Consider the following 267,916-nt stretch of genomic DNA (forward strand, 5'->3'; position numbering starts at 1 on the left):
TCTGGGCCTGACAGTTCAGTATTGATATCCAGAGACAATAAAGATAAAGATCAGGAGGACCAGTCCTGGTAGAAAGCTTACACAAAGAGAGGTGCGTGCAGTTAGGGTAGAGAAGAGTCCACTCTGACAATAATGGTTGTAACTAATCACACTGTAGGAGAACTGGGTGCTGAAAGGGGATAAAGTGACATGAATGGCACCTTTCATTAAGAATGGTGTAAACCACAGTCTCAAAAAGGAGAGAAAGAGAGAAAGAGAGAGAGAGGCAAAGTGCCTTTCCCAGAGACAGGTGGGGGTGTGGGGTTGGGAGGAAAATGAGGGACATTGGTGTCAGGAAAGATGCACTGGTGAAGAGTGATGTACATTTGATGACTGAAACTCAACTATGAACAATGTAACCATAATTATGGTTAAATCTTAAATAAAGCAACAATAACAATAATAATAATAATAATAATAAAGGGGCAGGAGAGATAGCATGGAGGCAGGGCGTTTGTCTTGCATGCAGAAGAATGGTGGTTCGAATACCGGCATCCCACATAGTCCCTCAAGCCTGCCAGGAGTGATTTCTGAGCATGGAGCCGAGTAACCCCTGAGCACTACCGGGTGTGACCCAAAAAACAAAAAACAAAAAAACAAAACAAAACAAACAAACAAACAAACAAAAACCTGTTTGGTGTTTTGAAACAATTGAAAGGCACATATTCTCAAAAATTTCCCATGTTCTGGGGCCGGAGAGATAGCACAGCAGTAGGGCGTTTGCTTTGCATACAACCGATTCAGGACAGATGGTGGTGGTTCAAACCTTGTCATGCCATAAGGTACCTCACGCCTGTCAGGGGCGATTTCTGAGTGCAGAGCCACCTGAGCGCTGCTGATTGTGACCCAAAAACCAAAATAATAATAATAATTGTCATGTTCTGTAAGATGGGACACTAAATTATTTTAGGGTCTGCCAAAGAAAGGGGAGGCTGGCCTTACAGTCTACTATACATAAATCTGGCTGTTTAATTTCTTAAAAGAATAATTAATAAATGTCCCTAGAAATGGATATACAGTTTGAGCACTACAGCATGAAGAGTATATGAGCTTTGCCATTGGAGAGACCAGAATTCAAAAGTGATTGTAACCTAACTACATAACAAGATTGATGACCTCATCTCAACACTGAGAGACAGTTCTATAGTTAGAGTTAGGGTTAGGGAATGAACTATAGTTCAGTAGTGCAAGCCAGTTGTCCAGGAATGCCTACTCCTATGTATGTGATTTCCTAGCCTTACAGAAACAACAATCAAAAGGTGTATGATCTTCACCCAGATCCCATGCAATTTCTCAAAACTGAAAAAAATAAGATTCCCAAAATTAATGTTTACTGACGGTGATCTCAAAATAAATGAATATGGGGGGCCGGAAAGATAGCATGGAGGTAAGGCGTTTGCCTTTCATGCAGAAGGTCATCGGTTCGAATCCCGGCATCCCATATGGTCCCCCGTGCCTGCCAGGAGCAATTTCTGAGCTTGGAGCCAGGAGTAACCCCTGAGCACTGCCGGGTGTGACCCAAAAACCACAAAAAAAATAAATAAATAAAAAATAAAAAATAAATGAATATGGGACTGAAGGAATAGTATAGAAGGTAGCAGACTCTTGCCTTGCACATGGCCAACCTGAATTCGATATCCAGTATCCCCCTATGATTCTTCAAGCCTACCAGGAATGATCCCGGAGTACAGAACCAAGAGTAACCCCCAAGAGCTGTAGGATGTGACCCAATTACCTCCCCCCAAAATAATTAATGAAGAGGGACCTGGTAAGACACTTGGCTTGCATATGGCCAATGTGGGTTTGCCCTTAGTGTCCCTGGAGCACTATCAGAAGTGATTCCTGAGTGCATAGCTAGGAGTAATCATGGAGCACCTCCAGGTGTGGTCCCAAAATCAAACAAAATTAATTAATTGTTTATAAAGTACAAAGAATACAATCATTTCAGAGAGGATCAACATATATACAAAAAGGTCTGATTAGACACATAAAATTTAAGCACAATAATCTAATAAATTCTACCGTGCAGCACATATAAAAGTATAAAGGAAATTCATTGGATCTGAGAGCCAGAACAGGAGTTTTAGAATTTGCCTTGCACTGTCAGCCCTCCCCCGCCCCCTTTTTTTTTTTTTTTTTTTTTTTTGGTTTTTGGGTCACACCTGGCAGCGCTCAGGGGCTACTCCTGGCTCTACACTCAGAAATCGTTCCTGGTAGGCTCAGGGGACCCTATGGGATGCTGGGATCCTTCTCTATGCAAGGCAAACGCCTTACCTCCATGCTATCTCTCGGCCTCTGTCAACCCCTATTTTATTCTATTTGTTGTTGGTGGTGGTGGTTTTGGTTTTTGGGTCACACCGGGTGGCGCTCAGGGTTTACTCCTGGCTCTGTGCTCAAAAATAGCTCCTGGCAGGCTCGAGGGATCATATGGGATGCCGGGAATCGAACTACTGTCAGTCCTGGGTTGGTCGTGTGCAAGGCAAATACCCTACTACTGTGCTATCGCTCGGCCCATCCCTATTTTATTCTTGACACGGTGTACAGAGCACCACTAGGAGTAATCCTTAGCCACAAGTCAACCTATGTTCACTGTAGCATTAGTTTTATGAGTCAAGATATAACATGCACATGTAGAAACACACAGGTTAACATGTATATACATGAATACACACACTGAAATATGATTCAGGTATAAAAAGATACAATCTTGCCACTTTCGGGGCCGGAGAGAGATAGCATGGAGATAAGGAGTTTGCCTTTCATGCAGAAGATCATTGGTTTGAATCCCAGCCTCCCATAGGGTCCCCCCCTTGAGCCTGCCAGGAGCAATTTCTGAGCGTGGAGCCAGGAGTAACCCCTGAGCACTGCTGGATATGACCCAAAAACAAAACAAAACAAAACAAAAAAATCTTGCCACTTTCAACCACGCTGATGAAACTTGAGAAGATATGATGGTAAATGTCATACAGAAAAGGACAAGTTATCACGACCTATGGCATATACAGAAACAAGGCAAAAAATAAAACAAGTCAAAAAATTGGATATAGGAAACAGGACTGGGGAGCTTGCATAGAGATTAGACACATGCCTAATTTGACTTTTACTTTTACTCCCACATGCCTCTTTGCACCATTATGTCGTCTGGAGAACCCCAAGCACATTAGGGTGACCAGTATGGCCCTCACACTGCAGGGTTTGAGCAGCAGTACTAGCCATTAGGAATGACCCCTGCATCCATGGCGCACTCTGGGAAGGCCTCACCCCAGGTAAATACACAAACAAAAACAACCATTAGATAAAAGATTGGTATTTATTTATCAGAGGGCAAGGAGGTTAGAGAGAGATGACAAGCAAAAGGAGTCACTGTATAGGCTGTGTGAAAGTTAGACTTGATGGTGATAATGAGATAGTGCATGCAGATATTAAATTATAATGCTCCCTGAAACTTTACAAACTGATATTAAAAAAACTGATGCTGGGCCCGGAGAGATAGCACAGCGGCGTTTGCCTTGCAAGCAGCCGCTCCAGGACCAAAGGTGGTTGGTTCGAATCCCGGTGTCCCATATGGTCCCCCGTGCCTGCCAGGAGCTATTTCTGAGCAGATAGCCAGGAGTAACCCCTGAGCACCGCCGGGTGTGACCCAAAAACTAAAACAACAACAACAACAACAACAACAAAAACAAAAACTGATGCCTTTTTTTGTTTGTTTGTTTTTGGGCGACACTCAGGGGTGCTCAGGGGTTACACCCGGCTCTTTGCTCCTGGCAGGTTCGGAGAACCATATGGTATGCCAGGGATCGAACCCAGGTTCGTCCCTGGTCGACTGCGTGCAACGCTGTGCTATCTCTCTGCTCCCCTAAACTGATGCAATTTGAAAAAAATTTTGCTTGTTAAAATCTGATTCATTTAGGATAAGGAACGTAGCACAGTGGTAAAGTGCATGTTTTGCCTGTATGAGAACTTGGGTCCCATTGCTGGCACAAAAACAATCAAAACAAAACAAATGCCTGGTTAATCTTAGCGTACTGTTAATAACAATAATAACTATTGAAACATGTCCCCAAACTGGACTTTGGTCAGAACCTTTTTCTTTCCTTCATGTAATTAGTAATCTTTTTAGAATAAGTTAGCATACCATAGAATGTGTTCAAGATGTCTTGATAAACTTTATTTGCTTGTTTTAAGTTGTTTTTTGTTTTTTGTTTTTTCCACACCCAGTGGTGATCAGGGCTTACTCCTGGTTCTGCACTCAGGAATTACTCTAGGCACTGCTGGGGAACTATATGGGATGCCAGGGATCAAACCCAGGAAGCAATAAATTTGGTATCTAACTTTAGTACTTTAATATTTGTTTGCACAATTCTGGGGAAATGCATGTTAAAGTTTTGTTTTGTTTTGTTTTGGTTTTTGAGCCACACCCAGTGATGCTCAGGGGTTACTCCTGGTTATGCACTCAGAAATTGCTCCTGGCTTGCGGGACCATATGGGACATCAGGGTTCAAACCCAGGTCCATCCTGGGTCTGCCTTGTGCTACTGCTGTGCTATCGCTCTGGCTACAGCATGTTAGAGTTTTGAAAATTCTCAGCTATCCTAGTGAATGTTTCCTAATTGCTATGATGTTATATTGGGTATCTTATGTAGCAGCTTATTTTCAAACTGTATTATCTGCAGAAATGTTCTAGTGATTTTGTTTAAAGAAGCTTATAAAAAAAAACGTAGATGTTCTAGACTTATCAATAGTGCTTGTGTAATAATACAAAAAAAGGTGAAGAATACGGGTATCTTCTGACCCAACTTCTTGTTTATCCCACCTGAATGATTCAGGTGGGATATCTGCCCACACCTGGAATGGGTGGGTAGAGGAGGCTGACTGGGGGCAGAGAGGGGATAAGAAGGAGAGTTAGAGTCAGTAAAAGAGTCTGTCAGCAAGGAAGCCAGAAGAGTAGCTGAAAGGAAAACAGAGGCAGAGAGAGCCGAGAAGGGGAAGCTTCCAGTTGCATATACTTCTTTTATTTTTATTTTTCAATTGCATATATATTTTTTGTTTTGTTTTGTTTTGTTTTTGGGTCGCACCCGGTGGTGCTCAGGGGTTACTCCTGGCTCTATGCTCAGAAATTGCTCCTGGCAGGCTGGGGGACCATATAGGATGCCAGGATTCAAACCATCATCAGTCCTTAGCTTAGCTGTGTGCAAGGCAAATGCCCTACCACTGTGCTATCTCTCCAGCCCCAGCTTACAACTTTTTGGTTCAATGTGATGTGTTTTGTTTGGGCTTTGGTTGAAGAACCCTGGATTCCTTTCATGCTACTTTCATTAGTGATAGCTTTCTTTTTTTTTTTTTTTTTTTTTGGTTTTTGGGTCACACCCGGCAGTGCTCAGGGGTTTTTCCTGGCTCCGTGCTCAGAAATCGCTCCTGGCAGGCACGGGGGACCATATGGGACACCGGGATTCGAACCAATGACCTTCTGCATGAAAGGTAAATGCCTTACCTCCATGCTATCTCTCCGGCCCAGTGATAGCTTTCTTGTTCTTTCATTTTGTATATATCATGAGAATCAAAAGATTTGGGTTGAATTCTCTAGCCTTGCATTAAAATTTGCTGAGGCACGGGCTGATTATTCTAGCCTTGCTTTGAAGGATTCTGATGCATTCCTAATAATTCTGAAAGGCCAGTGAACCCAAATATTAGGAAGGCATTCCCTGTTACACGAAAACAAGCCAGAAGTCCTGAGGCTGGAGTTCTGCCACCCCCTACTGCTAACGCTAGGCCAATCGAGTCTCTAGAGGTTTCTCTTGTAGATATTGGCTTAGAAAGCGAATCTAATGATATTGAAATGGCCCAATCAGAAGGCGGATCAGTAGGATTCTCACCCACCCACCCTCTACCTCAATCTTTTAGAAAGGGTGAAATAAACTCGCCTCCCCCACAAAGGATAGTTGCCACACCCCACTCAGGAAGGACACACACCAAATAGTGTAGTGTTCTCCTGAAAAGGAATTATTTGCCAAAAAGGCCCGCTTAGAGCAGTCAAAATCACTTGACCCTTTGTGTGGAGGGTTTGGCAATAATTCTAAATAGTGGCTATAACTATCTCTCTCTTTATTTTAAACCTTTATTAGAAATCAGGCCTTAGTAAATTCTTTCTAGGACAGTACTAATCCTGCCAAAAATCTCCCACTTAATAGCTCCCTGTAATTTTTGCTACTTTGGCGCCTAAATTCAGGTTTTTCCATAACTTAGTCAAAACAAAGTAATTTTCACTTCCCCCCCCCAAACTCTGAAACATTCCTCACTCTTCCAACTTCCCTGATAATTACAAGCTGCCTTTTCACCTTCAGCATCAGCTCTTTAAAATGCTAATTTAAGCCAAAGTCCCTTCATTCTTCTCCCAGCCTCTTTGATGCCTAGAATTTGCATCTGCCTTCCTGCCTCTACCTTTTAAAAGCTGCCAGCTTAAAAAATAAATTTGTCTCCGTTTCGTTCCTTGTAAACGCGAGTCCCCATGCAATCTGCGTGGTTTCATTCATTTTTTTTTTATTTTTTTTATTTTTGGGCCACACCCGGTAATGTTCAGGGGTTACTCCTGGCTATGTGCTCAGAAGTTGCTCCTGGCTTGGGGGACCATATGGGACACCGGGGGATCGAACCGCGGTCCGTCCAAGGATAGCGCAGGCAAGGCAGGCACCTTACCTTTAGCGCCACCGCCCGGCCCCGGTTTCATTCATTTTTACAATATATTTTCCGTCATTCGCCATTCCGCGTGCCCACCTTCTCCTCCGTGGAATTTTTCCCGAACTCCACAAAGGATTTGTTTGCAGGTGCTGAAAACTGCAAATAAAATTTGGCTCACAGCAGATAGTTCTTAGGGAAAAAATTTTTGGGGGCTCAGAGTTACTGCTGGATCTTTGCCCAGAAGTCACTTCTGGCAGGCATGGGGGACCATATGGGATACTGGGATTCGAACCACCATCCGTCCTGGTTTGGCTGCGTGCAAGGCAAACACTCTACCGCTGTGCTATCTCTCTGGTCCTCTTAGGGAAATTAATAATAACTCAGTATCAGAAATGAATTCTCCCCATCAGAAAAATAATCAAATTTCAAGCTATGACTGTTTGAATATGACTTACCTCAGTACTTTTAAGAAAGCATGCACAGAGTATGGTCTTCTTTCCGTTTTGTATTGAATACCTTGGTACCTGGGGTGCTGGTGAATTTTGGACCCAACAGGACTTTAATACAGTAGCAAAGACCTGTTTGAATGCTTCTCAATAATTACAATGGAAGATGTGGTTTCTGAGAATTCTAAGAGTAAAATTAATAATCTAGATCACTCTGGAAGGGGGGTTGCAGGAGTCACATTATCTTATGAAATGCTGATAGGGTTTTCAACATACAATGTTTCAGAACCAATCTATCACCAGTGTCAACCTCCCACCACAAATGTTCTGAGTCCATCTTATGCCACCACCACATGCCCAGCCTGCCAGCAAAACAGACCCATTTTATTTTATTTTGTTTTTGGGTTACACCTGGCAGTGCTTGGGGGTTACTCATGGCTCTAGCTCAGAAATCGCTCCTGGCAGGCTCAGGGGACCATATGGGACGCCGGGATTGGAACCACTGACCTTCTGCATGAGAGGCAAACGCCTTACCTCCACGCTCTATCTCCGGCCCCCAAACAGACCCATTTTTAATTCTGGTTATTAAAGTTTGAGTCTCAGGATCTGTGCTGACTCCGGCTTGATATTTAGTTCTGCTCTTTAACACCATCAATTTACATGAGACCCCTTGACCCTGCCTTTTTATATTTGCCTTTCTCCTCCTCACTCAGTTTCCTTTCTTCTCCTCTGTGTACTCTGGGGCCGAGAGTGTTCTTGACAACGGCCATTTAAACCATTGTATCCTTCATTGTATTTCTCTTTCCCACGTCTCTACCCTAGGGCTGGTGGGTGGGGTCTAAATAGCCGCGAGGATCCGCCCCCTCATTACCATATAGCGGACTACGACTCCCACAAGGCCTCGCGGGTGGAGCCGCGGAGCCCTAACCCAAGCGCTCCCGACCCCTCCGAGAACTACGCTTCCCAGAAGCCTTTGCTGCGTGCTCTCCCCCGTCCCGGTCTCGGCTGCTCCGGCCCCTTCGCCCGGGGCTGTGAAAGAGCCGCGAGGCCACGCCCCTTCATTACCTCATTACCATATATCGGACTACAACTCCCAGAAGGCCTCGCGGGTGGCGCCGCCGAGCCCTAAGTCCCCCCAAGCGCTCCCGACCCCGCCGAGAAACTACGTTTCCCAGAAGCCTTTGCGGCCGGCCCGTCTCGGCTGCTCCGGCCCCTTTGCCTGGGGCTGTGGCGGCGGCGGCGGCGAGCTCGAGTCCAGGCCGGCTCCTTCCTCCCCTTCGCGTCCCTCCCGGCAGGGACCCTGCGGGGCCTCGAGGCGTCACCGCGCTTCTCCGTCTCCGTCTCCGTCCCCGTCCCCGGGGCTGCTGCTGCTGCTGCTGCGCTTCCTCCCGGTCCGTCCGTCCGTCTCCTCGGAGTCTCCTTGACGCGCGTCGGCCGGGCCGGGCCGGGCTTTGGGGCGACTGACTCCCGCGGGCCGGCCGGCGCGATCGAGGCCTGAGGAGGAGGAGGAGGAGGAGGAGGAGGAGGGGAGGAAGATGGCGTCCGAGCCCGAGCCCGACGAGCAGGCCCCGGAGCCCGGCTGGCTGCGCGGCTCGGCCGAGGCCACCGCGGCGGTGAGTGACTGACAGCTCGGCGCCCTGCGGCCTCCCGCCCGCGCCCCTCGGCCCGCTCGGCCTCGGCTGACCCCCTCTTCCTGGCCGTTTCGGCTCTTGGGGGCCCTCGGGGTGCCGCCTGGCTCTGCACTCGCAGAAATCGCTCCTGGCAGGCTCCGGGTGGGGACCCTGCGGGGTGTCGGGGTCAGCCTAGGTCCACCCCGGTCGGCTGGGTGCAGAGCCGAAGCCCTAGCGATCCGTAGGCTTTACTTTTGTTGACTGATTGATTTATTTTGGTTTTGGGGTTCGCACCCGACGGCGCTCAGGGATCCCTCCCGGCTCTCCCTGTGGAAGGCCATATGGGATTCGAACCCCCCGTCCTTCAGCAGCATCATGCAAGGCATGCTAGCTTGCTCTCCGGCCCCAACTTTTTTCTCTTTTCTTTTTTTGGGGGGTCCCATTCGGCGGTGCTCAGGATTGACTACTGGCTCTGCACTCATAAGTCGCTCCTGGCAGGCTCAAGGTGGGGGGACCCTATGGGAGGCCATATGAGATTCGAACCCCAGTCCTTCTGCACCATGCAAGGCAAACGCTCTACCTCCATGATATCTATCTCTCCGGCCCCATCTTTCGTCTCTTAAAGCCCACCCGGTGCCCCCCAAGTTGCGGCGCTGGGCACCAGCCACACACCTTTTCCTTCCTGGCCACTCCCGTCTGAGCTGGCTTCTGGTCCTCCTCCTTTTCTGCTCCCACGTTGGCATTCAGTGCCCCCCCAATACACAGCCTCTGTCTGTCTGTCTGTCTTGCCCCTTCGTGCCAGTGCTTGCTGGCCAAAGGGAGAGAGGATTCTAGGGGTGCGATCGAGCCCACTTTCTGCTGCTTTTATTTACCCCTAACCGAGAGGACTGCCTGCCTGCCTTCCTTTCCCGGTGCCCCAACTTTGCCCCGGGCACTGTCAGGCTTGCCCACGAGTGAACGAGCGAGGAGATTTTTATTTTACTTATTGTTTATTTATTGTTCACCTCCAGGGTGATTTTGGTACCGTCTTGGTCTGTCGAAAATGCCCATGAACGCGTGGCCTGGAATGTCACGGCACGTTTTGCCCAGTGCGGGCAAGTTGGGAGTTTGAAGGCTGGGGCTTGAGAAGATGTCTTTTAATTAAGAGTCGGGGAAAGTTGGGCAGCCAAGTGGCGTTATTGTAACTCGAGGGAACACAGCTTGCTTGCTTTCTATCAATGGAAGCCCATAGCCAGGTTTGAAATCAGGAGAGTGAGTGGAAGCTATTAGTGGCCCAAACTGAAAGCCAAGGCAAACCCAGTTAAACCTGTCAAATGCTCCTAGAAGAGTTGTAAACGGATGAATCAACTCAAGGGCTCTTTACCCCAAGAAGGACTAGAAGACTAGCCATTGGAATAGGTTGTGGGAATGATTATGAATGGGCCAAAACAACTGAAGCCTCATTTCCAAGGCCGTCAATTTTTTAAAAAAATTAAAGGCGTGACCATTGATATGTCAGTATCCGTATTGACACCTACTCTTTCATTTACTTGTACTTTTTGAATTCTGCTAAATTATGTATGTGTTGGTACCTTGACATCGATTAGGTTTACAACTATTTCCCAAACTCTAAAAGTGTACGCTATCAAGTAACATATCTAGTCTGAGGCTATGAACAAAATTTGAGTAAGCCCCAAGCACTGAGAAGTGGAGGCTGAACAAGGAGAGGGTTTTTCTTCATTTTTTTATTCAAACCAACTTGTTTAGACTAGATCTGTTCTCATTTAATTTCTACATAATATTGCACCAACCCAAGGGTTTTCAGTCCCCATCTGCCTTTCATTTATGAAAGAGATTTGGAATAGCAAGCATCATGAGAAAGTGCTAATGACTGGTAGGTATTTTCTATCGTTGTCATTCTGTCAATATACATGTTGATATCTGGTACATGTCCTTTTTTTCAGTCTTGCTAAATTACGGTTTGTTGGCCCATTGATAGAGATTGTATTTTAAACTATTTCCCAAATCCTGAAAGTGCAAGCTGTCAAGTCACTGAGCTCCAATTTGTGAACTTTCTGAGAAAACCAGTTGTTAAAAACCGGGCTAGAGACCAACAGTCCCTGGTTCTCACGCATTGAAGTTCTCAAGTAGATATAGAAGGAGAATTAAAAGAAAATGCGGGAGCCAGAGTGAGATTACAGCAGGTTGGAACTTGCCTTGCATGTGGCCAATCTGGGTATCATCCCGGTCTCCTCCCAAGCCCCGCTAGAAGTAATCCCTGAGCCCACAGGCAGGAGTAAGCCTGAGCATCACTGGGTGTCGCCCCAAACCAAATGAAAATGCAATAAAAACGTATTGATTCAGACTTTATTATAGGCTTACATTGGTTTGTGAAGATCACAGTGAGTTATGTGAGATCTCAGTTAACTCTTAAAGTGCTCTTCAAACTATAAGGTGGGGAAAAAAGCATAAAGGTCAACAAAATGCCTTAAAGACAAAAATGTAAACTAATATTAGAATACAAGTTTGATCAGTGACCATGTCACCTGGCCTTTGTGAAGTTTATTCTCTGTGTTGAGTTAAAACAGATCTGAAAGTAGCCTTCCAGCTTGAACTGTAGCCTGCCCCTTTATTACAAACCAAAATAAATTCATAATAAAGATTTCTCAGGTTGGAAGTCCATGTTCGAGTAAACAAGCAAGGAGAGCTGTTGCTACAACCTTTAGGCTTCTGTTACTGGTGATTTGTTGGATTGCATCCATCTAAAATTACTTAAGCACCAGTGTTGTCTTTCTCATACTTCTTTTTACACACTGTTTTTCTTATTTCTATTAGGAGGAGGAAGCACTTTTTGTGACCCCGTCTAGCTTAACTAGTATGCCCCCCCACACACACACATTTAAGCTGACTCTTCAGTAATTGTAAAATTAGGAAACTAAAGTTCTTTCCAGTGTTATCTTTTTCTTTGGGAGAATTGAATCTACAAGTAGAACTGTCCCAACACTTCTGGATCTATGTACATTTTATGCTCCTTGGAGTTGATTTTAATCCTATGGGTGGTTCTGACTAAGTGAGAAGAGGGATGGAGCGGTAAGATAGTTTAGCAGGTAAGGCACTAGATTTGCAAGTAGCAGCCCTTGGTTCTATTCCCTGACACTGAGTTTGGTCCTCTAAGTATTTCCAAGAGTGAGTGATGTTTAAGCACAGAGCCTCGAGTAAGCCTTGAGCACTGCTAGGTGTGTTTTTCATCTCCCTCTCCTTAAAAAAAAAAAAAAAGCGCTAGTTTGTTTTCACTGAGAAATTCATTTTTATTTTCTATGTTTTGTGTAATTTTATATCTTTAAGGGTTATTTTCTTACATTAAAGTTAAATTTTAGGGGCTGGAGCGATAGCACAGTGAGTCCCAGGGCATTTGTCTGGCATTTGCCTCGACCCAGTTCAATTCCTGGCATCCCATTTGGTTCCCCAGATCCCCAGGAATAATTTCTGAGCACAGAGTCAGGAATAACCCCTAAGTGTCACCAGGTATAACCCCAAAACAAAAAAGTTAAGTTTTATATGTCATTTATATATCATACTGTTCAATTCAGTGGTTTTTAGTGTATTTACAAAATTATAGTTGTAGACTATTTTAACTATCGAAAAGAAGAAAATTTAAAGCCATTAGTACTCCCTCCCTGTTACCCACTCTTAAACTACAAATCTGTTATTTTTGTCTCCTTGTTAACTATAAATAGGATCATACAATATGTTGTTTCTTATATTTTTGAAGTCCACTTTATAGTACACTTTGTATTGGTACATGCTAATGTAGTAATGCTTTGCTCTTTTTTTTTTTTTTTTTTGGTTTTTGGTTTTTGGGTCACACCCGGCAGCACTCAGGGGTTACTCCTGGTTCTATGCTCAGAAATCGCCCCTGGCAGGCACGGGGGACCTAATGGGATGGCGGGATTCGAATCACCGTCCTTCTGCATGACAGGCAAACGCCTTACCTCCATGCTATCTCTCTGGTCCCGCTTTGTTCATTTTTATTACCAAAATAATATTCTTTGTATGGCTGTGATATTTTTAGCTACCTGTTCATCCATTGATTGACATATTGTTTATTTCTATTCCTTGATAGTATGAGTTGTACTCAATGGGTATTCACATACAATTTTTTTTGGTGTGGTCCATATGTTATTTCTTTCGGGCTTATACCCAGAAAATGATATCAGTGGGTTATGTGGCAATTCTGTGCTTAATGTTTATAGGACTCACTAACTTGGCTTCCAGAGTCATTTCACTTTTCCCATCAGTGGTCTGCTAACATGTGCCCCCTTCCTTTATAAATAAGGACCACACACTGTGGAGCTTTTGTGATAGGGGACGGCTACTCAGAGGGCCATGTAGTTCCCAGGATCAGAGACAGGACCTTGCACATTCTTGGCCTATGCTCTGCCCACTTGAGCAGATCTCCACTGCCCACTGTCTTTCTGATGGTTTCTGGTGGGTAAGAAGTGGTATCTAGTAGATTTGATTTCTATTTCCCTCACAACTCATGGTATTGAAATTTGTTTTGTTTTTGTTTGTTGTTTTTTTTTTTTTGGTTTTGGGTCACACCTGGCGGTGCTCAGGAGTTACTCCTGGCTCTTCACTCAGAAGTCGCTCCTGGCAGGCTCAAGGGACCATATGGGATGCCAGGATTCGATCCGGGGTCCATCCTGTGTTGGCCACGTGGAAGGCAAACAAACCCCTTACCGCTGTGCTATCGCTTTGGCCCCTGAATTATTTTTTTTTCTTTCTTTTTGTGTTTGGAAGGAGGAGTTGGGCCTTACCGGGTGGCGCTTAAGGCTGACTCCTGGCTCTGTGCTGAGGGATCACTTCTGGCAGGACTTGGGGAAACGTATGGGGTGCAGGTTTCCATGTGCAAGGCAAGTACTATCAGCACTGTACTATCATCGCTCTGGCTCCCATGTTGAATGAACATCTTTTCATGAGCTTTTTCTTGGCTGCTTGTTTTTCTTCTTTGATGAATCTGTTCCGATCTCCTACCTGTTCTTAAGTTAGCCTTTATAGCTTTCAATATAAAATGTATTGCATGGATTTATGAATGTTTTTACTTCATCACTAGAACTTTTTCTACTCTTGACATTTTTTTCTCTTGTAGTTTAGATAACGTGGTTACATGTTACGGTTTTGATAAACCATAAACATTACAAAGTTATACCTTCACCATCACGGAAGTGCCCACGTCCACCACTGTAACTACTCTTTCTTCTCTCCCAGCTGTGCTTGATAATTTCCGTTTTGAAATCTAAAGTCAAGTGCCAGCATTTGATACTTGTTAGAATTCTTAATATGATTTGCTTAAAACTTTTCTTAATAGAGCCCCCAAAATTCAGTTTCAGCACTAACAACGATTGTTTTTATAATTATCTTCGATGTTGGCTGTATTTGTTTGAAAGCAAGTGCAAATGTGGTGAAAGGAAGCAGTTTTAATTGGTTATAGAGTAGTAATTAGAAGCTGTCAAAAGGCTAAGTACTTTTATATTTGTGTTTATTGTATTTGCTCTCTATTCCAAGGGTTAAATTTAGCATGCAGAAAAGGAATGCTCTGGAAAAACGTTGTCATAACATGTTTACTTTAATGGAGTGAGTTGACAGTTTCTTTACTTCCCTTATCTAGGACTAATAAGATAGTGTTTAGACTCTCCTACACTTTCATGTGACAGCCACAAATGTCTGAAATAAGGGCAGATTAACTTGCAGCCAAATTAGAACCTTAGTCATTTTTCATGTTGATGAGATAATTACAGTGTACATTAGTGAGAACTAATATGAAGTGATAACGTTTATTATTTTGAGAAGATTCATGAAACATTATTTGGAATTACTTTCTTCTCACTTCTTCACACCTAAAAAAATAAAAACCTTATAGTGTTAGAGTTGCCTGTCATTAATTCTGTATCCCTGCTGGAGACTTCTTCTGTAAAGGTACTTTTTTCTTTTTCTTTTTTTTTGGTTTTTGAACCACACCTGGCAATGCCCAGATGTTACTTCTTACTTTGCCCTCAGGAATTGCTCCTGGCAGTGCTCAGGGACCATATGGGATGCTGAATATTTAACCCGAGTCAGCTGTGTGCAAATGCAGCTTTACCCACCGTACTAGCTCTCCAGTCCCATAAAACTACTTTTAAAATATATGATTTACATTTAATTTTTTAATGAAGTAAAAGTACTTGTACTAGATTCCAAATTAGTTTTATGGTTTTGAAGGTGGAACAGATGCCTGCCTATCTTGAATCATATTTATTATATATCATAAATATGTTTATATGTATAAACATATATACACATTTATATATGTATGGGTATATACACTTATATATTTATATGTATGTATATATATCTTGTTTTGGGTGGGCCACACTTGGCTGTGCTCAGAGCTTCTGGACAGTATTCAGAGGAACTTAAAGGGTGCTGGGGATCGAGTCCAGGTGATCACCTGGAATATAGAAGCTCAGGCACCTATATTTATTTGAGGAGGTTGGGCACATTGTATGGTGTCCAGGCCATTCTTGGGAGGTGTTTAGGGACCATGCGGTGTCTGTATTTGAATCTAAGCCTTCCACATAAAAGCTCTGTGCTCCAGGCCTTTGAACAATCTCTCTGAATTAATCATATATTTCATATATAGTAACTAGTTGATATTTTTCTTAACCAGAGATGATAATAATTTCTGGTTTTTTAAAGTTTTTAAAAATTGCTTATTTATTGGTGGGGTTGGGCCACCCCCAATGTAGCTCAGGGCTCTCTCACCTGTGACTCTAGACTCACCCTCAGAAGTGCTTGGGAGACCATGTAGAAGTGGGGAGCAAGCTGTGGATTGAACCAAGGTCTGGTGCAAGCAAGGCAAATGTCTAAACTCCTGTACTATCTCTCTGCCCTTATTATTTTTGTTAATTGATTTGCTATGCTGGGGATCAAACTTGGGGATCTCAACTTGCAGGGAATAATCTTATTCTGGCCATTATTTGTTTTTGGTTTTCTTTTTGAGGCCATACGTAGCATCAGCCTCGAGATACTCCTGGCTCTAGACTCAGGAATCACACGACTGGCACGCTTGGGGATGGGATGGGATGATGGGGATTTGTCCTGAGCCAGCTGCGTGCAGCAAATACCCTACTTGCTGAGCCGTTGCTCAGGCTCTTAAGAGTTTTTGACACCTGTGAACATATACCCTGAAAGGAGCTCAGCATGTTAGAATTCATTCATGTTGAGCAGGTGAAGGCCTCGATATGACCTCTGGCACCTCATGGTCTCCAGGCGCTGTTGGAGCTACCTTCTCTTCCAGCCCACCCTCAGCACCATTTGGTGTAGTCCCCAAAAAAAATCAAAGAAAGAAATCTTGGGTCCAAGAGATAGGCAGTGGGTGAGGCATTTGCCTTGCACGCAGTCAATGCAGTTCAGTCCTGGCATCCCATCTGGTCCCCCTGAGCACAGCCAGGAGTGACTCTTGAACACCACTGGGCATGACTGCCAAACAGAAAAACAAGAATGAATCTTTAAACAAATGGATATAAAACAAATACATATACAAACAAATACTAAGAAAATAACTTGAGGAGGTGGGAAGGGAGGTTTTGGATCATACCCAAACTGGTGCTCAGGGACTATTGTTCCTGGATCTGTGCTTGGGGGACCATATGTGGTGCCCGGAATTTGAACTGGGGTCAGCCACATGCAGTGTCTTAACTATTTTGTTAAGGCAAAATTGTTTGTTATCTCTCAACCCAGAAACCTTAAAATGTATTTTAAATTAAAATTGTCTGAAGCATAACTTCTTTGAATCTTAACTATTGGTTTTTGGGCCACACCCCGCGGTGCTCAGGGGTTACTCCTGGCTGTCTGCTCAGAAAGAGCTCCTGGCAGGCACGGGGGACCATATGGGACACCGGGATTCGAACCAACCCCCTTTGGTCCTGGATCGGCTGCTTGCAAGGCAAACACCGCTATGCTATCTCTCCGGGCCCTGAATCTTAACTATTAATTGAGTTGTAAGACTTAATTTTTATTCACTTAAAATAAATAGCTTATTTGAAGCAACTTTATTTTTATTTTTTATTTCTGTTTTTGGGTCACACCTGGCTGTGCTCTGGGGTTACTCCTGGCTCTGTGCTCAGAAATCACTCCTGGCAGGCTCAGGGTCCATATGGAATGTCAGGATTTGAACCACCATCCATCCTGGATCGGTTGCATGCAAGGCAAACTCCTTACCTCTATGCTATCTCTTTGGCCCCTTTTTTTTTGGGGGGGGGGACATACCCAGAGGTGCTCATGGTTTACTTCTGGCTAAGTTGAGGCACTGAATGGGATGCTGGGACTTGAACTTGGGTTGACAGTATGCAAGGAAAGGATCCAATGGACTGTACTATCTCTCCAGCCCCTTTTTTGTTTTGTTTTGGGACCATACATGGCAGTGCTCAGGAATTACTCTTGTTTCTGCACTCAGGAATTATTCTTGGCTTGGTGAACCCTATGCTGGAAATGGAACCCTAGTCAGACACAGACATGCAACGCAAGAGCCCTGCCTGCTATACTATTGCTCTAGCCTCAAGCCATTTTTGTTTTATTTTTGTTTTTCTCCGGGCCACACCAGATGGCACTCAGAGGTTATTCCTTACTTTGCTCAGGGACCAGATGGGGTGCCAGGGATCAACTGTGTGCAAGGCAATGCCTTACCTATTGTGCTATTGCTCTGGCCCCAAGCACTTTTTTAAAGGGATAAAATTTCTTTCTTTTTTTTTTTTTTTAAACATTTTTTCCCCTAAATCTTTCTCTCTTTTTAAAATTAAAAAATTTGGGAGGGGGCATACCTAGAGGACCATCTGGGAAGCCAGAGGTCAAATCTTGATCTACTTCATTCAAGGAAAGTGCCCTGACTTGCTGTACTAGCTCTCCAACCCCTTAATGGAGAAAATTTCTAAACCTATGGAAGTACAATATTGTTTTGAGAGTTATTTAGTAAAAGCTAGAGAGATAGTAAGGGGTAACTTGTCTTGTATGCAACCAACCTGGATATGGTCCTGCCAGGAGTTATTCCTGAGCTCAGAGCCAGGAGTAAGCTCTAAGCACAATCAGGCGTTCCTCCCTCCCCCCAAAAAAGAGTTAGTCGTTTATCTATTTCCTTAAACAAATAAAACAATGTTAGTAATGTTTGGAAAAGACTTTCACCTTTAAGATGAAAACATCTGTTTTGTTTTTGTTTAATTGGGGGCCATACCTGTAGTACATAGGAGTAATGCATTGCTGGGGGAAACCATGCAGTATCCGGTGGTTTCTGCCTGAACTTCTGTGGGCAGTTTGTACTCCAGACCTCTGAACTCTTTTCCTGGGCCTGGAGACGAAAATGTTTGGCTGTTTTGAGTTATATATTACCATTCAGTGTTTTACATAGGAACACAAACGTTACATTTCTTAGTGAAAGTGCTTTGAAAATGTGAAATGGGTTAGAAAGTTAAAAGACATATCACTTCTGGAAGACTAACTTTCTATGCATGTCCTTTTTAGGAGGGAAGTGGTTGAAGATTATGCAGTAGTTCAAACAAAGGGCTTATGTTGTTGTCTAATGATCAGACATAATTTGAGTTCATTCTTAACAAGGGTGTAATGTGGAACTTCAGTTGTAATACATGGGTTTGAGCTTATGAGTCAGTTTAGTTAACTGCATTTTTTTTTGTAGAAATGAGTCATTTTAGTTCATGTTTTCTGATTTTCAATTTTTACTGGATTTGGAGCCAAAACAAGTTGTAGTTACACAAAACTGCAGCCAGGACAAATACACATAAAATACAGGGCAAAGTAATGGCAGTAGAAGGGGACTGGGAAGGAGATGGTTTGAAGGATGCCTCCACTGGTTGGAGTTTAGAGGCTGAAAACCTGGGCCTGCTGCACATCTGCTTTTGTTAAAGCTGCATGGCACAATCAATGGGTTAAATGACACATTTATGTACATATTTGTAGCCATTCTACTGAGTGACCACTGGGACCAGGTTCACTAAGACCCTGAGAATAGGAGAGTGGCAGATGGGAGGAGGGAAATGGGGTGAAAGACATCTTAAAGAGTGGCTGGAGGGCCCGGAGAGATAGCACAGCGGTGTTTGCCTTGCAAGCAGCCGATCCAGGACCAAAGGTGGTTGGTTCGAACCCCGGTGTCCCATATGGTCCCCCGTGATTGCCAGGAGCTATTTCTGAGCAGACCACCAGGAGTAACCCCTGAGCAATGCCGGGTGTGGCCCAAAAAAAAAAAAAAAAAAAAAAAAAGAGTGGCTGGAGCTGTGGTGCAGCGGTAGGGTGTTTGCCTTGCACACAGCTGACCCAGGATAGACCGAAGTTCGATCCCCCAGTGTCCCTTATGGTCCCCCAAAGCAGGACCAAATCCCTTAGCATCACCGGGTGTGGCCCAAAAAACAAAAAAAAAAAAAGTGAAACAGACTGTGAGACTTGAGGATTGAGTAGGAAACAGCCTGCTAAAGCAGACCGTGTACAGCAGTATAGGCCAGGCAGAGTGGGTGGGAGTCTGAGTAACGCAAGGGGGAGGGCAGCTTGACTTTGTCCTATACAAGATGACATGGGGTCACATGACCAGACTGGCATTTTTCTAAGATTTTCACTGCTCATGAGGTTCGAGAATATATTGTGAACAGGCAAAACTAGTAGGGGATTACCAGTTAGGATTAGTTGCAGGGATCCTAATGAAAGGTAGGCACGGGGATGGGGGTGGGGGATGGATTAGGGCCCTAGAAGTGGCGACAGATGGGTGGATTTAACATCTAATATGGAAACCTTTCAGACAAGATGATTGATTGGAGGATGTTGGCGTGAGGAAAGAAAGTTTCCAGGTTTCTCTAGTGAAGATGCTGGTGCCTCATTGAGGAGGGAAATAAATGAAGTGTGGGAGGAGCATGGATGGGCTGACGAGTTCAATCTTGGATGTGGTGAGTTGGCGTCTGGTGATGAAGACCCTGTTCTTATGTTCACCCCAGTCCTCCTGGTCACCTGTGGTGTCTACGATTTCCCCAGACCAAGCAATTCACTACTTCTCTGCAGACTAATTTGGGTGTCATTGTTTGATTCTCACGTACTCTACCTGGAGTTGGCTTTAGATCTCAAGGGCTCTGTCCACCACAACACATCCTCACGATATCATCACTTCAGGTGCCCATCACAAACGGCAGGACCTCAGTTCGCTGACAACTTCTGTCTGCTGGCCTGGAAAGGATCACGACCCTCTTCAGATCCGATAATTCACTAGAGTGGCTCCGAGAACTCAGAGATAGTTGATTTACTAAATTACTGAGGAAGGGGGGGTTTGTTTGTTTTTGTTTTGGGGCCACACCTGGGGATGCTCAGGGGTTACTTCTGGCTCTGCACTCAGGAATTACTCCAGTTGGGGCTTGGAGGACCATATGTGATACCAGAGATTTGAACTCAGGTTGTCTGTGTGCAGAGAAAACTCTTCACCTGCTGTACCTACCTTCCTGGCCCACTTAATCACTACTTTGTTACAAGGGGTATAACTCCATTGCAGCCAGAGGAAAGTATATAGGAAGGAGTGCATAACTTCCATGTCCTTTTGGGGCACTTCAGAACCTCTGTCGGCTCATCATCACAGACATGTACTGAACTCGGGACATTTGAGAGGTCTCATTATGTCCATATGATGGATCGTATCTATCACTGACCACTAGTGATTAGTTTTTCCCGCGGCTCCACTCTTCTCCCCTGAGGTTGGGGTTGGCGGCTTTATGTTCTGATTCTAATTATGTTGGTTCACCAGGCAACCAACTTCTGATCCTTGGGGCTTTCCAGAATCATCTCAGAAATGTAAACTTAAGTATGGTTGAAAGAGGCTTATTATGAGTAACAAAGGATTCCCTTCCAACCTCTCTCCTTATCAAGGACATTTTAAGAGTCTTGGGAATTTTGTGCGAAGAAATAGGGAAAAGATCCATATGTATTTCTTTTTAATTTCTTTTTATTTTATTTCATATTATAAAACCATAATGTACCAAGTTCATAATACAGTTGTTCGCTGCATTCAATGTTCCAACACCAAATCCCACCTTCGGTGTGACTTTTCTTTCACCCTTGTCCCTAGTTTTCTGTCCACCCCTGAACCTGCCCCTCTTTGAGGCACAAACACTTTTACTTATTGTTTGTAACAACACAAAGACAAAATGATCAAAACTTAGATCAATAAGGGGCTGGAGAGATAGCATGGAGGTAGGGCATTTGCCTTGCATGCAGAAGGACTGCGATTTGAATCCTGGCATCCCATAGGGTTCCTTGAGCCTGCCAGGAGCAATTTCTTTTTTCTTTTTTTTCTTTGTGTGGTTTTTGGGTCATACCCATCAGTGCTCAGGGGTTATTCCTGGCTCCATGATCAGAAATTGCTCCTGGCAGGCACGGGGGACCATATGGGACTCCTGGATTCGAACCAATGACCTTCTGCATGAAAGGCAAACGCCCAACCTCCATGCTATCTCTCCGGCCCCACCAGGACCAATTTCTGAGCGTAGAACCCCTGAGCGCTGCCGGGTGTGACCCCAAAAAACAAACAAACAAACAAAAAAAAAACAACCAAAACCTTAGATCAATAAGTAAATTTATGGAGTCAGAGCGATAGCACAGCGGGCAGGGCATTTGCCTTGCACATGGCCGACCCATTGGATTCCCAGTATCCAATATGGTCGGTACCCCGAGCCTGCCAAGTGTGATACCTGAGTGCAGAGCCAGGAGTAACCCGAGTGCTACTGGATGTAGCCCCCAAGCAAACAAAGAAACAAACAAAAATGTCAATTTGTGATCATTGTTATTTCCCAGAATGGTATGACTAAAGTCTTTGAGGATTTTCTGGGCTGTGGGTTGGACTGTGTTACTGTTTAGATTCATTGGGCTTGGTGGTCTATGAAACTTGGCCTCAGATGTATTTCTTAGCTATAAGTCACATTATCACATAATCTATTTATACCAGTGTGTAATTATCACAGGTAGTGTCGCACAAAGGTTGGAGACAGAGAAGAGTGGTTTTCTCTTTTAGCAAGGAGAGCAAAGAGGAAAAGATTAGTAAGGTTCAGGAAAAGAACTCTCAAAACAAAACACTCTGTGGAGACCTACCTGCATATTCAGGAGATTGGAAAATTGTCTCATTCATCTCTTTATTAGTGACCAATGAAAAAGGTAACTGGTGTCTTAGTTGATCTTGTCACTGGATGTTCTTTTAAGCCCAGGGGCCATTTGGATATTTATAACATCATTCCTGGGCTATGCAATACAGGCAGAAAGGCTTCGCGGACAGCTGATGTGTCTGTCTTGTCACGTAGCAGGGCCAGAGCCCATGGTTCCATTCCACCAGCCTTTTATGGCTCACAAACTCTGCTGTCGGCATACTGACCGGAGACTCCAAATCCTACTTAGAGCTCTCATTTGAGTAAAGCATTTGAAGGGAAATCAGCAGAGTCCAGTGGTAAGTATCCTCCGGTGAAGTGTGCTCTTTCCTAACCTGCCACCATTCAGCTTTCTTTAAGAGTCATTTTAAGGGGCAGGTGTGATAGTAGAAGGGTAGGAAGCACATTTGCCTTGCATGTGGCAGGCCCAGGTTCAATCCTTGGCATCCCATAAGGTTACTCTGAACCTGCCAGGAGTAATTCCTGAGTGCCATGCCAGAGATGTAACCCTTGAACACTGCCTCGTGTGCTCCCTTCCCCCCCCCCCCCAAAAAAAAAGAAGCATTTTAAGGAGGGTGTGGATTCTCTTTACTTTCCTATTTATTTAAAGTAGAATAAAAACATTCTTGATGTTTCAATAAAGTTCTAAACTTTCACTCTTTTTGGAAAGACAAGGACAGCAATGAATGTTTTTAGAATAATTTATGAGGCCTTTTCATTTTTATTTATTTCCTTTTTGTTGTTAAAAGAAAGATTAAGTTTATCAAATGAGCAATTTGTTGGCATTGTTTAAAACCTTTTCTCTCTATTTTTTAAAGAAATGGCTGCAAGCAACAGACCTCACTAAAGAAGTGCACCAGCATTTGGCCCACTATGTCCCGAAAATCTACTGCAGGGGCCCCAACCCTCTTCCACAGAAAGAGGACATGATGGCACAGCACACACTGTTGGGGCCAATGGAATGGTACCTTTGTGGCGAAGATCCTGCATTTGGATTTCCGAAACTTGAACAAACAAACAAGCCTTCTCACCTTTGTGGTCGTGTTTTCAAAGTAGGAGAGCCAACATACTCTTGCAGGTAAGATAGAATAATTATCTTTTTAAAAGACTCCAAAAGGTTGTTATTTTTTTCTGAAACTTCAAGATTTAGCTTTAACATCTTAAAATAAGATCTCCATACAGCAAATACAGCTTACTACATACTTTTTAAATGTTCATGTAATTTTTTCCAGGTCAAGAAATAGAATAGAGTCCACATTCCAGAAACTCAGTGTGTATGATCTTCCCCCCACTAATTAGTTGTGTCCTGATCACTTCCTTGATTTTCTTTAAAGTTTTTTTTTTTTTAAATAATGATTCTTTGATGTTGTCCCTGATTTGATCAGTGCTGCTTTGTCCTTTCACGGGAATTTTTTTTTATATTTTGAGTGTGTTGGTTTTTTGTTGGGGGGGAGACAAGATATCCACAGGCTGTCAACTTATTCTTTTTGTTGTTGTTGTTGTTGTTGTTGGTGGTGGTGGTGGTTTTTGGGTCATACCCGGCAGCGCTCAGGGGTTACTCCTGGCTGTACGCTCAAAAATCGCCCCTGGCAGGCGTGGGGGACCATTTGGGATGATGCTGGGATTCGAACCACTGTTCTGCATTATCTCTCCAGCCCCAGTCAACTTTCTGACCCATACATAGAATTTACTATTTCTGCAAAGAGTTCCTCTGATTACCGGAGAGTAGGTAAAAACTTGATCTCATTCAAAGCTCCGATCCTGGTGCTATGTGTACTTTTTGCTGTGAGGAGAACTTTCTATTTTAAAATATTGGGGGCGAGGGCCGTTTTTTTCCTTACTATTAAGTATGAAAGGATAGAAAATGGAGAATAAGTGCCCTTGCTCCAACTTGACTCTCCTGTTTTTCACAACTTATGTTATTTACATATTCTTATATATTCTTCCAGAAATTTTGTATACATAGGCATTGCATATAAAAATTCATACGAAAAGGATTGTTGTATATACTGAACCAGGTTTTCTTTTTTAAACAAAATCTTGGTATTTATCCATAAATGGCAGATACTTAGGTAATAGTCCATTGTATGGATGTGTTACCAATGGAAACATTTTTGTTTGTTTATTTTTGTTTTTTGGCCACACCCGGTGATGCTCAGGGGTTACTCCTGGCTTAGGAGACCATTTGGGACACTGGGGGATCGAACCACAGTCCATCCTAGGCTAACATGCACAACCTTACGCCCTGCACCACCGCTTCAGCTCCAATAAAAACATTTTTACTTTTTTTTTTTTTTTTTCCGGTTTTTGGGTCACACCTGGCAGTGCTCAGGGGTTACTCCTGGCTCTGCGCTCAGAAATTGCTCCTGGCAGGCTCAGGGGACCATATGGGATGCCGGGATTCCAACCACTGTCCTTCTTCATGAAAGGCAAACGCCCTACCTGCATGCTATCTCTCTGACCCACATTTTTACTTTCGATTTTTCTCCTTTAAAATTTAAATAAGCTTAATTTTTTTGTTTTGTTTTGTTTTTGGGTTATACCCGGCAATGTTCAGGGATTATTCTTGGCTCTACCCCCGGCAGGCTCGGGGACCATATAGGATGCTGGGATTAGAACCAGCGACCTTCCGCATGCAAGGCAAACGTCTTACTGCTGTGCTATCTCTCCGGCCCCTAATTTTTATTTATTTATTTATTTTGGTTTTTGGGTCATACCTGCAGCGCTCAGGGGTTCCTCCTGGCTCTGCACTCAGAAATCGCTCCTGGCAGGCTCGGGGGACCATATGAGATGCCGGGATTTGAACCACCATCTTCCTGCAGGCAAGGCAAATGCCTACCTCCATGCTATCTCTTCGGCCCCTAAATAAGCTTAAATTTGACTAAGGTACTCATGGAAGCTTTCTTCTTAGGAGTAAAGTTAGAATACCAGTAAAAGTGGGCTGTTGGTTGATTTCTTTTTAAAATATGTTAAAAAAAAGACTATTAGCTAGGGGCCACATCAGGTAGGGCATTTGCCTTGCACACGCTAACCTAGGATGGACCACGGATTGTTCCCTCAGCATCTCATATTGTCCACCGAGCCAGGAGCAATTTCTGAGCACATAGCCAGGCATAACCCCTGAACATCACTGGGTGTGGCCCAAAAACCAACCAACCAAACAAACAAACAAATAAAAAGACTATTAGCTTAATCCTTGGTGCTCTCCGCATGAGCTGTGGGCTGTCCTGGACACTCTGTGGTCTGGGCGCAAAAGAGTGTGTGAGCTCCAGTGCACAGTGGGGGGGGGGGCATGTGCACACCCCACAGTCAGTAGCAGTACCCACTGCAAGTTCTGCTGCTGTGTGTGTGAGCACAGCTGCCAGATGTGGGATCCCCATGAGCACACCAATCAGATGTTTGTGTGTGCATGTGGGAGACCTGTCACCACAATAACAGCAAAGGGAAGAGAGAAATAAGTAAATGTATGTAGAATAGGGCCAGCATATTAGCATAGCAGGGTAGGTAGGGTGCTTGTCTAGCGTGCAGCCAACTTGGCTTCCATCCCTGGCATCCCATATGGTCTCCTGAGCACTGCCAGGAGTGGAGTCATTTCCCCAAACAAAACAAAAACAAACAAAAATACCTGAATAAGTACATAAAGTTTATATGGCCCAACAGTACCACTTCTAGGCATGGAGCTGAAGGATTTGAAAATGCTATTGCAAGAGGGTACTTCGAACTTGCAAGGCCAAACATGATGAGAACTGAAATGTCCTTCAACAGATGAATGGATAAAGCAGTGAAATAGTGCTCTTCCACTTAAAAAGCTGAAACATGGGACCAGAGAGATAGTGCAGCAGGCAGGGTGCTTGCCTTTCATTGAAGCCAACCCAGGTTTTATCTCTGACATACATATGGTTTCCTGAGCAATCCCTGAGTACAGGCAGGAGTAAGTCCTTCGCATCACTGGGTGTGGTCACAACAAAACAGAAATCATACACATGCAGAGGCATGGAGCTAAATCTCTGAAATACCATTTATCAAATTACTATTTACCAATGGTGAATCAATTTTCAAGAATAAACAAGTAAAAGAAAACTAGAAAATAACCAATTAGTTGGATGCACAAAAGCAACTTTGTTTTTGAATAAAAAGACCCAGATTTGGTTTGGCATTTGGTTGCTGATACACTAGCTGGATATACTGTATTTCCAGTGGAGGATTAGGTGGGTGTGTGGGAGAGTGTTATTCCAGGGACTGAAAAGCTCTCTGAATTTTGGTCTGCCGATGTGACAATCTGGGGAGAAATCTTTTGGCACAAAAGTGTGTACCATGAAAAGAATTCCTACTCCATTCCTTTATGTCTCTTTCCATATCAGAAAGAGACATATCCATGGCCACTGTTACTTAACTTCTTCTATATACCCTATAGTTTATGCAGGCTTTTATACTTTTTTTTTCTGTAAACACTGTTGTACCATATAAATTCTTTATACCTTGACAATTTCACCTAAAATTTGGCCTTAAGATTATATAACATTGGGCCTGGAGCGATAGCACAGTGGTGTTTGCCTTGCAAGCAGCCGATCCAGGACCAAAGGTGGTTGATTCGAATTCCGGTGTCCCATATGGTCCCCTGTGCCTGCCAGGAGCTATTTCTGAGCAGTCAGGAGTAACCCCTGAGCACCGCCGGGTGTGGCCCAAAAACCAAAAAAAAAAAAAAAAAAAAAAGATTATATAACATTAAAGTGATCTGATTTTATATAACTTGATAATATTTTTCTGTTGTACCTGTTGTAGATACATGAGGTGCATTCATTTTAGTAGTAGTTTCAAAGTAGAAGGAAAAAAAGCTCTTAATTCAAAGTAGGGGGCTGACTTGGTAGCAAAGTGGTAGAGCGTCTGCCTTGCATGCACTAACCTAGAACAGACCGTGGTTCGATTCCCTGGTGTCCCATATGGTCCCCCAAGCCAGGGTTGATTTCTGAGTGCATAGTCAGGAGTAACCCCTGAGCGTCACCGGGTGTGGCCGAAAAACCAACAACAACAAAAATTAAAGTAGGTACATGTTGTTAGTGTGGGAAGAAAGAGTGAGAGATGAACAGAAACTGCGGATGTGAGGTGAAAGGTGGGAAGAGCCAGCATTTAGCCAGTCCTATAAAGAGGAAAAACTGGGAAGTAGACTCACTGTGGCAGCCAGATGAAAGGGAAATCAGCCAGTTTCCTGAACCGTGGAAGAAGGAAAGCAGTACTGGGTAACTTGTATGGACAATAGCCTTGGACAAAGGTGAGGGAGATAATATTTAAAGGACCTAGTGGGCCCACATTTGGACCAGATTTTTAGAGGATGTTTCTCGACGTTGCTATTAACCAGAGTTGGCCCATTAAGGATAGTTTAAAAAAAACATTGCTCTAACTGGAAAAGAATATGGACTTGAGTTAGAGATTTGGGTTCAATTTTTTTTTTTTTTTGGTTAGGAGGATACTAGTCAGAGGTATGAAAGCGTTACCATTGGATATGCATTCAGGGATCATTACTGGCAGGCCAGGGGGAGCCATCTGGGCTGCTGGGGATAGAACCTGGGTTGACCACATGCAACACAAAAGCTGTTAGACTATTGCTCCAGCCCCAGTTATTTTGTTTGTTTGTTTTTGTTTGGGGGCCACAACTGGCAGCATTCAGGTTACTCCTGGCTCTGCGCTCAAAAATACTCTGGCAGGCAGGGGACCATATGGCATGCTGGGTGAGCCTCGTTGCAAGGCAAACGCCCTTCCCACCCAGCTTTAATTATTATGACTGGAATTAAATCACTAATCACTTTGAGCCTCATTTTCTCAGAAGTTTATGGAAGATGCCATGCCATTAGGCATGAATACAGATAAGACATTTAGTATTAAATACAGGACCTTCCTAGGTGGCTCAACAAACATAAGCAACTTTGTTAGCTAAAATAAACTTTGAGAGGCCGGAGAGATAGCATGGAGGTAAGGCATTTGCCTTGCTTGCAGAAGGACGGTGGTTCGAATCCCGGCCCCCGAGCCAGGAGTAACCCTTGAGCGCTGCTGGGTGTGACCCAAAAACCTAAGTAAATAAATAAATAAATAAAAATAAAAATAAACTTTGAGAATTCTACTTCTGGGTTATAATAGAGTGAGTGGGGCTGAATTAGCTTCTCACTGTATATCACCATAAGCTGAGATGAGTCCTTGGGGCTATTTCCAGGCATGGAATAAAACTGAACAAAACTGCAGCAACTATAGTTACTGCTGAAAACAAGAGCCCTTTGATTTCCTCTTCTAGTAACAGGAGCGCCCAGTATTCTGAATTTAACTAAGGCTTCCCTATAAAGTACTTTAAGCTACACCAGCCTCTTCTCCAGGATATATAAATATGGGATTCCTGGGACAACATTTCTGAACCCTGTACATATGATTAAAATAAAATGAGGGGCTTGAGAGATAATACAAAGGTTAAGGTTAAGGTGCTTGCATGCTTACCTAGCATGCAGCTATGGCTGAGAGCTTGGTTGAATCCCAAAAGGGCATATGGTCTCCAGAGCGCTACTGGGTGTGGCCTAACACCCCAAGAAATATAAAATGAGATATCAATAGGGACCATGGAATACAACTCAGTGGTAAAGCTCGGTCCTCATATATGAGTCCTCAGTGCTCATTTGCACTGGGCGTGCGCGTGCGCGCGCGCGCGCGCACGCACACACACACACACACACACACACACAATGGCAGTAATTTAATCAATGTCCCACGTACTCTAGCATTTGCTGCCCTATTAGTGGGCTAGGTCTTTGTTATAAATCAAATGTTTGTGAGATGGGCAAATATTTAAATTTTATAAGATCCAAAATGGACAGGAATTCCTATTTATAATCATGATTATATTATTATAATTATCCCCAAAAGTAACCGGTTTAAAAATAAATACAATATTGTCCATGGACAAGTATGGAAATGTGAAACAAAAATGAATACTCAACAGTATAGTTAAAGTAGGAAGACTCAAATAACATCTTTTAAAACTGTTCTTTGGACTTCTGGGAGGGCACACCCACAATTCTCAGGACTGACTTCTGGTTCTGCGCTCAGGGATCACTTGAGGTGGGGATCCATGGTGTTTTTCTGAGGTGCTGGGGAGTTGAACGTGGGTCAACTGTGTGCAAAGGCAAGCCCCTTATCTGCCGTACTGTCTGTCTCTCCAGCTTCTGTTCTTTGAACCTTGAAACTGTGACAAACATTTGCTCAACAAATATTTGTTGAGTACTAACATCTATGAAGCCCTATAGATAAGTGCCAGATATCTGTAATCATGAAGAAGGATCTTAGAGTTGAATCTGACTGAGGACAATGAGGGAGAAAAGAGTCAAGTTCACAATTCTGTGTCACCAACAACTCTTCCTCTAACCCAAGTGCAATTGCCCTTTGTGTTTACTTTTTGATATTGAAGATGAAACTTTAGACTGTTTTTTGTGTCATGGTCTAATATTTTAACCATCAAGGTCACCACTCTTTAAGAATTGAATTAGACTACAGGAAAAACTCAGAACATTTCCCCTCATTGGCTAAGTCTAGGTGAAAACTGGATTAAGGTTAAGGCACAAATAATAAAACTATCTCCTCTGCATACACAAATGACAGTTTGGGAGTCACCAGAGCCACCCTCAGTTCTGATCACTTGGCTACAAATGATCAGCCGGAGGGTGAGATTCTCAAGAGCACACATTCCCCTCTTGGCACATGAATGGACCCAGAGTATTGCCCACCAAGGGAGGTCACCTGAGCTTTGGTTTTCAGAGTTGTTCTTTTTAACTAGACTTTCACTGTGTATGTTTGTATGTATATTTGCATGTATAAATATAATGCAAACTTGATTGATTCATACAAGTCAAGCCTATAATATGGCTTAATATATAGCTCTACTTCCCTTTCCAGAGGTGAGTCTTTTACTATTTGACTGGAAATGGCAATTCCTCTTAACACAAAATTCATGGCCCATCCTACTGAGTCATCTTTATTTTATTATATATTAAAAAAATTTTTTTTTGGTTTGGAGCTATACCCAGTGGTGCTTTGAGTTTACTCCAGGCTCTGTGTTCACGATTACTACTGGCATGCTTGTGGAAACATATGGGGTGCCAGAATTGAACCTGAGTCAGATGCCCTCGAGGCAAGCACCCTGCTCACTCTACTATATCTCTGGCCCCTTGAGTCTTTTTTTTTTTTTTTTTTTTTTTTTGGTTTTTGGGTCACATTTGGTGACAGGGTTACTCCTAGTTATGTGCTCAGAAATCACTCCTAGGTTGGGGACCGCTAAGGATCGAATACAGGTCCATCCTAGGCAGGCATGTGCAAGGCAAACACCCTACCTCTGTGCTATTGATTCGGCCCCCTGAGTCATCATTTTAATGGACTGTTATGGTGGAGGCAGTGAGGGTTGGGAGTATGAATAAACATGACATATCTCTCCACAGAAGTAGGGTGTCTGCATCCCATGCAGTCCCCCATGCCTGCCAGGAGTGATTTCTGAGCACAGAGCCAGGAGTAAGTAACCCCTGAGAGCCGCTGGGTGTGACCCAAAAAACAAACAAAAAAGAAGACACATCTATCACATGGAAAGTTTAGGATTTTAGAAATTACTTCCATGGAGCCTGGGACAAAAACCAATGCAATTCTTTACTGTTGCTTAGGGTAAATAAGATCTTTAGGGCAGTGCTTTCCTCATACTGGATGTATAGTAAGACTCCTAGTAAGTGCTTGTGTTTTTCAGTGGACTACTATGCAGCTTTAAGAAAGAACAAAATCGAGACCGGAGAGATAGCACGGAGGTAAGGCGTTTGCCTTGCATGCAGAAGGATAGTGGTCCGAATCCCGGCATCCCATATGGTCCTCCGAGCCTGCCAGGAATGATTTCTGAGGTAGAACCAGGAGGAACCCCTAAGCGCTGCCGGGTGTGACCAAAAAAACAAAAAAACAAAAAAACAAAAAAAAAGGGAAAAAAAGAAAGAACAAAATCATGCCATTTACTGCAACAGGAAAGAACTAGAGGATATCACTCTGAATGAAGACAGGGTCAGCCCCATGTAAGGCAAATGTTCCACCGCTGTGCTATCTCTCCGGCCTGCCTTAAAGACTTTAAATGCCTGCCATATAGTTACTACTCACACTGACCAGGTCAGATCAGTGGGGCAGTGAGTAGAGGCTTCCGCTCTTAATTACATTACTTCCGCTGTTATAATTTTCCATGAACTTCACATAGGGCTCACCATACCAGGTGAAAAGTTGGAAGCAGGAAGGTCTTGTCTAAAATATAAATTGCACTGGTTCAGAAAATAACCATGCTGGCATCCCTTCTAGTTAGAATAAGTTCTCTGAACATCTGCAAAGCATGGTAGGAGCATGTCATCATCCTTTATGTCTCAAAGGAATTCAAACTTGGGTATGAAGAAGCACTATAAGGAATCCCCATCAGTGGCATTTTAGGATGAAAACTTTAGGATTTCCTGTTCTGTGACATTGTGACAAGATAATGCATAGAAACAAGATATTGTATAGAAGATTGTGGAGCTATATGTCTTTATATGTACAAGTTGTTGTTGGTTAAGCCAAATATATTCTCTTTAAGTACTTTGAATTACTGAACTGAATACTATCTCATACAGAGGAATAGGGTTATTTTCGTATATTTTCTCTGGAGAAATGAAAGGCTTTAATGGAACCATTTATTTCCTGTGATAAGAGATGTGGACTCAATCTTTTTTTTTAATACTTGAAATCCTTGATCGCTTTTAGCAGAGTTCTATTTTAAGACAGTTTCTTTTTAGCACTTATAGTCCAAAGATTGAAATCAGAGCTGTTGGTCTTAAAAAAAAAAAAATAAAGTAAAGGCTGGAGAGATAAGACTGCTGTTAAGGTTCATGCCTTGTATGCAGCCAACCCAGGTTCTATCCCCAGCACAATATATGGCCCCAAGAATCCTGCCAGGAGTAATCTCTGAATACAGCCAGGCGTGGCCCAATCACCCAAAACAACCGAAACAGGGGCCTGAGAGATAGCTTGGAGATAAGGCGTTGCCTTGCATGTAGAAGGATGGTGGTTCAAATCCCAGCATCCCATAGGGTCCCCTGAGCCTGCCAGGAGCGATTTCTGAGCGTAGAGCCAGGAGTAACCCTTGAGCGCTGCTGGGTGTGACCCCCCAAAACAGCAACAACAACAACAACAACAAAAATAATCACAACAAAATAAAAATCATGGTTACTCTCTGGGACTAGAGATGTGGCTCTGCATGGGTGTGTGTGTCTGTGAGTGCCATTGGGTCGGAGTCCCAGCATTGTAATGACCCCTAGAGCTCTGCTAGGTGTGTTTGTAGTTCTAGTGACCCCCTGGTGTCACCAGACCTGCGCTGTGCTAGAAGAGGACCCCCCAAAAGATTAAGTAAAGTAATAGGAACATTTTTTTTTAATTTTGGCCCACATCCCACTGTATTCAGGGTGGGTTCGGGAACCATATGGATGCCAGGGATCGAACCTGGGTTTGTTGAATGTAAGGCAGGTGTCCTACCCACAATATTATCACTCCATTCCCAGCAACTTCTAATTATGGAAGTAATTAATACATGAGTGAAAGTGTAATGCCCTTGTTTTCATTTGCTAATTTGCCTTGAAGATCATCCCTTCTCTGTGTGTGTGTGTGTGTGATTTACCTTATTCTTTTTTGTTGTTTGTTTGTTTTTTTTGGTTTTTGGGCCACACCCGGTAACGCTCAGGGGTTACTCCTGGCTATGTGCTCAGAAGTTGCTCCTGGCCTGGGGGACCATATGGGACACCGGGGGATCGAACCGCGGTCCGTCCAAGGCTAGCGCAGGCAAGGCAGGCACCTTACCTTTAGCGCCACCGCCCGGCCCCTCCGTGATTTACCTTATTCTTTTGTTTGTATTTGGTTGTCGGTTTGGGGACCACAGCTGGGGGTGCTACTCAGGTCTTATTCCTTGCTCTGTGCTCAGGGATCACACCCAGAGGACTCCAAGGTCCATATGGGAACACGGTGTTGAATTGGGGTTAGCCACATGCACAGCAAGCATGTCGGGTTCTGGGTTTTGAATACTTTTTTGGTTTTCTATCATTTTGGTGAAAGATTGACTATAGAAATGCCAGGGGTATGTTATCAACTTTCATAATTAACCTGCTTTGGGAAACAGAAGTAAGAAAGCTTTGAGATAATCCTTTGGCTATGAAACTCAGATTTTCCTTTTTCCTTTTTTTTTTGGTTTTTGGGTCACACCCAGCAGTGCTCAGGGGTTACTCCTGGCTTCACGCTCAGAAATCGCTCCTGGCAGGCTCAGGGGACCATATGGAATGCTGGGATTCGAACCGATGACCTTCTGCATGAAAGGCAAACGCCCTACCTTCATGCTATCTCTCCGGCCCCGAAACTCAGATTTTATTCTACCAGAATTGTTCTGTTGTTATCCTGTTTGAGTATTTTCTTAAAGGAAAACTTTCATATTTCAAAAACCAGATCACTGGCGGGGTGCCCAAGCAGTTCTCAGAGGTTTGGAGGGGGGAGCAGCTTTCTTAATTTGGCTTTGTGGGCAGGTGTCAGTTCTGGGCTCTGTGGTTCAGTGCGGCTTGGCTATTGTACCAGGGCTACCCCCTGGCAGGGCTCAGGAGACTGTCCAGTGCTAGGAATCAAACTCAAGGCATCAGGCGTAATATATCCTTGAGCCCCAGCCCTTGAGCTACTTCTGCCCTTCAAGCAAGTTATCGCATGCTATTAACACCAGATAACCTCACATAACTCATTTTCTGTCAAGTCTAGAACATGTCTAACTAGAAGTTTTTCTCTTAGCTTTCGCATTAGATAAAGTTAACCTTACTCTTGGGGTTACTTTTGATTAGTCTGACCTGTTCTCATATGTCCTAATAATGAGTCATTCATCTAACTTTTGATGTGTTTGTCTTCAGCCCAGTTTTTGTTGGATTTTCTTTTTATTATTGAGACTTAATGCTGTCTGTATAGTCTGATTTTTTTTTTCTAATGCTAGGGACCAAACTCAGGAACTCATCCTTGTTAGGCAAATGTTCTACTCCCAAGCTACATTATCTTTCCTTGCAATTTTTGGAGGTAGACCAACCCTGATGCTGTTCAGAGGACTGTGTGGTGCTGAGGATCGAACACAGGACCCTGAAAGCGAAATATCAATATTTTGATATTAGACCTGGCTAATGGTCTCTATTCAGTGTCCGAGCAGTAAGACAGAAGGTATGATATTTGCCTTGCATTTGGCTGATCCGGGTTTAATCTCCAGCATTCCATATGATCCCCAGGAATCATCAATTGTGCCCTAAAACCAAAATAAATAAATAGAATGAATAAAGTTTTCTCTGTATTCTGGATATACTTTTGTCAGATATGTTTTGTGAATATTTTCTCTTAATAGCTTGACTGTATGGTATCTTCTGATGAGATACAACTTTCATGTTTATTTTACTAATTTTAAGTCATGTTTGTTTCCTGTGTCTAAGAAATAGCTGGCTTCTTCCAGATGGCAAAGACAATCTGTTTTCTTCTCTGAACTTTGAATATTGTGTATTACATGTGTGTCTGTGATCTGTCTCAAGCTAATTTTTTTAAGTACGTCGTGCATTTCATTTATTTATTATGGATGGAGATCCATCCAGTTCTCCCAACACCACCTGCTGCTCTCCCCATTGTGCTTTGGCACTGTATCAAGGTCATTTGACTGTATAAATGTGGGTCTATTTCAGAGCAGTAGTCTGTTTCGTTCACTTATAAAGCTTATCTTACTCCAGTAACTGCATTCTTTTGATTACTGTAGCTTTTTCATAAGCCCGGAATTGATTTATGGACCTTTCATTCATGTATTCTCTTAATTTGTTTTGTCTATTTCAGGTCTTCTTCATTTTAAACATTTTAGACTTAGCTGGCGAGTTTTTATTTCTAAGAATGAGTATTGTGGTTATGATGATTTCATCCCCTATATATAGCTCAGTTTGGGAAGAATTGGCACCTAACAAATTAAATTTTCCAATCCATGAGCTTTTTATTTATTTATTTATTTTGAATCTTGAACCACGTCTGGCAGTGATCAGGGGTTACTCCTGGCTCTCCACTCAAGAATCACTTCTGACAGAGCTAAGGAGACTGACTATATGGAGGTCAGGCATTGAACCTAGTCAGTTGCCTGCAAGGCAAACAACCTGCTTGCTGTTCTGTGCCTCAATGGGCATTTTAAATCTTCACCTAAGTTTCATTTTATCTCTTTCCATCACGTCTTACGAGTTTTAATGTCGAAATCACACATGTCCTTGGTTATATGATTTTCCCAAAAAGTATTTTGTGATACTATTCTAAATTCATCTTTTTCCTTAATTTTCATTTCGTGTGTGTGTGTGTGTGTGTGTGTGTGTGTGTGTGTGTGTGTGTGTGTGTGTGTGTGTGTGTGTGAATGAAGAAATACAGTTGGTTTCTGATACTGAGCTTATAGCCTATGGTCTTGCTCCAATCACTTAGTGGCTGTAATAGTTTTTGTTTGGTTTCGTTTTGTTCCTTGGTACATTTGCCATCTCTTGGAATTGAAACGCCTTCTTCCCCCTCCCTCCCAAAAGGTTTTCTTTTGTGCCTGAATGCACTCATAAACATGGAACATTCTTTCCTGAGGAAGTAGCAGTCTTGGTGTTAGACAGCTCTTTAGAGAAATTTCCTTGTGTTTCTAGTTTGCTGAATTTGGTAGTTTTTTTTTCCCCATAAACATCATAAATGACTACTAAATGTTTTCATTTCTGTTGCGAATAGTTTATTTTTTATTACATTGATTTGGTTGACTACATTAATGATTTTTTAAGTGTTTTTCATTACCAAGATAAGCTTCACTCGATTATCATGTCTTATAGCTTTTATATATGGCTGGATTCAATATTCTAATAATCATGTAAGAAATTTTGTGTGCATCTCACAAACCTGTTTATTTTTTGAGAACATATTTGTATGGTTTTGGTGTTATAAAACTTGGTCTTATAAGATCAATTATAAGATTACATTTTTTTTCTGAAGATATTGTGTAAAATTGGTAGAATTTCTTTTGCTTGCTTATTTTGTTGGGTGCCAAACCCTGCGGTGCATAGGGGTTACTCCCAGTGGACTTAGGGGACCATATGGGATGCCTGGGATTGAACCTGGGTGGCCACATGCAAAACAAGCATCTTGCCTACTGCGCTGTCTAATGGCTTCAACCTCAAGAGAGAGTACTTTCAGAAGGACACTTTCCCTGGCAGTGCTTTGGGGCCTGGGGTGCTGCTCCTTGGCATACTCAGCCCTGTGATGCAGAGATTACTCCAGCAGTGCTCAGAGGCTACCAGGGCTACAGCTGGCAACATAGAGGAAGGGGACGGGGAACTCATGTAGAACTAGACATGATACTTGGAGCTTTACATGTGCAAGGCATATTCTCTTCCCCTCCCCCCAGTTTAATTTCTTGGTTACTCCTGGTACTGGTGCTTAGGGACTGCTCCTGGCTCAGTTGGTGCTCAGGGGACCATGTGGTACCAGGGCTAGAACCCAGAGTTCCAGTGTGCATTCCAGCCCATTGCACTGTCTCCCTGGCATGTATCTTACTAAATTTTTTGGCAGTGCTTTGGATCAAATCCAGGCCTCCTCTTATATGCGAGACTCACTCTAATCTGAGTCCCCATCACTGGCTCCTATCTAAGGTAGTTTCTATTTCTTTATGTTTAAAGGATACACTTATGGGTACAGAATTCTAGATTGAGGTTTTTTTTTTCTTTTAGTACTTAAAATATTTCATTTAGCTTTCTATGTTTATATGAATTCTGAGCAATCAAATATACTTAACTTCCAGAGGTGCTCAGGGAACCAACCATATGGAGTGCCGGGGATCAAACCTAGGTCACTTGCATGCAAGGCACTTGCATCACTTCAGCCCCAAAGTCAAATATAATCCTTACCTTTGCTTCTCTATTTCTTTACAATAAAACTGGTACTATAGTTGAACACATTAGGTTTTTGGTTTGGGCATAAATCCAGTGGTGCTCAGGAATCAACTCCTCAGAGTGCTCGGAACCATACATGATACCATGGATGGAGCCCAGTTAAATTATGTGCAAGGCAAGCTCTTTCTCCCTGTACTGTCTTTCTGGCCCACAGTAGCTTTCCTCTTAAATGATGGGCTTCTAGAACATAGGCATTTACTTTTCTAAATTATTTTATACAAGTTATTGTTTTTTTTGTTTGTTTGTTTTTGTTTTTTTTAGTTTTTGGGCCACACCCGGCGTTGCTCAGGGGTTACTCCTGGATGTCTGCTCAGAAATAGCTCCTGGCAGGCACGGGGGACCATATGGGACACCGGGATTCGAACCAACCACCTTTGGTCCTGGATTGGCTGCTTGCAAGGCAAACACTGCTGTGCTATCTCTCCGGGCTCGTTATTGTTATTTTTAATTGGGGCCATCCCCAATGGTGCTGGGAGGCCCAGAGCCACTTTTATTTATTTTTATTTTTTAATTTATTTTTATTTATTTATTTTTGTTGTTTTTTTTTTTTTGGCCACACCTGGCGGTGCTCAGGGGTTACTCCTGGCTGTCTGCTCAGAAATAGCTCCTGGCAGGCACGGGGGACCAAATGGGACACCAGGATTTGAACCAACCACCTTTGGTCCTGGATCGGCTACTTGCAAGGCAAATGCCACTGTGCTATCTCTCCGGGCCCCAGAGCCACTTTTAATGATTCTTTCACAAGCAGGATTGATGCTCATGGTCCTACTGGAAGGATAGGACACAAAAGGCAACCCAAATAACAAACGGCAAAGGATTTGAATAGACATTTCACCAAAGATGATGCACAAATGACCAATAAACACATGGCTAGATGCTCTACATCAGTAAATGTGCTAATTGGTTGGAAAATTCAAGTAAAGTGAGCAGTGAGTTTCTATTTCATACCCATTGGAATGGCTAAAATTAAAATGACAAGATTTGGGACCAATGTAATAGTACAGTGGGTAGGAAATTTGCCTTGTATTCAGCTGACCCTGGTTCAATCCCTGGTACCCCATTTATGGTTCCACAATCCCTGACAGGAGTGATCCTGAGTGCAGAGCCAGGAGTAAACCTTGAGCATGCTGGGTAAGCTCACCCCATGAAAAAAAGGACAGATTTGTTTGAAAATTAATACCTTTCATATGTTGGGAGTAAAAAATATTTACAATTGTTTTGTTTCTGGTGGTCTTGGGAAATCAAACCCAGGACCTGACATATGCAAATTCTCTTGTTTGGATGCTTTGAAAAATAAACAGAGATGTTCCTCCAACTGTTAATCATAGAATTACTGATCAGTTCCTGTCTTCCAGAATAATCCTAGACTCAAGAAAAGGCTTTAAAAAAAGGTGGGTCTGTGAACTGAGTCAAATTGGAAGAACTAATCATCAACAGCTGAAGCAGTTTGAGCAGCAAAATAGTGAAAGCATTAGATTATAATAAACCAGAGAATAAAATAAATACCCACAAGACCACACTGATATGACCAAGTAGTTGAATAAACAAGTGGAGGTTATGGGAAGCGAGGGTAGTTTTCAATAGCATTCCCACTAATAAATAAAATAGGGGTGAGGGTAAGAGAAAATTACTATTAGATCAATCAGATGATACAACTTTTTGTTTGTTTTTGAGCCACATCCAGCGATGCTCAGGGTTAATTCCTGGCTCTCTGCTAAGGGATCACTCCTGGTAGTGCTCCAGGGACCATATAGGATGTTGGACATGAACCCAGGTTAGCTGTGTACAAAACAAACACCCGTTGTACTCTCTCCAGACCTTTAGATGGTACAGACAGGATCTCTTCATTAGTGGATCTCAAAACGTAAGTGTTAAAAGTTAGAGAAGGAATAGATTGGGGGTGTGGCTTTGGGCTACACCCAGCAGTGCTCAGGGACTACTCCTGGCTCTGCTCTCAGAAATCATTCCTGCAGGCTTGGGAGATCATATGTTATGCTGGGGATCAAACCTGGATTCAAGGCAAAAAGCCCTACCCACTGTGCTCCAGGCCAAGAACCGGATTTTTACATAGTCCAAAGTATATCTTATCTTAATTCCAAAACGTGGCAGTGAAGCTGTCTGGTATGCACTTGCATGAGATGAATAGAGTTGTCAAAGTAGAACACTGCATCACTCTTGTGTGCACTTGTTCAGAGTGTTCAGCTTCAGCCTGAACACGAAACTCCAAGCCCAAATTGACATTTATAAGAGGACCATGCTCGTGAAAATCGAGAACATTGAGGAACTATCACAGATGGGAGGAGGTGAAGGAGACATAACATTTAACATGATATGGGCTCCCACATTGGTCTTTGGGAGATTAAAAAGGACTGATAAAATTTGATAAGGTAATTCTTCTGAGTTTTTGTTTCAAACTCTTGAGTTTTTGTTTCATTTTTGTTGTTTTGTTTTTGGCCCACACCCAGTGGTGCGCAGGGCCTACTCCTGGCTCTGCACTAGGGGATCATACCAGGTGGGTTCAGGGAACCATGTAGGGTCCTAGGGCGAGAATGCAAGTCAGCCTTGTGCAAGGCAAATGCCCCCATCCTCTGTACTGTCCCTCTGGCCCCTTGTTAAATCTAAAATTAGCTCAAAGATTAAAACTCTGCAAGGGGGACCAGAGTGATGATAGTACAGTGTTAGTAGGTACTTGTCTTGCGTGTGTGATCTGAGTTCAATCCCCAGCACCATATATGGTCCCCTGTGCCCACCAAGAGTGATCCTTGAGGCCGGAGAGATAGCATGGAGGTAAGGCATTTGCCTTGCATGCAGAAGGTCAGTGGTTCGAATCCTAGCATTCCATATGTCCCCCGAGCCTACCAGGAGCAATTTCTGAGCATAGAGCCAGGAGTAACCCCTGAGCACTGCCAGATGTGACCCAAAAACCAAAGAAAAAAAAAAAGAAAAGAAAGAAAGAAGAGTGATCCCTGAGCACAGAGCCAGGAATAACCCCTGGGAATAAGCACTGCTGGGTGTGCCGCACACCAAAAGATTTAATGAACAATTATGCAGCATAATCATTTAGTTCTGTTCCAATTGTTAGAAAAGGAACAATATAGCATTAAATAAAAATTTGAGACTTAAATGTTTTAGTGAGCCAGTTTTCTGGCAGAACAGAATAAGATAAAGAGAAAAAGATGCTCAAAATGAAAATTAAGAAAAATGTTCACTATTTCTTTCAACAACCCTGCTTTGCAAAGTTGAGTTATATGTTGCTGTATGTAAAAGTCACTTCAAAAATGACTAAAGATTTTGATACCTAAAACCATAAGGTATATAGAGGGAAATGTAGGCAAAACACTTCATGTCTTTGAAGCTAAAGGCATCTTCAAGGAGGAAATACCACTGTCCAAGCAAGTGGAAGCAAAGATAAACAAATGGGACTACGTTAAACTGAGAAGCTTCTGCACTTCAAAGGAAACAGTGAGTGGGATACAGAGCTTACCCATGGAATGGGAGAAACTACTTACCCAATACCTATCTGATAAGAGGTTAATACTGACAGAACTTAACAAGAAAAAAAAATCTAACCCCATCAGAAAATGAAATGAACAGACATTTCTTCAAAGAAGACATACAGATGGGCAAAAGGCACATAAAAAATTACTTCCACATCACTAATCATCAGGAGATGCAAACCAAAACAACAATAAGGTATCATCTCACACCACAGAGAATGATACACATCACAAAGAACAAGAACAACCACTACTGGTTCGTATGTAGGGATTCTCATTCACTGCTTCTGAGAATGCCAACTAGTGCAGCCTTTTTGGAAAACAATATAGGTATTCCCCCCTTGCCCCCCAAAAAAACCTAGAAATTGAGCTTCCATATGATCCAGCAATACTACTCCCAGGGATATACCTTAGGAACCCAAAAACATTCAGAAAAGCCCTCTGCATTCCTATGTTTGAGCAAGCACAATTTATAATCTGAAACAACCTGGAAACAACCCAAGTGCCAGAGAACAGATGAGTTGCTAAAGAAACTGTGTTACATCTACACAATGGAATATCATGCAGCCATTCGGAAAAATGAAGTCATGAAATTTGCTTATAGATTCTGCTAAGTGAAATGAGGCAGAGGAAGAGGGATAGATATAGAATAATCTCACTTGTGGGATATAAGAAAAAATAAAAATAGTATAGTAATAATATCCAGAGACAATAGAGATGTGGACCAGGAGGACCAGTCGATGGTAGGAAGCTTGCCACAAGAGCGGTGTACTGTGACATCAATCGTTGGAACTGATCACTGTACGAGAACTGGGTGCTGAAAGTGACATGGATGGCACCTTTCATTAAGAATGGTGCAGGGGCCCAGAGAGATAGCACAGTGGCGTTTGCCTTGAAAGCAGCCGATCCAGGACCAAAGGTGGTTGGTTCGAATCCCGGTGTCCCATATGGTCCCCCGTGCCTGCCAGGAGCTATTTCTGAGCAGACAGCCAGGAGTAACCCCTGAGCACCGCTGGGTGTGGCAAAAAAAAAAAAAAAAAAAAAAGAATGGTGCAAACCACAGTCTCAAAAAAGGAGAGAGAGAGGAGGGAGACAAATTACCTGCCCAGCGGGGGGGGGGGGGCAGAAAGAGAGAGAGAGAGAAAGGGAGAGAGAGAGATTCCTTGAATATAATAATGAAAAATACTGGAATGGTAACCAGAGATCTTCTCTTCCATATCTGAATAACAAATTCTACTGAATTTTTAAGAAACCATACCATTCTTACTCAGTATTAAAACTAAAAATGAAAACTCTTATGAAGTTAATAGTCTTGATTTTAAACCCTGATAAATTAGAGACATTATAAAACCATTTCCCTTTATTAATATTAATGGTGAGATCCTAAATAAAATATTAGCTACCCGAATCCAAAAATATACTAATAGAGATGCATTTTGATCAAATGAAGTTTGGTTCTGGAATCCAAAGATAGTTCATCTTTAAAGCAACTATTAATGTAGTTTGACATTTTAATAATGAAGAAAAGTACTTTCTGATTTGATTAATTATAGTACTTATGCTATACATTCTTAGCAAAGTTATGTATATGTAAGAAAACTATTGTATATTTGTGTATTAGGGTTTCAGAAACTTTATTATGGATGTTTGGATTTTTTTCAATTGATAAAAGTGAGATGATTGATATCACAGACATGACATATTTTTGCTTTAGTGATTTTTAATTTGGCAGCTTTTCATTTATGTTGTCTGTCCCCAGACATACTCAGATTCTTTTTTGTTTGGGGCCACACAAGTGCTCTTGGCATGGTGTTTGGATATCTCTCCAAGTAGTACTGGGGAACCCTGTGGGGCCGAGAATTCAACTCAGGAGCCCTGTGTGCAAAGCATATATTTTATAAACTCATTGGACCCACCAGAGACATGCTTTGTTCCTACCCTGCAGATTATTTTATAACATTTAAGACTACTATTTTGTGAGTGTCATTTTTTTCTCCAACCATTAACCATGTAACACTAATTCGTTAATATTGAAGTTCAAATGATCCTAGTTGATTCACAAATATGGGGTCCAAAGTCACACATTGCATTTGATTTACTCTTTTTTTTTTTATTGTTCATAACAACTTTCTCCTCTATCTTTTCATCTTCTTTCTGCTTAATGGGACTTCAAAACTAGGTCATTTGTCCTGTGGAGTTTTTCACATTCCAGATTGTGATGATTGTATTCTCGGGATGTTGCTTCCCTTGTGTCTGTATTCCCTCTGTATCCTCTAATGAGGTAGTTAGGCTTGATTAAATTCTGTCTGTGGGTGTGTGCTTTGGTGGGGCATAAGTACATAATTGTTCATGCGTAACCTTTTAATTCCTCATACAGGGGCCATATAATACTTTACTCTTTGTTTTACTGAGATTAATTAGTGGCTTTAAGGTTCTGGTAGATGCAACCATTATAAATCTTTCCATTAGCCTTTCACCAAATGTTTAGCTTGTTGTCTAAATTTTCTTTAGTTGTAGAAAATCTTCATGAGCTAGAATTTTATAAAAGAAATGTAGTCTTTAGATTGCTTTGTGTACTGCTGAGAAATGTTATAATGTACTACAGTCTGGGGACTTATGGACAAATTGTACATGAGTTCTGCCTTATTTTTCTTAATGTTCTTTGACTGTAAGTTCAATATTTAGGCATCATCAAGGGGATTTCTTCTGAGAACTCTGTTTATGGGCGATTGTCCTTCCACTGTAACTTTACCTTGTCCTCTTTGCATCATTGTTCTCATAATTAAAAATAAAATTTTTTTATTTGAAAAAAAAAAAGAGTGCTCGCTTCGGCAGCACATATACTAAAATTGGAGCGATACAGAGAAGATTAGCATGGCCCCTGCGCAAGAATGACATGCAAATTCGTGAAGCATTCCATATTTAAAGAAAAAAAAAAAAGAAATGTAGTCTTTCATCAATCCTGTGTTTACTCTGAAGCACAGATTATGTAGGAAAAGCAAGATAAATACTTTGATTCTTCTAGAAGATCCCTCTTCCCCGTCTCCCCCATAAGCCAACAGAGGACATAAGAACTTAATGGAGAATCATGAGAAATCATTGTTTTAATTTCCAGGATAAAACAAGAATGCTTACTATTATTCTTGCAAATTTATTGTTGGAAGTCCTTGTCAACAGTATAAGGGAAAAATTAAAGGGATGAATATTATACTGGTGTTGGGATCGAATGCCCAAAACATTTGTATTATAAGCAACATTGTCAGCTATGGTGTTCAAAAAAAATTTAGAACCAAAAAGGTTAAATTTTGTAAGAAAAGAGGTAATATTATACACTCATTTATCTAGGGGTGAGGAACAACTGAATCTATTATTATTACTAATTATTATTATTATTAAAACTTCTTCTCAGGGGGCAGAGTGATAGCACAGTGGTAGGGCGTTCGCCCTTGCATATGGCTGACCCAGGATGGACGCAGGTTCGATCCCCAGCATTTCATATGGTCCCCCAAGCCTGCCAGGAGTGGTTTCTGAGTGCACAAACTAGGAATAACTTCTGAGTGTGCCAGCTGTGGCCCCAAAACAAAACAAAACAACCCTGCCTCACAGGCATCAAAGCTAACATCAGACCAATTATGGCTCTTTTAGGATGGATTCCAGCTCGAAATATTAAGTTTATAAAATGCACTTTTGTACAACACTGATTTAAAAAAAATGTTTTTAACTTTACAGAGACTGTGCTGTAGATCCAACATGTGTTTTATGCATGGAGTGCTTTCTGGGAAGCATTCACCGAGACCATCGATACAGGGTTGGTAAAGTTTTATAATAATTATAACCACTATTGAATTTTATAGGAGATATCTTTTCTGCCTTTTTATAAAGACAACATTTAGCAGCAAAATGGGGGTGGGAGAGGGAGTGGCTTAATTATTGTAGTATTAAAACTCCTTTCAATTGAGGGTATAGAAATGAATCATGAATCCTGACTTTCAGAACACATGCTTGAAGAAAGAAAGCATAAATATCATAGCCCTTATATATATTTATATATATGCATATATTTTGTTGGTTTGGTATTGATTTTGGGATCAGTGATGCTCAGGAATCATTCTTATCTCTCTGCTTAGGAATTATTCCTGGCAGTGCTTGGGGGATGATATGGGATATTGAGGACCAAATCTGGGTTGGATGTTTGCAAGGCAATCCTTGTTGATTTTCAGCTGAACTATATCTCTGGCCCAGAGGCAAAGTTAAGTCTTGCTCTAGTTCCTCTACTGAAAACTGAAGACAGATCTGAAGATTTAAAATTTAGGGAACTGTTATTTGCTGAAACTTTTCACCCTAATTTCAAATAAAATGGTAGCGAAGGAATATTATATCTTATTAAATTCAGAAGCCCAGTGCTGTTTCAGGACTAAGCTGAATAACTCTTGTTATTGACTCCTTGGGTTGGTAATAATGAACTAAAACAGCTATGGACTAGACTTCCCACACTTGTGGGTGTTATCTTCACTTTCATAAATCAATCAGAAAACCCTAGTGTCTCTGGTAACCAGAACTAACATCAGCTCCGGGCTGGAATTGTCCTTTGTCAAATTGCTGCCTGCCCTTGTTTCTTGGCATATATTTTTGCAGCCCATGAGAATAATTGTCCTTTGTGCAGTGTCAGTAATTACATTATGGTCAATGACACACAGACACACTTTCATTGGGCAGAATAGAATAGAACTTGCTTTCAGATGTGTTGCATTTGATGCCCATTCCCAAATTCTTCCTGATGGTAGCTTTTTGCTGGAAGCTGCATGACCAAAGCCTGAGGTATGGCTTAGCAGTCCTAATACAGTAAAAAAAAAAGGGGGGGACGACCAAGTTTTAATATATTTTATCTTGCCTTTAATCAAGAGTCCTTGAAGCACTGCCATATCTTAAGGAAATGTGAATAATTATCAAAACTTGCAGATGGTGCAAAGTTTGTACAACCAAGCACTCCACCTTTCTGTTTCCTGAGCTCCCTTCCTATTTAGGTAGTAGAGCATAATAAAAATGAGCAATTCCTACACTTCATATCGACCCTTTCTCTAAGATGCAGCAGCACTCACATCAGCTCTCCTAGAGGATAGTAGCTATTTCTAAGTAGATATTTCTAAGTCTGAAGTCTGTCACAAAATGTTCTAGCCCCATAACCTGGTTGCCTGGATACCGACGTCATGCCAGTTTAACCCAGACCTGTCAGGGATACCCTCCTGATTTTCCTAATTAAGGAAGTCACGTAAGTGGAACATATTGTACCTCTTTGGAAAAATACTGCAGTTATCAGACACTACCAAGTTACCAGGCAAACCAGACTAGCTTTTGCATGTTTAAAGGACTTAGAATCGTAGATAGGCTTATTTCAGGTTCAAAACATTGACAGATTTGATATTTACTTTTTTAATCTCTTCAAAGAAACCAAATATGATAGCAGGGTTATTTCCGTAGCACTTGATATTACTTAAAGTCTGTAAAGCAAATACTTACAGAATACTTGATGATTTTTTTTTTCCCAAGATGACAACATCAGGAGGCGGAGGTTTCTGTGACTGTGGAGATACAGAAGCTTGGAAAGAGGGTCCTTACTGTCAGAAGCATGAATTTAATACCTCGGAAATTGAAGAGGAGGAGGTAAAACATTTCACAAAATTCTTTTTTTTTTTAATTTATTTAATTAATTTTTGTTTGTTTTAGTCACTTGGTTTTACAATACCATTAAGGATAAGCTTCCTTTCATCCAGCATTCCAGCCTCACACCCTCTACCAGAGTGATTGCTTCCTTCCGCCATTGTTCAAGGTTCCTTCTTCCAGAAGCCCCCAAAGTTGTTTTTGAAGAAATAATGTTTTAAGCACAAAATTAAAAGCTTTTCATATATAAGAACTGGATTGTAATAAAGGAAATGGATAAGCAAATTGATCCTCTCACTATGAACAGTGGCCAAGTCTACTTTTGATAGCCCTTTGCATTTTTGTAGATGCTGTTCACAGCTGATAGTACACACTAAAATGTCTCCATTTATTCTGGAAGGGACTATTTCCTTTTATGTATAAACCAGTTAACTGAATTGGGGTTCTGTGTAGTTGTGTTGTGGCTAAGACAGTATAGTTCAGATTTACCTTCTCTTCTGCAGCTAGACAGAGTGACTGGTCCTAGTCATCGTCTCTCCTTTCGGCACATCCATCTTCATTCCAGCTGTGAATCTCTGTTGATAGAAAATGTTGCAGGGGGCTGGATAGGGCTCTTGCCTTGCACACAGCTGATTGGGTTTGATCCCTGACATCCCATAGAGTCCCCTGAGCATGCCAAGAGTGATTTCTGAGCACAGAGCCAGGAGTAGCCCCTGAACACTGTCAGGTGTGGCCCCAAAACCACAAAAAAATAAACTCTTCTGGGGTCCACAGTGGGTAGAATTTGCTTTGCATTGCAACCATGCTGCCAACCCAGGACTGACCAGGTTTGATCTGTGACATCCATATGGTCTCCCAAGCCTGCCAGGAGCTATTTCTGGGTGCAAAGCCAGAAATAACCCCTGAGCTCCACCGGTGTTGCCCAACTCCCCCCTCCCCCAACAAGTGTAGAAAGTGTTGTCAAGCATTTGTTTTTATTTTCATCTTAATAGTGTTTCTACAGTCATAGTCGACTGTGTGACTACTTGGTAGTTGATTCATGATCCGTTGTCAAATTTTATTTACTTATTTATTTTTGTTTTGGGGCCCTCACCCAGCAATTTTCAGGGGTTACTCCTGGCTCTGCACTCAGGAATTAACTCTTAGCAGTGCTTGGGTGACCATAAGGGATACCGGGGATCAAACCGACATCAGCCTTATGCAAGGGAAGTGCCATCCATACTTGCTGTACTATTGCTCTGGCCCCTCGAATTTTATTTTTAGACATCCAAGAGATTAGGTACAGTCACAGAATTTCTGCTTCAGTGTGCTCTGGTTCATTAAGCTCTTTCTCTGACCTTAAAATAAATTGCTTTATGGTTTATTATGTAGAGCAGGTAAGTTTAAGCAGGCTTCTTAAATTATTTTTCACTTGAGATCTTCATTTTCTTTTTGCCTAAGAAATTTTTTTATGTGAGTGCAGGAACATAGGTATTAAAAGAGATACACCAAAAAAGCGGGGGGGGGGGGGGGGGAAAGGCTGGGAAGGTGGCGCTAGAGGTAAGGTGTCTGCCTTGCAAGCGCTAGCGTAGGATGGACCACGGTTCGATCCCCCGGCGTCCCATATGGTCCCCCCAAGCCAGGGGCGATTTCTGAGCGCATAGCCAGGAGTAACCCCTGAGCGTCAAATGGGTGTGGCCCAAAAACCAAAAAAAAAAAAAAAAAGCGGGGGGCATGGAGCAGTAGCACAGCGGTAGGGTATGCCTTGCATGTGGCCAACCCAAGTCTGACCCAGATTCGATCCCTGGTATTCCATATAGGTCCCCTGAGTACTCCTAAGAGTAATTTCTGAGTGCAGAGCCAGGAGCATTCCATGAGTACTGCTGGGTGTGGCTCAACCCCCACCCCCGCAAAAAAAAGAAAAAAAAAAAAAAGATATACCAATCTAGCATTTACTGTTAAAAAGAAATTTAATACTTTGGCTCCATACTTGGATGTGCCACTGGACAAACAGACTGTGCAACCAAATGCATACAATGATTTATTACATTGATGCGATAAATGGGAAAGACTGTCATAGTCTTTACAATAGTAGTTTATAATAAAAGTACATGCAATTAGGGCTGGAGCAGTGGTGTAAGCGGTAGGTCGTTTGCCTTGCACAGGCTAACCTAGGATGGACCGCGGTTCGATCCCCTGGCATCCCATGTGGTCCCAAGCCTGGAGCGATTTCTGAGCGCGTAGCCAGAGTAACCCGAGTGTCACTGGGTATGGCTCCAAAACCAAAAATAAATAAATAAGTAAATAAAAAGTACTTGTAATTTAAATTTTTAATTGCTATTTATTGAAAGTAGAATTTACCTTAGTTCAGTCATTATAAACGTATCTTATTAAGTGATAAAATTTACTGTTTTTTCTTACACAATTTTTAAAAAATATTTTGGACAGTGTGCTGGCTGGGTGACCTCACCAGGCAGCCAAAATCATATGTCCTTAAGCTTCTTCATGGTAGCATTTCTACCTTTCCTTTCAGATAAGGATTTGTAACATCCCATAAATCAGTAACATAATAAACTAAAACACTCAGTCAGTAATGAGCAGAAGCAGCAACAGAATTGGTTCTTGTTGCCAAAATTTGAGATTACACTTCAGTTCCGCACCGTCCCACAAAGTGGAGCGCGATTAACAAAGCCGCCAGATGGCAAGAAACACAAATTGCAGCGCCAGCATCAGCCTGTTAAAACACATATCTAAAACTGATCCTTGGATTAAAGACCTCGATATCAGCCCCAAAACCATAAGATATATAGAACAGCACATAGGCAAAACACTACAGGACATTACAGGCATCTTCAAGGAGGAAACTGCACTCTCCAAGCAAGTGAAAGCAGAGATTAACAGATGGGAATATATTAAGCTGAGAAGCTTCTGCACCTCAAAGGAAATAGTGCCCAGGATACAAGAGCCACCCACTGAGTGGGAGAAACTATTCACCCAATACCCATCAGATAAGGGGCTAATCTCCAAAATATACAAGGCACTGACAGAACTTTACAAGAAAAAAACATCTAACCCCATCAAAAAATGGGGAGAAGAAATGAACAGACACTTTGACAAAGAAGAAATACGCATGGCCAAAAGACACATGAAAAAATGTTCCACATCACTAATCATCAGGGAGATGCAAATCAAAACAACGATGAGATACCACCTCACACCCCAGAGAATGGCACACATCACAAAGAATGAGAATAAACAGTGTTGGCGGGGATGTGGAGAGAAAGGAACTCTTATCCACTGCTGGTGGGAATGCTGTCTAGTTCAACCTTTATGGAAAGCGATATGGAGATTCCTCCAAAAACTGGAAATCGAGCTCCCATACGATCCAGCTATACCACTCCTAGGAATATACCCTAGGAACACAAAAATACAATACAAAAACCCCTTCCTTACACCTATATTCATTGCAGCTCTATTTACCATAGCAAGACTCTGGAAACAACCAAGATGCCCTTCAACAGACGAATGGCTAAAGAAACTGTGGTACATATACACAATGGAATATTATGCAGCTGTCAGGAGAGATGAAGTCATGAAATTTTCCTATACATGGATGTACATGGAATCTATTATGCTGAGTGAAATAAGTCAGAGAGAGAGAGAAAAACGCAGAATGGTCTCACTCATCTATGGGTTTTAAGAAAAATGAAAGACACCCTTGTAATAATAATTTTCAGACACAAAAGAGAAAAGAGCTGGAAGTTCCAGCTCACCTCAGGAAGCTCACCACAAAGAGTGATGAGTTTAGTTAGAGAAATAACTACATTTTGAACTGTCCTAATATTGAGAATGTATGAGGGAAATGTAGAGCCTGTTTAGGGTACAGGCGGGGGTTGGGTGGGGAGGAGGGAGATTTGGGACTTGGGTGATGGGAATGTTGCACTGGTGATGGGTGGTGTTCCTTTTATGACTGAAACCCAAACACAATCATGTATGTAATCAAGGTGTTTAAATAAAAAAAAATTATGCATTAAAAAAAAAAAAAAGAAAAGAAAAAAAAAAAAAAAAAAAAAAACTGATCCTGACCTCCACATTCAGTTCCGTGACTCACAGATAAAGAGAAAGCCTCTGGAGTTGTCTCCTTTGTTGATCTTCATAAGAACCAGGAGAGATTTCTCTTTAGTCTCTCTGCATTAGGAAATCTTATATTTCTTTTGATGTGAATTTGATCATTGATTCCTCTTCTGTTGAGGCTACTGGGAAACGAAGTTAAATGTTTGGAGATCAGTATCTCTCTGTTGTTCGGTCATAAATTGTTGAGCCAAGAGGGTATCTTAACTTCAATTTAATTTTCCTACCTTTTTTTCCTTTTGCTGCTTTGTACATCTTTTTTTTTGTTTGTTTTTTTTGTTTTTGTTTTGTTTTGTTTTTTGTTTTTTGGGTCACACCCAGCAGCGCTCAGGAGTTACTCCTGGCTCTATGCTCAGAAATTGCTCCTGGCAGGCTCGGGGGACCATATGGGATGACGGGATTTGAACCACCGTCCTTCTTCATCTAAGGCAAATTCCTTACTGCTGTGCTATCTCTCCAGCTGTACATCATTTTTTAACACTACTTGATTTTACTGAATGTATTCTTCGGAGGAGGGGCACACTCGGTGGTGTGTGGAGGGGGTGTATATATGCCAGATATTCAAACCCAGGGCTCCCACTTAAAATTTTTTTGCTCTGGACCATTGGAGCCATCTCCCAGAGTCTTGATGTTTACAGTTTTTGGTTAGTTTGTTTGGACTACACACAGCAGTGCTTACGGGTCACAATTAAGTCTGTGCTCAGAGACCATGTCTGCTGATATTTAGGGGATCATATATGGTGTCAAGATTTGAATTAGGGTTACAGCTGAAGTTGAAGCCTCATGCTAGACGTATCACTTAACTCTCCGGCCCCCCCGGATTCTTTTTTGTTTTTTGTTTTTGGGCCACACCCGGTGATGCTCAGGGGTTACTCCTGGCTATGCGCTCAGAAATCGCTCCTGGATTGGGGGATCATACGGGATGCTGGGGGATCGAACTTTGGTCCATCCTAGGTTAGCGCATGCAAGGCAGATGCCCTATCACTTGCACCACTACTCTGGCCCCATCCCTGGATATAGTCTTAAGGTGCTATAAATATCCTTTTTTTGGGGGGGAGGCCACACCCAGCGGTGCTCAGGGGTTCCTCCTGGCTGTCTGCTCAGAAATAGCTCCTGGCAGGCACGGGGACCATATGGGACACCGGGATTTGAACCAACCACCTTTGGTCCTGGATTGGCTGCTTGCAAGGCAAACGCCGCTGTGCTATCTCTCCGGGCCCAACTTTAAAATAAAATTTTATTCAGTAAATAATAATAAATCAGGTATAGCCCTATAAGATATTGTCACTAATATTTTATAACCAGATTTTTTGCATATTATTTGGTTCATGTTGAGTTTTGCGGGGCTCCACACCCAGTGGTGCTGCATTCAGGAATCACTTCTCGAAATGCTTGGGGACCATATGGGACACTGGGGATTGAACTCTGGTCATCTGTATGGAAGACAAGCTCCCTACCCATTTGAAGCCTCATCCCCCACCCATATTTCCTAGGTAACTTGACCTTACCTGCAAGACCCCGCCCATTCCTGGGAGGGGTCTTGGAAAAGGTAGATAAGCCTTTGAGCCAGGGGATTAGGCGCATCTGCCCTGCTGGGCTCTCTGGCTTTTGGCTGGCTCTCAGGCTTCTGGTCTTTGACCAGCATGGAGCCCAAAGGGAAGATGGCTGAAAGGAGTTAAGAGGCAGGGCTAGCTAAGAATGGCTGAATGCTTGAAAGGTTATGATGTAGGCCACACACATGTGGTGAATAGGGTATGAATAAAGCTGATGCTTCCTGATGCCTGTCTGTGAGTGAGTTCAATACCCGTCGCTTTCCTGGACCCCAGACCCACCGGTTAATGGGGGATGAAGCCACGTGGTTGGCGCCTAAGGACAAAGGCCTCCATCCTTCACCATCCAGCTCCATCTTTAATTATTTAATACAACACCCATTGTACTATTGCTTCGGCCCTTTTTGTTTTTTGGACCACACCTGATGCTACTTAGGGAACCTTATATGGTGACCAGGATTCAAATTGGAGTCAGCTACATGCAAGGCCTTAATTCCTGTTCTGTCTCTTCTCTTGCCTGATAGCTGTAGTTTTATTGGAGATAAAAATCTTAGAATCTAAAATGCCCTACATAGGAAGTATGTAATGCCCTATGTAATGCCCTACATAGGAATAAAGCAGAGCTTTATTTTTACTTTCGATCTGGAGTTTAACTTCCAGTAATTGAACTCTTTGCATAGTAAATAATATTCTTTTTTTTTTTTTTTTTTTTTTAGTAAATAATATTCTTATATGAAAATCCTAATACTGGAAGGAAGCCAGGGAGATGGTCCGAAGGACTGGAATGTGTACTTTACATATGGGAGTCCTAGGTTCAGTCCCTGGCACTGCATGGTTCCCTAATGAACACTAAGTCAGGAGTAACCCCTGAACCACTCCCAAATATTAATATTAAAGCAGGTAAAATTTCCCTCTATGGATCAAATTTAGAGCCTCATGCATGAAAGGCTATGATCTACAATGAATCTACATCCTTGGCATTCTTTGTTATGTCAGTTGTGTGAGCCACAGATGGGCACTTACAACGTGGATACCAAGTCCACTTTCAGGGTCCTCTGATAGCCATATGTGCTAGGGAATCAAGTTACACACCATTTAAATACATTCCTGGCTCCTAATCTATTTTTGTTTGTTTGTTTTTGGTTCACACCTGGTGGTGCTCAGGGGATACTCCTGTGCTGGTGTCCGCTTGTGGTTTCTTTTGTGTACTGTTGTTTTCATTGTGCAACAATCTCTAGAAGAAATTGTAAGCCTTGCTAATAGGAGAAAATCGATTTTGATGCAGCATGTAAAGCAGCTTATTGAGAAGAGTTATTTTAAAAGTGCTCTAAGAAGGATCCAAAGAGATAGTAGTATTGTGGGTAGGGCATTTGTGTTGCACACAGTTGACCCCATTTTTGTCCCCAGCACCATGTATGGTCCACCAAGCCCACCAAGAATCATCTCTGAGCACAGAGCCAAGAGTAAACCCTAAGCACTGCGGGGTGTGGCCTGAAAACACAAAAACCAAGTGCTCTAAGAATTTGAAGAAATGGGAGCTTGAGAGATAGATAGTACAGTAGATAGGGCACTTGTTTCGAATGCAGCTGACCCAGGCTTTATCCTTGGTCTCTGGATAGTCCCCCGACACTCCCAGGAATAATCCCTGAATACAGAGCCTGGAGTAAGCCCTGAGCACTGCCAGGTTTGGCCCCCAAACAATAGCAAACCCCCACAAAAAAAAAAAAAAGTATTTCTCTTCCATTTCTTTATATTCTTCAAGCCCTGAAACCCCTTCCTTTGAGAATCTGTTTTTTTTTTCATTTCTGTTTTCTTTTTATTCCCCTTTCCCATTTGTTTCATGTCAGTTTGTTCAGAATGTTCAAGAAATGTTCTGTTTCTTACTTAGTATTTGCAAGAACCAGCTAATTTAATCTCATAATATTGGCATATAGTTAAGTTCCTTATTTGAGAAATGAATCTAGTAATCACAGGCCAAATTTGACGTTTCAGTTGAAGATTAAAAATTAAAAATTAAAAGATGGGCTTGGAGAGATAGCACAGAGGCGTTTGCCTTGCAAGCAGCCGATCCAGGACCAAAGGTGGTTGGTTCGAATCCCGGTGTCCCATATGGTCCCCCGTGCCTGCCAGGAGCCATTTCTGAGCAGACAGCCAGGAGTAACCCCTGAGCATCGCCGGGTGTGGCCCCAAAACCAAAAAAAAAAAAATTCAGTAAAAGAGGGGCCGGAGAGATAGCATGTAGGTAAGGTGTTTGCCTTGCATGCAGAAGGTCGGTGGTTCGAATCCTGGCATCCCATATGGTCCCCCGAGCCTGCCAGGAGCGATTTCTGAGCATAGAGCCAGGAGTAACCCCTGAGCGCTGCCAGGTGTGACCCAACCCCCACCCCAAATAACAAAACAAAACAAATCAAATTCAATAAAACATGTCAGCCTTGACCAAAAGACAACATGATAATCTCAGTGTATGTTTATAGTAATATTTTTTTTATTAACCTAGAAGTTTAGTGACTTACTGTTGACTGTTATTCACAATGTTGCCTGTGTTCCATACACATCTTGCTCTGCTGAGAGACATTTGACAAGTGAGTGATTCTTAAAGGATCTAAGGAGCAAGCTAATGAACTTGTCAACTTTTCCCCTTTTATAGTTTCACAATCACACTCTACTTTATATCTGTAAAAGTAAATGTTATTTGTTTTTATAATATTTGTTTATTCTGAAAATTGGGGAATAGTAGGATATGATGCTCTAAAGGTGGCTTGAGGTTAGGTTTAGATGATCCTGAAATGCCATCTACATAGATTTATTCATTAGGCCACTGACTATTATGATTGAATTGATTTACTCATTGATGTTACACAAACAAAATAGTTGGAGAATTTATGGATTGCCAGGTACAGGATCAAATTGAAGAGAGACTAGAAGATCAGTCAGTCTTTTATTCTGGTGTTTTAAGGGGAAGAAGGGGGATTAATCTCCCCTTGCTGCCTTTTGCTCTTTCAGGATCCTCTTGTGCATTTGTCAGAAGACGTGATAGCAAGAACATACAACATTTTTGCTATTGTATTTCGGTATGCGGTGGATATATTAACCTGGGAAAAAGAAAGTGAGTTACCAGCTGATTTAGAGATAGGGTAAGTACAGCCCATTGATTCTTTGTGTTTTTGCTTGATTGGTCTCACTTTTGATAAACCATTTTGATTTTGATTCCTAAGATTAACTTGAACATAGCTTGGATAGAATATTCTCTCTCTTTTTTTTTTTTTTTCTTTTTTTGGTTTTTGGGCCACACCCTGTGACGCTCAGGGGTTACTCCTGGCTAGTCTCTCAGAAGTTGCTCCTGGCTTCTTGGGGGACCATATGGGACGCCGGGGGATCGAACCACGGTCCGTCCTAGGCTAGCGCAGGCAAGGCAGGCACCTTACCTCCAGCGCCACCGCCTGGCCCTTCTCTCTCTTTTTAAGTAATAATTTCTTTGACAGAACAATGTCTTGATTTTACAATTTAACATTGCTATAATTCTCTTGATTGGTAGAGGTTTTCTCTGCCATACTTAAGCCACTGGTTTCAGGTACAGGCATTTGTTTGTGTGATGAAACTGGAAGTTAACTACACATTTTCTTTTTATCATCCATTAGACATGATTAGGGAGTGAACTCCATGATAGAAATGAGTTTTCAGGTTTAATTACTGACCTCAGATTTTACCCATTTTAAGTGCAAAATTTTAGGTGTATAAAGCTTATTTCATCATTGGGCGTTTCTTTTAGTGTGCCTCTGACATTTTGCCATGTGAACTGAGATGAATAAGGATGCTACAAGCTTAGGACCAGAGTCTCCACCGTGGCAGAATAAAGTAACCAGCTGAGTTTTCCTTCCGTGCTTGCATCCGTCACCACAGCTTACCCATTTGATTCTAGTCCTGTTTATTGGGATTCATAGTACAATGGGGGATTTGAAGGTCTTTGGTAGTTTGTTTTTTTTTTTAATTTTCAACAGTATTCTGAATAATTGGGCTATGGGTACACATGTGTTTTAAGAAAATGAGGGTTGAAAATATTGAAAAGCGTCAATGTAAGCGCTCCAACTAAAAGTGTATGAGCCCTGGCAAGTTCCATGACCGGTAAAGTATGACTTTTAGTCACTGCAGCAGTAGTACAGACTTTTATTTATTTTATGAGACCATGAAATTGGGGGAGGGGGCCCACACCTGGTGGTGTTCCAGGGACCATAATCTTATACCAGGAATTAAATCTAGGCCTCATTCCTGCAAGTGCTTCTAGACTACATTTCTGATCCCAACACAGACTAGATTTGAAGTAGTTGAAATATACTTTTCTATCCCATCTCTTTTTTTTCTTCATGTACTTCAAGTTAGGAACCTTATCCTAAGATCCAAAGTTTAGACCCAAGAAAGAATAGAAGAGTTCTATCTCTGTTCATTTTATGTTCCGTTATAGACCCCGGGTCAGTAGTATGGAAAGGGAAAGACTCCAGCTTGTTTCTCTTATCACGTTTTCCCATCTGAATCAGTGGCATCCTCCTTCCCAGAAACCTGAGTCAAATGGTGTCATTAGTGGCCAAGTGCATCTGCACGTGGTTTTGCTCTATCCCTCTGTTACTAGCAACATAATCCAGGTTATATTTAATTATTTGGAAACATGGCCCCTCATTAATGCTGGCATACCACTTTTAGCACACATGATTGATTCTCCTCTCTGTAGCCAACATGAATTTTAAGATATGACGTAGGGTCGTAGCCACCATTGCAAACCTCTGATTTCCCCTTTCAGTGGCAAGAATCAAGATTTATTCCAATACCTTCAGGACTTTTGCCTGTCTCATGATCTCTTGTCAGCCTCGTCCTTGCAGGGCCTCATAGTCCAGTAATTACTATTGCCATCTCAGGGCTTCTGCTTCCACCTTGGAGCAGACAGTTTTGTTTGGTTTTGAGGGCCATACCCAGCAGTTATTTCTGGTTCTGCATTCAAGAATTACTCTGGTAGGACCTAGGGAACCATATGAGATGCCAGGGATAGAACCTGGGCCAGCCCATACAAGGCAAGCGCCCTACCCGCTGTACTATCACTCTGGCCCCTGAGGCAGGCAGGTTTATTCTTGGTTATGGAGGCTGTCCAATAGATTTTAGAGCTTTCAGAAGAATCCCTGGTCCTTACCCAACAGATGCCTGTGGCACTCACACCTCAGTCCTGACAACCAAAAATGTCACTAGATGACACCAGTGGCCATATAGGGTGTAAGAAAGGAATTGCTTGCTTTTGAGAAACCGTTAGGAAGTTCTGGCCTCAAGTCACAGATTATTTCTCTGGCTTTTCTTCTCTGACCTTCCAGATTCATGTCGTCTTACATCCTGCTCTTCTTGATAAAAACCAGTTTGCATAGAATTACAAATCAGATAGTGATTTCCTAATCAGATGATGTGTCACAGAGCTCTAGGACTATGAATATCATTTTACAGATAATTTACAGACATGTGCCTACTACCTGGCACATTACGTAGGGAAAAAGTATGCTTTTTAATAAATCAGCCTAGAGCAAGATAATATCCACGTAGATAATCTAACATAATTAATGCTTTAACACAGAGAGAAGAGTGACACTTATTATTGCATGCTGTTTAATGATGAAGTTCATACGTACGAACAAGTTATTTATACTCTTCAGAAAGCTGTTAACTGTACACAGAAAGAAGCCATTGGCTTTGCAACTACAGTAGACCGAGATGTAAGTAATTTCATCATATTGCTTTCATAAGATATTGAACGTCTTCCTCAGATGATTTACTATACAAGATTTAAGTTATATAGATAACATATATATATATATATATATATGTGTGTGTGTATAAACACACATATATATTTAGAGAGAGAGAGACATATGCACAAAGAGACAGAGAGAGAGCTTTACATGCTTGCTGGGCTGGTTTTTGAAAAATTCTTTGATTATTACCCCAAATAAAGATCGGGCATAACTTTAAGCTATTGTCAAATAGAATTTTTGTTTGGTCTTGTTTGTTTTGGGGCTGTACCTGGCAGCACTCAGGGGTTACCCCTGGTTCTGTGCTCAGGAGTTGCTCCTGGCAGACTTGGGGGACCATATGGGATGCCAGGGATCGAACTCAGGTTGGTTGAATCAGGTAGCAAATACCCAGCCTGCTTTCCTATTGCTCCTGCCCCTTGAATGGAAAATTTTAAGGGAAATGTTACCATTTTGCCCATTTATAAGAAATCAATGAGCTTTGCAGAAATGACTAGCATCGTAATTCTACTTTTATTTCAAAGGGAGCATGCGTTGTGGGCCACACCCAGCGGTGCTCAGTCTTCTTTTTTTTTTTTTTTTGGGGGGGGGGCCACACCTGGCAGTGCTCAGGGGTGACTCCTGGCTGTCTGCTCAGAAATAGCTCCTGGCAGGCACGGGGAACCATCTGGGACACCGGGATTCGAACCAACCACCTTTGGTCCTGGATCGGCTGCTTGCAAGGCAAACGTCGCTGTGCTATCTCTCCGGGCCCGGTGCTCAGTCTTCTGCTGGATCTGTGCTTGGTATCATTCCCGGTGATGCTCAGGATCATATGACTATCAAAAAATTAACATGGCGTCAGCCACATGCAAAACTTAATTCTTATTTTATCTCTGGCTCATTTGAAGGAACATTTTTTTTTATTATTATAATTTTTGGCTTTGGGGTTACTCCTGGCTCTGCACTCAGAAATTATACCTAGGGCGGGAGAGATAGCATATAGGTCAGGCTTTTGCCTTGCAATGACAGAAGGATGGGGGTTCGAATCCCAGCATTCCAGATGGTCCCCCGAGCCTGCCAGGAGCAGTTTCTGATCGTAGAGCCAGGAGCACTGCCAGGTATGACCCAAAAACCATACACCAAAAAAGAAATTATACCTAGTGGTGTCAGGGGACCAAATGGGATGATGAGAATTGAACTGAGCTGGCTGTCTCTAGCCCCGGAATAAACACTTTACACACTAATATTTTGGGGGGAATGCCACATACATACAATGATTCTGGGGCATAGCTTCAGTTACATTGCTCTGGAATAGATCACTCTTACAGTTCTATGGGGACCGTCTGGTGGCAGGCTTTGAACTTGGCACTCCTGAATACCAAGCATGTGCTACAGTCATTTGATCATCTCACTGGACTTTAAATACTTAAATTTGAAGCTAAATGTTACATTTTTATAATGACAGATATCTATTCACAGGGTCGTAGATCTGTTAGATATGGAGATTTCCAATATTGTGAACAAGCAAAATCTATAATTGTGGTAAGTAATTTTAAAACATATCTACACTTTTTGTTTTAACTAGTTTTTTATCGCTTTATTTTTTGTCTTCATAAACTTTTGCCTTCATAAACATAAGCCAAAGTTAGCCAAAACTCATGTTTCAAAAATATTTCTTGAGCATTGCATTATTTCTTTTTTTTCCCCCTTAACATTATTTAAGAAGATTTTTGTTTTGTTTTGTTTTGTTTTTTTGTTTTTGGGTCACACCCGGCAGTGCTCAGTAGTTCCTCCTGGTTCTATGCTCAGAAATCACTCCTGGCGCACTCTGGGGACCATATGGGAGGCTGAGATTCGAGCCACTGTCCTCTGTATGCAAAGCAAACACCCTACCTCTATGCTATCTCTCCAGCCCCTGTTTAAGAAGATTTTGTAAGCTAGGAAAGATTGCTATAGAAAAGAAATGTTTACATGTGATATATCTCCATTTTTGTCTATTATCTTCACTAGAGATGTGAGTGAAGCTGAAAATGCCTGGAGCCTGAGAATGAATAATATTCAGCTTCACTTGCTCCTGTCGACGTAGTCTCTGAGATGGTCCCGCACTGTCTCCTCCAGCTTTATCTGAGATTTCCCTTTCTCCACAGCTTTAAACCCACATGACAGGGGATGGGATATAGCTCAATGGGACAGATTCCCTGAGTTCAGCCTTGAGCATCAAAAATATGCGTGGCATTTTATCAAATTTAAAAAAGGTGCTTTTGATTTTTGTTTTTTGCCAGTCTGATTGGATGGAATGGCTCATCAGTTAAATTTAGCTTGATCATTAAATAGCTTACATTTGTATTGATTGTTTACTGTGAATTTCATGTTTATATCCAACTATTTTTCTGTTGGGATATTTGCTTTTTTCTTAATTACTAAAAGTTCTTTATAACATTTATAAGTTCTTTATAAAATTTAAATTATGATCAATTTTAGGGACCGGAGTGGTGGCACAGCAGTAGGGTATTTGCCTTGCAACCAGCTGACCTAGACGGACTACAGTTTGATCCCCCAGCATCCCATATGGTCCCCCCAGGAGCGATTTCTGAGCACAGAGCATAGTCAGGAGGAACCCCCTGAGTGTCACCGGGTGTGGCCCAAAAACCAAAAATAAAATTATGATTGATTTTGCAATATCTTTTCCTAATATATAACATTATCTTTCCCCACTGATCTTGTAGAAGGGCTCTGGTCACTCTTTTTTCTTTTTGGTTTTTGGGCCACACCCAGCGGTGGGTGCTCAGGGGTTACTTCTGGCTGTCTGCTCAGAAATAGCTCCTGGCAGGCACGGGGGACCATATGGGATACCGTGATTCGAGCCAACCACCTTTGGTCCTGGATCAGCTGCTTGCAAGGCAAACGCCGCTGTGCTATCTCTCCGGGCCCTCTGGTCACTCTTGACAGTGCTCAGAGGACCCTGGTTGCCTGGGATGAGCATCCTGCATACCCTTTGAGCCATATCTTCAGTCCACTGTTAGTAGCACCTCTCCAGTGCTTGAGTACCAAACTATATCACTACTTTTTGAGTAGTTATACTATATTAGTGAATAGTAAATGATAAAGTTTTCTTTCTGCTTGGTTTTTTTTTTTGCCTTGTTTATGAAACTTTCCTATAATATCAAGACATAAACTCTTTGCCTGAGAGGTGGCACAGCAGTAGGGCATTTGCCTTGCATGCTGCTGACCTAGGACAGACCGCAGTTTGATACCCCGGCGTCCCATATCACACACACACACACACACACACACACACACACACACACACACACACACACACACACAGACATAAGCAATTTAGTACTATATCAGAAGCTATGCTGTGGTCATGTAAAAGAATGTTTATTTTCTTGGGAAATAGGCCTTAAAGTATTTAAGAATAAGGGCCATAAAACTTAACCCTTAGTACTCATTTTATTTTGGGGAGGAGGGTTGTATCACACCCTGCAGCCCTCAGGGTTTCTCCTGGTCTCCTGGTCACTTCTGGGGGCTTGAGGGACCATATGGGATGCCGGGATTAGAACCACTGCCCTTCTACATGCAAGGCAAACACCTTACCTCCATGCTATCTCTCTGGCCCCAAAATAGACTTTTTTTTTATTTTTTTATTTTTATTTTTTTTTTTTTTGGTTTTTGGGCCACACCCAGTGGTGCTCAGGGGTTACTCCTGGCTGTCTGCTCAGAAATAGCTCCTGGCAGGCACTGGGGACCATATGGGACACCGGGATTCGAACCAACCACCTGTGGTCCTGGATCGGCTGCTTGCAAGGCAAACGCCGCTGTGCTATCTCTCCGGGCCCAAAATAGACATTTCTTAAAGAAGATAAAGATCAGCAGAAAACACACTCAATATTGATGATCTTAGGGAAATACAAAAGCACATCCACAGTAAGGTACCATTTCATATGAAATAGGATGACTATTCTAAATAAAGCATAAACAGAAAAATCTCAAATATTGTCGAAATTTGGAGTCATTGTTATTCTGGTGCACTACTGGTAGGAATAATATAAAATGGTAAAATCACTTGGACTAGAGAGATACTACAGTGAATAGGGTGCTTGCCTTACATGCAACTGGCCTAAGTTTGATCCCTGGCATCTCATATGGTTCCCTGAGTAAGGAGTGACTCCTGAGCACAGAGCCAGGAGTAAGTCCTGAGAATTGCTGGGTGTGACCTCCAAGCAAAAACAAGTTTTTGATTACAGCCACTATAGGAAATGTTACAGTAAATCTTTTTAAGCATTAAAGTACCATATGATTAAGCAATATTTTATGTATATAAAAAACATCGAAAGCAAAGTCTCAAGTTTTTGTGTGTTTGTGGTATTACTAACTATAGGTGAGATTAAAAATAACTCAAGTGTCTACCAGAGCTGAATACAGTGAATATAGACAACAGAGTTGTTCAGCCTTCGAAAAAGGAATATTCTAATGTGTACTACAATTTGAGGAAATTATACCAAATGAAATATGTCCATTGCAATAGATAAATCTGAATAATACTTGAATGATTACCAGCTTATGAGGGGTACATATTTTCATTTTTTTAATATTATTTATTTATTTTTGGTTTTTGGGCCACACCGAACAGCACTCAGGGTTACTCCTGGCTCTGCACTCAGAAATTGATCCTGGCAGGCACATGGGACCACATGGGATGCCCGGAATCGAACTAGGTTTGTCCCAGGCCGGCCACATGCAAGGCAAACACCCTACCACTGTGCTATGGTTCTGGCTTCCCAAAGTTTCATTTTTATAAGAAGAAAAAAGTTCTCGGACCCGGAGAGATAGCACAGCGGCATTTGCCTTGCAAGCAGCCGATCCAGGACCACAGGTGGTTGGTTCGAATCCCGGTGTCCCATATGGTCCCCCGTGCCTGCCAGGAGCTATTTCTGAGCAGACAGCCAGGAGTAATCCCTGAGCACCACTGGGTGTGGCCCAAAAACCAAAAAAAAAAAAAGAGTTCTGGAAGTTGGTAATATAGCACAGTACTGCAGATTGTTTATGTGAAAGGTTTTAATTTAATTCTATGTATATATTCTGTGTATATATACATATATGTGTATATATGTATATTTACATAAATATATATATTCTATGTATATAAAATAAAAATATTAACTTTTTCTATAGAATAGTTACTTTATTTTTTTCATCCTTTTATTTCTTTTTAAGAGAAATACCAGTAGACAAACAAAGCCACTCAAAGTTCAAGTTATGCATTCGTCTATTGTTGCTCACCAGAACTTTGGTTTGAAACTATTATCTTGGCTGGGAAATATTATTGGATATTCAGGTAGGTACATTAAAGTTTGTGCTAACCCCTTCAGTAACAGTAGTCAAACCACAGTGTCAAAAAAGAAAAGAGACAGAAACGGAGGGAGGAAGGGAGGGAGTGGTATTTTGGTGGAGGAGGGTGGGTAGGAGGGAAAAAAGGCACCAGGGAGGGTGAGAGGGAAACTGTTGACATTGGTGGCAGGAAATGCTCACTGGTGAAGGTGGTTATACATTGTATGACAGTAACTCAATCATGAACAACTTTGCCTGAAAAAAACTAGTATGAACAACCTTGTAACCATGGTATTTAAATAAAAAAAAAAGTGTGTGCTAATTAACTTAAAAATTAGCACAGAGACCTTGAGGAAAAAAGAAATCAAGTGGAATAATCTATTTAATTTCACATTTAAAATACCTTATCTCAGAACATTTATGCATAGAAAAATCTGTTGCCCAATTTTGTTCTGTGGGATTTTTTTTTAAACATGAAATCTAAGGATTTTGTGTTCAAATAAATGTAGTATGGGTTAAGCCGAAAGTTTCCAAAGTTATTTTGGTCAACTACTATCCTTTAGAAAAATCACTAATGCATGCCTTAGAAATTTACCTGTTTTTGTGCTCGCTTCGGCAGCACATATACTAAAATTGGAACGATACAGAGAATTTAGCATGGCCCCTTCGCAAGGATGACAAGCAAATTTGTGAAGCGTTCCATATTTTTAAATAAATGACAGCTTCCAACTGTTAAAAAAAAAAAAAAAAGAAATTTACCTGTTTTAACTGAACAAATTGGCTGTGCTCCCCATCTGCCCATTGCCAGGATCTTTCTGGTGGCATGATATTTGATATTTCAATATTTGAAAACTTGAAATATTGAAAATTTTAATATTGCATCAACTTTGGGAAAAACTGTAAATGACTTGTCATGTAATGTATGTAAAGTTTATCGCAAACTTGGTTTTAAAAAAAGCCTTTTTTTGGGCCCGGAGAGAGAGCACAACAGCGTTTGCCTTGCAAGCATCCGATCCAGGACCAAAGGTGGTTGGTCCTAATCCCGTTGTCCCATATGGTCCCCCATGCCTGCCAGGAGCTATTTCTGAGCAGACAGCCAGGAGTAACCCCTGAGCACAGCTGGGTGTGACCCTAAAACCGAAAAAAAAAAAAAAACCCAAATAATTTAAAAACCTTAAATTCTGTTATTTAATACTTATATGAGTTTTTTTCTTTTAGATTTATAAACAGTTCTATTTGGTAACCTTTAGTTTCTTCATTTTTTCCCCTGATTATTTTGCATATAGAGAACTAAAAACAAGTTGTGAAGTATAAAAATAAAAGGTATTAAAGTATTCAATTAAAGTTATGATAATATTTATACTACTATTTCAGGAACTGTTTAAGCAAATTTGTTTGAAGATAATATATAAGAATGATACAGAGTTACACAGTAAATTTTCCTTTAATGAATTAATATTTTACATAATGGTGGGGAGAGTAATATTTTGCATAGCATTAATAAAATGTACAGACATGATAGCATGACTGAAATGTCATGCATTCTTCTAAAAGGTAGCTCAGTTTTGTATCATAGATCTTACTCTCAGTTATAAAAATGAAACAGTTCTATTGTGATCTGACTTAATTAGCTAAGTGCTTAAAGAATGATGCATATGTAGTGATTGTGGAAATTACTATTATTATTTTATTATAGAACATAATATTCATATTATTATCATAGTGGGAATTTTATTATTTAATTATTAATTGCACCCTCAGTATCTTCTAATTCTGATACATGAAATTTGCCTTCTGTACTCAGAGTTTGTGTGTAAGTCAAGATTTGAGCATTGTGTTCCCTTTATGTGACAGTGTTAATTTAAAAAATTTAATAAATGTGCTTTTCTTGAGTAATTTTTCTCTAAAATAAATGTGTAGAAGCTATAAATCTATTTGAGCATTTCTATTAAAGTGCCATTTTATTACTTAAGTTACTGTTTGTTGACTACTTTTCTTCTTGTCCCAAGATGGCCTTCGCCGGATTTTATGTCAAGTTGGTTTACAAGAAGGTCCTGATGGTGAAAACTCTTCTCTAGTGAGCAGATTGATGCTTAGTGATTCCAAGTTGTGGAAAGGTGAATCTCTTAATGGATTTAAAATAGAAAATATTTGACATGTTAAAGTTGTTTTGGGGGGACCAGAATGATAATACAGTGGGTAGGACATTGCCAGCCTGGATTGAACCCCCAGCAGCCTCTCTAGTCCCCTGAAGATTGCCAAGAGCAATTCCTGAGTTTGGAGATGAAAGTAAACCCTGAACAATGCTGAGAATGCCCACTTCCCCTCTCCAAATCATTTTTGTTCCTCACTTGAAAAGGTACCATATTTCACAGCAAGATTTCTCTCTCTCTCTCTCTCTCTCTCTCTCTCTCTCTCTCTCTCTCTCTCTCTCTCTCTCTCTCTCTCTCGTAAAACTATAGGGGTATAACTGTCATGTAAAACTTTAAAAAAATACATTGTGCCAGTATTGCTAAAAAAAAATTAGCAATTATCAGCAGTATCACTTAAAATCAGCAATCCACAACTATGTAGAGGCAACAATTTTGCTGTAACAGATCTGACGTAGTAAGTATTTAAGCTTCCTGTTTTAGAAAACTATAGAAAAACTGATTTTTTTTTTTTTTTTGGTTTTTGGGTCATACCCGGCAGTGCTCAGGGGTTACTCCTGGCTGTCTGCTCAGAAATAGCTCCTGGCAGGCACGGGGGACCATATGGGACACCGGGATTCGAACCAACCACCTATGGTCCTGGATCGGCTGCTTGCAAGGCAAACGCTGCTGTGCTATCTCTCCGGGCCCAGAAAAACTGATTTTTTTTTTTTTTTTTTGGTTTTTGGGCCACACCCTGTGACGCTCAGGGGTTACTCCTGGCTATGCGCTCAGAAGTTGCTCCTGGCTTCTTGGGGGACCATATGGGATGCCGGGGGATCGAACCGCGGTCCGTCCTAGGCTAGCGCAGGCAAGGCAGGCACCTTACCTCCAGCGCCACCACCCGGCCCCGAAAAACTGATTTTTAAAGAAGCAGATTACACATTTTATTGTGTATGTATTTTATACCACACCTGACAAGGCCCAGGGTTTGCTCCTTGCTCGGTGCTCAGAGATGACTCTTGATGGGACTCGGGACAATATAGGATGCCAGAGATCAAACTTCAGTTGGCTATATGTAAGGCAAGCTCCCTACATGCTCTACTGTGACTCCAGCCCATCAGTATTTCTAAAGAACACATGTCATACACTTAGGTTTCAACAGAATTAAAACATAATTGTTTAAAGACTTCGGAAATGTGGTTTTGGGCTCATTTTGTATATTTGATCTTTCCTCTCTCCTTGTGAAAGGTGCTAGGAGTGTCTATCATCAGCTGTTCATGAGCAGTCTGCTTATGGATTTGAAATACAAGAAACTATTTGCTGTTCGATTTGCAAAAGTAAGTCATTTCTCTGGTTTGATTGTCAGTATGTTGATTTTAAAATCAGATCAAATCAAAATCTTAGTAACCTCATAAATGGTCCTGTTTAAATTTTATCACAAAATTAAGTATACGTGTTGAGACTTTTCTCAGTTCATCACCTATGTTAATAAAATATCCATCTATGCAGTACAAAAGATATGAAATGAAGAATTTATACCTGTGCCACTGTAAATGACAGTACTATTTCTATTAAAAATTCTAGCAGAAGGTCATATTTAATGAAATACCCCTTATAGGTTGGTAAGGTTTAAGAATTTTGAATTCTGGGTTAATATATTTGAATTTTATTCTTCTATTTAGTACATGTCATTTTTAAATTAAACTGAATGAGTTGTTTTGTTTTGTTTTTTTTACCCTCTTTGATGGTCATTTATTGAACCCAGGACCCCAAACGATGTACTGTGACTGAGTCACTGAACCACATCTCCAGACCCAACTTGCTCCCTTTTTTTTTTTTTTTTTTTTTTTGGTTTTTTGGTCACACCTGGCAGTGCTCCGTTATTCCTGGCTCTGGGCTCAGAAATCGCCCCTGGCAGGCACAGGAGACCATATGGGATGCTGGGATTCGAACCACCATCCTTCTCTAAGGCAAATGCCCTACCTCCACGCTATCTCTCCGGCCCCCTTGTTCCCTATTTTTTCATTCTATTTTTTCATCCCTATTTTATCCCCCCCCCCAAAAAAAAAGTTTGTAAAAGAAAAATTTTAATATAAAAATGTATGTGCTTCATTATTTGGGAGACGTTGGTTTTTTTTGTTTTTTTTTTTTTTTTATTGTTTTTGTGCCACACTCATTAGTTCTTAGAGTTTACTCCAGGCTCTGCACTCGGGAATCACCCCTGGTGGTGCTCAGGGGACCAAATGGGCATCAAACCCAGGTCATGCGATTCAATTCCAGTGGGATTTGACATTTTAGTACAAAGCTAGCTGAATGTAGAAGCCTGAGCACCTTCGGCATGACCCCGAAATGAACAAGAGTGGGACCCAAGCTATTGTGCTTTGATAAAGCCATCAGGTGATGCTTGTAAACATCCAGAAGTTAAAATTCCGAGGTATTACCAGCCAGAGTATAGTGTGACCCTCACCCTGGGGTGTCACTAGCAGTCACTCATACTGGAGAATAAGCTGAGCAAACCCATGTTGTTACAGCATTCATTGGGTAGAAATCATTTTCATGGCAGTGTTTGTTGTCTTTCTGACTTCATCCCGCACTGACTTTTCATTATAACCCTTAAGCATTTGGTCAATGTGGATTAGAGGTGAATCTCCCCCCCCCCTTGTTGTTTAGAATTACCAGCAGTTGCAGAGAGATTTTATGGAGGATGATCACGAGCGAGCAGTGTCCGTGACTGCTCTGTCTGTCCAGTTCTTCACCGCACCTACTCTGGTGAGTAGTGCTTGCCTTTTCTCGGTAACTCATAGCTGGCACTCCTTGCCTTTTTTTGCCTTCTTAATAGAACTATGAGCGTTTGCAGAGTGATTATGTGACAGATGACCACGACAGAGAGTTTTCGATCGCAGACCTCTCGGTTCAGATATTCACAGTTCCTTCACTTGTAAGTATGGAGACACTAAAAAGAACTATGTTTCCCATTCACAGAAGAAAGGTCCTAAGGCAATAGAAATTTCAGGTCTAGAGGCCAGAGAAAGAGCACAATGGTGGGGCCTTAGTCTTAGTTGCAAGCGACCAGACATCCCATATGATCCCCTTGCCTACCTGGGGCGATTTCCGAGTGCAGAGCCAGGAGTGGCTCCTGAGTGCCACTGGGTGTGGCCCAAAAACCAATCAATCAATCAAGAAATGAAGTTTAAAAAAAAAAAAAGAAATTTCAGGTCTAAATATTCCTGCACAGAATAATATTTTATTAAATGTTCAGCAGACTTCAAATGTAATGGAACGTATCTCTGAAAATATAATTATGATAAAGATAAGTCATTAGAACCCTGTGTATGTTCTAGTACTTCTCTGCAGTTTTGAACTGATAAACTCAATTGAAGCTGTTTGGTTTGGCAAATTTGTCCCTGAGTGACAGATACCACCTGGATTTTAATCTCACCTTTTGTGAAGTCCCCTTTTGCCTGGTCAGGGGTGTTTGGGGTAGCATAAGGCAGTTGTATCATAGTAATTAGTCTTGGGTGGATACAAAGTCTTATTTTGCTTTTTTGTTGTTGTTTTTTTTTTTGTTTTGGGGCTGCACCCAGTGGCATTGGTCGGGGGTTACTCCTGGCTCTGTGCTCAGAAATCACTCCTGGCTGACTCGGGATGCCATGAATTGAACCCAGGTCGTTCCAGGTTGGCCGCATGCCAGGCAAACGCCTGACCCTGTTCCATTGCTTTGGCCTCATAAATCTTATTAGTTGTTCCAGAAAGCATCATTATGTTAACTACTTACAGTAATTAAAATTTAATTTTGTTTATTTAACAAAAAGTTATTGAACTAGGGACTGGAATAATAGTACAGTAGGTAGGGTGCTTGCCTTACATGTAGCCGACCCATGTTCAATATTCAGGACCTCTAATGGTTCCCTGAGCCTGGCCAGGAATGATCCCTGACCTCAGAGCCAGGAGTAAGCTCTGAACATCGATGGGTGTGGCCCAAAAATAAACAAAAGTTCTTGAGCAACTACTATTTATTGAACATAGTGCTCGGTTTTGAAAATTTAATAGTGAGCTAAAACAGACATTGTCTTCACCCTCATAAAATGTACAATAGTAGGAATGAGTTTAATGATTTAATGTAAAATTTAATTAACTTATATTTTTCTTTTAATAAGTTTCAATGATGTGGAAGAATGTTTCTTAAAGAGGTACACTATAAATTTGGTGTTTCACCAGAGTTTAGAGAGGTGGGCTTATTCTTTTTTTTTTCGGTTTTTGGTTTTTGGGTCACACCCGGCATTGCTCAGGGGTTACTCCTGGCTCTATGCTCAGAAATCGCACCTGGCAGGCATGGGGGGGCAACCGTATGGGATGCCAGGATTCGAACCACCATCCTTCTGCATGCAAGGTGTTAAATGCCTTACCTCCATGCTATTTCTCCAGCCCTATTATTCTTTAATGACTTCCCAAATTACTTTTCTCTTTGAGTAGTACTTGCACATTTTTGTTTGTTTGTTTGTTTGTTTTGTTTTTGGGCCACACCCAGCAGTACTTGGTTACTCCTTGTTCTGCGCTGAGAAATCACTCTTGGCAGGCTCAAGGGATTATTTGGAACACTGGGAATCGATCTCTGTTTGGCCACATGCAAGGCAAATGCTCTTCCCACGGTGCTATCATCTTAGGCCCATACTTGTACATTTCTGTTCAAGTTGGCCTTGAGCTTTGGTCTTCAGGACCCAGCAGGGCTTTGAAGGGCTTTGAATGATTGTGTCGCATTGTGATTTCCCCACTTCTCTTGCAGTGGTGATGGCCATTGGGGCTTACTCATACCTGGCTGTGGCATTTACAGGTTTTTTGGTGGTGCCTGCCAGGAGTCTGACTCTAGGTAGCAGTTCCTCCCATGTGCAGCTCCTGTACTTGTAGGGGCTCTTGGACAAAGGGCTTACTTCCTGGCTCTACTTGGTTTTGATGCTTCCGTACATTCTGGCCATCATGCTTGCACATCGGTTTGTGGTGTGGTGCTTGTACACGCCCGGCTGTTGCACAACTGGAGATCCCGTGCGACACCAGGTGCCACAAACAGCAGAGCCACCAGAGCCTCCCTCAGCACATGTGCAGCAGCACTAGGTCTCTAATTCAGCCTGTCTGCAAGGCAGGCATTCAAAATTTCTGCTTCTCCCCTGCTCCCACATTTGGAGTTTTTGAAAAGCCTGCTCTTTTTTGATTTGTTTTGTGTTATTTTTGTTTGTTTTTGCTTGGGGGACCTTACTTCAGAGGCACTCTGGCTACTCCTGGCTCTGGGCTCAGAAATTACTCCTGGAAGGCTCCAGGGGACCATATGGGATGCCAGAGACTGAACCTGGGTTGGCTATGTGCAAGGCAAAAGCCCTGCCTGCTGTGCTATCTCTCCGGGCTCTGACGGGACTGTTTCAGAATGGGTGAGAGGAGGTAACACTCCCAGGGAGCCACGAAGTACCTGGAGTCAAACCCACAAATCCCATGTGCAGAACATGCATCCAACTCATGCACTCAAACTCCCCACTTTGTTTGCTCTCTTTGTCAGGTCGGGAGAGCTACTCAGTGGTACTTATGAGTGGACCCTAGCAGTACTTAGGGATCATGTAATACCAGGAATGCAGACCTAGGTCAGCTATAGGCATGCAGAGCCAACAATGTCTTTTTCTTTGGGGGCATGAGGACCACAACCATTGTTCCTCAGGGATTACTCCTGGCTCTGTTCTTAGGAAGTCACTCCTGGGGCTGGAGAGATAGCACAGAGGTAGGGTATTTGCTTTGCAAGCAGCTGACCTGAGAGGGATCTGGTTCAATTCCCAGCATCCTATATGGTCCCCTAGCTTGCCAAGGGCTATTTCTGAGTACAAAACCAGGAGTGGTTCCTAAGTGTTGCTGGGTGTGACCCAAAAACCAATCAATCAATAAATAAATAAAGAAATGGAAATCACTCCTGGCAGTACTCGGGACCATATGGGATGCCAGGGGTCAAATCTGGGTTGGCCACATGCAAAGGCAAATGATCAACTTGCCAGCAGTGCCTTGACTCCTGTGCTATTTCTCCCAAACTACCTTAGACTTTAAATATTAACTGAAATCAGTTTGTTAAAAACAAAAAAATACTGTAAGATTTTGAATGAAAAGGTAATATAATTAGAATGTTGGATGTATTAATATCTCTGCAGTACTGAACATCCTCATTTAAGGAACATCATTCGTCTTCGAGTGCTATCTTATGCCCTTAGGAAAAGCCTGCTTTTACATTTTATTTTATATATTTAGTCTAAGGAACTACTGTGGCTCTTCACTCACGGACCACTCCTGGCAAGCCTGGGGAACCATGGGTAGGGAACAAGGAGGGAGTTAAATCATACCTGGAAGTTTCCAGGGCTTATACCTGAGTCTGTGCTCAGGGATCACCTCTGGCAGACTTGGGGGGACAATATAGGGTGCTGAGGATTGAACCCAGGTCAGCCCCATACAAGGCAAGTGCCCTACCACTGTCGTATTGCTCCAGCCCTTTCCCTATCTGTAATCCCTTGTAAGATTCTGAGGATCCAGTGTTCTCTCAGACCCTGCTTCCAGATTTGAATGCTGAAGGAAAGCTGAAGGTGCTGTTAGCACCCCTTTCCTATGCTACTTCACCATGCTTTTATCCCCTCTGTTGCCTCTGCAGCTCCCTTATTGATTTTGAGCTTAAAAAAATGTTGTTCTCTTCTAGTGGTATTCTATTTTTTAAACCAAAGTGCTTTGTGGCCTGAGAGTGGGTAGAACACTTGCTTTGTATGTGGATAACCCAAGTTCAATACCCAATATAATGATATAGTAGACTCCACTCACCATAATCCAACCTTGGGAGAATAACTCTGAAGCAGGGTCATCAAGGGAATTAATAAACTGAGACACTCAGATGGTAGAAAAGCACAAAGGCCACAGAAACTCATGTTTGGAGCTCATGTGTGGTCCCAAAATATTAAAAAATAATAATAATAAATCCTATGTGCTTTTTTAGAAATGTTGTCATTTTGCTGTTCTTGTTGGTGTTGCTGACTTGTCTGTGGTATTCACACCCTTGGCCAGCAGGGTGGGGTTGCATACCTCTTAGGAGCTATTATGCATATTCACTGGGATCACACTTTCAGTTGTGGCACTGGTGGGACTTCTGATTACAGTGCTTCTCAGGGGGCTCCTACATTTTAGTTATGGCGCTCGCTGAAGGATATCACACACCTTACCACCATGCTCTCCATCCCTTTTTGTTTCAGGGTTGTCAGGTGTCACACACTTCAGTGTTGGTGTGCTAGAGACAGCATCCTAAATCGTTGGGCTGTTGAGACCTAGGTGAAGGTGCAAGTAGGCGCTTCTGCCATTGCACCATCCCTGGACACCCTTCGAATTGTTCTTAGTAGAAGTATTACTGGTCAACACCAGGCTATCCTGTTCTGCCTAGAAATAGACAGACATTTGTATACATTCTTGTAAAAGCACAACTTGTGACTATGCACATCCCTGTTAAAAATCATTTGCCTTGATCTCATTCATATGCGGTGTATCAGGAAACATAGTAGAATAACAGATGCCCAAAGGCAATAGAAACGAAGTGCAGGAGAACCAGTCCTTAGTAAAAGCTTGCCCCTGAGCATAGGCCGGAAGAGATGGGGTAGGTCAGTAAATGGACCACTAAGACAGTGGTAAGGGCAATAGTCACTCTAGACATGGGCTAGCCTGAAAGGAGGTAAAATGACGTGCATGCTACCCTGTCAGTAGCAATATGGTAAGCCACAGTGCCTGACATAGAGGCAGGCTGGAGGCTGGGAGGAAAACTGGGACACTAGTGAAGGGATTATACACCTAAAATTCAATCATGAGCAACTTTGTATTTTACAGTGATCCAATTAAAAAGGTATAAATAAATATCATTTGTCCTAGATATTCCTGAAACATGTTCTCAGTGGTGATGGGGTCACAATAACATTTTTTAAATCAGAATTACTTAACAGTTAACTCAGTCTGAGTTGGTTAAAAGCCAGCACTTGGAACTCAGATCACTAGAATATCTAACTTACTCATCTTACTAAATGTGTCTTCTTTCATAGTCAACGTAAGTATATCCTTGTATTCTTTATTATGTTTAGTTTAAGTGAAAGTATGTGAATAGACTATTCCTTAGAGTTTTTTAGCAACTAAAAGGAGAACTTGGCCCATTTTGAATATGTTAATATATGTAATAAGCCTTACAGTACAAAACTGAGTATGAATTACATGATATAAACTATAGTTAAGGTGATGAGCAATAATGAATTTTAAGGAACAGTAATTGTAGGCATAAAAATCAAGTTTGTTTGGTATTCGAGGGATCAATTTTAGGGCCTTACATAGCTAGCTCATGTATTATACAACAGAGCTACATTCTTGACCCTAAACAAAGTATTGTTTTTTAGGATGAGTGGTAAGAACTTGTACAAGAATTATAATAAAAGACACTATTTAAAATTGTACTAGAAGTATAAGAATATTCTTTAATGTTGAAAATTGTCTTAATAGACTAACAGTAGGGGCCGGAGCAATAGCACAGTGGTAGGGCATTTGCCTTGCCTGCGGCTGCCCAGGACAGACCTGTGTTCAATCCCCAGCGTCCTATATGGTCCACCAGCCAGGAGCGATTTCTGAGTGCATAGCCAAAAGTAACCCTTGAGCTTAACCACGTGAGGCCCCCCAAGAAAAACCAAAAACAAACAAAAAAAGACTAACAGCAATCCAAAGTATATAGTGATAAAGCCAGACAATTGATTTATCTTTATTTCCTTTTGTAATCATAGCAAATATGCTTTATTTAGCTATCTTTTTAGAAGCTTGAATGCTTTTCAACTGTTATACATCTTGTAAGCAGGCTCTGCAGTACTTTTTATGTCAGTAAAATTGCATTATATTCATTTCCTCAAAATCAAATAATATAGTCAATAAAGAAGGAAAATTCTTTTACTTAACTTTTCAACACTCACCTTCTACGGATTTGACCTTAGTCTTTCCTATCAAGGGAAGAGCATCTGGGTTTTCAGATTCTGGCTATTGTAAATGGTACTGTAATAGGAGTGCGGAGGGCATTTTTATATGGTGTTTTTGTGTTCCTAGGGTATATCACTAGTAGTAGTATTGCTGGTTCATTTGGAAGCTCACTTTCCAGTTTTTTTTGAGGAATATCCATATTGTTTTCCACAAAGGCTGGACTAGACGGCATTCCTACTAGCAGTGAATGGTGAATGAGAGTTCCTTTCTCCTTACATCCAAATCAGCACTGATTTTTTTTCTTGTTCTTTGTGATATGTGCCAGTCTCTGTGGCATGAAATGATATTTTATTGTTATTTTGATTTGCATCTCATTGATGATTAGTGATGTGGAGCACTTTTTAATGTGTCTTTTGGCTATTTGTTTTTCTTCTCTTTGAGTAAATGTTCATTTCTTCTCCCCAATTTTTGATGGGGTTAGATTTTTTTTCTTGTTAAGTTCTGTCAGTATCTTGTATATCTTAGATATTAGCCCCTTATCTGATGGGTATTGGGTAATAGTTTCTCCCACTCCATATATCCTAGTGACTCTTTTCTTTGAAGTACAGAAGCTTCTCAGTTTAATGTAGTTCTATTCATTTGTCTCTGATTCCACTTGTTTGAACAGTGGTGTTTCCTCCTTGAAGATGCATTTAGTCTGTGTCATTTTGCCTATGTTTTCTTCTATATACCTTATAGTTTCGGGTCTGATGTCAAGTCTTTAATACATTTTGATTTGACCTTTGTGCATGGTGTTATATAGAGGTCTGAGTTTGCCTTTTTGCAGGTAGCTGACCAGTTGTCCCAGCACCACTTGTTGAAGAGGCTTTCATTGCTCCACTTTGCATTTCTTGCCCCTTTATCAAAGATTAAGTGATTGTATACCTGGGGTTATGCTCTGAATACCCAAGTCTATTCTATTGATCTGAGGATCTGTCTTTATTTCAAAACCATGCTGTTTTAATGACTGTTGCATTGTAGTACAATTTAAAGTAGTGGAAAGTGATGCCTCCCATCTTCTTTTTGCTAAGGGTTGCTTTAGCTATTTTGGGTGTTTATTGTTCCAAATGAATTTTGGAGTGTTTGTCATGAGTATCCTTAGAGTAATTGCATTAAATCTGTTCAGTGCTTTGGGAGTATTGCCATTTTAATGATGTTAATTTTCTCAATCTATGAACAGGATATGTCTCCATTTCCTTGTATCCCCTTTTATTTTATTTCTTGAAGCAGTGTTTTGTAGTTTTCTTTGTATAGGTCCTTAATTTCTTTAGGTTGACTCCAAGGTATTTGAGTTTCTGTGGTATTTTTGGGAATGGGATATTTTTTAGTGTATATTTTTTCTCTATCAGTATTTGTGTAAAAGAAGGCCAATGATTTTTGCATGTTAATTTTGAATCTTGCCACATTGCTATACAAATCTATTATTTAGAAGCTTTTCGGTAGTCTTTAGTATCATGCCATCTGCAAACCCTGGTCCCACTTTTTGATGCAACTTTCTATATTACTAATTATCTGATAGTGACAAACATGACATCTGGACAAGTAGTCAGAGCCAGTGTCCCTTGGGCTTAGTTAAGTTAGAAAACTGAAATCAGATAGCACAGCGGTGTTTGCCTGGCAAGCAGCCGATCCAGGACCAAAGGTGGTTGGTTCGAATCCCAGTGTCCCATATGGTCCCCCGTGCCTGCCAGGAGCTATTTCTGAGCAGACAGCCAGGAGTAACCCCTGAGCACTGCCGGATGTGACCCAAAAACCAAAAAAAAAAAAAAAAAAAAAAAAGAAAGAAAACTGAAATCATCTTTCATATAATAACAATAGTTTCCAAAATAAAATTGAACCTTTTTTTTTTTTTTTTTTTTTTTTTTGGTTTTTGGGTCACACCTGGCTGCACTCAGGGCTTACTCATGGCTCTGCACTCAGAAATTGCTCCTGGCAGGCTCGGGGGACGATATGGGATGCCAGGATTCAAACCACTGTCCTTCTGCATGCAAGGCAAATACCCTACCTCTATGCTATCTCTCCAGCCTCAAACCTTCTAACTTTTTAAAGAGCAGTAAAGGAAATGAAAATGTTAAAATGTTCAACTTTAATGTAAATCAAAGGCATTGAATGGCAAAGATCAGATGTTAAGAGTTGCAATGTGTGAGTGCCTGAGAGAAGAATGTAATTGATCAGATCTTTGAGGGAATAATTGGACGATACCAATAAAAACAGTATTCTTTACATTTTAATATACACAGCCAGTATTTCATATCAGGACCCTGTTTTGTAAATATTCTTGCAACTGTACACAGTAAATATTTGTCCTAGTATTTTGTCTGATATATCACATTAGACTGGGGCCAGAAAGATAGCATGGAGGTAGGTCATTTGCCTTGCATGAGAAGGACAGTAGTTCAAATCCTGGCATCCCAGATGGTCCCCCGAGCCTGCCAGGAGCGATTTCTGAGTGCAGAACCAGGAGTAACCCCTGAGCGCTGCCGGGTGTGACCCAAAAACAAAACAAAATAACAACAAAAAAAATTACATTAGACTTAAAAAATAAAACTAAATAGGTCTTGGCTAAACAAAGTATAGTAGAAAATAATACATGGTAATAGTTGAGAAGAATAAAGAAAATTTATATTACTGATAAGGGGAATCCCTAAAATAAATCAAGTGAAAAAGTATGGAGAATGTTTGTAGACTGCCATCCTTTTGGGAGGGATGACAGAATTGTACATATCCATACATATATATATATATGTATGTGTGTGCATATATACATATATATATTTAATATATAGTAGCTTACTTAAACATCCATTTACCAATGTATGTGTTACACACACCATCTGAAGAATATGCAGGAAACTGTTGGCATAGGTGGTATTTGCCAGGGGATCTCGGCAGCTAAGGGCTTTTCTTTCCTCAGTGCCTGAGAATGAACCCAGGGCTTCACACATGCAAAGCTCGACCTCTGAGCCACATCCCAGTCCTGACTACTTTATACCTGGGTTGTTTTGGGTTTTCTGTTTTTCGTTTTGTTTTTTAGCTTCCTAACAAACAGATTTATTTTACCACTTACTCTAATATGCTTTGTTCTAGGCCCGGATGCTCATCACGGAAGAAAACCTAATGACCATCATCATTAAGACTTTTATGGATCATCTGAAACATCGAGACGCCCAGGGCAGATTTCAGTTTGAACGATACACTGCTTTACAGGCTTTCAAGTTCAGGAGAGTTCAGAGCCTTATTTTAGATCTCAAGTACGGCTTTTCTTTTGTTACCAAACCAGTTGCAGTCCTTGAAATGTGACTGTTTCTATAGTCATTACTGTTTCTCTTATTCAGGTATGTGTTAATTAGCAAACCAACAGAATGGTCAGATGATCTGAGGCAGAAGTTCCTAGAAGGATTTGATGCCTTTTTGGAGTTACTCAAATGCATGCAGGTCTGTATCAACTAACACCTTTTAAAGGAAATACTTTCCCTTTCCACCCATCCTCACCCCCTTTTCTGGGTTCGTTGAGCCTAATCCTTTTCTGTCTGTGTATCTTTTCCATTTTTGGCTCATATGCAAGAATCATCTGGATGTATATTCTTTCCTCTAAGAAGCTCCTCTTTAATTGGAAACTCTTAGAAAGGTGTAGGTGGATGAGATGATTCCATAAAAGAATAAAAGATTCTTTCTGATATCAACTGTTCTTTTGCATCTTGGTGTTCTTTTGTTTACCATCAGCATTTTTGGGGATTTAAAATTTTAATTATCTTGTGAAGGGACTTGGGGAGGTCCACATCCGACAATGCTTACTCTTGGTGGGCTTGGGGGACCTTCTAGGGTGCTAGTGATTGAACCCAAGTCAGCCATGTGCAAAGTAAATGCCCTAAAACTGTACTATTGCTTTGGCCCCACAATTTTAATTTTTAAGTGCTTACATAGAAATTTACCAAGTTAAAGTACGTACGTAATTTGTACAATTTAGTTTTATCAAGTGAGTGATTTTAAAAGGTAATTTTTTAGAAATCTTTTTATATTTCCTTAATGTGATATTTCTATAATACAACATAGAATTTCTCCCTCCCATTTAATGATCTTTTTCCCCCAACATTCCCATTACCAAATAGAACCTACAAGCAGAAGCTAACTGATATAATTAGCCAGTTTTAATTGTAAGAATCTGAATGACAGCTCAAAAAAAAAAAAAAGAAAAACCTAACGGCCAGAGATACAGAGCAGTGGTAGAGCACCTGCCTTCCCTGTGAAAGGCCTTAGTTCTAAGCTACACAAGAAAAGTGGGAAAAAAGTCTCAGCAAATACCATTATTTTTTAGTGTCCTGATTTCTGAAGCAAAGAATAATCAAGGTTAACCAGTCACATATAGAAAATATTTGTTAGTTCATGGACATTAGATTTATTATAATATCCTTTGTTCTTGTTGCTTATAGAAACAGTACATTGTGTCAAAGACTCAAGGTAGCCTATATTTCTTATTAAATAATACTGACATTAAAGTAGTAGAGCTAGTTTATTAGAAGTTATATTCTTGATCCAAAGAAACATTATAATGGGTAAGGTACTTGCTTCACACACAGCTGACCCATGACTTCTCCAGCGAAGTTCAGGGGTTACTCATGGCTCTGAACTTAACAATTACTCCTGATGGTGTTCAGAGGACCATATAGGATGTCAGGGATCAAATCTAAGTCAGCCACAAGCAGAGTAAACACCTTGCCCTGTACTGCCTCTCTGGCATCATAGGAAATACTTTTTATCATATAAGACATATAGAAGATTGGATTTAAAGTAACTTGTGGTATACTATACTAGGATTTTTCTATTTGCATTTTAGAGAATGATGCATTATCAATGGATTTCTCAAACTACTTGGTACATTAAAACTTTGACCTCACGCATTTTTGTCACCCATGTTTGTTTCTTCTGAATTATATACATTTACTTTATAAGAGAATAAATGCAGATTCTAGTCACTTACAATCTTTCTACTTTTAAGGGAATGGATCCAATTACACGTCAAGTTGGGCAGCATATTGAGATGGAGCCAGAATGGGAAGCAGCCTTCACACTACAGATGAAGTTGACCCACGTCATCTCTATGATGCAGGACTGGTGTGCTTTAGATGTGAGCTTCTGCTGTGGGAGGGGAGTAGAGAGAGAGACGCATGGAGGAGGAGGGTTTTTTGGTTTGTTTGTTTGTTTGTTTGTTTGTTTTGGGGCCACACCTGGCAACACTCAGAAATCTCTCCTGGCAGTCTCAGGGGACCATATTGGATGCCGGGGATGGATCCTGGGTCAGCAGTATGCAAGGCAAAAAGCCCTACCCACAATGCTATCACTTCTTTTGGCTTTGAGAAAACTGAAAAGAGAAAAGAAACAATAGTCCACACTTTAACGGTGCTATCTTGATCTTTTTTCTAAATCCCTTCTAACATAGAATGTGTGTATACATTTATCTCCCCTCCCCGTCAAAAATTTCACTGTGGGCCCAGAGATATAGCACAGCGGTGTTTGCCTTGCAAGCAACCGATCCAGGACCAAAGGTGGTTGGTTCGAATCCCGGTGTCCCATATGGTCCCCCGTGCCTGCCAGGAGCTATTTCTGAGCAGACAGCCAGGAGTAACCCCTGAGCACTGCCGGGTGTGGCCCCAAAACCAAAACAAAACAAAACAAAACAAAAATTTCACTGTATACATTCACCCCAGGTTTTAAAACCATTTTTGGCCTGCCTTTGCTTTTAAATTCTGCTGAGAGTATATGTGAGTTGAGCATCCAGGGAAGGCTTCAGTGAGTCAGTGAACTGACCAGAGAAAAAGACTGTCCTTTACCTGAAGGCACAAACTCTGGGATGGTTGCTCCAGGATCTTTGAGAAGATTGGTGATGGAGACTAGAGCTTGAGGGTGCACAAGTGGACAGGAGCTACATTTTAGAGGGCGTTGGAGGACAAGATGTTGGTCTTTATTCAGGCTGACATAGGAAGCAGATAGATATCACCCAGCAGCAGGAAAGTGTGAGCCTTGTACATGTATTTTAAAAAATTGTTCTCTGAAAATGAATGAAATTGGGGGGTTAATAGTAGAAACAGTAAATGTATTAGAGCATGGTCAACTTTTCTTTGCATCACTAGAGATAATCAGTGGCTAGGTTTGAGAGAAACTCAGATGAATTTGCCTGCTTGCTAATAGAATGATGAGGAAGAGAGAAAGAGACTGTTGGAATGACTCTTAGTTTTCCACAGCTGTATAGATGCAGCGCACACCACGAAGTGTGTGTACATGGAGTACTGAAGAAGAGAACATGTCCTGGAGGGCAGAGTGAATTTTATTTCGCCATGTTGATACTTAAGGTGCTCAGTCAATATACAGCCCTGGAGTTTTATTTTTAATAACTTACAGAAAGTCTTCTCTTTTAGGTAAAGGTGCTGATTGAAGCTTACAAGAAATGCCTCGCGGTGTTGACACAGTGCCATGGTGGTTTTACTGATGGTGAACAGCCGATTACACTAAGCATTTGTGGACACTCAGTGGAAACGATCAGATACTGTGTTTCCCAAGAAAAAGTTAGCATTCACCTCCCAGTTTCTCGCTTACTTGCAGGTAATGCATTTCCTTTCCCCACCCCCATCCCCCCAAAATCCCTGATAGTATCTTTAAACTGTTCTATCTGGTTAATAATTACTGAGTGTCTACTATGCCTTATTCTGAGAGTTTTACATGTACTAATTTATTTGAGAATCCCTTTGACCTTTGTGAGGCAGGCCATTATTAAGTTTGATTCACAGACTGGAAGATAAAAGCACAGAGAATGACATGTCTAGATTTCTCAGCAAGAGTCAAAGTGGGAATTTTGAGATAATTAAAAATGGAAGCCATATTGCATAAGCCAGAGATACATAACTGCAGAACCATGAAACTTCAGTTTGGGGGGTTTTATAATCTGGGGCTACATAGGGACTATACCAGACAGTCCTCACAATGCCTGTGGTGCTGGGAGTTGGACCCAGGCCCTCTATGTATGATGACATGCCCTCAGCCATTTCTCTCTTTCATGCCATTGCAGTTAGGCAAGAAAAAAATGTCAAAGGCATTTGACATAGGAAAGGAAAAAGTCAAGCTCTCAAAGTTTGCAGATGACATGATACTATAACTTTAGGAAATCCTAAAGACTACAAAAACACTTCTAGAAACAATAGGCATTTATAGTAAAGTGCCAGACCACAAATTAATATGCAAAACTCTATGGCTTCTCTATATACAAATAGTGAAGGAGAAAAAGAGATATTAAAACAATCTGATTCACAGTTGTGCCTCAGAAAATCAAGTACCTCAGAGTCAACTTACTAAAGAGGAGAAAGACTTATACAGAAAAAAATACAAAATACTGCTTCAAAAAATAAAAAAGGACATAAGGAAATGGAAATGCTCATGGATTGGGAGCATAAAAACGGCAGTACTCCCCAATGCATTGTACAGGTGTAATGCAGTTCCTATAAGGATGCCCATGACATATTTCAAAGAAATGTATCAAACACTTCTGAAATTAATATGAAACAATAAACCTTCATGAATAGCTAAAGCAATACTTGAGGGGAAAAAAAGATGGGACACATCATTTTCCCCAACTTCAAGCTCTATTATAAAGCAGTATTAATTAAAACAACATGGTATTGGAATAAAGACAGACCTTCAGATGAGTGAAATAGACTTGAATATCCTGAGACAAATATTCCTGTAAATGATCAGTTATTCTTTGATGAAGGAATAAGAAATATGAAGCATAGCAAGGAAAACCTTTCTAACAGGGGTGTTGGGAAAACTGATTATCTACATGTATAAAAATTAACTCAGACCTTTCTTTTATTTTTTGGTTTTTGGGTCAGACCTGGCATTGTTGAGGGGTTACACCTGGCTCTGTGCTCAGAAATCGCTCTAGCAGGCTCTGGGAGCCATATGGCTAAATGGGATGCCAGGAATCGAACTTAGGTCGGTTCTGGGTCAACCATGTGCTGCAAGGCAAACACCCTAGCGCTCTGCTATTGCTCCAGCCCCAACTCAGACCTTTTTTTAACACCACACACAGAAGTCAAATAAAAATGGAATAAAAGGGCCGGAGTGGTGGCGCAAGCTGTAAGGCATCTGCCTTGTGCTCGCTAGCCTAGGATGGACCGAGGTTCAATCCCCCAGCATCCCATATGGTCCCCCAAGCCAGGAGCAATTTTTTTTTGGGGGGCCACACCCGGCGTTGCTCAGGGGTTACTCCTGACTGTCTGCTCAGAAATAGCTCCTGGCAGGCACGGGGGACCATATGGGACACCGGGATTCGAACCAACCACCTTTGGTCCTGGATCGGCTGCTTGCAAGGCAAACGCCGCTCTGCTATCTCTCCGGGACCCATGTTTTTCTTTTTCTTTTTTTTTTTTTTTTTTTTTTTTTTGGTTTTTGGGCCACACCCGGCGATGCTCAGGGTTACTCCTGGCTGTCTGCTCAGAAATAGCTCCTGGCAGGCACGGGGGACCATATGGGATTCGAACCAACCACCTTTGGTCCTGGATCGGCTGCTTGCAAGGCAAACGGCGCTGTGCTATCTCTCCGGGCCCAGGAGCAATTTTTGAGCGCATAGCCAGGAGTATCCCCTGAGCATCACTGGGTGTAGCCGAAAAAGAAACAAACAAAAAAATAGAATAAAAACCTTGATACTAGACTTGAAACCAAAAGATACACAGGAAAACTTAGGCAGAATGCTCCATGAAATGCATTGAAGCTTAAAATAAGGGATGAAACACCACTAACCAAGCAAGTAGAAGCAAAGATAAACAAATGAGATTACATTAAACTAAGAAACTTCTACATCTCAAAGGAAACAATGACCAGGATACAAAGACAGCCAGAATTGGTAGAAATTATTTACTCACAGTGGCCGGTGCGGTGGCGCTAGAGGTAAGGTGTGTGCCTTGCCAGTGCTAGCCTAGGACGGACCGCAGTTCAATCCCCCAGCGTCCCATCTGGTCCCCCAAGCCAGGAGCGACTTCTGAGCGCATAGCCAGGAGTAACCTCTGAGCGTTACCAGGTGTGGCCCAAAAAAAAAAAAATAAAAATTATCTACTCACCAGACCTTTGATAAAGGGTTAATATCAGGGCCCGGAGAGTACAGTGGCGTTTGCCTTGCAAGCAGCCGATCCAGGACCAAAGGTGGTTGGTTCGAATCCCGGTGTCCCATATGGTCCCCCGTGCCTGCCAGGAGCTATTTCTGAGCAGACAGCCAGGAGTAACCCCTGAGCACCGCCGGGTGTGGCCCAAAAACCAAAAAAAAAAGGTTACTATCAAAGATATATAAGACACAGGTAGAACTTAACAAGGGAAAAAAATCTAACTCCATCAAAAAATGGGGAGGAAAGATGAACAGAAATTTTTACAAATACAGATGGCCAAAAGGCATATAAAAATGTTCCATATCATTAAGATCAGTAAGATGCAGTGCAATATTATCTACAAAACTACAGTGAGATATCATCTCACACCACAAAGACTGGCACACATCAAAAAAGAACAAGAACAACACTGACGATGCAGAGAAAAAAGGACTCATTCATTGCTGGTGGGAATGTAGACTGGTCCAGCTTTTTTGAAAAACAATACAGGCATTCATTAAAAATCTAGAAATAAAGCTATTGCATGACTAAGCCATAATTCTCCTGGGAATATACACAAGGGACCCAAAATACAGTGCAGAAAAGGCATCTGCACTCTGTTCATTACAGCACTAATCACAAAGCCAAAATCTGGAAGCAACCCAAATGTCCAAATAAAGATGAGTGGATAAAGAAACTGGTGCATCCACACAATGAAATTCTACATAGCTGTTAGGGAAAATGAAGTCCTGAAAATTGCTTATGCATGGATGGATATGGAAAGAGTATTGTGCTGAGCAAAATGTGTCAATGGGAGATGGATAGATACAGAATGATTACACTCATTTGTGAGATATTTAAAAAATAAGATAGATATGGAGGCCGGAACAATATAGCACAGCGGATAGTGCATTTACTTTCCACACGGCCGACCTAGGTTCAGTTCCCAGCATCCCATGTGACCCTCCAAGCCTGCCAGGAGTGATACCTTGACCAAACCACCAGGTGTGGCCCCCAAAACAAAGCAAAACAATAATAATACCAGAAGGTAATAGAGATGAGGGCCAGGAGGACCAGTTCATGGTAGGAAACTTGCCACAAAATGCAAGGAAGTGCAGTTAGGGCCGAGGAGAGACCACTATCACAAGAATAGTTGCAAATGATCACTCTGGACAAGAACTGAATTCTGAAAGGAGATAAAATGAATACATGACACCCTTTCAGTAACAATATTAGAAGAAGAAATAAAAAAGGAAAAAAGAGTGCTTGCTTCGGCAGCATATATACTAAAATTGGAACGATACAGAGAAGATTAGCATGGCCCCTGCATAAGGATGATACGCACATTCGTGAAGCATTCCATATTTAAAAAAAAAAGCGAGACTGGGCCCGGAGAGATAGCACAGCGGTGTTTGCCTTGCAAGCAGCTGATCCAGGACCAAAGGTGGTTGGTTCGAATCCCGGTGTCCCATAGGGTCCCCCGTGCCTGCCAGGAGCGATTTCTGAGCAGACAGCCAGGAGTAACCCCTGAGCACCGCCGGGTGTGGCCCAAAAAAAAAAAAAAAAAAAAAAAGCGAGAGAATGCCTGTCAACAGAGGCTGGCAGGGGAGGTGGCGGATGGGGAAATTGGAGACATTGGCGATGGGAAGTGTGCACTGATAAAGGGACGAATATTGAACATTGTATGACTGAAACTCAGTCATGAACAACTTTATAATTATCTCATGGTGATTCAGTTAAAACAACTTTTTTTTTTTTTTTTTTTTTTTTTTGGTTTTTGGGCCACACCCGGCGGTGCTCAGGGGTCACTCCTGGCTGTCTGCTCAGAAATAGCTCCTGGCAGGCACGGGGGACCATATGGGACACCGGGATTCAAACCAACCACTTTAGGTCCTGGATCGGCTGCTTGCAAGGCAAACGCTGCTGTGCTATCTCTCCAGCCCCAAAAACAACATTTTTTTTTTTAATTAATCTAACTAAAAGCTGATACTATTAGTTAACCACAGGGAATATGTAGTTCTTACTCTGAAAGTGTATTTTCAGGCCTGTGTAAGTCATTACTTCCCTTAGATGTTCTCAGTGAGCATTTTTTATGACTTCATCTTACTCTATTTGACTGACTGTAGTGACACAATCACTTAAATTTAATTGGAGAGCCAAATAAATTTAACCAAATAAAATTAACAGTTAACTAACTAGTCTGCTGGAGACTGGTAATGTTGAAAGTGGGATTCCTAACACAAGTAGGTCTTCTTGGATAAGGAAAGTCTCACACCTGACCAAGACTTGACCAAGTGGGCAACATTTCTTCAGATTATAAAAGACATACTTAGGGGCCAGAGCGGTGGCGCAAGCAGTAGGGCATTTGTCTTGCACGCTCTAACGTAGGACAGACTGTGGTTTTATCCCCTGGCATTCCATATGATCCCCCAAGCCAAGAGCAATTTCTGAGCACATAGCCAGGAGTAACCCCCTGAGCATCACCCGGTGTGGCTCCCCCCCCCCCAAAAAAGACATCGTTCAGTCAACATGAGTAGAGAAGATAATTCTAAATAATTTTTAGTTAGCGGATTTAATTTTTTTAATAGGTCAGAATTAAGGTTGAAAAACAAACAATAAAAGAATAGGTAGATATGAAAGAATCCCTTGCAGTTGGGAGCTAAACAAGTCTTTACCCTAAACTGACAGTTCTAGGAGTTAAGTTTTCTTTGTAAGGACACGTTCACTGCAGACTAAATTCCAGAGCTGATTTCTCTATTCAATTTCCAAAAGATTCTCTCACTACTACACTTTTGTTTTGGGGCAACACCAAGTGATGTTCAGAGGTTACTCCTGACTCTGCACTTAGGAATCAAACGTGGCAGGCTCAGGAGACCATATAGTATTCTGGGGATTGAACCCGGGTCAGCTCTGCGCAAGGCAAGTGCCCTATACACTGCACTATGACTCCAGCCCTCGCTATTCTACTTTAAAAGAGAACAAATTCCATGGCCCAGTGAAAACTGGCCTTTCAAGATGACACAGCATATGAATTGTGTGATAGATGTATAGTTGTTTATGCCTATTTTCTGTAAGACACCATTCCTCTGTGTGGATATACATAATTAGTACTATTTCTAAATATGTCTTTGATGCAGATTCATAAGAACGTGAACAAAAATGCGTCATTTGTCTTATATCGATTTATAATGAGATAGATTCCAAAAGAAGAAGCAAAGTTAGACAAGAAGTTAGTTGACTTGGGTCATTTGGTGATGGTGAAGGTACAATAACTTTATATACCAAAACCATAAACATTAACACTACTGTAACCATATTGGCAAAACAGTAATGAAATTTTTATTTATTCTTTATTTTTTTGGTTTTTGGTTTTTGGGCCACACCCGCGGTGCTCAGGGGTTACTCCTGGCTGTCTGCTCAGAAATAGCTCCTGGCAGGCACGGGGGAACCATATGGGACACCGGGATTCCAACCAACCACCTTTGGTCCTGGATCGGCTGCTTGCAAGGCAAACACCGCTGTGCTATCTCTCCGGGCCCAAAATTTTTAAATTTTAGTAATGGAATTTTTTTCTAATAGATTTTCACTTAAGTGTTTTTATTTGTTCTTTCTTGCAGGCTTACATGTATTATTAAGCAAAAGTGAAGTTGCACATAAATTTCCAGAGCTCCTACCTCTAGTAAGTAGTACTAACATCTAAAAGTAAATTCCTCTCTCTTGTGATCCATGATCAAATCATTTTGATACTCAATTTTGGTTTTAGGGCCACATCTGGTTGTGCTCAGGGCTTCTCTTGGCTCCAGGATCAGATGTCTAGTGGGGCCTGGGGAATCAGTATGTGGGGCTGGAGACTGAACCCAAATCAGTTGTGTGCAATTGCATGTAATACCTTACCTGATATACTATTGCTCCAACTATTAAATTATTGATAAGAGTTCTCCAGAGAAACAAATCACTAAAAAGCACATGTGTGTGCACACACAAGTAAATATGCACAGAAAGAGAGAGATTGATTATGATTTTGGGGTCTGATAATTTGGAAATTTGGTATGCAGAAGGTGGCTTCACAGACTAAAAGGCCCAAGAAATAATGCTTCAGTCTGAAGACAATTTAGATGCTGCATTTCTTTTTGGGGAGGACTAGAAAGACCCACTCACATTATGAAAAGTAATCTGCATTATTCAAAGTCTAATTAATATTAGTGGTAGCTTCAAAAATTTAAATGTTCACAGCAACATCTAGTGTGATGGTATTTAACCAAAAATAGTTTGAGTATCCTGGGCTAGCCAGATTGATACAAATTCAACCATCTTGCAAGCATACCTTAAAAAAATTTCAATTTGGGGGCCAAAGTGATAATATGGAGGTAGGGCATTTGCCTTGCATGCAGAAGGAAAGTGGTTCAAGTTCCACCCTGAGTGCTGCCAGGTGTGACCCAAAAACCAAAAGGAAAAAAAGATTTTTTTTCAGTTTGGGCTAGAACCATAGCACAGCAGGTAGGTCATTTGTCTTGCATGTGTCTGGCCTGGGTTCAATCCCTGTCTGGTCCCCCAAGCCTTCCAGGAGTCATTCCTGAGTACCACCAGGTTTGGCCCAAAAAAACACCCAAAAAAATCTCAATTTTTTTTCATATATCCCCATTGAAGTCTTCATAACTGAGATTTTCGTGTTTCTTTGTATCTAGAGTGAACTTAGCCCACCTATGTTGATAGAACACCCTCTCAGGTGTCTTGTTTTATGTGCCCAAGTCCATGCAGGAATGTGGAGAAGAAATGGGTTTTCTCTCGTCAACCAGGTAAGCATCTTAATTCTGTGCATCATTTTTGGTTCCTACCTTGTCAGCTGTTAAAGTCATCATTTTCAGTGTTGAAGGTAGTGCTTACTGATGGAGGGGATGCATCATGGGCGTGTGTGTGCATGTACTATATATGGATGTGTACCTTTGTTTAAACCAGTGTGCTTTGTGGGGGGAATGCGCAGAAAAGAAAGCTACTTGGATTGAAAGCCTATTCACCTTCATTTTTTCCTTCTTTAGATCTATTACTACCATAATGTGAAATGTAGGCGTGAGATGTTTGACAAGGACATAGTAATGCTTCAGGTAATGACATTAAATCACTCAAGTTAAAGGTTGTGGGAGAGGGGCTGGAGTTTTAGGATAGCAGGTAAGACGTTTGCCTTGCACGTGGCCAACGTAGGTCCAATTCCTGCATCTTATGTCTTCCCCTAAGCACTTCCAGGAGTAATTCTTTAGTGCAGAGCCAGAAATAACCCCTGAGCATCACCAGAGTTGGCATTAAAAAGGGGGGAGGGGTTTGTGGGAGAATTTTTTCATATTTCTTCATAGTCCATTTATAGATACATAAATCTAGATCCCGACCATCTAAATTCTAAAATCATATGGTGAACAGCCTGCAGAATATCATCTACATCGCCTGAACACATCTCAGATTTAACCTACTAAAATTAATTCTACTCTTACTTCCTACTTACCTTCTTCCCTCCTATTTTGTGTTCCCTGCTATGGTAAATTGTTTTTCTAGTCTACCAAAATCAGAAACCTGGAAGCCATCCTTTCATCATTGTGCTGGGGTTTGAGGTCCAAACCCCCTAAACTGATGTCCAAGGCCTGCAATACTTAACTGTGTTTAAACTACCTGAGCATGTCCAGTTTTTTCTTTTTTTTTTTTTTTTGTTTTGTTTTGGTTTTTGGTTTTTGGTTTTTGGGTCACACCGGCGTTGCTCAGGGGTTACTCCTGGCTGTCTGCTCAGAAATAGCTCCTGGCAGGCACGGGGGACCATATGGGACACCGGGATTCGAACCAACCACCTTTGGTCCTGGATCGGCTGCTTGCAAGGCAAACGCCGCTGTGCTATCTCTCCGGGCTCAGTTTTCTCTTAACTTCTAAAATTTGCACACTAATATCTTCTGTTCCTTGACTTGCCCACCCTACCCCCCTTCCTTTCCATTTACTTAATAACATCTATTCCTGAATTTCTTAGTTCCTGTCAATTTATTTTGCCAGGGAAGAAACCTGACATGGTAGAATATGTCCAGGTATCACTTTTGTATACCTTTCTACAGTGCTTATTCCCAGCATTCAAGACTCTGGCTTAGGGAAGTCCTAACTTTTTGTCCCCCTTCTCCCAACATTAACTGTGGCAACTCTGTCTTGCCTATTCCTTTTCATTCATTATTAATAGCATAATACCCACCATAAAGTAGTGTTCGGGAGCTGGGTGGAAGATATGGCCATGCTTGGACCCATGCGGTCCTCATGCACAAAACATGCACACTAGCCCTTGGAGCTATATCCCTGACCCTGGTAGTCTTTTTCTGTTGTTGCTGAATGGGTTTAGTAGTGAGAAAAGTTAGGAAATAAGTGTTTTAGTTTGGCCCATACTAAAAGGTCCTCAGGTGTTAGTACTTCTGACTCAGTGCTCAAGGAATCAAGCGATCCAGGGATCCTGCATGTGAAGCATGTGCTTCAGCCAGTTCAGCTTTGTCCCCCAGCGCCATTAATTTTTATGTTTTAAAGTATTAGTTCAAAAACCAATTAAGTGTAACTAAAAGATGACAGGTTGGGACCAGAGAGATAGCATGGAGGTAAGGCGTTTGCCTTGCATGCAGAAGGATGGTGGTTCGAATCCTGGCATCCCATATGATCCCCCAAGCCTCCAGGAGCAGTTTCTGAGCGTAGAGCCAGGAGGAACCCCTGAGCACTGCCGGGTGTGACCCCCCTCCCCCAAATAAAAAGATGACAGGTTGATTCGGGGCTGGAGAGATAATACAGTGGGTAGGGCACTTGTTTTAGATACAGCCAACTGGGTCCAACCCCTAGCGCCCCTTCTGGTTCTCCTAAACCCCACCAGGAGTGATCCCTGGGCATAAAGCCAGGAGTAAGCCCTGAGCATTGCCACTGTGCTCAAAAAAATTTTTGAAGGGTTACAAGTTTGATAGTACAGGAGATAAGCCACTTACTTGGCTTGCACATGACTAATACCTATTCATTTTCTGGCATTGCATGTGGTCCCCAAAGTACCTTAGAAGTGACCCCTGGGGCCCGGAGAGATAGCACAGCGGCGTTTGCCTTGCAAGCAGCCGATCCAGGACCAAAGGTGGTTGGTTCAAATCCCGGTGTCCCATAGGGTCCCCCGTGCCTGCCAGGAGCTATTTCTGAGCAGACAGCCAGGAGGAACCCCTGAGCAATGCCAGGAGTGGCCCAAAAACCAAAAAAAAAAAAAAAAAAAGTGACCCCTGAACAAAGAGCCAAGAATATCCCCAGAATACCACTGGGTGCAATCTAGAAGCCCCAAACAACCAAAAAAATCGAAGTTGATTTTAAATTTTTACATATAGGAAGATTGTAATTAGTATTTAAAAGCAGCATTTTTTCTTTTTTTTTTTTTTTTTCTTTTTTTGATTTTTGGTTTTTGGGTCACACCCAGAAGCATTTGGGTTACTTCTGGCTCTGTGCTCAGAAATCACTCCTGACAGGCTCAGGGGACCACATGGGATGCCGGGATTTGAACCACCGTCCTGCATGCAAGGCAAATGTCCTACCTCCATGCTATCTCTCCGGCCCTAACAGCAGCATTTTTAAAATGTTTAAATACTTACATACTTAACTGACTTATATCAAGTTTACATGTGAAATTGTTTCATTGCTCTTGAGAAGAGTTTAATGTGTAGAACCAGAAATACAGTTTTTTTTTTTTTTTTTTTGGCTTTTCGGCCACACCCGGTAACGCTCAGGGGTTACTCCTGGCTATGTGCTCAGAAGTTGCTCCTGGCTTGGGGGACCATATGGGACACCGGGGGATCGAACCGAGGTCCGTCCAAGGCTAGCGCAGGCAAGGCAGGCACCTTACCTTTAGCGCCACCGCCCGGCCCCCAGAAATACAGTTGATAGGGCCTAGAGTGCATGCTTTATGTCCATATGGTCCAGGTTTTGGGGTCTTTTGGGGGGGCAGGTTGTAAGTTCTTTTTTAATGACTTTTTCTAGTTTTTGGGCTACACCCAGTGATGTTCAGGGATTATTCCTGGCTATGTGCTCAGAAATCGCTCCTGGCTTGGGGAATCATATGGGATGCTGGGGGATCAAACCACAGTTTGTCCTAAGTTAGTGCCTGCAAGGCAGACATCCTGCCGCTTGCGCCACCGCTTTGGCCCCTTTAATAACATTTTTTAATTTAGTTGCCTTGAGATACACAGAAAGTTGTTCATGTGGGAGTGCCCCTGATTCAATATCACTATGTACCTAAAAAATTACTGTGAAAGATTTGAAATCCACTTTGGTCAAAATAAAAATAAAAAAGCAAACAAACCAAAAAAGTTGTTCATGATGGAGTTTCAGTTGTACAGTGTCCAGTACCCATTCCTTCACCAGTGCACATTTCCTCCATCAGTGTTCCCAGTTTCTTTAGCACTCTGGTCCCCTGAGTACCACTGTGAGTGATCCCTGCACACTGAACTTTGAATAATCTCATAAGTGCCATCAGGTGTGACCCAAATTAACAACAAAAACAGAAGCAAAATTGGGAACTAGAGGGGTAATACAAAGGATAAAATGCTAGCCCTGCGTTTGGCCCACCTTGGAAATCATGTCCTGCGTGGTCCGCTGAGAACTTCCAGGAGGAGCTTCTAAGCACTGCAGCTCTGGCCCCACAAACATAAATTAAAATATGTGTCATAGAAATTCTAGAAGAAAGTTGAATGGACATCTCCTTCAGAGTTCATAAAGGAACCCTAAAATAAATTCAGAAGTGAATTGAATTCATAGGCATAGAATTAGTTCAAAGCAGTGAGAGAAAAGAGAACCCAGAGCCTGTGGTATTCTGGTGTGTGAGTTTGCTGTGATTTTGCTTTATTTTGTATTATTAACTTAGATTCATGTCCCCACAATGATAGCCACAACAAGGGATCAGACCACGCAGATTTCTCCATCTTTTACTGGAACTGGGCAGCAAATATTCTGTGTTCTCACCATTTAGAACCCTTTTTTGACCTTCCTCTTTTCCTGTCCCTCAAATATTTAAAAAAAAGACAGGTGTGTCCATGATGGATCCAAATCACTTCCTGATGATAGTGCTCAGCCGCTTTGAACTCTATCAGATTTTCAGCACTCCAGACTACGGGAAGAGATTTAGCTCTGAGGTTACCCAGAAGGTAAGCCTGTGTTCTCTGAGAATCACAGAGCATCAGTAAAGAGGCCTCCCTCTTTTCTTTTGTGACTGTGTTAATTGCCTGGACAATACAGGATGCAAATTCTGATCCAAGCACCTTGTCTCCTGCTTGTTACAGGATGTTGTGCAGCAGAACAATACTTTAATTGAAGAAATGTTGTACCTCATTATTATGCTTGTTGGTGAGTGTGAATTGTGTGAGACATTTCTTAATTCCATGGATTGTGGGAGCAAATAGTACAGAGTTTCTGAGCAAGGTTTTGAACGCCCACTAGATTTAGGAATGGTGTCTGTCAGTTCCCCCTTCTTTGGTTACCAAGTCATTGAGAGTTACCAGGATGCTTTGAAGGAGAATAAACTCGAAGTTTCTTGGTGCAGATGGAGGAACAAGAGAGGTTGGGAAGCAAGGAATAGGTTATGTAGGCGCTATTTCCTCTTATACCTTAGGTTTTCCTATTTGTGTTCTCATACATGATTTGTGATGAAAAATTGTCATAGTAAATTCAAACATAATTCTAATTTTGTGGAGATACATGCATGTGGCTAATAGATGGAAATTCCCTCTTGCCTTGTTTTTAGTCTTATCCCCTCTCTCATTTCCTTTTGTACATTCTTTGCTTTCTTCTCCTCCCCAGCTATTTAAAACTGTGTAGTCCATAGAGCAGAGAGTCCCAAGGGTTCAGAAGAGTAAAGCTGCTTTTTTGCTAGATATAAGGATGATGGGAGGCTCTTGCTTATGGCTGCCATATGAAAGAGGAATGAAAGCAGTTTCCATAGCCTCTGGTAAACTAGGACTGTACCAATTCCTAACTCCCTCTAATCTTTTCCCATGGGGTGCTCATTCTTGTAAAGCACCCAAAGCTTCATTCACTGGCTCTTTGAAAGTATGGTGGAAACTGCTCCAGGTGCCAGTTTTGATGCTGCTCTCCCATTAGACAAAAAGGTTTAAATAAATGTTGAGAGCCACAGTGCTAACGTAACAGGTAGGGCATTTGTCTTACATATATTTGAGCCAGATTCAATCCTTGGCATTTCATATGATCCCTCAAGCACCATTAAGAGTGATACCTGGAGGCCAGAGAGATAACACAATGGCAAGGTGTTTGCCTTGCATGAAGAAGGACTGTGATTCGAATGCCAGCATCCCATATGCTCCCCAGAGCCCGCCAGGGGCAATTTCTGAGCATAGAGCCAGGAGTTACCTCTGAGCAATGCCGGGTGTGGCCCAAAAACAAAACAACAGCAACAACAAAAAAAAAAATGATACCTGAGGACAGAGCCAGGAGTAAGGTGTGAACCAAAATTTAAAAAAAAAGAAAGAAAAAAAAAGAAGCACAATATATGCTATGAATTCTAAGTGCATATATCAATAGGCATTATGATGATGGTAAATGTGTGTTGTACAGTTACTTTTTCTTTGTTGATAGGAGAGAGATTTAGTCCTGGAGTTGGACAGGTAAATGCAACAGATGAAATTAAGCGAGAGATTATTCATCAGTTGAGCATCAAACCTATGGCTCACAGTGAACTGGTCAAGTCTTTACCTGAAGATGTAAGTACTGATATGGTTTTGGGGGGTTTTGCTCTGGGCCAGGCACAGAAGTTCAGGGCCTACTCCAGACTCTGTGCTCAGGGATCACTCCTGGCATGTTTGAGATTATATTGGATTTTGGGTATTGAATCTGGACAAGGCAAATGCCCTCTCCGCTCAACTATCACTCTAGTCCTAGTACTTACATTTCTTAAAAAAAAAAAAGCTAGGGGGCCCGGAGAGATAGCACAGCGGCGTTTGCCTTGCAAGCAGCTGATCCAGGACCAAAGGTGGTTGGTTCAAATCCCGGTGTCCCATATGGTTCCCCGTGTCTGCCAGGAGCTATTTCTGAGCAGACAGCCAGGAGTAACCCCTGAGCACCGCCGGGTGTGGCCCCCCTCCCCCCAAAAAAAAGAGAATACTAAAAAGAATTTAAAAGAAGAAAAGAAAATACCAGGTTATTTGAGTAGAGAACAGAACAAAAATAGAATTGTTGAGGTTAAAGAGATCGTAGGAGCCTTAAGACTTACCTTGTACAAAGTCAGCTCTTATATAGTACTTTGAACATCATCAAGAGTGTGAGTGCAGTTAGAGAAATAACTACATTGAGATATCATAACAAAGTGAATGAATGAGGGGAGTTGCAAGCCTGTCTAGAGTATAGGCGGGGGTGGGATGAGGAGATGGGATATTTGGGACATTGGTGATGGGAAAGTTGCACAGGTGAAAGGGGGTGTTCTTTATGTGACTGTAACCCAACTACAATCATATTTGTAATCAAGGTGTTTAAATAAAGATATTAATAAGAAAATTAAAAAGTTTGATATGTGGCCCCTCCACCGGCAGGGAGGGAACAACCAATTACTCTTCACTTGGAACTTAAAATAAGAAAGAAAGAATTTTAAGTGGTATATATCTTGTACAAAATGATGATTACAGTTACATATAGTTTATTTTTTTGGTCCTGGAGCCACAACTGACTGCTCAGGGCTTACTCCTGACTCTGTACACAAAGATCACACCTGGTAAAGTTCAGGGAACCATATTTGGTGCCAGGGATCAAACCCATGTCCACGACATACAAGCATTCTACCCACTGTCTTTTTTGTTTGTTTGTTTGTTTGTTTTTGGGTCACACCTGGCAGCACTCGGGTTATTCCTGGCTCTGCGCTCAGAAATTGCTCCTGGCAGGCTCGGGGGACCATATGGGATGCCAGGATTTGAACCACCATCCTTTCTCTCCGACCCCTCTACCCCACTGTCTTATCTCTACCCCCACAAATATATTTACCAGATTTTTTGACTAAAGAATTTTTGTTGTTGTTGTTGTTTTGTTTTTGGACCACACTCGGTGGTGCTCAGAGCTAGCTTCTAGCTCTGTGGTCAGGGACCATTTCTGGTGGGACTGAGGGAACCATAGAGGGTCCCAGAAATTGATCCCAGGTTGACGAAGTGCAAGGCAAAACACCCTGCCTACGTCACTATCATTTGTCCCCTGGGGAATTCTTTATTCACAGAATTCCTATTAGTGACTTGGATTTTGTTTAAAGGATGGTGTGTAATATCTAGAAAATGTTTATGACATTAACATAATTTCACAAATATGTTGGTATATGTATTTTGTGTTTTCATTTAATTCCTTTTGAAAGCTGTCACCTTTATATCTGGCAGTGATATACTTATGTGGACTGAGTAAATTTTAGCTTATCATGTTTCCCTAGTAGAATATGAATCATATATATGATAGCATTCTTCTTTAAAATCAGAATAATAGTCTATATGCCTCGTTGAGTTGCTGTGACAAGGGGCTGAAAGCCGTTATCAGGGTGCTCGCAGGTACTCTCATAACCCTGAAACACGCATGTCTGTTTTCTCTATCTCTAGGAGAACAAGGAGACAGGCATGGAGAGTGTGATTGAAGCAGTTGCACATTTTAAGTAAGTAATTTCTTTTTTCTTTCTTTTTTCTTCTCTTTTTTTTTTTTTGTTGTTGTTGTTGGGCAGTTGTTGTCCATTTTGGTTTTTGGCCCATACCAATGTTACTCGGGGTTTATTCCTGATTCTGTACTCGAGGCTCCTCTTGAAAGAGCTCAGAGGATCATATGGGGTACCAGGAATTGAACTCAGGTCAGCCATGAGCAAGGCAGGCACCCTACCCACTAAACTCTCCAACTCCAGTGTTCAATTTTTTTTAATATGTGTATTTTTCTTAGTTTATTTTATTTTATGGGACATATTGCTTTTAATCATTGGCATTTTCAGGTATTTAATTCTAAACTGGATTTCTTATATTTTACTGTGAAGAATTGACCCTCTACTTGGCAACTAACTGAAGGTAGTTTTGTGGAAGTTTCATTGTATTCACAATGGATGTTCAATGCTGCTAGTTTTATATAATTGAAATTAATTATAATTTTGGGTCACACTCAAAATTTGAGCAAGTGATTGAACTGCTGAACAAATTGAACTTTCCTTAAATTGATTTTTGCGGGCCAGAGCAGTAGTACAGAGGATAGGGTGCTTGCCTTGCACGTTTAATCCCCAGCATCCCATATGGTCTCCCTCCTACTAGGAGTTGTCTCTGAATTCAGAACCAGAGCACCATGGGATGTAGCCCCCCAAAATTAAGAAAATATGGTTTTGTTTGTTTGTATTGTTTGAATGCACCATCTAAATTGTTAAATGCTTTAAAATTTTCTCACCTGCAGTTTCCACTGTGTTGCTCGGCGTATGAACTGACTTATCCCCTTATGAAGGCAATTTCTTTCAGGAGGATTAGAGGGTAGAGACTGGAATTTGGGGATATACCTAGCATTGACAGGGATCCTTACAGTCCTTTGAACTAACCATCTTCCTGGTTCTTTTTTTTTTTTTTTAATCTTCCCAGTTCTTGAGGCAGTTTTTTAATGTTGTTGTTGTTGATTAAAAATAAGTGAAAATACAGAAAAAAAGAAAAACCATCTTACACTTGGTATAACTTAATGCAGACATTGTTTAACCGTCAGAATTTAGAAGTTAACATTACTTTCACCAGGCTGGGCTGATAGCTCAGTGGTAGGATTCTTGGCTTGCCTACATGATGCTCAAGCTCCAGTCCCTGACACTGCCCCTCAAATCAACACAAGCTAGCATTACTTTTAATCATGTTTTGTTGTTGGGAAGTGTCGTCATTGATATAACTTAGTCTCCATTGCTAGACAGTGAGTGTCCCTCCTATTCCCAGTTAGGACAACTTAAAAGTGGACATGCTATAGAAAGTGGATGCATGCAGAATTGGAGGTGTAGAGAGCCTAACTCACCCTCAGATATAAGTCCTAATGGCAGCCACTGGCAGTGACTCAGCACTCCATTGCCTTATAAGTCTGTCAGCTAAGCTGTCTCCTGAATTAGCACATGTCTTTAGAAGTAATATTTTAAGGGCATTTCTTTTCCTAGGAAACCTGGATTAACAGGACGAGGCATGTATGAACTAAAACCAGAATGTGCAAAAGAGTTCAACTTGTATTTCTATCACTTTTCAAGGGCAGAGCAGTCGAAGGTAATTAGTATAATTTAAATGAGTATAATTTTAGTTTACTTAGAAGTAACTGGATTGGATTTGTCTGGAAAACATTTACAACTCTCTTTACTGGTAGAAAAAAATGATGTTTTCAGTGCTTTTACTGTAATGTTGTTTTATGAACTTTGATGGCAAATCAATCTCCCTGAATTATAATCAGTTAATGCATTTTAGGCTTATTTCAGAAATGATACTACTTCGGACTGGAGCCGTGGCACAAGCTGTAAGGCATCTGCCTTGTGCGTGCTAGCCTATGAGTTCGATCCCCCAGAGTCCCATATGGTCCCCCAAGCCAGGAGCAATTTCTGAATGCAAAGCCAGGAGTAATCCCTGAGCATCACCGGGTGTGGCCCAAAAACCAAAAACAAACAAAAATAAGAAATGGTACTACTTAACATTGTGTTCCTTAGAGATTCATGAAATTTTCACCATCATAGGAAGTTAAGTTAATAGGAGTAGACCTATAAAGGTCTACTCTTCAAACACTTTTACGTGAATTTTGTTGTTCTTGATGCCTTATCGCTCAAACCTCAGAAAGATATTTTTGTTTTGATATTTTTATTTCCAATGGTGTTTTTGTTTGTTTGTTTGTTTGTTTTTTTTTTGGATTTTTGGGCCACACCCATTGACGCTCAGGGTTTACTCCTGGCTATATACTCAGAAATTGCCCCTGGTTTAGGGAAACCATATGGGACGGTGGGGATCAAACCTCTGTCCTTTTTAGGCTAGCGCTTGCAAGGCAGATGCCTCACCTGTAGCGCCACCTTTCTGGCCCCTCCAATGCTCTTTTTTTGTGTGTGTGTGTGGCTTTTGGATCACACCCGGCAGTGCTCAGGGGTTACTCCTGGCTCCATGCTCAGAAATTGCTCATGGCAGGCACAGGGGACCATATGGGACGCAAGGATTTGAACCAATGACCTGCATGAAAGGCAAACACCTTACCTCCATGCTATCTCTCCGACCCCCCTCCAATGCATTTTTAAACAGTTTATTGGATAATCTTTTTTTTTGTTTTGTTTTGTTGTTTTTGTTTTTGGGTCACACCTAGCAGCGCTCAGGTTATTCCTGGCTCTGCACTCAGAAATCACTACTGGTAGGCTGGGGGCCATATGGGATGCCTGATTCGAACCACCGTCCTTGTGCCTGCAAGGCAAATGCCCTACCTCCATGCTGTCTCTCTGGCTCCCTGGATAGTCTTTTGATAGGAAATTTGACCTTGATATAATATATCTATGTGGGGGTAGTGGGGAGATCTATAACACTAAGGATCTAAACTTTAAAATCAAAAGATAATACAGCAACGAGTTTAATGATAGTTTTGAAATGAGGTTGTTCTGTATTACTACTTTCCTGATCAAATTACTTCCTTTTTAATTAGGCAGAGGAAGCGCAGCGAAAATTGAAAAGGCAAAATAGGGAAGACACAGGTATTTTTAATCTTTCTTTTTAAAGTCTATTAATCTCTTGTTAAACATTGTTTGCTGTTGACTTTGATGATTGTTCTTAATGAAGTTGAAAATTGAAATATTGGGCCAGAGAGATAGCACAGCAGTAGGGTGTTTGCCTTGAACGCGACCGACCTGGGATCCCATATGGTCCCCCAGCCTGCCAGGGGTGATTTCTGAGTGTAAGGCCAGGAGTGACCCCTGAGTACCGCTGGATGTGGGCCAGAAACCAATCAATCAATCAATAAATAAATAAATGAATAAAGTTAAAAAAAAGTTGAAATATACAGTTCTGAATTACCATTCAAAGAACTAACTGATATGCTAATCAGTAAGTAGTCTAGGGTCTTCCACTGACCATCCAAAAACCATTTCTTTTTTTTTTTTTTTTTAATATGGAATGCTTCATGAGTTTGCATGTCATCTTTGCGCAGGGGGCCATGCTAATCTCTGTATCGTTCCAATTTTAGTATATGTGCTGCCGAAGCGAGCACCCAAAACCATTTCTAAGGCAAAGTAAGTCTTTCCTCTGTTAGGATATTTCTATAGTTGTTTTGCTTGATCTAGAGCAGTTCAGATGTGTGGAGTCAGAGCAATTGTACAATGGGTCGGGTTTAAGCCTTGCAAGCATCTGACCACCGGGGTTCAATCCCCAGAATCCCACCTGGTCCTCCAGCCAGCCAGGGATAACTCTTGAGTGTAGAGCCCAAAATTTTCTCACACCCCAAAGGAAGATGTGCTAATGAGTATTCTTCAAGTGAAGACTATCAAGTGTCTAATATAGGTGTCGTTTTCTATTCCCATTCTATACATAAATCTAAGTATCTTTGTTTGTAGCACTTCCTCCTCCAGTGCTGCCTCCATTCTGTCCCTTGTTCGAAAGTCTGGTGAACATTCTGCAGTCAGATGTCATGCTGTGCATCATGGGAACTATCCTGCAGTGGGCTGTGGAACACAACGGATATGCCTGGTCTGAGTCGATGCTACAGAGAGTAGGTTTCTGCTTATGTTTTAGTGGCTTGGTGGTAAAAGCCAAAATAGTCCTGTTCATATCTGTAGGCAGATAACTAAGACCAAATATAGTAGAAATGTGGCAGATTATTATTGCTTTTGACTCTAACAACAAAAATGAGGGCCTGGCCTTTTTTATTTTTTTATTTTATTTTTTTTTTTGCCGGGGGGGGGGGGGCACACCCGGCGGTGCTCAGGGGTTACTCCTGGCTGTCTGCTCAGAAATAGCTCCTGGCAGGCACGGGGGACCAGATGGGACACCGGGATTCGAACCAACCACCTTTGGTCCTGGATCGGCTGCTTGCAAGACAAACACTGCTGTGCTATCTCTCCAGGCCCTTTTTTAAATTTAATTTTTCTCGTTTTTATTGACTTATATAATTCTTGGTGATTGGGCCTATTGTATCTGATATTGTCTCAGATAACTTACATTCAGGGATTACTCCTTGCTCTGAGCTTAGAAATCAGTCTTGGGGGGGGGGAGGCGCTGAGATAGCATGGAGGTAGGGCGTTTGCCTACAGTGGTTCTAATCCCAGGGATCAAACCTAGGTCCATCCAGGTCAGCAACATGCAAGGCAAAATGCTCTACAGCTGTGCTATCATTCTGGTCCCTTCGTTCTCATTTTTCGATCACTGATTTTTACGAGTGTGCTTTTCTGGAAGTACGGGGTGGGGGGGCATACTCAGCAGTGCTTAGTGGCTGCTTCTGGTGGAGCTAGAGGACCATACATGATTCTGGAGGTTGAACCAGGGGTCTACTATGTGCAAGACAAGTGCTTTAACTATTAAAATCCTGCCTCTATACACAGATTTTTATTTAAGATGGTAATGTAAAGGTAGAATAAAACTGAACTATAATATTGCTAATCTCATCTGGCAGTGATTTTTAACTAAAGATTCTAAAGATTTTCAGTGAGGGTTGGAGCCATAGTACAGCAGATAAGACATTTGCATTGCATGGGACTGGTTCCCAGGTTCCACCTTCAGTATCCTATGTAGTCCCCCAACCCTGCCAGAAGTGATCTCTGGGCATGAGCAGGCTCATCATCATGGGATGCCAGGATTCGAACCACGGACCTTCTGCATGCAAGGCAAACGCCTTACCTCCATGCTATCTCTCCGGCCCCTACAGTGAATTTCTTTATTCTTAGAAAAATAAGTCTGAAGCAATAGTATAGGGATAAGGCATTTGCCTTATCAGCCGACCCAGGCTTGAGCCCTAGCATCCCATATGGTCCCCTGAGCAGGGCCAGGAATCATTCTTGTAGCAGAGTAACACCTAAACACTGCTGGGTATGGTTGCTCCCCAAAAAATATACTTAATTTTTGTTTTACTAAACGTTCCAAAATGTGTTGTATTGAAGGTGTTACACTTAATTGGAATGGCCCTGCAGGAAGAGAAGCAGCATCTGGACAACGTCATGGAAGATCACATAGTCACGTTCACCTTTACGCAGAAGATGTCAAGTATGTGCCTGCTTATACTTAACTGACTCCAGAAATCTGTGATTAATTTACAACTGGAAAATAAATGAAGAGTCTCTATTTTAAATGATTGTACTTTTAAACTGTAGGCATGCTTATTAAAAATTAGATAAATCGGGGCCTGGAGAGATAGCACAGCAGCGTTTGCCTTGCAAGCAGCCGATCCAGGACCAAAGGTGGTTGGTTCGAATCCCGGTGTCCCATAGGGTCCCCCGTGCCTGCCAGGAGCTATTTCTGAGCAGACAGCCAGGAGTAACCCCTGAGCATCGCCAGGTGTGGCCCAAAAACAAAATAAATAAATAAATAAATAAATCTAATGTTTTATTATATAAAGGCTACTGTGATAGATTCATGCATCATAATATGCCCTTGTAGTTAGCAATATTTATCCCACTTCATTATTTTGTGCAGTAGAGCTCTATAAAATATTTACTCTCTGTTAACAAGTTTATACGCTTTAAATATGCTATCAAGATTTCAGGGAACGGACCGGAGAGATAGCATGGAGGTAAGGCGTTTGTTTGCCTTTCATGCAGGAGGTCATTGGTTCGAATTCCGGCATCCCATATGGTCCCCCGTGCCTGCCGGGTGTGACCCAAAAACCACAAAAAAAAAAAAATTTTCAGGGAACAAAATTGGTTTTTGGATTTGGGGAGATTTTGTTGTTGTTGTTACTGTTTTTTAAATTCTACCAGTGTTTGAATAACTTGGATAAACCTTTTTCAGATGATTGATGAACAAGTACTTTTTCCAAGTCTGTCATTATAGTCCATCATTTCTCTTGCAGGATACAAGCTTCTTAGTTTTCTATAGTCCTGTTTGTTTCTCTTGGCTTCTGATTGCTTGGCTACTGTGGTATTGAATCATCAGAAATACCTCTCAATTCAATTTTATGAAATGTTCCTTCTACTTTTTCTCAATATTATTTATGAATTCAGGTTTGATATCGAAGTAGACTTCTACTTTGACCTGATTTTTTTTCTGTTCATGGTATGAGATAGAAGCCCAATGTCTTTATTTTTTTCTCTTATTTTCCCAGCCCTATTTGTTGGAGATTTTCCTTCCTCCGCTACATACTCTTTGCTCAAAACTGGGAGAGAGAAGTCTCTCATCTTCTTTTTCCCTGGGATTGCTTTAGTTATTTTGAGTGTCTTTTTTTTTTTTTTTTTTTTTTAAGCCAGTCAAATTGAGCAGTGGGGATTGTATATCAATTTTTGTGATTCTAACGTTAATAAGTTCTGATAAACCACTGCCATTGGACCAGCCTATTTTGAGTGTCTTATTAAGGCATACTAACTCCTATTTTATCTCCAGCCACAGACTTGGCAGTGGGGAATACTGGGGGTACTCCCAGCAGTGTCTAATGCTTAATCTTGACTTTGTGCTTGGAAATTACCCCTGACAGTGAATGCTCAGGTGATCATAGACAATTTCAGGATTGAACTGGGGTCAGCTGTGTGCAAGACCAGTACCACAAGTCCTGTGCTATCTCTGCAGCTCCTAAATCTGGGAGAATATTAAAGATTTCATAATTCAGTCTCTAACCCCTCTCAGAAAAGGGAAGTCTTGTTAAAAAGGCAGCAGATAAATGAAGAAATTGATATATAGGTATTTTATACTGTGAAGGTAAATTTTAATATTAGCTAATATATAATTAAATGTACTTTGAGAAAAGACTAAATAGTTTACATACATTACCCCTACAAATTATACACATACAGCAATGCATGAGTTAATTCTATTTCTTTTTCTTTTTCGATGACTCTTAAGTAGACCTCATAATTTGTTTCTTTTTATTTAATTTTGATCGGAAGTTATTTTAAAATAATTCTTGGTGTATAGCTCAGCCTTATAAAGCATTCTAGCTAAAATACAAGTATGTTACAGTCTCAAATATTGAAAAATCTGATAAGTAGTAGCCAGAGAGATGGTCCAGCGGTAGGGCATTTGCCTTGCACATGGCCAACACCAGACAGAGCCTAGTTCAATTCCCAGCATCCCATAGGGTCCCTCGAGCCTGCCAGGAGCAATTTCTGAGCTCAGAGCCAGGAGTAACCCCTGAGCACTGCCAGGTGTGACCCAAAAACAAACAAACAAACAAACAAACAAAAAAACAAAGAAAAGAAAATCTGATAAGTAGAGCTATAATCATGATATTGCATGTGGTTGTATTTATCTTCTTATACATAGCAATAAGCACCATGATGTATTGCCTATTGTTAATTTTAGTGCCAGGGATTGAGCATGGGATCTTGTACTTGGTGATGTGCGTCTGCCACGGAGCTCCATCCCTGACCTGCCCCTCTATTGTGCTTTTTCTTTTTCTACTTTAGAACCTGGGGAAGCACCCAACAACTCGCCTAGCATTCTAGCTATGTTGGAAACCTTGCAAAATGCTCCATATCTACAAGTCCACAAAGATATGATTAGGTGGATACTGAAGGTAAAATCTTTTGGTTTGCTCCACTGTTTTTGTGAGGAACATCAAGTATTATCTTTGCGTTTTAGTAATACAAAAAATTATTATAATGATATTTGGATTTTTTCCCCCAGACTTTTAATGCTATTAAGAAGATAAGGGAGAGTTCATCCACCAGTCCAGTTGCAGAGACGGAAGGAACCATAATGGAAGAGGTATGAGAAATTAAGTGGTGGTAGTAGTGATAAATTGCAGGATATTGACTATAGGCAGTTAAACTACAGTAAGAGGGTAATTGATATTATTTGCAAACATGTACAGGCCAAGAAAGGAGCCATCGTGCCTTGGTGGTTGTTTTGTAGCAATGTTTTTGGTCTGTTTGGTTTTTTGTTTTGTTGTTGTTGTTTTTACATTTTAGGGATAAAGTTTGACCTAACCTTATTAAGAAACCTTTTCTCTTACTTAGCTAGGTGAGATTACAAAACTGGCTTTTGGTTGTGGTCTCCTTTCAGGAGCCACACCCACTGGTGTTTAGGGACTCATGCAGCGCCAGAAGTCGAACCTGGGGATAGTATTATGTGCAAAACCTGTCCATCTGCCATTCTAAGCTGTCTTCATCAGCCCCATAAACCATTTTTGCATACTTTTTACAATAAAGAGATACCGGGGCCGGAGAGATAGCATGGAGGTAAGGCGTTTGCCTTTCATACAGGTCATCAGTTCGAATCCCGGCATCCCATATGATCTCCCGAGCCTGCCAGGAGCAATTTCTGAGCATGAAGCCAGGAGTGACCCCTGAGCATTGCCGGGTGTGACCAAAAAACAAAAACAAAAAGAGAGATACCTACTCTACTCTGGGCTGGGAGGGGGGAATTGCATGCAATATCTAACAGTCTAATTGAATGAAACATCATTTCAGAATTTAAGAGACAAAGACAAAGCAGAGAGGAAGAGAAAGGCTGAGATTGCCCGACTGCGCAGGGAAAAGATCATGGCCCAGATGTCTGAGATGCAGCGACATTTCATTGATGAGAATAAAGAACTCTTTCAGCAGACTTTAGAACTGGACTCCTCTACCTCTACAGAGTTGGATAATAGGTAAAAAGAATAAAAAAGATTCTCTCCTGTCCCGGCCAGTGAGTGGTTTTCAGCTGGGGAGCATGTTGCCTTTTCCCCATGTTCATGAATCTCCAATTCTAAAGTAATTTGGAAGAGTTGAAAAATATGTGTCCCCTCCATTTGAAAGACTAGATCGTGGGCCTCTTGAGTTGATTTGTAATATCTATAAGGAAATCTCTGACTCTGACTAATTCGTGTTGAGATTATTTTTCAGCACGTTATTCCGAAGACCCTTGATATGCATAAAAGAAAGTATACACTTGATTCAGTTAACAGAATGGCTTCTACTTCTGCTGCCTTAGACTTTGCATCTTAAATTGCTATGAAGCTTAAATGAGATGATTTTTTTTTTCAATCCTCTTTTGGTTTCTCTTCCTACTTATAAGCATGGATTCTCATCCATTGAGTTCTCTTTCCAGACTTTAAGGGCATGATTTTGACACATCTGAAAGACATCTGGCAATCCAAGTTAACAATCTTGAATTGCATATATGTTGTATTTATATGTACCTCCCCAGGGTCTGCTGCTTAACATCTAACGGAAAACTCTTCGGCTCATTAATCATAGCCTTTTTTCCTACAGCCCTATGGTTTCAGATACAACACTTACAGCACTGGGCCCAGCACAAACTCAGATCCCTGAGCCGAGAAAATACGTTACCTGTATATTGTGTCAAGAGGAACAAGAAGTGACGGTGGAAAGCAAAGCAATGGTCCTGGCAGCATTTGTTCAAAGATCAACCGTATTATCAAAAAACAGAAGTAAATTCATTCAGGATCCAGGTGAGTTGCCACAAACTAATAATAACCACAACTTAGTGTAGTTGTGATCTCCAAGAGGTTTTTTTCATCTGCTAATAGGTCTTTAATGAGGCAGGGATTCACCACCTGACAAGTGTGGAAACCTTCCCATATGGACAGAATCCTCCTGAATTATACTGAAGATAAATAAATAGTGAGGATTCACCTGTAAGGTTTTCCTTGTGAAGGAGTTGTTTGGTACATAATTTGACACTACGTTCAATTTCTAATTCTTCAACACACTTAAAGGGTCCTGATAATGAGTTAACACATTGAGATAACAACAGTGATGCTTTTGTCTCATGGATGGATACAGAGAAAAAAAGATCCTTTGAAATCAATGTGTGAATTCTCTTTGTGAGGCGATCCTGGAGACACAGACTCTTCTCAGAGTAGTGTGACCAGTAGTACAGCAAGGATTCTCCAGGACACAGGATTCTTGAGCTAGAGACCACAGACTGTGGAGGACATTAATAATGAGAGCCTGGCACCAGCTTCAGGGATGGAGGGGAAGGCAGCAAATTTGGACAGAGGAAAGCCTCAAAGGCTATGGCAACTCCCGCAGGGGCTCTGGAACTTTGGAACATGATGCCTGTCAGTGGTATGCCAAGTTGGGGAGAGGGCTGGGTCTTTGCGCCCCAAAACCAATTTGCGACTTTTTGGGGCCACATCTAGGAAGAGGTGAGTGAGGTCATGTTTGTTCCTTGAAGGAAGGGAGATGGCAGTTGAATGTCCTCTTGCAACAGCCAAAGAAATAGAGTATTTCTTCTTGGCTGGGGCAGCTCAGCATCGCAATCTTGGATCTGTCACAGACCCTTTAATTTTCTGCTCTGAGACAAGCTTCCACATGCTATGCTTCAATATCAGAACACCTCTTGAGAGTAGTAATTGTGCCTTAGGAATTTCCAAAGTTATTGGTGAGCAGATTGTCCACATGCTTTCGCAAATTATTTTTATTATTTATATAAGATCTTTTACTATGCTGTTATGACATTGGCACTAGGCATCATAAAGCAAAGTGAAACGGTTCTTAGTATCACATGTATTCTAAGATCATACTAAATTGTACAGAAAATTTTCAAAAGCAGACACCCATTTTATTTTTGTTTTCATTTTCCCCTGCTCTGCATATGAAAACTTACCACCAAAACAGACGACTTTGAGGTGCCTTTCTTCCCTGCTCTGGTCTAAGTTGCCTAGACCTGGAGGGTTTTGCTCTACTTCCTTATTTTTGATTCTGGGACAGTGATCATCAGTACTCTGTCTGTAGACCGGATCTCCTCTGGGGAGCACCCATTATTGCCAACCCATCTTTTTTTGTTAAAGAACCATGCAACTTGGCTTCCCTGGAGTTAAAGTCTTCTCACCCCATGTAAACTCCTCTACTGAGCACTTAGGGCTTGGTCAAGAAATGTGTATCTCGGGCTGGAGTGATAGCACAGTGGGGAGAGCATTTGCCTTGCACATGGCCCACCCAGGTTCGATATCCGGCATCCCCCAGACACCACCAAGAATGATTCCTGAATGCAGAGCCAGGCATAACCCCTGAGCACTGCTGGGTGTGTCACCAAAGACCAAAAAAGTAAAGAATTGGGTGTCTCAGGCCCAAAAGTGGGGTGCTCAAAAGAATACACATAATGAAATGCAGAGTTCCAGTTTCAGTGGCATTCAGGGACGGTTTGTTAATGGTATCTCACATGAAAGGAATTCACTAGCATTTCCAGTTGCCAGCCCTTGTCAAGGATTTCACAATTCGAAGTAGTAATTCTTGTTGAAAAGTTAAATGAGTATTTTGTCTTTTATTTTCTGATGCAGAAAAATATGATCCACTATTCATGCACCCTGACCTGTCTTGCGGAACACACACTGGTAGCTGTGGGCACATTATGCATGCCCATTGTTGGCAGAGGTAATTCATGATCTTAATAGTAATCAGGAGAAACTTAACGAGGGCCGGGGATGTAGCTCAGTGGCAAAGCACTTGCCTGCGTTTGTCTGGGTTCCTTGCAGGCACTACAAAAATTTTGAAAATTTAAAGCCTGCTGAATTGAAGCTTATCCAGTGGTACAAAATTAAATTTTTGAATAAAGGAAATTCCCTTCTAGAAAAATGGAGAAAAAAACTGAAGATACTGAAAGGAAAACTTTTCATCATTGCCTAATAAAGTAACAACTGAAATTCATTTGCTTTAAATATATGTGAAGGAGTGGCTTATGCCATAGTCTTTCTTTGAATAGGTCTTTGATTGTGGGGTTTTGATTAGTTCAGAAACTGGTATTTTTTTCTTAACAATGTTACCCTATTAGAGTAATATTTTTCTAGAAGTCCAAGGTATGGTTCTGAAAGTGTTACGACTTGTTTTTATTATGACCTCCTTAGCCAAGATTGGGTAACCTGGGGCGGGAGCAATATAGCACAGCAGTAGGGCATTTGTCTTGCATATGGCCGATCCAGGATGGACCTTGGTTCAAACCCTAGCATCCCATATGGTCCCCCCCACAGCCAGGAGCAATTTCTGAGCACATAACCAGTAGTAAACCCTGAGCGTCACCAGGTTTGCCCAAAAAGCAAAAAAAAAAAAAAAAAAAAAAAAGTGGGTAACCTGGAATTTATTCTCTCTTTACCCTTCTAAGCTTCTCTGTAAACCAAACCTGTGCTATTGTTATAGCGTTGTATCTCCTGCAGGTAGCCTCTGGCATGGTGGGAGTAGTTGGTTAGCGCTGGGAACCAGAAGTGTGCTGTTTTATGAAGGCTTTTTTGCATGGCAGTCATCTTAAAATTTACCTGTTTTGGGGACCAGAGAGATAGCATGGAGGTAAGGCGTTTGCCTTTCATGCAAAAGGACGGTGGTTTGAATCCCGGCATCCCATATGGTCCCTCATGCCTGCCAGGAGCGATTTCTGAGCATGAAGCCAGGAGTGACCCCTGAGCGCTGCCAGGTGTGACCCAAAAACAAACAAAAATTTTTTACCTGTTTCAGTGCCAGCGATTAGGGTGCTTGACTTGCTCACAGCCAACCTCAGTTAAATCCCCAGCACCTCATAGGATCCCCGAGCATTGCCAGGAGTGATCTCTGAGCACAGTCAGAAGTAAGCCTTGAACACTTTTGGGTATGGCATTCTCCCCTTCCCCTCAGCCAAAATTTTTCTTTTGCTTATTTCCAATTCAACTCTTTTTTTTTTGAAGGGGGGGTTGGGTCACACCCGGTGGCGCTCAGGTGTTACTCCTGGCTGTGCACTCAGAAATCATTCTGGCAGGCACGGGGAACCATTTGAGATGCCTGGTCCTGAATCAGCTGCATGCAAGGCAAACACCCAACCACTGTGCTATCACTCTGGCCCCATCAGCCCGTTTCTGTGATTAAAACAGTCCCAAAATTAAAGTTACAGTATTAAAAATAAAAATAGTGTATGTTAATATGTTAATTTGTTGAACAAATCAGTTTAAATAGTCAACTTGTGTTTCATTGAAAAGAATTACAATCCTTTTTATTCCTCATGGTCTTGTAAGGTATTTTGATTCCGTTCAAGCCAAAGAACAGCGAAGGCAACAGAGATTACGTTTACATACGAGCTACGATGTAGAGAATGGAGAATTCCTTTGTCCCCTTTGTGAATGCTTGAGTAATACTGTTATTCCTCTGCTGCTTCCTCCAAGAAATATTTTTAATGGGTAAGTTTGAATATAATGAAATGTTAAGTCAAAGAAGGAAAGAGTCAGTCTAGGTCAACTACATGTTTTCTAGATACTTTCTGAAAATATTTTTGCAGTATGTCTTCTAGCAAGACCTGTGGAGTACAACTTTTTTTTAAACTAAAATTTGTACCTTAGGTATTCATAAATACTGTTATACAAGATTTTTTTTTTAAAAATGTGTATTAATGAAAACTGTCTTTATTTCTAGGACCCTTGTTAAAATACCTCTCTCATACTCTTCAAGATATGCTCGGTAGGGACCAGAGAAATAGTATAGCGGGTAGGGCACTTCTCTTGCATGAAGCCAACCTAGGTTCAATCCCTGGCACCCTTCATGGTCCCCCAAGCTTGCAGGAATGATCCCTCAGGTCAGAACCAGGAGTAAGCACTAAGCAGCAATGCCAATGTGACCCAAAAAGAAAAAAAAAAGTGACATGCTCCCTGTGCCTGCCAGGAACGATTTCCAAGTGGAGAGACAGGAATAACCCCTCAGCACCGCCGGGTGTGACCCCCCCCCCCAAAAAAAAAAAAAAACCCACAACAAAAAGTGACATGCTCAGTAAATCAAAGTAGAGGAAGAGCACCACAGACTGACATTATTGGTATTTTGGGGGCCTGGGGAGCTATTTACTGATCAACAATAGCTTTAGGAGTTGGGCCAAAAATGACATCTGTTAGTGTGTTTAAATGAATAATTTTTGTTAGTTCAGAATTTAGGGGCATTTACTTAACAGAAATAAAAATCACACATTTCAAATGTGAATTTGATACTTTTGAAGTCTGATCTTTACTTCTCAAAATATGAATATAGATCCTCTATTTCGGTACTACAATTTGGGTTCAGTTCAAAGCCACAAAAATATTGTTTAAAAGAAATATTACAGTGAGTAAAGCAGTTGCCTTGCAACGGCTGACCCAGATTTGATCCTCAGCATCTTGAGCCCCACCAGGAGTAGTTCCTGAGTGAACAGCTAGCATTAAGCCCTGAGCAAAGCTGGATGTGCCCCCCCCCCCAAAAAAAAAAGAATTTGAGTGAAAGGTCATTTTTTTAACCATAAAAGAATATCATGGGGCCAGAGTGGTAGTATAGCAGATAAAGCACTTACTTTGCATGTGGCTGATCCATAAAGCTCTGAGAACAACTGGGTCTGACCCAAAAACAAAAACATTGTGTGTGTGTATGTCGATGTATATATATCACGGGACTAACTTGCATTTGAACTGATAAAGAAATGAATTGTTAGAGTAAGGAGTGTCACTGGATCTAAGGAGAAGAGTCACCCATTTATTAGGTTTCACCCAATTTTTTGTGTGTTAGGGTTTGTTTTTCCCATGAGTCCATTATGGCATAGTCATTAAGAAACAAGCTTTGGGGTCCGGAGAGATAGCACAGTGGCGTTTGCCTTGCAAGCAGCCGATCCAGGACCAAAGGTGGTTGGTTCGAATCCCGGTGTCCCATATGGTCCCCCATGCCTGCCAGGAGCTATTTCTGAGCAGCACCGCCGGGTGTGACCCAAAAACCAAAAAAAAAAAAAAAAGAAACAAGCTTTGGATGGGTAAAGCTTTTGCCAGGTTCAATCTTTGCCATCCCTCCCACTTGGCCCCCTGAGCCTGCCGGGAGTAATTCCTGAGTGCAGAGCCAGGAGTAACCCCTGAACATTGCCAGGGGTGTCCCTGTGCCCCCCCAAAAAAAGAAGAAATAGGCTTTAGAGTCTGAGAGAGGTGGGTATGAATGCCAGCTTTGCCCCTTATATTGACTTAGTCATGTTACATAGCTCTAAACCTCAGTTCCTCATCTGTAAAATGGGGGCAATAATATTACCTATTTCTTAATATTTTGAATAAATGTATTATAAAATATTTAGAATTAAATGCCTATTACGTGCTTATAGCATAGTAAGCACCAGTAGGTACTGGTGGTATGGTAATTGTGAAATTTAAGAAATACTAGCAGGAACCTGAATGATAGCACAGCATTTAGTAGAGCATTTGCCTTGCATGCAGCCGACCCAGGATGAGCCCTGATCTGATCCCTAGTCCCCCAAGCCTGCCATGAGCAATTTCAGAGTGCAGAGCCGAGTATCCCCTGAAAGCTGCTGGGTATGGCCCAAAAGCCAAAGATAAAAAAGGGAAAAAGAAATACTAACAAATTTCAATACTTAAAGTGCAGGTTCTGAGGCCAGAGCGATAGTACAGAGGATCAGGCACTTGCCTAGCATTCAGGTAATCTAGGTTCAATCCCTGGCAACACATAATGGTCTCTTGAGCCCCGCTGGGAGTGATCCCTTAGCACAGAGCCAGTAGTAAGCTGTGCAAACAGGAAGGTATAGCCCCAAAATCAAGAAAGAATATAAAAGTGCAGATTTTCAGGGTTATTAGCATTGTGTTGACAAATAATATGTTTTCATTTCCATTGGCAAATATCTATTCAGACTTTTGGGGGTTTTGGGGTTGTTTTTTTGTTTTGTTTTTTGGGCCACACCTGGCTGTGCTCAGGGGTTATTTCTGGCTATCTGCTCAGAAATAGCTCCTGACAGGCACGGGTAACCATATGGGACCCGGGGATTCGAACCAAACACGTTAGCTCCCGGGTCGGCTGCTTGCAACGCAAACGCCACTGTGCTATTTCTCCGGCCCCATCTAGTCAGACTTTTAAGGCAATAAATTTTCCCCTGACATTTTTTAAGTGTGTTTAAAATATTAGGTCCATGATCGTTTAAGGACTTTTTGTATCTTAAACTAAGCAACAACAACTAAATACTAAACACTCTCTATAATCTTTTCTAGCAGGTTAAATTTTTCTGACCAACCAAATCTGACTCAGTGGATTAGAACAATATCACAGCAAATAAAAGCCTTACAGGTTCTTAGAAAAGAAGAAAGTGCTCCTAGTAAGTCCTAATAACCTGCTTTCATTTCCCCCTGAGGTTTGAGGTTGCTGGAAAATGTAGACCCAGAAGAAATTGTTCAAAAAATGTTTTCAAAGTGAAACCTTTCATTTTAAAATTTGACTGTCATTTCCTTTGTCTTCATGAACTAAAATCTGACTGGACTACAGTCCCCCTTACTCCATGGAAACAAACTCATGAAGCTTATAAGAAATATGTATCACTTGGTCCCCCATTTTATTGAAGAGTTTCTGAGGGTGGGGGGAGCTCTGGTCTTGGGGCTACTGTTGGCAGTCGCGCAGGTGTCCGGGTTTCCTAGACTACGCACTGCACTGATGACCATGCAAGACAGTGGTCCGGACAAGGTGTGTGTCCGGTTCTTGTAGAAACACAGCTGCCTCCTTTTCCTTTTCGTACCTCCATGGCTATGTTGTAGTGGCTCTCTCTACTCTTAAGAAAAGCCTCAGTGACTGGGAAGAGCCCTGGTCAACCAGAGTTTTTGAATGAACTATGCCGGTTTTTGTTCACGGGATTTTTTTCCTGTTGCTTTCTGACTTCTTTGCCCTAACATCAACGTGAGCTTTATGACTGAACTTAAAGAATGTGGTGGGCTGTAGGCTAACAGTATGAAACACTTGCTTCTCTAGATGCCGCCTCTCCAAAGAACTCTGAAAATATGCAAGACGTGCAGCCCCCGGAAGGGTTTAGGCCTGATTTTCGTCCGAAGTGAGTAGACCTTTCTATTCCTCTTGAGTCCACTTGGGATTAAAAAAAAAAAAATTGATTCAGCAGTTAGTTCAAACTGGGATTTAATGTTATGGACATTGGTCTTGAGTTCTGTGGTGTGAAGGTTACATGGTCTTTGAGGTGGGATGCTCTTTATCCCTCCCTCCGCCCCAGTCTGTGTCCTAGGGGCCTGGGAGCTGTTCCTGCCCTTGGCTGGTGACTCATGTGAGGACCCGAGGCTGCAGTGCTACTTGGGCTCTGCAGTGTTGGGGATTAGCTGTGTCACTCCAACGATGATCAGGGGCTTCTGCATCTTCACCCAGAGATGCTCGGGATGCCAAGGATAGAACTGGGGTCTGGGCCAGAAAGATAGCACAGCAGTAGGGCATTTAACTTGCACGCTGCAGACCCGGGACGGACTGCGATTCAATTCCCAGCATCTCATATGATCTCCCGTGCCTGCCAGGAGCAACTTCTGAGCACAGAGCTAGGAGTAACCCCTGAGCACTGCCGGGCGTGACCCAAAAACCAAAAACAAAGAACTGGGGTCAGCAGCTTGCAAGATGCACCTCGTCCTGTCTCTTCATTTTACGGTCTTTATTCATGAGAATCTAACCATTCGGGATTACTGACCTCTCCTAGTCTGCATTATTAGCACTCCTTTTCCCACTCTTCTAGTCTTTAGCCTGTCTAAGTACAAACTGCTCAGCGCCCCACCGGATTCCATTCTCCCTCTGACTTTTCATTTTGTTTTGTTTCGGGCCATACCCGGCAGTGCTCAGGGCTTACTCCTGGCTTCGTACTCTGGATCACTCCTGGTCGTTTTCTGGGGACCACAGGTGGTGCCAGGGATGAACTGGGGTTGGCCTCAAGCAAGGCGAGTGCCTTACCTGCTGTACTGTCTCTCCAGCCTCCTGGCTTATAGTCATAGTATAAAGTAACATTAACCCGTTCGTAACTTAAGATCAAAAGCAGAGTATTTTGAGTCGTAGATAACCTTAGCTAGTCAGTTACAAATTAGAGCTTAAATACTAGCGATCCATTACATGGTCCATGTCCCAGAGCCACTGCTTATTAGTTGTGTAAATGGCATAAATATGAAACATATGTAAGCCAATATGGTCAAAATAAAAATTATATATAATAAAAAATGGCATAAATAGGGGGCCGGAGTAATAGCACAGCAGAAGGGTGTTTGCCTGCACACTACTGACCCTGGATGGACCCAGGTTCGATCCCCAGCATCCCAGGTCCCCTGAGCCTGCCAGGACGGATATCTGAGCACAGAGCCAGGAATAACCCCTGAGCACTGCCAGGTATGGCCCAAAAGTCAAAAGGGGGGAGAGGCATATATAGAAAAAGTCAGCCATGCATCCCTCCCTGTTCTCCCCTGTCCTGTTGTTTTGTTGCTTGTACCAGCTTCTTTGCCTATTTCTGGTCAAGACTGATGCACTGTCTCTGGGTTTATCGTTTCTACGCCCTGTCTCTTGCTGAATGTCATCAAGGGTCCTGCTCTTCACTCTGCCTGGCCCACAGCTTCTTGCCAGTCTCCCAATAAAAGTATTTATTACTTATCAATTTATGGTCCAGGGATATCATTTTCTGCCAGACCACTCACTTTATATGTGGGAAGCCCTGGGTTCCAGCCCCAGCACAGCAAAAAAAAAAAAAAAAAAAAAAAATTCACTCATCATTTTTAATTACATCAGTTGTCTTTTTACATTATGATTGTTTCCGTTGATGTAAGTTGTACATTATGATGATGTTTTGTTCCTTATCTTCCCTTCCATAATAAGCACATTGTTTTTACTTTTCTATAAACATCATGTTTCCTTCCTGAATGCTGCCTGATAGATCTGGCGGATGTCCAGCTGTAGCTTTTCTTCATGTACAGACATTACGTGTCCACCCTCGCCGCCACCTTTGTCCTCCACCCCAGTCAGTAAAATCAGGGCCCGGCTGCCTTCCTGACGTTTCCCTTGGCCCTATTGCTCTGGTTTCCTGCATCAGCTCTTCTCGGGTGTTTTCTCCCTCGCTTTGCACGTATCCCCTTCTGTAAATTGCTAAGAATGGATGTCTGGGTGTTATATTTTCATGCTTGAAAATAAATACCTTTCTCCATCTGCTTGATATAGTTTGAGTATAGAATTAGGGACTAGATGTAATACTTCACTAGGATTTTGAAAGACATTGTTTTACCAAACTTGAGAACTGAGTGCTATTCTGATTTGTTTTTGTTTGAAGATCACATTGGATGCTCAGCTACTTCCAGTTTCATGCTGTGGCTGGGCATGATGGGGCAGGAGAGGTTTTCTCTCTCCTGGAAGTGCTCCGAACCATGCAGTTTCAGGGATCAAATTCTGAATGTCTTGAATGCAAAGTAACCTTAACCTGTTAATGTTAACCAGGATCAGAGCAACAGTACAACGGGTAGAGTGGTTTGTCTTGTAAGGGTCTGACCCAGGTTCAATCCCTGGCATGCCATCTGGTTCTCTGAGCACTGCCCGGAGTGATCCCTGAGTACAGAGTCAGGCGTAAGTCCTGAGCACAGCCAAGGTATAAGCCCGCTGCCAAAAAATTTATATACTCCAGTCTATCAAGCTAAATCTTTGCTCACCATTCTGATTGCTGTTCCTCTGAAATTGGTGTTGCTTCCAGAAACTCGTGGTCCTTCTGGAAACTTTTGGTATCTTGTCTAATTGCCAGTGAACTGAAATTTCCCCCAGCATGTGGTGAATCTTCATTCATATTGCTGAATTTTCAGTAGACTGTTAATTTGAAGGTTCATTTGCATCCATTCTGAGAATATTTGTTACTATTTCTTGGGGGGGCACACCCAGCAGTGTTCATGGTTTCTCCTGGCTCTTCGCTCAGGTATCACTCCTGGCAGGCTCAGGGGACCATACAGGATGCCAGAGATCAAACCTTTGCAAGCACCTTACTTCTGCTCTGGTGTTACTGTTTGTTCCTCCTTTTTTTTCCTGCTGTAAGGTCATCGAATGATCCTACTTTTTCTGATTTCTAAAAGTTTTCTGTTTTCTCTTCTGGCTGTTTTCTCTTTCTTCTGTTTCTGCTAATTCTCTTTGACTTTTCTATTAGGAGTTTGAGTCTTTTGATTGGTCCTTGGGTGATTATTTGACAATGAGCGGGGGGGGGGGGGGTGATAATGGCCCTGCCAGTCTTGGTGCCCCAATGTAAATGTGGATATTAACTAATTTCTGATGATTCTCCAATGTCGAAATTAAGTTCCATTGCAATATCTGTTGCCTGTATTTTGCAATGGGGAAATAAAGAGGTCAAGGGTCCCTCAGCTCTGTATGTAGGTTTTTACTTATCCGGTCCCGTAGGTTTTTATTTTTATTCGTTTTGTTTTTGGGTCACACCCAATAGCACTCAGAACTCATTCTTGACTCTACACTCAGATCACTCCTGACAGGTTCTGGGGATCATCTGGGGTCCCGGACATTGAACCCTAGATGGCAGCCTGCAAGGAAGTGCCCTACCCAAGTATTCTCTCTCAGGCCCCTCTGTATGTGGGCTTTAACCTCATAACTGATTTTTCACCTCTACCTCATCCCTGTCAACCAGTCTAGAGCATAACTCTTCTCCTGCAGGTACTAATTACCCCTGATATAGCAAATAGCAGTTAAGAAACAGTCATTTCATTGAATTAATCCTCTACACATCCACCTCAGGAACCCTTATTCTGAGAGCATAAGAGAAATGTTAACAACATTCGGAACTGCTGCTTACAAAGTGGGACTGAAGGTTCATCCCAATGAAGAGGATCCCCGTGTGCCCATAATGTGCTGGGGTAGTTGTGCCTACACCATTCAAAGCATAGGTAAGAGGTCTCAAGTTATGTCTCTGTTTTATGTGACCAGCATATTAACCTGAATTATGTGCGTGCGTGCGTGCGTGCGTGCGTGCGTGCGTGTGTGTGTGTGTGTGTGTGTGTGTGTGTGTGTGTGTGTTAGGTGCTCAGTAGTTACTCTTGACTCTCCACTCAGTAATTATTCCTGGCGGGCTCATAGGACTAGATGGGATGCTGGGGATCAAGCCCGGGCCAGCTATGTGCCAGGCAAATGCCCTGCCCCACTGTATTATATTGTTCTGGCCCCAGAAGCCTGTTTTTAAAATGAGGTGTTTGAGGTGGACAGCATCAAGCCTTTGAAGTGGGAAATGTAGTATGCAAACAAAACTTCGGCTGGGTAGAGATCAGCCATTCAAGAGACGTTCATTTTGATGAGAATTACAAACTTTTGGTCTGTTGTAGGAATGTTTGGGGCTGTTGGTGTTTTGGGGTTTTTTTTTGCTTTGTTTTTTTGGTTTTTCAGGCCACACCCATTTGATGCTCAGGGGTTACTCCTGCCTAAGCGCTCAGAAATCACCTCTGGCTTGGGGGGGGCCATATGGGACGCCGGGGGACCAAACCACAGTTGCTATCTTTTCTTGGCTAGCGCTTGCAAGGCAGACACCTTACCTCTAGCACCACCTCACAGGCCCCGTTTTTTTTTTTTTTTTTTTAACATTTTTTTTCTCTTTCTCTTTTTCCCTTATTACTCTTTGTTTGTTAGGCTCTCCCATTAGTGCTGGTGGCTACTCCTGGCTCTGTTCTCTGTGCTCCTACAATGCTGGAAGGGACAGGGACAGGCCCACCCACCTGAGGAGCACACAGTCCGGCCCTTTGAGCCTCTTCCCTCACGAATATTTTTCCTTTTCATTCAGAGTCACTTCTTATGACATGACTTGAAAGATTCTGAAACCTGACATTGTACTTTGTGCAGAATTTTTTACTTTTAGTTGTCCCAAATATGTCCTAAAATGTGTATAACATAAACTTTACCATCTTAATTGTTTTTAATCTGCAGAAAGAATTTTAAATGATGAAGATAAACCATTGTTTGGCCCTTTGCCTTGCAGACTGGTAAGTTCCTGTTTAGGCAATTCATAGAAGAATGGAAACCAAATGATTCTGCTCTTTTTTAAGTAATAAAAGCCTAAAATAGTTATTTAAACAGAAGCATAGATTCATTTCTTTACATAAAAATCATTTTCTGTTACTGTCTTGAAGAAGTAATGTTTGTGGACTAATTTTTCTTTTAATTAAATATTAAATATTAAAATTAATATTTTGGGGGGCCAGAGAGATGACATGGATGTAGGGCCTTTGCCTTACATGCAGAAGGATGGTGGTTCGAATCCTGGCATCCCATATGGTCTCCCGAGCCCACCAGGAGCGATTTCTGAGCCTAGAGCCAGGAGGAACTACTGAGCGCTGCCGGGTGTGACCCCCCCTCCCCCAAACATAAAGAAAAAAATTAAATTAATATTTTCTTATGTAGATTTTAATGCTTATGTTTAAATTTTTTGCTTGGTTTTGGTTTTTGGTCCACACCTGATTCTCAGAGGTTACTCCTGGCTCTGCACTCAGGAATTAGGCCCAGCCAATGCAAGGACCCAGGGAAGCATTGCTACTCTGGGCCTGTAGCGCATCTGGGCCACCCCAGATGTTCTCAGGCCCCCAAGAACTATCCCAAAATGCTAGGAGGCTGTGTGGTGCCAGAGATCAAACCCTGGTTGGCCACATGCAAAGCATATGCCTTTACCTCTGTAGGTATCTTTCCAGCATCCCCATAATGGCTTTATGGCTACTGACTATTTCAGTCATGTGACCAACTTCTTACACATCATTTTCCCAGTATTTGAGGTATATCCCACATTTTAGAGTTCTTATTTAAAGTAAAAATAAACACTATTAGATTCCTGAGACACCCTAGCCTGGCAATTCTGTCCTTTTCGTTTCAGTTGGGACTAACAGGCAATTTTCGTCACAGTTAGATTATTTTCACTTCATGTTGGAGCCTTGTCCATAAAGGTGCCAGAGAGGCTGTAGAGAGACTTCCTTGCGCTTTACCTGCCTGTGCCTTGAACTGGCATTCCTTAAGGAAGACAAGGACCGCAGATGCTGGCCACCCCATGAATCGTGTCTGTCTCTTTCTCTTGCAGGATGACTGTCTTAGATCACTCACCAGGTTTGCAGCGGCACATTGGACGGTGTCATCACTCTCGGTGGTGCAAGGTCACTTTTGCAAACTTTTTGCATGTGAGTATTCATATGTGTACTGGATATGTTTGGTAATGTCTCCTCTTTGTAATTGTAGCTTTTTGTAGTGCAACCTCACCATTGTGAAACAAGTGTTTGGTTTTACTCTTGGTCTTGTATATAAGTTCTAGCTGGTGAATTCATAAATCTTAGGGGCTGGAGAGATAGTACATAGGGGAGGGTGCTTGCCTTGCATGTGACCAACCCAGGTTCAGTCGCCAGCATTCATGTGGTCCCCTGAGTACCACTAGAAGTAATTCCTGAGTGCAGAACCAGGAGTAATCCCTAAGCACCTCCAGTGGCCCAAAATCATAAATTAATAGTTGAATGAATTAATTATTAATGAACAAATCTCTTGAGAAAAGAGATTTCAACTAAGTAAATTTTTTACTTTTATTTTTTCATTGAGGCCACACCAAAAGTATATGGAGATCATCAGAGCCACCACACTGGTGTCAGGAATTGAACTCTGGATCTTATATTTTCCAGACATGTGCTCCTCCCCTTTTAGTCATAACCCTAACTCCTCGATTGTATCTGTATATTTCTAAGAAGTGAGGGGCCAGATACTACAGCAAGTAAGGTGATTGCCTAGCACGCAACTGACCTGTGTTTGATTCTAGCACCTCCTATGGTTACCCCAGTCATCACAGTGTATAGCCCAAAAGCTAAGAAAGAAAGAAGGGGCCGGAGCAATAGCACAACAGTAGGATGTTTGCCATGCATGTGATCAACCCAGGACAGACGGTGATTCAATTTTCTGGCATCCCACGTGATTCCCCAAGCCTACTAGGAGTGATTTCTGAGGGCAGAGACAGGAGGAACCCCTGAGCACCACTGGGTGTGACCTAAAAACCGGAAGGAAGGAAGGAAGGAAGGGAGGGAGGGAGGGAGGGAGGGAGGAGGGAGGAAAGAAAGAAAGAAAGAAGAAAAAGAAAGAAAGAAAAGAAAGAAAGAAAGAAAGAAAGAAAGAAAGAAAGAAAAAGAAAGAGAGAAGAAAGAAAGAAAGAAAAGAAAGAAAGAAAGAAAGAAGAAGAAAGAAAGAAAGAAAGAAAGAGAGGAGAGAAAAAGAAAGAAAGAAAGAAAGAAGAAGAAAGAAAGAAAGAAGAAAGAGAAGAGAAAGAAAGAAAGAAAGAAAGAAAGAGAAGAAAGAAGAAAGAAAGAAAAGAAAGAAAGAAGAGAGAGAAAAAGAAAGAAAGAAAAGAAAGAAAGAAAGAGAAGAAAGAAAGAAAGAAAGAAAGAAGAAAGAAAGAAAGAGGGGCCGGAGAGATAGCATGGAGGTAAGGCGTTTGCCTCTCATGCAGAAGGTCATCGGTTCGAATCCCGGCGTCCCATATGGTCCCCCATGCTTGCCAGGAGCGACTTCTGAGCCTGGAGCCAGGAGTAACCCCTGAGCACTGCCGGGTGAGACCCAAAAACCAAAAAAAAAAAAAAAAAAAAAAAAAGAAAGAAAGAAAGAAAGAAAGAAAGAAAGAAGAAAGAAAGAGAGAGAGAGAGAAGAAAGAAAGAAAGGAAGAAAGAAAGAAAGAAAGAAAAGAAAGAAGAAAGAAAGAAAGAAAAGAAGAAAAGAAAGAAAGAAGAAAGAAAGAAAGAAAGAAAGAAAGAAAGAAAGAAAGAAAGAAAGAAAGAAAGAGAGAAAGAGGGGAAGGAAGGAAGGAAGGAAGGAAGAAAGAAAGAAAGAAAGATGAAAGAAAGAAAGAAAGAAAGAAGAAAGAGAAAGAAAGAAAGAAAGAAAGAAAGAAAGAAAGAAAGAAAGAAAGAAAGAAAGAAAAGAAAGAAAGAAAGAAGAGAAAGAGAGAAAGAGAGAAAGAGAGAAAGAGAGAGAGAGAGAGAGAGAGAGAGAGAGAGAGAGAGAGAGAGAGAGAGAAAGAAAGATAAAAGTAAATACTTGGGCCTGGAGAGATAGCACAGCGGTGTTTGCCTTGCAAGCAGCCCATCCAGGACCAAAGGTAGTTGGTTCGAATCCCGGTGTCCCATATGGTCCCCCGTGCCTGCCAGGAGCTATTTCTGAGCAGACAGCCAGGAGTAACTCCTGAGCACAGCCGGGTGTGACCCAAAAACCAAAAAAAAAAAAAAAAAAAGTAAATACTTGATGTTGAACTGTACTAATGTCTTTCTCTTTAACTCTCTAGCATTGGTTCCTGATGACAGCTATGAAGACATCCCGTGCATATTAGACATTGACATGTTTCACTTATTGGTAGGTATCTTGTGTTTGAATTTTTCTTTCTTACACTGTATATCTTTGTGTTTGACTTGTTGATGAGTGTTGTGGAGAAGTTACATATATTTCCTACTACTTCTGAATATGATGCATGTTCTGAGGAGTCTCAAAAGAGAAATTCGCCAGAGAGATAGCTTAGAGATAGGGCTTTTGCCTTGCATGCAGAAGGTTGGTGGTTCTAATCTCAGCATCCCATATGGTCCCCCGAACCTGCCAGGAGTGATTTCTGAGCATAGAGCCAGGAGTAACCCTGAGCGCTGCCAGGTGTGACCCAGAAACCAAAAAAAAAAGAGAGAGGGAGAGAAAGAGAAATTCACCTTATGACTTTGTGGCTGAGGTCCACATCTGACTTCTGTGTTTCTTCCCTATGGAGAAATTAAAGCAACGCTAACAGCACAAAGGCTGCCGCTGACAGGTTGTACTTTTAGCAGCTTCTGCCCGTTAGTCATGATGCTGAGTCCCAGGGTCCCCACTTTCTGTGGTTCAGGGGAAAGTGTCTTCTAAGCAGGTATGGCTGGTGCCAGCACACGATGCCAAGGCCAAAGCAGCTGAACTTCAGCTCCTCTTCAGCTGGGTAGGTCCCCTCACACAGGTGATTGAATGCTCCACCCCCCACAGCAGCCTCCTTAGCCATATCCTGGCCTGAGAGCTTCATTAGGTTCAGCTTGGACTTCACATGTAGGGGTCCTGGACAGTCCCTACCTGTGTGGAATCATCCAGCATTTGTCCACCTGCCTCTGAATACATTTAACACCCAGGTTGCTGCTGACTACCTGATTTTCTCCTTTCCCAGGGCTGCAGAGTCCTCCGTTGTGTTTATTAACCACAGCTTCTTGATCCATTGTGTGCTTGGGAATTTGGGTTCTTCCCATGTGCTGGCTGTTTACTAACCAGCACAGTAAAAATAGGTTTGCATGTATCGTCTCAGATGAATGTTTTTGTATGTGGGGAACAATGCCAAGAAGTAGAATCTCTGTGTCACATGGGAATTCTATTCTTCTGGGAGAGCCACTTCAGCTCTTTGGTTTATTTTTTGTTTGTTTGTTTGGTTTTTGGTTTTTGGGTCACACTCGGCAGCGCTCAGGGGTTCCTCCTGGCTCCAGGCTCAGAAATCACTCCTGGCAGGCTAGGGGAACCATATGGGATGCCGGCGTTCAAACCAGTGACCTTCTTCATGAAAGGCAAACGCCTTACCTCCATGCTCTCTCCAACCCCCACTTCAGCTCTTTGGGCATCAGATTCTCTGCTTCATTCATCTTTGTGGTCCAAAATTCATGCCTTTTCCACTGTTTTTCCCCTGAATTGATTTCTGGTGCTTTTACTTGTTAGAAATAAGCTACATGTAAGGAAATTACTGAGCAAAAGAAATGTTAGTGTCCATCAACACCTGGCATCTTTGCTTTTACATGGTAGCTCCAGTTAACCAGTCATTGTTGAATGTCTACTGTGTGATTCCTTTCAAAATAAAGATAAGAAGTCGGAATGATAGTACAGCAAATAAGATGCTTTCTTTGTACATGGTTGACCTGGGTTCGATCCCCAGCATCCCATATGATCCTTTGATTACTGCCTAGTGTAGCACAAAAACAGCCAATAATAATAACAATAATAAAGATGAAGGGCTAAGGTCAGAAGAAGGCAACCACATTAAGGTAGAAGTATGTTTGCTGTGAAAGGTAAAGCAATCTCTTTCTCTGTTTGGTACCCAGGTGAGCTTGGTGCTGGCTTTCCCTGCTTTGCAGTGCCAGGATTTTTCGGGGATCAGTCTTGGCACTGGGGACCTTCACATCTTCCATCTGGTTACGATGGCACACATCATTCAGATCTTGCTTACCTCATGTGCAGGTAGGTACAGCGTTCATGTCAGCTTATTGAAGAAATTTCTTGAGGTTTTGGGTTTTTTTTTTGTTTTGGTTTGATTTGATTTGGTTTGGGTTTTGGGCCAGACCCAGTGATGCTCAGGGGTTACTCCTGGCTATGCACTCAGAAATCACTCCTGGCTTTGGGGGACCATCTAGGATGCCGGGGATCAGACACAAGTCTGTCCTGGGTCAGCCACATGCAAGGTAAACGCCCTACCTCTGCACTATCGCTCCGGCCCCTGCCTGAGGTTTTTGATGTAGATTAAAATAGAAGTCTTCCTGGAGGGAAAAGCGCTTGCTTGCATATGAGTAAATTAGGATGGGATGTGGATGAGATGTTTAAAATAAATGTCTTTCTCCTATTAAATCCTCTGAGCAGGTGACTTTTTTTTTTTTTTTTTTTACTTCTCCTTTTGTTGTGTGAGTTCCCTAACATCTAAGTCCCACTGACTGTATGAGAGGTGATTTTCGCTATAGCGTGCAAGAAGCACATTGTCTTCTGCTTCCAAAGTTTCTCCCTTTGCTCTGATAAAAACAGTGCTGTGCTCACACATTAGAGAGATGTGGTCTGCATGTCTGGTGGGAGCAGGGCCACGTCCCATGTGAATGTATTCTGGGGGCTGTGGTCAGACCACCTTATCGGCTAATAGAGGACTAATATTTTTGTATCCTTCAGAAGTGAATGGCATGGATCAAGAAAATCCTGCAGGCGAAGAAGAATTAGCAGTTCTTGCTTTGTATAAAACATTGCACGAGTATACAGGAAGGTAAGATTGTAAATTTTATATATTAGCACTAATGTTTATATATTAAGCACTCTTGCTATCCCCCAAATACTGGTGATAAACTAAAAAGGAATTCTTTTTTTTTTTTTTTTTTTTTTTTTTTTGGTTTTTGGGTCACACCTGGCAGAACTCAGGGGTTACTCCTGGCTCTGCACTCAAAAATTGCTCTTAACAGGTTCAGGAAACCCAGGTCGGCTGCATGCAAGGCAAGAGTTGCTTTCTATATGAAAAGGCTTCCCATGCAGTATTTCCGCTCGGTATCTACCATGCTGTGCTATTTGGGCCCAGCAGTGCTCAGAAACATGTGGGGCTAACCACTGAACTCAAGCCTTCCACTCACTAGGCATGTGCTTGAAGAAGCCTTTGAGCCACTTCCTCACCCCTACACTTTTGATATAAGAACATGCTTAGTCAGGCCAGCCAGATAAGACAGGGGTTAAGACACTTGACTTGCATATATGCAGCCAACACCAGTTCGGTTCCCAGCACCATATCTGGTCCCCAGCATGGCCAGAAGTGACCCCTGAACACAACTGGTTGTGGCCCATAAAGTTAAAAGAAAAAAAGAAGGAGCCAGAAAGATAGCATAGAGGTACGGCGTTTACCTTGCATGCAAAAGGATGGTGGTTCAAATCCTGGCATCCCATATGGTCCCCCGAGCCTGCTGGGGGCAATTTCTGAGCGTGGAGCCAAAAGTAACCTCTGAGCACTGCCCGGTGTGACCCAAAAACCAAAACAAAAAAAAAAAGAGGAAAAATAATAAAACCCTGTTGGAGATCTCTCTAAGAAGAGCAAGCAGCTTGGGGCCGGAGAGATAGCACAGCAGTAAGGTGTTCGCCTTGCATGCAGAAGGATGGTGGTTCGAATCCTGGCATCCCATATGGTTTCCTGAGCCTGCCAGGGGCTGAGCATAAAGCCATGAGTAGAACCTGAGTGCTACCGGGTATGACCCAAAAAAAAAAAAAAAGAAGAGCAAGCAGCTAGCTGAACATCTCACATTTATTGAGCTATAGAACCATCTTTCACTTGGGGAATCTGGCACAGACTAGACTAGTCCAAATATAGCACAAACTTTGGCCTGTTAGCTGCTAGTCCAAGATTCTAGAACCATGGTGGGGTTTATGTTTTTTTGGGTTGTTTTGTTTGGTTTTGGTTTTGGTTTTGGGGTCACACCCAGCAGCACTCAGGGGTTACTCCTAGTTATTCTACACTCAGAAATTGCTCCTGGCAGGCTCAGGGGAACCCTATAAGTTGTCGGGATTCAAACCACCGTCCTTCTGCATATAAGGCAAATATCCTACCTCCATGTTATCTCTCCGGCTCCAAGGGGGTTGTTTTATTTTTTTATTTTTCAAATATTTCCTTTTTGTAGCTGTATGTTATAAATTTTCTTTTGTATGGAGCCACACACGCCTGTACTCAGAGCTTACTCCTGGCTCTGTGCTCAACGATCATTTCTAGAGGGCTCAAGAGACCCTGTGGGGTGCTAGGGATTGAACCTGGGTTAGCTGCATGCAAGGCAAGCACCCTACCCACTGTCCTATCACTCTGGCCCTATCTTTTTTTTTTTTTTTTTTTGTGGTTTTTGGGTCACACCCGGCAGTGCTCAGGGGTTACTCCTGGCTCCATGCTCAGAAATTGCTCCTGGCAGGCACAGGGGACCATATGGGACGCTGGGATTCGAACCGATGACCTCTTGCATGAAAGGCAAACGCTTTACCTCCATGCTCTCTCTCCAGCCCCTCTGGCCCTATCTTTTACCAATTTTAATAACGTTGTTTGGAGGTTGGACCATCTATACCTGGAATCTTGCCCTCAGGACTGCCCATCCCTGTGGGCCAGGTGTGGTGGCTTTCAGGTACAGTTGTCCCTTTCACTCTGTTGTTCATTTTCTAAATTCGTGTTTTTCTCTTTCAGTGCCTTGAAAGAAATACCCTCTGGCTGGCATCTGTGGAAGAATGTCAAAGCTGGAATCATGCCTTTCTTAAAGTGCTCAGCTTTGTTTTTTCATTACTTAAATGGAGTTCCTGCTCCACCAGAAATGCAAGGTAATTTATTTTTCTTTTCTTTTCTTTTTTTTTTTTTTTTGTTTTGTTTTTCTTTTTCTTCTGCCAGTTTGCAAGCCCATACATAGAAGCATTAAAGGTATGTGCTTTAGGGCCGCAGTGGTAGCGCTAGAGGTAAGGCATCTGCTTTGCAAGTGCTAGCCTAAGATGAAGTTCGATCCCCCAGCATCCCATATGGTCCCCCCAAGCCAGGAGCCATTTCTGAGCACGTAGCCAGGAGGGTCACTGAGTGTGGCCCAAAAACAAAAAACAAAAAAGAAACAAAAAGTATGTGCTTTTGAGGGTGCTTTGGGGACCATACCCAGCTGTGATCAGGGTTTACTCCTGGCTCTGTGCTCAGGGACCATTTGGGGTGACTGGGATTGAACCTAAGTCAACTACATGCGAAGCAGACGCCTTAACCCTATACTCTTTCTCTGGCTCCTAAAGTGTGCTCTTTACAACTGATTCATCTCACCAGCCCAAGGTAATTTCTGCTTGTTTGACTAGGAAAAATTAAAAGTGAACAGTGTTTTTAACATTGATTCTTTATTACAAAACGGACTATGGGGGCCGGGCTGTGGCGCTAGAAGTAAGGTGCCTGCCTTGCCTGCGCTAGCGTTGGACGGACCATGGTTCGATCCCCCAGCATCCCATATGGTCCCCCAAGCCAGAAGCAACTTCTGAGCGCATAGCCAGGAGGAACCCCTGAGCACTGCTGGGTGTGACCCAAAAACAAACCAAAAGAAAGTTAAAAATGTTCTAGTTTTGAGGCTGGAGTGATAGGACAGTGGCTAGGGTACTTGCCTTGCACACTGCCAACATGGGTTCAATCCCTAGTCCCCCAAATCCACCAGGAGTGCAGATTCAGGAGAAACTCCTGAGCATCACCAGGTGTGCCCCCCAAAACAAAGTTCTTAGTTTTACTGTCTTAACTTAAAATTTTGTATTATATTCTCATTAATGACTCAGTGGTTTAATTACATGATTAAATGACTTCAGATTTGAAAAAAGTACAATCTGGCTCTTTCGCATGGTTTGGGGTTGTTTTTCCTCTCTTTTGGTTTGTTTGGTTTGGGGGCCACATCCATTAGTGCTGGTTGTTGTTGAGTGGATCTTGAGGTCTCAGAGATTCAAACTAGGGCCTCTGCTGTGAACTTCAAGCTCCAGCCCACTCTCAGGTGCTTTGTTTTGGGGCCTTTCAGGTGGTGTTTACGGGAAGGGGGTAGGGCTCATGCAATTGCTGATTCTCATTTAGGAAAATTACATCTTTGTGCTTCTCTTTGTCATCAGCATTACGCTTTTCTTCTCCATTTGCAGTGTCTGAAACAAGCCATTTTGAACATTTGTGTACCTACCTTTCCCTGCCAAGCAACCTCTTTTGCCTTTTTCAAGAAAACAGTGAGATCATGAATTCCCTGATTGAAAGGTAATGATGTATGCAGGGTTCCTCCTTACAGTGAACAACTGTATATGGAACTAGACTTTAATTTCTTACCATGTATTACAGAGTGACTAGATAGTCTGGTGTGATTCAGTCTGTTTGATTCAGACTAGAAAAGAGATTTCTCAATTAAAATTTTTGGCCAACTGGTGAATCACTTCATCAGATTCGCATGCAAGGGATATGGTAATAGAAATGTTTATTTTCTCACTCAGATTTACTGGCCTTTTGAATCTCTTTTTCATAGATTCACAACTTCCAGGGTTATTTTCTCTGATACCTTTACATTTCAGAGATGGGAGTCTAGAAAATTTGAACTGTAAATAATAGATTTAAGATTAAAATGTGAGTGGTTTTTGTTTGGAGGTGACCCTGAGTGCAGAGCCACCAAAAAGTCCTGAGCACTTCCAGATAGGGCCCAAAAAGAACAAGCCCCCCCCCCCAAAAAAAAAAGTGGGGCTAGAGAGTATGTGCAGTGGATAGGTTGTTTGCCTTGCACACAGTGGGATTTCTATTAGTTCAGTCTCTAGCACTTCATATACCCAAGGAATGTCAAGAGTGATCCCTGAGCATCATCAGTCCTCAAAAAAAATAAGTAAATTATGTTCTATGTGCTGCCATAGTTCATAAAACAATAATTTTTTAGAATTGTTCTAGCTCCAGATTCTATGAATGTATTAATAATAAATTGCTTATGAATTATTATAAACTGCTTTTCCAGTCTCCAAATTAGTAAAGTTTTAAGTATGTGGGGCCAGAATGATAACACAGGGATAGGGCATTTGCCTTGCATGCAGCCAACCCAAGTTCGATCCCCGGCATCCCATGTGGTCCCCAAGGCTGCCAGGAGTGATTTGAGTGCAAATCCAGGAATAATACCTGGCAGCTGCCAGGTATGGCCCAAAAACAAAAAATAAATAGTATATATAGTCACAAATTTCAATATACGAAACACTTTTGCTTTTAGAAAATAAGAAAGCATATTCTGCTGACTTTAAAAGTCGCAGGCAAATAATGAAGCTCTTCCAAGCTTCTTTCCCCTCCGCCTTCCAAGCTTCTTTTGATGAGGTAAATATATTGGATACTAGACCAAGAACATAGTTGTTGTCTTACTGCACTTGAAGGCGGGAGTGAGAGAGGGGAATACGCTAGCCCTTCAAAAGTAAAAATGTTTTTATCTCCCATTTTTCTTAAAGTTGGTGTCATAACGTTGAAGTCAAAAGATTTCTAGAAGATGAAAGAAATGCTATCAGGTAAGTTATCAAACAGACAGTGAAAGCTCTCTCATGGGGGGTGTAAGGAAACATAGTAGAGGAATAACAAATACCCAAAGGTTACATATATGAACCTGAGAACTAATTGTTGGTAGGATGCTCAGCACTGGGGCAGAGATTAGGGGAGGGAACACTACAACAGTGGCCAAGGAAAGTGGACACCGTGGAGGAGGATGGAGCACAAAGGTCGTATAAGGAATATGTACCGTAACTGTGTTGTGAATCGAAATACCTAAAAAGAAAAAAGTGCCGACACAGAGGCGGGGGGGGGGGGGGGACGACTGGAGGGCTGGGCATATTGGAGAGAAATGGACGCTAGTTAAGGAATTGGTGTTAGAACACTGTACATCAGAAAATCAATCAGGAATCACTTTGTAACTTTTGTCATTCACAGCAATTCAATCATAATTTTAAAAACCTAACACCTCATCCAAATAAATATAGAGATAAAATTGGTTTATGGGCCGGAGTGATAGCATAGCAGGTAGGGAGTTTGCCTTGCATGCAGCCAACCCAGGTTCAATCCACGGCATCCCATTTGGCCCCCTGAGTCTGCCAGGAGTGATTTCTGAAGTGGCCCAAAAACAAACAAACAAACAAACAACAATTGGTTCTAAAACACATTATCAAAGACTTGAGTAGTGGCAAATGGGAAGAAATAGGACTTTATTCCTACAAAACTTCCCTCCTAAATTTCCTTTCAGTGATTGCAGGAGAAGGAGGCCTCTTTTATACTTAGTCTAATGATGAGAGCTTATCAGAGATTTAGGGCTGTGAACTTAACCTATGCATTGTTCTTTTGGGTGAGGATCATGTGCCCAGAAGGAGCTGAGGGCTCCCCCTGGCAAGACAAGCCTGAATTCGACTCCTCAAGCCTTGCTCCAAGCCCTGTGCTGTATTGTTCTTACCAGAAGTAGCAAGTAACAAAATCATTGTATTGTGAAATGATAGCACAGTGGTGTTTGCCTTGCAAGCAGCTGATCCAGGACCAAAGGTGGTTGGTTCGAATCCCAGTGTCCCATATGGTCGTGTTCCTTCCCCCCCCCTCCCCCCCCCCCTCCGTGCCTGCCGGGAGCTATTTCTGAGCAGACAGCCAGGAGTAACCCCTGAGCACCGCTGGGTGTGGCCCAAAAACAAACAAACAAACAAATAAATATTCTTTTCCAGGGGCTGGAGAGATAGCATAGTGGTAGGGCATTTGTCTTGCTAGTGACTGACCCAGGACCTATGGTGGTTCGAATTCCGGCATCCCATATGGTCCCTGTGCCAGCCAGGAGTGATTTTTGAACCTCTGAGCGCTGCAGGGTATGGCCCAAAAACCCCCCAAAAAAGAAAAAAAAAGATTCTTTTCCAGTTTTTTCTTAGTTCTATATTTTTTCCTTTTATTAGAAAATTTTTTCAACCTGGGGCCGGAGAGATAGCATGGAGGTAGGGTATTTGCCTTGCATGCAGAAGGACGGTGGTTCGAATCCCTACATCCCACATGGTCTTCCGAGCCTGCCAGGAGCGAGTTCTGGTTTTTTGGGGAGTTTTGGTTTGTTTGTTTTTTGGGCTACACCTGTTTGACGCTCAGGGGTTACTCCTGGCTATGCGCTCAGAAATCGCTCCTGGCTTGGGGGACCATATGGGATGCTGGGGTGTCACTCCACGCAGCTGTCTCCATGATAGGGGAAGCAAGCCCACCAGATGTGTCTATTGACTTTCCTGGTGCAGTGAGCTGATAATTTCCCCCAAGAAATATTTTAGTCAAGCAGGCCTGTTGGTGGACATTAATCATACCCCCTACGTGGATTACTGGCAATATTTCTGAAATCCATGACATGGTGGTGACATTAAAAATCTCTTTTCTTAGCATTTGGCTTTGTCTTCCTTGCAAAAACTACAGGCCAAAATTTGGCCTCAGTCCATGTATGCTCCGGGAAATTTTCAGCATGAAAAAGCTGCAAAAGTTCCCCACTGGCAAAGTAAATTTGAAACTCAAAGACAAGTGGAGCCAGCTACTTTCAACCTGCTTCAGCTTCCTGGTGGCAACAGACAAGTTTTCTAGCTTTCTTGCTTTAGCTATTCTGGCCAGCTGCACATTTGTAGCAAAACAAGTTTCTCATCCTTTGTCATAAGAACCTCCTTTCTTTTTTTTTTTTTTTTTTTTTTGGTTTTTGGGCCACACCCGTTTGATGCTCAGGGGTTACTCCTGGCTATGTGCTCAGAAATCGCCCCTGGCTTGGGGGGACCATATGGGACGCCGGGGGGATCGAACCACGGTCCTTCCTTGGCTAGCGCTTGCAAGGCAGACACCTTACCTCCAGCGCCACCTACCCGGCCCCAAGAACCTCCTTTCTAAACTAGAACACCCCTTTCTCCTTAGGTTACTTCCTCCCTTTTAGCTCGGGATTCTTTTCACCTGTATTGGCTAGTTTTTGAGATGTATTCTAGGGCCTGCAGTCATTGTGTCCTTCCTTCTATAACTCCCAGCCTTTTGTCAATGCAGAAATTCCTATCATACCAGAAAACTGGGTATATATTACCAACATGGAAGAGTAAAATTGTCCCACGTCTATTGTAGACACGGGTCCCCATATAATTTATTTTATGTGGTTTCATTATTTCATTATTTGCCGCCCGTGCAACCCACTCTCCTTAAAGTGGATTCATTGAAATTCTGCTGATGGTTGTAGGACAGAAGCCACCTCCAGCACCCGGGAATCTAACCGAGGTCTGTCCTAAGCTAGCGCTTGCAAGGCAGATGCCTTACCTCTAGCACCACCACCCAGGCCCCATCCAGGAGCGATTTTTTCTGAGCATAGAGCGTAGAGCGCTGCCGGGTGTCACCCCAAAAAAATTATTTTTTCAAGCTATCCAAAGTATAAATAATAGTTTTGTCAGCCTTTTAGTTATCCCATTCAGCTTTCAGAAATTAATAAGTCATTGCTATTTTTTTTTATGTGACATGAACTCTACTCTGATTCCTTAGTAAAGTGGGAATGAGAGATCGCACAGCAGGTCGGGCACTTCCTTTGGACACAGCCAACCCACATTCAGTACCGGCACCCAGTGTGATCACCCGAACCCACTAGGAAAAATATCTAACTATCGCTGGGTGTCGCCAAAAAAGAGGGTGATGGGCCGGAGAGATAACAAGGAGGTAAGGCATTTATTTGCCTTGCATGCAGAAGGATGGCGGTTCAAATGCCAGCATTTCCTATGGTCCCCCAAGCCTGCCAGGAGCAATTTCTAAGCATAGAGCGAGGAGTAACGCCTGAGCGCTGCCGGATGTAACCCCCCCCCCCAAAAAAAGAGGGTTATATAGTACGTCTTAATCATATATTTCATCTGTTGGTAACATTTGGTTCATAGCATGGAGGTAAGGCGTTTGCCTTTCATACAACAGTTCATCATCTATAAAAGAAGGCTAAAAAAAAATTTTCCCATTTCTTCCAATTAAAATCATGTTCCAAATCCAGAGAATTTATTTAGGTTTTTTGAATTTTTGTTTTATTAAATTTTATTAGTTTCGTCTATAGGAGAACATAGATTTTAGGAACTAAGAAATGGTTAACTCTTCTGGAGAGTTAACCTCCATGGGTGAGATACTTGGCCTTGCATGCATTCGACCCAGGTTCAATCTCTTGCACTTCCTGTTGTCCTCAAAGTCCACCAGAAGTGATTCCTGAGTATTGAGCCAGGAATAAACTCTGAGTACTACCAGTTATGAGTGAAAAATAAAATAAAATAAATATGACCAGTTTCATATGATTAAGCCCTGCAGTCAGAAAACTCATTATGTGCAATGGTAGTTCTCAACTTGAAGTGTTAAGACCATGTGTAACTTTGGGACATTTTGGGAGGGAAGCTTGGTTTTGGAGGCCACGACTAGGGATGTTTAGGAATGACCCCTGTCAGTATTTGGTGGGGCCATCCATATGGGGTAATGGGCACCAAATTAGGGGCAGAGGGGTACATGAGGCAAGCACCCTATTCTATGTACTATTTCTTTGGCCCCTTTGGGCCAAAATACTTGGATCTCTGTATTTTAAATCTAATTTCTTTGGGTTCCTAATGTGTGTCCCTGTTTCCCAAACTCCTTGCAAATTTCGTCCACTCTCATCTCTGCCTGAGGTAAGCAGGGAAAGGTGTCAGCTGTGACCTTGCTGGTTGTATGACCACTGAGAATTAGTCTTAAGTTCCTTTTTTGTTTTTGTTTTGTTTTTGGGTCACACCCGGCAGCACTTAGGGGCGAGTTCTGGCTCTACGCTCAGAACTTGCTCCTGGTAGGCTCAGGGGACCATATGGGATGCCGGAATTCGAACCACCATCATTCTGCATGCAAGGCAAACACCTTATCTCCATGCTATCTCTCCAGCCTAGCCTTTTTATTTTTTAAGGCAGTTCTATTTTGCTTATTTTGGTTTTGGGCCATACCAGTAATGCTCAGTGGTTACTCTTCTCCCGTATGTGGTATGCTAGGGGTCAAACCTGCCTGGATCGACTGTGTGCAAGGCAAGCTCCCTACCCGCTGTGCCATCTCTCCAATCTCTGGGTCCTCAATTCTAAAGAAGACCTGTTTGTCCTTGTACTGCCTTCCCTGGGTCACCCTACGATCACCCCAGACCGCCAGTTCCCTTCCATCTCTCTTTAGCTCTGAAGCTATGTTTTCCCTGTAGTTTCCATTGAAACCCAGAGATGTGTCTCAGGTCACCTCCTTCCAGAGTACAGCTGTCTGGCTGTCCCCACTTTTGTTCCGAACTCTTTAAGTAAAGCACAATGGGAGTCTGGGGCTCTTATCAAAAGGGTTTATCTCTCAGTGGCAGTGCTGAAGTCAGTGTCTAGCAATTTTCTGGGCCATGGTTGGTGCTAAGCTGAGCCTTCTGTGTTACTGTTTAGGCTCACTGAACTTGGTCTTGGTCTTCTCTGCAACGTTCCCATTAGTTTTGCTGTGGTCCTAGTGGACTGACTGTCCTGAAACTGAGGTGTCACACAGCTGTGACACAATTGTGACACAATCTGGAACAATTTGGTGGCTCGGCTGTTGGATAAGGTTCAATTGTTGACTTGGGCCATTTCGTTCAGAGGGTGGAGAGTAGAGCTGTGGGCTCCTGTGCCTTCAGGCAGAAAGGGGAATGTGCTCCCCGGCCCCAATTTCAAGAAGGCCCTGGAGGTACCAGCCCAGAGCAGTCTACCTGGGAGGAGTTGGCAAGTTGTTGGGTCTTTGGGGAAGACGGCAGGTGTGGGCAGGGGCTGCTGCGTTTTTGTGAATCACCTGCTCCTTCACGTGGCCCTGCTTTAAAGCACCCAGACGTCTTGGGTTTCAACTCAAATGTCCTAATGTGCTCTTTTAGTAACTATTGAGTTTTTGTTTTTGTTTAAAGATACCCACGAGAATCTAACAGATTGATAGAGCTTCCAGAGGATTACAGCAGTCTGATTAATCAAGCATCGAATTTCACGTAAGTGTTTATAGCAGGGTGTTAAGCATTTGCTGGTACTGAAAACATCTCCACGCAGAACTTGAAGGACTTTGTTCTGATCGATTTGGGTAGCAAAGTCATCGTGGGCGGCTGCTTGATACAACCCACCTGCTTCAAGCATCATTCCAATAAATGTCAGAGAAAAAATCGGCAAAGGGTGGGACAAGTCTAACACTCTAGGGACTTCCTGTTGTTCTGTATACAATAAAGCCCATATCAAGTATAAAGCTTGAGTTTCGGTAGAAGAAATTCAAACACCATCTGCGCAATTGAAGCTGCTTGTGTTGAACTTTCAGTTGACATTTCTAATACTGTTTAATATTCGTTCAGTAAACATTGTAAGATCATAGACATTGGTGTATATTAAGGTCCATTCACTTTTCCCTTGTTATAGTATTCTACTAGATGAAATTTGAGTAAGATTTCTTTTCCTCCTACCTGAGGTCTTCGTCTTTTCGCCTATGATGCTACTGACTGTCGCGTTTCCAGCGTCTAGTTTGCATTTCAGTGAGAAGTGTTCCCTCTGCCCTGTTGTAGAAACAAATTAATTTGCCGGGCCCTTGGTGCTATGAATGTGTGCAGGCCACATGCTCCCCTGCTGAGCCAAGTGCCTGGCTCCTCCTTCAGGTAATAATGTGTGCTTTCTGTGTCCTGTGGAGGTGCCCCAAATCAGGTGGTGACAAGAGCAGAGCCCCGACACTGTGCCTCGTCTGTGGAACCCTGCTGTGCTCCCAGAGCTACTGCTGCCAGACTGAGCTGGACGGGGATGACGTGGGTGCCTGTACCGCTCACACCTACACCTGTGGCTCTGGAGTGGGCATCTTCCTGAGGTGAGGCCCGGAGAGGCTTACTGTAGCTTTGCGCCTGTGGAGATGGGTGATTGTGGAGGGGCTTGGACGTGCAAATGCTGCAGTACAGAAGTGCAGAGACCCTCATGAATGCTCTTCTCCTGCAGGTTTTTGAGTATGTCTCCTCAGATCTCATCTCTTTTATTTGTTTGGTTTTGTTTGGGGGGGATTGTTTGTTGGTTGGTTGGTTTGGTTTGGACCATACCTGGCAGTGCTATGAGATTACTCCTGGCTCTGCACTCAGGAATTACTCTGGCACTGCTCAGGAGACCAAATGGGATCCCAGGGATTGAATCCCAGGTTAGCTGTGTGTAAGGCAAACTACCTGTCTACTGTACGATTGCTCTGAACCCCCTCGTATCTCATCTTTGACTTGGGCGAATTCTGTTGGTTCTTCCACAAACCCTCTCTGCTTTGTGCCTCATTCTCATTCATGTCAGACTCCAGTTGTCCTCTATCTTTTTCTTTTTTGTTTTGGGGCAAAATTGTTGTTTTGTGTTTAGGGTCTTAAACCAGGGTTTAATCCTGGTTCTTTGCTAAGGAAGTTAGCAAAGTTCTTTCCTGGCGGTTCTCAGGGACCCATATGCAGTGCTGGAGAATAAACCTGTGTCGGCTGTATGCAAGGCGAGCGCCTTCTTGCTGGTGTTGCCTCTCTGTCCCTGTCCTCAGTTGCATACCTATGCTAGTCAGAATGACTCCTTTGTGTGTCCTGGTAGCCACATGAAGATTTGTGCATACACTGACCTATATTGCCATTTCTGCTTCATCACTTTGCAACTACTGTTAACACAGTAATTCACACAGCAGGCAAATAGCTCTGCTTCATGGAGCTCATTTCTCTTGAGAAAAGAGGAGACAAACAAGACTGGTGAGTTTAGAAAGGGACAGATACAGAATGGCCTCTCTCGTGTAAGCTATAAGGAAACATAGCCAAAGCCAAGATGCCCTGAAAACTGATGGACAGAAGTGAGCTAACCAGGTGGAGGGAAGCAGGCCTTCAGGAGGAGGGTGGGGTGCTAGAACATTGTATTTGGTTTAAAACCCTGTTGTGAGCAGCTTTGTAACTTGCTCCCATTAGCTAACATTTAAAAATATGCCTTGAAAAGGTATTTATGGGGATGGAGCAATAGCAGAGTGGGGAGGGCATTTGCCTTGCCGATGGCTGACCTGGATACAGTCTCCAGCATCCCATATGGTCCCCTGAGCCTGCCAGGTGCTGTTTCTGAGCACAGAACCAGGAGGAACCCCTGAGCACCACCAGGTGTGGCCCAAAAACAAAAATCAAAAAATAAAGAAGTTAAATTAGGGCCCAGAGATGGTGCAGTAATAGGATAGGGTGCTTGGTTTGCATGTGACCGAGCTGGGTTCAACCCCTGGCACCCTATTTTGCCACAGCAGCTCCAGAGGAGTCCGTGACATGGTGAAAGCCATGTTCTCGGACCTGAGGCAAAAGCTTCACGGAAGTTAGTCTCCTGGAGCAGTCACAGGTGACCCCAGAGCAAGGAAATATCCCCCACGTCATACACTGCTTCCAGAAACAATGATGATTGTTTTTCTTACTCCATGCTACAGTAACTGGGAACACTGGGTTCTTTAGAAAACCCACAATATAATCATTTGAGAACAGTTGATGATTTTACGAATCACACAGGAACTTCCAAGAATGATTTTTTTAGAAAAGAAGTCTTTAGCAGAAAATCAAGGAATTTTGCTTAAAAATATCACTAATATTTTGTGCTTAAAAGCTATTATTAATATTTTTAAGAATAATAATAGTAAGAATCATTTAGCCATAACTTAGAATCAGTTAAAGTAGGAAAGTTTTTGATAGAAGAATCTAGGGAAAAGCCCATCGCATAAAACCTGACAGCTGGAGACACTTGAAGGACTGTGACAGCTTCATATGAGTGTCCCTAGAATAAGGCAGAAAGAGATCAGGTAAAGGCAGTGCTTCCTAATTATTTTCTGTCATGCCCCCCAGGAAGAAGAAAACATTTTTCACGCCTCCGCACAACTGTAAATAGTATCTCTACTAAGAAAAAGACGTTTAACCTGAAAAACAAAAATATATAAATAATTTGAGCTGATTTTTTAATCAGAGATGATGTCTGGATGGATGGCTACAATGAGCACGTTTTGCAATGCATAGCTTTTCAAAGCGGGGTTTGAAGCAGGACACAGCGACTCTCAGCTCCAGAGATATTACAGAGACATAAACACGAGGCTTAGCTTGTTATGACAGTGTTTGCCAAGGTCAAACATGCCCCCCTTTACGGAGCCTCACGCCCCCCCTGGGGGGGTACACCCCACTATTTGAGAACCACTGGGTAAAGGAAACAGGATTTCTTATGTTCCTAAGAAAAATCAAGTCACATGATGGTTATATCTAATACAGGGCAAAAGCTGGGAACCACCTATAGATAGGACTAGACTCTGGCCCACTTAGCATAGGATTAACTACACCTGATCCCTCACCTTATACAGGAGTGTATAATGAGGCTGGTAGCAGAGGAGTGGTACATGAAGGGAAAAAAGTGTCTTATTATAAATTGCCCTTTATAGAAATATTATTAAGAGCAATGCCTGTTTAATTTCATCTTACACGAGAACAAAAGGACTTACTGAAAAGGCATATAGAGAAGGCTGTGGAAGGCTTGGACCAAAACAGTACAAAACTAAACCTGGACCCCCAGACATAGATTTAAAATGATGGATTTATAACATTTTAAATATAATAAAAATCCTGTTCACAACTCAGGCTGGGCAGGTTTCTAAAAGCAAGCAAAGATTAACCACATTAGCTATTAGTCTTAGGTCATAGAGTAAATGTAGACAATCACCAGAGTGCCACTGTTTAAAAATAGTAAGATTCACTCTGACTCTTGATAAGGTCAGCATGCCTAGAAAATTGCTAATATGTGTTAGATATATGTTGGAATGAGGAACCTGTAAATTGATGTATTTTAATTTTTTGCCAATATTTTGCTGTTAGATGTATAAATAACCTAAAGAAATAAATGCAGTTGCTCTGTAGCTGAGGCTCAAGCCAAAGCTCTTCGCCACTTTCCAGCACCCAAAACTTCAAGTCTTTAGTCACGCCAACCCCTGGCCCACCTGTCTTCTGAGGAGGGCCCGAGTGCTGCTCCCTGATGGCTGAGTGGTCTTCGGCACCGTATAGTTTCCTAAATCCTGCCAGGAGTGATCCCTGAGTGTACGGCCAGGAATAAGTCCTGAACATCACCGGGTGTAGCAAAAATAAAATCAAACAATTCTTGAAGTGGAGGAATTGGATCGCAAGTAGGGCGCTTGCTTTGCATGTGGCCAACCCAGGTTCAAACTCCACTACCCTATGTGGTCCCCCAAGCCTGCCAGGAGTGTGATTACTGAGCATAGAACCAGGAGGAAACCCTGAGCATTACCAGGTCTGGGGTGTGGGGAGGGGACTTGGCATGAAGAGAAAAGTCCGTAGAAAATTACCCCCAGAATGTGCCTTCTATGTTGAAGGAGCAGCCCAGAGGCTGTGTCCCTGCAGGAGCAGTTGACAGTGAAGTCACGCAGGGTGGGAAGCAGAGAAGGGACAAGCGTCTGAGCCCCTCTGGCGCCTAGAGTGTGTCTGTATCTTTCGAGTCATCTCTGCATCCGCAGTGTCTGGTCTGTGTTGGGTCCTCCTCCTCCACTCCTCCTCCTCCACTGTTTTTGTTGATCATTCCTACTCCAGTCAAACAAACCTCCCAGAAGGCTCGGAGACAACTTTCACAGTAACTTTAGAGTAGAAATAGCATTTCCTTTGTCCTGCATATTGTAAAAAAATTTTCCTTTCCCCCACCTTCGTGCCCACTTGTCCCTAACCTCCACCCCCATTACTAGGTTGTGGTGCTTGCCGGGGTTTGTGCTCCTTTAGAAGTGGGTTTGGGGGCCCGGAGAGAGCACAGAGGTGTTTGCCTTGCAAGCAGCTGATCCAGGACCAAAGGTGGTTGGTTCGAATCCCAGTGTCCCATATGGTCCCCCGTGCCTGCCAGGAGCTATTTCTGAGCAGATAGCCAGAAGTAACCCCTGAGCACCACCGGGTGTGACCCAAAAACCGAAAACCAAAAAAAAAAAAAGAAGAAGTGGGTTTGGACACATTGCCCGGCTCCTGCTCTGGGCAGCAGCAGTGTTGGGGTTGCGGTGGCGGCTCTCCCCACCACCTAGTTGTTGTGCAGATGAACTCCCGTAGTGCTCACACACTTCTGACTGCAGTGCAGCAGGAAGCTGCGTCAAGCACGGGGATCACACGTGGCAGAGCTGCCAGCGGGGACTCTGCCAGGGATCTCCGTGTCCTTCTTGCCGAATTTTTTTTCTTTTTGAGAATCAAGAAAAATTTTATTGGAACTTTATTTTTATTTTTCTTGAAATTTTTATTGAAACTTTTTTTAGAAAGATGATAGTACAGGGGCCATAGCCAAGGCACAGCACTAGGGCATTTGCCTTGCATACAGCTGACCCAAAACAGACCTTGGTTCGATCCCTGGCATCCCATAAGGTTCCCCAAGCCAGAAGCGATTTCTGAGCTCATAGCCAGGAGTAACCCCTGAGCATCACCAGGTGTGGCCCAAAAACAAAAGGAAAAATAAAGTGTAGGGGGAGGAAAAAGGAAGATGTGTGTGTTCAAAAAAGAACACTGGCTTCTCCTAATTGGAAATAGTCAAGTAAAAAAACTAATAGCACAGTGGGTAGGGCATTTGCCTTGCATGCAGATGACCCAGGTTCAATCCCCAGCATTCCATATGGTCCGCTGAGCCTGCCAGGAGGGATTCATAAGTGCAGAGCCAGGAAGTAACCCCTGAACACTGAAAAGAAAAAAAAAAGAAATAGACAAACAAGCAGAGATACATGTTCAAGGGAGAGCACAGACTTAAGAGAACAAACCCCCTCACCTCCAGTTTCTAATGCTTTATTACAATAGACCTTGTAGTTCTAAACCTTGGGCAAGTGTGTTTCTACTTTTGTTGGAAGCATCTCTGCTACAAATGCCATTTCATCCTTTTTCCACCTACTTTTTTATTTTCAGTTTTTGGGTTACTGGCAGGCTCAGGGGACCATATGGGATGCCAGGATTTGAACCAAGGTTCATCCTGCGTGGGCTGCCTGCAAAGTAAACACCTTACTGCTGTGCTATCACACCGGCCCCTCCACCTACTTTTAGATGTGTGAAATTTCTACACATTTGAAATAGAATCCAGGTCCCGAATACAGATATGTAATATGTAAACAAATGGTCTCTCCACAGAGTACGGGAGTGTCAGGTGCTGTTTCTGGCTGGAAAAACCAAAGGCTGTTTCTACTCTCCTCCCTACCTTGACGACTATGGGGAGACTGACCAGGGACTCAGGTAAGGGCCCTTCTTGCAGTATGTCAGCAAGCAGCTTTGTATGGGAAGAACTCGGACATCTCCATGGGACATCAGAGAAGAATTAGTCAGAGATGGGCTCGTCCTATTATGTAAAACTGTAGAGGCCAAGAGTTAGAACATGCAGAGCCTTAATCATTCACTTCTAACCTGGCGAGTTCTACTGTTCTAGCCCAAGCCAGCTGCTCACACAGGCTCAAAAAAATATCCTTCACATCATCTGATTTGCTGAAGAGGTGAAAGTTAGAACCTGACTAGACCTGGCCAGCCTTGGATAGCAAAAGTGGTCGGTCAGTCTGGCAGTGCAAGCGGAATGAAGTGAGCAGGAGGACTGCGGGTGGCAGGCGGGTGACCTGCTGGTGGTTGGCTCTCGGGAGCAGGCTCCTGGCTAGAGAGAGGGGACAGAGGCCCAGCTACAGCGACTCAGCCAGCTTTGCCCTGGGGTCAGCGTGGTCTGGAAGTCATTCTGGTTTGGCTCTTGTGCTGAGAATGACAAAACTCAGGAACCTTCTGACCTCTGCAGTTCTCTGGCACCCCCACATTTTTCTTGTCATGCTTCACCACAAAATGGACTATAAACAGGTAGCTTCAACCATATCCCAGATTTTGCCACTCATGCCCTCTCGTTCTCCCTTCACCCCTGTTTGGGTGAGCGGAACTTGTGTCCATAACTCCTCTTTTCAGCTCTTAGTCCCCCTTCAGCTGTTCTCACAGGCCTGCAAGACCATTGCAGCTGATCTAAAACCAATCTCTTTGTAGCATCCTTCATGGGGGTAGGAGCAGGGCTGTGTACTGGGTGTTAAGTGAGGCGCCCTGAATGACGTGTCTTTCTAGACGGGGCAACCCTTTACACCTGTGCAAAGAGCGGTTCCGGAAGATCCAGAAGCTCTGGCACCAGCACAGCATCACGGAGGAGATCGGGCATGCCCAGGAGGCGAATCAGACACTGGTGGGCATCGACTGGCAGCATTTGTAGCTGCCCCGCCATCACGCACGGAAACTTGGATTTCTGTCGCCCTCTTGGCTTTTCAGGAAAAGGAATAGGAAAGTAGGTTCCACCAAATTCGGAAATAAACTCTCTTAAGCTTTTCTTCCCGGTTTAATTTTTCGAGTTACTGGCTCCAGATTTTCCTGAGGAAAATCATCTTGCAGCAGTGGCTTCCCGCGCATCGGTGACCTGTGCCCCTCGGTGTGATTTGAGTCCTAGGATCCTGTGTGGAGCTTTTTCCTGAGCAGGACACGACCCTTCGGTGGAAGCAGACTGTGCCGCGGAGTATCGGCCCCTGCGGCCCAAAGCTGTTTCCTCCGCAGCAAGGAACAAAGTTGCTGTGGCCCTGTAGGGCCAACTTCCGGGTCTTCTCTCGGCGACTGTCCACGCCAGGACCCAGTCCATGTCCCTCCCTGTAATTGCTCCACAGAGGCCCTGGGTGGCATGGCTCCTGTGTCTCCACCTGGCTAGAGGAGCCCGCGGACTAGCAGGGGAGAAAGCAGTTTCTTCTTGTGCTGCTCAGAACTGGACGGGGCATTTGTTTCCCCGTTTTGGCAAGACTTTTGACTTTGAAAGAAAAAAAAAACTTTAAAGGGCTTTTTGGAAACTTAAAGAATATCCTAATTTTTCAGATGATATATTCTCTTACTTGTAGACTAGAGAGTGAGTCTCCTTGAGAGAGTGCTGCCTTTAGAATCAACAGTAGCAAACGGAAAAAAAGAACAGCGAGTGTGCGGGGTTCCTGGCCCTCCCTCCGTCCCAGCACAGTCCCTGGGCGAGCCTGGCTCTGTGCTCCGGCGCCCACACCTCATCCCGGACTGGCCTGTGACCCAGGCTCGTGCTCCTCTGAGGACCTCCTGGATTTTTGCGGAGCCGCCTTTCTGCACAGTGAGCTGCGTAGACGAAGAGCTTCTGCTCTCTGCACACAGCCGCTCTCCCTGAGAACCATCAGAACTTAGAAGACTGTGTGTGTGCAGGAGTAAATGCTGAGCCACTCTAGGTCAAGCTAAGGAGCAAGTGAAAAACAAAGAGGCTCTTGACTTTTTCTTTTCCTTTTTTTTTTTCAGCCTGTGAGATGAATAATCCTTCTAAAATAACTGTGCGTTCATATTCACCTCAGCCCAAGACATTTCCAGGGTCCCCTGCTCCCAGGAAGGTCAGAAACCCAGACTTTAGGCTTAAGGAAACTTCTGAGGGGCCCGAGAGGTGGCAGCACACTACGCCTCACAAATATAAGACCAGGTTTCATCCCTAGCCTCCCACAAAAATGAATGAATTCGAAGGGTCCCCCAGGTAGAGTTCTCCCTTTGCAGATTATAAACAGACAAATGGTTTTATTCTAGCCCTCAGGCCCCACTTCACAGGCATCTGGCTTCCTCAGTTTCTAGCCTCTAACAAGATCAGAAGTCAAAAAGATGAATTACAGGAAAAAAAAAAAACATGCACCTCTTTTGGATCTTCCAGGGTGTGTGGCCATTAAGCTAATTGTCTTCCCTATTGAATGAATCATCGTAGTCTCCTGATTTGATTCGCATGTATTATGTTTATTGTAGAAATGTTTATATTACTTGCTTTTCCATATCAGGGAAATCATATCTGTTGAATAAATTGGCTATAACTTTAATATCTGTGGACAACTTGTAAAATTCTGAATGTACCATATGTAAAAAGTTTAAAGATATCCGAATAAATGCTCTAGGTGTTGACATCACGTGAGTCTGCCTCTTCACTTCACCTGGAGAAATGACATGTCCATGTCCCATCTCATCCCCCCCTCCGTCCCCTGACTACCCTTAAGGCTGGGCATTTGCACTGGCTTGAACTGTAAGGAGCTTACAGTATTAGTGTTGGTCACATCCACCGGTGACCTTCTCAGGGGACACCTGTTCTTCATCCTGCTGATTCCATCTCCGTTTTTCTGAATCTCACCCCTATTTCTCTGACCTTCCTACTGGAGGAGAGAGCACTGGGGAATGTCCCAGGCTCAGATATTGACAGACATAACACTCAAGTGTCCCCCACTCTAAGATCTGTGAGCAGGTAAAACTTGTCCAATTATCGGGCCCGGAGAGATAGCACAGCGGCGTTTGCCTTGCAAGCAGCCAATCCAGGACCAAAGGTGGTTGGTTCAAATCCCGGTGTCCCATAGGGTCCCCCGTGCCTGCCAGGAGCTATTTCTGAGCAGACAGCCAGGAGTAACCCTGAGCACCGCCGGGTGTGGCCCAAAAACCAAAAACCAAAAAAAAAAAAAAAAAAAACTTGTCCAATTATCCTTACCCGCTGCTCCCAGGCACTTGTCACATACCCAGGCATGGAGCTGGAGAGAGAATCAGCGGATGGGTGCTTGCCTGAATGCAGGCTGATCTGGATTCTTTCCCATATGGTCTCCCAACTTCACCAGAAGTGATTAATCCCTGAACACCTCTGTGTTTGGTTTTGGGCCACACCTGGAAGCACACAGGCATGACTCCTAGCTCTGTGCTCAGAAATTATTCCTTGAAGGTTCAGGGATGCCAGGGATTGGACCCAGTTGGCTACATGCAAAGCAAATGCCCTACCTGCTGTGCTTTCGGTATCCTGGTGAAAGGCTGGCCAGAGAGAGAGTCCCATGGGCCCAGCGCAGGCTTTGTCTGGGGAGGCCCTGATTCATCCCTGGAACCACATGATCCTAGAGCTCTCCTGGATGTGACCCCAAAATAAAAAACCTCAAGGGCGGGGCCGGAGAGAGAGCATGGAGATAAGGCATTTGCTTTGCATGCAGAAGGTCGGTGGTTCAAGTCCTGGCATCCCACATGGTCCCTGATGCTCCTAACATCCTCCTTTCCTGGCCACAATTTGAGGCTTCGCTTACAAACTGCAAAATTTAGGCTTTTTTTTTTCTTTGTGACCACCTACAGGCTTATCTCCACTTGCTTCTCAGGGCTACTCTATTGAGCAGTTCCTGGCCCCAATTTTAAAACTTACTTTAACATATACATAGTTAACCACCACAATCAAGAAACAGAACCATTGTAGGGATGGAGAGATATTGCAGGGAGTAAAGCACTTACTTTGTATGCGCCAGACCTGGGTCTGTTCTCCCGCATCTCCTGATCCCCTGAGAACTGCCATGAGTGATCCCTGAGTGGCAAGCCAGAAGTAAACCCTGAGCATCACCAGTCCTGTCCCTCCTCAAACCAAAAGAGAAATAGAATAGTTCCAGCACTCCAAGAAAACCTACTTTTATGGGCACTTCACCCCAATCTAACTCCTGATATTTTGTCTTTATTTCACTTCTAGAATGTTACCTTTGTGCATGGCTTCTCTCACTAAAATGACTGATGGGTTGAACACGTTTGTGCGCGGTCATATATAGATGTTCACTCTAATCCCTCAGTATGTTCTTCAGAGCTGACCCCTCGACCCCATCCTTCGCACGCATTCTCTTAACCCTAACTCACTCTGGACTCATCCTGTTTTGTAGGTGGATCTAATGCCATCTTGAGTTAAGGACTGATTTTTTCCTCCCTGCCAGTCCATCTGGCACCTGAGAACTGGGACGGCTTTCCCTCCAGCCCTAGACTTCTTCAGTATTTCCGCAACCCCTATTCCTATTTTTGGGGCTTAGGGTATGTTTGGGGGCCATACCTGGTGGTGCTCAAAGCTTAGTCCTGTCTCTACACATAGAGATCACTCCTGGCTAGGTTTGAGGACCACATGGGGTTCCGGGGAGCAAACTCAGCTTGGCCCCATGCAAGACCAGTGCCCTATCTACTGTACTCTCTGGTTTCAGCCCCAGTCCTATTGTAGCAATGCTGTCACCTGCTTGCACTGTCATTGATGCCATTTTTATGGAGCTCTCCTGGTACGGTGTTCAGGGGATCATGGGGTGCCAGAGATTAAACCCTGGTCTTCATGTTCTCCAGCCCTTGAGCATTTTTCTCCTCCATCCTTTTCTGTAGGGGGAACCTCCAACTAATGCTAGAGGACCCCCAGACCACTGCTAGTGATACCCAGGGAATGCTCGGCCAACCAAGCCAGTGAATTCCTGCTACTCAGACTCAGTGCTGCTCAGGACCTCCAGGGCTATAGCCACCATCCTCCTCCAGGGACTAGGCAGTGGTGGGATCAAACAGTCTTTGATGCAAGGCCTATGCACCAGCCCCTGAGGCATCTTTTTATCTAGTAGAGAGTGAGGCCCTCATTGTGTTGACTGTCTCTGTCCCTTCTAAACTACAATCCTGCTGACCTAACATTAAAAGTGCTTCTCAGAGGACGCCTAATCCTATTAATGCCTATCGGGGTTACCCCAGGTTACTGCTGGTGACAGAACTGGGCTTGCAACTTGGTACAAACAGTTCTAGGTTCCTGAGCTGAGACCCCCAGTTTTCACTTCACTTTCTTTTTTTTTTTTTTTTTTTTTTTGGTTTTTGGGCCACACCCAGTAACGCTCAGGGGTTACTCCTGGCTATGCGCTCAGAAGTTGCTCCTGGCTTGGGGGACCATATGGGACACCGGGGGATCGAACCGCGGTCCATCCAAGGCTAGCGCAGGCAAGGCAGGCACCTTACCTTTAGCGCCACCGCCTGGCCCCTTCACTTCACTTTCAGGTAAGGGTTTTAACAAAAAATATCCTAAGGCCCTGATGCTGGGAGACTGTTCTCAGGGATGGAGTAAGTGCCTGCAAGATCCTGAATTCAACTCCCAGTATCTCATGAGTTCTCATGCTCAGCTCCCTTTCCCCAGCACCACCGGGTTGTAACACTGCATAACTAGGTCTGAGCAGCACTGTGAGGACTGTACCATCAGACGAAGCATTGCCAGGAGTGGCCCCAAGTCCCCCAGCCTCCACTGGAGAGACCCTACTAAAAAAAAAATCCTAAATCCTTGAGCAGGAGAGATGACAGAAGGTAAGGCACTTGTCTTGCATAAAGCCAATCTGGATTTTATATGTAGCATCCCATAGCACTGTCAGGACTGATTTCTGAGTGCAGTCAGGAGTAACCCCCTGAGGTAAGGTGTGGCCCAAAAAACCAAAAAACTATATATATAAAATCCTTAACCCTTGGGCAGGAGTGAATCCGGCAGGTAGGGCACTTGCCTTGCTTCCAGCCTTGGTTTGATCCCAGCACCACCTTGGTGTACGGAGAACCTCCAGGAGTGACTCCCAAGCACAGAGCCAAAAAAAAAAAAACAGAATCCTAAAGCCTGGAAGGGAGTTGCTTTGTTTGTTTTGTTTTTGTTACCCTACCTAACAGACAAAATGAGAAAAAAATCATTAAAAAAAAAAATGGGGCCAGGGGCCGGAGAGATAGCACAGCCGGTAGGGCATTTGCCTTTCATGCAGAAGGATGGTTGTTCAAATCCCAGCATCCCATATGGTCCCCTGAACCTGCCAGGGGAGATTTCTGAGCATGGAGCCAGGAGGAACCCCTGAGCGCTGCCGGGTGTGGCCCAAAAAAACAAAAAATATATATATATATATGGCCAGAGAGAGCACAGCAGTAGGGCGTTGCACTCCCTTGCAAGTAGCCGATCCAGGACAGATGTTAGTTCAAATCCCGACATTCCATATGGTCCCCCGAGCCTGCCAGGAGCGATTTCTGAGCACAGCCAGGAGGAACCCCTGAGCGCCGCTGGGTGTGACAAAAAGAAAAAAAAAAAAAACCTGAGGGTCTAGGGGTGTAGCAATGACGTATATGTGAGACCCAGGGTTTGATCCCAACACCAAAGTGAAACAAATACCAAATCATTCAAAGAAAAAGAGAAATTTGCTGAATTCCTTGAGAGAAAGTGATTTGCACTTACCCAAGGAAAGAATGAGGTCTGACATGAAGAACCCAGGCCCTGCCTCTGCGGACTAGCCAGTGACCTGAACAGGTCAGTCAGTCTCTCCTGCCCACGCCCGGGCACCCAGAAGCCAGTGCGCTACCCTGACCATCCTGAGCACCAGCAGCAGAAGGCAGCGGTCTTGGCTGATGCAAGGATTCCCCGTAGTCCAAACTCAACATGTCCCTGTTTTGCCCAGAGCAGGGCAGGTAAGGAGGACATTTTTGCGTAAAGCACTCAGTAAGGCCTGACATAGTTGAGACACTTGCTTTGCCCACGCTGGCCCTGGTTCAATTCCCAGCATCCCATAAAATCACTAAACGAAGATCCCACCTTTGAATTAAGGCTTTGCTGCAAACTCAAGCAGGTACTGAGATTAGGTCGTTCACTGTTGTCACAAAACAGCGGGAGGGCCAGAGAGGATGCCCAGCAACTGGCACAGCTGTCCTAGCTTGCTCAGGGACACTTCGATCAGTGTGAAGTCAGGGGTGGCGTGATTGTGGTCACCAACACTAGAGAACTGGGACTCCCAGGACGGACCACTGACTAGTGAGCACCACACAATGGAATCTGTATTTTTATTGTACAGCTGTGGCGGCAGTTACCCAGGAGTGTCCAAAGCACCATCTCAGTCTCCCCTGGCCTCTGAGAGAGGGAAGGAAGGACTGGCTCCCTCCATTTCTGACAAGGACCAGGGCCTTGGTCTCAGAGATCCAAAGGCAGTTCAGTAATCCTGGGGCCAAAGTCTGACAAGAGTTCAGCACCTTGGATCTAATTTGGATCTATTTCTGGAGAGTCAGTCAGCACTAGAGTCTGATATTTCTGACATTCCCCCCACCTGAAACCCTGAGGACAGCAGAAAACCGTTCATTTTTCCCTGACAGCTCTCTCTCTCTCTCTCTCTCTCTCTCTCTCTCACACACACACACACATACACACACACACACACACACACACACACACACACACACACACCTGAGGACAACAGGAGACCATTTTCCTGACAGCTCTTTCTTACACACACCCTCTCACTTCTTTCTCTCTCTCTCTCTCTCTCTCTCTCTCTCTCTCTCTCTCTCTCTCTCTCTCTCTCTCTCTCTCTCTCTCTCTCTCTCTCTTCCCTCTCTCTCTCTCTCTCGTCCTGAGGAAGATGGACAATTGCTTGCTCAGAAAATGAACTATCTCCAAAAATCTTAATACACACAGGTGTCTGGAAGATGATGTCTGAGATTTTTTTCTTTGCAAGAGATAAACAGCAGAGGTTTCCGGGGGAGATCCAGTCAGTGTTTCCACCTGTGTGTGGATCCCTGCACCTATCAAAAAGCAACTCCTGGTCCCCCAAGGTGAGCTTTTGTCCAAATTGCTCCTCTTGCACAGAAGGGCGGCCTTTCCACCCAGGACACCACAGACCAGCCCAAAGAGCCGATCCTTTAGGGGATAGAGTGTGAAGCGCTGAGACTTCCTCAGCAATTCCAACAATGTGACTGCCTCAGCCTTGGGCTCACTCCTGGCTTAGTGACTGGGACCAAATGTTCTTTCCCTGCTTCGGAGGTTCATAGGGGAGTCTTCAATTCTCTTGAACACGAACATTCGGTCCCCCAGTGTTTTGAAGAGTACGTGACTGTCCCCACATTTTGCCGTTCACAATCGAGACCAGCCTGTCAGTCTTGCCTTGTTTTCTGTTCTGTTTTTAATGGCTCATACATTGTTTACGCTCCTGTACTTATGCTCCAAATAACACTTTAAATATTGCAAGAAGCAGTTCGATGCTCATGGGGGCAAAGTTGCAAAAGATATTCTAGCAAATTCCTGCTGCCAGAGGGTTCTTGGGTCCGTGGGCTCATCACCGAACAGCCCTGAGTCTGTCCACCACGAAGACAAGTCCTAGGTCAGCAGGCTTTCATGGGGCCCATTCACTAATTTGTTTTCTTTTTTGGTTTTGGGTGCACCCAATGGTGTCAGGGCTTACTCCTGACTGCTCAGGAATCATTCCTGGAAGTGCTCAAAGGACCATATGAGATACTAGGGATTGACCTGGGAGCTGTCACATGCAAACACCCCACCTGCTGTCTATCTCTCTGGCTCCCTTTTTTCCTCTTTCTTTACTTCAAAGGTAGGTTCAATCCCTTTAGGGACTCTAAACTTCATTATAGCTTGGAGGACAAGCTCCCCTATAGTGCTGGGGCTACCAGGGCTCAGAGCTTTTGCTGAGTCTATCCTGGAATCTTCGCCCACCAGACTTGTACAGCAATCCCTGGGCCCTAAACTGGAAACCCCACCATGAGGAAGAGGACTGCTCGGGGGAAATGCAGACCCGATGAGGAGGCCTGAGGAGGCACCTGCATTCCTTGGAGTCCACTGCTTCCCAGTGAGAGGAGCCAAGGCCCGGGGCTTCAGCCCGCCTCTGGGGCCGGGCCTGCATCGGCGCCTTCAGCTTCCACCTGGTTGCTCTTGCCCAGGCTCTTGAGGCTCACCAGGAAGGCCCGCCATGTGTCGGACAGGCTCTTCTCCAGCAGCCAGCCCGTGCTCTCGCCCTCAGGGTCCTCCGCCGCACTCTCCAACGCCGTGTGCAGGTACTGCAGGCCCACAGTGATGGCAACCTGGCAGGGAGGGCAAGGGACACCTGTGAGCAAGGGCTGGCCCAGGACTCAGGAAAGCAGGGGAAGTGGCTTCTGCTGCCTTTGGGTGGGTGAGGACGTGGCCCACCCGTCCCTGACTTCCTGTCTCTGCCCCTTCTCTTTGCCATCCCCTCAACTTCTTGGGCTCCTGCCCACACTGTTTCTTCCATCCATCCTTTAACATGTGTCCTTTCTCTGTCCAGAACATTCTTGTTCCCTATATTCATCCAACCTGGGTGGGTTCACCCTGGGTTCCCGCTCTCTATATCCTCTTGCATATGGACCCTGTGGCTTGGTGTATAATGGTTTATTCAATAATTGTTGGATAGAAAAAAAATTTTTTTGGTTTTTGGGTCACACCCGGTGGTGCTCAGGGGTTACTTTCTGGCTCTGCGCTCAAAATTCGCTCCTGGCAGACACAGGGAGGGGGAAGACCATAGGGGATGCCCAAATTCAAACCACCGTTCTTCCTGAATTGGCTGCATGCAAGGCAAACACCCTACTGTTGTACTATCTCTCCGGCCCCAGTTGGATAGAATTTTTCGTCTCCGTGGCAGGAAGGGTGCTTAGCCAACCCAGGTTTGATCCCCGGTATCCCATGTGGTTCCTCAAGCACCACAAGGAGTTATTCCTGAGCACAAAGCCAGGAATAGGCCCTGAACATCACTGGGAGTGGCCCAAAAAACAAAACAGAATTAAAAAATTCAGGGTTGGAGCGATAACACAGCAGTAGAGCATTTGACTTGCATGCTGCTGACCCAGGACAAACCTGAGTTCGATCGCCAGCATCCCATATGGTCCCGGAGCCTGCCAGGAGTGATTTCTGAGCACAGAGCCAGAAGTAAGTAATACCTGAGCCCTGCTGGGCATGGCCTCCCTCCAAAAAAAAAAAGCCATTTCCAGGGCCAGAGTGGATTGAGGCTGACCTCAGTTCAATCCCTGGCACTCCAGATAGTCCCCTGAACCTTGCTAGGAGTGATACCTGAGTAGAGCCAAGAGTATGGCCTGGGCATTGTCAGGCTCAACTACATAAACAAAAAGCTCATCTCCTGGGCTGGAAAGATGGCTCAAAAGACTGGGACACATATAGGAGTCCTGAATTTGACCCTCAATACCACATAGTGTCCTAACCAATGCATCATATGATTCAAAAATATTAGAAATTGGGACCAGGGCCGGAGAGATAGCATGGAAGTAAGGTGTTTGCCTTTCATGCAGAAGGACGTTGGTTTGAATCCTGGCATCCCATATGGTCCCCTGTGCCTGCCAGGGGTGATTTCTGAGCATAGAGCCAGGAGTAACCCCTGAGCGCTGCCGGGTGTGACCCAAAAAATAAAAAAAAAAGAAATTGGGACCAGAGCTATAGTAGGGCATTTACCTTGCACAATGTCAGCCCAAGTTTCATCCCCAACATCCTATATGGTACCCTGAGCCCCTCCAGGAGTAACCCCTGAGAATATCCAGGTGTGACTCTCCCCACAAAAAGTCTTCTTTTCTGCTCTCCTGGGTTTCCCTTGGCATCTGGTACAGTGGTGCATGTGTGGGAGTACTGAGGGGTGCTGGGAGCAGGAGGTGGAGATGGAGACTCATTCCCAGCAGCCCTGAGGCAGACAGGGGCAGTGTCCCAGTCTGGCTCTCAGTAGCCGCTCTGACACAGAAAACTTTGCCCCTTATCCTCTCCTCTGGTCTTCCAGTGTTCAGATGAAGCACTGCATGCATCTGTGCCAGCCATAACCCCGAGGGGCTGGAAGGTATGAAGTAGGACAGACAGACAGCTCCGTCACTGGAGGGCCAGTCTGCTCTCCAAGTGTTGTTTCTATGTGTCTGAGCCCTTCACCACAGTTCCTTCATGCAGTCCCTGTTTTCTCTTCACCAACCTGTCCAGAAACTAGGCCTGCATATGTGGGACTCCCTCAAGTCACTCCCTCAAGTGCTTTGTCCTGGTCAACCAATGTCTTAGTCTCCACATCTGTACTCAGCTCTGGCAGCTCCTCAGAAGCACTTGCTGAGAGAAAGCTCTGAATATTGGCTTTAGACTGTTCTCTTTTCTTCACTCTGGCTGCCACAGAGACAGAAAGTGCTATGACTGGTCTAGAGCCATAGTGTAGCCAGTAGGGCATGTTGCCTTACATGTGACCAACCCAGGTTTGATCCCCAGCACCTTTTACGGTCCCCCGAGCACCATCAGGACTGATCCCTGATCATCATCGGGTCTGACTTCAAAAAACAAAAGAAAAGGTGCTGGGATTGCTTCCTTCCACCTCCTAATGCAAAAAAATGGCAAATTGTTCTTGATTTTTCAGTGGATCCCATCTGGGGACATTTTATAATGAGACCATGAAAGATCCTCATAACTGACAGCTTTATGTTTCTGTTATTGTCACTGTCAGCTGAAAGTTTAATACTTTCCTGTGGAAGGATTCACCACTTCTCAGGAAGGTGTGCATCACCCCATTCTGACCTCACCTGCTTTCCCTGAGGAGAGCCACTCTCTTATTTTACATGTGTAACAGCCCTTCACAGCTCTCAGAGAAATCACAGGGTTCTACCCTAGAAAACCATGCAGACTCCCCAGATCCTGTGCACTGGTCTCTGCAGGAACTTGATTTAGGAGTTGATTCCATACAGCTGATGGAATCCCATTTTCCTACTGACTTCTGTCACCCGCTTTGTCTTCTCTTTGGGTTCTGAGGGGGCACACTTTCTAGCCTGGAATCAGGAAACCCTTATCCTGTCTCTCTCTATTAAAGTCCCATGTTCAGGGGGACTGGGACTATGCCTGCATTCGTTTCAACATTCACAGAAGCACTCTCAGTGCCTAGTGAATTTTCTTTTTTTTCTTCTCTTCTCCTTTTTCTTTCTTTCTTTCTTTCTTTTTTTTTTTTTTTTTTTTTTTTTTTTTTTTTTGGAGGGTGTCCACACTCAGTGATGATCAGGGGTTAGTTACTTCTGGCTATATGCTCAGAAATCGGCCCTAACTTGGGGGACCATGTGGGAAGATGGGAGATCGAACCGTGGTCTGTCCTAGGTTAGTCTGTGTAAGGTAAACGCCCTACTACTTGTGCCACCATTCCAGCTCCCCACCTGGTGGATTTTCAGTGGTCAGTTTAACCACACCCTAGCCCAGGCTCTTGTTCAGCACCTAGGACAGAGCCCTGCTCTTGGTCTTTAAGAATTCTCACTTTGGGCCCGGAGAGATAGCACAGCGGTGTTTGCCTTGCAAGCAGCCGATCCAGGACCAAAGGTGGTTGGTTCAAATCCCGGTGTCCCATAGGGTCCCCCGTGCCTGCCAGGAGCTATTTCTGAGCAGACAGCCAGGAGTGACCCCTGAGCACCACTGGGTGTGACCCAAAAAGCTTAAAAAAAAAAAAAAAAAAAAAGAATTCTCACTTCAGTAAACTAAGGGGTTCTGCCATTGAGTCATTCCTCTGGCTACATGAGAAATTGGCCCCAATTAAAGAGGAGGGGAGGAAAGGAGAAGAGAGCAGGGAGTGGAAGGGAGGGAAATGGAAAGGAAGGGTGGGAAGAGGAAGAGAGGAGCTCAAAATAATTCGAATAGCAGCTAACGTGACAAACATCTCCACAAAGGCACAAATCCAAAGAACTTGAATGTATCAAATATGAGCTGCCTCTTACAATTTTCAAAGCTAAGTGCTGACAGGCCCGTATCATCAGTTTGGGGGCTTGAGGGGAGGATGTTGGGCCATGCCTGGCTGTTCTCAGATCTTAGTCCTGGCTCTGTGCTCAGGGATACCCATGGCAATGCTCAGAGGACCATATACAGTGCCAGGAATCCAACTAGACTTGACCGCATGCAAGGCAAGCACCTACCTGCTGTCCATCTCTTCTGCCTATATACCAGTTTAGATAACCTTCCAGAATCTCAGACTTTGAGACCTAGAATGTACCCCTAAAACATACAAAGTGAAAGGAGCCAGTCACAAGAGGTCATGGCATATTGATTCTGTAGGATGAGATACACAGTAGAGCAGTCCACAGTGGCAGAAGGCAGACTGATGGTTCCCAAGGCAAAGGGACACTGGGACAGTGGGCTGTGACTGCACTAGGCCACATTTTCCTTTGGAGAGGGGAAACGTCTTGAAATGAGAAGTAGCAGTGAGTGTTCAACACTGTGAAGGTGCTAAATGCCACAGAATCATTTGATTTAAAATGGGTCATTTTCAGGGCCCGGAGAGATAGCACAGCGGCGTTTGCCTTGCAAGCAGCAGATCCAGGACCAAAGGTGGTTGGTTCGAATCCTGGTGTCCCATAGGGTCCCCCGTGCCTGCCAGGAGCTATTTCTGAGCAGACAGCCAGAAGTAACCCCTGAGCATCGCCGGGTGTGGCCCCAAAACCAAAAAATAAATAAATAAATAAATAAATAAAATGGGTCATTTTCAGTATCAGTGAAATGCTTCTAGGTTCAGTGCCCTGAGCACTGAAGATTCCCCTGTGGACCCCCAGGAGCCACCCTGGAGTACTGAGCCACAAGAGCCTGGTGTAGCTCCAAAGCCTGAGTGAATTCAGAATTAATTTAAGGGCCGGAGAGAGAGCATGGAGGTAGAGTGTTTGCCTTGCAAGCAAAAGGACTGTGGTTCAAATCCCAGCATCCCATATGGTCCCCTGAGCCTGCCAGGAGCGATTTCTGAGCATAGAGCCAGGAGTAACCCCTGAGTGCTGCCAGGTGTGACCCAAAAACAAAAAAAAATTTGATTTAACAAATGGACTCAGAGCAACAGGGCAGTGGGTAGGGCTCTTGCCTGAGTTTAATTCCCAGCTCCCATGACAGAAAGAAATGGTGACATTTTTGTTTTAAGCATCTGACCTCAATAAACTGCTAAGAGTTGAGACAGAAACAAAAAAGGGGGCGAAAGTCACCGGAGTCTTGGTGGGAGTCAGGGGGTTGTCTGGGACACTTTGGCGGTGGTGATAGCAGGTAACTGTCACCACCAAGACAAACACACTACATTCACGTAATAACAGAGAGGCCAGAAAAATGGAATAGTGGGTAGGATGCATGCAGCCAACCCAGTTTCTATCTTTGGTGTCCCATATAATTCCCCTAGGTCTGCCTGATACAATTCCTGAGCACGGAGCCAGGTGGAACCCCTGAGCACATCCAGATATGCCCCTCAAAAACTAAAATAAGGCTGAGGGGAAAAGGGTCTCTGCAAGTGCAGGCTGGTTCTGACCCAGTTACCTTAACCAGAGGCAGCAGGTCTGGTCTATCCCCCCCCCCCTTAATCCAAACGTGCCCATTGTCCCCCCCCCCAAGGCCTACCTCCAGGAGCCAGACGAGGAGCGTGGCGGCGCCCATGCTGCTCATGAGGCTGCCATAGTAGCCCAGCAGGGCAGCCCTGCAGCCCACCAGCCAAAGGTTCAGCTCCTCCGTCTGGTGGTCGTAGCTGTAGTGGGCCGAGTTGTTGGTGAGCTGGTGCTGGATGCAGGGCCGCGGCGAGCTGGGGTTGCAGCAGCTGAAGGGCACCCCGTCCACCAGGTACCGCCCGTCCACGTTGCTCTTGATGCGACTGGAAGAGAGATGGGAGCTGGAGCTTCTCCGGGGGCCAGTGCGGCCCCAGCGCTGGGCTTCCCCAAAGGCCCTTCCCTCCCGCCCTTACATTCTGGCTAAGCATTCATGCCAGTCATGAAAGCAAATTTCGAGCCAGTCATCAAAGCTGAGGCCCAGATACCCCAGAGAACCAACGGCCCGGTGGACCTGGAACTTGCATCCTCCAGGTTGGAGACAGGGAAAAACCAGTAGAAGGGCAAAGGGAGATTCATGCCACACCCCATGCGCCAAGGTCCTTGGGTCAGGGGTCCTGAAAGTGTGTCCTGCTGACAGGAGGTTAGGCCTGGCTTTCCTGAGCCTCAAACTTACTGTCCCTTCTCTGCCTGGTCACCCCCATATAGGTGACTACCAAGCAGGTCCCCTGCTCAACAGATGTTTCCAGAATCTCTGCTCTGGCCCAAGACCTGTGCAGAGCCTGTGGAGACAGTCCAAGGCAGGCCCCATGCAATTGTTCTAGGCACCCTGGTTTTCAATTCTGTTGGAACTGGAATTACCACACGCTTCAGTAGGTGATCTGATTAAAGTGCTCTCTCTGGGAGAAACAGGCATTCGGACCTTAGTAGCTGTTCTGTTGTTGTTGTTTTTGTTTGTTTGTTTTGTTTAGCTCAGGGGTTACTCCTGGCTCTGAGTTCAGAACTGGCTCCTAGCAGTCTCTGGGGATTATATGGGTTGCCGGGGATCAAACCAGGGTCCGTCCAGGGTTGGCCGAGTGCAAAGCAAACACCCTACCGCTAAGCTATTGCTCTGGCCCCTTAGTAGCTGTTCTTTTGTGGAGCACACCATAGGTGCATTGACTTGGTTTGAACTGAATCGTTGACTTGCTTTGAAAAGGATCAACAAGGCCAGGGAGCTAGTTTAAAGAGCTAAAGACAAGTTTTCAATGCAGGAAACCCCAGCTTTGATCACCAGCACTGTGTGGTGCCCTGAGCACTGCTAGAACAGCTCAAACATAGAACCAGCAGGAGCTCAGCAACAGTAAGTATGACCCAAAGATGAAAACAGGTGCTAAAAATGGGAGAGGCGGGGTGATAAGACAGCTGGTAGGACACTTGCCTTGTATGCAGCCAACCCAAATTCAATCCCCAGCACCCCAGGCGGTCTCCCAAACTCAGGAGTGATTCCTGAGTGTAGAGACAGGTATAACCCCTGAGCATTGCTGTGTGTGCCCCCCTTAAAAAACAGAGGGATTATCTTGACAATGAAGAGACTCCCTCTGCCCTTAACACGGTTGCCCAGTATCTCTGTCTGGTCTCACCAAGGCAATGTGGCAGTCCAGGATGGGCTCAGCTCGTTCAAAGCCAAGGTTCCACCCGGGCACCACAGGGCAGGATCCCCACTTTATTTATGGGGGGAAGCAAGGCCATGACAAGGGTTAAGGAGGCCATGAAGGGGGAACTTCTCCATGGGGTATACTTGAGCACTGGCTCTTCAACCCTGGGTGATATGGAAAGAGCTGACCCTTGCAACCACCCAGACTGTTGTGCAAAGTCTCCTGGGAAGACGAGGACCAGCCACAGTAATGCCCTCTTCAGGCTCCTCAGAGCCTCTGAGGTTCCTCCAACCTCAGGGACAATCATTTGTACCCCAAAGATGATGGAACACTCCCACCACGTTCCTTCATATCATCTATCTTTCCTTGCATTGCATTACAGAGTCCCCATACCCGGGGAGAGATCCCAGACCACACATGCAGACACAAGGGCTTCTGAAGGGACAGCCAGGCTGCTGTGTAGCCAGCAAGGCTCTAAGCCGGCTCCATCCCAGGGACCTTATCTCCACGTCACCTGCAGTTCTACAGAGCTGAGCTAAGTCCCCTCAGACTGGGGCTACCTGAGGTTAGAACTGTGATCCTGGGGCCGGGAAGGTGGCGCTAGAGATAAGGTGTCTGCCTTGTAAGCGCTACCAAGGAACGGACCGCGGTTCGATCCCCCAGTGTCCCATATGGTCCCCCCAAGCCAGGGGCGATTTCTGAGCACATAGCCAGGAGTAACCCCTGAGCGTCAAACGGGTGTGACCCAAAAACCAAAAAAAAAAAAAAAAAAAGAACTGTGATCCTTCAGACTTGGGCTCTCTATGGTGGCCCCCACCCAGATCCCAATTGTTGAGTCTCCAGGCAAAGACCATCTTCAGAGGAGCACCAGCCAGGCACTGGCTTTGTTGTGGATACGCAGGGAAGATCATCTCATTCACTCTCCACCTACTCTGTGCATCACTAAAGTTCATCATCTAATGTCTTCATCACAGGAGAAGCTAGGGCTCACAGAGTTTGGGGGACCCTCTTGTCCCCCTCCTCCACATAGCTTGCCTTTCTAAACCATCGATTCATCAGTTAAGCTATTGGGGTCTAATGGATTTCCCGTCGCACATGAGGTACAACTGCAGGAGAGGGAGAACAGATACCACTGAGACCCTTACGGCCTGGGCTGGGGGATTTGTAGCCCAAAATAGCTGCTCTCCCCTAAGGAGCTCTGCTGCTGGCTTTGTCTAAGAAGGTGACAGGGCCTTAATCTGGACTTGTAATCAGGGAAGCGCTGAGTAAACAGAAACTTCTGGGGTGGGGGAGGCAGGGCTGCTTTGAGGTGTGGGGTTCTGAAAGATCCCTGGTTGGTGGCCAAGAAACCCTGACTTCCATTAACCAAACCTGCATCTCCCATGTGGCCCTGGGCCTGTCCTCGGAGAGATCAGTCTGAGGGGACACAGCCCTCTCCTCGGGAGACACAGTTCTGCCTAATTCTTGAGGTGTCTATAATTGTTAAAAAAACAAGCACACGTCCTATAATCAGTTCATGGGTTCTCTGTGCCATCTGGGAAGGCGAGATGGTTGGCTTCAGTTTCCCCCTCAGACTGAAGGCTTCGGGTTTCCCAGGCTGAAGTTTCTGATGCCACAACTTCTCCACCATGTTTTTACTTTGTTTTGTTTTGGGGTCACACCCAGCAGCGCTCAGGGGTTATTCCTGGTTCTATGCTTAGAAATTGCTCCTTGCAGGGGCTGGAGAGATAGCATGGAGGTAAGGCGTTTGCCTTTCATGCAGGTCATTGGTTCGAATCCCGGCATCCCATATGGTCCCCTGAGCCTGCCAGGAGTGATTTCTGAGCGTGGAGCTGAGTAACACCTGAGCGCTTCCGGGTGTGACCCTAAAACAAAAACAAACAAAAAAATTAAAAAAAAAAAAAGAAGAAGAAGAAGAAGAAGAAGAAGAAGAAGAAGAAGAAGAAGAAGAAGAAGAAGAAGAAGATGAAGAAGAAGAAGAAGAAGAAGAAGAAGAAGAAGAAGAAGAAGAAGAAGAAGAAGAAGAAGAAGAAGAAGAAAAGAAGAAGAAGAAGGAGGAGGAGGAAGAAGAAGAAGGAGGAGGAGGAGGAAGAAGAAGAAGGAAGAGGAGGAGGAGGAGGAGGAAGAAGAAGAAGAAGAAGAAGAAGGAAGAGGAGGAGGAAGAAGAAGAAGAAGAAGAAGAAGAAGAAGAAGAAGAAGAAGAAGAAGAAGAAGAAGAAGAAGAAGAAGGAGAAGAAGAAGAAGAAGAAGAAGGAAGAAGAAGAAGAAGAAATTGCTCCTGGCAGGCTCAGGGGACCATATGGGATGCCAGGATTTGAACCACCAACCTTCTGCATGCAAGGCAAATGCCTAACCTCCATGCTATCTCTCCAGCCCCAGATGCCACAACTTCTGGGCCTCTCACTTTGCCTCTGAGTCTAAGATCCTAAAGTGGGCCGGAGAGATAGCACAGCGGTAGGGTGTTTGCCTTGCACACAGCAGATTCAGGACGGATGGTGGTTCAAACCCCGGCATCCCATATGGGCCCCTGTGCCTGCCAGGAGAGATTTCTGAGCACAGAGCCAGGAGTAATCTCTGAGTGCCGCTCAGACCCATAAAAATAAAATAAGAACCTGATGAAGCTGAAGGCCTCATGCGCACATCATGAAGCTCAGTAGACATACAAGGTCATACCCTAGGAAGTGTTCTTGCCCAAAGTGGGCCTGAATTCATTCATACCCCATCTGGCTTGCTGGACAACAAAGGATTTCAAGGGATGAAAGAGCCAATTCAATGACATCACTTGGCTGCAACCACCCCATGTGATTATATGGGGCCATCTGGGACAGGGCCCAGTAGCTCACGCACATGTGGCAGGCAAAAGGGCAGTTAATTCCAGGACAAAAGTGACATAGAGACCAAACAGCCAAATGAAAGTGGGCTTTCCTTGGCAATTTGAACAAGCCCTCCTGAGCCAGCCAGATAACAGTGACCACAGGCAAGGAAGGGACGTCATCCTTATTCAGTTTACACTGAGCTTGCGTGAAACATGAGCAAAAAGGCACAAGGCAAGCACATTTTCCGTGTGTACTGCTTCATTTGTGGTTCGTTTGGACCACACCCATTTGTGGCATGGCTGTGAGTCCCTTGCAGCATTGGGGATCGCCAAGAACAGGGATGCCAGCATCCCACTCAGCACACGTGGTGGCACCAAAGAGCCAACTGTCATCAAGACAAGTAAGCCCTTTAGTCTTTGTGCCCTTAGTCTCCAAGATTCCACAAACACTTTTCTTTTCTCTTATGTGTGAGAAATGCATAGATGTCTATGTTAAGGTTTTCAGGTTTTTTGTTTTGCTTTTGCTTTTGGCAATACCTAGTGATACTTGGGGATTACTCCCAGCTCTGCAATCAGGAATTACTCTTGGTGGTATTTGGGGGACTATATGAGATGCCAAGGATCGAACCCAGATCTGCCACATGCAAGCAAGTGCCTTATACACTGTACTATAGCTTTAGCCCCCAAGCTCCAGTCCCCAAGGGATTTGATTTTTAATTTTTATTTTGCCTTGGTTTTGGGCCATACCTGGACTTACTCAGCCCTGTACTCATGGATCATCACCCTTGACAGGATTCGGGAACCACGTTGGATATCTGCAAGGCAAGTACAGTCCCTCAGGCCTCTCCTTATGTGCCTTGGGGAAGTATTTATAGGTCAAAAGAAACAACAACTAGATTTGCAATAAGACCATCAAAGAAAGGCATTTGCCTATGGTGGCATAGTGGAGGAAGTAAAAGGCAAAAGGTTCAAAACTTTATTTAAACATTGTCTTGGGAGGGGCCGGAGAGATAGCATGGAGGTGAGGTGTTTGCCTTTCATGCAGGAGGTCATCGGTTCGAATCCCGGCGTCCCATATGGTCCCCTGTGCCTGCCAGGAGCGATTTCTGAGCCTGGAGCCAGGAATAACCCCTGAGCACTGCCGGGTGTGACCCAAAAACCACAAAAAAAAAAAAAAAAAAAAAAAAACATTGTCTTGGGGCTGGAGGAAGAGATAGTACAGCGGTTAGAATGCTTGCCTTGCACACAGCTGACCTAGGTTTGATTCTCATAATCTCCAGAGCCAGTCAGGACTGATCCTCGTACTGTGTCAGGAGTAAGTCCTTGGCACTGCCTGGTGTGGCCCAAAACCCAAAATTAATTAATTAAATGAGTAAGTTGTAGGGTATGTAAATCATATCTCAATAAACCAGGTTTTTGGTTTTTGTTTCTTTTTTTTGGGGGGGGCCCACATCCGGTGGCCCTCAGGGGTTACTCCTGCCTATCTGCTCAGAAATAGCTCCTGGCAGGCACGGGGGACCATATGGGATGCCGGGATTTGAATCAACCACCTTAGGTCCTGGAACGGCTGTTTGTAAGGCAAACACTGCATGTGCTATCTCTCCAGCCCCATTAAACCATATTTTTATTTTTATTTATTTTTGGGGGGTCACACCTGGCAGCGCTCAGAGGTTACTCCTGACTACATTCAGAAATCGCTCCTGGCAGGCTCGGGAGACCATATGGGATGCCTGGATTTGAACCACCATCCTTCTGCATGCCAGGCAAATGTCTTACCTCCATGCTATCTCTCCAGCCCCAAATCAGGTTTTCAAACCTTCTCCACAATTTGTACTTTGAAATCTTAGAAATGCTCCCCGCAATTCTCTAAAACTGTTTTCTTACCTATAAGCACAGAAAAAAGTGCTCTGTGCAGAATAAAGAGGTATCAACAAGCTGGCACCAGAGCCATGGCCCAATTGGTGTGTGCACATGTGTGTAGACGTGCACATGTGCATTTATACATGTGTGTATGGAGCTGCCTGGGGTGTGATCAGGCTTCTTACCTGACATAGGGAGCTGGACTCTATAAAATCTTCTATTTTGGGCCCGGAGAGATAGCACAGCAGTGTTTGCCTTGCAAGCAGCCGATCCAGGACCCAAGGTGATTGGTTTGAATCCCGGTGTCCCATATGGTCCCCCGTGCCTGCCAGGAGCTGTTTCTGAGCAGACAGCCAGGAGTAACCCCTGAGCAATGCTGGGTGTGGCCCAAAAACAAAACAAAACAAAAACTTTTTTGTGCTCAAGGGTAACTTCTGACTCTGCACTCAGAAATCACTCCTACATGGCTTAGGAGACCATATGGGAAAACAGGGATTGTCATCCAGGTCGACATGTACAAGGCAAGCACCCTATCTGCTTTACTTTTGGCCCCCAAAGCTGTAACTTCTTGTAAAAAGTCTAGGACTAGGGCAATAGTACAGCCAGTAGAGCACTTGCCTTGCATGTAGCCGACCCAGGTTTGGTGCTCAGAAATCTATATGATCCCTTAAATCAGCCATCACATGACAATAAGGCTGGGGTAGGGCAAGAGTGATAGTACAGTAGGTTGGATACTCGTCTTGCACAAGGCCAACCCATGTCCTCCATGTGATACCTAGAACTCCATCAGGAGTATTCTCTGAGCACAGAGCAAGGATTAAGTCCTGAGTACCAGTGGGTATGATGCTAAAAATAACACCGGATAGGGCACTTGCCTTGCATGCAGTCAACCCAGTTGATCCCAAACATCCCATATGCTTTTCCGGGGAATGATCCCTAAACCAGGAGTCAGTCCTGAACACCACCAGATATGGCCCCAGAACAAAAAGTAAGCTATTAATAAGCCTGGGGGAAACAATAGTGCTAAAGATGATACCAATTATGCTACCAAAGTGGAGGCACTGAGTTGAATTGAGTTGCTCACTGTCACAGCCCATGCTCCTATCTATGTACATGTGAAGGCTGGACTGAAATGTGAAAACAGTAAATCCGGGGAGACACTCCAAGGGCTGGAGCACATGCTCTGCAGGAAGGAGCCCTGGTCCTGATCCCCAGCCCTGTAATGTGACTGGGCACCACTGGGTGTGGCAAAAAATATAGCAAATAAGTAAGTGAATAACTGCTGCTGCATTGTGGATAAAAATCTGGGTTTCATTTTCTCTATTTTTCCTCATTGTATTGTCACCCTAATTTTAAACCGAGAAAACCTTCTCCAAGCCTAAGGAAGGAAGAACAGTTTCATCACAGGAAGCTGGAGTTGGGTATTGAAGCGATTTGAGTTTGGGGACCCAAACCTTTCTGAGAGGGCCATCAAGTGGGCAGCTGTCTGGAGAATTTCGCCACTCTGGGGCTCTGGAGACATCAATTTCTCCAAAAATGACTTACAGGAGAAAATCAAACAAAGTGACAGAGAAAGGCAGAATTTTCTCAGCCATAGTCTCATAGAGACTAATTCTGCTCCTGCCCCTCAAATCTGTCCTCATGGGTTATTTTTGTTTCATTTTGTCCTGGGACAACATCCAGTTGTGTTCAGGGCTAACTCCTAGCTCTGTGCTCAGTGATCACTCCTAGGAGGCTTGGGGGGACCATCTGGGGTGCTGGGAATTGAACCCGTCAGCAAGACGTAAGACAAATGCCCTACCCGCTGTACTTCAGTCCTGTCCCCAGGAATTTGACTTGTCCCTTTGGCTTCAGGATACCAATACACATTATGCCGCCTCATGCTATTCATGGTCCTACTCTTTGAGAAAGACAGAGATATTTATTTAGCAGCTTCTCCTTGAGGAGGGATTTGGGGCACTAATTCCCACAGAGAACTAAAACCATGCCATGACCTTCATCCGACTCTCACCCAAGGGGCATCTTCAAGCCATCTGTGCAGAAGTAAAGCACAGCAGGCATTCCACCAGCTTTGCTGTGTGCCAGGAGGTGACCACAACTCATTCCAGAGGAGCAGAAGACCAAGGGTGGAAGATGGTGGGTCCAAGGTCACTAGCTAATCAACCTCACAAGCTCATTTCCTCCACTACAGTCTGGACCCCCCTGATCACCTCCACACAAAAGGTCCAAGTCCTTGAGAGTGAACACTCAGCATGAAAAGTTGGGAAAGGGGGACTGAAAGCTTCTGGGCCTAATCCATCAACCATGCATGGATGAGACAAGGAATAGAGTGACATCTCAATATTGGGCAACCCTTCAACCTTCTTATACCCGCACACCTACACATTTTCAGTGTCCCAAGGACTAGTAGAACCAAGGCAGTCATCAACGTCTCAGCATCTCTGTACGTGAAGACTGGCGCTACTCCATGGCTGAAGATCGATGATAATCTCAGAACATCCCTGTCCCTGACAGGTATTCCTCTCCGGAGGCACCTCTAAGAAGCTTCTATATATAACGACACCCTCCTCCAACCTTAGACAAGATTGTCAAAGAATCCATTCACAAAGGGGAGGGAAAAGGAAATAAGTAAATATTGGGGAGAGAGGCATTGAACACCCCTAGCACTGGTCAAGGCTTACTCCTGACTGTATGCTCAGGAATGAGTTCTGGCAGCTCTCTGGGACCCATAGGATGGAACCAGGGTCAGGCACACGCAAGGCAAGAGCCTTACCCACTGCACTATCCAGTCCCAATATACATTTGTTTGCTAGCAAGATTAATGAGTCTAAGGTAACTTTAAGTATTAAAGCTCTTGCTTGGCCTGTGTAAAACCCCAAATTCAGTCCTGTTCCAAATGCTTCCCCAAGCACCACCAGGAATAGCCCATTTGTCCTCCAGCTCCACTGGACGCCAGCAGCACCATCTGATCCAGTTGACTTAGCATCACCAGGAGTGACCCCCCTAGGCCCTCTGAGCCATGCTTGGAATCCCACAAAAGTCAGGCTATGAATAATTCATTCCCTGGGGGCCCACCTAAGACACCTTTTCATACTTGGAAATAACTTTGTACACACAGAGTATCTAATAGTAAGGAAAAGGCAAGGGAAAATTGGGGAGTCAGCGGTCAGGGTCTCTGTCCCCTCACCATCCTCTGACCCCGAGAAGACAGGCCACTCACTCTTTGACCTCTTTGGAGGCGAAGTCCAGGTAGCGGTTGCTGATCCACTGAATCTCGAACCAGTCCCGAAAGCCATTGTTGCCGCAGCACCTGAACTCAATTTGCAGCAGGTCCATGGTCTTCTTCATGAAGCAGCGGCCAGGAGTGTCCGTGTCCCGGTAGTACTTCATGCCATTCCGGAGCCCCTGTTCCAAGGTGGTCTCCAGCGAGCCCTGCAGGAGGAAACAGCAGAGGGCCACGAGGAGGAGGGCGGCGTGGAAGAGCAGGCAGACAGCCAGGTAGGGCTTCAGCCACGGCTTCCATGTGGAGAACTTGGCAGGGTCCAGGGCATCGTAGCAGATCTTGCCGGCCAGAGAGTTGAAGACGAAGGCCAGCACCCCCATGCTGATCAAGGAGTTGGGCACGAAATGACTCTCCGAATTATCCATCACTTCGCTCCTCTTCCGGAGCTCAATCTTCAGGAACAGCCCCAGACTGAAGAGGAGGATGCCAGCCAGCACCGAGAACCAGTTCAGGAGCCAGAGTCCTTGGGCCAACTTGACCCTTCTCTTCTGGTCAAACTTGACTTTGAGCAGCGCCATGTTGGTGGACTGTGCTCTGGGGGGACCCCCCACAGCTCAGCTCCCACTCACTCCCCACTTGCTCCAGCCTCAGGCCACAAGACTCAAGGCTCAGGGCATGTGGCAGAGGGTCCAGGTTGCAGGGAGCTGTACCAGGGGCTGTTCATGTTGAGCCCCCTAGCTCCACATGAGGCACCCACCACCTCAGCAATTCCTTATTGGTAGCAAGAAGCTTCCAGCCCCTGCAGTCTCTGTTGCTTCTTTCCCAGCCCAGAGGGGACCCCGGGCACTGCAGATTAAAAACTGGAGGAACAGAGCTTCTGGCTAATCTCTTTAGTCGGTTCATCTCATTAGATAAAGCCGTGCCAGTTTCAGAACATGCAAAAGAGCCTTGGGAAATACAGAGGCACTGAAAGTTCTGGTCAATTTAGAGAATCAGGAGCCAAAAGGAGTCAGAGAAAGCAGAGAAATTGTATGGCAGTGAAGTACTTCTTGCCTTGCAGTGACCCACACCGGCTACACATAGGGTTCCCCGATCCCTCCCTAAAGTGACCCCTGAGTGTAGAGTCAGGGGTAAACCCTGAGCATCACCAAGTGGGTGATCAAAAGTCTCCTGGAAAGAAAAGGGGAGCCCAACTGGCTCAAAGAATCAGACACGCAAGCTCAGCTATACATCTCCAGGTCAAACACCCCAAAGAAAAAACTTTCTGCGATACAAGACATTGCTATCCAAGTTCAAAGAGAAACAGCAACTTGTGAGGAGATATTTGCCACAAGTGAATATAAGAATGCTTATGAGGTCAAATGTAGGCAATTGCTTTGCATGCAACTGATACAGGTTCAGTTCCTGGCGATGCCTTTGGTCCTCCAAACCCTGCAACGAGAGATCCTGTAGTGCAGAGCCAGGAATAAGTCCTGAGTGCCATGGGGGGGGGGTGCATGCAAGAACAAAATAAAAGAGGAGAAGTAATTAATTTAGTTGGTTTTGGTTTTTTAGACCTTACCTGGCGGTGCTTAATCAGAGCTTAATCTTAGCTCTACACTCAGCAATCACTCCTGGTGATGCCGAGGATGGAACCTGGGTCATTCATGTACCAGGAAAGTGCCCTGCCCACTCTGCTATTGCTCTGACCCATAAAAGTCAATTAATTTGCTTAAAAAATATCAACACCCGGGGCTGGAGGGATAGCATGGAGGTAGGGCATTTGCCTTGCATGCAGAAGGACAGTGGCTCGAATCCCGGCATCCCATATGGTCCCCTGAGCCTGCCAGGAGCGATATCTGAGCGTAGAGCCAGGAGGAACCCCTGAACAAAAATATCACCAGGGGGCCGGGCGGTGGCGCTAAAGGTAAGGTGCCTGCCTTGCCTGCGCTAGCCTTGGATGGACCGCGGTTCGATCCCCCGGTGTCCCATATGGTCCCCCAAGCCAGGAGCAACTTCTGAGCACATAGCCAGGAGTAACCCCTGAGCATTACCGGGTGTGGCCCAAAAACCAAAAAAAAAAAAATATATCACCAATAGGCTGAAAAGCAGGCAAAGAACATTAAGAGGCCAAACTTAATAAGCAACATGCATGAAAAGCAGCAGCCAGGAAAAGATGCACCATCTGGATGGGCTGTGGGAGAAGGTAACTTCACACAAATGGGGCATCTGTCAAAATTCGGTCACGGAACAATGTAAACAAAAATAAAGAATGTCTCTCTTGATGAGTTTCTGTTTGTTGTTACTGTTTCATTTACTAAAATAAAAACTTTTATTTTTGGTTTTGGGGCCACAAATAGCAGTCTCGGGTGCTATTCTGAGCTCTGCACTCAGGAATCGCCCATGGCAGTCTTGGGGAAACATGAAATGTGGGGATCAAACCTAGGTGGGCCATGTGCAAGACAAGTGTACTATCTCTTTGTACTATCTCTCCTGCCCTATAGGTGTGTGCTCTGTCACTGATCTACATGCAACCCTGGCTACCTCTTTGAGCAGTTTTAGTTTTTCAAATAAATAGAAGAGGCTGCAGAGATAATACAGGAGTAACACAAATGTGGTTTGATACTCGGCAATACAGATGATTCCCTGAGCACTCCCAACGGTCTCTCCTAAAGACAGAGCTAGGAATAAACATAGCAGGCTGTTGGGGCCAGAGGGGTGGCGCAGCAGTAGGGCATTTGCCCTGCACATGGCTGACCTAGGACAGACCATAGTTCTATCCCCTTTCAGGTTGCTTTCTCTCCCTTAGCAGCTCAAATCCCAACATGTCCTCATGATGGTCATCATTTCTGCTTGTCTCTTAAACTTCTATTATGTGGATGGTTTATCAATTCATATGCTCAAAGATGAGCTAGGTTGCTTCTGAATTTTGGCAATATAAAGAAACTACTAGAAATATGGGCCCGGAGAGATAGCACAGTGGCATTTGCCTTGCAAGCAGCCGATCCAGGACCAAAGGTGGTTGGTTCGAATCCCAGTGTCCCATAGGGTCCCCCGTGCCTGCCAGGAGCTATTTCTGAGCAGATAGCCAGGAGTAACCCCTGAGCATCGCTGGGTGTGGCCCAAAAAAAAAAATACTCATGGAGGCTTTTGTATAAATGGAACTTTTTTTTTTTTTTTGGTTTTTTGGGCCACACCCTGTGACGCTCAGGGGTTACTCCTGGCTATGCGCTCAGAAGTTGCTCCTGGCTTCTTGGGGGACCATATGGGACGCCGGGGGATCGAACCGCGGTCCGCCCTAGGCTAGTGCAGGTAAGGCAGGCACCTTACCTCCAGCGCCACCGCCCGGCCCCATAAATGGAACTTTTTAAGTCACTTGGGTAAATGCATAAGGATGTAGGGTAAGATCATGATTAGCTTCATAAGACACTGCCAAATTGTTATCCAATTGTATCTGGGCTAGAGATGAAGCTCAGTGGTATAGCACTTGCCTGATATGTGGAAGGTCCTGGCTCCCATCTTTAGCTCCAAAAAATATATATTAAAGTTTCCCAAGTAACTGTACCATTTAATATTCCCACCAGCAAAGAATTTGGTTTGCTGTTTAGGTGTTATCCACTCAAATGGATATATACTTCATCATTATTTTAATTTAAGAATATTGGGCCCAGCCTGGAGAGATAGCACAGCGGCGTTTGCCTTGCAAGCAGCCGATCCAGGACCAAAGGTGGTTGGTTCGAATCCCGGTGTCCCATATGGTCCCCTGTGCCTGCCAGGAGCTATTTCTGAGAAGACAGCCAGGAGTAACCCCTGAGCATCGCCAGGTGTGGCCCAAAAACCAAAAAAAAAAAAAAAAAGAATATTGGGCCCGGAGAGATAGCACAGCGGCGTTTGCCTTGCAAGCAGCCGATCCAGGACCAAAGGTAGTTGGTTCGAATCCTGGTGTCCCATATGGTCCCCCGTGCCTGCCAGGAGCTAGACAGCCAGGAGTAACCCCTGAGCACTGCCGGTGTGGCCCAAAAAAAAAAAAAAAAAACAATAAAAAGAATATTTTATATCTAGATGCTGTGGAGTATCATGTTTTGCTTGTTGATTTGACATTTGTATATATTCTTGGATGAGGTGCTGTCTGTCATGTTTGCCCACAATTTTTACATACGTGACTCATCCTTTTTAGACTGTAGATTTTTGTGGCTTTATGAAAGAGCATTTTATATCAACAGAGATTCAAAGTACCCATTATCAAATAAACATTAATACTTGCAAACATGTTACCAAAAATACAATAAAAAAATTTAATAGAGCAGGGCTGCCGGAGAGATAGCATGGAGGTAAGGCAAATATTTGCCTTGCATGCAGAAGGACGATGGTTCAAAACCTGGTATTCCATATAACCCCCGAGCCTGCCAGGAGTGTTTTCTGAGGATAGAGCCAGGAGTAACCCCTGAACGCTGCGGGTGTGACCCAAACAAACAAATAAACAAACAAAAAATTAATAGGGCATAGAGCAAAATAGTTGGGGGTTTTGCTTGTTTGTTTTTGTTTTGGGACCACAACAGGCAATGCTCAGAGATTAGTCCCAGCTCTGCACTCAGGAATCACTTCTGGCAGGCTCAGGGGACCATTTGGGATGTCAGGGATTAAACCTGGATCGGCCGCATACAAGCAAATGCCCTACCTGCTGTACACTAGCCTTCTTTTTTTATTTTTTAATAGTTTTTCTCCCATGCTCGCTTCAGCAGCATATATACTAAAATTGGAACAATACAGAGAAGATTAGCATGTCCTCTGTGCAAGGATGATACGCAAATTTGTAAAGTGTTTCATATTTTAAAAAATAATAATAATTTTGCTCCCCCATACCTGGAAACAAATGTATTTGATCAACTATGTCAACTATGTGATGTTACATGGTCTATAAATAAAGTAAATGATTAAAAAAAAGAATGTGAGAAGAGAGAAAGAAAGATATATGTTCAAGAGAGAATACAGTTTCTCCAGAGTGGAAAAATCCAATGAAATGATCTTTTTAGACCATTTTCCTTGAGGTACTGGCATTTACAATACTGTGAATCATACTTTTCACACCTACCACCAGAGACCCTGCTCCCCAGGGATCTCTCCAAATCCCAAACCCTGTCCAAGTCAGTTCTATGTAATCTTCAGATCTGATAACTGTGATTTTCTGTTCCTTTTTTAACACACACATGAAAGCAATCTCTCTCTCTTTTCTTTTTGTTGTGAAATCACACAAAATTATAAGGCAATGATATATTGATAAAGTAAACATAAAAGAATATGTCTTTTGGGGTCAGATATATAACATAGTGGATAGGGCACTTATCTTATATGCAGCTGACCTGAATTTAATCCCCAGCACCCGATGGTCCCCCAAGTCCTATCAGGAATAATTTCTGAGCACAGAGTGAGGACTAAAACTGAGCACCTCTGGGTGTGCCTCAAAACAAGATATGTATTTTTACATGTATGTAAACTTAAAAATTAATATTATTATTTTGGTATTTGGGGGGAGGGCACACCCGGTGTCACTCAGGATTATATGAGACTCTGGAATCCGAATCACCATCCGTCCTGGATTGGCTGCATGCAAGGCAAATGCCCTACTGCTGTGCTATCACTCTGGCCCCCAAAATTAATATTCTTGGGGCTGGAGCAATGGTGCTAGTGGTAAGGCATCTGCTTTGCCTGCACTAGCCTAGGACATTCAGCAGTTCAATCCCCAGCATCCCATATGGTCCCCCAAACCAGGAGCAATTTCTGAGTGCATAGCCAGGAGTAACTCCTGAGCTTCACTGGATGTAGCCAAAAATTAATATTCTTTTTTTTTTTTTTTTTGGTTTTTGGGCCACACCCGGCGGTGCTCAGGGGTTACTCCTGACTGTCTGCTCAGAAATAGCTCCTGGCAGGCACGGGAGACCATATGGGACACCGGGATTCGAACCAACCACCTTTGGTCCTGGATCGGCTGCTTGCAAGGCAAACACCGCTGTGATATCTCTCCGGGCCCAAAAATTAATATTCTTAATAATTCTGTGTTAATAAATTTTAAATTTTACATGAAATAGATAAATTCTATTTCATATATTTTATAAATTCTATTTTATATACTAAAATATTAAATTTTTTTAATTTATTTAAACACCTTAATTACATACATGCTTGTGTTTGGGTTTCAGTCATGTAAAGAACACCACCCATCACCAGTGCAACATTCCCATCACCAATGTCCCAAGTCTCCCTTCTCCCCACCCGTCCCCCGCCTGTGCTCTAGACAGGCTCTCCATTTTCCTCATACATTCTCGTTATTAGGACAGTTCAAAATGTAGTTATTTCCCTAACTAAACTCATCACTCTTTGTGGTGAGCTTCCTGAGGTGAGCTGGAACTTCCAGCTCTTTTCTCTTTTGTGTCTGAAAATTATTATTACAAGGGTGTCTTTCATTTTTCTTAAAACCCATAGATGACTGAGACCATTCTGCGTTTTTCTCTCTCTCTGACTTATTTCACTCAGCATAATAGATTCCGTGTACATCCATGTATAGGAAAATTTCATGACTTCATCTCTCCTGACAGCTGCATAATATTCCATTGTGTATATGTACCACAGTTTCTTTAGCCATTCGTCTGTTGAAGGGCATCTTGGTTGTTTCCAGAGTCTTGCTATGGTAAATAGTGCTGCAATGATATTAGATTTAATAAGAGTCAAGAAATTTAAGAAATATTTAAAGAAAGAACTACAACAATAGTACGTTGATTAGGAAATTTGCTTTGCACACAACTCACCTTGGTTTGATCCCTGGAACCCTTACAATTCCCCAAGTCCCCCAGGAGTTATTCCTGAGTTCAGAGCCAGAAATAAGCCCTGAGCACCTCCAGATGGGGCTCAAAAAACAAAAAGAAAAAAAGAAAATTTTAAGGGAAAAGTCTGAATTGGCCTATAAAAGTGGAGTGTATTTTACCCAGAGAAAGGAAATCTTGACTTTATGTTAGAAAATATTATGTTGGGGCCCGGAGAGATAGCACAGAGGCGTTTGCCTTGCAAGCAGCCAATCCAGGACCAAAGGTGGTTGGTTCAAATCCCGGTGTCCCATATGGTTCCCCGTGCCTGCCAGGAGCTATTTCTGAGCAGATAGCCAGGAGTAACCCCTGAGCACCGCCGGGTATGGCCCAAAACCCAAACCCCCCCCCAAAAAAAATTATGTTAGGGGACTGGTGAGATAGCATGGAGGTAAGGCGTTTGCCTTCCATGCAGAAGGACGGTGGTTGGAATTCCCCGTGCCTGCCAGGGGCGATTTCTGAGCGTAGAACCCCTGAGCACCGCCGGGTGTGACCCAAAAACAAAACAAAAATAAATTATGTTGGGGCCGGAGAGATAGCATGGAGGTAAGGCATTTGCCTTGCATGTAGGAAGTTGGTAGTTCAAATCCTGGCATCCCACATGATGTCCATAGCCTGCCAGGAGAGATTTCTGAGCATAGAGCCAGGAGGAACCCCTGAGCACTGCTGGGTGTGACCAAAAAAACAAAAACAAGGGCCGGGCGGTGGCGCTAAAGGTAAGGTGCCTGCCTTGCCTGCGCTAGCCTTGGACGGACCGCGGTTCGATCCCCCGGTGTCCCATATGGTCCCCCAAGCCAGGAGCAACTTCTGAGCACATAGCCAGGAGTAACCCCTGAGCGTTACCGGGTGTGGCCCAAAAACCAAAACCAAAAACAAAAACAAAAACAAAAAAATTTAGTATAAATGAAATATGAATTTGTTTTTCCACTGTATAAAATCTATAGAAATAATCAAATCTTCGTTAATCTAGTAATCTAGCAAACAAATCTCCTTAATCCAAGGAAACCATAAGTGACATGAGTGAATGCCATTCTCAATGCCAAGTGCTGAGAAGTTTGTCTGCCTCCCTTCTTAAAGCAGTGTGACTTACAAGAGTGATAATGGTAGAGTTCAGGCATAAACATTCTGACACCATAGCCAGCATTATCCAGTGTCTCACCTCTCCCTCCTCTCTTGTCTTTAAAAGAAGCTCCTGGGCCTGGAGAGATAGCACAGCGGTGTTTGCCTTGCAAGCAGCCGATCCAGGACCAAAGGTGGTTGGTTCGAATCCCAGTGTCCCATAGGGTCCCCCATGCCTGCAAGGAGCTCTTTCTGAGCAGACAGCCAGGAGTAACACCTGAGCAATGCCAGGTGTGGCTCAAAAACCAAAAAAAGAAGCTCCTTAGGGGAAGGGGAGGAAATAAATAATAAATAAGTTTCCTAATGTTTCTTGCAAGACTAATTCCAAGGCTATAAATTCCCTAAACTGTTGCCTGTCTATGAAGCTCTATATTATTTCTTCAAATCTGAACCAGGAGGAAGCTCTGAGCACTGCAGGGTATTTAAGAGGGGTTGAAAGCAAAGAGAGAGAGAGAGAGAGAGAGAGAGAGAGAGAGAGAGAGAGAGAGAGAGAGAGAGAGAGACAGAGACAGAGACAGAGACAGAGAGACAGAGAGAGAGAGACAGAGAGACAGAGAGGGAGAGGGAGAGGGAGAGACAGAGAGACAGGGAGACAGAGACAGACACAGACACAGACACAGACAGACAGACAGACAGACAGACAGACACAGACAGACAGACAGAGACAGAGGAGAGAAGGAAAGAGAAGAGAGAGAAAGCCAAGAACATGCTCAGATTCAGCAGACTTTAGGCTTCATCTAGAAACACTGTCTTGTGGAGAAGGAAATCTGGGTGACTGAGAAAACCATTTGGGAACAAGAGAAAATCAGAGAGAAGTAAGGAAGTCCTATTGGATGAAGTAACCAGAAACAAACACTAAAAAGCAGCTCTACATGAACTAAAATGTGTACTTGTGTTGCACGTGGCTGCCCAGAATCAATTGGCAGTACCCCATAGAGTCCCCCAAGCACTGTTAGCCGTGATCCCTGAGCACAAACCAGGAGTCAACCCTGGCTGGGTGTAGCCAAAAACGAAGTTCTGGAGCTATAGCCCCTGAATTCAGCCAAGGTACCTTATACCAAGTGTGGCTGAGTGCAGACTGGTCAGTCTGCCCCGCCCTCTGCTGGCCAGGAATAGAAGAGCCCCAGTGGGTTAAATTCTCATTTTCACTTCTCAGGCAACAATCCTGGCGGCCTAAATGATCTAGAGATGGAAAGGAGGAAAACAAACAACAACAAACTTCACAGATAAACCCCTTGCAAAACTAAACCTCTCTAGTTTGACGCAAGTCAAGATATGATGGTGAGGGGCCGGCGAGGTGGCGCTAAAGGTAAGGTGTCTGCCTTGCAAGCGCTAGCCAAGGAAAGATGGTGACCGAGGTTCGATCCCCCCATATCCTATATGGTCCCCCCAAGCCAGGGGCAATTTCTGAGTGCTTAGCCAGGAGTAACCCCTGAGCATCAAATGGGTGTGGCCCGAAAAACAAAAACAAAACAAAACAAAACAAAAGATATGATGGTGAGGAATACACATAGGAAAGAGGGTGACAGTGAATGAGTCTAGGGGGTAAAACTGCAGAAGATAATGGAATACCAATGGAATTAAAGTAGTTAATAAAATCATAAATGGCGGGCCCGGAGAGATAGCATGGAGGTAAGGCATTTGCCTTGCAATCAGAAGGTCAGTGGTTCGAATCCCGGCATCCCATATGGTCCCCTAAGCCTGCCAGGAGCAATTTCTGGGCATAGTAGAGGCAGGAGTAACCCCTGAGTGCTGCCGGGTGTGACCCCCCCCCCAAAAAAAAACACTAAAAAAGGAGGCCAAGCCGTGGGCCTCCTGCACTAGAAAAGAAAGAGGCTGAGTCTTGAAATAGTTCTGTGTGTCTGTGGCTTTTGGGCCACACCTGGTGGAGCTCAAGGGCTACTCCTTTGCTTTGTGCTCAGGAGTGACTCCTGGAGGTCTGGGGCCATATTGAGTGATGGGGATGTGAACCTGGGTGGAATGGATTGAAGGCAAGTGCCTACATCCTTGTCTATATCTCTGGCCCTGACTTTTATTTTATTAGCTTCTTTTTTGTTTGTTTTTGTTTTGGGGCAACACCCAGTGATGCTCAGAGTTTACTTCTGGCTCTGCACTCAGAAATTTCTCCAGACAGGCTCTGGGGACCATATGGAATGCTGGGAATCAAACTCGGGTTGGCCACTTGCAAGGTAAACTCCCTACCCTCTGTGCTATCGCTCCAACTACAGCCTTTTCTTTTTGTTGTTGTTGTTGTTTTGTTTTGTTTTTGTTTTTTGGGCCACACATGCTCAAGGTTTCTGTCACTGCACTCATAAATTGCTCCTGATGGGCTCAGGGGACTATATGGGATGCCGGGGATTGAACCCAGGTCTGTCCTGGGTCGGCCGCATACAAGGCAAACACCCTACCACTGTGTTATAACTCTGCCCCCCAACTTTTTGTTTTGTTTTGTTTTTTTGGAACCACACCTGTTTGACACTCAGGGGTTACTCCTGGCTATGCACTCAGAAATCACCCCTGGCTTGGGGGACCATATGGGATGCCGGGGAAGATTGAACCGCAGTTCTTCCTAGGCTAGCGCTTGCAAGGTAGACGCTTTACCTCTAGTGCCACCTCTCTGACTCCCCCACAACTTCTTTCTTAATTGAATTTTTTAACTTTTATTATTTTTTACTTGTTTGTTTCTTTGCTTATTGGTAAAGTATGGGTGTTGCTGTTTTGCTGGTGATTATTCCTGACTCTGTGTTCAGGAGTAACCCCTGGTAGAGCTCCATGTGGTGCCAAAGAATAAAACTAGGGTCAGCATGTGATACAAATGCCTTACCCCTGTGCTATCTCTATACCTGTCTCAGTCCTTAGTCTCTTCTCCCTCCCCCAGTTTTTTTCTTTTTCTTTTCTTTCTTTTTTTTTTTTGTTTGTTTGTTCTTGGATCACACCAGGCAGCACTCAGGGGTTACTCCTGGCTCTGTGCTCAGAATTTGCTCCTAGCAGGCTCGAAGGACCATATGGGATGCCAGGAATCAATCTGAGGTCTGTCGGGTGTTGGCTGTTTGCAAGGCAAATGCCCTACCACTGTGCTATCACTCTAGCCCCATTTATTTTTTCTTTTCTTTAAAAGAGTGATAGCACATCGGTAGGGCATTTGCCTTGCACGGAGCTTATTCGAACAGATGGTAGTTTGAATTCCAGCATCCCATATGGTCTCCGTGCCTACCTGGAGCAACTTTTGAGAGCACAGCCAGGAGTAACCCCTGAGCACTGCTGGGTGTGACCCAAAAACCAAAAAACATTTTTTTTCTATTTAGTTAAAGAACCATAATTTGGGGCTGGCGAGGTGGCGCTAGAGGTAAGGTACCTGCCTTGCAAGCGCTAGCCAAGGAAAGATCGCGACCGCGGTTCGATCCCCCGGCGTCCCATATGGTTCCCCCCCAAGCCAGGGGCAATTTCTGAGCGCTTAGCCAGGAGTAACCCCTGAGCATCAAACGGGTGTGGCCCGAAAACCAAAAAAAAAAAATAAAGAACCATAATTTACAAAATTATTGATAGTTGGTCCTGAGAGATAGCACAGCAGTAGAGCATTTGCCTTGCATGCAGCTGATCCAGGATGGATGGTGGTTCGAATCCTGGTCTCCCATATGGTCCCCTGTGACTGCCAGGAGTCTGAGCAGAGAGCCAGGAGTAACCTGAGCCCCGCCGGGTGTGACCCAAAAATAAAACAAACAAAAAATTATTGATAGTTGAGTTTTAGGCTTAAAAAATTTCAACACCGGGGCTGGGCGGTGGCGCTAAAGGTAAGGTGCCTGCCTTGCCTGCGCTAGCCTTGGATGGACCGCGGTTCGATCCCCCGGTGTCCCATATGGTCCCCCAAGCCAGGAGCAACTTCTGAGCACATAGTCAGGAGTAACCCCTGAGCATTACCAGGTGTGGCCCAAAAATCAAAAAAAAAAAATTTCAACACCAATCCCATGACCAGTGTCATCAACTCCCACCACCAGTGCTCCCACTCTGTCACCCCCACCTTCCAACCTGTCTTCCCCACTCCCTGACTGCCACCTTGGCAGGTACATCAGAGTTTGGTGGTACGCTTTCGTCTCATGTTGTCAGCGTTGTTGCTTCTCTGATTTGGATGTGTAACTGGACCACTCTCCCACAGCACAAAGCCCTGATTCCGGCATTCCTCCGTTACTTCCCTTTCTTGTCTTTTTCCTTCCTGCCTTGCTTTTTTTCCTTCTCTGTCTTCCTCCCTAAACCCTGGGTCAAGGGTGATCTAGACATCTACATTTCCTCTTCCATTTCTTCCTTATTTTCTTTATTCCCTATTAAACACATCATAAAAAAGGCCAGAGATAGTACAAGAATTAAAGTACTTGCCTTGGTGCCGGAGAGATAGCATGGAGGTAATGCATTTGTGTTTCATGCAGAAGATCGGTGGTTCAAATCCCGGCATCCCATATGGTCCCCTGTGCCTGCCAGGAGCGATTTCTGAGCATGGAGCCAGGAGTAATCCCTGAGCACTGCCGGGTGTGACCCAAAAAACAAAAATAAATAAATAGATAAATAAATAAAGTACTTGCCTTGCATGGGGCCAGGTCCAGCTTAAACCCCAGAAGCATATTGTCCCCCAACCTCTGTTTGAGCAAGTTCCTGAACACCATGAGGTGTGGCCCCAAAACCAAAAATAAATAAATAACATACAAATCTGTATGCAGATATTTATTTTTTACTCATAAATAAAGAATAATGTTCCTGGGGGAGCTGGAGTGATAGTAAAGAGTAGGCTTGTCTTGCATTTGGTCAACTGAATTTGATTCCTGGCATTCCATATAGTCCCCCAAGCTCACAGGAGTTATTCTTGAGTACAGAGCCAGAAATAACTCCTGAGTACCACTGGATGTGACCCTCTCAAAATAAAAAGAAATAATATTCCTGGAACACAGAAGATGGCTCAGTAACTTAAAGCACTTACTTGCTTTGAAAGCATAAGGCTGCAAGTTCAATTCCTGGTGCCCTCACATGCACTGACTGTCATGCTGGCATCCTGCTGCTTGTGGTTGGCATCTCTGATGAGTCACGGCAAGTGACTCATAGCTACCCCATCGCCAGCTAAGTAAGTGCAAGCACCACAACTAAAGTGTGATCCCCAAAACACCACAAATACAAGTGTATGAGCACTGTAACATGGAGTGTAAATCTGTGAGCACAACGCTCCTGTGAGCACCAAAACTAAATCTGCTCCATGCCCAGAAACACCACAGCCAGGAAGCACCTCTCTTGGCAAGCACCACGGTGGCTCCGGGAGGCACCATTCACTATAGCTGTGTACCGCAATGAAGAGTGTGAGTCCAGTGAACTCATGCGCAAGCACCACAACTCCAAGGAATGCAGGGCCGGATGGCTCCAAGAGCTGAGCACAGACTTTGTGAGCAGGAAGCCCAGATTCCATGCTGGCACCACATGGTCCTGAGCATGGCCAGGAGTGACCACCAACCTCAGAGTCAGGAGTAGCCTCCAAGAAATGCCAGATGTGGCCCTAAAATCCTAAATAAAAAGGAGTACAACAGGCTGTAAGCTCTATGGCCAAGTGCAAGCAAGTGAGCATGATGTGTGAACACAGCAAGCAACATAATCAAGCATGGAAGTAACTACCAACTATTGTAATTACATTAGCAACAAAGTTCAGAGAGGGAGGATGGGAGGGAGGGAGGGAGGGAAGGAAGGAAGGAAGGAAAGAAGGAAGGAAGGAAGGAAGGAAGGAAGGAAGGAAGGAAGGAAGGAAGGAAGGAAGGAAGGAAGGAAGGAAGGAAGGAAGGAAGGAAGGAAGGAAGGAAGGAAGGAAGGAAGGAAGGAAGGAAATCTTTTTCAAGATTCCTGCATATTGGGGCCAGAGATATAGCATAGCGGTAGGGTGTTTGCCTTGCACGTGGCCATCCTGGGATGGACCCCAGTTCAATTCCCAGCATCCCCTATGTTCCCCTGAGCCTGGCAGGAGTGACTTCTGAGCTCAGAGCCAGGAGTAACCCCTGAGTGCCACCAGGTGTGGCCCAAAAGCAAACAAACAAAATATTTCCTGCAGTTTGTTTCCCAACAGGACTGGTTGCAGTGTCTGTCTCCCTCGTTGGAGGTGTGAGTGTGATTCTGGGGTCCCTGGTGTCACCTTAGAACAGAGCTGTTTGGGGCCGGGGGTTGGCGCAAGAGGTAAGGTGCCTGCCTTGCCTGCGCTAGCCTTGGACGGACCACAGTTCGATCCCCCGGCGTCCCATATGGTCCCCCAAGCCAGGAGCAACTTCTGAGCGCATAGCCACAGGAGTAACCCCTGAGCGTTACCAGGTGTGGCCCAAAAACCAAAACCAAAACCAAAACAAACAAACAAACAAACAAAAAAAAGAACAGAGCTGTTTTCAACCTTCTTCTCTGGTATTTTACCGCACGAGGGCGCCCCTGAGACTGCAGAATTCTTCTAAAGTTACGGGGGCCAATTTATAAACCTGCATCCAACCCCCTGTCCAGGAATGAACTTTTGATCCCCATCTTCCCAGACTTCCCGGTGAGTTCACTTTTCAATGTTGGTGCCCCTGGTTTGGATTGCGGGCTTCACTTGCATTCCCCTGTTACTGATCAGCTTGCAAAGCTATTCATAAATCTGCTTTACTATTAAAATATAGAGGCAGGAGACAAAGTACAGAGGGTCGAGGAGACCTTTTTTGGGGGGTTCACATAGGAGTCCATGTCCAGTTCAGTGCTTGGACACCGCTCCCAGAGGTACTCAAGAGACCATGTGGTGCCAAGGACCAAACCTGGTGTTCCCACATGGCAAGCATGCCCATTGAGCCATTTTTCTGCTCTAAATGATCAGTTCTTTTATTTTTTTAAATTGTTTTGTTTTGTTTTGTTTTGGGGCCACACCAGGCGGCACTCAGGAGTTACTCCTTGGTCTGTGCTCAGAAATCGCTCCTGGCAGGCTCAGAGGACCATAGGGGATGCCGGGAATCGAACCCAGGTTCGTCCTGGGTTGGTGGCGTGCAATTCAAATGCCCTACCAATGTGCTATCTCTCTGACCCCTAAACGACCAGTTCTTTTGTCTAGTCTTTTTGATTTTTGGTGAGGTGCTATTAGGGTCTAAACTCCAAGTTTCCCACGGGCAAGAGGAACTACATGCCACTAACCTACATCCCAGGCCTTTCGTGAGCTATTTTATCCCTAGTAATGTTTTTCCTGAAAGTCTGTTTTGCCTGATATTAATAGATCTATGCCAGCTTTCTTTGAAAGTATTTGCTTAATAACTTTTAGTCTTTTACTTTCAGCATCTTGGAATCCATCTGCTTGAAAGTAACTCTTGAAACAGAGTCCATAGCTGGCTTTCAAATCCAGATTGACAATCTGTGGCTTCACTGCAAGTTTTAGTCTATTTGCACCTCCTGTGATTACTGACATATTTGGATTTATTGCTAGAGAATTATTTAACCCTTTCTTTGTCCAAAGTGTGTGTGTGTGTGTGTGTGTGTGTGTGTGTGTGTGTGTGTGTTATCGTCAAAAATCAAACCCATTGGGGCCGGAGAGATAGCATGGAGGTAAGGCATTTGCTTTTCATGCAAGAGGTCATCAGTTCGAATCCCGGCGTCCCATATGGTCCCCCGTGCCTGCCAGGAGCAATTTCTGAGCCTGGAGCCAGGAATAACCCCTGAGCACTGCCGGGTGTGACCTAAAAACCACAAAAAAAAAAAAAAACCACACACACACACACACACACACACACACACACAAAATCAAACCCATTGAGAGCTGCCTGGTGGTGGCCAAAAAAAAAAAAATTTTTTTTTTTGTTTTTTTGTTTTTTGGGTCACATCCGGCAGCACTCAGGGGTCACTCCTGGCTCTACACTCAGAAATTGTTTCTGGCAGGCTCGGGGATCATATGGGATGCCAGGATTCAAACCACCGTCCTTCTGCACGTAAGGTAAACACCCTACCTCCATGCTATCTCTCTGGCCCCAACAAAAAAATTTTAAGTATTTATTACTAGCATGTATATAAGGCTGGAACAAAGCTCTCTACAGTAGGTAGAGAGCTCGCCTTCAACAATGTCAACCAAGGTTCAATCCCAAGATTTCTTTGAGCCCCACCAGGAGTGGTCCTTGAGCACAGAGCTAGGACTAAGCCCTGAGTACTGCCAGCACGGCCGAAAAACCCAAATAAATAAGTAAATAGCTTAACCATTAAAACATGTATATCATTTTTACACTAAGAAGGACCCAGAGAGTTGGGCCCAAGAGATAGATAGCACAGCGATAGGGCATTTGCCTTGCAAGGGGCCAACCCAGGACCGACGTTGGTTTGAATCCCAGCATCCTATATGATCCCCTGTGCCTGCCAAGAGCGATTTCTGAGCACAGAGCCAGGAGTAACCCCTGAGTGCTGCTGGGTGTGGCAAAAAAAAGAAAGAGAGAGAAGGTGAGTGTAGTTAGCCAGCTTGAGCTGACTTTTGTGAAGTCAGCTGTTGTGTTAAATAAATAACGATGGGGCTGGATGGTGGAGGATGCCATCCAGCCCACGTGGCTCTGCAACCTCCATGCAGTCGGCGAGTCCCAGGCCCAGGTGAAATCACTCACTCACAGTCAGGCGTCAGGAAGAATTATCTTTATTCAAGCCCTATCCACCACGTATGCGTGGCCTATCTCATAACCTTTTAAGCACTAGTTATTCTTGGCCCTGCATCTAAACTCCTTTCAGCCATCTTTCCTTTGGGCTCCATGCGGCCCCATGATCCATAAGCCAGGGAGCCGAGCCGGCCAAGAGAGGAACGGCCAAAGGGCAAAGAGCCAAAAGGGGAAGGGGCCGAATTCCCTTGGTCCCAGCCTTATCTACCTTTTTCCAAACCCCTCCCAGGAATGGGAGGGGCTTGCAGGTAAAGTTACACCTACTATCCGGTTTCCAAGACCCCTCCCAGAAATGGGAGGGTCTAGGGTCTCAAATGGGTACACCCACAGTCAGCAATATTTTTATTGTTTGCTTTGGGACTCTGACCAAATGGTACCAGAGACTACTCGGAGATCTGTGTTCCAGGTCACAGCTCCTCCCTCAGGATCTTCTATCGAGCCTCCTCGCAACAGAATCGTTGGCACATTCACGTTCACACGCATTTTTTTTTCTGTGCTTTTCCTGTGGATCCATTCTTTGGTTTTTCTGGAAAGTTTTCCCTTTGATGACTCACTTTTTCCCTTAGACAAAGCGGCAATGGTTTTGCCAAAACCTTTGCATGATGTAAAGGCACAGTGAATTCTCTGTCTCTAAATCTTGTGCATTCTTTTTTTAAGAGGGTCGGGGGAGCCTGGGGAGATTATGTTACACCCAGCAGTACTCAGAGCTTACTCCTGACTGTGCTCAGGAATCATTCCTGCTGGTTTTCTGGGACCATATGTGGTGCTGGGGATTGAACCCAGCTTGGCCTGAGTGAACTGGCTTACAATTTTCCCTTTTTACAAATAATGTGTGTGTTTGTGTGTTGCTGCTGCTGCTGCTGCTAAGAACTGAACCAAGGTGGGGTAGAGTGATAGTACAGCGGGTAGGGTGCTTGCTTTACACAGGACTAATTCAGCTTTGGTCCTCAGCAGCCTTGATGGGTTTCCCCAGCCCCACCAAAAGTGACCCCTAAGTGGGGAGCCAGGAATAAATCCTGAGCACTGTCAGGTGTATCCCCCAAAATAAAGATAAGAAAAAAAAATTTTTTTTTTTGTTTTTTGGGTCACACCCGGCAGTGCTCAGGGGTTACTCCTGGCTGTCTGCTCAGAAATAGCTCCTGGCAGGCACGGGGGACCATATGGGACACCGGGATTCGAACCAATCACCTTTGGTCCTGGATCGGCTGCTTGCAAGGCAAGCACCGCTGTGCTATCTCTCCGGGCCCAAGATAAGAAAATTTTTAATTGAACCCAGGGCTTTATACATCTCGTGAGGCATGTCTTCTGATAAGGTCGGGAATTCCACACGCGCCCCTCTAATGACTCCAAGAGGCAGAGACCATGCAATAACAGGGGGGTTTTATTATGTCAGCATATGCCGGATTCCCAACATGGCTTAGCATAAGCCAGAGGATGAGAGCCCCATCCAGATTTAACAAGCCTTTATATAGCTTCCAGTAGGGTGGTCCATTTCAGGGAGTAGTGACACTTGACATTTGCTCGGTTGCATATTTGCAAGATTTAGATAAGCACAGGTCATCAGGTTTGCAACAGCCAAAATGTCAAGGGCAAGTCCTTGGGATTTAGGAAGGGGTGGGGTCCTCCTGAAGCTCAACAGTTAAAATGTATCTTTGGTCAAGGGCCAGTCCTCGCGAAGCTGCAGAGAAATTCTTTTACCTTACATCTACCACTGGGTTATCTTCCCAAATTTTAATTTTCTTATTTTAAATTAATTTGTTTTGTTTTGTTTTGTTTTGGGTCACACCCGGCAGCGCTCAGGGGTTACTCCTGGCTCTACACTCAGAAATCGCTCCTGGCAGGCTCAGGGGACCATATGGGATGCCCGGATTTGAACCTCTGTCCTTTTGCATTCAAGGCAAACGCCCTGTCTCCATGCTTCTCTCTGGTCCCTAAATTTAAATTTAAAAAAAATTTTTTTAATTTAAAAATGTTATTGGGGCCAGAGCAATAGCACAGCAGTTGGGCATTTGCCTTGCATGTGGCCAAACCTGGACAGACCCTGGTTCAATTCCCAACATCCCATATGGTCCCCCATGTCTGCCAGGAGTGATTTCTGAGCACAGAGCCAGGAATAACCCCTGAGCACCATTGAGTATGACCCAAAACCAAAAAAAAATTTTTTTAATTAAGGCAAATGCCCTATTCACTGCATTATATTTTTTCTCTCTTTCAACAATTCTGATGACTGTGAGATAATACAGTGGGTAGGTCACTTGCCTTAAGAAAGAAAGAAAGAAAGAAAGAAAGAAAGAAAGAAAGAAAGAGAAAGAAGAAAGAAAGAAAGAAAGAAGAAAGAGAAAGAAAGAAAGAAAGGAAGGAAGGAAGGAAGGAAGGAAGGAAGGAAGGAAGGAAGGAAGGAAGGAAGGAAGGGAGGAAGGAAGGGAGAGAGAGAGAAAGAAAGGAAAGAAAGAAAGAAAGAAAGAAAGAAAGAAAGAAAGAAGGAAAGAAAGAAAGAATGAAAGAAAGAAAGAAAGAAAGAAGAGAGAGAGAAGAAGAAAGAAAGAAAGAAAGAAGAGAAAGAAAGAGAAAAGAAAGAAAGAAAGAAAGAAAGAAAAAAGAAAAGAAAGAAAGAAGAAAGAAAGAAGAGAGAGAGAAAGAAAAAAGGAAAGAAAGAAGAAAGAAAGAAAAGAAAAAAGAAAAGAAGAAAGAAGAGAAAGAAAGAAGAAAGAAAGAAAAGAAAGAAGGAAGAAGAAAGGAGGAAAGAAAGAAGAAAGAGAAAAAGAAAGAAAAAGAAAGAAAGAAAGAGTAAGAAAGTAAGGAAAGAAAGAAAGAATGAAAAAAAGAAAGAAGAGAGAGAAAGAAAGAAAAAAGAAAGAAGGAAAGAAAGAAAGATGAAAGAGAAAGAAAGAAAGAAAGAAAGAAAGAAAGAAAGAAAGAAAGAAAGAAAAGAAGAAGAAAGAAAGAAAGAAGAAGAAAGAACGAAAGAAGAGAAAGAAAGAAAAAAGAAAGAAGGAAAGAGAAAGAGAGAAAGAAGAAAGAAAAGAAGAAAGAAAGAAAGAAAGAAAGAAAGAAGAAGAAAGAGAAAGAAAGAAGAAGAAAGAAAGAAAGAAAGAAAGAAAGAAAGAAAGAAAAGAAAGAAAGAGAAGAAAGAAAGAAAGAAAGAAAGAAAGAAAATTGCACACTGCTAAACTGAGCTCCATCCCTAGCATCCCATATGGTCCCCCAAACACCATCAGAAGTAATCCTGCTTTTTTTTTCCTTCCTGGGAGCTGAGCTGGGAGGTCCTGCCAGCATGGCGTTTGGCAGCCCTCCGCCATGCCTAAGGCTGCTTTAACCAGGCCTAGGAAGGGGGTGCGGGACATGGGTCACAATAGGTTCTGGCATTAGTACTTATCAGGGAAGTTTCCTTATTAAACCTGTCCATTGCAAACATTATGAGAAATATACGGATATCATTGTGTTTCATCTGCTAGTCATTTTCATTATACATTATACATGTGCTCCTTTTATTCCTTTACTCTCTCACTCCCATCTCTTGTTACCACACATTTAACCATTTTCAGTACTAATGATTTTTTTTTTTTTTTTGGCCAAGGTGGATTATGTATCTTTCACAGTAATTTTTGGGTGGAGTCTGAAGCTTCAGCAGGCAATGCGTCAAGGCAAGGTTTCATGCTGTAGGCTTTTTGGCCAAGATAAGGTGAAGATGCAGCCTCGGTCGCCCCCCACAGCCTTCTCTCTCTTTCCTCCCCGTCCCAGGGTTATTCCTGGACCCTGCTCAGGGTCCCAGCAAGTGGGTTCCAGTGAGGTACAATTTAAAAGAGACCCCAGGTTTTCCTTGGTCATGCAAGGGGCTGGGAGGGGACTGCTGAACTCTCAACTTCCAGCAATTAGGAAGCAAAAGCCTCTCAGGGAGTCGGAAGCTTCAGCAGGCAACAAGTGGAGGACATGGTTCCATGCTCTCTTCGCTTGTCCAATCACAGACCAAAGTGGTGTCTTGGAAACACCCCCCTCCCTCTTGACTATTTCTAAAACATAAAAGGGTCACGTGTATCTCCTTTGTATATCTCAGATGTATTCCCTTAACATCTATAACTCTTTTAGAATATCCTCATATAATGACAATTTTGCCCACTGGATTTGTTATTTGATTGTTTGATTTTCCCCCTTTGAGATCTGTTTTATAAGCAATACTGGTAGAAGAGTATCGCTGTATAGATTTCATGTTTGTATCAAGTTACGGGGAATGTTGAACTCTATTTGTCAGCCCCCAGATGCATCAACAATATCTTGTGGCATTGCTTCTCTTTTGCATAGGCACATTGAAATGGGGAATTAATACATATGCAAACAAGTTCTTATCTAATAGAGATGGGGACACAAATTTGGTAATGTAATTAGGCCTTTTACCCTGAACATTGGCATAATGATTTGGCTCAGGCCTCAGAAGAATGGGCATCGCCCACACACACCTGAACAATGGATACCATCTATGGAAACAACCACAATTGTCTTCAATATTACCAGGATCCAAGCCTCTACCAGGGAAGACCTACCACTGCTTTGGCAGTGACTTACTCCAAAGAGTGCTCCCAACACCCAGATGTCTTCAGCAACAGTCTGCATGCAGGGCAGATTGCTCTGCATTTAATGGTATGCTGAAACTAGAGGATGCTCCACATCAGCCTGACATTGATGAAAGAAATGCACAGAATCCAGAGTCTTTAAATATAAGAATCTGATACCAACAACAGCTAAAGTGTGAAAAAGTTTCACCGGGACCTTGACAATGACTGGAGTTGGACGGACTGGTTTGCCTGGAACCCAGAGTCTGTCTTATGCCAATAAACTGAGGTGAGGCCTTTTTAGTAATCAGGTCAAGAATTTTTTTCCATTTTCCCCATTTTTCTGGACCTATGCAAACAACAGCGATTGCTACTATCACACCTTTACTTTTTTTTACTTTTATCCTTTAAGGAAAAAAAATACAACTTACTGAACTTAAAAACAATTGTAGTAGAATGCCTGTCTCGAATACAGGCAGGGGATGGGAAGGGGGAAGAGGGTAATGTTATACTGGTGAAGGGGGGTGTTCTGTTATGACTGTAACCCAAATATGATCATGTTACTTTAAAAATATATTAAAAAAAAAAGAATGAATGAGGGAACTGGAAAACCTGTCTTGAGTACAGGTGGGGGGGTGGGATGGAAGGAGATTTGGGACATTGGTGGTGAGAATGTTGCACTGGAGATGGGGTTGTTCTTTACATGACTGAAACCTAATCACAATCATATTTGTAATCAAGATGTTTAAATAAATAAAATATTAAAAAAAAAAGAAGTAATCCTGAGTGCAGAACCAGGAGTAGCCCTTGAGCATTGCTGGGTGTGGTCTCAAATAAAATGAAACAAAACAAATAATTCTGATGATTGGGAAATGAAACGTTTTGACTGAAGGGATTAGTTCATTCTCTTCTTTCTTTTGATTATCTCAAATATCATGCTTACTTTTCAAGGAGCTTGGGGATAATCCCAGGAGACTTCCTAGAGAAGGTCACATTGTGCTTCTGCAAAATGTCCGCAAGTGCACACTGACTCACATTAATGGGGAAACAACTGAAGAAAGGATCAGGGAGAAGAGCAGGAGATGTCCCATTTGCTGCTCCAAATCCATTCCTCGTTTTTCTCCACTAGGCTCTGTGTCCTGGGAGATGACCCATATAGCCGGCACCAACAGACTTTCTTGCCCTAAAATTTTCAACTGGGTTCAGCCCAGGGAAAGGACCAGTAAGAAAATGTGGTGCTTTGAAATTCTCATTCATCCTCTCTGCCAGGTCACAGTTGATTGGCTGCATTGCTCTAGGGAAAGCCACAGCCCGGAGGAGAGTGATCACAGGTATTGCACCATCTCTTAATGCTTTTGCTAAACTCTGCCCACTGCTTTGTAAATAGCTCCAGTGTTAAGCTCTCCTCAAATTATCCACTTTGAGTGTGCCATCTGTTTCCTGCCAGGTCTCCGACAGTGTGTTTGATGAATGGGTATTAGTTCAGACGAGCTGGAGCATGAAGTGTGTGTGTGGTGAAACAGTACAGCATCGTGTTGGAACAGTAGGTTGAGTGCAGACATCCAGAGTCCAGCTGACAATGGAAACCTGAGAAGGTTTTAGAGCAGGAATGGATGTGCTTGAAGCAAACTCACTTGGGAATTGGTCTAGAAACTGGAGAAGGGTCACCAGATAGAAGTGGATCAGCATTACAAGTACAGAAAGACAACAGTCATGGAGCCAGAGAGATAGCATGGAGCTAAGGCTTTTGCCTTTCATGCAGAAGGTCATTGGTTTGAATCCCGGCATCCCATATGGTCCCCCGAGCCTGCCAGGAGTGATTTCTGAACGTGGAGCCAGGAGTAACCCCTGAGCACTGCCGAGTGTGACCCAAAAACCAAAACAGAAAACCAAAACAAAAAAAAAACAAAAAAAAAGAAAGACAACAGTCATTATCGGACTGGCAAAGATCCCAGGGTTTGACAGACCAGCCAGTGTGTCCATGAAGATGGGGAGGAGTTCAGGGAGAAGGCCAAAGGTCTGGGTCCCCTCTACTTGCCTGAAGTCACTGAAATGGCCTGTACACCACTGAGGTTCCCCCATCCCATGCAAAAAATAAGAACTGAGAAGAGGGGCTGGAGTGGTGGCGCAAGCAGTAAGGCGTCTGCCTTGTGCACGCTAACCTAGGACGGACCGTGTTTCGATCCCCCAGCGTCCCATGTGGTTCCCCAAGTTAGGAGCGATTTCTGAGCAAATAGCCAGGAATAAGCCCTGCGCTTCACTGGGTGTGGCAAAAACAAACAAACAAATAAAAGAACTGGAAAGAATAGCATTCTCAGACATTGCTAGTAAGTATGTTGATACATTTATTGTGAAGACAATGAATAGTATTTACTGGTATATGCTTTATACTCAGGGATCACTCCTGACAGGCTTGGGTGACAGTACAGGGTGCCAGGTATTGAAGCTGGTCGGCTGTGTGCAAGACAATACTATCACTGCTCCATTCAGCAATTCCACTTCTAGGTAATCAGCCTACAGATAATATTGCACCACATGTGTGCTAAATAGATTACGCATAAGACTACTCGATGCAATGTTTTTTTAGTGTCTCAAGATGGGAAACATCCTAAATGTCCACCATTTAGAGGCTGCTAAAGTTTGACACCTTTCACATATAAGAATACTATACCACAGTTAAAGAAAGGAGAAATTTTGTATGAACCAAGTATATTACCAAGTATATAGTGTTCATGGCAGACTGCAAGGCAAATGCCTTAACCCCTATATTATCTCTCCAGCCCTTACTAGCATATTCTTGCAGGGAAGATCTAGTAAAAAACAATTATCAGCTTGTATTTTTTTGAAAATGTGATACTTCTCCCTCATATTTGAGAGATATGATTCCTGAGACCAGAGAAATAATGTACTTGCCTTGCATGTGGCTGACCCTGGTTCAATTTCTGGCAGCACATATGCCCACCCCTCCCCATCCCCAACAGCAATGATCCCTGAGCAGAGTCAATAGTAAGCCCTGAGGGGCCAGAGCCATGGCACAGCGGTAGGGCCTTGCCTTGCAAGCGGCTGACCTAGAATGGACCTCGGTTTGATTCCCTGGCGTCCCTAGGATCCCCCAAGCCAGGAGTGATTTCTGAGCGCATAGCCAGGAGTAACCTCTGAGTGTCACCGGATGTGGCCCAAAAACCAAAAAAAAAAAAAAAAAAAAAGAGTAAGCCCTGAGCACAGTTTAATGTAACAGAAAAGAGGAAGGAAGGAAGGAAGGAAGGAAGGAAGGAAGGAAGGAAGGAAGGAAGGAAGGAAGGAAGGAAGGAAGGAAGGAAGGAAGGAAGGAAGGAAGGAAGGAAGGAAGGAGAGAGGGTGTCAGAAAAACAGCAAGAGAAAGAGAGAGAGAGAGAGAGAGAGAGAGAGAGAGAGAGAGAGAGAGAGAGAGAGAGAGAGAGAGAGAGAGAGAGAGAGAGAGAGAGAGAGAGAAACCAAAGGCTAGAGCAATAGCACAGCAGGGAGAGCATTTGCCTTGCATGCAGCCTACTCAGATTGTATCCCCAGCAGCTCATATGGTCCTCTGAGTAAGGTCAGGAGTGAGTGATTCCTGAGTGCCATGAGTATGACCCAAAAAAATAACAACAGCAACTAAAGAGAAAGGAAGGGAAAGAGGGAGAGGTCAAAATGATAGTACAATGGGTAAGCTGCCTTGCATGCAACAGACCCAAGTTTGATCCCTGACACACATACGATCCCGAGTCGGCCAGTAGTCCCTGAGAAAACAGCCATATCTGGCCCCAAAACCAAAATATATAAATTAAGTTAAAGGTAGGTAAAGAGGGGCTGGAGAGATAGCACAGCAGTAGGGCATATGCCTTGCAAGTGGCCGACCCAGGCCAACTGTGGTTCGAATCCCGGCATCCCATATGGTCCCAAGCCTGCCAGGAGTGATTTCTGAGCCAGGAGTAACCCGAGTGCCACTGGGTGTGGCCCCAAAACAAAAACAAACAAACAAAAAAGTTTAGGTAAAGAAAGCCAGCCCATTTCTTTATTAATTTTTTTATTTTTTTTTCAGGCCACACCCGTTTGATGCTCAGGGGTTACTCCTGGCTAAGTGCTCAGAAATTGCCCCTGGCTTGGGGGGACCATATGGGACTGCGGTCCTTCCTTGGCTAGCACTTGCAAGGCAGACACCTTATCTCTAGTGCCACCTCTCCAGCCCCTCTTTATTATTTTTTTTAATAGGAGAAGAAAACAGTTAATAGTGTGACTAGTTTTGAGTTGGAGTGAAACTTTTATTGTTTTTGTTTTGGGGCCACATTCAGGGGTACTCAGGGCATATTCTGCACTCAGGGATCACTCCTGGTAGGCTGCGGAGACCATTTGGAATACCAAGGATCAAACCCAGGTGGACCATGTGCAAGGAAAGCACCCTACTCATTGTATTATTGCTTTGGCCCCTGGGAGTGAATCTTTTAAATTATATGTAATTTAGGTGTTCAGCTTCTGTGATACTAGAATAATTGCTATGGTGTATATAAAAACATGTATTGCCTTATAACATTAGCTATACAAAGTCGCATCTTGCTAGGCTTGCTTATTTCTGCTTGATTAAGAAAATTTAAACTAAGCTGTTTTGCACAAATAATGCTTTAGGAACAGAACTTCAGCATTCGAACTTAGAAACACATTGCACTTTCTCTTATTCATATGGAGCTGAGGTTCCGGAGTGATACTTTATAATTATATAAGGCTATACTCACCCTACTTAATATAGCTCAAGTTTAATAAACCTTGATTGCTTGACTAATGTGCAAATGTGTTGCTTTTTCATAGTTATCCTAATGAAATTATATGGTCATTATACATTTAGTGCTATTTTCCCTCATTGCATTGAACATTATCATTACATTTGCATAATAAAAACAAATTATTTTAATCAATGTTTTAAATGCAAGCATATGATTTTAAAGTAGGTTTGGATTTGTTTTGTTTGCTTGCTTTGGGGCTTGGGGGCTATGTTCAGCTAGGTTCTGGGCTTCTAGCTCTGTATTCTCAGGGGATCATGTTGAACTATCTTTCTAATACATGGTCTTATTTTGTTGGTTAAAAAAAAATAGAGGGGCCAAAGAGATAGCTTGGAGGTAGGATATTTGTTTTCTTTGCACGCAGAAGGATGGTGGTTCGAATCCTGGCATCCCATATGGTCCCCCGGGCCTGCCAGGAGCAATTTCTGAGCCTAGAGCCAGGAGTAACCTCCTGAGGGCTGCTCGGTGTGACCCAAAAAACAAAGAAACGAGCCCGGAGAGATAGCCAGTGGTGTTTGCCTTGCAAGCAGCCGATCCAGGACCAAAGGTGGTTGGTTCTAATCCTGGTGTCCCATATGATCCCCCGTGCCTGCCAGGAGCTATTTCTGAGCAGCCAGCCAGGAGTAACCCCTGAGCACTGCCAGGTGTGGCCCAAAAACCAAAAAAAAAACAAAAAAAAAAAACAAAGAAACAAAAATTTTAAAAAATCAATAGAATTGAAGCAATAGTATAGAAAGTAAGGTGCTTGCCTTGCATGCAACCAACTCAGCTTCGATTCCCAGTACCACATATGGGTCGGATCTCTCAAGGGAGTGATCCCTGACTCAAAGCCAGGAGTAAACCTTTACTGTCACTAGGTGTGATTGCCCTCCTCAAAAAAAAAAAAAAAAAAAAAAATCAATCATCAATCATGAGGGCTCAGGGGGAGTTGACCAGGCTGAGCACATGTTTTGCATACAGGAAGTTCGGGTTCCATACTGGCACCGAGTGCCCCCCAATACTTCAGTGGCTGAAGCACTTGCTTTGATGGTGTGAAATAAAGCTCAATCCTTAGTGATCCTGCATGCAAGCCTGACCTTAGAAGCTCTGTTCTCTGATATTTGAGGGGGTGGGAGGTACTCTAGGGTTACTCCTAACTCTGTGCTCAAATATTAATCCTGGCAATGTTCGGGGGACCATATCGGATGCTGGGGATCAAACCTGGACTAGCCATGAGCAAAGCAACCCTCCTGGTGAGTATGCACACAACCTGATGGGCAACCCCAAATATGTGCGTAACCTTGGTCATCACAATCAAGAGACAGAGATGTGGGCAGGGAGGTTTGAGGCCCTGAGTCTGACCCTTGCCACTACATGGCCCCCTCAGTGCTCTCTGGGTGTAACTTAAGAGGCCCCGAGTACCAGTGGGTATGATCTTGGTTTCCTTCAGAACCACTGGGCCCAACAAGCATCACATTGCAATGTCCAGCTCTGAACTACCTTGCCCAGGTGGCCAAATATTGCTGGGAGTGGACTTCTGGGAGCTTACTCCCTCCCTGACAGGTAAACAAACAGCAGGGAAAGGAAGAAAATCAGGTCCACTGAGTTTAGGGAAACTAATCAGATCTAACTTGTGGCTGCAAGATTTGAGGGAACAGATGGATGAGCACGATCTGGTGAAATTGGAACTGCTAGAATCTGGAATCTGATTTGACTAAAGGGCCAGCTTGTGTTTGCTTTGCTTTGTTTCCCCCCAACCCAGGACTTCCTCTTCAAGGTTGTTACCATGGTGGCTATGACTGAAGAGCTTGTGGTGTTTGCACATTTAGTTGCGATGCCCACCTGTCACTCATCGGGGGTGCTGCGCACACTTACCCGCTCCTTTGGCATTTCTTTGGTGCTCAGAGTTTCATGACAGCACGTGCTAGGGATCATTTCGAGGCTCACAGGTGCTTGCCGAGGACTGAACTTCCTAAACATGGTATTTGCACATCTTCTTAGTCGGGGTGCCTGCAAGGAGTTTAATGCCCAGCAACATTTATGTTCCCCCAAACCACCAGCAGTGATCCCTAAGCACAAAACCGTAAATAAGCCTTGAGCACAGCCAGAAAGATTGGGGTTAAAGATAAGGAGCTACTGCTATCATCAAAGACTAGTTCTTCTTCTTTGTATTACTTCTTTCCAGAAGTAAAATTAATGACTTCTTAGAGATGTGACAACAGGACTCTTTTTGTTTTATTTTTGAACCACACCTGGCAGTGAACAGAGTTCCTCTCCTAGAGGGTTTGGGGGACTATGTCAGAGATGGAACCCAGGCAAGTGCTCTGTTCTGCATTATCTCTCCAACCTGTGTTCTACTTTTGTTACAGTGCTTAGACTGAACCCAGCACTCTACCATCGAGCTGTATCACCAGCCAACACAGCTACTCTATTTGCTTTGTGTGTTGGGCCATATCCAGCAGTGTTTGAGGGATCTGGCAGTGCTGGGGATCAAATCCAAGCCACCTCCATTCAATGTTTGTGCTTCAATCCTTTGAATTATCTCCCTGGTCTGACACAACTACTTTTTTTTTTTTTTTTGGTTTTTGGGCCACATCCGGCGGTGCTCAGGGGTGACTCCTGGCTGTCTGCTCAGAAATAGCTCCTGGCAGGCACGGGGGACCATTTGGGACACCGGGATTCGAACCAACCACCTTTGGTCCTGGATTGGCTGCTTGCAAGGCAAACGCCACTGTGCTATCTCTCCGGGCCCGACACAACTACTCTTACAGATAACCAGAAGCACAATGAAGGAGCTATAACATTATTCAGTGACATGCAGTAGAAGAGTTTGGGATCTGGTGTTTTGAAAACAGACCAAGGGAACAATAGGGAGCAAGATCCATCAGAGGTGGGTGGGGAGGACAGGCATGAGTGGAGATCTCAAGAAGACAGGCTCGAATAAAGGAAGAGGACCTGTGAAGGTAGCACTCACTGTTTCCCAAATTCTAAGGGCTGTCAAGGGGTGAGAACTGGAAGGCCATTAACTTTGTATTCTGGTGAGGTTAGCAGTTCTAGACATAAAACTGTGACCCTGGAGCCCGGAGAGATAGCACAGCGGCGTTTGCCTTACAAGCAGCCGATCCAGGACCAAAGGTGGTTGGTTCGAATCCCGGTGTCCCATATGGTCCCCCATGCCTGCCAGGAGCTATTTCTGAGCAGCCAGCCAGGAATAACCCCTGAGCAGCACCGGGTGTGGCCCAAAAACCAAAACAAAATAAATAAATAAAAAATAAAAATAAAACAAACAAAAAATAAGGGTGGGGGCTGAAGTGACAGCACAGAGGGTAGGATGTTTGTCTTGAAAGCAGCCAATCTGGGTTCAAGCCCCAGCATCCCATATAGTCCTGGAGCCTGTCAGGAGTAACCTGAGCATCATCGAGTGTGAATCAAAAAAAAAAAAAAAATCGATTTCATGATGTATCTTTTCTGGTTTCTGGGCCACAGCAGTGGGCTCAGGGATTATTTCTGGCTCTGCGCTCAGAAATCACTCTTGGCTAGCTCAAGGGAACATATGGGATACCAGGAACCGAACCCGGATTCATCCTGGGTCAGCTGCATGCAAGGCAAACCACCTATTGCTGTGCTATCGCTCCGGCCCATGATGCATTCGATAACCAGGATTAGTTCCTTTTCCTTCTGTGCATTTTTTTTTTTTTTTTTGGTTTTTTTTTTTGGGCCACACCCGGTGACGCTCAGGGGTTACTCCTGGCTATGCGCTCAGAAGTCGCTCCTGGCTTGGGGGACCATATGGGACGCCGGGGGATCGAACCGCGGTCCGTCTCCTAGGCTAGCGCAGGTAAGGCAGGCACCTTACCTCAAGCGCCACCGCCCGGCCCCTTCTGTGCATTTTTATAAACTGTGACGCTATTACTTATTTTCTAGTCAGCTAATAATTGAGAAAAAACCTATTCACCTCTGCCTAGAGACTAGAATTTAAGTAAGGGTGGGAGAGAGAGCATCAAAGATGTCTCCAGAGAAATGACCAGCGTCACTCCTAACCCTCATGACCAGGTATGCACTCCCCAAATATGTTTAAATAAGTCCATTTCAAAGGTCTTCTTGGCTCTAATGACTGCTTAGTTTTTGGTTTGTTTTTGGGCCACACCTGCCACGGCCCAGGGGTTACTCCTAGCTCTGCACTCAGGAATCATTGCTGGAGGGCTTAGGGGACCATAGGGAGATGCTGAGGATCAGGCCCATTCATGTAAGAGAGAGCTGCTCCTAGATGCTGTACTAAATTCAGCTTCCACAGACAGAAGCGAGTACTGGCTAAAATGTACACTGGGCGGGGCAATGGCACTTTCCTATGTTCTCTCCGTTGCTGACAATTGAGTCCTTCAAGTCTCCTATCCAATGGCATGGGCGTTATGGGAAGCCAAACAAAGATGATCTCGAACCGGCTGTCCTGGGGTAAGCAAAGTACTCGGAAATACCTGAAATCTTGCAGCAGCTTTTATTTGGACAGCTTCGGGTGTATTGCCAGCCCTTCTCCGGATGTTTGCACACATCTCAAAACCCTTCCTTCCCTTAGGCCCTGGAGGTCACAGATACAAGTTAACACCAAAAGACACCGAGTGAAACCTAAACCAGCAAAGTCAGGTGGGGAGCTAGTGTGTAGGGGGGCTGGAGAGGGACACAGAAAGCCGCAGCGGTCTCCAATATCTACCCGAAGCCACAGCACACGGAGGGGGTTGGCCCTTTGACAGCTGCAGCGGGAATGGTACAAGCCAGCAGAGCGGACGTCTCCCCCAAATCCTCCAGGACGGAGAAATTCAGGGACTAGCAGATCCGCTCCCCTGGTATAGGCTGAGCCAGGTCCCGCTTTTGGGCTTCGATCGGTGCTCCCGGAGCCTATCAGAAAGTGCCAGAGACTGCCAGGCGATTTCAATTAGGGGGCCCCAAGTTCCCATTGCACTCCCCAGGCCCTCTGTGACTAAGTAAATCAGTGAGAGGCGAAGTAGGGCGTGTAAGCGCCTCCAGGGGTTCTGTTTTTTTCTTTATAGCAGCATCAACGTAGTCAAAGCTCCTGGTGTCGGCGCGGCCATTCGTTGTATTTATTACATGGGCCCTCAAGTCTTCAATGGAAGTGCAAGTCACGGGACAGCATCTGGCCGTCCACTCAGTCCGACGGGAGCTCGCGCTCGTCCTCGGGCAGGACGCTCCAGTTGGGGGACGGGGCGTCGCGGGCCAGCCAGTTGAAGTCGTCCACCTGGTCCCAGTGGTTCCGGGCGCGGTCGAGGCCGGAGCCCGCGAAGTCGGCGTCCAGGCCGGGGTAGGTCCAGGCGAAGGGCGCGACGCGGATGCCGCGGCAGTCCTCCACCACGGCCCTGCTGGTGACGTGCAGGAAGAGGCGCGTGTCGGCCGAGGCGTGCGCGCGGAGCTGCTGGCAGGCCACGGCCACCAGGCAGTCGCTGCAGTCCTGCAGGAACACCGACGTGGACACGGGCCCGCAGAGCACGGTGCAGCGGCGGGCGCGGCTCAGGCGCAGGCTGTTGGGGTTCCCGCGCAGCCGGACGCTGCAGTCCGTCAGCTCGCTCAGCACGACGGGGCGCTGCCGCAGCTCCTCGGGGCCCAGGTGCAGGCGCTGCGCCCGCAGGCCGGAGAAGCCGCAGGCGTCGGGGGCGTCGAGGGCGAGGCGGGCGAGGGGGCCCGCGGGGCTGGGGCCGGGCTCGCTGGGGGCCTCGCCGGGGGCCGCCGCCGCCTCCCGCCTGCGGCTCCGGAAGGTGAAGCGCGGCCGGGGGCGCAGCTCGCGGCGCCGCTCGGCCAGTGCGGCCTGCAGCCCGGCCAGCGCCTCCTGCGCCTGCCGCACGTCGTAGGCCGCCACGAAGCGCAGCGCGTCGTTGACCAGCTTCTGCAGCGCCTGCAGCCGCGCGCCCGCCGCCTCCAGCCGCGCCTCCGCCTCCGCCTCCGTCTCCGTCTCGGCCTCGCCGCCCCGCAGCAGCGCCTCCGCCGCCGCGCGCTCGCGGGCGAAGGCGGCCGCGAAGAAGTCGCGCTTCTCCTCCGCCACCTCCTGGGCCCGCCGGCTCTGCTTCCGCCGCTCCGCCTCCTGCAGCCGCTCCTGCTCGCGCTTCTGCAGCCGCTCCGGCACCGGCCTCCGCGCCCGCGGGGACTCCGCGTCCTGCCCGTTCCTCTCGGCGGCGGCGGCGTCCATCTTAAGACGCCCGGCTTTCTCCTCAGGCCGCGCGCGCTGCCACCCAAAGAGCCGCTTCCCGCCAACGCCGCCGCGATGACGCCACGCAGCCTCGTTCCGCTTCTCCTCGCTCATTGGCTCCTCGGGAGACCTCGGGGGCGGAGTCCCATTGGCTCCCATGGGCTCTTCGACAGCCACAGGGGGCGTGGCCAAAAGAGGGGCGGAGAGACGACCGGCGCGGTAGGGGAGGGAGGAAGCTCCTTTTTATTTTTTTTCCTCCTTGTAAAGGGGCCGGACTGTAAAGCGGCGCAGCCTCGTTCCGGTGCTCCTCGCCCATTGGCTCCTCGGCAGCCCTCGGGGGCGGAGCCCAAAGGAGGGCGTGGTCACGGGGCGCGGGGTGGGGCGGGGCGGGCGGCGCTGAGGGGAGGAGAGACGACGCAGCTGCTTCCTGGTGGAGGCAGGCGGGGTGGGGGAGGGGCGCCCGTCTCTCTTTTTTTTTTTTCCTCTTAAAGGGGCAGGACGCTCCATCCGGGCCTGTGGGGTGAGTTGCGGCGGCGGCCGCTGCACATGTGGGTTTGTTTATCAGGACGAGGTTCGACGCGCGCGGGCCGCCCCTCCCCCCCGGCGGGCCCGAGGGGGCGGTGGGGGAGGGGCGGGCGGGGGAGGGGACGGGTCGCGGCGCGGGAGCCGGCGGGTGGGGGCGGGGAGCCTCGGGAAGGAAGCCGGGCTCGGGCCGCGGCCACAGCTGGCGCAGCTGGCACAGCTGGCTGGGGAGCGGTTGGCGTGGCGCTCCGGGTGGGTCTGGTCGTTCCGCTTTCGTTTTCCGCCTGCTTCCCGCCACGCCTTGCCCCGTCCCTCCGCTCGCCCCCAACACCTGCGCCCACCCTGCACCCCACCCGGGTTGGGGGTCCCTGCTGAAGCCCCTCGGGCAGCTCTGGCTGAGGGCGGGAGAGCGCGGAGGAAACCTGGGCTCCTCCTCCCCACAGTCGCCTTCCCAGGGCGTCGGGGTGGGGCCGAGGGGAGGCTAAGGAACCCAAACATTTTTGGAGGGCCGCTTTGTATTTATCGGGGGGCCCTAATACGGCTGCAGCCGGAGCTCTTCCTCTTCCTCCCGTCCACTCCCTTGTCCCACAGCCACTCTGCGGCCTCCCTCGGGGTGCGCACCGCCGGCCGCTCTGGGCTGACCACCCCCGGCCCTAGGAAGCGTCTGCGCCCTTTTGGGGGGCCGGAGCGAAGGGAGGGATCTGTCGCCGGAAGGGAGTGCGGCGGCCTCGGAGCCCGGAGCGGCCTGGGGTGCCCGTCCGCCTGTCCTCCCTCCCCGCCGGGCCAGCCCCGGGCTGTGGGGAGGCCTTGAGGCGTCCAGCGTTCAGAATTGGGGGTCTGGCCGCCTGCGAACCCGTCCCCTGCCATGGCCCTGCCAGCCCTGCCGGCGGATGCCAAATAAAAGGGAAAAAAGAGGGGAGGAGCCTGGAGAATGAAGTGGGCCCCAGGTTTCCGCAGCTCACTCACGCTCCTCCTTGCCTTCCCATTGAACCCCAAGTCAAACCACTAAAACGTCGATTTTCCCCCTGCTGAAAATCAGCACAGGCCTTGAATCCTCCATGGGGATTGGCAGATTCTCCATGGGGAGGGCTGCTGAGGGTCAGGTGAGCCTCTTGCACCGGATAGAAATGGGGTGCTGCAGTTCCCAGGCTGTCATTTTCGGTCTCTGTGCCTTGAGCTAGCTAGAGGAGGCTTTGGGATGATCGATTGTTTTTGCTTTTATTTATTTATTTTGGTTTTTGGGTCACACCCGGCAGCGCCCAGGGCTTCCTCCTGGCTCTAAGCTCAGAAATCGCTCCTGGCAGGCACAAGGGGGGGATCCTATGGGATGCCATATGGGATTCTTACACGAAAGGCAAACGCCCTATCTCCATGCTATCTTTCCGGCTGGTTATCTCGCCCAGGTCACGAAGGGGAGCTGCTTTATTTTGTGCAGCGTTGATTTCATCAGGGAAGCCTTAGGGAAGGCTCCTTTGGCCAGAGGGGAAAACCTGACCTGCTTCCCTGAAAAAGAGCAATAGTTGAACTTGTCCTAGACACATTAAGACAGTAATTTGTTTCTCGTCCAAAAGGATGTGAAGTGTGCCACTGGAGTGAGGTAGCATTTTGTTATTAGCCATACTGAATTTTTCTGTGGGTGGTTAGGGTATTCCAATCAGAAGTGTAATAGAATGTCTTCAGCTCCTTTGAAGAATTTCATTTCTGGAGCCAGAGCTATAACAGGTAGGGTAAGTTTACAGAAGGTAGGGTAAGCTTGCCATGCGCACAGCTGACCTGGGTTTCATCCTGAGATCACATATGAATCCCTGAACCTGCCAGGGGTGGTGATTCCTGAGTAACGCCCAGAGCATTACTGGGTGGCCCCAAAATTAAAACACTAGTTTTTATTTTCTTACATTTCTGCCCTTTAATAGGTTTTGGAAGACTCCAGTTGATTTTGCAGGTTTCTGAACATTTTAATAAACTTGGCAAAAGTTTTGTGAGCAATAGAGGGCAGAAATAGGTAGTCTCTGGGCTTGGAGACTGGCTAGGACTGAGTGGAAATGATAGGGATCAGAGGTATGATCAGGATGGCTTGATGGGCCATTTCTTTGTAGCCTCAAGCAAGTTAAGGCAGGTGAGCTAGGCATGGATGTGGTATTTTGTTCTGAATTTCATCTTTCTGACATTTGAGATAGACCATTTAGTGTGCATCCTTGAAATGGATCCCACTCCTTAGAGGTAAGTGCCTGTTCTGAAGGCCACAGAGGATGATATATCTCAACATAAATGTCCCAAAAGCCAAGTTTAGACTCTGTATGTAAATTTCTTAGGAAACTAGAGAGTTAACAATGGTCTGGAACATTTTCCATCTGGATTTGTTTCCAGAATGCAGCCAGGTATGTATGGCCCAAAAAACATAAGTGGAGTGATAGTACAGCATTTAGGACTTTTGTCTTACACGTGGTAGTGTGGGTTCAAGCCCCAGTATCCCATGTTTCCCCTAAACACCACCAGAAGTAATTCCAGAGTGTAGAACCAGGAGTAATCTCTGAGCATCGCCAAGTATGCCCCCCCACAAGAAGAATCCAAACCAATAGCATATGTTAAATAGACAATGTATCTAATTAATGTGTTCCTGATCACTTTTTCCTCCCCCTCTATCATTTTGTTAGAAAAAATAAAACTGATTCATTAGTCATTTCCCACAGTCTGGATTTTGCTGATTGCAGTTCTGTTCTGTGCTAGCTAGATTTTAAAGATTTGATTTGGTGTATGGATGCATTATGCAGTGTTCAGGGCTTAGTCCTGATTCTGTGCTCTGGGATCATTCCTGGTGATGTTCAGAGGACCATATGTAGTGCCAAGGATTGAACCAGGGTCAGCTGCACGCAAGGCAAGAATCTTAACCCATATCTCCCTCCAGCCCCTTTGTTGATATTTTCCATGACATGAATTGATACTACCTGTGTAGTGAAAAGCTCATAGGAAATCAATAGCCAAGGAGCAAAAAAGCCTTTAAGAAAAACTGAAGTTTTGGGGTAGATTTAGACACCCAGAATAGGCCTGTGCCATGGTTGGGAATTGTCAGGGACTCTGCAAGGGGAGATGCCAACACACTTAGGCAAAGAACCAGGCCCAATTTCTAGTTTCTCTAGGCCAAAGGGAAGGTTCCCTGTGCATCTCCCAGTCATCTTGGAAAAGAAAGACTTTAAAACTAACCTGAAATACCTTTGGTTTGCCAGGTTCCAAGTTACCTACCTTGGCAACTCAGGTGGCTTATCTGATAGAAAAACAATAAATGCTGACAACTATGATGAGGCCCTTATTCCCCGTGTGAAGGTTCCAGATTGGTCTGGGAAACAGATCAGGAGCAGGTCCTTCTTGTTCCCCCTGACTTTCTTCTACCCTTTAGCACCCTTTACTTCTCTGAAACTGTTTTCATTGTAGTACACTTAATGCCTGGCCCAGACTGGACCCCTTCATTTTAATTCCTTTTTAGTTGGTTTGTTTTTTCTTGTTTTGTTTTTGGGACACATCCAGCTATTCTCACAGCTACTCCTTCTGGCTCTTCATTTCGTGATCACTCCTGATGGGCCAAGAATACAATATGGGCTGGGGGCCGGGTAGGTGGCGCTGGAGGTAAGGTGCCTGCCTTGCAAGCGCTAGCCAGGGAAGGACCGCGGTTCGATCCCCCGGCGTCCCATAGGGTCCCCCCAAGCCAGGGGCGATTTCTGAGCACATAGCCAGGAGTAACCCCTGAGTGTCAAACGGGTGTGGCCCAAAAACCAAAAAAAAAAAAAAAAAAGAATACAATATGGGGAGATTGAACCCATGTCATTTGCATGCAAAGTAAAGGTCTTACCTGCTGCTCCCCAAAATTTGGTTTGATTTTTCAGTGGTTGGGGATCTAACTGAGGCTTTCCACATCCAAGTCCTCTGCTTTACCACTGAGACACATCCTTGTGTGCATTTAGTTTTTGTCTGAAATCTATTTAGTCTCCCAAGCAGTTCTGGGAACTGAGGGGGAGGCACGGGCACTTGTGGAGCTCAGTGGGACAGTTCAGTAGATGGGCCACTTTGTTGAAGGTCACGTGGGCCACCCCAGTCATGCTTAGGGACCTCCAGAACTCCATGGTGGCATTCCAGGAATCGCATTTTGGAGCTATGTCAATGGCACCTGAAATGGCCAGTTTGAGCAAGCAAAGCCTTTAGGCTGGCAAGGTGAGAGTAGACGGATACGGAGCCAGCTCCTCCAGAGAAGGCCTCAGGAAGCCAATAGTCACACAAACGTGTCAAATAGTAACAGTGACCACTGACCAGTGTTGCAGAGGAAAGAGCCTGGGGGCCACTGGCTGATGGAAGGTTTGACTTTTCTGGGAGGTCAGTGAAGGCTCTGAGGAGGAAGAGAGACTGCTGAGAGAATCTTCTGGCAGTGTGGGCTCAGTCCCTGGTGAATTTTTGGTTTTTAACTTTCTTTTTTTTGGGGGGGTCATACCCGATAGCATTCAGGGCTTTTTTTAATTAAAATTTGGGGGGCCATATCCTGCAGTGCTGAGGGTTTACTCCTGGCCCCACACTCAGGAATTACTCCTGGTAGTGCTTGAGAAACTATGTGGGATGCTGGGAATCAAACCAAGGTTGAGCATATGCAAGGCAAGAGCCTTACCTTCTGTACTATCTCTTTGGCCCCCCCGGTGATTTTTTGGAGAGCTGGGTCAGAAGGGGGTTGTGGGTAGGCATAGGGAAATGGGATGGGGTGGGGTGTGATTGCAGGTGGCAAAAGTCTGATGGGGAATGGTCTAGGCAGGGACTCTGCGGATGGAAGGAAGGTGCATTTTGGTTTTCAGAACACATAGGGGGTACAGGAAAGGTTTCCCTTAGAAAGCAAGAAACCCAAAATACAAGGTTAAGGATTAGCCTTAGCCAGGAGAAGGAATGTTTTCTCTATTACAGTATTGTCTGAACATTGACACAAATTTTCTAAGACAGTGAGACTTTGTGGCCTCAGTTCTTAATATCAGATGTGTCAACCACATTTGAAACAAAAGCTTTAAGAAACAATAACTGTGCATACTGGGCATTAGGTCCCCTGACTTTTTTTTTTATCTTTTAACTGGAAGTTCATGTCCTTTGGTCCACATCTCCCCATTTCCTTTTTTTTTTATTGTTGTTTGTTTTTTGGCCACACCCTGACATGCTCAGGGCTCACTCCTGTGCTCACTCCTGTTTCTGAGCACAGAGACCACTCCTGGCAGGGATTGGGGGACCAACCATATGTGGTGCTGGAGACTGAATCCAGGTCAGCTGTGTGCAAGGCAAGTGTCCTGCCCACTCTACTATTGCTCAGACCTTGTCTTTCCATTTCTTCCTCCTCCCCAAAATCTCTTATCTCCTACCTCTGGTAACCACCAATCTACTCTTTTCTTTTTTGGGGGTACCCCCTGTTGTGCTTAGGGTTTACTCCTCGCTGCATACTAAGATCACTCCTGGCAGACTTGGATGCCTGATGCAGAGCCAGGGATCAAATCTGGGTAGGCTGTGTACAAAGCAAGTTCTTAACCTGCTGTACTAGCTCCCTACCTCTATTACTTTTTGGTTTAGGGGCCACATTTGGTCAGTGGCCAGGAGTTACTTATGATTATGTGTTTGGTGGTTGCTTCTGGTGGTGCTTGAGATCATGTGGTGCTGGTGATTGAACCCTGGGCTGCTGTGTACAAAGAATGAGCTTCAGCCTTTGAGCCTTCTCCCCTGCCTTATGAGTCCAAGCTTTTATGATGCCCTTATCTGCCCTGACTCCCAGGACATTCACCACCCTCTGCAGGAAAGAATAGCCCCTCATTTCCCAAGGCTCTCTGCAGGGTCTCTGTCTCTCTGTCTCTGTCTCTCCCCCACATTTCCCAAGGCTGTCTGCAAGATCTCTCCTCTCCTCTCCCTTCCCTTCCCCTCCCCCTCCCTCTTCTCTCTTCCCTTTGCCTCCTCTTTTTTTTTGTTTTGTTTTGTTTTTTCAGGCCACACCCGTTTGATGCTCAGGGGTTACTCCTGGCTAAGCGCTCAGAAATTGCCCCTGGCTTGGGGGGACCATATGGGACGCCGGGGGATCGGACTGTGTCCTTCCTTGGCTAGCGCTTGCAAGGCAGACACCTTACCTCTAGCGCCACCTCGCCGGACCCTCCCTTCCCCTCCTCTCCTTTCCCCTCCACTCTTCTCCCCTCCCCTCCCCTCCTCTCTTCTACCCTATCTTCCCCTCCCCTCCCCTATCCTACCCCATTCCAAATCCTTAGCGTCAATGTTAGCCCTTCCCAACCAGCACAGGTTCCTCCCACCATGGCCACTTCTGGCCCTCTACACTCTGGAGCACCCGCTCATTGTTATCTATTGTTCAGCAGTGGCTCTTGTGTGTGTGTGTGTGTGTGTGTGTGTGTGTGTGTGTCCCCAGTTCCCCAGAGTCAGTATCAGACACCTGAGCTAGATGCACATGGCAAGCAGAGAAAGGTTTCAAAGCCACAGTGTATGCACTGTAATGCAGAGTGACCAGCCTGAGTGATTGGAGGTCCCAAGACTTATTTCAAAGCCTCTTTCAGGGGTTACTCTTGGTCCTGTGCTCAGGGATCACACCTAGCCATGCTCAGGAGATCGAATCCAAGTTGGCCGTGTACAAGGCAAATGCCTTATCTAATGATCTTTCTGGCTTTTATAGGTTTTTTTGTTTGTTTTGTATTTGGACTACACCTGGCAGTTTTCAGGGCTTACTCCTGGTTCTGTTTGAATATCTCCCTTGGAGTGCTCAGGGGACCACATGGGGTGCTGGGGATTAAACCCAGGCTGGCTGTATGCAAGGCAAGTGCCCAACCCGCTGTACTATCACTGCAGCCCCACCTTTTTGGAGCTTGCCTTTTCCATGGACAAGATTCCTGGGAGCTATTGGTGGTCTCCCTTTCTCGACCTTCTGTCTTCATCGAATGTTTGGGAGGGCCAGGTCCATCCCAGTAGCAGCTGAATGAAAGGACCTGGCCTTTCTATTGTCCTTTCATTACCTCTGTGTATTTTGCCTGTGCAATTAGTGCTTTCTTGGCGAGGGCCAGGTCTGGGCTGGTTGTTGGGTAAGTGACAGACTTTTGGTGAGCCTGCAGATGGGCACCTTCAGCTCACAAACTCAGTGAACTAGATGCATAATTGTAAGTAGTACTGTCCCCTCTCTGCTGTATCACTGGACTGCGGGAAATTGTTGGTGCTGAGATCAATGATGTATCCTGACTCAGTATGAGAACCAGAGAATGGGGCTGGGTTGGAGTGTTTTAGTAAATGAAGCTGAATTCTAAGTAGGGAATGATGTTTAACCAGCTAAGACACACACACACACACACACACACACACACACACACACACACACACACACACACACACACACACACACACACACACCGACAGTGAGTGTTCAAGGCCTACTTCTGATTCTATGCTCAGGGATCTCTCCTGGCAGGGCTCCTGAACCATTTCCAGAAGAAAGCCCCAAGTGGCCCCTACTCAAACACCCTAAAGCTATGTTTCTCCACTACTCAGCATGCCTCCTAACTAGGTGCCTCGGAAGAAGTCCCATCTGAGCAGGAAAACATTTCTTTTCCTTTATGATTTTTTTTCTTTTTGCAAAAGTTTCCATGTTCCTTTTTTTGTTTAAATTCTAGGTTAGGGGCCCAGAGAGATAGCACAGCGGTGTTTGCCTTGCAAGCAGCGATCCAGGACCAAAGGTGGTTGGTTTGAATCCTGGTGTCCCATATGGTCCCCCGTGCCTGCCAGGAGCTATTTCTGAGCAGACAGCCAGGAGTAACCCCTGAGCAACGCCGGGTGTGGCCCCAAAACCAAAAAAAAAAAAAAAAATTCTAGGTTAGCAGAGACTTTTCTTTTCTTTTCTTTTCTTTTTTATTCTGCCCCCTCCCCGCAGAGACTTTTCTTAACCATAAGGGAAATGGGAGGGGAAAGTGAACTAATTAACCTTCACTTTTTGGAAGTTATTGTATAAGTGTTCATACATTTCCTTTGTTCATACATTTGTGGTACCCATGTACTCTTGGCACATTTAAATAAGATTATTTGGGGACTAAAATGAGGTCCCAGGCATCAAACCCAGGTTGGCTGAATGCAAGGCAAAATACCTTACCCACTGTACTTTCTCCCTGAACCTTGTCTTTCTCTTTTAAATTCATTTGTATCTTACTTCCTCCCTTCTCTTCATTGTTACAATGATCTGGATTCATACCATTGGTTGTGCTTTGCAGGAGGTGACATATGTTGTCATATATGATTACCCAAACAGGGGTCTCAAACTCAATTTACCTGGGGGCCGCAGGAGGCAAAGTCGGCAGTAAGCCTTGAACATTGGGGGTGTGTGACCCAAACAACTAAAACAAAACAAACAAAACAAAAAATGATTCCTCTAGGGCAGGGCCACAAAATGTTGTACGGAGGGCCGCAAACGGCCCACGGGCTGCGAGTTTGAGACCCCTGCCCAAGCACCACCAGGGGTGATTCTTGCTGTAAAGCCAGGAGTAACCCCTGGGTAATCCAGAAAGAAAAAATATATATAAAAGTCTTCCAGTTTCCTGGGCCAGGGAGAGTTCCGTGGGTTGAGCTCATGTGTTAGGGGCAGCCAGGTTCTCTCCCTGGGGGAAGTTGCCAAGCATGTGCTTCCACTCATGTGCCTCCTTGGCTCCACCTGCAGTGGCTGGAATTCTGAGTCAGTGGTTGTAATACTGAGCCTTGTCCTTCTGCCAGGTGCACAGGGAATCTGAAAGGACAGGACGCTATAGCCCAGAGACTGCCACCTGCAATCATAAATTTGTACCCCTAGGGTCTGGGCAGCATCCTGGTATTTAGGGTCTGGTCTCCCTTTGAGTAGCCTATGCAGCATCTTCAGCAGTTGGACCTTTGCAGTGAAATAGTGTTTGATTGTTGTTGGGTCACACCCAAAAATGCTCAGGACAGACTACTGGCTTGTGTTCATGGCTCTTTCCTAGCAGGGTTTGGAGGATTCAGCTCTAAACCCTGTAGTATCTCTGCAGCATCTCCATTGTGGTTTATTTCCTGTTTGTTTTTGAGGCCACACCTGGTGGTGCTCAGGGCTTATGCCTAGTTGTGCTTAAGGTTCCATATTGGATATCAGGGATCAAACACAGGTCTGCCTACCGCACACTGCGAGCGCCCTGCCTGCTGTACTCTCTCTCCAGCATGTACAGTGATATATATTTAAAAACTCCAGGGGCCAAGGAAATAGCTCAAAGGGCTGAAGCACATGCCTTTGCATGCACGAGGCCCCAAGTTTCATCTCCAGCACTGAATTATGTCCCAGCCCATAAGGGTGAATCTGGGGGTTCCAAGCACTGTGGCTCCAACACTGCATTTCCATGTTCCACTCATCATGTCCAGACCAAGCACTAGACACCTGCTTCGCAGGAGGCCAGATGTCAAACTTAGAATTCCACACAGTAGTGGTGTTATGTAAGGAGGAACAGGATGGTTTGTCAATGCCCAGAATCCGGCATTGGCAAGGCCAAGCGTTCTGGGAGTGACCACTGTACCCTACACTCACACCCAGCTGTGACAGATTCCCCAGGGACAGAGCAACTAGGGTTGTAAACCACTGTGTTAGGGAAACTAAGGCACATTGAAACTGGAGGTAGGAATCAGATTTGAACTTAGACCACCTCCCCACAACCTCTCTTGCCCCCTTCAAGACCAAGACCCGGGCTGGAGAGATAGCATGAAAGTAAGGCATGTACCTTGCATGCAGAAGGACAGTGGTTCGAATCCTGGCATCTCATATGGTCCCTCGAGCCTGCCAGGAGCCATTTCTGAGCATAGAGCTAGGAGTAATCCCTGAGTGCTGCCAGGTGTGACCCAAAAGCCAAAAAACAAAACAAAACAAAAACAACCAAAAACAGCAACAACAACAATAACAACAAAAAAAAAGACCAACACCCATTTGGAAGGATTTTTTGGTTGTGGGTTTTTTTTTTTGGTTGTTTTGTATTTTTTGTTTGTTTACTTTTGGGGCCATACCTGCCTGTGCTGAGGGCTTACTCCCGATTCTGTTCAGGGATCACTCCTGGGGAGTGATGCTGGGGATCGAACTTCAGTGGGCCACATGCAGTGTACGCACCCACAGTCTGTCCTACCTCTCCAGCCCCTATTTGGAAATTTTAGGTTAATCTTGAAGACACTGGGAGCTCCTGAACAATTGCAGCAGGGTGATGACAGGATCCGATTATCTTTCTTGTAACAAAGGCTCAATCTGGATGCTCCACACACGTAGAGTAAAAGAGAGTGGAAGGAAACTGCAGTGAGGGGTGAGAAGAGGGGAAGAAGAGGAAATGTCTGAAGTTCAGCAGGAGACCAGAGGGACCGAGGAGAACAGGAGGGCGAGTGGTTCAAGTGGTCAAAGCTTGAGGTGATCTCAGCACCTGAGACGGGGAACTGGAGAAACAGGTTCCAGAGAGAGAGCTGTTGGATCCTTTTGGGACCTGCTGCTGGCAACTTAGTTCCACAGCCCGTCATCCTCTGCTTTCTCTTCTCTTCATGACAGGGCACCTGCCTCTTTCGAGACCTGCTCCACACACCTCCTGTTCTGGGAAGTTTGCCTGCACTCTCCTGGGGTGAGTGTTTATGAGACTGTGAAGTCGGTATCTGTTTACAGATTTTTTTGTGCAGCTTGGGCTTCTGCAGGTCGGGATTGATTCTATTCTATGCTGTAGCCTTTGCACAGTGCCTGGAGGTATAGCTGAAGTGCCCCGTAAATGCTTCCTCAGTTGATGATTCATCGATGAGGGTTTGGGTTGGAAGCAAAACGTCTCTTAGGACTATGATTACAAATGGATTGGGGTGTGGGGATGTCCTTAGAAAACGAGGATCTGCTGGGTTTGGAGTGATAATACAGTGTAAAGTGCTTGCTTTGCATGCAAGCAACTGGAGTTTGATCCCTGGCATCCCCTTACGATCCCCTAAGAACCTCTGGAAGTGATTCCTAAGTGTAGAGCCAGGAGTAAGCCCTGAGCATCACTGGGTATAGCTCAAAAACTAAAAAGGAAAGAAAGAAAATTAGGACGTCTTGTATGTAAAAAGCTCTGGATTTAATTCCTGCTAGTACATGCACCACAGTAGCCCCAGAACACCCCTGGGTGTGACCCCAGTTTTTTGTTTTTTAGTTTTTGGTTTTTGGGCCACACCTGGTGATGCTCAGGGGTTACTCCTGGCTATGCGCTCAGAAGTTGCTCCTGGCTTGGGGGACCATATGGGACGCTGGGGGATCAAACCTTGGTCCATCCTAGGCTAGCGCTGGCAAGGCAGACACCTTACCTCTAGCGCCACCATGCTGGCCCCAGTTTTTTTATTTTTTAATAATGTCTTTATTTAAACATCGTGATTACAAACATGATTGTAATTGGGTTTCAGTCATACAAAGAACACCCCCCCTTTCACCAGTGCAACATTACCACCACCACTGCCCCCGATCTCCCTCCACGCCCACCCTCTGCCTGTATTTGAGACAGGATTTCTACATCCCTCACTCATTAACATTGTCATGGTAGTTATTAGTGTAGTTATTTCTCTAACGGCACCACTACTCTTTGTGGTGAGCTTCATATCGTGAGCTGGTCTTTCCAGCTCTCATCTTTGGGCATTATTACAATAATGTCTTATTTTTCTTAAAGCCCAAAGATCAGTGAGAGTATTGTGTGTGTCTCTCTCCCTCTGGCTTATTTCACTCACCATAACAGTTTCCATGTACATACATGTATAGGAAAATTTCATGATTTCATCTCTCCTGACGGCTGCATAATATTCCATTGTGTACATATACCACACTTTATTTAGCCATTCATCTGTTGAAGGGCATCTTGGTTGTTTCTAGAGTCTGGCTATTGTAAATAGCGCTGCAATGAATATAGGTGTGAGGAAGGGATTTTTGAATTATATTTTTTTGTTCCTAGGGTATATCCCTAGGAGTAGTATAGCTGGATCATATGGGAGCTCAATTTCCAGTTTTTTTGTTTTGTTTTTTGTTTTTTGGGCCACACCCGTTTGATGCTCAGGGGTTACTCCTGGCTATGTGCTCAGAAGTTGCTCCTGGCTTGGGGGACCATATGGGACACCGGGGGATCGAACCGCGGTCCGTCCAAGGTTAGCGCAGGCAAGGCAGGCACCTTACCTTTAGCGCCACCGCCCGGCCCCTAATTTCCAGTTTTTTGAGGAATCTCCATATTGTTTTCCATAAGGGATGGACTAGGTGGCATTTCCACCAGCAGTGAATGAGAGTTCCTTTCTCTCCACATCCCCGGCAGCAGTGATTGTTCTTGTTCTTTGTGATGTGTGCCAGTCTCTGTGGCGTAAGATGGCACCTCGTTGTTTGGATTTGCATCTCTCTGATGATTAATGTTGTGGAACATTTTTTCATGTGCCTTTTGGCCATTTGTATTTCTTCGTTGACAAAGTGTTTGTTCAGTTCTTCCCATTTTTTGATGAGGTTAGATATATTTTCTTGTTAAATTTTGTCAGTACCTTGTATATCTTAGATATTAACCCTTTGTCTGATGGGTATTGGGTGAATCTTTTTTTCCCATTCTGTGGGTAGCTTTTGTATCCTAGGCACTATTTCCTTTGAGATGCAGAAGTTTCTCAGCTTAATATAGTCCCATTTGTTTATCTCTGCTTCCACTTGTTTGGAGAGTGCTGTTTCCTCCTTGAAGATTATTTTAGTCTCAATGTCATAGAACGTTTTACCTACCTATGGTTTTATATACCTTATGGTTTCGGGTCTGATATCAAGGTCTTTAAGATCAATGACCTTTGTTCATCAAGATCAATGGACCTTTGTGCATTGATCCCAGCTTTTAAAAAAGGGAGGGGCTGGAGCAATAGCACAATGGATAGGAAACTTGCCTTATTTATTGCTGATCCAGGTTCATTTCCCAGTATCCCATCTGGTCATCTAAGCACCACCAAGAATGATTCCTGAATGCAAAGCCAGGTATAGCCCCTGAGCATTACTGAGTATAGACGCCCCCCCCCCCCCGATCAATAACAAAGAAATAAATTTCAAAAATATTTTAAGAGTAAGAAAAATCCCTCCATCCCTTCCTTTCTTCCTTCCCCACACAAGCAATGCTCATAGATAACTCCTAGATCTGGCTCAGGGATCATATGTGGTGCCCTTGATTGAACCACGATCAGCTACTTTAATCCATGTATTCTCTCTCCAGGAAAGCACTGTTGTTGTTGTTGGTGGTGGTGGTGGTGGTGGTGGTGTGAAGAGGGGTTGGGCACTATCTAAAACTATGGTTTTATGCTCAGAATACCCTAAACCACGTTGAAGATTCAACTTGGGTCAGCTGCACACAAGGCAAATGCGGTGTACTGTTTCTCTAGACCAGGGGTGGCGAACAAGTTCGACACAAAGAGCCAAAATTTTAAACTGTGAGAGTCAGAGAGCCACACCACGCAGTGACCTGCCAAAACAGACACTCACACAAAAGCATCTAATTTTAACAATAATATATTAAACACATATTGCATTTTGCCATTTTGAGTGAGGGTGAAAATCCTGCAGTGATGGTAAGGGTGTGCTGCGTCCTCCACACTAAGAACTAACAGCAAGATGTGACACAACATGTGACACACGGGTCCCGTCCCCCACCCCTCGTGCTCGCTGGCCCGTGCAGTTGTTTCCGAGGGATGGGAGAGGGGAGACACAGCCTGGGGGCGGGACTAGCTCAGAGATCTCTCCTCAGAGGTCCCTCCTCAGAAGCAGCAGAACAAAATCCAAACTTGGCAAAGAGCCACAGTATACAAAATAATGATAAGAGGCAAAGAGCCGCATTCATTTTGGCCAGAAACTGCATGCAGCTTGAGAGCCGTGTGTTCACCACTCCTGCTCTAGACTCAAGATTTATCTTTTTTTTTTTTTTGGTTTTTGGGCCACACCTGGTGACACTCGGGTTACTCCTGACTATGTGCTCAGAAATCACTCCTGGGTTGGGGGATCATATGGGACGCAGGGAGATAGAATCGCGGTTCATCCTAGGTCAGCTGCATGCAAGGCAAATGCCCTACCACTGTACCACTGCTCTGGCCCCCCCAAAATTTATCTTTTAGTTTTGGTTTTGTTTTGGGACCACATCTGCTGGTGCTCAAGGCTTACTAAGGATGTACTTGGGGGACAATATTGGTGGTAGGAATCTACCAGGGATGACCACATGCTAGGCAAGTGCCTTACCTATTATACATTAATATGAATATCATTCATATTTCTAGGGTAAGGAGTGGAGGAAGTACAATAGGATAAAGGAGGGTTTTGCTGAGCTGCTCAGCATGAATGTTGGCTAGTTAAAGAGGTGCATAAGCTATTGTATCTTAAGATCAAACGAGGTACATACACAGTCAGACACCTAAATTAGTTTTAGGAGTAATTTTTTTTTTGGGGGGGGTCACACCCAGCAGCGCTCAGGGGTTACTCCTGGCTTATGCTCAGAAATCGCTCCTGGCAGGCTCGGGGAACCATATGGGATGCCAGGATTCAAACCCCCGTCCTTCTGCATGCAAGGCAAATGCCTTAATTCCATGTTATCTCTCCGGCCCCAAAGAGTAATTTAAATTTTATTCCTGTAGGGGCCAGAGTAATAGTACTGTGATTAGGGTGTTTGCCTTGCATGAGGCAGACCTGGTTTCAATCCCTGGCATTCCATATGATCCCTGAGTACCACCAGGAGCAATTCCTGAGTACAGAGTCAGGAGTAACCCCTGAGGACCACCAGGTTGCAAACAAACAAAAACATTTTTCCTATTAAAGAGCAAATAGCTCTTTTACAACTTGTCTGTGTCTGGCTGGAGAGCTAGTACAGTTGGCTTTACATGTGGCCAACCAAAATCTGATCCTGGTAGTTCATATTATCCTCTGAACCCTGCCAGGAGTGATCCCTAGCACAGAGTTAGGAGTAAGCTCTGAGCACCACTGGGTGTGGGCAAAAATGTGGGACTAGAGTGATAGCACAGTTGTAGGGCATTTGCCTTGCACACAGCCAAACCAGTATGGACTCAGGTTCTATTCCCAGCATCCCATATGGCCCCCCGAGCCTGCCAGGAGTGATTTCTGAGCACAGAGCCGGGAGTAACCCGAGTGCTTCCGGGTGTGCCCCACCCCCCAAAAAATCCTTTCCTGTGTCATGTGTAAGACGTGAATGTGGTAGAAAGGAACCAGGTCCCGCTTATTTGCTCTGTAACTTTGTGTAAGCCACCTAATCTCTCAGAACTGTTTCCCCCTATAACTATAACATGTGGGTATGAAAAAGGTACACGAATGCTTAGATTGTTGGATATAAAATAAGATATCTTTCTGAATTGTCAAGTATAGGCCAGATTCCACAAGGAGCCCTTCCTTCCTGCCTTCAGGTCAACAGGACACTTAGCCCTTTGTACTATTCAGCCCTCCCTGAAGGTGAGGAAGGGGAGGCAGCCAAAGTTGTTGTGCTAAGAAAGGGCTCTAGAAGGGTGGAATCTGCACAGTACTGATCTCTAGAATCCCATGTGTTTCTTTGAGCCCAGCAGGAGTGGTTCCCTGAGAGTAGCTGGATGTAGCCCAAAAATCAGAGGAGGGTAGGGTAGGGATAGGAGAGGAGATAGAGTAGAGGAGGAGAGGAGAGAGAGAGGAAGAAAGGGGAGGAGAGAGTGGGCGAGATCTTAGAGGGAGAGAGGGCTCAAAGAGCTCAAAGCGTGCTTGACATTCAAGAGGCTGTGTTTATTCCCTGTTGTTGCACAAAGTACCACCAGGAGCAACCCATGCACAGAGCTGGATGTAGCCCCTGAGCAGTGTTTGGTATGGCAAAAGCAAAGGAGAAGGAAGGAGAAGAAAGGGGAGGGAAGGAGAGGGAAGAGGAAAGAGAAAAAGGGAAAGGGAAAGGAAGGAGGGAGAAATGCAGGAGTGGGAAAGGGAAGGCCCTTGAATAGTTCTAGGACAGCTAATTCTGTGGTTCTGGGGGTAATTTGGGCAGAACCTACAGGTAAACCGTATTGCAAAGAAAAACCGAAAGATTCTAGTAAGAAGGTGCTGGCAAGCCTTGAGAAACTCTTTAATATTTGAATAACAACTAAAAACTGGCCTAAGGAAAAGCAAGGCTATGTGATGGTTTTGTTTTCATGACACTTCATTCAGTGCCAACAACTGTGGCAATCGGACCCACCTCCTGTCTTTTCTTTTCACTTTTCTTTTGCAACATGTGTCTGTAGACTTTTCCATTGGACAGACAGTTGGTCTGAATTTCCCTGGCTTTTCTGATTAGAGAGTGAAACATTTCCATATTATATTTATCTGGGGAACAAGGTTTCTCTACATATCTGAACCCTTATTTGATGGAAGGCTACACAGGCTGTGCCCACAGTTCTTTTTCTTTTTTTTTTTTTTTTTTGATTTTTGGGCCACATCCGGTAACGCTCAGGGGTTACTCCTGGCTATGTGCTCAGAAGTTGCTCCTGGCTTGGGGGACCATATGGGACACCGGGGGATCGAACTGCAGTCCGTCCAAGACTAGCACAGGCAAGGCAGGCACCTTACCTTTAGCGCCACCGCCCGGCCCCTCTTTTTTTTTTTTTTAAACTCTGTCCAGTCTCAGCATTACAGCATTTTGTCTGGCAAGGGCATCTCACATCCATGTGGGTGAATGAATGAGATGCTCAGTTCAGGCATCCTGAAACCCCAGTGTAGGTAGTGGAGAGGTGGCTCAGAGGGTTTGAACACGTCTGCATATGGGAGATCTCATCTCCAGCACCCCATGCTCCACAGAAGACTACGAGGAATCACTTCAAAACCAAACCAAACATGGGGCCGGAGAGCTAGCATGGAAGTAAGGCATTTGCCTTGTATGCAGAAGGATAGTGGTTCAAATCCCGGCATCCCATATGGTCCCCTGAGCCTGCCAGGTGCAATTTCTGAGCATAGAGCCAGGAGTAGCCCCTGAGCGCAGCCGGGTGTGACCCCCCCAAACAAACAAATGTAAGAAAGAAAAATAGAATTCTAGTTTATAATAATATTGAATTGATTTTAGGGCTGTACTCAGCAGTTCTCAGGACTTGCTTCTGGCTCTGTACTCCGGAATCACTTTGTTGTTGTTGTTGTTGTTGTTGTTTGGGCCACACCTAGCAGTGCTCAGGTGTTACTCCTGGCTCTGTACTCTGGGGTCTTTGCTAGCGGTGCTTGGGGGACCATATGGGATGCTGAGGATCCAATCCGGGTCTGCTGTGTGCAAGGCAAAATGCCCCACCTGTCACGCTATTGCTCCGGATCCCTCAGGTATCACTCTTAGCAGACTCCGGACTATTTGAGGCGCTGAGGATTGGACCCAGGTTGGCCACATGCAAGACAAATGCCTTTCCCACTATACTGTTGCTCTGGCCAAATAATAATGTTTCTTATCAGTGGAAACAGTAGGAGTGAGTGCACACTTTTCCTGATGGGATCTCATGCCACCTTCCTGGTAACTTTGCCCAGAGGGGAAGTCATGTGAAGCAACAACAAATGTCAGAGTCTTTTAAAGATACAATCATGGTCAAGGGAAGAATTTATAGCTCTAGTGGGAGAGCTCCTGTTTGAACTATGGAAGGCTCTGAGTTTTATGGGGGCCCTTCAGTTCTGGATCTCCTATTCCTTCCCCCTTCCCTTGGTAGCTTTTATTGTTTAGTTTTGGGGCCACACCCCTCAGCGCTCTGGTTACCTCTGGCTATGCTCTCAGAAACTGCTCCTGGCAGGCTCTGGGAACTTATAGAATACTGTGGATTGAACCCAGGTCCATCCGGGTTGGCAGCCTGCAAGGCAACCGCCCTACGGCTATGCTGTCACTCCGGCCCCTTTGTTGCTCTTTTGTGTTGTGCTGGTGAGGAGGCTTGCCCTTCATTGAACCCTTTGGGGATGGAACACTTGGTTGTGGTGCTCACACACTGGGTTGTGGTTTGAGGGTCTCAAGCGGTTGTGATTCAGGCAGTATCACTGAACCACAGTGCCGGGCAGGGAAAATATCTTTCTTGCCTCACTGTCTTTCTTCCTCATCACTAGGGGAATAGTGACTTACGATTTTGAGAGAATTGTTGTTTGTTTGGGGGACACACCTCACCATGTTCAGGAACTTCTGTTACAAGCTGTCTGCCAGCAGGCAAAAGGGCATTGGGAGGCAGACAGGCAAGCTATGGGCCAAAACCAGAAGAAATCTCTCACCCGAAGTCTTTATTGGGAAGAGTAAGACCACCCCCATGGATGGAGCACATGTAGGGTTAGGGGGCCAATCCAGAGGGTCTTCCCACCCAGGTGGGACAAGCTCATGGGATGCCAGGAATTAAACCCAGTGCCGCTTGACTATCTCTTTAGCCCCTAAGATTAAATACTTTTTTTTTCCGGCCACACCCATTTGATGCTCAGGGGTTACTCCTGGCTAAACACTCAGAAATTGCCCCTGGTTTGGGGGACCATATGGGACTCGGGGGGATTGAACCGTGGTCCTTCCTTGGCTAGCGCTTGTAAGGCAGACACCTTACCTCTAGCTCCACCTCACCAGCCCCAGATTAAGTACTTCTTAAAATTTAATCTATTTAAAAAAAATTTTTTTTTTTTTTTTGGTTTTTGGGCCACACCCGTTTGACGCTCAGGGGTTACTCCTGGCTATGTGCTCAGAAATCGCCCCTGGCTTGGGGGGACCATATGGGACACCGGGGGATCGAACCACGGTCCATTCCTTGGTAGAGCTTACAAGGCAGACACCTTATCTCTAGCGCCACCTTCCTGGCCCCTATTTAAAAAATTTATTGAGACTTTGTAGTTTACAGTACTACTAACAATGCTTCTTTGTTTTTCTTTGGTTTTTGGGTCCCACCCGGCAGCTCAGGGGTTCCTCCTGGCTCTTTGCTCAGAAATCGCTCCTGGCAGGCTCGGGGAACCTTATGGGTGCCAGGAATCTAACTGGGCTACGTGCAAGGCAAACATCCTTCAGCTGTGCTATCGCTCCAGCACCCAACAATGTTTCTTATGCACATAATTATAAATTTTAATTTCTTGAACCACACATGGTAGTGCTGGGGTCACCTGTGAAGACCAGGCAGTACTGGGGGCAGAGACCAGAGCTACCATATGCACAGTATTCTCCACTTCAGAAAGGGCAAGCATGTAAGGTGAGCCCTCCAGGAATAATTCCTGAGTGGAGAGCCAAGAGTCAGCCCTGAGCATCACAAAATATGGCTCCATTCAAGAAAAAAAAATAAAAGGCAGCAGGGGGCCTGAGCGATAGCCCAGCAGTAGGGCATTTGCCTTGCACACGGCTGACCCAGGACAGACCTCGGTTCGATCCCCGGCATCCTACATGGTCCCCCGAGCCAGGAGTGATTTCTGAGTACATAGCCAGGAGTAACCCGAGAGTCACCGGGTATGGCCCAAAAACCAAAAAAAAAAAAAAAAAAGGCAGCAAAATGTCCCCCGAGCCTGCCAGGAGCGATTTCTGAACATAGAGCCAGGAGTAAGCCCTGAGCACTGCCAGGTGTGATCCTCCCCCCAAATAAAGGCAGCAAAAATTTATTTTCAGTAATTGTTTGTTTCTTATGGAGTCACACACAGCAGTGGTCAGGGCGTACTCCTGGCTCTCTGCTCTGGGATCACGCCTGACAGCAGTCATGGAACATTATGAGGTACCAGGGCTCAAACTCAAGCTGTCCACATACAGGGTAAGTGTCTTACCCACTGTACTATCTCTATGAGCCCCTACTTCACCCTAAAATTGCTCATGTTCAATTCTTGCTGGAAGCTTTTTTTGTTTTTGTTTCTGTCACACCCAGTGACTCTCTAGTTACTTTTAGCTATGTGCTCAGAAATCACCCCTAGCTTGGGGGACCATATGGGATGCCGGGGATTGGACCGAAATCTGGTCTACGTTATCGCATGCAAGGCAAATGCCCTAATGACTGCGCCACCACTCCATCCCCTTGCTGGAAGTTTTAACAGTTTCCATTTTAGGTAAAATTTCATTCATTGCTTTGAGATGTCTTTTCTGTGAAATACTAACCATTTTTGTAAATCATAATTTTTTTGGTGTGAATAGATTAGGTTACGCCCCTGGTGCTCAGGTGTTGTTCTTCTGTCTGTGCTTAAAAGTGACTCCTGGGGGTGGGAGGAAAAAAAAGGTGACTCCTGGCTTGAGAAACCATATGTGGTGCTAGGGAGTAAATGAGGGTCAGCTGCCTGCAAGGCAAGTGCCTTCCCATCTGTCTCTACTATCTCTCCAGCCCTTAATCTGTTGTTTCTATCTCTATAAGGTCATCAAATCCACTTACTGGTTGGCGGTTTAACCAATGATAAATAGAAAGTAGCATGTAAAATGTCAGAGTGCATGGCTGGGGATGTAGCTCAAAGGCGGGTAGACTGCACGCACATAACGTGTGAGGCAACACGTGCACAAATATATAGAGCATCGTGGTGCATAATATGTACCTATTTCATATGTTCTATATCATTCATATAGATGATTGTGTATATTGCATATATCAATTTATAAGATAAATGCTCACAAATATTATAAATTCCTCTTTATATAAAATATATAATTTATACACATATAAATTTCCCTTTATTATAATAAAACTCCAAGATAATTTTGTTAATGATGTTAGGCACATGCATATTTACTGACATATTTAAAGAATGTCTTTTCTGTGATTATGACCTGATAATAGCAAGGAAACCTGGGTACTGAGTCCATTTCTTAAAAAAATCTTTATTTAAACACCACGATTGGGCCCAGAGATACAGCACAGCGGCATTTGCCTTGCAAGCAGCCGATCCAGGACCAAGCCGATCCAGGACCAAAGGTGGTTGGTTCGAATCCCGGTGTCCCATATGGTCCCCCATGCCTGCCAGGAGCTATTTCTGAGCAGACAGCCAGGAGTAACCCCTGAGCACCGCAGGGTGTGGCCCCCCCCAAAAAAAATTATTCTCTTTGCAACACTAGTTAAGATATATTTAGGAATGAAACAGTAACTATCCCATGATTTTGAAACAAAAATGAGGTTGGCTTACCCACACTGATGGTTATTGTGGGTGGGGGTTTTGCCATTGTTACAAAATTTAAAAAACAAAAAAACTCACATGATACCTTAAGGGATAAAATATTAAAACATACCCTTGGGGGCCTGGAGAGATAGCACAACTGCGTTTGCCTTGCAAGCAGCCGATCCAGGACCAAAGGTGGTTGGTTCAAATCCCGGTGTCCCATATGGTCCCCTGTGCCTGCCAGGAGCTATTTCTGAGCAGACAGCCAGAAGTAACCCCTGAGCACCACCAGGTGTGGCCCAAAAACCAAAAACCAAAAAAAAAAAAAAAAAGGTGAGAGATGGGAATGGAGAGATAGCATAAAAGGTTTAAATAATCAAACATAAGGAAAAAAGAGAGAAAAACTGGCTGCCCTTTTTTTTTTTTTTTTTTTGGTTTTCAGTTACACCCGGTGGCACTCAGGGGTTATTCCTGGCATTGCACTTAGAAATCACTCCTGGCTTGGTTTGAAGCATCAAACCACAGTCTTTCCTAGGCTAGTGCCAACAAGGCAGACGCCTTACCGCTTGCACCGCTGCTCTGGCCCGTGGCTGGCTTTTTGCTTATTAATTCCAACAATTTTTATTTATTTATTGGTGGAGCCACATCTGGTAGTGCTCAGGGGTTATTCCTGGCTCTGTGCTCAGGAATCATTTCTGGCAGGCTCAAGGGTCCATATGGGATGCCGGGGATCAAACCAGGGCTGGCTGCATGCAAAACAAATTCCCTCCCTGATGTGTTATTGCTCAGGCCCCAAATTCCAACACTTTTTAATCAATTGCTTTAGGAATGGTTATGGGGAGTTCTCTATTTTTAACCAAGCAGTTCCTTTTTTTTTTTTTTTTTTGACAGTGAAGTAAAATAGTTTTACTTAGGAAATATAAAAGAGGGGACAGAGTGATAACACAGCTGTAGGGCCTTTGCCTTGTATGAGGTCAACCCAGGATGGATTCAGGTTCGATTCCTGCATCCCATATGGTCCCCGAGCCTGCCAGAGTTGATTTCTCCCATCCAGGTACTAACCAGGCTGTACCCTGCTTAGCTTCTGAGATCAGACGCATTCAGGGTGGTATGGCAGTAGACCAGAGGCAATTTTTTTTTGGTTTTTGGGCCACACCTAGCGGTGCTCAGGGGTTACTCCTGGCTGTCTGCAGACTAGATGCACCCTCATTTGCACGTTTTTACGTCCAAAATAATTTGTTTGCCCTGTACCCATGCACTGCAATTGATTTCATGACCCTGTGTGGAGGTCCTATTATCTCCCACCCTAGCATAGGCTTCTGTAGTGTCTCCCTCCATAGTGCTTCAGTGTTCCTTGAGCATAACTGCTCGAAGAAGCTGCTCGGGTCCTTGGGTGAGGGAAGATATAAAGGTGAAGAAAGCAAAGTCTGCCTCCTGGAAGCTCGTGACCGATGATAGACCCATAGTCAGAAATCAACTGCAATGTGTGTTATAAAGGAGGGGTGAAATGCTATGGAAAAATGAAGAAAAGAGGAAAGAATGGAAGAGTGAAAGAGAAGACGGAAGGAAATGTGTAAGGGGAGGGGTGCTGCCAGGAAAGAATGCAAGTAAAGGGGCCAGGCGGTGGCGCTGGAGGTAAGGTGCCTGCCTTGCCTGCGCTAGCCTAGGACGGACCGCGGTTCGATCCCCCGGCGTCCCATATGGTCCCCCAAGAAGCCAGGAGCAACTTCTGAGCGCATAGCCAGGAGTAACCCCTGAGCGTCACAGGGTGTGGCCCAAAAACCAAAAAAAAAAAAAAAAGAATGCAAGTAAAGAAGAGGCACTGCCCTGGGAAGGCAGCAGCTCTATTTGAGGAGTGGGAGCACTGTGGGGGCCAGAGAGAAGGGTGGTCAGGAGTACAGAGGGATGTGATAGAAGTTGGGGCTGGAGCCTGAACCCATCAGAGGAATCTGAGCAGGGAACAAGCCAGCAGAGATGTCTTCTAAGGAAGAGAATGTTAAGAGAATAAATAGGAGCACTGGGAGGTTCTTGCTACGTATAGTTCATTGGATACCTGATAACTTGACCCAGGGTTGGGGAAATGAAATAGAGGTTACTCAAGAATGATTCATGGAGGGACCAGAGCCAGAGCACAGTGTTAGGGCGTCTGTTTTGCATGCTTCCAATCCCAGACTGACCCCAGTTAGATTCCCGGCATGCCATATGGTCCCCTGAGCCTGCTAGGAGTGATTTCTGAGTGCAGAGCCAGGAGTAACCCCTGAGCACCTCTGGATGTGACCCCCACCTCCCCTCAAAAAATGACTCATAGACCAAAGAGATAGCATAATGGCGAAGGCAGTTGCCTTGTGGCTGACCCGGGTTTAATCTTCAGCACCACATATGGTCTCCCAGCACCACCAGGAATGATCCATGCATGCAGAGCCAGGAAGAAGCTATGAGCACAAACAACAACAAAAAGAATCATTTTCACTTAAAAGCCAATCTGTGCATCTATAATGGGTGTGAACCTACCCAGCCACTGGAATGATTAGGTCAGCCATCCACACAAGCATTTAAGCGGAAACACGTTAGTAATCTAAAGGATTACATGGTAAAATGGAGGGCAGACACAGAGTTGGATGGTCCGAAAAGATGATTGGAAGACAGTTTGTGCATAGCAGTAATGAAGCTTAGCCTCTGCTGAGCTGTTACTCTTCTCAGGAGAGATGCTTGGCCTGTCACAGCAGGGGGAACGGAGACCTTGGCCAGCACTAGAGAGAAACTAGCCTGAATTTTATAGGAATTTTGGTAGCAAGAAAGGCAGCTCCTTCAGCGATGAGCAAGTTGAATAGAGAATAAAGATAAATGGGGGGAATTTTCCAGCTTAATGATAGAAAGGCAGTCAGTTCCCAGGCCCTTCATGTATCTGCTCAGGCATTTTCTCTTTCTTTCATTTTTCTCTTTTATTTCCTGTGTGAATCTGCTTGCCTCTTCCTCACATGCTAACCTTTCTATTTTTTTTCCTTCACTTGCTTGCATTGGCTCCTTGTTCTGTTGCAAAATATTGTCCTCAACCACTTCTTGTCTTTCCAGCTTTCTGTAGTATTTCCAGCTTTTCTCAGCATCACCAACAGATTCTTAAAAACTGTGATTAAAAATAATTAGTCACCATGAAATTACAAAGTTATTCATGATTGAGTTTCAGGCATACAATGTTTCAACACCAATCTCTTCAGCATGGTCCATGTCCCTTTGCCAATGCCCCACAACATTTTCCTCCTACCAGTGGCACTTTTTTTTTTTTTTTTTTTTTTTTTGGTTTTTGGTTTTTGGGCCACACCCGGCAGTGCTCAGGGGTTACTCCTGGCTGTCTGTTCAGAAATAGCTCCTGGCAGGCACGGGGGACCATATGGGACACCGGGATTCGAACCAACCACCTTTGGTCTTGGATCGGCTGCTTGCAAGGCAAACACCGCTGTGCTATCTCTCCGAGCCCCAGTGGCACTTTTTAAGAAATAAGTTTCTAGGGGCTGGAGCAGTGGCACAGCAGTAGGGCGTTTGCCTTGCATGCAGCTGACCTAGGACAGACCGTGGTTCAATCCCCTGGTGTCCCATATAGTCCCCCGCGCCAGGAGCGATTTCTAAGCGCATAGCCAGGAGTAATCCCTGAGCATCACCAGGTGTGGACTCCCCCCAAAATAAGTTTCTGCACTATGGTTTACATATAGTACTGTTGATAGGGTTTCATACATACCACTTTATCATCTTTTAGCATCACGCCCCCCCCAATGCTTCTCTCCACCACCTCCTCCTTGTACTATTCCCCAACCTCCTTAGGTGCCATGTTTCCTACTGAAGACCAGTTTTCTCATTTCCATTATTTTTAGCCAATCGTTCCATCATTATGTTTGTTAGTTTTTGTTTTGGGGTCACACCTGGCAATGTTCAGGGCTCACACCTACCTTTGCATTAAGGAGTCACTTCTGGCAGTCCTGGGGGAACCATATGGGATGCTGGGGATCGAATCTGGGTCAGCTGTGGGCAAGGCAAGTGCCCTACCGGCTGTGCTGTCTTTTCCAGCACCCTCTCTATATCCTGCATATGAGAGCAATCATTCTGTGTCAGCTTCTCTCCCTCTGAGTAGCTTCATTGAGCATGTTACTCTCCAGATCCCTCCATGCAGCAGAAAATTGAATGACTTTTTTTACTTGTAACTGAGTAATATTCCATGGTTGTAAGATTTTTAGGTTTTTTTGGGCCACACCCGATGGTGCTCAGGGGTTACTTCTGGCAGGCTCAGGAACCATGAGATGCCAGGATTAAACCCAGTTGTCTACATGCAAGGTGAACACTCTGGCCACTGTACTATCACTCCAGCCCTCCATTGTGTATATACCAGAGTTTCTTTTTTTTTTTTTTGGTTTTTGGGCCACACCCGGTAACACTCAGGGGTTACTCCTGGCTATGCGCTCAGAAGTTGCTCCTGGCTTGGGGGACCATATGGGACACCGGGGGATCGAACCGCGGTCCGTCCAAGGCTAGCGCAGGCAAGGCAGGCACCTTACCTTTAGCGCCACCGCCCGGCCCCACCAGAGTTTCTTTATCCATTCATCTATTCTTGGACGCTTGGGTTGCTTCCAGATTCTAGCTATTGTGGATATTGCCAAAAACATCAGGCTACAAAAGTCTTTTCACCATTTTGTTTTTGGGCTCTTAAGGTATATTTCCAAGACATAGGGTTGCTGATGGGGCCGGCGAAGTGGCGCTAAAGGTAAGGTGTCTGCCTTGCAAGCGCTAGCCAAGGAAGGACCGAGGTTCGATCCCCCTGCGTCCCATATGGTCCCCCCAAGCCAGGGGCAATTTCTGAGCGCTTAGCCAGGAGTAACCCCTGAGCACCAAACAGGTGTGGCCCGAAAAAACAAAAAAAAAAAAAAAAAAAAAAAGAAGATATAGCGTTGCTGATTCAAATGGAAGCTCAATTCCTAGATGTTTTAGGAATCCCCTTATTGTTTCCATAAAGGCTGGACCAGTCTATTCTCACCAGCAGTGAATGAAGAGTCCCTCTTTCCTCATATACATGCCAGCACTGGTTATCTTTATTGATGTGTGTCACCTCTGTGGCATCAGATGAAATCTCATTGTTTCTTTGATTTGCATTGCTGATGATTAATGATGCAGAACATTTTTTCATGTGCCTTTTGGCCATTTGTATTTCTTGTTTGAGGTATAGTCTGTTCATCTCTTCTCCCCATTTTTTAATGGAGCTAGATGAGAAACTAAACAGTGTCGAGGCAAAGAATATAATAGGTCTGCCTCAAATAGTATTTCGTTCCTCATCACTGAACCCATTTCTGTCCCAAGTACTAATACCAGAAAAATTCTTTTGGTCCTGGTTGGGTCAGGAGCCTTTCTATAATCAGATGTAAGGTGACAGATTCTTTGAGAATAGTAGAAAGCAGGGGCCGGAGAGATAGCATGAAGGCAGGGCTATTGCCTTGCATGCAGAAGGACGATGGTTTGAATCCTGGCATCCCATGTGGTCCCCCGTGCCTGCCAGGGGTGATTTCTGAGCATAGAGCCAGGAATAACCCCTGAGTGCTGCCAGGTGTGACTCAAAAACAAACAAAAAAAAAAATAGAACAAAAAAAGAGAGAGAGAATAATAGAAAGCAATTGGGTAATTTAAGGGTACTTGTATTGGACCTGAGATATAGTTCAGGGGTTAAGATGCTTGCCTTGTATGCAGCCAACCTTGGTTTTGATCTCCAACTCCACATATGATTCCCTCTGAGAACAAAGTCAAGCATGATCCCTGAGCACCAGTAGGTGTGATCCCAAACAAAAACAAAACAAAAAAAGATCCTGGTATGGGGCTGGAGAGATTGTCAAGGGATTAAAGACACTTGCCTTCTATCCTACTTACCATGGTTTGAATCTACATCTGATTTACCATATCTCATCCTCAGGGGGTCACGCTGAGCATAGAGCCAACCCTTAGTACCTGGCTCAGAGATCCTGGTTCACCACTACCACCCCTCCCCTGCCCATCCCCAGGAAGGATACTGCTTTTCCTCTAGACTTCATGAATAACTAAATGTATTAACTATGTAAGAAGGTACCTACCACAGGGCCCGTTATTATAGCAAGTAGGGTACTTGTTTTGCATGTAGCACCTAGTTCAATCCCCAGCACTACATTTAGACCCCAGCCCTCCAGGAGTGGCCTGAGGTAGTGTCAGGAGTAAGCCCTGAACACAGCTAGTGCAGCTCCCTGATGGGCTGGGAACACAGGACTACAGGTCTTGCTAAACATATGAGGCTGGGGCCAGAGAGATAGCACAGTGGTAGGGCGTTTGCCTCACACTCAGTTGATCCAGGACAGACTGTGGTTCAAATCCCAGCATCCCACATGGTCTCTCGTGCCTGCCTGGAGCAATTTCTGAGTGCAGAAAGAGGAAGAGAGGTCAGAGAGAAGAGAATCCCCAAACTTAGCAACTTAAGGGGCTGGAGAAATAGAGTACAGCAGGTACTATTTGCCATCTACAGGCCAACCTGAGTTCAGTCCTTGGCACCAATTATGGTCCCCTGAGTAAGGCTCGAAGTGATCCCTGAGCACAGAGCCAGGAGTAAACCCTGAGCAAAGCCAGATACGACTCAACAATGACAATAGTGTTGGGATCAGCGAGATAGTACTGCAGGTGAGGCGTTTATTTCCTTGCAGTTGGCTAGCCCAGTTCAATTCTTGGCCACCCCAAATGCAGAACCAGGAGTACCCCTGAGCACTACCCCTTCATATAACCCCCCAAGCCCAAAACTTAGCGATTTAGAACAATAAACAGTTATTATATCTCAATTCTGTGGGGTCAAGAACTCTGGAAGTGCTTAGAGGGCAAGTTCTACTTCAGTCTCGTGACTATAGTAACTGTCACCCAAGATTGCAGTGATGGAAATGTATGGACACGGCTCTCCTTGCTCACTAGCTATGGAACTTGCTGAGTTTCCTGCTGAGGCCTCCCCTCGGGTTGAGTGTGCTGAGCACGGCTGCTGGCTTCCCCCAGCCAGGGATCCAGAGAGCAGCTCAGATGGAAACTGTAGCCTTTTCTGTAACTGAGCCTTGGGAGCAAGTCTCTTCTGTCCTCTTCTTTTATCACATAGACCCTGTGTGATAGGGGTCGGCAGAGTGTGGGAGGAGGGACATGAAGATGAGCAGACGGAGAGGTGGAGGGTTCCTGGGAGACATTTTTACCAGTCAGCAAACACCCAACCGGTACTTGTGCACCAGGCATTGGGAGCTGTATACATAGCAAGCACACGGCTCTCTGCCTGGAAGGCCTTGCAGGAACTCCCAGACCTGTGGCTCCTCCCTCCCCATTCACTCCTCCTACAACGTTTTCTATTTTATTTTTAAGACATTCAAGACCACTTGTATCTGTCTCTGTTTAGCTTCTTTGCCTAGATGGGGTCTTTTTCACGAAAACTTTTAAACCATTGAAACAAATAGGAAATATATTTTTAATGGCCAAAGAGATGGTGCCTAGGACATTTGCTTTGCACATGACTGACCCAGGTTCCATTCCTGCACCTACCTATATGTCCTGGAGACAGACCATCAGGAGGATAAATCCTGAGCGCTGCAGCTGCCAGGTATGGTCCAAATACCAAAACCAGCCCCCTCCCAAAAATAATCCTCTCTCTCTTCCTCCTCCCAGTTTACATCTTCACTGAAAAATAGATGTTCTATTGTAGATCATTTTAAGGGTGCATACCTGGTGCTCAGGTTCTGCACTCAGGGATTATTCCTGGTGGTGCTCAGGGGGACCCTATGGGCTGTCAGAAACAGAAGCGGGTCGGGTCGAGCCCCATGCAAGGTAAACGTCCAACCCGCTGTGAGGCTCTCTCTCTCTCTCTCTCTGGCCCCCAATTTCATCTCTTAGAGATGATGATCCCATCCCAGCCTCCCGAATTCAGTTAGGACCCCCTCCCCGCCTGAAAGCCACCGCCAGGAGCTAGAGACCCTCCCTCTCCCCTCTCCAGCTGCTGCAGCCTGCCTGCACCCACCCACCCTCTGCGTCTGACACCCCAGCTCGCTCTGTCTCCCCCACGTCAAGGACCCTGTCGTGAAGCGTGAAGGCAGCGCTGTCCTCGGTGCCCCCTCTCCCCTACTCCTCCTTGAAAGCCCCTCTCGCGTCTCCCCGTCCCTGCTGCCCCTGGACCAAACCGCCAGCTCCCTCCGCGGCCCGGGCCCTTTGGGGGTGCCAGTGGGGGCCCGGCCCTCCCGCCCGCCCTGGGCCGCGCCTGCAACCCGCGGCTGGCTCGGCCGGCACCCGGGGCCACGGGGCGCGCAGCACCCCCAGATGACGCCAGCGGGGTGCAGAGCCGGGGGTGCCTGTCGCGGGCAGGTTTCCTGCCGCTGGAGCCACGTGCCGCAGAAAAAGAACCCCTCCCCCCGCGGGCACCCCGCCCCGTGCCCGCGCGCCAGGCGGGTACCAGGTACGGGCTCGGCCTTGCGGCGCGTCCTGCGGCGCCCGCCCGCCCGCCTCTCCCTCCCGCTCAGGGTCTCGCGCGGGCTCCTGCCCGTGCTCCGGGCTGGCGGGGCTGGCGGGGCTGGCGGGGCCGGGCCCGCCCAGTGCTAGACAGCCGGAGGCGCGCAGGTAGCGGGGCTCTATCTGCACGCGCCCTGGGGCGGGGGCGGGGCGGGGCGGGGGTGTTTCCTGCCCCCCTGGGCAGGAAGGACGTTTCCGAGGCTTTGGGCTATTTGTTGCCAAGTAGCCAAGTCAGAGGTGGTTTGCCTGCCCGCGTCCGCAAGATCCTGGCAAGCTAGGAGCCTCCAAAATGTTTTCTGGTTGATTTTGCTGGTACGCGGGGGTTTTGTTGTTGCTGTTGCGGTTGCCTTTTTGGTGATTTTTTTTGAAGGAGAGGAATGCACACCTCTCTAAATTGTACTGAAAGACAATGGTCCCCCTTTTTTGGTTGTTTTTAATTGCTGTTCACTTAAGGGTTAGAGCTAGTGTGATGCCCAGAGCAGGCCTTGAGGGAGTCCCTGCTAATCTCTCCTCGGAGCCCTAATGGGGGCGGCGGTGGGGGAGGTTAAGGACGTAACTTGAGCGAGCGAGGGAAGGATTCCTTCTCTGCGCCTCTGCTTCTGCATTTTGTGAACAGCTGTGCAGCTGCCCAAGGACACGATGACTTGGCTGTGGAGTGCTTGCTTGCATGGGGGGAGGGAAGTAGACGGTGAAGACAGGATGTAAATAGATAATTACTGGGGAGTGTGATAAATAATATCAAAGAAGTGAGTTTTTTTTTTCTTTTTCTTTCTTTCTTTTTTTTTTTGTTGACCACACCCTGCAATGCTCAAGGGTAACTCCTAGTTCTGCCTCAGGAATCACTCCGTGGGGTGCAGGGCTTGTACCCAGGTCGGCCACGTGGAAGGCAAACACCCCACCCGCTGTACTATCTCTTCGGCCCCTAGAGGTATGTTTCTAATGTCTATTGAGAAGGGGAATCCCTTTTTAAATGTTAAACAGCATTTTTCAAAAAAGGGTCATGTTCATCAGTGGCCCACAGATCCATCTGCAAGGGGGCAGCAGCATTTTTTAAAAAATGAGATAATAGGGGGCTGGAGAGAGAGCATAGTGCTAGGGTGTTTGCCTTGCAAGCGGCCAACCCAGGACCAACGGTGATTTGAATCCTGGTATCCCATATAGTTCCCTGTGCCCGCCAGGAGCGATTTCTGAGCAGAGATCCAGGAGTAACCCCGGAGTGTTGCCGGGTGTGGCCCACCCCCCTAAAAAAAGATAATATATAGGCTAGCGCTTGAACTCATCAATAGAACAGATGCCTAGCATATGTGAGTTTTGGGGTTCTATCCCTGATACAAAAAATAGGGGGAAAAAATCATTTCATGGGCCAGAGAGATAGCATGGAGGTAGGGCTTTTGCCTTGCATGCAGAAGGAAGGTGCTTTTGCCTTGCATGCAGAATCCTGGCATCCCATATGGTCCCCCGAGCCTGCCAGGAGTGTTTTCTGAGCATAGAGCCAGGAGGAACTCCCGAGTGCTGCCAGGTGTGACGCAAAAACCAAAAAATAAAATAAAATAAAATTATTCATATAGTATTTTGTTTTACTTGGGGACCACATTCAACTATGCTCAGGTCTTACTTCTGCCTCTGTACCCAGGGATCGCTCCTGGGAACTCAAGGGATCATATAGGTTGCCAGGGATGGAACTTGGGTCAGTTGTATGCAAGGCCAGTACCTTAAGCCTCTCTACAAGGACTGGACCCAGATAGCAGGTAGGGTGGGCATCTTGCACTTGCACATAGTCATAGTCGACCTGGGTTGCATCGCCTGCACCCCATATGATCCCTGAGTTCACAGGAGGGATTCCTGAGTTCAGAGCTGCAATTAAGCCCCTTGCCAAAAACAAAAAAAAACAAACCTTTTCTCGTTTCTATCTTTCCAGCTCTCTATAGAAAGTTTTGATAGTCTTTCCCAAACTTTTGTTTCCCTGTTATATCTTTTGTATGGCAACATGGAAGCCATTCCTTGGAACTGAGACTCAGGCAACGATAAAGTCAGTGTTGGAGGAGATGGAACAAGTGGAGTCCGGAGAAGGTCGCATTTGAATTGGGTTTTGGAGAATGGTAGAATTGCCCCAGAGGAAGACGACTGGCAGCATACAAATGGGATGCGTCCAAATTAGGAGCCGGGGCAGGCAGGATATGCTCCGAGATTGGCCTAGTGAGTAATTGGGAAGGGCTAGTGATGTACCTCGGGAGATGCAGCTCATTAAGGATTCTCTGGAACCTACAAATGGCCACAAAGCAACTTTCCTTTGGGAATCCATATTTCTGAAAACTCCCCCAGGCAAGGAGGTGGCAAAACAACCATCTCAAGGTTTTAAAGACCTGGTTTCTGTGCCAATTCTGAGAATTGGTTGGAGAGGATGCTGGAGTCATTGTACAGAGGGGAGAGGCGAGTAATGCGTTTGCTTTGCATGAGGCTGACCAGGATTCAACTCCTGGCACCCCAGATGATCCCTCTAGCTCGCCAAGAGTGATCCCTGGGTGAGGAGCCAGGAGTAAGCCCTGACCACTGCCGGGAGTGACCACAAACCTAAGCAGATAAATAAATATAATTGGGAAGTCAACCAGGATTTAGGTGAAGGCACTTAATGAAGAAGAGTTGGATTTGAGAGAGGTTTAGCAGGTGGGCTGCATGGTTTAATGGGGGAGAGTGCGTAAATATAAAATATCTCAGCAATTGGTCTAGGAACACAGCGAGTAGAGAGATCACATTCCAAAGGAGACACGGTTACCTGAGTTGTTGTTGTTGTCCCTGGTGGCAAGCAGGAATAATTCTTTTACTTTTTACTGCTGCGCCTGTGAATTATACCCCCAGAGCAGATGTGGCTTTGCTACAATTTCCCATCTCTGAAGAACTTTCTGATTATCTGAGACCTGACTCCCCAAAGATGAGAAAGAAATACATCCTAGTGCTAGATGGCTAGTTCAGTTTAGAGTGAGGGGACAGCATAAACTTTTCAGGATGCAAGAGTGCTTGTACCTTTGCTCAGGGTGCCCCTCTATAGTGTCAGAATACTCAAGTAATGGAACTAGGAATTGAGAAGACTTAGGAAAAGGGCCAGAGTGATAGAGCTACTAGTAGGGCATTTGCCTTGCATGTGGCTGGATCAGGTTCGATTCCTGGCTTCCTCTCTAGTCTCCTGCACAGGGCTGGGAGCTATAGCACAGTGGTAAGGTGTTTGCCTTGCATGTGGCCAACACAGGTCGCTTCTAATCCTGGCATCCCATATGGTTCCCTCGAGCCTGCCAGGAGTGACTTCTGAGCACAGAGCCTGGAGTAACTAACCCCTGAGCTCCACAAGGGTTGACCCAAAATAAATAAATAAATAAATTTTTAAAATTATTTTTAATCACTCCTGCACACCACCAGGATTGATTCATGAGAGCAGAACCAGAAGTAATTCCTGGACATCACAAGGTGGGCCACCCAAAAAAAAAATCAGACTTAAAACAGAGGATTTTGGGCCAGAGAGATAGCATGGAGGTAGGGCATTTGCCTTGCATGCAGACAGATGCTGGTTCAAATCCCGGCATCCCAAATGGTCTCTCGAGCCTGCCAGGAACAATTTCTGAGTGTAAAGCCAGGAGTAACCCCTGAGCGCCGCCCTCCCCCCCCCAAAAAAAGAGAATTTTATGGGGGAATTTCACATCGGCTGTAAGTCTGTCTGATTTACACTCTCCTGTACTCAAATGAGAAAGAGGCTGCTTGTGGAGCGAAGTACAAGTGGAGGGTCAGCCTATGTCTCTCCTTCCATTGTCTAACTCAGTGTTGAGACGATTGCTTGGTCAGCTTGGTATCTATTTCTTTATTGTCCTTTTTAATTGGGGTGGGACCCAGATGGAGGGATTTGCACCATTGCCAACCATGCTCAGTGCTTACTCTTGACTTTGTGCTCAGGAACCATTCCTCAGGATCATTCCTTTGAGCTCAGGAGACTTATGGTGCCAGGTTCACCTGGAACTTAGGTCAATAAGGCAAGTGCCTTCATTCCTATACTATCTCTCTGGCCCCATCTTTGTTTTTGGTTTTGTTGTTGTTGTTTTTTGTTTGTTTGTTTTTTGGTTTGGTTTGGTTTTTGGGTCATACCTGGCAGCGCTCAGGGTTTACTCCTGGCTCTATGATTAGAAATCGCTCCTGGCAGGCTCGGGGGGACCATATGGGAAGCCGGGATTCAAATCACCATCCTTCTGCATGCAAGGCAAAAGCCCTACCTCATGCTATCTCTCCAGCCCCCATCTTTGTTTTTAACTTGCACTTGCAAGTCATCTTTTTGGGGCTGTTTGTTCCTTCTTCACTTGTCTGCTTGGTGCTTTACTTTCAGAACGGACACCAGCATTTACCAATCCAGCACCCTGATACAGGAATTCTATCTCTGAGGTGAATTTTCTGAACAGCTTCTGAAGGCGTGTGAATAGTAGCACCCTCCCTCTCCAGCCCATCTTCCTCCCAGATGCAGAGTAGGGGAAGGAAAGCTCAGTGAGGAGGGGTTAGTGTGTGGTGTGTGGCAGAGTCACCCAGAGATCTGCGTGCTGATGTGCCAGCAGCCCAGCCATCATTCTTGGGCTGTGGTGTCTCCTAACCTAATTGCTGCCTTCCTCCCCCTCACAGCGTGATGTGTGAGACAGCAAGGCCAGTGGGAGTGCTGAAGGCTGCTTTCTCTCTCTTTTAACAGTTCTGTCACACTCCCTATCCTATCCTTGTACTAGAAGTTGTAGGAGTTCAGGGTTTTTTTTTTTTTTTTTTTTTTTCAAAAGCCTGTCAAGGAAAATAACCACTTGAAATATGTTTTGACTAGAATAGCCTCAGTCTCTACACAAAGATGAGTTGAAAATATTGGGGCTGGAGAGGTGGCGCTAGAGGTAAGGTTTCTGCCTTGCAAGCGCTAGCCAAGGAAGGACCCCCGTTCGATCCCCCGGTGTCCCATATGATCCCCCCAAACCAGGGGCAATTTCTGAGCGCTTAGCCAGGAGTAACCCCTGAGCACCAAATGGGTGTGGCCCAAAAAGAACTAAAAAATAAAAGGAAAGAAAAAAAATTGCTATATACAAGGGCCGGAGTCATAGTACAGAAGGGAAGGGAGTTTGCCTTGCACTTGGCTGACCCAAGTTCTATCACCAGCATCCCATATGTTCTTCTAAGTGCCCAGGAGTGAATCTTGAGAGCAGAGCAAGGAGAAAGCACTGACCATCACTGGGTATGCCCCCCCAATACTTATACATCAAATAAATACAAAGGGAAGTTGAAATCATGTTTAAAACATGTTGCTCTTACCTGTGCTTTAATAATGGTGTCAATTTACTTCTAATAACAGTGTTAGGACAATAACTGTTTTGGAATACTTACTACATAATAAGAATTTTATGGTGTTGGGTTTTGACTTTTGAGGCTACTCCTGGTGGTGGTGACTGCCAAGGATGCAAGGCAAGCATCTAAATTCCTGTACAGTTTTTCCAGCCTAGAAGCAAGTGTTTTATGTACTTGGTCATTTAACTCTCTTCCCTATCACCCAAGTGTGATTATCTTCATTTTACAAATGAGGAAACTGAGGTAAGAGGTTTTTTTTTTGGGGGGGGGAGGGGATGGCAGTTCTCAGGGGTTACTCCTAGCTCTGCACACAGGGATTATTCCTTGTGTGCACAGAGGACCACATAGGATGCCAGGATTGAGCCTGGATTGAACCTGGGTATAGCAAGCCAGATGCCCTACCCACTGTACTATCTTTCAAGCCAGTAGATAAGAGGAATCTAAAAAGGTCAAACCGGGATGATAACTCATAGAGAATTGGAGAGCAAGATTTGCATGCCCCAGTCCTGAGTTTAAGCTTTACACTACTTGATCCCTTTTTCATCATGGGGACCAACCCTGAGCACCAAGGTTGGAGTAGCCTCCAGGTCCTAAAAGGGCAGATCCAGTTGAAAGGTGACAATGAGAGTTCTAGCCAATGAGAGGAAGAACTCTGTTGTGGATGTGTGAGGGTGGTTTTGTTTTGTTTTGTTTTGTTTTTTTTGGAGTAAACTCCCACATCCAGCGATGTTCAGGGGTTACTTCTGGCTCTGCACTCAGCAAATACTTCTGCAGTGCTTAGGTGACTTTAAGGATGCCCGGACCGACCCAGATTCCACGCAAGGCAGTGGTTGTCTCTCCAGCACTAAGAAGAATAGTAAACTCTTAGGCTCTGATGCCTGTGAGCAGCTAGGCACTGGTTTTATGTAGCTCAAGGTTTCTTTTTTTTCTTTTTTTGGGGGGCCACACCCAGCTAGATTACTCCTGGCACTGAGCTCAGAAATTGCTCCTGCAGGTTTGGAGGACCATCTGGGATTCCAGGAATCGAACCCAGGTCGGCCACATGCAAAGCAAACTTACTACCTGTTGTGCTATTGCTTCGGCCCCAGTAGCTCAAGCTTTATGTGCACATTTCTTCATATATAGGTCTTCAGGCCTGCAAAGAATAGAATATATATATACATAAATATTTGGTTTTGGGACCACATCTGATGGTGCTCAGAGATAGTCCTAAATTTGTGCTCAGGGATTACTCCTTTTGTGCTCAGAAAACCCTATGGAATGCCAAAGATAAAATCCAGGTTAGCTAAGTGCATGGCAAATGCCCTATCTACTTACTGTGTTGTCCATCTCTCTGGACCTAGAAGGAGAGATACTGAGTCCTATGACATTGCCATTGTATTTATGGAGAGAGGGGGGGGGAGAGAAAGAGAAAGGAGAGGAGAGAGAGAGAGAGAGAGAGAGAGAGAGAGAGAGAGAGAGAGAGAGAGAGAGAGAGAGAGAGAGAGAGAGATTCCACTATGGAACCAGAGAGAGAGAGAGAGAGAGAGAGAGAGAGAGAGAGAGAGAGGATTCCACTATGGAACCAGACCCATAGTTAAAAATCAGGCAGTGTAATATTATTTCAGCATATTGATCGCTCCTTGTTTTGCTGAATATTTTACATGCACTAGTTCTTAATGCCTTAAAATAACTCTCTGCTGTAGGCCCTATAATTAGCTACTGTTTTATCGATGAGGAAGTGGAGGCTCTGAGGTGTGAAATGACACACCCTCGGCCATACACCTGCTATGTCACAATAGTGGAATTTGAACCCAGGTCAGTCTGAGTATGCAGCTAGTTTCTGGGACTGAGAAGTTTCAAGGATAAAGCCTAAATGACCAGAGGGAGGGACTTTTTTTTTAAATACATGTTTTTATTTAAACACCATGGTTATAAGGTGCTCATAATACAGTCTTCTTTTCACAGATAAAGTTGTTCATGATTGAGTTATTGTCATACAATGTATAACAACCTTCACCAGTGAGCATTCCCCACCACCGATGTCAACAATTTCCCTTTCACCCTAATTGATGCCCTCTTCCTTCCCACCCACCCTCTCCTGTGGGGCAGGCATTTTGCTTCTTTCTTGCTCTCTCTCTCCTCCCCTCTTTCTCTCTCTCCTTTTTTGACATTGTGGTTTGTACTACTGCAAATGAAGAGGTGCCATGAATATTCCTTTCATATTGACCCTTCTCTACTCTAACTGCACTCTGCTCTTTATGGCAAGCTTTCTACCATGGGGTGGTCCTCCTAATCTCACTCTGTTGTCTCTGGATATCATCCCCACACTGTCTTTTATGTTCCTTATAGCCTACAGATGAGTGAGATTATTTTATGTTTATCCTGAAACTTTAATCTCAGACAATAAACACTCCTAAAATACAAATGAAGGTATGTATGTAAACTACAAATTATCTGAACAATACCATACAGAACACTTTCTCATCCGGTCTCCAGTGTTTCTGTACTCTGGACACTGCAGGTCCTGTCTGGCACCACTTTATCCCTGGTATTCACAGTGTCCCACTTGAGACTCATCAGCCAACCCAGGGGACTTTGGAGAAAGAAAACAAAACAAGGAGCTGGAGTGATAGCGCAGAGATTAGGGCATTTGCATTGCACAAGGCCAGCCTGGGTTCAATCCCAGGCCTAGAGTTATTTATTTATTTTTCTTTCTTTCTTTCTTATTTTTTTGGATGCCAGGAGTTATTTCTGTAGATCCAGGAGACAGTTAACTCTTTAGTGCCTCGAATATAGCCCCAAACCCAAACCAAAACAATACAAAACCCCTAAAATTTGCTAACCTTATAAACACCAAAATCCTGCCTATGTAAACCATATTATGATTTTTCACATACAGGTTTCATTCTTTAATTAAAGGGGGAAATTAAGTTGATTTGTGTACTATATTATTAAATGATTAATTTTGGTGATGTCTGATAAATCTGAGATTTTTCCTCACAGCTGATTATTTTGCAACACCCCTCCCCTATCACCACATTTGAATTAGATTGACAACTGTCATTCTCAAAGCAGGTCTGTCCTAGAGGGCTTGTCCTACTGCCAAGCCACTGAACTCTGGACTGAAGCAGCCAACTTGTTGCCAAATTATTTTCAGACCTTGAAGAAAGGTTGCATTTGAGTCAAACCAACACCCACCCCTTCCTAGGGTCATGACCCCAGCTAAAATTCTGAAGCCACTTGGCTCCCCATCTGCCAAATTAGCATCACTCAACTGTATTATAAAATCTACGATAATATCCTACATATAAGTATCTAGGTTAACAGTGCCTAGATCCTCAGCACTTAGTAGGCCCTCAGTAAAGGTCGATGCTCTTACATTGGGTATTCTTTTAAAAGCCTACAATGGGCCTCTACTATTTATGTATCAATGCAGTTTTGATAGGTGATTTTTTTAAAGTCAGATTTGTGTTTCTTCAGGGTTTTGGCTGGCTTGAGAATAGCTTTCTGAAATCCATTAATATTTCATTGGAGCTGTGGAGCAACAGCTGTAAAACTTGCTTGGTGGGCCCTTAATTGCAATGAATAATCCATGGACTCTTTTGAAATGTAATTCTTCGCAACGGGTATGATCATTAAATTCCAGCCAATCCAAAGGCACTTTAAAACACGTTTAAAATTTTCCCAAGCCAATTAGAAAACTGGTTGGTCCAGCCTCAAATATAAAGATATATGCTAATTTATGCAAGGACTACAGTTCCAGGAATGCCCTGAGCTGACTGAGAGCATAACATCTGAGGAAACACCTCAATGATATTATGTGATACTAAATCACACAGTGTATTTTTAAGGCATGTCTAAATACAAAGCGTACATTATACAGGACCAAGGACAGACTCTGGTACAAGATACACAGTGGTGATTATTTCTTTCCTCCCAAAGGACTCCTATTTTCGATGTGATGACTTTGTATTCTTACCATGACAGTCCAATGGTCCTCAAACTACGGCCCTCGGGCCACATATTGTATTTATTCCCATTTTGTTTCTTCACTTCTAAATAAGATAGATGCAGTGTGCATAGAAATTTGTTCATAATTTTTGTTTTTACTATAATCTGGCCCTCCAACAGTCTGAAGGACAGTCAACTGGCGAACTGGCCCGTTTAAAAAGTTTGAGGACCCCTGCATGACACACTTACTCTGTACAATATATTGCAAACAAGGAGCACTAACCAACTTTTCTTCTTTTTAATGCCAAGGGGGATATAGAGACTTAGTTATTTAAATCTAGATTTTATTCATCAAACATGGGGGGGGGGCATGTAGTTGTGAATATAGTATTTTATCATCTCGACTCCAGCATTGCATTAAAAGCTACTCTAAAATATTTTAGAATAGAGGACCAGAGTGCCGGTATTGTGGGTAGGGCATTGGCCTTGAGAAGTCGACCTGGGTTCAATTCCCAACATCCCGTGTGGTCCCCTGAGCACAGGGCCAGGAGCAAGCTCTGAGCACAGCTGGGTGTGACCCCAAAACAAAACAAAAACAGAAAACTAGCTAAAGGCTTTTTACAGCGGGAGCTGGAGATATAGCACAGGCAGGAAAGCACTTTCCATGCCACAGAACACACAGGACCCCTGAACACACTCATAAGCAAGCCCTGAGCACCAGGGGTTGTGTCTCCCCTCCCCACCTCCCAAAAAAGAAAAGAACCAGGAAAAAAAGGAATTGAATTATTTTAATATTTTTGAAGTTTCCTATGTAATTTTTAAAACTTGCATCATGTTCTTGTAGAATTCTTTTATTTTGCCAAAGAGTTATCTTACACATCCTTTCATCTATCCTTGATGTTTATTTAAAATGAAAGAGTCCCCCTCACCTCCGCCCAGCCCCCCACCATGTTTTCTTGGGCACAACAGGGAAAATAAACGTAGACCGCAAAGGCGCCTATTCCCAACCCCAAGGATATAATTAACATTTTTTAAACTCTCTGGGTAGTAGATGTTTTGTGGAGAAGTCTCAACAATTTGAGATTTAAAGTGGGTAGTAATTAAACTAGGACCAATGAGTCGGGTCGCTTTCTTTTGAAGACTGGGGAATGAATGATAGGAGAAAATTACACTTTCTAGCCCCTAAAGGCTGTCTCCATAAAGGGAAGGCAGTGGAAAATCCATGTTATGAATGACCTGACTGCGCACCTTCATCCTGGCCGCTGAGTTGTTTCTGCGTGTGTGTGTGTGTGTGTGTGTGTGTGTGTGTGTGTCTTTAGTGTTGATTTACAGGTTTCACAACCTTTCAGAGTAGAAACAGTGTACTGCAAAGGCAAGTGTGAAAGTTCAGGGTGTTATTGGCCAAGAGAACTTAAAAGTGATGTTTTAGTTTCCTTCTTTATTTTTTTAAAGTATGCTGCAGGAAAGTTTATTTCTTGGAGTTTGTTTTAAAACAAACATCGGGGCTTTCTTTTTAAACACCCCATTCCCCCTTAACCTACCGCCCCCAAATCGGAGCGTGTGTATGTATGTATGTATGTATGTGTGTATGTATGTATGTGTGTGCGTGCTGCGTGTGCAGGGCGCCTGCGGAGAAAATAGCACGCATCTTGCATCTTGCAGATCTTAAAAAAAAAAGAAAAAAAAAACCCAAAGCCAGCCAAATGAACCCGTTTCTAAAAATCGCCGAGTTCGTTTTCTGAAGTCGAGAAAGAAAATGCAAAAAGCATCCCCCAAAGAAGCAAAAAACCAACAGCTTGGGAGCTTGAAAATATCTTTTAAAGATTTTTTGGGTGCGTGTGTGTGTATAATCAAAAAACCCCCAAACCCTAATGTTGCCATTCTCTGCTAGGCTTGGACCCAGAAGTCCGGAGGGCGACGAGAGCCGGCCGGGCCGCGCGGGCGAGGGAGCGAGCGAGCGAGCGAGCGAGCGAGCGAGGGCGCGGGGCCTGCCCAGCCCGCCGCCGGCCGCAGAGCCATGCAGGCCGGCCGGGCGCGGGGGTGAGCGGCGAGGAGAGGAGCAGAGGCGAGAGGAGCGGAGAGGCGCGGTGAGCGAGCGAGCGAGCGGGCGAGCGAGCGGCGCGGCGCGGCGCGTGTGGCCGGCGCCGGTCGGGCCGGGAGTGCCCTGCGCCCCTGCCCTGCCCCAGCCCCAGCCCCAGCCCCGGCCCCAGCTCCTGCTCCTGCTCCTGCGCCCGCGCCCGCGCCCCGCGCCCGCCGCCGCCGCCGCCGCCCCTGGCGCGATGGCGCAGAAACCCCGTTGACAAGGCCCCGCTCGCATGACGGTGAGTTCCCTGGGAGTGTATTCTAATTTTGCGATAAAAATTGCGGGCGAGGCGGGCGGGAAGGCGCCGGAGCGGGGGGAAGCCGGCCGGGCCGGCCGCGCCGCCGCCTCCTCCGCCTGCCCGCCTGCCCCCGTCTCCTCGGCCTCTTCCCCCGGGGAGGGCAGGCGGGCTGGGCTGGGCAGGGCGGCGGGGTGGCCCGGGGGCCGGGCGGGCAGGCGGGCGGCTGGCTCTGCGGAGCCCCGGCCGAGCCCCGGCGAGGGGAGCGCCTTCGCCGCCGCCGCCGCCGCCGCTCGGGCGCCCCGGCCAGGAGATTAGGTTTCAGCCCCGAGAGCTATTGGCTGGGGCTGTGTGTGTGTGTGTGTGCGTGTGTGTGTGTGTGTCTGTGTGTGTGCGCGCTCAGTGTTTTGGGGTGGGGGTGGCTGGTGGGGGTGATGGCGACGGTGGGTGGGTGGCGGGTGTTCCGTGGACAAAAGTGAGCGGAGAGGGGTGCGAGTGGAGCCGGGAGCGCGGCTTCCAGACAGACACACCGACCGTCAGGCTGTCGGACACGCAGACAGCCAGAGCCAGGCAGCGCCGGCGGGAGGATGACGGCAGCGGCCGCTGGAGGGGCGCGGGCGGGATCGTGGGGGTGTCGCCTGGCGGCGGCGGGGCGGGGACCCCTTCCCTTGCTCGCCCCCTCGGCCGCCCCTTCCCCGCGGGTGCAGGTCCTCCGGCGAGGGCGAAGGGCGCGGCGGTTGGAGCCGGGAGCGCAGGGGAGCCGGCCGCGGCCGCGGGCGGGCCGGGAGGAGGAAGCGCAGGGGCCCTAAGGACTCCGGGACGGGCGCTTCCCGGCGGGTCGCGTGCGAGGAGCGAGCCCGGGCGCTGGGCGAGCGCGGCCGGGACGGGGCTGGGCTGGGCGCTCGGGGCCGCGGCCGCTCCCGGCTCGCCTCTCCCTCCGCGGCTGCTGCCAAGATGGAGCCTCGGAAGGACGGAGGGAGGGAGGGAGGGCGCGCGCGAGGGAGGCGCGGGCCGGGGAGGGCGAGCTCGCAGCGGGCCCGGGCTGCCTGGCCGAGCCGCAGACGCCGGCGCCGACGCCGACGCCGACGCCGACGCGCCCCCGTCCTGTCTTCCCCCGAGCGCAGCGAGCCGGGCCCGGCCGGGCGACGGAGGGGGGGCCGCGGCGGCAGGCGCGCTAAGATGGCGCGGGCCGGGCTGGCCGCCCGCCAGGCCGTGGCGCAGCTCGTCCTCGCTCCTGCCCGGCGGCCGCCATCTTCCGCCCGCGCAGGCCCGGCGCCGGGAGCGCGGTGCAGGGTCCGGAGAGCCCCCCGGCCGCCCGCCCGCCCGCCCGCCCGCCCGCCGAGACCCAGTGGCGGCTCCGAGCCGAGGGGCGCAGGCCCCGCGGCTTCTCGGCTTCGGCTTCTCGGCTTGGGTCTTGGGCCCCGCCCGGCCGGCCGCGCTCGGGCTCCCTCCTGGCTCTCCGCTCGCAGACCGGCCCTGCAGGCTCAAGGTCGGGCCGGGCCGGGCCTCGCCTCTGGGACGGCGGCGCCCAACCCGGGCCCATCCCGGCCGGCCGGGTGCGAGGCAAACGCCCTGCCGACTGACAGTCTTGGTTTTCCGTTTTTGGCTCTTTTTCGGGCTCGGGGCTTCCTCCTGGCTCTCAGCTCAGAAGGGGACGCGACCCTGTGGGACGCCATGTGGGGCTCGAACCACCGTCCTCCGTGCAAGGCGAGCTGAGCTCCCTGCCTCCGTGCTAGCTCTCCGGCCCCTTTATTGTACTTTTTACTGCGACTCCCGAGCACGCTTGTTTCCGAGAGGAGGAGCGTTTTGCAGGTCGCCCCTTGACCGGTGAACGTTGTTGGCAGACGGAGATGCTGGGGTCCCCCGTCCTGCAGCGCGAAGCTTTGTCTTCGCCTCTTTGACGGACAACTGGGGAGTCGAGCCAGGCTGCGAAACATGGCAGCGACTTATTACAAATAAAACTCAGGAGGGTCCGTCCGTCCGCGACGAGCTGCTGTGTCTGTCTGCTTCCAATAATTAACCGGGTTCTGCCCCCCTCTCCCCCCTAAGTTCCTCCTACACATTCATTTCTCTCCCCGGTTGTATTTTAAAACCCCCAGAGAGACGTAGATGTCTGTCGTAGCGGGATTGTGGGGATGTGATGTGGGTCGAGTGGTTTTTTTCCCCTAATTTATTAGCAAACCCAACGCTCGCTAACGAAAGCTTTTTCTAGAAATATGAGCCAAGAAACATGAAATTGTGTGAAAACATTCAAGACTTTTGCCTTTCAAGAAAAAAACTTGAGTTGTGTTTAGGATCATCTTTAAGCTTCTCAGTTCCCTCAGTTAACTAGTTAAAAGTGTTTTCTTAAAAAAAAATCCTCCCCCCCCTTTCCATTAGTGAAAGGATTGTTGGGAGGAGAAAGGGAACACAGCTCTGTATCTGCTTTCAGGGGATGGGAAGTGAATAGTTAATCCTAGGGAATAAAAAAATAATAGCGGCACCACTAGGCGTGTTCCTGTGTTTATAAACAATACATACACCGCGGGTGTTTAGACCCACTCATAAGACCTACATTGGTATATGTGAGAACTGGGCTTGGTCGAACCCATGTACCGTACTGAATCACTTCTCCCCCCTGTCTTGGCCTGACCTACTTCTGAGGGCTATTCATCATGACGGCCAAATCGTTCAAGGTCTTGCCAGCTTTAGGTGGTAGAATTGACTGATCAGAGGAGGTGTCCTTAGCTCTACTACACCAGCCAGCGTTCTTTAGATCTGACGAGTAGTTCATCTGGGGAGAATCCATTTTAAATGCCCTTTAGGGACCCAAGAGAGCGTCCAGCAGAGAAGGCCTGTCCTGTGCACACAGCTGACCTTGGTTCATCCAAGTCCCCTGGGCACCACCAGCAGAGGCCCCTGTGTGTAGAGCCAGGAGTAAGACAGTGTAACCTAAAAATTTAATGATATAATTATTTTCTCAGGTCCTTTTTTTCGTTGTGTATAGTTTTGTTTTATCTTAGGATCCTTAATTCGTTAGGCATTCTCACTTTTTTTTTCCCTCCACTCTTCCTCCCCATCTCGCGTTCTCACTTTTAAGCTGAGGTTCAACCTGGTGGTTTTTGCAGTGCTGGGAAGGTCTTGTGCATGTGAGGCATACACATAATCTTGAATCACTTCCCTTTGGACTCAAGGCTCTGACTTTCAGCTTCCTCTGATAGTGAAATAACTCCCGCTAATTCTGGCTCATGCCTCTAGCTCCCTCAATACAAATATCTCAGTCTCTGGCGATTTGAGCATGCATCTGGAATAACAGTGGACTCCGCTGCTGGGAATTGAGGGGGAACTAGACTTGACTCCTGATTTTCAGCACAGTTCACTGCCTTGTCACATCCTTTAATTTTTGGTTTTGGGGGTCACACCAGCAATACTGAGAGCTTACTCCTGACTCTGCGCTCTGGAATTACCCCTGGCCACTGCTAGTATGCTGAGGATTGAACCCAGGTTGATTATATTCAGGCCCCAAAAGTCTGTGTTCAAGCACATCTTCACAGTTCAAATTCATGTTCCATGAAGATCAACTCTGCATTCGTTGGCTAAAATTCAATAAAGTTGAAAGATAAAATCTAAAGGGGCGGGGAATGGGTTACACGCTGTGGTAGTTCAAGGCTTACTCCTGGGTCTGTGCTCAAGGATCATATGGAGCTCTCAGTGATGGTGCTGGGGATTTGAACAGTAAGTTTGCAGGTATGCTAGGAAAGCACCTTAACCCCTGTTCTATCTCTGGTCTTTTGGGGTGTTGGTTTTTGGGCTGTGTTCAGAACTTGCATTCAGGAATGCCCCCCTTGCAGAGTTTGAATCTTATGCCGTGCCTGGGATCAAACCTGGATTGGCTACATTGCAAACTCTCTTGGACCCAAATTTAGTAATTTTAAAGTGGCCTTTAGTAGAATTCCAAACAGATAAACCTCTGGCTTCATAATTTGTAATATAGTAGAGAAGACTGGAAATAAGGTAATTACAGACTAAGGAAACTTTAAGGTAATAAACTGATGGACCTAAGTGTGTTGGGACAGTGACTTGGCTAACCAGGGTCAAGATGTGTCACTACTTTGAAGAGGTGACATTTGGGTTAAGTTGTGAAAGAAGCTTGTGAAAAGCTACAGAAATATGGCCCAGGGAACAGATGCAAAGAGCTGAAGGCCCCAAAGAGGTTGGGTGTATGAGATCATGGAGGGATTTGGCTTTGATTAAGGCAGCAGTGGAGTCTGTTTTTACGTCAGAATGGTGCCTGTGAAAGATAGTGCTGAGCCAGAGGTCAGACCTGGGGCTCCTGTTTGCAGAGCATATGTTCTAGCCCCTAAAAATCTCCCTGAACCAGGATTTTAGTTTTTGGTTTTTCAATTATTTGGCGGGCTATTTGGCTCATACACAGCAATGCCACGGGCTTAACACCTGGCTCTGGGGCTCATGGATCAACCCTGTTCAGTCTCAGGACCATATGTGGTGGCAAAATTTGAACTATGGTCAACAGCATGCAAGACCTTAACTCCACCCCATCTCTCTAACCCAGTTTTGTGATGATTGTTTGTGTGGAGTGTGAGGGTATGCATCTGCTAATGCTCAGGGATCACTCTTTGTGGACGGGAACAAGGGGACAATATAGGATGTTGGGGATGGAATCTGGATTGGCATTGGCCATGTGCAAGGCACTCACCCCACTCACACTATCCGACCTCCCTAGTTTTGTTAAAGATCAATGGCTGGCAGAGAGAAGAGAGGAAGCTGAAGCTATTTAGGAGACTGTTGAAATAGCTCAACGGGTGTTAATCAAGTTCAGTAGTCATGGAGATGGATGGCCAAGTAGATGATGGATTGGGGCATATTTTGAAGGTAGAATCAGTGTGCTAGCTGTGGGGAGAAGGAGAAATAAGGTCTGCCTAATCTTTGAGTAGAGGATAGTGCTATTTGATACTTGGAAAAAAAGAAGAGTAGCAGTAAGGGGAGGCACGAAGAATAAGTGTTTTGTGTAGGACCAGGTACAGTTTTTTAAATACATGTGAAATATGTAAATGGAAATTAAGAAGGTGGTGGATTAGGTTCATCCCCTCTACTACTTAGAAGGAGAGTACTCCTTTTTTTATTTGATTTTTTTTGTTGTTGTTGTTTGGTTAGTTTTGTGTTTTAGGCTCATACCATCCAGTGTTTGGGACTTACTCCTGGCTCTGCACTCAGATCGCTCCTGGCAGATTTGGGGGACCATATGGGATGCTGGGGATAGAACCCAGGTCAGCTGTGTTCAAAGCAAGCACCACCATGCCTGCTCTACTATCACTCAGGCCCCAATGACCCAATACTTTTCTTTGGGAGGTTATCTGGGATTGCTGTCACCACTTACTTATATAGAATTTTTTTTAGCCTTCCCAGACCCCAGAATAATTACCAAATCATACCAAAGGGTATGTTGTACTTTGAGATGTGAAAGACACATATTCAGGTTGGACTAAGAAAAGTGGGAATGCATTCTGGGAGTCACTAGCACACAGATGGTATGCCACAGAACTGGTTCAGCTCATTAATGATCACTTATGAACAAACCCTTAAGATGCTTCCTTTGGCTACAGGTTGGGCAAATGAGACGACGTTCAGTTGTTAATGCGGAAGAGCAAGTTATCCTTTTCAAGAAAAAGGAAATGATTTCTCTGCCAAATGCTGCCAAGAAGTTAAAAAATGTGTGCAGGAATTTGGCACCGTAAAGGTGGCCATTTTGACAAGTAGTTTTCTTGGCATATTGGGATGGATGCCAGATTGGGAGAAAGGAAAACGAAGGAGATGGAAAGGGCTTACTTGGAAAGTCTGTACTGTAAAATGAGAAGAGATAAGACACAGCCATGGTTACAGAGGTGAGATCAAAGAAGGACTTTTTTTTTTTAATTGATGGGAAATAAAATCACTTTTTCTATAGGCGGCAGAGAATAATCCATGTGATTTGTCATGAAATCTAATAGAGAGCGAAGCTTATGAAAGGGAGATTAGCCTACCAAAGAAGAACCAAATGCTACTGGCGGTGAGAAGGAATACAGAGCACACTGCAAGGTTTGCCTTTGGTGGGGTCAGGGAGCACAGTGACTGGGAAGAAGGCAGAGTATGTGGCCATTGTGAATTGGAGGTAGAAAAGGGTGGTGCATTGTTCTGTTGCTTCTGTTTTCTCACTGAAGTCTGAGCCAAGACCAGCCACTGGAGGAAGGGGAGTTAGGATAGTGTGAGTAAGTGAAGTAGGACTTGAGTGGGGAAAAGGGCTTCGAGGGTTGGAGCACATGCTTGGCCTAGGGACACCTGTGGATTCAACCTCCAGCTCCCTGGAAAGTGGGCTCTGAAAGGGTGGCCCAGATACAAACCAACAAAACTTTTTCAGAAATGAGATGTGAATCCTGGGCATTACCCGTGCTTGTCAGAGGCTTGTCAAGGGCTTATGGTTCTGAATTTAAGGGGGGAGCCAGACAACTGAGTTGTGTGGTTTTCTGCCAGCAACATTCAGCTCCAATGAATAGAAAGCTTAGAGCTTCAGTGAAATAGTTTAGCCAAGTTTGGATTTTTGCCCCCAGGGGCAGACAGGAAGAGGCAACCTAGAGAAGTGAGGGGATTACTGAAGCATTACGGGGATAATGACAATGATGAGGAGAAGATAGTAGAGGAGGAGACCAGGGATTTAACCAGGAAAATCATTCTTGGTTATCAGTGAATTAGGGGCAGTAGAACTAGACTGATGTATGTTTGATCCCCAGCATCCCTATGTTCCCCTGAGCCCTGCCAGGAGTGATCCCCTAAGCACAGGACCAGTAATAAGCCCTGAGTGTTGAAGGGTTTATTCCCCCAAAGAAGTAATAAATGGATATGGGATTTCAATTTGGAATGATGAAAAAGTTCTTAAACTGCATAGTGGCAAAACTTGTTCAGTATTGTATTTAAGCTCAGTGCACATATTTTCTCGCATATAAGATGACGTTTTAACCCATGAAAAACTTCTTAAAAGTTGGGGCCTGAGCGGTGGTGCAAGTGGTAAGGCGTCTGCCTTGCCCACACTAGCCTAGGACAGACTGTGGTTCAATCCTCTGGCATCCCATATGGTCTCCTCAAGCCAGAAGTGATTTCTGAGTGCATAGCCAGGAGTAACCCTTGAATGTCACCGGGTGTGGCCCAAAAACCAAAAAAAAAAAAGTTGGAGGTCATCTTATATGCAGGTATACACATGCTGAAACTTTATTCAGCTTCAGGGACAAGTGATCCGCCCCCCTATTACCGCTGCATCCCATCCAGCTGCCGGGTGTCATCACTGGTATGTGGCTTTCCAGTGCTCAGTCCTCTGTTCAGCTTTTATGGGACACAGAGAAGGCACTATTAATCACTGCACCCCAGCCAGCCGCTCTTGGAGGAGCCCCCTCTCCCTGCTCTCGATGTAGATTACAATTAAAAAAGCAAGTTACCGGAGAGAGATAGCACAGCGGTGTTTGCCTTGCAAGCAGCCGATCCAGGACCAAAGGTGGTTGGTTCGAATCCCGGTGTCCCATATGGTCCCCCGTGCCTGCCAGGAGCTATTTCTGAGCAGACAGCCAGGAGTAACCCCTGAGCATCGCCGGGTGTGGCCCCCCCCCCAAAAAAAAGTTACTCGCTACAAATAACAAATGTAAAATGATGGTTGGCACTCCACAGCCTAGCTTTATTAAACATACACTGTTAACCTTTGAGGGTTCTACTCTTTCTCTCACGTTTTTTATTTTTATTTTTATTATTTTTAGGTTTTTGGGCCACACCCGGCTTTGCTCAGGGGTGACTCCTGGCTGTCTGCTCAGAAATAGCTCCTGGCAGGCACGGGGGACCATATGGGACACCGGGATTCGAACCAACCACCTTTGGTCCTGGACCGGCTGCTTGCAAGGCAAACGCCGCTGTGCTATCTCTCCAGGCCCTCTCTCACGTTTTTTAATTATCATTCGTTGTGCCTTAAAAGAGAGGTAGTCTAAGGGCCAAAGTGGTGGCGTAAGGGGTAAGGCAGACGTCTGCTTTGCCTTAGCTAGCTTAGGATGGACTGCTGTTCGATCTCCCGGCGTCCCATATAACTCCTCCATAGGAGGAGCGCATAGCCAGGAGTAACCCCTGAGAGTCACCGGATGTGGCCCAAAACAAAGAGAGGTAGTCTTATATGGCAAATATAGCCTAAACCCTATATTTTAACAGGAAAAGTAGGGGTGGTCTTCTTATATGCTGGAAAATACTGTATCTTATTATAATGAAAAAGGAATTGTTCAAGTATTTACCATTTAAATATTTCTTGGAGTACAGATACTTTTTGCACATTGCTTTGTACTATCTACAAAGTACCATATTTTCAATGGAAGAAACTAGCTTCAAAGAGAAAAATCTCAAATTACTGAGACTGAAAAGAGTGTTTTCTCTCTCTCATGTTCCAAACTTGAGTGTGCCTAATTGACCTATAGACATCACAGATTCTGGAGTGGAAGCTGGAATTAACTATTTGCTTCCCTATTCAGTGATATCTTCTGAGCTTTTAGTATAGCATAAGAAACAAGTTGGGAAATTAGTCAACATTTGCTGACCAAATATTTACGGGAGCTTAGGTAGAGCAGAAAGATGAGAAGTAAACGAGAAGTCATTTAAGAGCAATGATGTTGAAGGGGTCTTTGAGAAAAAAAGATGCGATAGTACAGCAGAGAAGGTACTTGCCTTGTATGCAGCCAACTCCAGTTCAAAGTCCCAGCACTAATATGGTCCCCAAGCATTGACAGTAAGCCCTGACTGAACACCACCAGGTGTGGCCCAAATTCCCTCCCACACTGCATCCCCCAAAAGAATATTAGATTCTTACTACTGACATTCTGTTAAAACCTGGGGCCAGGGTGATAGTACAGGGGTAGCTTGCCTTGCAAGCAGCTGACCCTGATTTGATCCCGGGCATATTTTGTCTCCCAAGCCTGCCGGGAGTGATTCCTGAGCACAGAGCCAGAAGTAAACCATAGCACCACTGGATGTGGCCCCAATACAGCATAGTACTATCAAATTACAGGGGAGGGGAGGAGAGAAATATTGGAAAAAATCATTCTAAGACTTAAGTAACACCAATCGGAAGTAATTGGTATTCCCTTCTCTTTCTCCTTTTCCACTGAATTGACTGTCAGTCACTTTTTCATGAATTTCCTCTATTTCCCACATTCCCCAAATTGTGTTTCAGAGAGAGATGAGTAAAGTGAAGCTAAAGAAAAATCGAATAGGACTAAAGAAAGAATTGAAAAACAGATGACTGTTCTTTAGAGACACTAAATAGTAGGGTCATTTGTCAAGGCAAGAGGTCAAAGGTCTTGCATTTATTGAGAGAGAAATACATTTATGGAATGTATCAGTTGTGAGGTCACGGATAGAAAACTACTTTTTAGCTAAGGGAAGAGAATGTGCACTGTTAGTGACTTTATGTGTGTGCTTAGCATGTTTTGAGGTCTTAAAACTGGATGGCCTGGGCCAGAGCAATAGCACAATGGGTATGTTGGCCTTGCATGTGTCTGACCCAGATTCGAGCCCTGCCATCCATATAGTCCCTCAAGCCTGCTCCTGGCTATGAGTACAGACTTCTGATTGCAGAGCCAGGAGTAACTTGAGCCATGGCGTGTGGTCCAACAATAGCAGCAACAACAGGAACTGGATGACCTTTGTTTTAATAGAAGAAATAAAGTTATATTGATAAATAAAAATTGACAGGCTAGAAAGATAGTACACAGGTTCAAGATCTTGCTTTACAGACTACCAACCATCATTCAATCCCTGGCCTCACATATGAATCCTTGAGCACCCTGGGTGCCCCCAAACCTAACCTTCCCTACCTAAAAAAGAATTGCCAGGTTGTAGAATAATAGAGGTGGTAAAGTGCTCGCCTTGCAGGCTGCCAATCCTAGTTCAGTGTCAAACCACTGTATATAGTCCCTTAAGCACTGTGAGGTGTTACTCCCTGGGCACAGAACCAAAAACAAACAGTCCCTGAGCACTATTGTGTGTGACCCCAAACCCCAAAACTAAATAGGGGCTGGAGCGATAGTGCAGTGGTAGGGTGTTTGCCTTGCATGCGGCTGATCCAGGACAGACCTCTGTTAGATCCCCAGTGTCCCATAGGGTCCCCCAAGCCAGGAGCGATTTCTGAGTGCATAGCCAGGAATAACCCCTGAGCGCCACCGGGTGTGGCCCAAAAACAAAACAAAACAAAACAAAAAAAAAAAAAGAACACCTAAATTTCAGGGCTAGAAATACTGTACAGCAGGTCAGGCACTTGCCCTGCATATGGCTGACTGAGGTTCAGTCTCTGACATCCCATCTCAAGCCTTACCTAGAATAATTCCTGAGCACAGAGTCAGGAGTAACCCCTGAGCATTGCTGGATGCTCCCCCCCACCCCCCCCCCCAAAAAAAAAAACTCCCACAAAACATTGCCAACAAGAAAGCCGTAATCTTTTCTTTTTCTTTTTCTTTTTTTTGGTTTTTGAGTCACATCCGGCAGCGCTCAGGGGTTACTCCTGGCTCCGTGCTCAGAAAATCGCCCCTGGCAGGCACTGGGGACTATATGGGATGCCGGGATTCGAACCACCGTCCTTCCGCATAAAAGGCAAACACCTTACCTCCATGCTATCTCTCCGGCCCCAAGAAAGCTGTAATCTTTTCTGCTGTTTAATAAATTTTAAGTCCAAGAGTTATTTTTTCTTTTGCAGATAATTCAGAGGTTTTGTTGTGGTACTAAGGATCAAACCCTAGGACCTCACACATGCAAGATAAGTGTTTTCAGACTTAGTGACATCCCCAATCCAATTCGGGACGTTTTTCAATTGACATATAACTGACGTGTATTATTTTAGTTTGAACATAATGATTTGACATGTATGCAAAAGGATCACCATAAGCCTGTTTTATTTACCAAGTTACTCAGTTTTCATTTGTATAGAATGGTGATTCAAGCATGGGAATTATTTCGGTCCTATATTTGGTAGTAAGCAGGAATTATGAATTAAATCTTTTAAGAATCATAATTGGTTGGGGCCGGAGCGATAGGGCCAGCGGTATGGTGTTTGTCTTGCACACGGCTGACCCAGGACGGACCTTTGTTCGATGCCCCGGTGTCCCATATGGTCCCCCAAGTCAGGAGCATAGCCAGGAGTAACCCCTGAGCATCACCAGTTGTGCCCACCCCCCAAAAAAAATCATTATTGGAAGAGAGAGAATGTGATTAAACATGGTGCAGCTCCAGTTGTTCCCTTGCTTGGAATGTTGGTAGTTCAAGCCCTGTAATTATTATAATACCAAATTTGGGACAAGGGCAATACTGGAAATGTTCTATATAGAATTCCCTTAATTTTTATAAATATTTTGTGGTTGAAGGGATGCAATCCAGGGCCTCATACTTGTGATTTACTACTGAGCTACATCGCCAACCATAGTATTATTCCTTCGAGATAGACACTTCTTTTATTACAAGGCCATACTATACTGTGGGTTTAACGTAAGATACTCCAAGTTGGGGCCAGAGAAATAGTATAGTAGCTATATATATAAATTTATAAATAGTATAGTGGCTAAGGTACCTGCTTTGCATGTAACTAAACCAACTTTGGGTTTTGCAGCATCCAGCATGGTCCCAGGATCTCCTCCAGAAGAGAACACACAGCCAGGAGTACGCTCTGAGCACGGCAGGTGTGGCACAAAAACAGATACCGGTACCTTGAGTTCTGGACAGTAAAATACGGTTCTAGGAACAATTTTTTGTTTTTGACTCTATAAGAAAGTTTAGCCCTGACATGCAACAATAATGAAAGATCATCACACATTCTCACTGCAGCTTCTGTAGCTCATTAGGGCTCTTGAGTGTTATTTTCTTTCTGTTTTTTTGTTTTGTTTTGTTTTTTGGTGGGGGGCGTCACACCTGCTGGTCTGAGGTGACTCTTGGCTCTGCACTCAGGAATCACTCCTGGTGGGCTCAGGAGACAGTTTAGGATGTTGGGGATCGAACTGTAGATCAGCCGCATCCAAGGCGAATGCCCTACCCTCCGTGCTATCACTCTGGCCCCTGAGCGTTACTTTTTTTGGGGGGGTGTTGGGTTTTTGGGTCACACCTGGCAGCGCACAGGGGTTACTCCTGGCTCTATGCTCAGAAATTGCCCCTGGCAGGCACAGGAGACCATATGGAGTGCCAGGATTCGAACCACTGCCCTTCTGCATGAAAGGCAAACAAACGCCTTACCTCCATGCTATCTCTCCGGCCCCACTTTTTTTTTCTTCATTAAACCTATTCACATAGCTTGTGCCACTGCTCCAGCCCCCAGGAGCAATTTCTGAGTGCAGAGCCAGGAGTAACCCCTGAGTGCTGCTGGGTGTGACCCAGAAACCAAAAAAAAAAAAAAAAAAAGATCTGTTGCAGGAACAAATTTTTAGTACATTAGAAGTTGGAGCAGAGTATCAAGACAAATCAATGTGTCTGTTAGTCAGCTGTACTTTATGTCTTTTTTTTTTTTTTTTGGTTTTTGGGCCACACCCGGTAACGTTCAGGGGTTACTCCTGGCTATGTGCTCAGAAGTTGCTCCTGGCTTGGGGGAACCATATGGGACACCGGGGGATCGAACCGCGGTCCGTCCAAGGCTAGCGCAGGCAAGGCAGACACCTTACCTTTAGCGCCACCGCCCGGCCCCTACTTTATGTCTTAATGTTGTGGCTTATTTGGTTGATTTTGGGAGCCAGACAGTGATGTCTGGCTGTGTAAAATCCCAAAATTGTTCTTATATGATTCTTTTTTTTTTTTTTTTTTTGGTTTTTGGGTCACACCCAACAGTGCTCAGGGGTTACTCCTGGCTCTATGCTCAGAAATCGCTCCTGTCAGGCTCAGGGGACCACATAGGACACCGGGATTTAAATCACCGACCTTCTGCATCCAAGGCAAGCGCTTGCCTTACCTCCATGCTATCTCTCTGGCCCTGATGATTCTTTTTTTTTTTTTTTTTTCTTTTTTCTATCAGTTAGATGGCCCCTAGCTACAACTTTCTGCTAATAATCATTTTTTAAAAAGAGATGTTTCATTTTGTTGTTGTTTTTGAGCCATAACCCTGTGGTGCTCAGGGTTTACTCCTAGCAGGCTCAGGACTATATGGGATGACGGGCGTTGAACCTGGATGCCCCCACACAAGGCAAACGACCAACCTGCTACACTAATGCTCTGGCCCCCAAAACCTTTTCTTCATATCATAACTTCCTATCATCATCATCATTATTATTATGGTTTTGGAACCACATCTGGCAACATTCAAAGGTTGTTCCTAGCTCTATGCTCAGGGGACCTTACATATGGGGTGCCAGGGATTGAATCCGGGCCTGTGACATGCAAGGCATGCCTTCCCTGTTGTGCTCTCTTTAGCTCCCCCAATCCATCATAGTATTTAAAATACGTCCCGTGGCCTCTCTAGGGCAGGAGTTCATGGTTTGCATGTGAGAGAAATATGTTTGGTTTTGGACCATACTCAACAGTGCTCAGGGCTTGCTCCTAGTTCTGTGCTCAGGACTCACTTCTGACAGGCTCAGGCACCCAATCTTCTGTGCCTCTCTGTATCACTCTAGCCCCCTGATGAAGTGCAGAGCACTTGCAGGGTTGAAAGACAGATTGCCGGGGCCGGAGAGATAGCATGGAGGTAAGGTGTTTGCCTTTCATGCAGAAGGTCCGTGGTTCAAATCCCGGCGTCCCATATGGTCCCCCGTGCCTGCCAGGAGCGATTTCTGAGCATAGAGCCAGGAGTAACCCCTGAGCACTGCCGGGTGTGACCCAAAAACCAAAAAAAAAAAAAAAAAAAAAAAGAAAGACAGATTGCCTAGCTATGTGGTGCCCGTGGACTGAAATCTAGGACTGGATGATATGTGTGAAGTGGATGGTACGTGTGAGAGCAAAGAGAGAACGTTGAGCGCCTCAAGCCATCCATTTGTTCACTCAGCAAATATTGTTGAGAACTAGTGCTCCAGGGTATTTAGTGAATCAGAGACCAAACCCTGCCCTCATATGAGCACAGTAACAGTAAGCTTGGGAAAACCGTTCAGTAAGTTCTGGTTAGGTTTGGTTTGGTTTTTGAGTAACTGTCATCTATGCCCAGGGATTACTCCTGACTCTGCATTCAGAAAGTACTTCTGGTAGTACTTGGGGGATTTGGTTGCTAGGGATTGAACCTGGGTCGACTGTGTGCAAGGCTAACTCCCTAGCCACTGTACTCTCTCCAGAGTCATATGCAGTAAGTTTTGTTTGGTTTTGGTTTTGGTTTTTGGGCCACAGCCGGCAGCACTCAGGGATTACTCCTGGCTCTATGCTCAGAAACCCCAGACAGCTCAGGGGACCATATGGTATCCCAGAGATCGAACCTGGCTCAGCTACATGCAAGGCGAATGCCTGCCCGCTCACTGTGCAATCACTCTGGCCCCATATATGCCGTAAGTTTTAAATTAGAAAATAAAGCACTCTGGGCAGTGGAAAGGTAGGTACTAAAGATCTGGGCAGAGGCAAAAGGCAGCCCAGGTAGCTTGAGACTACCTAAGGGAGTTTCCCTGCTGCCAGTGGCAGCCTGGGACACTCTTGAGCCTGAGGAGGTCTGAGTAAGCCAAGGCAGCAAGGTGCTAGAATCAGAGCGGTCTGAGGGTTGAGGACAGGGAGGGTTATCTTTGGAGTCAGTTTGTAATATTCATCTTTTTTTCTTTTCTAAATTATATGTATGTGTGGAAGAAGTGGGAGAAGTGTTACAATATTATGGTAAGACTTAAGAGGGGAAACTCCTCTCTACTCACCTTCCATAAAAAAAACCCCAAACAGAACCTTGGGAAACCCCTTATAAATGATTAAGGTAAATATAATTTGGGGTGGGGGTGTTGGCTTTACCTGGTGACATACATTACTTCCTCTTTGCTTTGCTCTTAACTGGGTCATACCTGGCTCTGCTGAGGGACCATATGAGGGGATCTGAACTGAGGTAAGCTGCATGTAAGGGAAGCGCCTTAACTTAACTCCTGTGCTACTTCTCTAGCTCTGAATAATTCTTGCCTTTTTTTTTTTTTTTTTGGTTTTTGGGCCACACCCTTTTGATGCTCAGGGGTTACTCCTGGCTATGCGCTCAGAAATCGCCCCTGGCTTGGGGGGACCATATGGGACGCCGGGGGATCGAACCTCGGTCCATCGTACGCTAGCTAGCGCTTGCAAGGCAGACACCTTACCTCTAGCGCCACCTTCCCGGCCCCTAATTCTTGCTTCTTATACCAGTCTTAAACTTTGTTCAAGATTTTCACTTTGTGTTTATCTGTAAAGGAGGGAAATTTGCGTTTAAGCTAATTTTTCCACGAGCAATGTTCTATTAAAGTTCCTAGTGCTAAAGATAGTTCAGTAGGCTGGAATGCATGTGCCTCCGTTTCAATTCCTGGCTACACCTGGTCTGCTAGGACCACCAGGAGCATCCCCCAAGCAGCACTAGGCATGACCCAAAAGCCAAAACCAACAAACAAACCCTAGGTCTCTGAAGACCTAAGTTACTTGATAAGGAGGTAAAGTGAGGTAAGATGCCCATCACACCTGAAATGTGCTGCAACAGTAAAATTCACGCCAAATTTTGAAGACTCTAAAAGCATAGATGTAAATATCCAGATATAAAATATCCCATTAACTGTGTGTGTGTGTGTGTGTGTGTGTGTGTGTGTGTGTGTGTAACCTTGGATCTCAAGTGCTCTCCTGTTGAGCCGTATCTGCCTACCCCAATCCTCCCATTAATTTTATATTAGTTACATGTTGAAATGATCATTCTGTAAATGCTAAATAAAAATAATTTTTAATTTAGTTCATAATGGTTGTGGATATTCTGGTCTAATACATAATAAATTAATTACATATAATTTTAAAAATCACCATTAAAAAATTGTAAGTCACAGTTGACTCTCCCTTGTGATTCCTGTTTCTCTTGTATAATAGTGCTACAGTCTAACTGGCACGGGATTGGAGCTAGGGAAAATAAGGTTCTGTAGCAAAGTAAAGTTGGGAATCAATGAGGTGGGTTATGTTTGTTTGTTTGGGTTGGGTGGCCACAGGGTTTACTCCTTGCTTTGCACCAAGAAATTACTCCCAGCAGTGCTTGGGGGGAACCATATGGGATGTTGAGATTGGAACCCGGTCAGCTGTGTGCAAGGCAAATGCCCTACCTGCTGTACTATCCCTCTGACCCAGAGAATCAGTGAGGTTTTTAAAAGAAGAAAGTTTAATGTGCATCGAGAATTACCAGGGAGGGTAGCTCAGAGGTGACTTCCAGGCAGTTAGCTCCTTACAGTTTCCTTGCCATTCTTTTTGTGTTTAAACTCACTTCCCTGCAGTCTTTACAAGGAAAAGACTGTGAAATAATACTCAGTATCAAAAGTAGCTGCAGTATTCCCCAAACTCCTGTCTGCAAACCAGTGCCAGTAAATATTTCTCGTCAGATACATCTTTTTTAGTGCTAGATTTAAAGATGTACGCTTTGCTTTTCCCAGAAAACAATAGTTTACATTAAGTTGCTTTACAATATTACAATTTTTACTAACAGAGCATTGAAGTTTTACGGTGTGGGAGAAAACACTTAAACATTCTCAATCTCTATCTTTCGGCATAGAAAATATTTACAAAAAAGCAAGCTTCCCAAAATTACGTCTCCACCCACAGAGCTAAGAGGCATCTCATCTTCTGGGAATTAGAGATTGGAGATCCATCCAGCCCCTGGCTCAGTCCTTCCAAACTTACAGTGTTTGGCTATGTCTTACATTATCTCTAATAATTGGGGAAAGGACATGCCTCGAAAGATTGTGTAAGAAAGGTTAGAACTGTGTGAATTGCTTGGCCAAGAGAAGGCATTTTGTGCTGGCTGCTATACGATTTAGCGTTTCATGGACTTTGAATTCATGATTTATAGTAAAAGGAACTTAATATTATTGTAAATAGCAACACTCATGTGTAGTTGTCTTCGCACACATTGGTAAAGCTTTCTGCAGTTTGGAAAATTATTCCAGATGTAAGCAGCTTGTTTTCTGATAAAATTATCAGCTATTGGTATAGGGTTGAATTTGTGCTTGAGGCCCAGGTCTGATCTTCATCAGCACATGGTGTCCTCCTTCCCTGACACCAAACTGAGAGTAAAGCTTGAACCAGCGCTGCTGGGTGTGACCCAAAAACAACAACAAAAAGCTTATTAGCGACTTCAGAACTGGGATGTACAGTAGTATATATATATATATACTGTGTGGGTGTGTTGGCATTTCTTTACACTGCACTTCTAGCACAAGCTTAATAAATGAGTAATTACTGAATCAAGTCCCTATTATCATTAGTGTGGTAAATTATGATGGTGCTGCTTATTATGTCATGTTACTTTAGTGTGCTTTTTAAAAAATGTTAAAGGGTCATTAACAAAAGCTACCATTAGAAGTTAAAAAAAACTAGTGCTATTACAGTGGGTAGGATGTTTGTCTTGCACACAATGACCTGGGTTTGATCCCTTGCATCCTTATAGTCCCTGAGCCCGCAGGGAGAGATCCCTAAATATAAAGCCAGGCTTAACTAACCATTGGGGATATGCCCCCCTAAAAAAAAAAAAGGTAATGGTAAAACTGATTTTACAGGGCCTGGCCTATAGAGCTAGTACAAGGGCTAAGGTGCATATTGCATGTGGTTTGGTTTGGTTTGGCTTGATTTGGGGGCCTCGGTTTTTTCCCCGAGTCACTGGGTGCAGCCCAAGTTGTCTTTGATGTCTACCAGGGATGCCAAGATAATTTCCAACACCACAGGACCTGAGTAGCACTGGATCCCCACCCTAACCTAAACAGGCAGCCCACTTGGCAGAGAATTGCTGGGCGTGACCTTAGGCCTCCTGAGCACTAAATAAAACACACACACACACCACAATAGAAAAATAAAGAACAACAAAAATTTTAGAAGTTCAGAGAGAGCTCAAAGGGGCTGGAGTGCATACTTTGCATGCACTAGACCCCAAGTTTATATATATTTCTTTGGTTTGGGCCACAGCTGCCTGGGCTTTTTTATTTTTTTATTTTTTTATTTTTTTATTTTGGCCATACCCAGCAGCGTCACTAGGGTTACTCCTGGCTCTGCACTCAGAAATCGCTCCTAGCAGGCTCGGGAACCATATGGGATGCCTGGATTTGAACCACTGTGCATCCTGGATCGGCTGCATGCAAGGCAAATGCCCTACTGCTGTGCTATCTCTCTGGCCCCATGTGCTCAGGGCTTACTCCTGGCTCTGCACTTAAGGATCACTCTTGGCAGAGTTCAGCGAACCATAAGGGATGCCAGGGTCTGAACCAGGGTCAATCACATGCAAGGCAAGCCCCCTACCCACTGTGCTCTTGATCTGGCTCTTAGGACACACTGTGAGCTTGATCCCTAGTACTGCATACCCATCTCAGCTCTTTGGCAGCTCTCTGCACTGCCCAGCCAGTTTCAGCCGAGATGACCCCCAGACCCCCAAAGCACTGCTTGGGAATCCTTCTCCCCCAGCAAATATAAAATCAGATTTACTAAATGAGGCAAAATCTAAGAACTTGAATATTTAGTAGGATAAGATAATCTTAAGAGATAGTACAAGGTTGTTCTAATTGTTTGAAAGGATGTTTCTAAATAATAGTGATACTAGAGATATTGGTCTGTCACACTATAAATGGCTCTGAAAATAGAGAATCCAACTAAATAAAGTCTCTTTCCTTCAAGTGATGTGGGTAGGCTTCAGGCCTCCCAGAAGGGCTGTGCTCTGAGTCATACAGTTTCCCCCGACACCACTCAGTTCTGCCCCACGTGACTGCCACCTTCAGAATGATTGGATGATCATGGTCTGGAGAGAAAGTACAGCAGGTTTCTGTGCATAAGCTGAGCCATGTTCAATCCAGCACTGCATATGGTTCCCAGAGTCCCCTGGGAGTAAGCACTGAGCGCTGCCTGATGTGACCCCAAAACAAAAACTTAAAAAAGTGAAGAAGAGAATCATTACATTGCCCAGAAAGAGAAAAGATGCGAATTTAGATGTGTAATCAGCATATACATTTACACAACAGCCAGAAATCAGAAAAGTGGACAGTTTACATGACTGCTTTCCACTTGGGGTGTTTGGGGGGAAATGAAGGTATGAATTTTGACTGAGCTTCTAGAAAAGCCTATTGTGTGTCAGGGGGTATTTGCCTTTGTACCTCTTTCTGATCCAAGGTTATGAGTTCTGTTTGACTGCCCCGTTAATGTCTCAAACTTTTCAAACTATAAAATGGATTTTTGTTGCTCTGACATAATAGAAAATCAGTTTATCTGACCTCTCACCTTGGAGAATTCTGGGTAACTTGAATAAATATTATTCAATATTTCTTCCATGTTTCTGCATCTTCCAAATGGGTCCTCTGCCCCTGGCATAAAAGTACACCCAGACAACCTGCACATAGCAAGTCCAAAAGTTTCCCATGGGCTCTATTCTGAGACTGTTTAGAATCCTCTGGTATTGATCACTGGCTTCAGTTTTCTCATTGCACTTACGGAACAACTGTCCTGGACCCTAACGGAGTGTGAGCTCATGGTCTGTCAAAACCCATAACAGAGTGGGGCAAAGGGAACTGTAGGCTTATGTATGAAAAAAAGTTTATTTTTACCACACTCCTTTGGAAACCTATTATTTCCTAAATCTCTGGATGGAGTCCACATAGACCAGGGAGATAAGAATATATTATTTAAAGCATACACCAGGATACACTGACTTAAAGACTACAGAAAGTGATCCCCCCACCCCCCCGGAAAGTCGAGTTTGGGTCACAGCCAGGAGTGCTTAGGGATTTTTAACAGTGTCCAGAGTTTGTTACAGTAGAAATATTTTTACCAAATTACATTTGCTGATATCTTCTGAAAGATCACTTGTCTTAGAAATGATGGTGGTGACTAATTTCAGCAGTTAGTGTTATATATGGATGTACCTGGATATATATATATTTGGGTTTGGGTTTTTGGCCACACCCAGTAGCACTCAGTTGACTCCTGGCAGGCTTGGGGGACCATCTAGGATGCCGGAGATAGATCCTAGGTTGACCGTGTGCAAGGCTAAACATTCTACCCACCTTGCTCTTGCTCTGAACCCAACATAGAGCTATATTGCATGTAAACAGTTTTTGTTTGTTTTGTCTTTGGGCCACACCTGGTGATGCTCAGGTGACTTCTGGCTGTCTACTCAGAAATTGCTCCTGGCTTGGGGGACCATATGGGACACCGGAGGAGCGAACCGTGGTCCGTCCTAGGTTAGCGCGTGAAGGTAAACACCCTACCACTTGCGCCACTGCTCCAGCCTTATGCACTCAAAAAAGTTTTTTTTTCTTTTGGTTTTTGAGTCACACCTGGCAGTGCTCAGGGATTACTCCTGGCTCTACACTCAGAAATTGCTCCTGGCAGGCTGGAGGGGGTGGGAATTGGACCATATGGGATACCGGGATTCAAACCACCGTCCTTCTGCATGCAAGGCAAACGCACTACCTCCATGCTATCTCTCCGCCTCCCCCCCTCCCCCTCGCACTCAAAAAAATTTTTTTGAGGGGGTTTGGTTTTTGGGTCACACCCGGCAGCGCTCAGGGGTCCCTCCTGGCTCTACACTCAGAAATCACTCCTGGCAGGTACGAGGGACCATATGGGACACCGGGATTCAAACCAACCACCTTTGGTCCTGGATCGGCTGCTTGCAAGGCAAACACCGCTAGCACTCAAAATTTTTGATCATGATTTTAGTTAAATCCAGTGCTGCTTATTCAGTCATTGAGAAGAGGGTGATAGTTCTTGAAGGCACATGAAGACTTAAGGCCTTGAGGGGAAGGGTCTTCTCCCTTTTAGACCCTAACCCCAGTGGCCCAAGGGCTCTGCCTGGAAGTTGCCAGCGTAGTAGAAAAGAATGCTTTTCCAGCAAAAGAAAGTATTGATAAATGAGATAATATAAGAATATTATATATAAGAATATATTATATAAGAATGAGATAATATAAGAAATATATATATTATATATATAATATATATAAGAATAAGATAATGAGATAATATAAGAAACGCTGATTTTCTTACTGTGCTTATTTTTTTTTTTTTTTTTTTTTTGTGGTTTTTGGGTCACACCCGGCAGTGCTCAGGGGTTATTCCTGGCTCCAGGCCCAGAAATTGCTCCTGGCAGGCACAGGGGACCATATGGGGCGCCGGGATTCGAACCGATGACCTCCTGCATGAAAGGCAAACGCCTTACCTCCATGCTACCTCTCCGGCCCCACTGTGCTTATTTTTGTGACTTTTGTATGTACTTTCGTGTTTTAACCATTTTTCACTGCTGCTGTGACAGAAGCCCACACAACTTAGCCATCTTCCTCAAATTCCTGAAATTCTGTAGCTTATGGCCTGCTGATAGAAAGAATATGATTATAAATTCTGGTTCACCTGGCCTTCCTTATATCAAATATGTCACCGCAGAGACATTTCTCGCTTAAAAGAAAGCTAGAAAGGTACAATTTCCAGAGCTACAGTACAGTGGGTAAGTTGTTTGCCTTACATTCTGCTGACCTGACATCCATGAGTCAATGCTTGGCCTCTTGCTCCATGGTTTGTTTGTTTTTGGGTCACACCCAGCAGTCCATGGGTTACTCCTGGCTCTGTGCTCAGAAATTGCTCTTGGCAGGCATGGGGAGGGGGGCACATGGGATGCTGGGATTTGAACCACCATCCGTCCTGGATCGGCCATGTGTACCGATGGCAAACGCCCTACCGCTGTGCTCTCTCTCCAGCCCCACTACTTGCTGTATTAATGGGCCCTGTGGTTGGTACCTTCTTACACAGTTAATACATTTAATTATTCATGAAGTCTAGAGGAAGGGTTGAACAGTGAGAGCAGTATCCTTTTTGGGGAGGGTTGGTAGTGGTGAGCCGGATCTCTGGTACTAAGGGGTGATTCTATTGCTCTGGCCCCTAGATTCTCCTTTCTAAGGGCCAAATGTGGCCCCATAAGAGCACAGTGAGCCTTATATGTGTGAGACTCTGGATTTGATTCCCAGTGCCACAAAAAAGGCAAAACTCTGAGACAGCAATATCCTTTGGGGCATTTGGGGGACACATTACACAGCAGTACCTGGTGCTGGGTAATGAGCCCAGTAGGGCATGCACTCAGCTCTTTGAGCCATCTAGTTTTTAAAGCATATGCCAAGATACACTGCCTTAACTTCTACAGTTTATAGCAAATTATTATTTTTTCTTATTGAGGGTTGAGTTTGGGCCACAACCAGCAGTGCTTAAGGATTATTCTTATGTTCAGTACTGACCCCTGACAGTGCTCATGGACCATATTTGTATTTACCACATGCAAGGCAAGTGCTTTACCTCCTTGTGCTATCTCTTCAGCCCCTGTATTGTTTTCAAAGAATAGTTTAGGAGTTCAAATTTCTGGGGGGGTCACACCCGGCGGCACTCAGGGGTTACTCTTGACTTTGCAGAAATCAGAAATCACTCCTGGAAAGCTTGGGGGATCATATGATGCCGGAATTAGAACCACCATCTGTCCTGGGTCTGCTGCATGCAAGGCAAACGCCCTACTGCTCTGCTATCTCTTTGGTCCCTAGGAATTCAAATTTATTATGGTTCATGAGATTCCCTTGTACGCTAGGTCCTTTATTTTCTAGCTATCAGCAGTCATTTTATTAAAATCTACCCTCTCCAAAAGTAAGGATCAATTTTCATTACTCTGGCTATATACATCTTAACAAAGTAAATTCGTTTAAGATGATAGATCTACCAGTTTTTCATCTTCTACCTAGAGGTTTAATATATACTAAGTTAAATTTTGCTCTAGATGCTTAATGATTTTATGGTGTTAAAAGTGGAATACTTGGGGCCGGTGAGGTGGCGCTAGAGGTAAGGTGTCTACCTTTCAAGCTCTAGCCAAGGAAGGACCACGGTTCAATCCCCCAGCGTCCCATATGGTCCCCCCAAGCCAGGGGCAATTTCTGAGCGCTTAGCCAGGAGTAACCCCTGAGCAACAAAAGGATGTGGCCAAAAAAAAAAAAAAAAAAAACCGAAACAAAAAAAAAAGTGGAATACTTGCTTAAATCCTTTTTTCCTCTTTTTAAATTGATTTATCATTACTTTTTAACATGATATAAATTTTCTGAAATTTTACTTATAGTAAGCTATGTATTTGTCCATATTCTTCCTTAAGTAATTTATAAGCTCCTTTATTTTGTTTTGGTTTTTGGGTCACACCAAAAAAACTTCTGAAATAGAGATCACTTGGGCCTGGGGGACCATATGGATCAAACTCTGAGCACCTACATGCAAGACAAATGTCTTACCTGATGCACTATCACTCTGGCCTCCAAATAATTTACAACCTTTAAAAAGTTTTTTTTTATTTTATCTTTAAAAGCATGGAATTTGTCTGCACATCTTCCTTTCGAATCTGCTTGTATGAAAGACTCAGCAGCTCTTCCTTGGTATCATCTTTGAGTTTGCAAAGTGGAATTTTATTTGTTAGTATCGTCAGCTATTTTTATAGGGCTTGTTTTTCTTGGAACATATTGTAAAACTGAAATATTTTTAATGTTACTCATTGACAAAGAGCAATGAGAGTCAAGAGCTTGTATTATAACTTTAGACAGCTTTCTTATGCTAATGCTTAAGAAAACATTTTTCTTCTAATTACTACCATTTCCAAATAGTTTTTAAAAAATTAGTTCCACACAGAGGGACACATTTTAACTATGGTAGCACAGAGCTGTGGTGTTTGACTATGTAGTGGGAATATAAAGAAAGCTCAGGCAGTTTTGATTTTCAAAGCTGAAATTTATCATCGTACTCTATTTTAGTGAGTTTACTGACTGTGGGATAAACATGCAACAAGCAATTCTTGGTACTTTTTATTGGGTTTTGTTTTGAGGCCACACCCAGCTGTGTTCAGGGTTTACTCTTGGCTCTGGTCTCAGGAATTACTCCTTCAGACTCAGGGGATCTTTTGGGACGCTGGGGAACAAACCCAAGTTGACTGTGTGTAAGGCTACCCTACCTGCTGTGCTATAGCTCTGGCCCTCTTGGTACTTTTTATGACGAGCTTTTGTAAAAGTAGAAGTCGTCACGGTGGTTTGGATTTTTTTCCTTTTATTTCATTTAAAACAGTCTATAAAAGAAATCCCCTTGTTGGTAACAGGCCTGGTTTGACAACTTTTTTTTGAAGAGGTTGTGGAAAAGTATTTCTGACATATACAGTGATGTAAACCCATGTTTCCTCAACTTAAAAGTGTGATGGGTGCTGAGAGATAATACAGTAATTACACTTGCCTTGCACAAAGAGATGATCCCTGGCACCATATAGTGTTCCCGAGCACACCAGGAGTGATCCCTGAGCACCTCCAGGTGTGGCCTTTCCCCCAACCCCAATAAAGAGGCAGTAGGGATATAACTCAGTGGTTAGAACACATCTTTGCATTTAAGATGCCCCAGGTTTAGTCCCTGGCAAAAACAGAAAAGAAAAGAAAAAAGAGAGAAAATGCTATTAGGCAAAAAAAAAAAAAAAAAAAAAAAAAGCCTTAGCTCTCCATTTTGTATGATAAAGTAGTTTTTTTTTTTTTGTTTTTTTTTTTTTTTTGGTTTTTGGGCCACACCCGTTTGACGCTCAGGGGTTACTCCTGGCTATGTGCTCAGAAATCGCCCCTGGCTTGGGTGGACCATATGGGACGCAGGGGGATCGAACCGAGGTCCTTCCTTGGCTAGCGCTTGCAAGGCAGACACCTTACCTCCAGCGCCACCTACCCGGCCCCGATAAAGTAGTTTTTAAATGAAAAATTGTCAAAGCATCTTAAAATTTTCAGAAAAAATTTTAACTTTCTAGTGAAGACAAATTTATTTTGGAAATAAAGGAGGGAAAGAGAGATACTCTAGAGAACACAGGATTGGGAATGTATATAGCCAAGTACATGTCCCCAGCAGGATGTATGGGCTATTGGCCATGTGCCCCCAAATAAGTTACGCATCTCAAGAGGAGCTGTGGCAACTGCCTTCTTCGTTTTGTGATGCTCAGCACTTACTCCTGACGCGCTGTTCATGGATCAGTGTTCAGGAGATGTAATGTGGTATTTCAGATTGAACCTGGGTCAGCTGTGTGCAAGGCAAGTGCCATACCTGCTGTACTCTCTTCAGCCTCCCAATTTTTTTTAAAATATATTTTTTAATTTAAGTAACATGATCATATTTGGGTTACAGTCATAACCAGAACACCTCCCTTTACCAGTGCAACATTACCCCCTCCCCTCTTCCCATCCCCTGCCTGTATTCGAGACAGGCATTCTACTACAGTGATTCGTTTTTAAATTCAATAAGTTGTATTTTTTTTCCTTAAAGGATAAGAGTAAAAAAATATAGTAAAGGTGTGGTAGTGGCAATCGCCAATGTTTGCATAGGTCCAGAAAAATGGAGAAATTGGGAAAAAAATCCTTGACCTGATTACAAAAAGGCCTCACCCCAGAAGTTTATTGGCATAAGACAGACTCTGGGTTCCAGGCATTACCAGTCTACCCAACTCCAGTCATTCTCAAGGTCCCGGTGAAACTTTTTCACACTTTAGCTATTGTTGGTATCAGACTCCTATATTTAAAGACTCTGGATTCTGTGCATTTCTTTCATCAATGTCAGGCTGATGTGGAGCATCCTCTAGTTTCAGCATATCATTAAATGTAGAGCGATCTGCCCTGCATGCAGACTGTTGCTGAGTCGCCTGGGTGTTGGGAGCACTCTTTGGAGTAAGTCAATGCCAAAGCAGTGGTAGGTCTTCTCTGGTAGAGGCTTGGATCCTGGTAATGTTATAGACAATTGTGGTTGTTTCCATAGATGATATCCATTGTTCAGGTGTGTGTGGGCGATGCCCATTCTTTTGAGGCCTGAGCCAAATCATTATGCCAATGTTCAGGGTAAAAGGCCTAATTACATTACCAAATTTGTGTTTCCATCTCTTTTAGATAAGAACTTGTTTGCATATGTATTATTTTCCCATTTTAATGTGCTGATGCAAAAGAGAAGGAATGCCACAAGATATTGTTGGTGCATCTGTGGGCTGAAGAAAAAAGTCCAACATTTCCCGTAACTTGGTATAAACATGAAATCTATACAGAGTTACTCTTATACCAGTATTGCTTATAAAACAGATCTCACAGGGGGAAAATCAAACAATCAAATAACTAATCTAGTGGGCAAAATTGTCACTATATGAGGATATTCGAAAAGAGTTATAGATGTTAAGGGAATACATCTGAGACATACAAAAGAGATACATGTGACCCTTTTATGTTTTAAAAAGAAAAAGAAAAGAAAACAAGGGTATTTGAAGACAACAGGTGATAGTTGAGTTTGAGACATGTTTTTCGGCATTACGGAACCTTATATTGTCCTTGAATTAGGGGTTTTGCTGAAGCTGATTCCGGTATCATGCAACAGTTCATAGTTTGATGGGGGCATGAGGGGCCACCAAGCATGGGTCAACAGGCGAGTTGGTTGTAGTTATTTGTAGAGGCATGAGCTGGGGACCGAGAGGGTGTCTTTCAATGAGGAGCTGGATGGTGATGTTGGGGCAGAAGGTCAGTCTTGGTGTCTACCTAATTAGGAACTGAGGATAAGGAAGGTTGAATAAGGGGAAGATAATGGTTCAGGGTTTGGGTATGAGGAGGTAGGAGAGACACAAGGTTGAGGGGAGAGGCAATACATAAAAGACTAGACAATAAAGGTCAATTTGAGTGTTTTATCAAAATCTTGGACATCCTGATTCTATTCCTAGGAACAGTCTAGGATCAGGAACGTTTTTGGATAATGCTTTAAAAAGTATATTTGTCTGTGCCCACGCGGTTTTGAAAAATAGTATAACTAGCAAACAAAACAGGGGGTCCAATCTACATAGGGGAGGGGTTTCCCTCCCCTGCCCGCCCCCAGGGCCCGAGTTGCCAGGGCCGGCCATGAAGACCCTCCTGGCATGGGGGGGTCCCAGTCTCCTGGACCCAGTGTTCAGTCCAGGAGATCTGTGGCCCGCTGTATGACCAGCGACCCTGACATACCAGAAAAAAAGAGGGACGGCTTTCCTGGCATGTGCGCTCTTCTGGCTCCCAATTTGTTTTTACAGAGTAAAATCAAGACTTCTTTTGGCCTTTCTTTTGGCCCTAAGATATTTGCTACATGTGGTTGGTTGAAGCATTCGAGTACATCTTTATAGATAATTGGCTTCAATACTGACATTAGTTGTTCGTTTTATTTTGTTTGGGCGGGGGCCACACCTGAAGGTGTTCAGGTCTGTTTGCTAACTCTTGACTTCTGATGGTGCTACAGGGAATGTTTTTTTGTTTTTTTTTTTGGGGGGGGTCACACCCAACAGTGCTCGAGTCACTCCTGGCTCTATGCTCAGAAATCACTCCTGGCAGCCTCGGGGGACCATATGGGATGCCGGAATTTGATCCACCGTCCTTCTGCATGCAAGGCAAATGCCCTACCTCCATGCTATCTCTCCGGCCTCTCCAGGGAATGTTTTTGATGCTGGGGATTTGAACCAGGTCTGCTGCATTTCAACAAGTACCTTACCTCCTGTCCTATTTCAGATTACTTTTGTTGCTTCCTTTTGTGGCCAACTCGTCTTGACAGGGGGGTTGATTTTCTAAATAATCAATTGGTTTTACTGGGAGAAAGTAATACACATGCCAATGGATGATTAGAGCAAGTTAAGATTTTATTTGAAGAAATAACACAGGGATTTTAATTGAAATTTAGTAGTGTAAAAATAATGTTGTAGGGGCCAGAGAGATAGCATGGCAGTAGGACTTTTTTGCCTTGCATGCAGAAGGATGGTGGTTTAAATCCCAGCATCCCATATGGTCCCCCGATCCTGCAAGGAGCGATTTCTGAGCATAGAGCCAGAAGTAACCCCTGCATGCTGCTGGGTGCGACCCAAAAACAAAACAAAACAAAAAAATGTTGTAGTGTAACCAAAGAGAAAAATTACTCATCTTTAAATACATAGTCAATATCCTGAGGTTTTGTCACAAAGATAACACTGGTGGTGCTACCCTCCAAAAAAAAAAATCCAACCAACCCACATTTCCACCAAAAAAGAGGTAACAGCATTTCTTTCCATCATTTCTTATTTACTTTTTGTGTATTGTTTTCCAGTCATTCAAATTCTTTTGCCTTATAAGATACAATAAAGATAAACCATCATTGGTAGGGCTGTTTTTCCCTGTATTGTAGACTTGTTTCCTTTTCTTTAAGATCTCAAAAAGCTGTACATGGCTGTGCAGAAACTCCTGGACTTTGACTTTTATTTGTGAGTCTTTTTTTTCTCTTTCGAGCCAGACCTATCAATGCTAACAGGGGTTACCAGTGATGCTTAGGGGTTCACTCCTGGCTTTGAGCTAGTGGTGCTCGGGTTATGGGATGCTGGGATCAAACCTTGGTTGACCTTGTGCCAGGTAAGTGCAGTAGTTAGAGTACTAGCCAGCTGAGTCATTTTAATGATCACACTCCCATTAACATATAAATTACTGTGTGAAAGATTTGGTGGGGTTCTATTTGGGGAGGTCCACAGCCAGCAGCGCTCAGGATTTACTATGCTAGGGATACCATACGAATCAAACCCAAGCTAGCCGCATATAAGGCAAGCGCCCTACCTGCTGTACTGTCACTCTGCCAGGTGCTAAAAAAGATTTACTGATAGAGACGCTGCTTTTTATGTAAATCCCTGTTTTAATGAGGTCTTTTAAATATTTATTGGTTTATCTTGGAAGATTAGATCTTTACGAAAAGTTATTCCTGGGCCAGAGTGATAGTACAGCGGGTAGGGCATTTGCCTTACACAAGAAAAATCTGAGTTCAATCTCTAGCATCCTGAATGGTCCCCTAAGCACTGTCAGGAGTAATTCTTGAGTGTAGACCCAGGAGTATCCTCTGAGTATAGCCAGTACCCCCAAGAGTACCCCCAAGAAAAGTATTTCCTTATATGTACATATATATGTATATATATGCATGATATAAATTTTTAAAATTTTGGGGGCCGGGCGGTGGCGCTGGAGGTAAGGTGCCTGCCTTGCCTGCGCTGCCTAGGACGGACCGCGGTTCGATCCCCCGGCGTCCCATATGGTCCCCCAAGAAGCCAGGAGCAACTTCTGAGCGCATAGCCAGGAGTAACCCCTGAGCGTCACAGGGTGTGGCCCAAAAACCAAAAAAAAAAAAAAATTTTTTTTTAAGTTTTATTTTGATCATATTGGCTTACACATCTTTCCCAGTAGTATTTTAGGTACATATTAACATTGAGTCAGGGGAATACCCATCACCAAATTTGTCTTCCCCCCATCCCCATTCTCTTCCTGCAACCATATCCCCCACC

At 44.6% G+C, this 267,916-nt stretch overlaps 3 protein-coding genes and 5 non-coding genes across 9 annotated transcripts; 5 read left to right on the forward strand and 3 right to left on the reverse strand.

The window, feature by feature from the left end:
• The first annotated feature begins 8,691 nt into the window (after positions 1-8,691).
• UBR2 (ubiquitin protein ligase E3 component n-recognin 2) lies at positions 8,692-141,875 on the forward strand. 2 transcript variants are annotated; one of them, XM_049764903.1, is made up of 47 exons: positions 8,692-8,772; positions 22,778-23,037; positions 44,209-44,287; positions 46,027-46,140; positions 54,801-54,931; positions 57,403-57,541; positions 59,039-59,101; positions 62,780-62,900; positions 64,903-65,010; positions 66,274-66,362; positions 67,696-67,794; positions 77,152-77,315; positions 77,400-77,499; positions 79,061-79,189; positions 80,478-80,661; positions 86,810-86,871; positions 87,878-87,988; positions 88,229-88,294; positions 92,240-92,362; positions 92,498-92,561; positions 93,807-93,931; positions 95,795-95,847; positions 97,345-97,447; positions 98,847-98,895; positions 99,751-99,905; positions 101,290-101,392; positions 103,744-103,853; positions 103,964-104,044; positions 104,749-104,927; positions 105,532-105,731; positions 107,565-107,658; positions 109,260-109,421; positions 112,233-112,336; positions 112,981-113,059; positions 116,755-116,903; positions 117,931-117,986; positions 119,069-119,165; positions 121,298-121,365; positions 123,099-123,234; positions 123,928-124,018; positions 125,954-126,084; positions 127,402-127,510; positions 128,722-128,778; positions 134,166-134,243; positions 134,924-135,094; positions 140,382-140,483; positions 141,336-141,875. In XM_049764903.1, exons 1-47 carry the CDS (start codon positions 8,695-8,697, stop codon positions 141,475-141,477), a joined length of 5,268 nt encoding a protein of 1,755 aa, XP_049620860.1. In that variant the 5' UTR covers positions 8,692-8,694; the 3' UTR covers positions 141,478-141,875. The 2 variants fall into 2 exon arrangements, with proteins under 2 accessions (XP_049620860.1, XP_049620859.1); XM_049764902.1 differs by lacking the exon at positions 67,696-67,794 and adding an exon at positions 67,865-67,963.
• LOC125996697 (U6 spliceosomal RNA) lies at positions 43,299-43,405 on the forward strand. Its single transcript, XR_007491378.1, has one exon. It is a non-coding gene; the product is annotated as a U6 spliceosomal RNA (small nuclear RNA).
• On the forward strand, positions 63,497-63,602 carry LOC125996737 (U6 spliceosomal RNA). Its single transcript, XR_007491419.1, has one exon. It is a non-coding gene; the product is annotated as a U6 spliceosomal RNA (small nuclear RNA).
• LOC125996670 (U6 spliceosomal RNA) lies at positions 84,455-84,561 on the forward strand. Its single transcript, XR_007491352.1, has one exon. It is a non-coding gene; the product is annotated as a U6 spliceosomal RNA (small nuclear RNA).
• On the reverse strand, positions 99,303-99,407 carry LOC125996780 (U6 spliceosomal RNA). Its single transcript, XR_007491459.1, has one exon. It is a non-coding gene; the product is annotated as a U6 spliceosomal RNA (small nuclear RNA).
• Positions 141,876-149,690: 7,815 nt separating the features above from the next.
• PRPH2 (peripherin 2) lies at positions 149,691-165,230 on the reverse strand. The gene is made up of 3 exons (XM_049764925.1): positions 164,650-165,230; positions 155,197-155,443; positions 149,691-149,897 (listed from the first exon to the last, which is right to left on the reverse strand). The coding sequence occupies exons 1-3, from the start codon at positions 165,228-165,230 to the stop codon at positions 149,691-149,693; spliced, it is 1,035 nt and encodes a 344-aa protein (XP_049620882.1).
• Positions 165,231-169,357: 4,127 nt separating this feature from the next.
• On the forward strand, positions 169,358-169,464 carry LOC125996712 (U6 spliceosomal RNA). Its single transcript, XR_007491394.1, has one exon. It is a non-coding gene; the product is annotated as a U6 spliceosomal RNA (small nuclear RNA).
• Positions 169,465-195,738: 26,274 nt separating this feature from the next.
• TBCC (tubulin folding cofactor C) lies at positions 195,739-198,159 on the reverse strand. The gene is made up of 4 exons (XM_049765207.1): positions 197,832-198,159; positions 197,380-197,687; positions 197,047-197,197; positions 195,739-196,934 (listed from the first exon to the last, which is right to left on the reverse strand). The coding sequence occupies exons 1-4, from the start codon at positions 198,157-198,159 to the stop codon at positions 195,739-195,741; spliced, it is 1,983 nt and encodes a 660-aa protein (XP_049621164.1).
• Positions 198,160-267,916: the final 69,757 nt, after the last annotated feature.

Source organism: Suncus etruscus, chromosome 18 (genome assembly GCF_024139225.1).
Source record: "Suncus etruscus isolate mSunEtr1 chromosome 18, mSunEtr1.pri.cur, whole genome shotgun sequence".
Taxonomy (NCBI): Eukaryota; Metazoa; Chordata; class Mammalia; order Eulipotyphla; family Soricidae; genus Suncus; species Suncus etruscus.

Excerpts from the sequence above, each read along its gene's own strand:
- UBR2 (XM_049764903.1), top strand. The coding sequence starts at position 8,695 with ATGGCGTCCGAGCCCGAGCCCGACGAGCAGGCCCCGGAGCCCGGCTGG. Across the intron at positions 8,773-22,777 it reads CGGCCGAGGCCACCGCGGCG|AAATGGCTGCAAGCAACAGA; the intron begins GTGAGTGACTGA and ends TATTTTTTAAAG. Across the intron at positions 127,511-128,721 it reads ATGAATTCCCTGATTGAAAG|TTGGTGTCATAACGTTGAAG; the intron begins GTAATGATGTAT and ends TTTTTCTTAAAG.
- PRPH2 (XM_049764925.1), bottom strand. The coding sequence starts at position 165,230 with ATGGCGCTGCTCAAAGTCAAGTTTGACCAGAAGAGAAGGGTCAAGTTG. Across the intron at positions 155,444-164,649 it reads GCCTCCAAAGAGGTCAAAGA|TCGCATCAAGAGCAACGTGG; the intron begins GTGAGTGGCCTG and ends TCTCTCTTCCAG. Across the intron at positions 149,898-155,196 it reads TCCTCGTCTGGCTCCTGGAG|GTTGCCATCACTGTGGGCCT; the intron begins GTAGGCCTTGGG and ends CCTCCCTGCCAG.
- TBCC (XM_049765207.1), bottom strand. The coding sequence starts at position 198,159 with ATGGCAGGGGACGGGTTCGCAGGCGGCCAGACCCCCAATTCTGAACGC. Across the intron at positions 197,688-197,831 it reads GAAGAGCTCCGGCTGCAGCC|CCAGAGCTGCCCGAGGGGCT; the intron begins GTATTAGGGCCC and ends TCCCGCCCTCAG. Across the intron at positions 196,935-197,046 it reads CGAGGCTGCGCCGCTTTACA|AGCCCATGGGAGCCAATGGG; the intron begins GTCCGGCCCCTT and ends TGGCTGTCGAAG.